Raw genomic sequence first — 270,043 nt, 5'->3', positions numbered from 1 at the left:
ACCATATTTCTGTAACGCCTCAGGCTCATGATTAGGACCAAATCCGGATTCCAAATCCTGGGCCAGAGGCGTTACAATATTATAGATGTATATCATTTGCGTAAAATTGTCATTTATAATTACACTTCCGTCTAAAAAAAAGAGTGCTATATTTGAAAAAAAAATAAATGTGGTTGTCATTTTGCTAATTTGACTAAATATTTTTGCAATATTTGCAATCGCCCTTTTAGTTATATAATTTCAACTTTTGTTCATTTTAATACTCAAAACGTTTATGGTTTCTGTTTCTAACTTTTACAAAATATAAATAAAAACTTTATTTTACCATTATTGACTTATAATATGCATAATTATTAAATGATAAATATAACTTTAAAAATTTGAATATCTAATTTAAAAAATTAATTTTCATATACAATTTTAAAGAAAAGAAACAGTTACCAAATACAATTATGTAAGAACAAAAGAATAGTTACTAAATGCAGTTTTATTCATCTTTATTAAATAAAGAGAAATGGAAAACGAAGAATAAAAAATAAAAAACAAGAGATATAAATACAACCAAATAAGAAATTTTGACTGAGTTCTTCATCTAAATGATCAATTAGGTCAAATTTATTATACGAAAAAAAAAGAAACAGATAGATATTATATTCAACAAAAAGAAATTACACAATAATTGAGACTTGCCCAATAATCTAAAAACTTAGAGAGAAAGTGAAGTTTGGTTTCAAACTTTCAAATACATAATAATAATAATAATAATAATAATAATAATAATAATAAATTGGGAGGATCCCACAATCATGTGCCAAATTGGACTCTTTAGGCCATTGTGGCCTAAAATAGGAGGGAGATGTACCCTCTCTTTCTCTCTCCAAATTTCTATTTCTCATTTTTCTCTCTCCTTACAAATTAAATAAAAAGAATCAAATCATGAAAGCAGAGAGAGAATCCAATGTGATAATTTGCTGATCATCAAATATATATGTGTGTAGATCAAATCACTATCACATGTGTGATATGTGGCTAAAAAATTATACATATTCTTGGTAGGTACAAATAAAGTGCTCTTTTTTTTTATTTTTTATTTAAGACTAAACTTTTTGACCATAGTGTTAATGATTATTTATATGTGCCTACAAACCCCTTTTTTCCATCCCAATTTTCTCTAAATTCTTGGACGGGTTTTACTATCATTCTTTTTGTTGGAACTAGTTTAGAAATGGTTAATCGTTGAAAACTGGGCAAAGCTGATTCATGATCTAACCGATTTTTTATTGATAGTGATTTGACTCGAGTAGTTGGTTTGATTTAGTTTATAAATGGTTAATCGTTGAAGAGGTTACCTAACCGATAAATCAACGAGTCGTTGGTTTGATTTGACTCGATTTTTCATTAATCTATTATTTATTATCGGTTTGGCTTCTATTCAACTCCAACTCACAACCTCTTGATTGAAGATTATGCCAATTACCGTTGAGTTATGCTCGCTTTGACATTATTTTTGTTTTTAAGTAATGTAATATATTTTGATTATTTTTGTAAATAAATAAATAAACCCACCGTTATTTATTTCCCATCCTCTTCAATGGATTTTTCACTTCTAATAAATACATTTTACATAACTATCCTCTAATATAACTGCACTTCTAGCAGCACCTAAATCTATAGTCATTTAATAATTTAATGAACATTTTTCTCTCCTCAACTTCTCACCAATTTTGATCTATTTTTGCAAATATGGCCATAAAAGAAAAAGGGTTTAAAAAGTAAATCACGTACATTTATATATAAATTTGGTGGTTGGCTTAGCTAAGCTTCATATCAATATAATTAATGTAATTTCAGTCCCACATGGTATAATAATTACGTTTATTTATATATGACTTTTAAACCCTACAAAATTTTTAGATCTCAAGCATTATATTATAGTTTTATGGGTCCTTTTGAATTTTTTGCTACTTTGGGGAAAAAAGATAAAAGAAAGCTATTTGACAAAGAATTAAATTTTTTGGTCATAGACAGGTGTCCAATTATTGTTGAGCTAAGTTCATGTGGGTACAAAATGATATATTTTTTTATATAATATTATTGATCAAACTACATTAAGTCTACGTATTAATTTAGATCGTTATATTATAATTAACGTCACGTTCCAAGTATTTAAACTATCACGATCTTAATTTTGATACCACATGTCAAAATCAGAGTATTAAATTTTTGTCGACATTTCTATAGACATTTCCATTTGTCTATGGATTCCACATCAACAATACGAGGGATATAAATTGACATCTCTATAATATTGTAAAAAAATTTACAAAATACGAAAAAGATTAACAAAATATCACTATTGACGTAATATTAATTCATATTAATAATTTTTAACTCATTAAAAAATGGTGAAATAATTATTTGTTAATTTAAATATCTTTTACAAATTTTTATGTTATAACTTTCTTAGAAATATCTATCGGTATCGACATTTTAATGATATTTCCACGAAATTGAGACTTCGACATTTTCATCGACGTCGATATTTAAAATCTCGATCAAAACATTATTTTTAAGACCGAACAACTTACAAGATTATAGTACAAGATGGAAAACAAAAAACGAAATCGTAGTCGAAACTGTTCTGACAGTATATATATTTTGACGGACAAATCAAATGGGTGTGTCTAAGTCTATAATTCAACAAAATTTCAGAGTCTTTTTGTGGTGTGCTATGTATCGTGGCATTAACACTCAAGAGAAAATCTAGAAGCGCCTTCCAAACGTATATAATAGTCCTGGTTGGTGTCCCCTTTGCAATTTGGACTCGAAAACACTAGACCATCTGCTTCTTCACTGCTCACTATCGATCAGCTGGATTTTAGAATAATCTTTTCTCCACTTTTGATATTTACACTACAATTACAAGACGTATCGATCATTTTATTTTAGAGTGTCTTTACAAGCCTCTTTCTAGCAAGAGAACGGTCCTGTGGAATAGTGCAATCAGTTCGACAAACTGGCATATTTGGCCTGAGAGGAACAATCGCATATTTACAGATAAAGGAAAAACTTTGGCTAACACATCGATCTGGGAAGACATTATCCTATCTGCATCTCTTTGGTCATCAAAATCTTCTTTATTTTGTAATCACTTCTATAATTTCTCTAAACTGGGGAGCTTTTACTTAATCTCCTCTCTTTTGTTGTATGTCATTCTCTTTTTCCAAAAAAAATAATTCAACAAAATTTAAATTTGAATTTGAATTTTAAAGAGCAAGAAGAACATCCTGTGGGTGGAACAAGAAGGCAAAAGAAAAAGTGGTAATGTGTGAAAATGAATTTGAAAAAACTTACACACTTTTTGAAACCAACCAACCCACCCATTACATTAGGGCACACTGCCTCACACAAGGGTATGTTTCTCATTACTGTTGTGTTCTGGCTTCCATTTAATATTTTATTCTCTCTTTAATGGCTCAAAAACAACACTGTCCTTTAGTCAAACAGTATGGGATTCAGGGTCCTCTCTTTTCTCTCTCTGTATCCCTAAAACAAAAGGGTACCCTTCAGTTGTAGGGTTGGTGTCGTAGTTGCAGCCATGTGACCAAAGTGTACATGCAAACACGTATTAGAGAGAGAAAGGAAGAGGGAATTTACCTTTTTGACAAAAAGTTAAGAGTCAGATGAGGGTCATAACCATCACTTTCACTTTCTCTTCTCTCTTTAATTTGGGACTCTTCTGTCAAAAACTTTGAATCAAAATTCTCACTTTTCAACTGCAAGTGGGGAAAGGAATTAACAACCACCATTATATTATTAGGGTTAGGGTTAGGGTTTTAAATATTTTTTTTTTTTAGAGAGTTGGGCAAAAGAATCTGGCTGGAAAGAGTGTTGGATCTTTGCCACTTTTGAGACACCTCCTTCTCTCTCTCTTTGATATTACCCATAAACCCTAATTTAGTTTTTAGAGTACAAGATTCTCAATGTTTCTTCATAATGAAACTACATGAAAAGAAAAGAAGATTTGGGTATTCTTTTTCTTAGAGAATAGTTCAAGAATATCCAATTGAATCTCTCTGTCCTACCAATAATATTCTTTATAAAGAAAAAGGCTCTTCTGATGAGGAGTTTGCTTGTGTTTGATGAGGATATCAAGAATATGGATTGGCTGAAATCTCCCTTTTTTTTTCAATACCCAATGGAGCTTATAGTGGAGAATTGTCAATCATAATGCTCTTTTAGGAATGTGGGAAAGTTTCAACACCAAAAACTTTACCCATCTTTTCCCCTTTTCTTTTTTACTCTCTTCAAATAGAATTCTTCAGGAGATCCTCTCGATTCACGAGTTAGATTTATATAATTTGAGATTAAGAAGTCAGAGTTTATGTTTAGTTTGTTTATGATTTGCCTTATATCTTAAGTTACGGTTATATAAATATATGGTAACATGAATAGCACACAAATGGCATGTATAATAAGTGAATTATCAAATAATTAATTGATCAAGAGAAGATGATACTTGAACACATGATCAACTTTCTAAGTTTGACGACTCAGACTCATGTTGGATTAATTATCACTAAACTTAAAAGCTTAAATCAATGAATTATGACCATAATATAGTTCCATGATTAAGGCATAGTAATCTTATTTAGCTATAGCTAGCTCGGTAAAAGGTTCGAATCTCTACCTCACATTTATAATTGTCATATTTTCCAAAAAAAAAATAAATTGACAGCTTTTAAGTATTTAACTTTGCAAATATATTCTGCACACTTTTTATTATAGATATAAAAACTAATTATTTTTAATAACGACATTTTTTTATTGACTTTTCTCACATTCAAACCATATTTGACAAATGTCTAATGAGGAGGGTTGTTTTGTCGAGGGAGAAAGGAAAACATTGCGAGTGGAGGGAGTATATAATCTCGTAGCGTACTAGATGAAAAGGTTTATATGTAATTCATTGGTTATATATAATATATTTTTTAGTTCTACGACACGTGGGGTAAATATTCGAACCTCTAACTTCTTAGTCGATAATATATGTCTTAATGAGTTGAATATGTTGATCAAACTGTAAATTTATTATTAATATATATTTGAGTAAAATAATCGAGTTTCATACTTCTCATCAATATGCTTCACTAGTAAATGCATCTATTTAGAATGGGAGATTCAAATTCTTGTAAAAAAAGAAATCTCCTTAGACCTAAAAAACACAGACTTTTTCGTCTCCCCTAGAAACCTTAATTTTCCAAAATGGTGAAATGTGGAGACAGACAAAAGGGAGAGAATAAGAACCCATGACTAACAAAGGAATAATGGACCCAAATGTATGCCTTTTTAACTCTATCTTTTGTCCCTTTTGCTATTTTGAAAACAGAAAAAGATTGGTTTAATTAATTTATTGCATAAATCTAACACATATCCTCATCTGAATTACTCCCATATACCAAATCCCCAAAAGGATTTGAAATATTAAAATTACATTGAAATTTATGGATTTGTATATATAACCTAAGTTTATAAAGTTGAGCTAGTTTGCTTAATAACTTGGTTGCCTCAAATTTTAAGTTTACCTAATTTCGTATGCTAAATAATGATATATTGAAATTCTCCTCTCAAGGCTACCGTATCACACTACAACAAATTTGATACCGGAGTAGACGATGGTTTTTAACTATCATTATTCAATAGCCGTCATCGTAACTTATGATGACAGTTAAAAAATGGCAGTTTATAGCTGTTATCATTCATAATTATCAGTCATTGTACTCTACCATCGACACTCAAATGAATGGTGGTTGCCCAAACTGTCATCGTACTTTGTCATTGAAGGTGTGAAAGTTGTTCTAGTGATATATATTCTTTGCTTTTACAAATTATAAACCTACAAATCAAACACGGACTTAAGTTAAATTCAAGTTACGTATCGATAATTCACTCCTACCGTCTTATAAATAGATGCGATACAAAACTTAAATTTCTCCCCCTCAACTACACAAATTCAAGCTTAATAAAGTTGTCGGTCAAAAAAATTCTCGAGTTCTTGAAATTTCTCTCCCCTTGTTAATTTTGTAACCTAAGCAAACTCGAATATGGTATCTAATCTCGAACTTTAATACCATTGGTATTGATTATTTTTAAAGAAAACTATAGCTTACAAAAGCTAGCTCAATCTACTACTCCTATACATCAACCTAGTTACCAAATCCAAGATTGAGCTATTAGTCTCATTTGCTTAGAAACATTCTTAATGAATTATTTAATAAATCGAATCTAAATAAATTTATTATTCCAACAAACCAGAGAAAATGTCCTGTTGTTCAAGTGATATTGGTGTTTTTAATCGTTTATATAAATTTATGAAAAATTTCATATAAATACATAAAATATACATATATACACCTACCTATACACCCCAATAAATAATAGAAAGAAAAATAATGGCAATAATTGAATTTGATTGTTTTTTTGGATTTGAAAGGACAAAAAATCACTTGAATGCTTGACCCAAAGGATCTAATAATTAATGTGATAACAATTTCACATAACTAATCATTGAGTCCATTTTGGATCATATGGCAACATCTCTTTCAACTTCAACTATTTTTTACTTATCATTCACTCCAAAAAATTTTACACTTCTCTCTCTTTTGAGGTTAATTTGGTTTTATTATTATTATTTTTTTTAACCAATCCTCTATTTGATCCTTTATCCACACATCCTACATTTTCAAAAGTAATTGAAATCTAAGGTCCTAATCTATTAAAATAGGATATTTAATAATAAGACGTGAATTGAAGTTCGAGAAAGAAATCATAACGATGTAATTTAAAGGAATGTTATTTGCAACACAATTATTTAACTCTTATATAAAACTTTTTTTTACGATATATATAGTAACTCGTGTATGGTTACCTTCTCTAAAGTAAGGCTGAGAAAAAAAAAACCCTATATATATATATATCAACCAATTCTTTGAGTTAAATTATCTGATTTTACAACAATTGGTGTGCTAAAAAAAACGAAAAGTAACTCATTTTTCAAATCTCTACCCTCTTAATCAGGTAAGTAAAACATATTAATAAGAACGAAGCGTACATTGAGATGAAGTCGTTCAATAATTGAGCTTCGACTCGGGGAAGTATCATCCCCTAGGGTGTGAAAAAACTTGGGACTTAAGGTAGTTTCACAACTAGCGGGCCTAAGAAAGGCCACCACCCCTACAAATGTAGGGCTTCCTATCCTAAAGCTAGCCCAATGGAATTCGACACCTCTTCTTACCCCTTTTTTGTAGAGTGGCGTAGATTCCTTAACTGCCTCATAGAACAAAGGACCGTTATTCCCTCTTTTTGAAATGCATTTATTAAATCAACTCTAGTTTTTCACCCCTCTCCCATTTCCATTTTTTTTTTCCTTTTTATTATGGTTTCTTTTTTAGTTCAACCATATCAAAATGGATGATTCGAAACTTACAATTTTTTTTTGTCGAAAATATATGTCTTATTTTATTAAACTTTGTTCAAGTTGGCTGGTAGTATAATTAATAGAATAAAAAAATGGGTAACTTTTAACATTTGACAGAAGTGTTATAGCATTGACTATTTCGAAAAAAAAGTATGAGCGATTCAAACCTGCCATGGGTATGGAAATAAATAATATAATGTTTTAACTAATTAAACTATGCTAGTGACTTTTTTTTCTTTTAAAAAATAATTCATTAACTTTGCGTCTTTTAAAAAATCACATATTTAAATATAGATTATTATAAATAATAGTTACAATAGGGTAACCAAAACTCATTTTGCACCTTAGTATTTTATTTTTATACGATGTTGTATTAGATTTGGTAACTGGTAAGTCAATTTTAATCTTATTCTAAAAAAAAGTCAACTTTAATCTCAAACTTTCAATTTTATCCTATTGAATTTTAATTTTGTATATATAAATATATAGTAAAATTAATATTCTCAATTTTTTTTCGTTAGCTATGAGCATTTTTTTAGTTGGATGAGATTGAGACTGCTTTGGTAGATGACGGTTTTCTTTGTTACATTTTTTTTTCGGTTAATTATTCAAATGTATTTGAGTGTGCAATTATCACTTTATTTACTATTGTTTTTTCTTCTTCCTTTTTTTTTTTGAGGAAATATTTATTCCATCTTATTGAAAAAAAGAATCGACATTATTAAATGGTAAAATAGAATAAAAACAAATAGAAACAAGTTTGAGAAATGGCACAAAATTAATGAGGAAATTATTTATTTATCTCTTTCCATTATTGAGGGATAGTTTGAGCTTGCCCAAGAATACGAAAGTATAGCATTGTTGTTGTTGGGCTTATTATTTGGGCCCGTTTTCTCCTGCCTATGTGCTTTCTTGAAAATTTTGAGTTGGGCCCATGAAAGAAGTTTCAATCCCTTGGTAACAATTGGTTTCCATTCAATCCGACTTCATAGCTGCATCCAATCTCGAAATAATCTCAATTGTTTCCAACTTTATATTTTTGGAAAAATATCCAATCTCGTCTCAATCATCATTTTTCAGGACTCGATTGAACTCACTCAGGGAGCAGTCTTGTCCAACGGCGTTACAGTACGTCACTTTGACGATATGGCTATTCTCCACTAACCACAAGAATATAGGGACTCTATATTTCATCTTTGGTGCCGAACAACATGTAGGTTAAAAATTCGTACTCGTAAATTTTTAATTTGAGATAGATGTCTTAACTTAGGCTAAGACACTTATCTTGTATTCTTCACTCATTTGTACTAGGAAAAAATGTTTTGTATTTCCAATTTTCTTTTTTCTTATAATTTATTTTCAGGACTCTTAACTTAATTCCCTTCCTTTGTGATATATTATGTACAAGAATAATCGAAAAATCGAGTCAATAAATCACCGAACTAAAGACAACCAATTGATTTGAGAGTATGTTGGTTGGAGGTCGATTTTGCACAACAACCAGTCGATCGATCATATATGTGTGCTTGGCTTTGCACTCGGATAAAAACAAAATGAATTTTAATACAAGATCAAGTGAAAAAATATTAGAATATCCCCTAGCTTCCTCATTAAATTTCTCTCTCTGAGCATCTTAGTTTTCCTCATTAAGTTGCACCCATTAATTCATGTGTTTCCCCTGTGGATGTAGAGCTATATCTACCTAATAAATAATAATCTTTTCTTTTCTTTTTTCTTTTTTTTTTTGATAAAAACATAATAATAAATAAATAAAGATTTAACATTGGTAGTTGTAACTTGTAAGTTGGGAAACACCATTTAAATGAGCATTTCTCCACTCACTCATAATATATTTTTGTTTCTCCTTTTTTTTTCCCTTCTTTTGTTAAGTTATTATTTCTCTTGCTTTCAACCATTACATCACATTTTAATATTTCATCTTTTTTTTTTTGGTGTTTTGGCCTTTTCTTTTATACATAATCTAACTTTAAAAATTATATGGTTACATTTTAGATTAAATTATAAAATTAGTTAGATAGATTGTCTATCAGGTCTCAAACTTCAAATAAATTTCAATATCTAGTTTCAAATTTCAATTTCAATTCTTATGGAAAAAAAAAAGTTAAATGATCCCACTATTTAAATGTTGACGTGACATACTAATAAGACATAGTAAATAATAATTTAAGGAAATATGCAAACTATAACAGAATAAAGGGTGGACGAGAAAAATTGAAACTTTTGGTTTTTGACCCTTATTTTATCTTGGCATATTTACATCGTCACAATCATTGCTCATAAGACTAATGTTTCTTCAACATAGTCTAAGTAACGGGGCTAATGTTAAGGACCTGTGAGATTCGAAAGTAAAAAAGGTAACTATTTAAAAAATTAATCAAAGACAAAACTAAAACAATGATCTAAATGTAGAGACCAAATTAATTATAAGTTAAATTTCAAGTTCAATCTCTAAGTTTAAAATTAAATTTTGTGTCTAATAAAAGTTAAAAAGTTAAAAGTTAAAATTTTTAATTTTGTGTTTAAAAAGTCATTGAATTTTAGGAAGGGTCGAATATGCCAAGAATCTATTAAATACAAAATTTAAAATACATGAACTCATTAGATACAAATTGAAAGTTTAGGACCTATAACACACAAAATATAAAACTTGAAGACATATGTGATATTTTTTAAAATTCAAGAATTTATTAAACACAAGCATAAAAATCAATAGGTTAAACTACTTGTGATTTAACCTAAAATCTAATTTTTAAAAAGGTAAAAAAAAAAACACATTTGATCAATATACTTTCACTCATGTAACGATTTAGTATCCAAACTTTAGTTCGTAATGATTTAGTTCTTATAATTTCAAATTAGTACCAACTTAGGCTTTGAATGTTTTTATGTAATAATTTAGTTTATATAATTTAAAGTTTACAATGATTTAGTCTTTAGCGTGAAAATTTTTGTTAAATTTCTTACGTATGTAGATCGATAAATCGATGAGAGACTAAACATGTTTATAAATTACAAAAAACACTTAATTTTAGTGAGATTTTTCATGGTAGGAACAAAATCGTTACAAATTTTAAACTACATAGATTAAATCGTTATGTACTAAAATTTATGGATTAAACTATTACCGATTCGAAAGTACAAGAATTAGATAGTCACAAACTAAAATTTGCAGGCTAAGTCGTTACGAATTATAACCCAAAAAGAAAATAAGAAACTAAATGATATCGGACACAGACAAAGAGGCAAGCAAGGAAAGTAGGTGGCAGGTGGTGGGAGGAGAGATGGGAATGTGAGAGAGAGGAGGGCCCATCAATTGCTGCGTTCTGAGGATTTCGGGTAACCGAAACCCGCCGAAGGAAACCAAACAAAACCAAACCCACAGCCACAGCTCCACCAAATCTCAGACCCACATCGTCAACACGAAGAACAAGAAGAAGAAGCAGAGGAGTCACACACCCACAACCAGATTTCAATACCAGAGCCGCCAATTATGAGTGGCGCCGCCCCTCTCAACTCCTCCGGCTCTGAATTGGACTTGGATCGCCCCAATATCGAAGATTACTTGCCTTCCGGATCCTCCATCCAAGAACCCACTGGCAAGCTCCGCCTGTAATCTCCCCCCCTCTCTCTTTTTTGTTGAATTGATTGGTTCGATTGTGATTTCTAAGCGATTTCAATGAACCCATGTGCTTGTTTCTCTCTAGGCGCGATTTACTTGATATTTCCCCCACCCTTACCGAGGCTGCTGGTGCTATTGTTGATGTAAGCAAGCCTTTTTCCATCCCATCTTATAATTTCCCATCTCTCTCTCTCTCTCTCTCTCTCATTTTCATTTATGGCGAAGGGGGTTATTGTTTTCATGACTGATTGGGTGTTCCCTTTTCGTCTTGGAAGTTAATTCTTTGGGAAACTGAAAGTTCCCTCGATTTATCTTAAAAAATTGTCCTTGTTGTGCGCAGGATTCATTCACTCGTTGCTTCAAATCTAATCCACCGGAGCCATGGAATTGGAATATTTATTTGTTCCCCTTGTGGTGCTGTGGAGTGGTGGTTCGATATCTGGTTCTCTTCCCGGCGAGGTTAGCCGTTTCCGGTATTTTAAATTTGCAACCCATCATATAAATGCTGCAGTGGTCTGATAATGACATGGTTTCTATTATCAGGCACATATTTCTTATGTTCGTCTGTGTGACTTTCTGTTTTCTTTCTAAATTTTGTTGAGCTAATGGTGCAGGGTTCTCATATTGACTATTGGATGGATCATATTCCTTTCAACATTCATTCCAGTGAATCTGCTACTGAAAGGGCATGATAAGCTGAGAACTAAGTTAGAGGTGTGAATGCTCAATTATATATCTCGCGTGCTTATTCTTTTATTTGTTCTGTTATGTGTTTTACATTTATCCAGTTCCACCACGAGAAGTGTCTTATTAGCATGGTCATTAAATTCTTCTGTGTAATGATAATATATTTCCTTGTTAGAGGTTTTTGGTGGAGTTGATTTGCAGTTTCTTTGTTGCATCTTGGACTGGAGTTGTCAAGTATCATGGGCCACGGCCTAGCATCCGACCAAAACAGGTATTTAGGATTTGGCATTTCCTTTTGCAAATGCATCTTCATATTTCCATTTTTCAAGATTGGAGCATCATTCTCAGTGTTGTATTGTTTTTCTTTCCTTTCCTGATTGAGCAGGTTTTTGTGGCCAACCACACTTCCATGATTGATTTCGTAATCCTGGTGCAAATGACTGCCTTTGCTGTTATCATGCAAAAACATCCTGGGTGGGTTGGTGAGTGCATTTATTGTGCAAAATATTTGAAAAATGAAGATTTAGGTTCTAGACATAAGTCAGGAGTAAGTGAAACTTGAGAGGAGGCACTCTTGCTACTAATAACTATTAGTTCATATTTGTCTATGTTCCAATTAGGATCAGGAACAGTCATGGGCAAAGCAAAGTCCTCTCTATTTGTCTTGGATTAAAAAAGTTATATAAAATGGTCAAGATTTTTAACTTCTTTCTCTAATTCATCCCTAATTTTCAGAATTGAAAGGTTATATATATCAAATTTTAGAATGTAAAATTTTTCTGGCCATAATGGTTATCATTGTAACTTATTTTATGTTATATGTTGTTGAAGGACTGTTGCAAAGCACTATATTGGAGAGTATAGGATGTATATGGTTCAACCGTACCGAGTTGAAGGACCGTGAAATTGTAGCAAAGAAGTAAGTGTACACTGTACAATGGGAGCACAAGACTAATATACACTGGTTATTAGTGGAATGATTATTTGAATTTTTTCCCTTTTAGGTTAAATGACCATGTTCAAGGGGCCGACAACAATCCTCTTCTCATATTTCCTGAAGGAACTTGTGTAAATAACCATTACTCAGTTATGTTCAAGAAGGTATTGCTCTTCTTCGACTTCATGAATTTGCTGCCAAATAATTGGTAACCTTAAAGTTCGAAGTACATGTAGGTCAATAAGCTATTTATCGGTCCAGTTTTCTTGATTTAGCTATTTTTTAGGTTACTTTTTATTTATTTGATTTGCTATATGATATCAGGGTGCATTTGAACTTGGATGCTCTGTTTGCCCAGTTGCAATCAAGTACAACAAAATTTTCGTTGATGCTTTTTGGAACAGCAGGAAGTAAGGAGCTTTTTGTGGTGGAATATTGCATGTGTTATTTGATTAGTTTTTGTTGATAGAAACTTAATTCCTGTTTGATAGTTGAGGTAAGAAACAAAACATTTTTGGAATTTATAAAACACGTTTGACAACTTCTTTGTTTAGGAAACTTCAGAAAGATAAAATGCAAAAGAAAAATAGTATTTCTTGTATTTAAAAGTGATGTTTGTGTGCGGTAATGTTATCAGTATTGGTTGTGCTTAGTAACTTGATTTGCTATACATATAGGTATAATTTTAATAGATTGAGGTATAAACAGAGAATATCATTCTAAATAGTTTTTAGAAAATCAAATTAAAAAATGAAAAGGAAAGAAAACAGCCTAAAGAAACCACAAAATGGTCTGATAGCTTAGATAATAAACTTATGCTCCTTAGAAAATGAGTAGAATCTTGATGGAGTTTTTGGCACTGCAGTAAAGCATGCAATATTCTGAAGTAACTCGACGTTTAGTTGTGTCCCCGAGTCTGCACTTTCTGGAAAAGATGAAAATTCAGTTAACACATAGAAGTTGCCAAAATGTAATCTATGTGCCCATGCACAATTTTTAACAATAAAATTTTGTCTATGGTGGTATATTTGCATATGTTTCTGCAGAGTTCTAATGGCATATTTAGGTTGTTATACATTAGCATGGAATTGATTATATTGGGTAGATGATTGCTAGCAGGGGTGGAGCCAAGAAAGGAGGGGGCAGTTGCCCCGAAGCTGTCTAAACTCAAAAAGTACATATAAAATACTTAAAAGATTGTGTAGTTTGTTTCTAATCTCCCAAATTTTTAGAATTGAAAGATTATGGACATAAGTTAGAATGTAAAATTTTTGCCCCTTCTAAGAAAATTTTTGGCTCCACCCTGAATTCCCAGACTGCGTGCCCTTTTTCAGGCAGTCATTCACCATGCATCTCCTGCAGCTTATGACCTCTTGGGCTGTTGTTTGTGATGTTTGGTATCTGGAGCCCCAAGTTTTGAAGCCTGGAGAAACAGCCATCGAGTTTGCTGAGAGGTAACCCTGCTTTCCATCTGCAATGCTATAGCCATTTGTTTTCATATTACCGACGTGAGGCTCTGTTTTTTCTTTATTTAACAGGGTCAGGGACATAATATGCACCCGGGCAGGTCTTAAGAAGGTTCCATGGGATGGATACTTGAAGCACTCCCGCCCAAGCCCAAAATACCGAGAGCGGAAGTAAGCCTCCTTCCTTCTGTTACTTTATCTTGCTTCCTCCCAACTTCTTAATCATTTAGTCTTGTTAACTTCCAAACTTTCGCCCTGGCCATGTGTTTCTTTCATGAATTGCCTCACTGGCCTTATTATTCTCAGGCAGCAAAGCTTCGCAGAGTCGGTGCTGCAGCGATTGGAAGACAAGTGATATGACATGTACATCAGCTTTTCTAGTCTTCAACTGCATTTACCCTTGAATACAAGGTTCCTGACATGCACCTACTTATCGGATTCGAGGATGCACTCCAGGTGAGTCGGAATCTTCTTTCGGGGATGCAACCGTGTACTTGCTAAATGCGTAGTTATTTGCCTTGACATAAATTGAACGCAATGCAGTGTTTGGCTTTGTTAAGCAAGCTTCAATTTTTGCAGAATACCTTATTTGAATACGTCTTCATATTAAGAGTTTTAGAACAATATTACGAGAAGAGTTCTATGTTGTGCTTTGTAGTTCTCTGTAATGAGCTTCCTGGTTTTGCTCTGTATGAGCCTAAATTTTACTGTTCTCTAGCCGCCTTTTGAACTCTGAAGCCCCCACCCCCCATCTGTATGTGGTTGGAAGTGCTTAAATAGGTTCGAGACCAACTATTCTTGGCAAAAAATAGGATGAGTATCTGAGCCAATTTACATACACCACGACTAAGCTGGACTTGTTTGACTCTTACTACATTTGGTTGCTAAAGAAATTTGTAGGATTTTAACTCCAAGTTTAAGAATTTTTATTTTGAGCGATATGAATGGTGCAACGAAGAAACATCGAGAAGAAATTGCGACGTTTCGCTATGTTTAAAGAATACTGACCCTTTCATATTTCCTAATAGAATTTTAATCTTTTTATAATTTAGAATTATGAAACTACTGTCAAACGTAGGGAGTAGGGATTAGGAATGTTGTTTTTAAGGATAAATTAATAATTTTACTAAGAACTCAAATTTCTATAAATTAATAATTTTGTTAAGAACTCAAATTTGAAAAAGTCTACTTCTTTTTTAGCGGGAATAGGAGTGTTTTATCTCTCATGGGTAGGTTCCCTAAACACGGCGAGAAATCTTCAATTAGGCTCGTCGTGGCGGATGGGGACATTTTGTGTGTTGTTCCCATCTCTTTTGTTGGATACGTACGTATACGTGTTTGTATGATCCCTACAAGATTTCATGGAAAATTTTGCAAATATTGGTTTTCAATTATTTCTGTATGTTATTTAAATTTCAAAAACTGTATATTGTTGACTTTACTTATAAATTTATGAGGGAGGAATTTCTTGCATAGTTGCACATCAATTTATAGCTTGATGACTATTGACTTCATAAGGAAAAAAAAAAAGATAATTTGTTTAGTTTACAACTTTATCCTTCTTTGAACTTGAAATGATTTTAAATTCAATTTTGATGTTTCATACTAATTCTATTTTTAGTTTTTGAACTTTGAAATATATATTTAGTAATGTTTCCCACTACTAAGTTCCATCACAATATTAGTGTAAATTCTTCTAAATTTCAATTTGGTTTAAACTTTTAATTCAATTTAGTCAAATCTAATACATCATTCTAGCAATTACTAATATTGAATTTGCTGACTAATCTAAGTTTGGGATTGACCCATTTAAAAATATTTTATGAGGACTCGCAAAATTATAAATGTCAAATTTATGTTAATCTCAAACTATAGAGATCAAATTGAATTTTTTTAATGTAGACTAGGAAAGATATTTATTAATGTTTAAAAAATTAATAATTTGATTTCTACTCTATAATTATAGATTAAGTCTAAATTATGGAGATGAAATTCAGAAAGGTTTATTTGAATTTATTAATATTTGTTAACTAAAAAATGATTTTATAAAAACAATATAAAACTATTTATAGATGCATGCGGAGTTTTTCTTTTTTCTTAAAATGATAATAATAATAATATGATGAATTATTTGCAGAAAAGAAGAATTTTCAGCTTCAGCTTAATCCAATTTCTGAGAAATTTCTCCACATTAATAAAGCTTCCTTCATTCTCTTCCATGGCGGCTTCCAGTTCTCTCTCTTCATACCTTTAAATTTCCCACTCTATGGTCCACGTCCTTTCCCTAGCTTAATTCCGCTTCTTCGACTTTTTCCTTCTCTTTCCCATTTGAAAACCGCGTTTTCCCCACCCTCCGTCCGCCATTTATACTGATTCAGAACCTTGCAACTGCGAGGAGACGGGAGTAATGGTACCTTATGGAACTCGGACCATGCTTTTCAGGCTGCTCGTTTTGTCTGCCATCGCTGCCGTATCAACAGCCCAGCCGCCGCCGCGGTTCAACTGCAGCTCGGCCTTGAAATGCCGCTCTCTGATCGACTACACGCCGCCAAACGCCACCACCATCGCCGCCGTGCAGAGTCTCTTCGAAGTCAAGCACCTCCTCTCCTTCCTCGGCGCCAACAACCTTCCTAACGATACCTCGCCGAGCTCGCCCCTACCGGCGTCTCAGAAGATCAAGATTCCGTTTCGCTGTAAATGCGGCAACGGCACCGGTCTCTCGGATAAGCATCCAATTTACAAAGTCCGGAGCGGCGATTCGCTCGACAAAATCGCGGAAATCACTTTCTCGAGACTGGTCACTTTCCATCAAATCGCGGACGCCAATGGAATTCCGGATCCGAGTAAAATTACGGTAGGGCAAGAGCTGTGGATCCCCCTGCCGTGTAGCTGCGATGAAGTAGATGGGAACACAGTCGTCCATTACGGACATTTGGTTCAACCACAGAGCTCGGTATCTGCCATTGCCGGAAGGTATAACGTATCGGAGCAAACAATTTTGAACCTGAACGGAATTGCGGACGCGAAAGACCTTCAAGCTTTTCAAGTTCTCGATATTCCCCTTCAAGGTTTTTTCCTCTTCCTCTTCTTCCTTCCGTTTTCTTCTTCTGAATTTCGCTTCGCTTTTGAACCAGAAGCTATGGTGGAAACTGAAATTGATGATTGATTTAATTTAACAAATTTGGATGAAATTTAGGGTTAAATTAGCTCAGTTTTACAGTCCTAATTAAATTCTGAATATATGACTGTGAGAGAAGAAAAGTCAATTGCGTTTTTCTTGCTGGGGACTTCTTGAGTGAAGGATTTTTTTTATCTGAAGACTGAAGAAAAGAGAGAAAGAAAAGTCTTTTTGCTTTTTGCTTTTTGCTTTTTGCATTTTGCATTTTGCTTGTTGTCTTATGCTTCCTAAAAAAAAGAAAAAAAAAACTTACTATTAATGTCAAAATAAATAGGTATATGTAAAAGCATTTTGGAATCCTAGGCTAGCAATTTTAAAAAAACAAAACTATTAATGTCAAAATAATAAATTAATATTGGAACCTTTTGGTTTTATTGAATCAAAAACTTCAAAAAATAGGAAAAAAAAAATCAAAACCCTATTTAATATAATTTGTCTTTTTTTAGAAAATATTTAATATAACTTTTTTTTAGAACTATTTAATATAATTTGTTAATAACAAAGTGTTCAGGAAACATATAATATGGGAGGGGGGAATTATATTACGTTCTAAAAATAAATAGGTACATATGGAAAGGAAAGGTAGTTTTCTTTGCAGTCTTTTTACTTAAGCAACAAGTGGGGTAGAGATTCCAATATCCGACCTTCTGGTTGAGATTATAATACTTAAACCAATTAAGAGCCCTTGATCGTTGTTTATTTTGTTGTAAAGGAAAAAGGTGTTTATAATTACATACCAAAATAACTTCTTTTACAGGGTAATTGTTCTTTGTTTGTCTTTATATATATATATAAAGATTGAGAATATTTAAATTGTTTTTCTCTTATTTACCATTATTATTTTTGAGATTTTTTTTACATGTAAAAACAATTGATATAGTTAGAACTTAACAAAAAAAAAAGAATTGTGTAGTTAGAAGGTATAATTTTGCTCCAACTCATCTGCATATTTCTCCCTTCCTCCTCCAACAGAAATTGACGAGTTGTGATGAATTAATTTTGGTATTACCGAGGAAAGAGATGATGGAGTTTTGGTAATTTAGCAGGCTAAAAGAAGCTTTGTGCATAATTCAACAATTAAGTCATTAGTAATTGAAGGTGGAAAGTTGGAATCTCCATCCTGTTGAGTTATTTTGCCAAGTATGTCTATCTGGTCAACGTCAACCTCAGGACACTTGTATTTTATTTATATGTAGATTCCTCAAAGATCGAAGGTTGTGTGGTTTTATCCTGATATTAAGGATTTCATTGTTCTCTTGTTGAATTTGGGACAATGACTGTTCTTGACTTTGTTGAGTACTAATTTAATGTTGTCTGAGACAGTACATAGTTCAGTAGTTTTATATTAACTAGCAGATAGTTTGATGTCACACTGAGTTGCAGGTTTTGACATTTAAAAAAAAATTGTAAGTGAGAGAGAATGCCTTCCTCATCATTGCTATATTGCTGATGTCTTCACAGTTTACACCCTATTAACAGACATGGTTGGCTCTTGTTGGGGACCAAATTCTCCATAGAAGGTGGGTGAAGGGTAGTTTTGGTATTTTGTTAGTGAAGAGAGAGAAAATGGACAAAGTCAACCAAAAAAATGAAAGCTAAGGTGGAAGTGAGAGAGAATAAGAAATAGCATTATGATCTTATCCATCCAAATCAGACATCATTAAAAACAGACCATTTGCGAGAATACACACAGAAAATAAGAAATAACAATCTTTAGGAAACAGTTGTTTGAACATATTATTACAGAATTTTTGTTATAAAACCAAAAAACTGTTTAGAACACAGTTTCCAAACAACCCATCAGTATATAAAAGATAAATGATAAATATTTTCCAAGAGGCTAGTTTTCTTTTCCACCTTATTTATTGTCGATGAAATGGTCTGTTGTCTGTGTGACCTTTTCTCTAAACATCCACAGTTCTCTCTAGATTGTCTTCTTTAAGATGTCAAATTTTACTATCAAGTTAACCTTTTACTGGGCATGAATCATGATGATCCTTTCACCTTGTCAATCCGATGCTGGACTGTACAATCCTTGTCAATATGATAAAATATTATGTCATTCATTTATTGATGGAGATAGGAAAAGGTTTATGAGTCGACTAGCCGTACACTGAAGATATAATTTTCATCGCTACCATCATTGTCACTGAAGATTTTTTATACGTTCAACAAATGCGATTACTACTATTTGTTTGGCCTATGAAGTTAACTATTCTGAGTTCTATCTGCAGCTTGTTCATCTGTGATCAGGGAAGACTCTTTAGACTTCCCGTTCCTCCTCTCGAACGACACGTACGATTACACTGCAAACAACTGCGTGATGTGCAAGTGCGATGCTGTGAAAAGCTGGACGTAAGTGTCATAGTGAATAATTTTTTTACTGAGAACTTGTTTGTTTTAACTTCTAAATAATTGAAGGTAGCTAGAGCTGGTGAGCTTAATTCTTTTGCTTTCATGGTCAGTCTTGAATGTAAGCCATCACAGCTGAAGGCACCCTCACAGAAGTTATCTAATTGGTCATCATGCCCAGCCATGGAATGTGAAGGTGGCAGTTTGGTCCTTGGTAACTCAACATCCTCTGGTTGCAACACCAATACATGTGCCTATGCTGGTTTCTCTAGCCAAACCATCTTCACAAATATTTCCACTCTCAACACTTGCCCTGGACCTTCTCCTGATGGTGAGCTGCAAACTTGACTCTACTGAAGTAATTTGGTTTGAATGATGTTTTGGGAGTGCTTTTTCCTATGTCAAAAGTACTTTTATGAAGTCACAGCACTTCTCAAACTTCCCACTCAAAATCATCATGTTTGGGAGTAACATATAAAAATACATCTAAAAGAGCACCCTACTGCTGCTTTGCTTTTCACTTTTTCAAAAGTACACCTTATAATAGTCTTATGTGAGAAAGCACTTGAAGAATACTTTTGGCTTGAGTGCTTGGTCGAGAAGCACTTTAAAAACATTTTTTAAATGTATAAAACCAAACATCACTTCCAAACACATCTTTATAACTGCTAAATTGATAGCTAATTCAGAATAATGTTGGTTTGAGCTCACTTTTTGTTTTGAAAAAGTCAAAAGTTATTTTGTGAGAGATCATTAGGAAGGTGCTTTTTGGCCTAAGTTCTGGGTCGGGCATGAAAATGATTTGTTATTAATCACTTTTTATCTGGAATTTGACTGTTCTCTATTTCTTGTTCCTGTATAAGCAGATAATCCAAACAGTGCTTCAAGGACGGTTTCGCAGAGTTTGTCCTACCTTGTCGCCTGTATTCATCTACTGGCTTATGGTCTTCTCCTCATTCATAAACAAGTATAATTTTCTTCTCCCATGTCATTATAGAGATATAATCACAATGTACGTAGGTTCTCAATGTTCTCTATTTATCACGAAATGGCTATCTTTTAGTTTTTTCTTTCTTTATTAGCATTGATTAACCATGTCTTGAAGTCGAAATAAATCTCGTCACGCCGGGAAAATGTGGGAATGGGTGAACTGGACTAGAAAAGAAGGTTAGCGTGGCTGTGAATTTGATTTTCATCTGTAATGTCTTGAACAGTTGAAGTTAGTTGATGAGCGTATTGTGTCGTGGGATCAGATTGTTGCAGGAATAAGAATGAGGCTTTTTCCTTAGCTCTGTTTTATTCTTTTCTATTTTTACAAAATGAAACACTGTTTTAATTATAAAGTTTTGTTTGATCTTGATAGGTTAATTTTTCAATTTTTCAATGCAGAAAAAGAAAAATATATATACATATATATTATAGAATTCGAACCTGCAATCATTTAGAAGAACTTTAATTTTGAGTTATGCTAACATTGGACATTGATTACTTTTTCTGGTATAGAGTAAATTTGATTTAAGAATGTTATATTTAAATAAATATAAGACGTAGATGATGTAATGAAACAAAATAAAGATATATTTTGTAGAGTTATGCAGGTGTGATCACTACTAGGTTTTAAATTCTTACAATTTGAATATTATTTTTTATTCACATTGTCTAATACATGTTTTTTTTTTGGAAACATAATATATGGGTTATTAATGGGTTATTAATGACATTGTCCGACATAGTTCTACATTAGTCATAGAAGATAGGGATTTTTTTTCTTTGAGATTCGAACCTCAAATCTTTTAATTGAAGAAATATGTCTTAATCAATTAAGTTATGTTTAAATTAACGAAGGTTAAAAGATCCATGGTATATTAGAAAATATTAACATCCCAATTAATACGAGACGTTTTAGATAAAATCAAAAGTCGTTTCATGGTATGTTTGAACTTCGAATATCCACAGTTTGTGATAATATTACACAATATATATATATATTTTATTATTAAACTTTTAGGCCCATTTTTCCAATCCTAATGCATTTAAAATGGAAAAGATACTGCTAAAGCAAGCATAACTCAACCGTTCTGATACTCATCCTACAATTGTTGATTAAAAAAATAAATAAAGAACTTTTAGGCTCATTTCGACTATAGGACTTCTAAAATTTTTATTTTGATCCTTCCATGTTAAAAAATTACAATTTTTTTTTTGAAAATACAATTTTTAGTTTTTTAATTTCTGCATTGACAAATAGATAGGTGGCTTAACAGGTTAATATGTATAAATATTACTATTAGTGTAGGTTGATGTAGGTGAATATTGGGTGAGCATATCAGCAAAGACCAAAGTGGTTAATTATTTGAAAGTTCGTAATACTAAAATAGTTGTTGTACTAACATTTAGGATAAAAACAGATATTTGAGTAAAAAAAAAAAGGATAAAAACATATATTTTAAAGGATATTTTTAATGGATAGCAAAATATTTGTCATATCTTTGCAAATGTAGTAACAATCTTTTGGTTTTGCAAATATAACAAAATTTTTAAAATCAAAATTTTCGTTTCTTTGTCATTCTAGTTTTAGCATCTTTTTTTTAGTACAACATGTGAGAGTGAGAGATCGAACTCTCATTCTCATGATTGTAGGTATATGCCAATTATCGTTGAGCTATGCTCGCTTTGATTTAATTTTACCATCATTATTGACATATTTTATATCATGTATATTAATAATATAATAGACACACCTAATATAAAGTATATCAATCACACTAATCATATCTTCTATAATTTAGATCGAAGATTTTGGTTTAAATAACATAATAGATTTCTTAATAATATACTTAACAGGAAAGTCTATCACTGGTATATTTGATATTCGGTACATAAATTATATAATTAATATACCAAATATAGATATAATTGATGTACCAATACTCAATACTAAATATATAAGTTTAAGTGATGGTAAGTTTTTTATTGGAATATAAAGTATATCGTAAGTTTCTTGTATTTTTTTAACCGTTAAAAATAGGTCATTTCTTACCGATTAAAATATCCAAAAATTTTCAGTAATGTTAATTTAAAGTGGCGAATTTCCCCTGGTTCTATCGATACCTCCGTTGGGTGCAATGTATTTATTTTATTATTATTATTTTTAACTTTAAAAACAGAATTCAATTCATAGCTTTCTTTCCTTAATCCTCTCACTTCATCTTCAACTTTGACTCCATTTTTCTTCTCTCTGTGCCTTCGCGCTTCCACCCCGGATTGAAAATCGGCGTTCGTTTCATCATCTTCCATGGAATTATCCTCCTGAAACCCTAACCTGATCCGGACTTCCAACGAGGCAAGTATTTCTACACTCCACTCCATTTCTTTCATCTCTTGGTTTTCCAGATATCCGGCCTCTGCCAGTTCTTCTAAACTTCGGCTTCTTGTAACGTTCGTCAATCCTGCTTTCTTGCGGTGGGTTTTTCTTTCTTCTTCATTTATGTTTTTGCAGTTCGTGGTCTGTTTCTTCTTATACGCTTTGAATTCTATGTGTCGTTGGGGTGGATTATGAAAATGGGATGATCATTGCAACGTTTATTTATTGCTTACTTTTGAGGTTTATCTCTTTGACGTTTACGACCGAATTTGCAGAGCTTCAATTGGAAATGGCTTGTCAAGTCGGTGACGGGACAGTTTCTAGTGGTTTGGCTCGAATTGTAGGGAAATGTAAAACAATTGGTGATAAAACGCGGTCGTCGTTTTTGACATTAAAGCATGGAGAAGTTCGTGTTACGTCCCAACTTAATCGCAATTGCAAGGTTTTGTGTAATCGAAATGGAACTGGAGATTGCCGTTTGTCCACAAGTTGTAGACGCAATGGCCTGTTCATTCCACCTGTTGTACACCGCAGAAATGTCCGTTTTATTGTGGCTAGGAATCAGTTGAGCTCAGATTGTGGGGTGGATTCCTCGGAAGTGAAGGAAAGTTTGTGTCTAGAAGAAGATGATGCGAATTCAAGGGATCGGAATGGCGCAGCGTAAGAATTCTAGACTGCCTCCTTGTCAGCTGAATTGTGATAGATTGATTGATTGATTTTTTTTTCGCCTCATTACTTTAGAAAGTATCATATGAAATAAGATAGCCTGTATGAACTGGCCGATTTTCCTTGCTTCCATGCAGCCATTGGAAAGAACTTCCCCACCATCACCAACAGCCTGTGGACGTTAAGCGTGAGCTTCTAGTTCTATGCGCACCTGCAATTGCTGGACAAGCTATTGAACCGTTTGCACAGCTTATGGAAACTGCTTATGTTGGAAGATTAGGCATGTATCTTCAAACGTTCCTATACTCTTTATTTTTAGTTTCCATATTTCTATTTTTCACTGTTTTACGTCCTATTCAATAGAGATATATGTCGCATAAAATTGTGCTCAAGTTAGTCTGCTTATGTTATTCTATTTATTTTGCTTGCTTGGTCTGATTATTCCAAGAATAATTCTGTTGCTTGCGAGCTTAGACTTTGGAGACTTTCATTTGAATGGACAAACTAAGAAGTTTGAAGTGGCTAAGTAAGTTTTTTTAAAATTATTCTCAGAAGAAATTCTTCATTATTTGATTAATTTGTATTCAAAACCTTCATTCATGGTCGTGTGTGTGCGCTCGAGGAATTTCTAATTTATTCTTTCACACATTGATTGATATCTGTTTACTTAATTGATCAATTAAGCTGTTAGGTTACGAGGTTGATGGAAATTCTTGGATGGAAACATCCTTATATAACCAAATGGGAAAGGTCCTATTTATTGGGTTAAGTTGCATTAATCTAACTTCTGTGCTTCCTCCACCAGCTGATGTGATGCGATAAATGCTACTTTCTGCATTGCAGTATTTTCTAGTGTTTTCATACTTGTCCATTTTCAACATTTGTGCAGGTGCCTTGGAGTTGGCTTCAGCTGGTGTTTCTATAAACATATTTAACTACATATCAAAGGTTTTTAATATACCTCTACTGAGCGTAGCTACTTCTTTTGTTGCTGAGGATATTGCAAAGCTTGCCATTGAAGATCCTCCGTCAGGTTCTTTTGGTATTTCACGTGTACAAAGTTTTGTCCTGGAGCTATAGTTGAAGGTTTTTTGCTTGCAATCTTTTATGTTGACATCTGACATAAAACTACTTTTTCATTCTAAGTAGATTCCTTAGAAGGCTGTCCTGATTGTAAACTTGTTGCTCGGTCATCTGAGAGAAAGCAATTATCTTCAGTATCTACAGCCCTATTGTTGGCAGTTGGAATTGGACTTTGTGAGGCTTTGGCGTTGTATTTTGGATCTGGAATATTTCTTAATATCATGGGCATTTCTCCAGTAAGTAAAAATTGCAAGCCAGCTTATGCGATGCTTTATGAGCTGTATAGATTTACATGCTCCTTCACTTGTATTATTGACATATTGTTTGAGTGTCTTATCACAGAATGTAAATTTATCAGGAACAGAGATTTATTTATTTGCTCTTAATAATCTTTTATCTTTATGATCTTTTGAATATGTTGATTATTTTGTTAACAGGAGTCGTCCTTGCGCATTCCAGCCCAACAATTTCTTTCACTTAGAGCCCTTGGTGCTCCTGCTGTTGTTCTTTATTTGACTCTTCAAGGAGTTTTTCGGGGTTTTAAGGATACCAAAACTCCTGTTCTATGTCTAGGCACGCATCTAGTCATGAATCCTAGAATTATATTAATGGTGGAATTTATTTTTAAGCAATTCCTCTTTTCATTTTTTTATTTCATCTGCCTGCTTAAATTTGTATTCTTCATTCACAGGAATTGGCAATTTATTAGCTGTCTGTCTTTTTCCAATATTAATTTATCATTTTCAATTGGGCGCAACTGGAGCAGCAATTTCCACTGTTGTGTCTCAGTATGTTCACTTCTAATTGAACTTCTTCCTCTATTTTCAATCATAGCCTCCAAACTTATCAAATCTATCTTTTAGATATGCGATTGCCTTTTTGATGTTATGGTTTCTCAATAAAAGAGCTTTACTACTGCCGCCAAAGTTTGGGGCATTGCAGTTCGGTGTGTACATGAAATCTGGTAATTTTAGAATTCTTATCTTCTTATACTTCATATCTTGTAAAAAAATGTATTATGACTGTTCCCGGGAGTAATCTTTTCATTATGCTTTATTCACAATGCAATGGTCAACACTGGCCTTGGTTTCTCTATGTTTACTAATAACAGCACCTGTAAGAAGAGAGGTCTGACGCAATCTTATGAGAAGGAAATGAAAAAATCCTATCAAACATGAGATAGCCATCAGCAACGTCAATAGAAATCATTTTATAGTAATTTGTATTAAGTCAAATGCTGGAAGCCATAAACTTAAAAGCCATTTATTTTTGTTTTTGGAATGTTTACCCTTGAAATTTTCTGTCTTATATGCATGGAGGAATCATTCCAATTGTCCGTATATTTGTTCTAGAACTATTCACATCCCTTCAATTCCAAAATAGTAGTACATATCGCATTATTCAAAATCAAGAGAAAACTGGAACCTACGCAATTGGATCCATGCTGCATTTGGAGTTTCCATCTTTTCCTTCTCTTTTTTGTATTCTATAATGATTTGGAGGCTGCTATTAGGTGGTTTTCTTCTTGGAAGGACTCTTTCTGTTTTAACCACTATGACGTTGGGCACATCAATGGCTGCACGTCAAGGTGCAGTGGCTATGGCTGCACACCAAATATGCATGCAAGTATGGTTAGCAGTATCTCTTCTTACTGATGCACTTGCTGCTTCTAGCCAGGTACATATCTTTTGTTTGCTCTTTTCAACTTTTAATACACAGATTCTCTGGCAAGGGCTTGGGGCCTCTTGGTTATAGTCTAAAGTTCGAATCTTCCGCTGAGTTTAATACCAAAAAGTCTTGATGTCTCTCTGGTCCGGGTCTTGGGACGGGTGTGGGTGCCCCTGGGTATAGGGGAACAAAGCTCCGACTCCCAGTTATTGGAAAAAAAATACACAGAATGTTCTCTTTTAACTTCTATTGTTGCACTAGGACGAAGACAGTTTGATTAGATCTTGGTATCACCTAGACCTTCACTTTTTATACCCTTATTTACCAGTTATCTTTTATTCTAACAATCAATAAAAAATATTATTTTATAAGAAAACCGTCGAATTTGTTAAGAGCATACAGAACTAAGCGAGCGTTCTTTCAAGGTGAGAGTGAAAGGCAAGCTTAGATTTTTCCTCCTGAAACTTTCAATCCTTAAATACAAAAATAAATCAGGATAAACATTGGTTACTGTAGTCCCAATTTTCTTTATTGCTCATATTGTCATATGTTCTTCAAATAATGATCTAAAAATTTGAGGTTTCCGCATTAAATAATCAGTATGATATTTCACCCTAGCTTTATTTGTTTTCTCTGATCTTGAAATAATCTATCTTGATAGGCCATGATCGCAAGCTCTGTATCAAAAGGTGATTACAAGACTGCAAAGGAAGTAACTGGCTTAGCCTTAAAGGTACAATTTTATGTGTGCGTTTGAGTTTCTATACTTTCCACTTTTCACTTAGTAATGAGAAGTCTTGGGGCTAGATATGATATTTCTCAAATATTAGTTTTATATAAATTTATGTGTACCGTACAGATAGGATTGCTCACTGGAATCATATTATTTGCAATTCTTGGGTCATCTTTTGGTTCTCTTGCCACCTTGTTCACCAAGGACGCTGACGTTTTAGGAATTGTTAGAACTGGAGTCCTGGTAAGTTATACAATTCTGTGGTGGTGGATTTTACTAATTTGTGTCGCTGTGACGAATTGTGAATCTTCTTATTCAATGCTTTCATGAAATTTCTACAGTTCGTTAGTGCCACTCAACCTTTGAATTCTCTGGCATTTGTTTTTGATGGTCTGCATTATGGTGTTTCAGACTTCCCATATGCAGCTTGCTCAATGGTAAACAGTTTCTATAATCAAATTTTTTCTTTTAACAAGATACGAACTTTTCATTGAAATTAAATATCATATATTTTCCTAAAGGTATGACCTCTCATTATATTGTTAATTACATTCAGATGGCGGTTGGGGTCGTCTCTTCTTCCTTTTTGCTATGTGCTCCTTCCATTTGGGGTCTTCGCGGCCTGTGGTGGGGCTTGTCTCTCTTTATGGGCCTGCGTACTGCAGCTGGTTTTGCCAGGTAGAGTCAGTCTCTCACTCATTTTCATTTTTGTGAATTTTTTAACAATCATCGAGGAATGTGAGGCACATTAAAGAACACAATGGCTCCAAAGTGAGGCGCACAACAGAAAAATATAAATATCTTCTTTTATACGTGATAAAATACAGTACTAGGTGTGTGCTTTTTAAAACGGAAAATACTTGGCTCCTTATTACCCCATTATGAGCATGAAATGAAGCAAGTATATCATCTCTCTCTCATAAACTCGGGGCCGACGTTACTGCATCTATCAAAATAATACTAGAAAGGGATGATCTGAAAATCAGATTGTGGCCCTGGTTTTCAAGTGATTCTCTGAAGACGTTTATAACTTGGTTTTTTATTGTTTGATTATGCAGATTGGTTTCCAAAAATGGTCCATGGTGGTTCCTGCATAGTAATTTCCAAAATACCAAGGTTCGGACATCCCCATAGCTTTCTTATAATGGTTTCAAACTTCTTAATGTCATCATTTTCTAATTCTTAAAAGACTTTTCTTTTAAGGTCTCTCATTCCAGCCTCGTATTTTCTCATTTTGTTTTTTATCCCACAATTTTTTCATTCGATGAATGGGTCTTCTTTAACTGGTAATTTTCATAGCAATTTTACCTTTCCATGTGCAAGGTGTTTTAATCTGATGAGTTGGAGATGTCCACTTATAAAATCGAAAATCTACTCACTTTACGTGACCTCTACCGCTAATAGCTTATTCGACTCGAGTCGTTGCATGGCAGTTCTCCCCCTTTCTCTCTCATCCTCGCATTCTCTCCATTCCCCACTCTCGCTCTCTCGACGCATGGTACAATACAAGCAGAAGCTTGTGACTTCATTAATGAAGTTCTGGCAGCAATGCTCTATCTCTCTAAATTACATGCATAGCCTTAGAAGAGCTCTAGAAAGAGAATTCTGGTTTTGGGTCATGTTTGGATTCAGAAAATTGGAGTTATAAAGGTCTTGTGATAAATCTACTAAAAGAGGTAAAAAATATATATAGCTAAGAGAGCTTGGGAGTGCCATCAAGTTAGATTGTCCACCGACTTAATGTAGCGGTCACGTAATACAATAATACTTTTAATTTTTGTTTAAATTTGTTCTACTCTTAAAATGTTCATTTTGATCTTTGTTCTTAACAAAAATGACTATTTCGGTCTTTATTTTAAAATTTCATCGTAACTTTTCTTTAATACAAATTTAGAGTTAGAAATTTTGTGGGTAAAATGTCAGGCTAGAATATTGATTGAAAGAAATGAGATAAAATTAAAGATGAACGAATCAAAATGGTTTCTTTTTAGAAGTGTATGGACCAAAACAAACGTTTTGTAAGTACATCATAAAAATGAACAAAAGTTGAAAGTTTTCTTCAAAGTATAGGAATCAAAATATATAAAAATTGCATTTGAACCTTAAAAGTAATATAAAAGCAGCATATCATTGCCCTTTCTATCAATGTTACAAAATTCATGTATAAAAGTCCAATTAACTTATTGCTATTTTCATCATTGAAATTTTGAAATTTAAAAATGAGGTTAAAATATTATTTTGGTTATACTTTTAGTTTAGTTTATTGGGTGTACTTTTAAAATATTTGTTTTGGTATATGTACAACTTTGGTTCATTTTAATTTATATTTTCAATATATTCGTTTTAATCCTTATATTTTTAAAATGTGACAATTTTGATCCCTTAATTTAATTTTTAATCTCTTTTTTTATTACAATTTCAATACAACATTACACTTAATATATTTTTGAAATGTAACTATGATTTTATATCAAAAGATTTTTACTATGTGTAGACTTGTGTTAAACTTTTGTAAATAGAAATTAAAATAGTTACTTTTAGAAATTACAGGGATGAAACAAAATAACCATTTCAAAATTTATTTGGGTTGTTGAGTTCATGTTTACTACAGCCTTTATAACGGTATAGTTTTTGAACAAAGGAGTTGTGCTACTATTGTTAAAGTCCGGGGCACTTCAATTTGGCGAATATATGAAATCTGGTAATTTTTTAACACTGCTTTTTATACAACATATAGGATTGAGAGATCGAACTCACAACTTCTTGGTTTGAGATATATATCAATTACCGTTGAACTATATTCGTTTTGACGCTCCTTCCTTCATTTACTTCTTGTTTTCAGAAAAAAGTTTGATATGATTTGAAATATGTTCCTAGGAATAATCCTCTTTATTAATCCGTTTGTTACAATGCAGTGACCTGATAGGCCTCCAAAAGTATTTATTCTGTTAGAGTAGTGGGCCCAAGTTATTTAGATCATTAGAGATAGGCAATATGGTAATTGGGCAGTATTTATTTATTTATTTTTAAACAAACAATAACATACTATGTGAAAGTGAGGGCTAATGCTATTTTAGTAAAGAAGTAGAAAAAATGATGTCAAAACACAAGATTGCTATCAGCAACATCAATAGCAATCATTTTAGAGAAATTTGTATTAAGTCTAATTATAATCCAAATCAATAGACAGTTATTGGAGAGTACATTTGTAATCTCTTTGGATTTCTAAAGTGAGAATATTGGTGCTGCTGGATCTATTTGTTTGGAGTATCGGAAATGAAAGAAATCAACTAGTTTTCAACACTACAACTCTTTTTTTTTTAATATTTTTTTAATCAAAATGTAAAAATTAACACAACTTCTTGAAGAGATTCTTTTTAATTACAGTTTAACATTGATTTCTCAAGCTTTCCAATGCGTTAGTACTTATGGACATTGCCCATCGATATATTACGTTGATGATTACTCTGGCCTAGTTTAACTAATTAAGTTCTCCCACCCCACCCCATAATTTATTGATTGGAGGTCTACTATTAGGTGGTTTTCCATCTATCTTCTAACTACGATGACGGTCGAGACGTCGATGGTTGCTCATCAAAGTGTCGTGGCTATGGTTGCACACCAAATATGTATGCAAGTATGGTTAGCAGTATCTATTCTTATTGATGCTCTTGCTACTTCTAGTCATACGTATAATTTCTCCCCCAATTTTTGTCTTTTGTCTCAACCAACTTATGTGGCATCGATATATATTTACATTAACACATTAATTAAAATCACGTTATCCATTTGTTAAAAGTAAAATTAAGGACCAAAATGAAAGTTCATGCACTAAGAATAAGATTTAAACCAAAATTATATCTTATAGGACAATTAATTCAGCATTCAAACCAAGGAAGCATTGTTTTGTGTTGAGAACAGAATGCAAGATTATAACCTTTGGCAAAGCATTTAAAACCTGAACACAGAAATAAATTAATGTAAGCATTGGTTGTCAAGAGCCCAATTTTCTTCATAACTCTTATTGTCAAATCTCTTTGAAATGGTGAAGTCTAAGAACTTGATGATGTTTTCATGAAGAAATAGTATGGCATTTCACCAAAGCTTTGTCTGTTTTTCTCTTCAACCTTGAAATTACCTACATTGATAGGTTATGATTGCAAGTGATGTATCAAAAGGTGATTACAAGAATGAAAAGAAAGTTACTGTCTTTGCCTTAAAAGGTAGCATTCTATGTGTGCATTTGAGTTTCTACACTTTCCTTTTCACACTTTAATTAGTAACAATGAGAAGTTCTTTGGACTATATATGATGTTTGATAGAGTTTTATATGGATTTATCTATACCATACAGATAGGATTCCTCAGGGTGTCGTATTATTCTCGATCCTTGGAGCATCTTTTCGTTCTTTGGCCCCTTTGTTCACCAACGATGCTCACGTTTTAGAAATCATTAGAACTGGAGTACTGGTAAGTTACACAATTTTGTGGTGAAGAAATACCCAGCAATTATGAGACTCCTACTTATCAAACACAACATCGATAGATTAGTCAAGCTCCTACTTACTGGTGTGAAGGCAAGTTTTGTTGTTCCATGGCGGTGAACTACCCTTCCATTGAAACTTGTACAGTTTGTTAGTGCCACTCAACCTTTGATTTCTCTTTGATGGTTTGCATTATGGTGTTTCAGACTTCCAATATGCAGCTTGCTCAATGGTAAACAGTTTCCTAAGATATCCTTTTCCCCCAAGGGAGAAGAAGAGACATGATGAATTCATTACTTGTTGTTCATTACATGTAGGGGCAATCTCTTCAACCATTATGCTCTATGCTCCTTCCAGTCTTTATGGGCTTTATGGGCTTGCGTACTGCAGCTGGTTTTGCCAGGTACAGTCTCGCACTTTATTTTCATGTCTTGAATTTAAAAAGTACCTAATAGGTCCAAAATTAAAGGGTTCAGGACCTATTAAACACTTGTTAAGAATTTAATGACCTATTAGACATAATCTTGAAGTCTTAAGGACTGAACTTAGTTAAGTTATTGTTAAATTTTTCGATTCTCTGCAGGGCATTATAACTTTCTTTCGTTGTTTCATTATGTAGATTGCTTTCAAAAGGCGGTCCATGGTGGTTACTGCACAGTGATTTCCCAGTTGGTAGAGCTGTAGTTATGGTATCCAAATTTCTCATGCTCTCAATTTTGGTGTTGTATATTATGTCATCAATGAGTGAGTCTCTTCCATAATTGCTGTTGAGAGTACTTCTTTTGCATGCCTTACTAAGAAAGTAGATTGTGAACAAGATGGATGTGGGACTTAATCATCCATATAATGCATATTATATTATACACTTGTCCTAATAAAATAATGTGTGAAGTACAGATGTTAATCAAAATGGAACTAAAAGGCAAGTAAATCCTCACATATATGTGTGTGTGTGTGAAAAACATACCAAAATGATGACTTCAGGTGTCCAGAACTTCATTCCTTCAAGTTGCAGCCTGCAAAATTGGTCCTGTTAGACAGATCTTGCTCATCAAATCCTCTATTTCCGCTCTGAATTGATCGAAAACCTACCCAAATATTCCAAAGAGGCTCAGAGGTCACCAAATTAGGATCATGTAATATCTATGATGTTCAAGTCTAGATCAATAGTAACTATTGTGCTCTATGTGACAGGGAGACTTAGAACTCTACCACTTATATTTCATCAATCAAAAAATAAAGCTCCAAGAGGCTTTACACCAGGATATGCACTAATTACTTGGGAAGGAAGTTACAGCAGCACTTCCCAATTCCATCTTCTGTCCCAACAGCATAAGCTGCTCTACAAACTCCTCTCCAGTTAGAATTTCTGTTGTACCATATACAACATGCTTGGCAGGCTGCTGACGCAGGGAAAGTTCCTGCAGACTTGCATACTCTACATAATTACCACCACCAATCATAAATACGATCGCTTCCTTGAATGGCCCTTTTAAATGGCTACTGCTTGTTCCAGTACTCGACCTTTGAGCACGAGGATCAAGCACAAGATAAGAATCGATTTCAGGGTTTGGTTTACCCTCCATCAAAGCCTCCACAGTCCTTGTTAGTGCAAGTTGCCTATCACTAGACAATAGATTCTTTACACCAGCAGTCACAGCACCAATTGATTGTCCATATAGCTTCTCAGCCCAATCGACAATGTTGCCTCTGCTAGCAGGATTTGTTGATGCAAATGATGCGTTCAATGATTTTATCTTCTTTACGTATTGAAACGCACTGGTGTCGACTTCCAACTCCTTGAGTAACTCTTCTACTGCTCCAATTTCTGATTGATTAATATTTTCAGAAGAGATCAAGTACATGATGGCAAACCGAAGCTTGTCCATCTTGGTGCCTTTACCTCGAAGCACACCCAAGAGCTCATTCCGATGGATGCCCCCTCTAGACATTATGTCATTTTCCTTTTTCGCATATGAATCGAGAGACCTCTCCTTGATCTCACCTAGCAACACAGTAGCAATATTCATGTGCTTGTCAATGATTTGCTTCCGCTCAGTCAACTCCGGCAATGAGTTCACTGCCTTCATCAAATGCTTAGTGTTCCCTATCATATCTGTACCATCAAACTCAGCCTCAGAACTTCCACCAGTCTTCCTATTGACCTCATCAACATCCTTCTTGTATTTATTCAATTGTGTCTCAATCTCGACTGCAACTTCCGGGAATTCCAAAGACCCATTTGCCAACCAAAACGGATCTGACCTATCCAACTCATAAGACTTCATTCCACCCTTCTCACCTTGAACACTCAACCTATTCAGTTTGAGCCCAAGAATGTCATGCACCAAAGGTCGATATCTAAAATCATGTTGAATTCCAACAGACAACTCGAAATTTCGATCAAATATACACAGAACTGGGCGCTGAAAGGAGCTCATAAACCCCCCTCCTTCAGCGAACAAATTGTTCTTAGATAACAAGTGATCCCTTAACCTTTGATCCAATGCCATGGCAACCATCTCAGCAGGCCCACCTCGTGGGCATCTAATGATCGGCACCACTCCAAGTGTAGCCAAGACACAGAACAGCCCACCAACTATCTTCTCTACAATTTCTTCAATCTCACGATCCCCAGCCGAGGGATCATTCAACTGGACATAGCTAGACTTCTGAGCCAACGAAAACAAATTATCTTCAAGAGTCACAAATTCCAAATACTGATCATGCACCTTTGCAATTCGTTGAATCGACTCTGATTTCAACGTCCCAGATGCGAGCTCCTCGAGCAGCGGCCGAGGGACGGAGGACGCGAAGTTGAGGTAGAAGTTATCGTACAGAGAACGGGAAGCATCAGCAACGATCCGGTGGACATTGTTGGCAGTTGCTTGAAGGAAGTAGACAGCAGGAACGTCGTGCACAGGCTTACGGTCCTTATCAACAAGGAAGTAAAGAGTAACGCCATGTTTTCTCAGGTCCTTAACATGAATCAAAGGAGAAAGGATGTTTTGGCAGAACCTGTCGTAGATCAACATCTTGTAAACCTCTTCGTTCGCCGTACCCGCCGCGGTAACAGGCTGGTTCAGATTCAACATCCGGATAATACTCTCTGCGACATCAATAAATCAAACCGAATTAGTTGGAATTCAGGTCAATTTCGTGGTCCGTGTGATGATTGAATCGCCGGGGACTGGACTGAGATTTAAGCCGAGAAGAAGAAAGAAAAGAGAGAGAGAGGATTGCTTACCAGTCTGCTTTTGGCGGAGATTGAGAGCCATAGCTTAGGAATCGAATCGCTTCGTAAAGAAATGAAGATTTGGAAGGTAGAGGGAGGGGATTTTGGTATGAACTCTGGAGAACGCGCGCAGCGATCTGTGACGACGATTCCACCTCTTTTGCTACGACGTCGTTTTTGGCACAACTCTATCGACGAAGTCTTTTTCCAAGTTTGATTTATTCTTTTTTTAACTTGGATAGGTTAAAGACATTTATTTCCCATAAAATGGTCCAAGTTCAAATTTTCACTTCGCATATAAATTTTTACATTAATTCACATATATATTTTTTAATATAATAACATGTGGACAGATATTCAAATTTCCAACTTTTTAGTCCAGACTAAATATTTTAAACAATTATATTTAAATTAACAAAAAAAAATGTAAATATAGAAGTTAGAACTAGGTGGTCTTTTTTTTTTTTTTTTCTTGCGTGTAACTTGATTTTTTTTCTTTTCTTTTTGAACCTTGTCCTCCTCGGAGAAATAAAAAAACCAGAGATTTCTTTTTTTTTCTTTTCTTTTTGAACCTTGTCCTCCTTCAAATAAGAGGGAGAAATACAAAAACCAAAGATTTCTTTAAATAATGATAGGTTGTCAAGACAAAATTTCTCCCAATTATTGAAGAGCGTTAGTATTTTCCGTTGAAACTTCTTCAACTTACAACTTGAGGATTAAAATGGTGAAAAAATATTTGAGTCACAATTTCAATATTACATAAACTAAATTGACATAAAAACATAATATTAAACTAGTAAAAGCAAAATTTTTATATGAATTCAAATTATACTAAATTATATTTTAAAAATATATATATGTTAATCTATGATCACCAGTAAGAATATTGTTAGAACAATACGTAATTTTAATATATTCTCATGTACAGATCCTCCAAAACAAACATAACTATCTAAGTATTCTCAAACATTCTTATAAATATTTCTACAACAACCGTGGTTATCTAAAAATGTTGACCTCTATAATTTCAAATATCTAATATTTCGAGCATCTAAAAATGTCAGCTATCTAGATTCTCGTAAAACAACCGCTCCTGAGGGTTAAGTAAGAACAATACTCATCTAAGTTAGAAGAAAACATAGAAAGCAAAAGCATGGTATTCAATGGGGTATCTCCTACATCCCTGCATGCAATATCATCTTGTTTTTTCCCCCTCTTTATTATCAAACAATATAATACATAATCAGTCACTTCCAATTTCCAAAAGCATATTCAGATCAATTCAAATGGGTTGTAACTTTAAGGCAGCTTCCTCATGGCATGCTACTTTAAAATATTATAAGCATTCAATTTATGTAACAAAGAACAAATCTCTGTACTAACATCTGTTTACCCCACAAAGAAAATTATGAATATGAAATATCCCAGTTCTGGTAATCATATCATAGCCACCTATTTACAAGAATAGTAAGTAAATCCCATAGTTTTTAATCATGATACACTTACCCATAGATTAGATTGATTCATCCTCTGTGCACCAAAAAAAGAAATTTTACCTTCGCCATCTGGTTGCACGTCATCATAGTTCATAGTTCATAGTTCATAGCAGCAGTTTTCTCATTGCTACATTTTGGACTTTGGAAAGGGTTCACACAGAGCAGAATGTGCTACTCAGCAGAAAAATTCAGGCATCTGAAGAAACTCAATACTCATCTCATCCCTCTTTCTTGCTTTTGATAATAGAGAGCAGTAAGTACCTCTTATTCTTTACTACTCTTTGGTGATCCACCTGCGGCCTCCGACTTGGTACTTGCCAAAACCGTGATCACTGCTGCTTTCTCCACCGCTTTCTGCGCTTATATGGCCTGCTTTTCGACGGTTCTTCTTTTCCATTATGACCCCGCTGTCACTAAAGCTCCCATTCAGAAGCGGGTCGTCTATTCCTCGAATGACTTTTTGTGTGGGTGACGTGATGCAACTGTCATCCTTGGTTCTTCTTTTATCCTTGTCTCGTTTCTTGATGTTTTGGGAGAGCTTATGTAGTTTTTCATTGAACTTCGTGATCCCTTTCTCCACAGGTTCAACTGCTTGGTTTACTGTGAATTTCAGGTCGCTCACAATCTGTATGCAAGTTTAAAGGCGATTTCAAAAACAAGAAGTCAGATAATATTATTTTCAACTCTAAACCTATTTGACCTTTCGAGTAAGAACTTTCTATTGTCTTCCAAAGGCTCTTCGGCCCCCCTCAAGGGAGCACTTGCGATAATAACTAGTCTACTTACAAAGTAGTAGTACGGTTAATGGAAAAGGAGCAAATGTACTCTATAATGCTTACTGTTAAATAGTTTTCCATGTTTATCCACTTTCGTATGAGAAAAAATATATACATACATGTGTATGTATTCAATGCCAAAGACTGTGCCAATTTACCTTAAGAAACAAAAATCATGACAAGACATTAAATCACAATCAGTTAGATAAATCAAGGATGCAACATAGAGTGAAGGGAGAGAACTCACATAACCCCCACCACCGACAAAAACATCTCGGACGCTTTCTTTGATTGTCATTCCCATCTTAGGGTCTTGGTCTTCTAGGTCTGGCTGGGGTAGGCGTAATTTGGTAGGACGCTCGCTATCCCTGACCTCATCTGGATCTAAAGGACAGTCGACAGATGCATAATCACCAAGAACAGAAACGATTCCAGGATAACGGTCCCCCATAAGTTCATAGGGTTTTGCAGTGAATACAAACAAGTGAATCACAGAAGCAATGGCCATCTGTGCTGGATGAAGTTATAGATGTGTCAAAATTCAATCTTGTGAATATGAACATCAATAATCAGATTATACTTCTGCAATGAATAAATGAAAAGATGAATCACAAGAAAAAAAATCTGTTAATTCATTACAATTAACCACCCCAAGCTGCGGTCTTAACAGAAGTGAGAACTGCTACCAATCAGAAAAGGATGTTTCACAAGACTAGAATGAGAAATGGAAGAAATAAAATGATTCACAAAATGAGAAAAGAAATGAAAGAAAATCTTAGTTCAGTTGAATTTTAGGACAAATGGTAGATTTATAAGTAGACAGAGATCAAAAACCAATTAACTGCAGGAAGCCATTCACCAGTATAGAATTATTAATTCTTCTGATTTCAATGAACAAGCTCAATCAGCAAGCTAAATTGTAAAGGTCTATACGCCATCTTATGTATAAAAATAAATCAAACTCAACTAATGGTCTCTTAAGTTTGTTGTTTCTGTATCAAGTTTCAACAATCAAATATGCAATTTAGGCATAACTAAGGTTGACCAAATTTGAATTCCACTTATCGTCTTATCAACCTAAGAAGGAAAAAACAAAATGGAAAGAAGAAAGTAAACCATACTAAAGGGTAAAATGAATTTTGACGAAGAGGTAATATTATTAGCCAAGTCTGACGAGTGTTGCTTAATCAATGGTGCCAATACATCAGAAACAGTTTGAAGGGGAAAAGGAAAAAAAAAAGACTCAGGTAAATGAAATGGCTACCTCTATACAAATGATGAAATCTTGGACACTTGACTTAAACTGTAACCCTTGGGCTACAGGACTCCTGAACAAACCAAGGGCAGATAGGAGAGCAATTCCAACACCTTGCCACCAAGTCAAAAACACTATAGATTTAAACATCAAAAACTTGGCCAATGGTTTAATATGTACCAGTTCATCCTTTGTAACTGTATAGAATTGAATCAGACAATACAACGCCCATGATTGACTGAAATTTAAAACCACTGCCATATAAGGATACCTACAAAATAAATGCTAAAACCATTAACTGAAAATTTCAACCATGAATCTTGCTACTTATTTATTTATTTAATGGCATATATACATATAAAGAAATTTCTACTTGGAATTAAACTGAATGAAGAATTTACTTTTCTCTTTCTACTCGGTTAGAAACATGAAATATAAACAAAACACGTGCAGAATTTGAGAATTTACAGTTCAGTTAACAGTTAAGAAAACATACATCAATGATATGGATACAATTGAAACAAGATCTTGATTCTTGATTTAGAATATAATTTGAGAACACATCACTAAGTTTCAAGAAAAATACTCCTGATAGAAAGCAAGCAAGATTTCCTAAAGCTTACTATCCGCGCATGGTTGTGATCTTTGATAGAATAGCATAGCAGAAAAAGCATCGAAACATTATGTTCTATTGCGCTTATACCAGAAGTTGTCAAAAATTATTGTTCCAAAAGTTTGGGACCTTTTGGCATTTTGTGGTTGTTCAAAGCTGTTTGCATCAACTTCTTTAGATTTTCCTTTCCTTGGTCAAGCCAAAAATTTACAGGAATAAAATAGAACTTGACCATGATAAAGATCATAAAGACATGCCAACATAATAGATCGCAATATGTTCCATGGATGCACATATAAAATTGACAAATGGATCAAATGAAGGACATGGAAAAACAAGAACATAAACATCAAGGGATCGAGATTAACAGTAACAAGATACATGAGCATCCGAAGCAGTGGGGAATATAAAGCCAAGAGGAATAAAGGTTATCTCTTTAAAGCTCAATGTCGAGAATGCATATGACAAAGTTGACCGGGTTTATCTTGACAAGAATTCTAGAATACGAAAGCTTTGGCAGCAGATGGAGAAAGTAGATGAAGGTGATAGGAATGGCCTTTGCGGGTAAATTAGGGTGGGTCTTATCCTACTTCATCCTTTCATCATTTCGCCCTCGCTCTATTAATAACAACTCTCCTAACAACTTTCCTATCTAATTACTAACATATCCTTACTATTCTATTATTAACCCTAATTACCCCCAAAGACCATTCCATCCATTCAGAAGGCTTGTGTTTCGATAACAAATTTCTCAGTTCTTATCAACGGAAGACCAAGGGGGAAAACCAATGCAATGAGAGGCCTTAGACAAGGGGATCCCCTCTCCCCTTTTCTTTTTACTCTGGTAGGTGATGCCCGTAGTTGCTCCATTCATTTTGTGCTAAGAGAAAGTTCGTGAAGGGCTTTAGGGTGGGTAACAAACAAATGAAAATTGTCCACCTTAGTTAGCCGATTCACGCTTATTTTTTGCCCAAATGATGCCGAGATTCTTCAAAAGAGGTGGTCTTTCATCCCATTATCCTTATTGGTTCAGGTCTCTCCCCTAATTTTTAAGGCAAAGAAAATTCCCCCAGAAGGAATTTTTTTTAGTAATGACGGCTTATCTTTGAAACTTCAATATTGGAAGACCTTAATGTTCTAGTTTTTTGGGAGGGGTCATCTCATCCTCTGCTCTTGCCTGTTGTTTTTCCTTTTTCTTGTGTTGATGCATTCGTTTCTCATCCCAAAAAAAAATAACAATAAATAAAAAGATACACAAGCATCCAAATACCATGCAAAAATAAAAAAGGGAAGAAAACCCCATCACATCAATACATAAAACTCAATAGTTAACATAAAGTTAGTCAAATGTGAAGGAGAGTGAGCAACAGCAGAGATACTTGAAAGTTCAGTTTACCCGCATTTGGAATTAAATTCTCCTTCACAATAAACGCCAAATTTCTCAAGAACTACACCTAAAATAGAAGTGAGGGACTTTATAATCATCTGCCATAGGGAAAATCCATGTTAGTCTTCTTAAATAATATTAAAAGGCATTGAATAACAGAGGATCGATGGTAAAGGGCAAGCATACATATTGGACGATTCCAATTTTGATAATATGGTAAACCCATCCACCAATTTTCCATGGCTTTAAGAAAAAGTTCATAGGGAAAAGATGCTTGATAATTCCCTTCTCCGAGCCATGTTCTAATAATGGTGTCTTGGAATTTGAACGCCCTTCTCTCTCTAGAAATTCAATAGTCCTTTCTTCCCCACCTAGCAAAAATGAAAAGGATAATAAAGGGGTCATATGAAGAGAAAAACTGATTTGAGAATAGCAAATATGGTAAAATAATAATAATAATAATAATAATAAATAAATAAATAAAAATTCAGACTCCTGCAAAATTAGAACCCATAGCTTCTGTCATAATCCTACAATATTTTCAGAAATATTTTTTAAAGAACATACCCAAGCAAGCAACCAGGTATCGTCCAAAGCAGTACATAGCGAAGGATTCATAGCAATCGCGCAGTATCTCAAGATAAATACTTATTGATGGGTTCACCAATGATATGAACTGTTCACAATAAACCAAGTAAGAGAAAAAGAGAGGGTGTGAATTTTCACACAAGATATTCATCGCATCCAAAACAGAGCAAGCGTGGTAAATGTCAATTTTCAACGTTTAATATCAATATCAAATACTGGCAGCACATATTATTTTGATTATAAGTCTAAAAAATCAATTTACAAGGTCTCATATTTTCACAGTTATAGACTGCAAATATATGTAATTTATCCTTAAGAACGTGTCATTCAACTGCTCAAGTCAGTATTTTCCATGATGAACTCTTTTGAAATAAGGTTAACAAGACATCGACTGTACAGGAAAGAACTATCATTCAAGTTGGACATCGGAACTTCTTGCTATTTCAACCATAAAGCTTTAAGGAGGTTGAGGGAAGTTTCAGATTACTAACACACAGTAAGGTCACAAAAGGAACGCAAGCGAGAAATTTATCTCCAAATATTCATCAAGTCATAATATGAAGCATTCAGTTAAGAACTTACAGATTCTACAGCATAAGTTGGGACCATTAGGATAACACCAATCAAAAACTTTTGCTCCTGAGAGATGGTAACCAAGAACAATTATGCTATTTGAAAGAAAATAAGCTTAATTACAGACAAGAAAGCATCATCGTTGAATAAAAAAACCTCTGGATTCTTATATGCAGAAAGGTGCTCGAACAATAGATAAAGTGAAAGGACAAGAGTCATGATAACAAATGCAGCAGCAGCTAATGTCGCCCATGTTGGAGGTGCGTAGGTCATTGATATGTTGGAACAAGTCAATATCTTCACTTTACAGCTTCAGTCTCTAATCTCTATTGCCTAAATTCCATATAAAAAAAGCACCATAATATTACTGTCTACCCAACAAACTTATTCAACTGGAAGAAAGGAGGAAAACATATAAACCTGTTTAAATGCACCGACAGTGTTATTAATACACACAATCAAGCATCCTCAATTAATCTTTAATTAAGAAGGTGCCACTTCTAAGTTCTCGTCTCTACAAAAAATAACAAATGAGGAATTTCCAATGCTATTACAGAAAGAATAATGAATCAACTTTAAATTACAAGGTCTATCTAGTTTTTGGCTTGAGTTTTCACAATTCTGAACACAACTTTAAACATTTTAAGAACTGACTCCATTGCTAAATGGCAGCCCCATAAATTAAGAAGACTGATTGCGATTTTGCGACAGATAGATGGATGCATCATGGGTCCATTTCAAAAGGATAATATAATCTCAGACAAAGGCTTCATTTGCCTCCCTCAACTACTCTGATGAAACGGGGAAAGTTGGAAACTAGTGAATCGGTTCACTGACAATGACCTGGTAGAAATTCGTGTTCATTTCACCTTTATAGCCAAAAGGGTACAGATGCCACAACTCACCTCGACGATGAAGGAAACTGAGTTGACTCCGCAAACCCAAATGGAAAAAGATCGCGGAGGGGAAATGGAAATTAAACTTTCAATGCTTGTGAGATACTGATAAATTCCGGGACAAAACCAGGAATTACGAGTCAAATTAAAAATTAACGACATCCAGAAACCTTATGAAATAATAAAATCATTCAAAACTCTAAAGGGAAATGGGATGACAGCAGCTATTCCCCAAAAAATAGGGGAAAAAACTAAATAAACAAAGGAAATCACCATGAGAGGCATGAAACAGAACCACAGAACGACAGAATTGTCAAGAAAAGACGCCGTAAAGTTTCATCACGCTTATTGGTCAGAGAGGAAAAAGGGGAATTCTTACCCGAATCAGGAATAAACCCTAGGAAACTGTGCAGCAGCAGAAGGAAGCACGGGGAAGGCACGTGACTTAGCAGCGGAGGAGTCCCGTGCGTCCCGTCCACTACGACCCTGAGAAAAAAAATCAGAAAATTCGCCAATTCCTAACCACGAATGGACCTATCTCGTTCTCGTCCCGTCACCATCAAAGCGATGTTATCCAGTCGCCGTCACCGCCGCGGCGGCCCGCCGGTTGATTTCCGCGTAGCGTTTTTTCACGATGAAATCTTTGCGGCCGTCGTCAGGGGATCGGAACGGCGATTCTTCGATTCGTCATCCGAAACTTCAGATGATTTTCAGTCAGTGGAGAAATGGATGGAGAAGGAACCGGAACCGGCGTTCGTTTGATCTCGGCGGCAAGCAGCGGTGCAACAACTTGGCAGCTGCACGAGGATATTGCTCTCCCTCGATGTATTTTCCAATTTCATCAAAGTGAATTTCTTGAGTTTAAAGGTTGTTCCAGGGACTGTTTTTCAATTATTTTTATGCCTTTTTTTTTCCAATAATCATTATTCAGATTATTAGAAAATAGTAATATACTAAATCATCTTCCCATCAAATAGAAATGTTGGAATCTTCCTTCTTTTAATTATAATAATATATTATTTCAAAAAAATAATTTTAAAATATAGCGATGCAATTGTGATAAAGGAGATTTTTAGCTTGTGAAACTGTTGAGTTTTTGTTTTATTCTATAAAATTTTGGTCCAGAGTCATGTTAATAACTTGTATATATTTATTTTATGGTTTATTTAAGAATATTCCAAACTTGATATCAAATTTCATAGTCTATATCACATTACTTAATCTAATTTAATTATTTTCATGTGGAAATTCAAACTGGTAACTTTTTAGTCAGAAGTAGGTGTCTCAGATTAGCAAGCTTAAATTTTTGTATGCAAAATTTAAAATCTAACGTATAACAACCAGCATAGTTTATCAATTAAAACATTTTGTTCATTTTAAACCCAAATTTCAGTTGCTAATCCGAGCTAGATAAGGACATAAGAACTTAAATTATTAAAAAAAAGAAAAAGAAAAATCAAAATCTCAGTTAAAAAAATATTTATCCAGATTTTTTTACTACAAAAAATATCTATATTAATAAGTTGGATATTACAAGAATCATTATCTTTTCCAAAACTTCATTATTTTAATGCCTAAAACTACATATTGGAATTTGAGATTACACCAATTAAAAGATTCTGTCCACTATTTTTCAGAAGACAACTTTAAAATGACGAGAGCAATATTGAAATGCAGCTCTAAATTCAGAATCTCACCCAACAATCAACTTTATAATTAAAAGGTTTAAATTCCAATTGTCTTTCATTTTTTAGATTTGTTGAATTTTGGTAACCACCTCTAAACTATAAAAAATAACTATTTTCTTTTAGGAAAAAAAAAATAAATGTGAACAGATTTAAAAACTATTTTGATTTGGTTCCATGTTAATTTTAGCAATTATTTGAAACGGTGACCACTTGTATTTATTGCAAAATTTTAACACAAATTTTATACATAATAAAAATCATTAAATATATAAATACAAGTTTATATCTACATCTCAATAAATTTATTGAGTGAAGTACCAAAACTTATGGATGAAAAAAAATGAGATAAAAATAACCAAAATAGCCACTCTATAAAAGTATAAGGACTTACAGAACTAAAATAAATAAAAGTTAAAAAAATACACGAACCAAAGTAAAAACATTGGAATCAAAATAGTATATAAACCTTATTACTATTATCTAAACCTAAATGGACCAAATAATCAAAGAGCAGAAGAGCTCCTCACAGGAATGAGAACACCAAAGAACCAGAGAGAAACAAAAGGCAACAGAAATCAGCACCAACCATTTTGGGAAGCAGAAAAGAAAAATGGTGAGATTTCAAAGACTGCTGCTGATCAAGTTCCCATAAAATTTGAAACATTTCAAATGTATGTACAAGTCTTTTTTGGAGGTGGGGGGATGGGGTAAGGGAGCAGCAAATTTAATATAGTAATCCATAACTTAATATCCACGTCTCTATATATCTCTATCTCATGGGGCACTTCAATTATTCAGATTCCAAATCATAACCTGTGTCTCTTCCATGTGCACCTGTTTTGTCTGTAGATCTAAAATTTTCACTATTACATGTCTGCATAACAAATCCCAATTCAATATCAAGACGAGAAAAAGGTAGATCTCCTCATTTACTGCCCGGGATTTCCCAGCAGTCGCTCGACAGCAGCATGGACGTTCCCGGAAGTAGCGCGTAGAGCCCTGATATTCTCTTGGGTGTCGAAGAAACCCATCTCTTGGAGCTGTGAAAGCTGAGTTGCATATAGTTCTTCTGGGGGCACTGCAAAACAAGGTTTAACTCATCTTAAGGTATGAAGTAACTGGTAAGGGACTACAACAGGGTGAGCTGCAATAGAAATATAATAATGTGATGAGCAGATAATCGAACCGTTGGGATTGTTTGAAACAGCCAAGCCGCCAGCACCAAGTCCGCCAAACAGGTTCATCAACATCTCCAATCCGGCAGTGCTAGGAACACCTATGACTTATGTGACTTAGAAACGTTGGATTGTGAAAGAATATAACTGAGAAACATGAAAGATAGAACTTATCCTTCACTATACCTGCAGCAGCACCTGATTGAGCAGAATCTCTGTAAAAAGTTGCAAGTAGTCAATAAATGATATGGAGTGAAAAATCAGTCCGTATAAGTGTGAAAGAAAAAAATAATAATGCACTAAATCCTCTATTAATCATACAATTTATGAGGACTAATTTACTTGATCAAATTCCATCAAAATACTAAACCACCGAACAGTTAAGTAGGATAAAGACTTCATTTTGGCCGAAATATTTGATTATAGAAGGAAGAAAAACAATTCTGGTATATGAGATGAGTCTGCAGCAGTCAATATAAAATGTAAACCTGACAGAAGTTTCCATAAATAATTAAATCCCTGAACTTACTGAGATGACGGCTGTCGATTTAAGGAAGAGACAAGTGACTGCTGAAGTGATAGCATTTGCTGCGAGCAGGAAATACAGAAAGGAACAAAAAAAAATTAATAAATGTATTTTGATAGGAAATGAAAATTTGGTAATGATATTAATATCACCACATTACAGTGAATACCTATTAATTCCAAACAATAAAATCAAATCCTGCAAATCAAGATTTCAATAGAGATTTCCTCTACTATTCATTCCTTTTTATTTTCTTTTGGCGGGGGGGGGGGGGGGGGGGGGGGGGGGGGGGGGGGAGAGAAATTATACCTGCATCATCTCAGGATTAGTTAATTGACGAACAAATTCTGGATTTTGCATCATTTCTCTCAATTGAGGATTCATATCAACCATGCTACGTAGCTGTGGGTTGAGATTGAGGACCTATAGTTCAAATCAAAGAATATGGGAATTACAAAACCTTTCAAATAGCATTGAACTAATTCAGCAGAAATTATTATCATAGAAGCACAGCACTTGATTCATATACTGAGGGTTGGAGAGCAAGCTTTGCATCATCTGTGAAATAGCTGGGTTTTGCAGAAACTGATTCATTTGAGCAGCATCTGGCATGGCACCAGCAAAACGGTCCACATTTGGGCGACCAGTCCCTCCTAGACCTCCAATGCCAGGAGCCCTTGCAGTCACATCACCTGCTGGACTGGGCCGTGTGGTTGTTGTCTGAGATCCTCCTAAGAATTAACATCAAAATATGCCACCATTCAGTAAAGCTGTGATGAACTTTTCATGTTAATGGGTGAAGGAGATGGGAAGTTAGGTCTCCAAATGAATGGTATGAGATTCAACTTTACAATGGATTAAGCTAAACAAGCTCAGGTAAACTCAAGAAACATAGAGTCATGGGCTTATAAATGGAGCAACCAAAATTATACTCCAGTAGAAGAACATTAAAAAAACATAACAGAAAGTAAATAATGGAAAAGAGCTCAGAGTATAGATAGAGAAGAGTACCTTGATGGAACAACCACATAAATCTATAAACATTATCCAAAATATATCATGTCAAAGGAAAATGTACATTAGATTTCCCATTCTAATTCTATTTGAATGCACAAAAAGAAAAAGAAACATAAACAAAATTCAGCTTTCCGAATGCAAACAGGCATCCTATATTACTGATAAAGTTAGCATTTAAAGTATAATAGGTGGAATAGATCAAATTGCAGCCAAAATTGTACCTAACAAGTCTTAAAAGGTATAAGAAAGTAAGTAGCAATGCTTAGCCACTAGCATTATTACCCCACGGATTAGGAAGTGGATTTGTATTCGGAGCAGCATTTCCTGTTGTTTCAGATCCCGTAGTTGAAGAATTATTAGACTCATTTCTAGCTTGTGCGCCACCTTGGTTTGCCAGGAGAGCTGCAAATGGGTTTGAACTCAAATCATTCCCAGCATTTCCACCCATCGTTGTTGCATTAAGAAATGGCTCCTGAACATTTTCATACATCCGTCTCAGCATGTTAAATCCCTCGGGAGAAGATTCAATATTACTCATTGCTCTGTCAGTGTTTCTCATCATCTCTCTCATGAGTTCTGGATTCCTAGCAGCCTCTAATGTCTGTCGAAGAATACCAGGGTCGTTGAGTATATGGGCAAGCTCGGGGTTCCTGTCAATAATATCCCGCATCTGAGGATTGCTCATTATTAAGGTCCGCATCAAGTCGGGATTATTCATCAAATTCTGAATTGCGGGCATGTTCATTATTTCCCTCATCATATTTGGGTTCTGAGTCAACTGTTGTTGCACTTGCTCAAACTCAGGAAGTCCAGCTCCACCTCCACCTCCACCAAGAGGATTAAAACCCAGACCAGGAAATAAAGATGCACCAAGGCCAGCATTTCCAAAAGCACCACCCTCGGTGGAACCAACACCTCTTGTTACACCAGGAGCAGCTTCGGAACTTATATTATTAGCATTAGAAGCAGGTGCAGAAGGTGTTGACGAAGCTTGAGCAAAGCCACGAACCATGTGGATAGTGTGATCTGCCTGTAAACCTTCAAAAAGAAAAACCAAAAGAATATGAAGTCAATTTCAGGTCACAGGTAAGCGTGAAGAAAAAACAAGCCTCATTCCACTTCGGGCGAAGCGGGGTCCGATTCCCTTGACCCCAAAATCTACGTATCCTTAATGCCAATTACAGCACAAAATGCAAGAATGCTAATGACACAACAGGTCCCAGGATCTTCAAATGCAGTGCAATAATGGAGCCTTGATTCACACACAAGGCTACAGACAACAACAAATAATAAGCAACATTTATCGGTATTCGTCTCGCAATAATCAGCCAAATAACAAATAGATTATACTTTTATCCGTCAATCAACATTGGTTGTCACGTTATACTAAATACATATATGGGTCTGAGAATAAAAAAACATTATCAGAATACATAGACCAGCTTCAGAAGGTCACAGAAAAAGAGGAACAGCAGCCAAAATGTAAAATCGATTCAGGCACAGCAACCTAACAGGTAAGAACACAACCGCCTGCAGCTGTTGCACTATATTCAGTACTTCACATTAAACTATAGTCAGACCCGACAGGATAAGGAATTTAAACAATTTACCGTCAATACCCAGTAAAGGATCTATACTTACCTTGCAACAAATCCTGCACCCCCAACCCAATAAAAAATAAAGGAAAAAACAGAACACAACAGATCATTCGAGACAAGAAAGGCGAAAAGAAAAGAATCAAAACAGAGAGACACCATGATTCAGGAGGCGATTACAATCTAATCAATTAGGGGAATCCCTTGGGAACGGATGACCTCTACTAAAATTTGGAAAGAAAACCACATGGATATTAATCCAGGCTCCAGCCAAAAAAATCATATTCACATATCCTTCCAAAAAGAAAAAAAAAAATTTGAGAAAAAAAATCTCAATTAAAATGAACAGGAAGGTTCGTACACAACATAAATAAAGCAAAACCAAAATTGCCCACCAAACTTTAGTCCACTGACTTCCAGATAATTCTTTATCATACAAAACCCAAAAAAAAAAAAATATATTGTAAGAGGAAAAACATACCATAACTGGCCAAGGTTTGATCGTCCTTTAGGATGCGGCCTTTGTAGATCAAGCGCTGCTGATCAGCTGGAATATCACAATTCTGAGCCAGAATTGATTTAAATGTCCCAACCGTGAATTCAAGACTCGTCCTCACCGAAAATTTCGAACCATTAGAACATCGAATATTAACACCAACTTTTTCTTCACCATCGCCACCGCCCTCAACCCGGTGCTCGCTGGAATCACCGTCGGCACCCATATCGTATCCACGCAGATCGATCAGGCAAATGAAGCTCGTAAAAACCTAACACCGACCCTATCCCCGAAAAAACATTGAAAACCCCGAAACGATAATGAAACCGGAAATTAAAACGAGAGAGAAAAAGTATGTACTACAATACAACACAATGGGTGGGAAAAAAAAGGGGAAATACTGTAAACCAAAACGAAATTGAGTATTTACGGTTCAAAAACTTGTGAGAAAGGGGGAGAAATTGAATGAACGGGAATGGGTAGGTTGAGAAATTAGAAGGCAGTGATGGAATTGCGTCAGATTCGGCCTTTGTTCATTTGCTGTGAGAGATCGATGAGTAAATTTGGAGATGAATCGCATATTCGTCTTCTACATCGGGCCTGGATTTGCTCCTTCTTGTCCGGCAAGATAGGGTTTCGTCGTACAGTGGGCCTCAATTTCCAATTTTACCAGATATTCTTGGGCCTTTAGCCCTTTTTAAATCCATAAATTATGACCTTATATATTTTTTTCCACTTTTTAAAAATGTTATGGAGTATTTTCTTAAATTTATTCTTTATTATTAAAATTCTTTTAATTTAGTCCATGTGTTTTATTAGTTGGAATGCTAAAATTAGTAAAACCATTATTTGTGTTGGTGTTTTCAGATATGTGTTTGGTGGAACTTTCAAGTTAAAAAATTATTCATCGTATATTTAGAAATATATTTGTAAACTAATAGTAGTTACCAACTAAATATTTAGTTTAATCTAAAATAATATCAATTAATTTATTAATATTTTTTATTATAAATTTTGTATAATTATTATTGTACAATGTTATATAATCTATAATATATTATATTTTTAATTTTTTAATTTTAACAAAGATAAAATCAGTTTATAACATGAAATAATATATATTTATTAAAAAATTTATTTTTTTAATATAGTTCTACATTTTAAAATTTCAAATACAAAATCTAAAAACACTCAAAAACATAAAATGTTTGGATTCGAAAAATAGTTTTTAAAAAACAAATCTACAAAAACATATTCACTAGATCGATCTGAAAATAATAAATAGAATTTGGATGGTCAGCTAAATAGGCCGTTAGAGTTTGTCAGAGAATTCAAATTCTGTTTTTTATTTCCAAATTTACTGAATCAAATAGATATCTTTTTGACATATTTATTTTCGAAAATTGTTTTTGGATGGTGTGATCTAAACCGTAAAAATTATAAAAAGATCCATCAATGTACATGAAAGAACATAAAATTGTTCTATATTAGATTAGTAGAGACAAAGATACCTAATTAGCATTTAGCAACCACCTGTGGGAGCTTAAAAAGTTTCTTGTATGCACTCAAAGTACAGGAATATATTTTCCACCATGTCCGATTCTATTTTTAAATAATAAATATATATTTTATTAAATTATGAATAAATTATTAAATATTTTTTAAACTAATTATTCATACTAGTAAATAAATATAATTTTTATTTATTTATTTCTCTTTTTTATTTTTAAAATTCTAAAAATAATTAAAAATAGTTACTAAACTGGTAAATTTTTTCATGAAGATCCCCGTCCCCAAACGAGTATTCCTACTTTTCGAGAATGTGGTAGAGACCAATTGTTGTTACGGTTTAGAACCTTTTGTACGAGTGTACACAACCGTTGTAGAAGTGATAAAAACATGGTATCCATAGGGATTGATAACTAAACATTTCAACAATTACTTAAGAAAATAAACAAATTAACAAAATATGTTTTGAACAAGAAAAACTAAAGGAACTCAAACAAAATAGTGCATAGATGATTTACTGGGTAAAAACAAGTAAGAACCAAGCAGAACTAAACTGATTAAAGGAAAGTGTGCAAATAAGAGATTAAATATTGATGTTTAAAAGGGTAAGGGGAAGAGTTTATGTGACTCTTTCTGGGCATACGCAAGCAATGCTACAACGATGTATTATACTAGCCAAACAGACACAGAATCTTCCTCCTAGATTTTCTGTTATTCATGTTTTTAGACAAACTTGACAGCATAGATACTCAGTTGGATTTTTTCTTTTTCTCCCCCTTTTATAAGATGTAGTAAGAAAAAAATAGCTCTAAGAGATCGTAGTCCTTATATCTCCTCAAGTGCTTTCCTCGCTGAGCATATGATTGCCCCGCCCACTTTGTCACCAGGGTTTCAGTGCATACGTAGGCAAGTGGAGGGTTGTCGCTGCCCAAATGCAAAAAATAAAAAACTCTTTGAAGAAGAGGACGCTTAATCCTCAAGCTCATCACCTTGGTACCGCTGCTCGTCCTCTGGTTTCAAGAAAAAAGAGTTTTGGCCGCCTCTTCGAGTAAAAACTGTCGAAGACAAGGATTAAATCTTTATTCAGTGGGATAAAAAAGGAGACGCAGTTGACATTAGGAGATAGAGAGCAAAAGGAATGAATCTAGTGTATTTAGTAAAGGCAATCACAAACAAGAAAACAATTAGTCCTTATGCACCCTTCCTATGGAATTCTTATGCGCCCTCCTTATGTCCACAATTCCAAACCTTCAATCCTTGATCATCCCCTGGGCTTAGTTCACATGTTCCAGCAAGCTACGGCTTTGACGAGCAGCAAGTACATAGTTCCTATCAAAATGAAAAGCAGCAAGCTTCACTTGAAGAAGCGAGCCCCTATCAGAGAAAGCCAGTGCGTGCTAGACGCGGCCATCATAAATGGTTCTGGCGACGGTGGCGTAGGCAGGTTTAAGATAATCTTTATAACCTTACTAGGTGAACTTTATTCCTAAGTACTCACACTCTAACTAAAGTATAATCTAGCACGAATTGAAGTCAAACACTTCCTATTAAAAATTTTCAAGAGTTAATAAGAAGATATTTCAATATGTTGGACAAGCACATTGAAAATAAAATGTTAAGAACAACTTCAACTCAGATCATCAAGTCAAAGCAAAGTTTACAGCCCAAGAACAAGTTCACGGCATCCTCCCCTTACAAATAAACTTAGCTACGTAATGTCATACAAGAAAAGGGAAAAAGAAAATACAAAACTAGTGTACTAAATAGTAAAGAAGAAGAAAAGGAGGAAAAACAACAGCCCTTCACTCCCTTTGTTGTCTTCTTCGGGTTCCTCTCCAAGTGTCTTCCTTTTTCTCTTGTCTTGTTCTCTCTAGGGTTGCTTTGAAAAATGAGTATGAATGGAGGCAACTCAAAGCATTTATACCCCTCTTCAATTTTAAGACAACCAAAATGGATAAAACGGGGCCCAGCCCAATTTATTGGCGAATCTACATTTTACTGTAGTAAATTTTCGTCACTATCATCTTTATTTTTTTCTGCATTTTTTATTCTGATGTTGCAGCATCAACAATGCTGCAACAAAACATTCAAAATTATGTCATTCTTCATAACGCTCAATATTGTCTAATAAGGTAAAGATGTTAATAAATGTAAAACATTATTTGCACAAAATCAGTGTAGAATGGATGTTAGTGTGGCTATCCTTAACTAATTTATATGGAATTTTTAAATAACTTTGTTTTAGAGAGTTATCAGGAATACTAAAATTTTCAGGAGAATGAATGATAAGACTTGATTAAAGGCTAAAAAGTGTAGGTTTACATGATGGTTATTTTGGATGAAAAATATATGTTCAGGTATATAATTTAGGGAAAATATGCCTTATTTGTGATTAAGGACTTTGAAATTCAGTTATAGATAAATGAAGGTTAATTTGTGTAAATATGTTTATTTTGTAAGGAAAAGTGAAGATTGATGATCACAATGAGCACATCGCATGACCAGAAATTCTAGCTTACTAGAGGAATGAAGTAGCCAGATTGCTTTGAAAGTTTCAGCTTCACAATACTTCAGCCACATTTGATGCCTAGATGATCAAAACGTGAATAACCACTTTTGACCAAGTAATTGGTCCAAGATTTGTTATTGGTTCCTAAAATCTCTACAACCTCATTTGGTTCCAACCTACCATGCATTTATCAACTCTTTGTTACCTGGCCTATAAAAAGAGCTTCCAAGCATCACTTCAAAATATCTCATTTTTCCATACTCTTGTTATTCCTTTCTATTTGTTATCAACTTTAGTTTTTAAGTTTTGTTTTTCAATTATTTTTCTGCAATTACTCTTGTTTATTTTATTGCAATTCAATTTGTTTCATTCTGTAATTTCTTTCCAATTTCAATTAAAATGCATGTTTTTGTTATCTCCTCTTGTGTTTTCATTACTTTCATTTCTATGGGTAGCTAAATTGTTTCTTCAACCCTCCTACAAATGATTTAGTTGATCATCTATTTTAAATTACATCTATCAGTGAGCACGGCGTACTCTTTTTGCTTATTTTGGTTGATACAATTTATCTAGTTGATTTTCTTGTTGGCCACTTGTCTAAATCACGTCAGTTTGAATTTAATTTTGAGAAGGTTAGAATCAAACAGATCTCATCAAGGTAAAATGGGAAGTTACTTAGAAATAATAACTAAAACAAGATCTTAGACATATGCTCTCTTACCCGTTAAACGTAAGTTGAAACTTGATTTATTTAGGATTCTAGAGTTGCATAGACATATGTAAACACTAGCCTAAGCTTCTAAACAAACCAAAAGCGGTATGAAATAGGAGTTGAACCAGTTTGCATAAATCGAGCATAATTACAGGCACATTTGGTAGGTGTAATTCATCTTTTTAATCCCTGTGTTTTTAAATTGTGTTTCCCAACATATTCACCAAATTTTTATCCCAAACCCAATTACTAATCAAGCAGTTTACAAATTCTTTTTTAAAAGAAAACTAGTCCTTGTGGAGACGAACTTGGAATATTTCCATGTATTACTTGTGATAATGTGCACTTGCACTTCTCCTCGAGCTATTAAGTAGAGGCGCAACAATAAAGATGAAGATGACATCTCCTACTCCCACCCTATCACATTATGATATGTCATATAGATTCTTCTTTCTCAAGTATATCTCTCCAACTCTTTAACTTTTCTCAAGTATATCTCTCCCAACTCTTTAACTTTTGAAAACGTAAGACAAAACTAAAAATAGAAAATAGAAAATAGAAAAACTACAAATCAAAAACAAAAATGGTTGTCCTTGTCCTAAATAATTGATATTAGATGTGAATTATGGAATTTTTTTGCTACACTTACAAGTCATAACTTCTATGATAATCTTCTATTTGCTTTTAGTTATATATTTATTTATGAATTTTTAAAATGTCAATTTCTTAATAACAAAACAATTCACGTCTAGTAATTGTTAGGATACTTTTAAGGGATTCAACAAAATCATATGAATTATTATTATGTTGTTATTGTAAGCATAGTTCAATTATTTAAGGAACTATAAATTTGACTAAAAGATTATTATGTTGTTATTGTAAGCATAGTTCAATTATTTAAGGAACTATAAATTTGACTAAAAGATTGGAGAATCAAATTTCCACCTGAACATATGGTTAAAAAAGTACTATCATACCAATTTTAAAGGAAAAAATTTAGCACTAGAATAGTACGAAACATTCTCCATACCACAAATTTGGTACAAACCACATCATGTCGGAGTGCCATGCATACTCAAATTTAGGAATCAACGGTTGTACACTCGAATAATCGAAGCGATATACGCCATTGACGTCGATCAAATATGACCCATGATCATCATCCACATTACAACGATCAATTATAAAGTGAATGACATTCCCTTGGAGTTTATTAGTAGTACTTGGAAGGCACAATCTAGACTTGCTTGACAAAAACAATGCTTGCTCCTCTCCCAAGTTCTTGCCATCTTTGTTGTTGTTTGCCAAATCTTCTATCCAATAGATCTTGAATCCATCCACGTCAGACGTCACGTGCTTCAATGTCATGTCGTTTGATTTTTCCCTTTTCCTTTTTTTGTTGATGTTCATCTTGTTGATTTTTTCCTCTTCTTCGTTGACGTAACTATTAGTTATGTCAAAGAACTCATGGACTATATCTACCTGTTCTTGTCGCAAGACGAAAAATGAGTTGTATTGCTTTTGAACTAACATCACTTGACCTTTGATCGACTCAACTAAATACGAGTTATGAAAATGGCTTTGAAATACTCTAAATCCAAAAAAAGGTGGCAAGTCACCAACCTCAATTAAGTGCTTGTTTTTATTGTCTACATCATGAATCAAACTGATTGGAATAACTTCGTCCTTGTTTGGTAACTTGACAACGATATCTTCAATCTTCCCATCGCCACTTTCACTCTTGATCAACACATGAAGCCCACGACGACAAAACAATATGTCAACCAGAGTATAGTTTTGTTCAAGTCCACAAGAAATTGAAAAAACTTCCCACCTTTTGTCTCCCAATCTATACAAAGCCAATTTTCCAAAACCGTCAAAGAATGCAGCCACAGTACACTCTGAAATATTCGATGAAGATAATTCAACGCGCTGTAAAGACGACATGATTGGTGACGATGGAAGGAAGTACTCGACCCGAGTGATGGGATTAAAAAGAGAGATCTCAAACGTAACTTTATCCATGAAAATAACCCAACCTTTGGAACACCCCCCAACAAAAACCCTACTCCCATCAATGACCTTTGGCAACACAATGGTGTGAAATTTGTCCTCCAAAACATTGTAGAATTGCATGGTGTCTCTAGTTGAGCGATGTGGAAGCAAAAGCCAAAGCACTTTTGGCCTAACAATATCAGATTGCAGAAGAAGTGCTTGCCATGATTTGCAAACCATAGAGCTATGAATATAATCAGTTGAACTAAAATGCAAAGCAATTCCCTCCATGATATCTTTTGGCACACTATTCCATGGATCATATGGTATATTTTCATCCTCATTTTTTTGAAACTTTATAGTACCAATACGTTTCAGCCTTCTTGTAGATCTACGAAATTTCTTACCTGTCAACAAATGTGGGGTTGAGAGATTGAACTTCCAACCTTTAGAGAATGAAGAAGATGTCTTAACTGTTGAGCTGAGCTGATGTTGACCTTTTTCATTTAAATTAAAGTTATAGTCATTGGTTGGATAAACCTCCTTTAGCAATGTTATAGTGCGACCAATATGGTTGAACCTTCCTCTCGACCAATCAACTTTACTCTTAATTTTTTTGCCTGTCAAGAAAATTCAACAAAAATCACATTAGTTTATAATCATTGAAATTAAAGTTATATAGTCAATTAGTTGAATAGTATAATAACAAAGTTTATCTGAGCAAGAATACAATAAAACTTCAGTAAAATTTTTATTAATCTTTAAAAAAAAATTATGTTTTAATCTAAAATCTTCCTAATCCGTAATATTTGTCTAAACACATGAGAACTCTTAATTAAAAATTTTTAGTGGGTCTTTATCAACTAAATCCAATAAAAATAAAGCAACAAAAATAAGTCACATAATTATCTTAAAAAAGAAAGTGACATAATTTAATTCTTTTTGATAAAGATTAAAAATAAAAATAAAAAAAGTTGGTAGAAGCTCACCTATGCGTAGTAGGCAGTATTCTTCTGTTGGCTCAGCTCACGTCACAAATTTTCATTTGATAATTAATGTTGATAGAAATATTAAGGTTAGATTAGTGAATTAATTTAATTTAATTTAATTAAGTGATAAAAAGAAAAACAACTCGTGAAATTCAAAACCCGTATGGTTACTTTGACAATAAAATTTAACTTGATTAGGTGATAAAATTTAGTTTGATTAAGTGATAATTAATTTAGAAATGGACAATGGGAGAGAAGATAATGAGTAAATTCTCTCTCCTTTTTTAGTTTAGTAAAAATTTAAAAAATAAAATTTCAAAATAATTTTAATCTCTAAAATTTAAAAAATAACTTTAAAACTGTCAAAAAATAAATTAAATTAGATTAATTTCTAAATTTTACTTTTTAATTTAACAACAAATATAAAATCTAATATTTTCTTCTTCCTAGTAGAGCAAAAGTGGATCTATTACTTTAATTCTTAAAATTTACTTTTACTTTTAACTATAAGTATAAACCAACCTCTAAAACACCTTTAAAAAAACTCTTAATGTTTTCTTCTTCCAGCAGAGTAAAAGTGGATCTAACCATAGTTTAACTTTAATAACTTAATTCCTAAAACTTAATTTTACAAATATATAAACTTTTTACTGAAAAAAAGACTTTAAAAACTCTAATATTTCATTCTTTGTAGCAGAGCAAAAGTGAATTAACCATAGTTTGATTCTAAAAATTTTACTTTTACTTTTACTTTAAAAATAAATATAAACTCTTTACTTCAAAAAAATCTTTAAAAACTCTAATATTTTATTCTTAATTAGCAGAGCAAAAGGAGAGTTTGAAGAAAACGGGAATAATTTGACAGAATATAAATTATGAAAAAGACAATTAAATTAAGAAAAGTTACCGAGTTCCATCAGATCGCAGTAAAAACTTCCATCGTCTTCGAATAAAATGCATAAAAATTTAGAGACAGAAATTGTGATGTGTTGTGTTGTGTTTAAGTAGGTTATACTCCTACTTATTTATAGGATTCTAGTAGGAATCAAATTTTGATATTTAAATATCTGAGATTACTCATTGATTTATTTTACCACATTTAAATCTTGTTGCAATTTGTTTCCAGATTTCATAAGCTCAATGCAAGTTTTTTATTAATATATATATATATATATATATATATATATATATATATATATATATACACATACATAAATATATATACACATACATATATATATTATATGGGTACCAAACTACTACGAATCTACCCTAAAGTTATCGTTGGAGCGGATAGATCCAGCCCGATACCTCTATATGTGGGTTGGATCGTCGTGTTTGGGCTAATTTGACCCAAACAATCCAACTCAATAAATTTATAGGGCCATTTGATTGGGAGTTTGCTGGGTGAGAATGAACATAGGTAATTAAAGCTATTGTTTGTTTATAGATTTGAAGACTTTTCTGGAGAATAGTTTAGCTTACTCCAAGCATACTCCATTGACAACGGTATTCTTTGCCCTCTCATTTTCGATGAGTTTGTCCTGCATTTTGTTTTAGGTTTTTATCTCTCTCATTCTCCGTAAATTATTTACTTTATTTTATTAACATAAATTAATTAAAATTCGTCACAATATTTCAATTAAATTTATAATTAATAAAATAATATTAAAAATTTATCTAAATTAATTATTCTATTGTAATAAATTAATTTACTAAAGTATATTCTTAATTTTTTCTAATAAAAAATTAATAGATTGATGCAGTAAAATATTAATTTTGTTAAAACACTATTTTTATGATAATTATTAAGATTGATTGTTAAATAAAATTAACCGTGATGTTGTGAGTTCGAATCCCCTTCCCCATATGTTATACTACAAAAAAAATTAATTTTGATTAATTCTAAATATTTATACACAGATATCATTTTGTTAAATATTTATTATTAATTGTTCAATTGATTATTATGTTAAATTGTGAATTTAAAATTTAGAAAGTTAATATAAAATTATTTATAAATTAAACTTATATAATTCACTTAATTAAATTTGATTAGTTATTAATCAATGTTTACCATTACATAAATGCATATCTAAAATAATCACACAAAATAAATATATATATATATAATTTATTTTCAGAGATCTTAATCTCAAACGTCTTAATATGAGACATATATACAAATCAAATACAATTATCTTATCAAAAACAAAATTACAGTTATCTTTGATTCTGAGTGAACTTAATCTCAGGTTACCTTCCGAAACCTTCAACCAAAGAGCCACATAGTGTAAATACACTTTTGTTACATTAGTTTGAGAATAAATTTATATTTGGTTTATATGTTTCGAAAAATGATAGTTTTCATCCCAATCTTTAGAAAATTATTTTAAAAGTTATTTGAAATAAACTTTCATTATTGTCACTAACAAATACCGACAATATTTATTAATTTTATATTATTTTTATGCATTTTATTTTCCTTTTCTTTCTTCTCTTTCCTATTCTCCTTCAACAACCTTTGGAAGTCGTTTTTTTCGAAGGCAGACCCTATCCCTACAGATCCTTCCTTATTAATTAGTTAATAAGTGGCGGATCTAGAATTTTTATTCATGGGAGCTTGACAAATACAAAATTTTTGTTCAGATAGATTTTTTACTAACTATTAATATATTTTTGTAGTACTCTATTATATTCAAAATAACCTCAAATTCAGTAAAGTTAAAGAAAAGTACAACTTAGACAATTAATCTCTGAATTGTTGACTTCTTTAAAATTGGTAAAACTCAAATTAAAAATGATATATAATAGAAACAATCAAATCTAAAAATTTGATATTATAGAGAATAAATAAAAGATATAGATACTGTCATTTATAGAAAAAAATATTACTTATATATAATGAGAAACGTATAAATTAAAAAGAAAAATAAATTTTGAAATTACTGTCAATAATTAGATAAAAAATGTTGAAGCAGAGGCCGCACCGTTTGAAGTGTTGAAGAAAAATCGTTTTAAAAAATTATCATAGTTATACAAAGAAATCATATATACACACATTATAAACCATTAAAAATTATATATATAGTAGTAACTATTTTTTTTCCTTTTTTGAAATTGGAAAATTTTCCTTTCATGTATTTTTCAGTAAACAAAATAAGAAAATTCTTTTAAAAAATGGAAAAAGAGAAAAACAATAAGAAAATTCTTACAGAAAAACAAGAAAGAAAGTTTTATCAAAATCAGGGGAGAGCTTTGGCCTATCTTCTACTTGGCACTGAGTTATTTTGTTAAGGTTACTTAGTCTATATATGTTTGAGGCTCCAGTCCAGATCTACTGTAAATAAGTTCTTGCCCTTGACCCAACAATAAAAGTTTCATATGTAGATATCTAATATAAATGATTAAATTTATCCCAATCCATCCGTTGAATTTCTGGACTCCTTTTCTTTATTTTTGTTTTCTTTCATCTTTTACATTTTGTTAGCAAGTAAACATAGCTCCACATCTACTTCTTCTCTTGAATTTGGAGTTTTAGACTCTCATATGTCCCATTTGTTTTACATTAAAAAAAATATATCTTTTACATTGGCATGTTCAAGCAATTTTAAACATTGAAAAGATTGATTGGCACTGCCAAATAAGTATTAATGGAGAAGAACGAAGAGGAAGGAAGAGAGAGAAAGATAAGAGGAAAAGAAAAGCTAAGAGATAAAAAGAGAAAAGAAAAAAGAAAAAAGAAAAAAAAATGCTACTTAAATCTTTTAAAAATAATGCACCTTAAATTAAATATATCAATTATACTTTTTAGTTAAAAAAAATTAATTTAGTATTAATAATTTTATGGAAAAGTTGAAAAAATTAAAATTAAAAATAAAAATAACTTTTTCTTTTTAAATATCAATCTAGAAGATAGGACATGACTCTAACTATTAGATGTTAGGCTAGCACAGACATGATATATGACTCGACTAATTTAACTATGTTTTAATTAACAGAAATATATTATTTATAAAAAAAGAAAGTTAACAGGAATATATAGCTAAATTTTTGTTATATTAAAAAAATGGTAATGTTTTATAAAATATATATCCTAAACATTTTAGGGTTTGGAACATCTAGATTTTCTAAAAACAGTTTCGATGTAAATATTTGAACATATTTATATCAAACTCCTAATTTGAGTGTATCATCAGGTTATTTATTTATTTATTTTACATTCGAATTGTATTGGATAGGATTTTTTTTTAAATAATATGGTGTTGAATATCTTTAACTTAAAATACATAAAAAATTATGGAATAATATGTGTATTTTTTTTAAAAAAAAAAGCTAAGAATGTTATGATAGATACCATTATCAAAACTAATATATGATAGATATTGTTATATACAATAATATCTTTTACTAGAGATATTATTCATTGGTTAATCAAACCTTTATGTTATTTAGAAAAAATAACTTATTTTCTTTGATTTTTTTATTTATATTTTACAATTTATGTGATTTTCAATTTCATTTATGACCACTTAAAAATTTCAAATTTATTTATTATTTTTTTGTTAATACAATACTGTTTGTAATCTCAGTTCTCTACATATTGCCTCCCAATTAGTTAAGAAATATATTAATATTTTTTATTAAACATATTTAATTGAGATAAATATATTTTTAGTCTATAAGTTTCACAATGCATACTTTTAGTTCTAAAGTTTGAAAAATAGTTTTATTTTTTATGGTTATTTGATTATTTGTGGTTTTCCCTTCTTCTTTTTCTCTCCTATCTTCAACCAACGTATTGCTGACACCAACCTATCTCCGACCGTCGTTGCACCGAGTTATTGCCGTTTGATGTTGTTTGCATCGGTGAGGAGAGAGAGGGAGGTCTTTCCTCCCTCCTCCTCCTCCACATTTGTTTCGAGAAAGAAAAAAAAAAGTTAGTAGAAGCTCACCTATGCATAGGCAGTATTGTTCTGTATACTTGCTCAACCCATATCACAAATTTTCATTTGACAATTAATGTTCAGAGAAATAATAAAGTTAGATTAGTGAATTTATTTAATTTAATTTGATTAAGTGATAAAGAAAAAAAAACTAGAGTGAAATTGGAAAACCATTTATGGATTTAGAAAACATAGAATATAATTTAATTTGAATAGGTGATAAAATTTAGTTTGATTAAGTGTTTTATAATCGTTAAATTTAAAAATCATATGGATTTCAACCATGTGAGAGAAGACGAGTGAGTAAAGTCTCTCTCCTTTTTTTTCTAATTTTAGTAAAAAAATAATATTCCAAAATAATTTTAAATCTCCAAGATTTAGAACATAACTTAAATGTAAAAAAAAATTAATTTAGAAAATAACTTAACTTTTAAAAAATATCGATCTAATAAATTTTTTATAAAATTTGTTTAAAAAAACATTGAAATACATTTTTTTAAAATAATTACACAATTGATTATTTCATCGACCAAACCGATGAGTTGGTTCAAATTTAATCTAAAATTTGTTCCCAGACCGATACTATTATTAGATGTTAGGCTGGCACAGGCGGATACCCAAACAATGTCTTAAGCTCATCAGTCAAAACTCGAATTGAATTTGGTTGAGAATATATGACTTATTACTTTAGCTAGATTTTAATTTTTAGTTAACTAGAATATTTAAATTTATGTTATATTATAAAAAAATTGGTGATATTTTATAAAATATACCTTCTAAATTTTAAATTTTGGAGCATCCAGATTTTTCAAAGAAAAAGAAAAAAAATTCTCAATGTGAATATTGGAACATATTTATACTAAACTAATAATTTGGAAGACATGAACAAATTATTTATTTATTTAATTTATATTCGAATTCTAATCCATATGATTTTTTTTTAATAATATGGTGTCATGTAGTTTTAATTTAAAATACATTAAATTATGGAATAATATGTGTATATATATATTTTTTAAAAAAAACCTAAGAATGTTATAATATATGCCATTATTAAAACTAATATATGTTAGATACTTTTATATACAATAACTTATTTTACTATAGTATTCATTAGTTAGTCAAACCATGTGTAATACCAAATTTTCATTATCTCGTCTAGATGAAAAACTATATAATCACCCTAATGTTATTTGGAAGCTTATTTTCTTTACTTATTTTTATTTATATTTTACAATCTATGTAGTTTTCGATTTCATTTCTGACCCCTTAAAAATTTCAAATTTATCCAACCAAATATTTAGTGTCAATAAACACTAAAATAATGATAATATATGAATTTATAAGGTTTTTTTCCCGAAAGACTATAATATTTTTAATGCTCCATTATCTATGGTCTACAGTATCAATCTATTTTAAATTGTCTTAATTTTAATATTTTTTTCTTCAACATATTTAATGGGGAAAATATACTTTTTGGTCTTGGAGGTTTAAAGTAAATGTCTATTTTGAACCAAAAAAGGTGTTTATTTGGTTCTCTCCATGCCACGCTCTGCTCTCTCGAGACCCCTACTCTAATCAAAAGACTAAAGGCCGCTACTAAAAGTGAGCACTGGAATGAGAAAGGCTTGTAGACTCGTGAGGCTGAACGACACATTCGAAAACTAAAGCGCACACTCAAAAGTGTTTCGAAAGGTGTCAGTAGATGCGTGGAGCCGGAGCCCGCCATGTTCGTCCGCTGGACCGAGTGTTCGCCCACTTCAGAATCTTCACCTTTGGATAACAAAAAAGGTGTCCACCATTAGGACAAGAAGGGAGAGAGGGAGGTCTTCCTCTCTCCTTCATTTCTTATCTGGAACTTGGGAGACCTCCCTTTCTCCTTCTTGTCCCTGGCGGCAAGGTAAAGCACAAGGGTGGTGTAATGATGGGGTGACAACAACAAAAAGGACAACGCGGCAATGACAGGTGGTGGGTCAACGATGATGGCAACAACATTGGTCGGAGATGAAAAAAAAATAACGAGAAAGTGAGAGGAAGAGAGAAAATCAGAAATGAACTAGTCAACTAACGATCAATTAACTATTCAGAACTCTTTCTCAAACCTCAAATAATAAAAGATGTCTATATTGAAAAATTTCAAATACCAAATAGACAACTACATACTTAAAAGTGTATTTTTTTGTGTTTAATTCACTGAATCTAAACGTAAGGTATTTCTAATTCAATATATGGGGAAAAAAATCTACAAGTTACATTGAAACTGAACTAGAGATGAAATTAGATAATAACATATATATATTAGAGACAAAGTTATATATCTTTAGTCATCGCCCTTAACAGGTAACAAACTTGGTAGAAACCACATAGACTGGGGTTTCCATTCATAATCAAAGGTAGGAATTAAGGGTTGTATGGTGAAATAATCTAGGTCACATATGCCACTGAAGTTGACCAAAAATGAATTTTCATGATCATCCTCATTTGCATAACCCATTCCAAAGTAAATGGAATTTCCTTGGAGAAGATTACTAGTAACATGGAGGCAGGATCTAGATTTGTATGATAAAAGCATTGCCTGCTCCTTTCCTAAGCCTTTCTTCTTGCAAAGCCTCTTCTTGCCTCCCAAATATTTCATCTTATAGACCCGAAATCCATTCAAACTAGATAATACATACCGATCAAACTCTTCATCTTCGTCTCCGTCACTGTGATCATCTTCTTTTTCCTCACTCTCATTATCATCATCATCTTCTTCATATTCGTCGTGGTCATCGTCGTCTTCTTCTTCTTCAGAGTAGTCGTCTTCTTCTTGCTTGTCTTCTTCTTTAGTGTAGCCTTCTTCATCTTCGTCATAGTCGTCTTCTTCACTGTAGTATCCGTCGTCGTAGTCGTCGTCTTCATCACTGTAGTATCTGTTGTTATCATCTTCTTCTTCACTGAAGTATTCTTCTTCTTCATCTTCCTCCTCATCGTCGCTCACTTCTTCATTTAGTTTATGTTTATGAATTAGCATGACTCGTCCTTCGGTCGACTCGACCAAATAGGATATAGGACGATGTCGTAAAGAAATTCTACGCCCAACATTAGAAGGTAGCATCTCATATAAGTCACGAATCAAAGTGACTGGAATAATTCCACCATAATTCGGTAGCTTGATTTTAACATCTTCGATCTTCCCTTTTCCACTTAGACTATTAACCAAAATATGGAGCTTCCGACGACAAAACAAGATGTCAACCAAACTACAATCTTCTCCAACTCTACTAGAAATCGATACAACTTTCCATCTGCCATTTTCTGGTAGGTAAAAAGCAAGTTCTTTGGAGTTGTTAACGATTGCAACCACATTACATTGTGAAGCATTCGACGAAGATATTTCGACCCGTTGAAGAGATATATAATTTGGAAGCGGCGGAAGCCTACACTTGACACCTGAGATTGGATTCAAAAGATAGACATGGTACCATCCTGATCTTCTTCTTCTCCTAAACACAACAACAAGCCATCCTTTGGAACTCCCAAAAATATATCCCCCTTCAAGACCCTTAGGCAACCTTAAGATGTGATATTTGACTTCCAAAAAGTTGAAGAATTTTAGGCTATGGTCATCAGATTGATGAGGAAGCAAAATCCAAGGAATTTGAGGTCTTGAAATATCAGATTGTAAAAGTGATAGCCATGATTTGCAAACAACAGAGGCATGAATGTAATCAGTTGAATTAAGATTCAAACCAATTTTCTCCATAACATCCTTTGGCAGATCTTCCCATGGACGAGCTACTAAATTTTGGTCCTCATTCTTCAATTTTTTGAGCAAAGAAATTGTACCATGCATTTTGTTTACTGTCAAGAAAAAAGAAAATTCATATGAAATTAACATTAGCAGATGTCAATGGGAAGAGAAAATGGCTGGTAATAAGTTTGCATTGGCTGCTCATAGAGAAGGATTTTCTTCTTTGCATAAGGAACTTTTCGTTTTTGTGCTTTTTTTTTCTCTCTTTTACTTGTTAATCGAACTATTCCATCTCATTGTTCTATGAATTTGAATACCATCAATATTTAATCCAAAGGCTTAGTAGACAAAAACCAGGGCAAGAACCCCAATATCACAAACCCATCTTTTCAAAATAACAACATCACATCGATCAAACGGCATTTGCATTTGATCATTGAGAGTCAAAACTAACATCAGTTCAATGGAACAGAATCGCAACAAATTCATAGAAGGGCTCAAAAAACAATAACAATAATAAAAACCCTAGCAAAAAATGATTAGTTCAGTGCGATTATTCAAAGAACACACACAGTGCACAACTCACAATCACAAACAAAAACTATTATTCAAGAACACACACATTTCACAATCACCTTCACCACTGAAATACGGAACGGTTATCTGAAAAAATAGAATTAAAACTAAAATGGAGAAGGGATTGATACCTGAAAAGAGAAGCGAAGGCTGGAAATTCTACTTTGAATAAACAGAGAAAGGCTCGTTTTTTAGCCTGGACATCCAGCACAGAATGCTGAGAGTCGTGGGTAGCGCTGGAGTCGCGAGGGAGTGCGTGAGTTTGAAAATTTTTCACTCTCTTTTTAAAGCCCATCGAACCGAACCGGATCGACCGGTACAGATAGCTCTTTAACTTGTACACAATTCTATGCATAAAAGATGTGATATTTTAGAGTCTCATCCCTAACTTTTTAGTTTCTTGTTTTCGTATTAATTTTATTAAAAATCTAAGTATTTGATAATTATTTAGATTTATTATTTCTCTATTTTATAAGTATTCTCAAAATTGTATAAAAATTTTAGAAATGATAGCAAGTTTTTTATTTCTTATTTTCGTTTTCAATTTGTTTTAACGTAAATAAAATTCTGGTTTATCATTCTTACACCCATATATTGGGAATTATGCAATTCTACTTTTCTTTATTAAAAAAGTGAGAAAATAGAAACAAGATACTAGAAACGTTAGGACAGATATAGTGACATTTATGTCTCATGGTTTCGGTTTCCAAATTTATTAAAAAATCTAACCATTTAACAACTATTTATGTTTCTTGATTCTCATATTTAGAAACATTCTCAAAATTATGTAGAAATTTTGGAAACAACAAAACGAGTTTATTGTTTCTTATTTTCGTTTGCAAATTATTAAGACCTAAATAAAAATATTGTTTTCTCATTATCCATGGGTTGGGGCATACCATTTTATTTTTCTTGATTACAAAAAAAAAGAAACAAAAATAAGAAATGGGAACGTACCAAAAGAGACCCTTAAAAACCACAAATAGTCTATTGGTTCATTTTCGGCTCTAGGGACAGAAAATTCTTCCTAAAATTTCTCGCTCTCCCTTTTTCTTCTACGATTGTTCAAATACAAGTGTTCATTGAATTCTATTAAGAAACAAACAATTCTGACTAAACTGTTACGTTTGAAATAGACTAAAACGTTATTTTATTTAATAAAAGTAAGACATTTTTTAATCAAATTTAAATCAATTAACTTAAGATCAATTTTTTTTTAATATAATATGTGGTGGTGGAGGATCGAACTCACAATCTTTTAGTTTGAGATATATATCAATTACCGCTTATCTATGCTCACTTTAGCCTCAAGATCAAAATCCTTATCCAATACAAATCAAATTTATCGTTGGATCGGGGCTAACCAGGCTGATCTCCTAATACACTATGTCAGTATGGGCAAAATAAATGATCACAATCTAATTTGATTGGGTAAGATTAAAGTCATTTTGAGATTTTTTTTTTTTCCAACTAAGCTGATAACTAAATTAGAATAATGAATGAGACTCTGAAAAACATACATCTATTTTCAATTTTTTTCAAAATTTACTTAGAATCATTACTTATCAAATAAGTCTATTTTTCAAAAGTCAAAATAAAGCAAAATGGTTATAAAAACATCCTTTGAAATCTAAGTTATAAATACCAAATTTAAACTAATCTCAAAGTATAAAGGTCAAACCAAATTAAAAAATTTTAAAGGATAGAAACAAATTGAAACTAAACACAAAGCAAGAACCAAATTGGTATTTTGACCTTCTAATAATTTTAAATTTTATAAACGTAAAACCAAAAACAATATTTCTATCCGACAAATTTTAAATTTAAGTCACATATTGACAACTTCTATATATCCATAGGTCCTACATTGACATAAGAGCCAAATTGATATTTTCATTATATTGCAAAACAATCGACAAAATATCAACAAACCCTAATTATCAATAAAGTACTACTAATGTCGACATAATATTAATAATTAAAAAAAAGTTAAAGTTAAATTTTTTAGTCAATGAACTTTCAAAGTTATGTCTATTAAGTTTCTTTATAAAGTGTTTAACAAATCCCTAAACTTTTTATTTTGTATATAATAGATTACATAAAACGAGCATAGTTCAGTGTGGTAATTAATATACATCTCCAACCAAGAGATTGTGAGTTCGATTGAAAAATTACACTAAAAAATTTTTAGAAAATATTTTTAAAAGTTGACGTAGATCAATAAACAATCCATAAGAAATCATTGAATGAAATAAAATTAAAATTAATATATCCACGTATAATTTTAGAGCAAATAAAATAAATGGATTTAAAACAATATAATAAATTCGGGTCGAACCCAACCCAACTCAAACACGTTTATATAATCTAACTCAAACAATGATCAATTTTTTTTAGTCATCATATTTTTTTAACACTCCTAAATTTAAAGGCTAAACTTGTAATTTAACACAATTTTATACTTATTTAACAATGGCGAAATACTTATTCTTGCATTTTTTTTCTCAACTTTTTCAAAAGTAGACATTGATATCAACATTTTATCCATATTTCTATAAAAATATTACATAAAATTAAGATTTCCACATTGATTAAAATATTACAATATTAACAAAAACGATTAGAAATTCAAATTCTCACCTCCACATAGATTTTTTTTTTTTTTAAACAACGTATTATTGAACTTAAAATATATATGTATATCTTATATTCCTATTAACATTAACACTTAAAGAAAAATATTTCATATTAATCATCGGTCTCTCAAATGAACGGTCACGATCACATCTTAACAGGTAAGATTGAAGTCAGTTGAGAGGGGGAAAAAAAAAAGAAAAAAGAAATCCCACCCGTAACTACCGCAGTAACCAACTGAAAGAGAAAAAATATATATATAAAAAGGAAAAAAAAAAACCGCCATGTTCTGCGAAAGTGCGTCTCATCTGTGACAGGAAGAAACTCTTCAGTCTCAGAACCAGTAACCGCTCTCAGCCTACAAACCCCAATCTTCCGCCATTGTTAGACATTCTTCTTCTTCTTCTTCTTCTTCTTCTTCTCTCGCAGCTCTTTCTTCTCTCTTCATCATGAATGCTGCAGATATTCACTCCGCCGCCATTGCCAGTAGCACTACTTCACTCGACCTCGCTTTTCCGTTTCAACTACGAATGGCGGAACTCACTTCCGTGTTTCCTTCTTCTCCTTCGACTTTCGACACCATCACGGCCTCCAAGCGCCGCCAGAATCCGCGGAAGAAGCGGTCCGGAATCGACAACGGCGGAGTTACCGGCAGCGGCGTTTCGAAGCCTAAGTATAGCAAGAAGCCGCCCGATCCTCGGTCGCCGAAGATCACTCCTCCCTGCACCGAATGCGGAAAGAATTTTTGGTCGGATAAAGCGCTTTTCGGACACATGAGGTGCCATCCGGAACGTCAATGGCGGGGTATTAATCCGCCGATTAATTTCGTCCGTCGCCCGATTTCGATTTCTCCTCGTCGTAGCCCTACCGCCGGTTTGGAAGCTGCAATCACCGAAGAGGAACAGGACATCGCCGATTGCTTGATAATGCTGGCCAATAGCCCTAATATTGCGATCGATAAAATCCCCGAATTAGACGGCGTTGGTACGACATGTCGTTTCGAATGCTCGAGTTGCAAGAAAGTGTTCGGGTCGCACCAGGCGCTTGGGGGGCACAGGGCAAGCCACAAGAACGTGAAAGGTTGTTTCGCCATCGCAAGGGGCGATGAAGAAACAGAGGAAAATCAGTTTCAGAGCGCTGCTCTGTATGGCCATGAGAGGAATTCCAATCTGGAGGATAGAATGTCGATGTTTTTTGGAAAAGGGCACAAGTGCAGTATATGTATGAGGGTTTTTGCCAGTGGTCAAGCTCTTGGTGGGCACAAGAGGTGCCATTGGGAGAGAGTGGAGGAGAATACAGCAACAGAGGGTTGTGCTAATTTGGACTTGAATTTGCCTCCTGCCCCTGTTGAAGATGACTCCTCTTCTTCCTATTCTTCAGGCCTCACTCTGGATCTCAGGTTGGGCCTTTAAGAATAAGCTTCATTCTTTTGTTGGGTTCTTTATAACAGAATTGTTAATATTGTTGTAATTTAGGCTTCAGTACATGTTGTAACATCAATCTGTGTCTGGCTTTAGGGGGGTGTGAAAAGAAATTCTCTATTGGCTACACATTTAGGTAGACATTTGCAAATTTCTTACACATATAAATTTGAGAAGCAATTTCTCTTTATTATAGTAAATTACATAAGGCTAGCTAGCTATTCGTTTCAGATTGGTGAATGGTTTCTCTTCCATTTTGTGATGTTTACCTTTGAATGAAAATCTGACTAGGTCCAACATTCATACATAGCTAGGATGGGGAATCCCTGTTGCTATGATTAATTGCTTTGTATATAGCTTTAACCATGTTTTAATGTGATATGTGTTTTCCATAGCAATTAATTCCTTATTCAGGAGTCTGACTTTTATTGTGCCTTCAATTTTTGATCCACTGAGTTTGGATTATTTGTACCACCTATACAATTTGAAATTGCACATTATGTATTTTATTTTTAGTAGATGTGAAATGTGTTTTCCATAGTAACAACTTCCTTATTTAGGAGCCCGATTGTGACTGTGCCTTAAATGTTTTTGATCCACTGAATTTTTGGGATATTTTTTCTTTTTAAATTCTAAGATTCTAGTTCCCCTATATGATGTCCTTTTTAAGTTTCCTTTTGTTGTACATCCCTTGTAAGTTTTTGAGATTTTTGAGAAATTTTTTTGTACCACCTATACACTTGGATATTGCTCATCATGTACTTGTTATGTGAATGGGCCATCATTTGAACATGAGTGAGTTTAATAGAAGTCTCCTCCTATATCCATCCTTAAGGGATGCCTCCTAATAGATGAAATTGTTAAAATACAATACTAACTATCTATTAACTTCTTGGAGTCTCTACATATCTCTCTTGAATGTATTAGTCTTTCTAGATTGTTCTCGAATATTTTAAATACACATATAAAAGATGCTCATTTAGATAAGAATAAATTAAGAAGCATCTAAAATATGTAAGATTGAAGAGGAGTTTAGAAAGATCTTTTTGCTTGAGCTCCAAGGATCCTTCTCCGGAGAGATGTCCCCATAGGTAAATCAATCAAGTGAAGAAAGTGAGGAAAGTAAGGAAAGTGAGTTAGAGAATGCGAGAAAGTTCTCTCAAAGAGTCCATTTGTATACTTTCCTAATAAAAGTTTCTTTCTTCACGAGATTATCTCTGTCCTTTAGTGCTAATTTCTTCGTAGGAAGTTAATAATAGGGGGGAGAAATATTGGCCTTTAGCAAACTAGCAAGTGGGTAGATGCCCCATTTAGTTCCTGTAGTCAGCAGCTAATTAGACTTTCTTCATTCCTCTGTTGTTACAAGAACAACTTGACCAATCATGTACCATAAGTAAAATCCGGCTATCAGATCCTTCTCGAGGCTTTTGAGTTTCAATCATATAAACGAATCCTTCCCTAGCTTGATCTGGTAGATGGCAGTCTAGTGATCCAATCCACTTCAAAGATTGAGCTAAACCATGCAGTTATCAACAATAAGTTAATTGGTTCACTTAGATAAGAATAATCTTCCATCTTTTATTAGCCACTTCCCAAATAATCTTACATATTAACCAATCGATTAATTTGTTAGTCAACTTCTCTGAGATATTGCTATCCGACCATTCAAGTCATTTTTAGGATTATCAAGCCTTATTCTCTTATTTGTCAATCTACAAGATTCTGTTTGGACATCGACTGAGTTTAAGGTAAAGAAGGGCATCTGTTGATTAGTCCATAATCCATGCTTCTTTAGTCAGATGTAATGTATCCATGAATATTAATAGCAAAGAAAAAACAAGACTTTTTTACTTTTTCAAAATCAATCGTCTGCTCCTTTCAGGATTACCATTGGACATCTTAATCCCTCAGTAACTATTCGTTTTTTCATCACCACGTCAGTAATAAGCAATATTTTTGGAGTTTTCTCCAAGGAAATGCGATATGAGACTGGGAATATTTCTAGCAGTTAGGGTCGAGTCATCATCATTCAATTATGAAATATCATCGTACATGTTAGAGAGTAAGTTAGCTTGAATAGCAGAATCTGAAACTTGATGGTTGTGAATGCTTCATATATCTATTGAAGTCGCTTTGTTCTAAAACTTCGGGTAAGCTTAATAAATAAAACACTTGATGTTCCTAGATATGAGCTTTGGGGCAAGCACGGGTGTCCTTGATTAGTAGGAGTGGGGCCCTTGATATCGGACCATAAAAGGAAAAGGAAAAAAGCTACGGTCAAAGTGTCTAGTCCTTGGAAAATTGTTACAAATATATAAACCAAGGCATCTGTTTCCCTGAAAGTAATATCATTCTAAGGTTGTTACTTGGATACATCTCCTCCATAGTAGCTTCATGTGACAATTGGCTTCTCTCTCTCTTTCATATGAAATAAAATTGCTCAGTTCCGTGAAATTGATGAAGCACATAGTTAAAAAATGTTCCATGAAAGATCAAAATCCAAAATCAGCTTCCATCCGTCCTAGCAACTACCCAACTGGCTAAAGATTTTTTAAATTCAAACAAGGGAGTGATTCGAACCTCCGATCTTTTGATTGAGAATATGTATCTTAACCAGTTGAGTTTTGTTCAGATTGACAAGTAGCTAAACCTAAACCAATAGAATTAACGTCCTCTGTTTAAACGAAACCGATTTTTGCCTTAATTAGGAGCAACTGGCCGCAACATGGGGTCAGTCACAGATTCTACGGAGAAGCAGTAGAAGTTAGCAAAGAAAAGCTTCACCTCCATATTTAATTGATTCCAATTGTTTCTGTGTTGCAATCATTGATGCATTGAAAACTCAGTGTTCGGAATGAGTTAAGAAAGCATGAGTCTACATATTCATCAAACCAACTGTGAGATTATGCCTACAAAAAGCGGTTCCCTGTTAGGAAACCAAACCACTGTTGCTTGAAAAGTAGAGTGAAAAAGCACTTTCTGGGTCAGCAGCAGTAGCAGTGTCCAGGTGAAGAGTAAGAGAGAGATCCAGCATAATGCCTACTTCTTATTAAGGTTTTTCTCTTTATTCTATGGAATAATAATGTGTTATTTTCTTTCTTCTGTTCATATTTCTTCTTATTTTTCTCGCTATTTTCAACTGGATCGATCGGAGGATTTGGCATCAGAGTTAATCATTGTCAAACTCCTATTACAGTTTTCAAAAGAGGGAAAAATCATGGAGGACTTTTCTTCACTGATGATCTCAAAACAACTTGATGAGTTTATGCTTCTTTGTGGATTGTTTCTAAATGGGTATTGTTAGTTTTTTCTTTGTTGTTTGAATGTTTACTACATAAAATCGTATTGTAACTTTTTTACTGTTGAATAACCTAATATTGGTCGGTGTTTATTTGTATTCCTAACTCAGTAATTCAAGATTTTTTTTAATATAATTAAACTTAATTTTAAGCTTCTATCTAATAATACTTTTTAACATTTCTCTTCATTTGTAGAGTTTTGGAATTAGTATGCCTATACCATGTTCGATCACTATTAAAATAAAAAATTTTCTTTATAAAAAATTGTCTTTGAAACTAATTATTTAAACTTTAATAAATTTAGACACGATCGGACAATAAACAACATTACTAAAATTTCAACTTAAAATAAAAATTTTTTAACTTCGTTTGGGAGAGGAGATCACGGTGTTTAACCTATTTAACTTGATCAGATGATATATTTCCAACCAAAATTGTTAAGTTAATAAATTACTCTAAATTTAATTTTTCTTATAATAAATTAAATTCTTTTATTCATATTCAGATTCGAGATATAATTATGTATCAGTACGGCCCATTTCCATCGAATACAACGTACGGAAGCATGCCGGAGACGGCGGCCAGCGGGGGCGTCAACTTCTCGCAACCAACGGCGGAGGAGCCGCCGCCGCCCAACAATGGCTGCAACTTCCACTACCACCACCAAATCTTCCCAGTAGATCAAACCACCGCCGGCAGCGGCCGCAACAACTGCCACGAAATATTCCAGTCGGAATCCTTCGTCGTGGAAGGAAATGAGATGAGCCGGCTTGGTGGATTCAGCCGCCGCCGTCCTTCTCCGTGAAGGAGCGGCTGAAGACCGCCGTCGGGTACTTGAGAGAATGCACGAAAGATCGCGACGTTCTCGTCCAGCTGTGGGCCCCACCGACGAAAGCGACAGCTAACTGCGGTGGCCAGCTGTACTCTTTCGCCGAGTGGAACTCTCGGCGGAGGCCGCGAGTTGACTCAGTTGCCGGAGAGAGGAGTATCCGCGGTTGAGCGACGGCGGCCGGGGATAGCTGGCGCTACCGGTATCCGATTTTCACTGAACTTTTCAGCACTCCATCTCGTGCATGATCTTAAAAGTATAAACTGATATATATTATATAATGGTGGATTTAGATGATGCTCTGAAAATAAGGGATAGCAGGCGTCTTCCTCTCAACTCTCTCTTTCTCTCTCTTGTACTCGGAGGCATACACTTTTCTCTCTCCTCTCTCTTCCTTATTTTTCATTCATCTCATCTCAATGACTTAATTGTTGGAGCTTAAAATTCAAAGATAAAATAACAAATACACGCACAAAAGAATGGGTCACGTCTAAAAGAGAGGTAAAAACTCAACAAAGAACATCAAGGACAAAGAGTTCACATAAACCCACACATAGAAAAGAAAAAAACAGAACACACAAAAAAAGGCTCTCGCTCTCGCTCCCGCCCTTTTCACTCCCTCTCGCTCCCGCTCTCGACGTATGTCTCTCATCGAAAAAAAATTGTAAATGGAGCAACTTGTTGCTTGTTTTTTCAGAGGAGGTGAAGAAAAAAGAATGGGAATGGGAAGATGTGGCTTAGGAGTGATAAGGAGGAAGATAGCAATAAATATTTAGGGTTTTTTTATGGAGAGTAAATAAGAGAGAAGGTTGGTTGAATTTTTCAAGAAAGAGAGAATTTGTAACCATATAGGGAGGGAAGATGAGAGAGAAATGGAGGAGAAAGTAATAATTTGAAGAAAAAATGAAAAGGGTAAATACGTATTTTCACACAAAATTGATGTCAGCAAAAAATGAGGAGAGGGGTATGAAATGGACCTTTGAAAAAGGCTATTTAGCCCGATACCCCGAGTTTAAACCACTTCACTAAACATGTTGAATTCTTCAGTGTGGTTATTGGGCAGCTGGATTTCATGTCCTCTTTTCACCCTGCAATATTGTCAAAAACCATAAAATCCTTAACAAGAAACTTTGACAACTTTTGTTGCATAAGTTCATCAGAGTTTTCTTTTGGTTTTTTTCTCATTCAGTAAAACATTTATGTACTTTGAAGAGGATATGCAAGCAACATGGGATAACAAGGTGGCCTTCTTGAAAGATCAAGAAAGTAGGCCGTTCTCTAAGGAAACTCCAGCTTGTGATTGACTCGGTTCGAGGTGCTGAGGGTGCGATACAGATCGGGTACTTCTATAAAAGCTTCCCTCAATTGAAGTCTCCCAGCTAGAGATTGCCAGGCGATTCAATTTAGACGATATTACAAGACGTTGACGATGATGGGGAATGGGTTCTCTTGACATGTGATGCAGACCTTGAAGAGTCTAAGGAAATATTCAGAGCATCTTGTAGCCGGACTATCAGACTCTGCCTCCAATGGATTTCTCAGCAGGCTTTAGGAAGCTCCATTGGCAGTAAGTAGCAGCCCATCCTGCTGAAACCATCGCACTTGTTACTTTAGAATAGAACTTACCGCTTGTTTATCATTACTTAGCAGTTGCTAATGGTGGGATTAAAATAGTAGGAAACTTATAACAGGAAAAGAGCCACTCTTTATCTTTCTTATAAGAAAAATGGTAGAGCAGAGAAACTAAATAAAACATATTAGGACAGTTTATAAAAATTTATAGCCAAGTATGTGTCATATAAGCACGCACTTTTGATCTATCCAGTTGAGAGAATACATGAAAGGCTAGAGACTTTATATGCATTTAAACCAGTTCCCCACCCCAAAAAGTATATATTTACTTGATTCTGTCTGCATAACATTTCACACTGAATACTGTATTTTCACAACAGAGATATTTCTTAAGTGCTTACAGTGATTTTAATTCAATATCTTTCGTGTCAATGTATAACAATGAGATGAACCCTCGGCATTTCTAATTCTTTTATGGTCTGTTCCATATGTGCCAATGAAAAAAGCAATGTAGTTTGCTCCCTGTTCTCTTAGTTTGACGCTCCATTCCATATTTCATTTTCCTAGGCCATAGGACTTAGAAATAAGTTATAGTAACAAAAACTATATATACCGGACAGAACAAGCTCAAGATTTAAAATTGAAAGCATTAGAAATTATTTGAACATGGAAAAAATTATTACCAGAGTGCCCTGTTGTGGATCTCCAAGCTGACACAGTGAAACTACTAAGTGGTGCTAGAGTTTCCACTTTCAATGATGTATAACAAAAACTCGATGCTTGTCTATTTATTCTTCCTCTTCGTTTTTGCTCCTTTTCTTCTCAACGAGCTGACAAAATAAAAATTCATGGTATCTCACTACAAGTAAGCCAGCATATCAAAATGAATCTCAATCATTCCTAGTTCCTACATGACAAGTCTAAAATAGGTAAAACCCTAGATTCAAGATTCAAGAGTAACTGGAAATTACTCCATCTATCTTCTCATTGTTATGGTACTTTGTTAAAAGAATTCCAGATTTCTACCTGATGTACAGATGTTTTTTGCTCCCTGACATCAACATTCGGCACCTTAGCAAGTTTTAGCATATTCCCATGTTTTCCTGTCCCTCAAGAACTTGAAAAAACTTTAAGCATCACCATCCCAGTAATCATGAGTGCTAAATTTCTGAGGCTGCAAAGTTGTAATACTTCCTTGACCCCATCCTTTCAACACACGCTTAAGAGCTTTCTGTGCAATCCCACTGCCATCATTTCTGTTGAAGTTGTGCAGCCGCAATCCAGGCACATGACATACATAGAACACAAAATTAAGTATTCTTTGACAACACAAAAAAATCAATTAAATCAATAGCCTCACTATTTTAACTATTCTTAGCCTAAAGTTCAACTGAATTGATAACTGGAAATTTCAATTCAGTACTAAAGTGTCCGTCTACAGAAGACTTTCACTCTATATTTAAGGTTACGACATTTTAAAAAAAAAGACCCTCAAAAGACCATCATATTCTTCAAAAAGGCGTTTCAGATGAAAAAAATACTGAAAAGAGCACTAAAGCTAGTGCAGAAAAGTGAAAACCACATCATCGATTATAATTTTAAATGATCGTACCTGTGAACTATCTTGTGCCAATCACCTTCATCATAATTATTTGATCTTCTGCGGATTATCTTATTCTCATGTTGGCTGGGGTCGGTTTCTGAAGCCATTTCCATCATCTTTTCTGCAAATTCATCAGCTGCATGCTTGTTTCCTCTTTTACCTAATCCATCAATCACTGGCATGAATGATGCATGGTCAAACCTGTACTGTTTATCCATCATCTTATGAAGAATGAAACTAGCATCATCTAATTTTTCATCCTTGCAAAGCCTTTCGATCAGGTCCTTGTAAAGAAAGTTTTTCAAGGCAAGAGATCTATCTAATGCAGCTTCGAATAGCTCTTTAGCCTTGAAAGTTTCACCTCCAGCAAGTAGCTCATTGAACATAAAACTATATAAGGATTCCTTGTGGCCGCATAAACTTAAAGCTATCTCAAATAAGTCTTGAGCTGCTCCAAAGTCGCAAGCCTTGAGGAAAGCTCCAATTAAAATTCTAAATGTATATACATTAGGATATATACCCTTCTGCAGCATTTCATCCAAAAGAGAAGTGGCATCTTTCACTTTCCCACCTTCAGATAGGCATCTAATAATGTTATTGTAAGTGTAAATATTAGGAGAAATTCCACTCTCTCTCATCTCATCCATCAACCCATATATTTCGAATATTTGATTACTACCTAAGCCCTCGATCAGTGAATTATACGTTCGAAGGCTCTTGTTGCAACCTTTTTTCTCCATTTCCTTGAGAACTCTAAAAGCAGATGATAACTTTCCTTGTTTACAGTAACTATGTATGAAAGTATCGAATATTAGTGAATCAGGAGATAGCCCTTTCCCAATCATCTCCAGAAGCTTCTTTTTTGCTTCATCAATCCTCCCAACCTTGCATAACCCACTTATTATGGTCGCATATGTAACCGAGTCAGGCATACACTTCTTCCCACTATTGCCAACATCAAAAAGACCAATAAAAGAATTCCCTAGATTACCGAGAGAAGCACTTCCATGGGTCCACATGCCACTCACTATTTCAATAGCCTTGTCCAGATTCCCAGTTTTACAGAGGCCATTAATCATTGTATTGCAAGTTACATTATCCAAGCCATAATTTCTTTCATTCATCTTTTGTAGCAACTCTTCTGCTTCTGATGCTCTCCCCTCTTTCCACAGGCTGTGGAGCAAAATGTTGCAAGTATACATATTTGGAAAGCAACCAACCTGCATCATTTCACGAAGAACATAATTGGCTTTAACTATCTTTCCTCTACAGCAGTATCCATGCAGTAAAGTACTGTAAGTTACAGTATCTGGGGCTAGACCACTCTCTCTCATTAGGCCTAGTATAGATCTTGCATCAGAAAACATCCCATATTTACAGAGTCCATAAATCAAAATGTTATACGAGTAAAGGTTGGGTTTTATACTCTTTTCTGCCATCTCATTTAGAATCAAACGAGCTTCAAGGAGCTGTCCACTTCTGACCAAACCTAACAACCATATATTATAGCTCTCCAAGCTCAAAAAAGTTGCAGATCTTTTCATAGAATCAAAGAGAGCCTTGGATTCCTCTAGCATTCCTTCATTACAAAATCCTTCTAGCATTAAATTATATGTTACAATATTGGGCTGAGGCAACCCCAACTCTTCATCTATTTGCATATCTCTAAAAATTCTGCAAGCTTCTAAAATTTGCCCAGATTTACAGAGGGCGGCTATTCTACAATTGAAAGTTACAATATCTGGAGAAAGACCAGCGTCTCTCATCCTTTCCACCAATTTCTCAGCCTCAGCAGTCTGACCTTCTCCACAAACAGCAGATATCACAGTATTGTACACAACCCTATTGGGAAGAGTTCCAGAGCTCGTCAATTCGTCCAAAAGTTCAATACCTCGATAATGGAGCCCAGCTCTACAATACCCACGAACCAAAATCCCAAGACTAAACTCATTAGGCTCACACCCTTTTTCAGACATTTTATCAAACACTTCCCGAGCGTTCTCTAAGTGACCCATTTCACAAAGCGCAAGTATCAAGAGATTGAAAGTATAAGTCTGTGGCTTAACTCTAGCAACAACCATATCCTTATAAAGCCAGATCACAAAATCAACACGGCTCTCCTTCAAAGAGCACCGAAACAGAAAATTATAGAAAGAAATTGCAGGGGGGTCATCGGGAAACCTGGTTCGGAGCGATTGAAACTGAGATATGACGCTTTCGAAGAGACCCGAACCAGCCAGCGATTGAACAAGTGAAAATCCGGATGGGTGAGCGAAATCGCGGTGCTGCGACAAGAGGAGCTGGTGAAGGTGATCGATCTCTGGGTGCATTTTTGCAGTGATGAGGATGCGGGCGATTGCGGGTAGAGATTGAAGAGAGGTTTTGAAGAAAGAGGAGGAGGCGGCAATGGGGGATGAGAGGATTCGCTTGAAGAGAAGCCATGCTAGTTTAGGATTGTTGGAATTAAGGTATATGGCTTTTGAGAGTCTGGTTGCTCGGTCCATTTACAGGCTTTCGTGTTTGCCTTTTCTCCGTTTTGCAATTTCAGTTGGAAAGCGCGGGAGAGCAAATAACAACAATACGAAAATTATGCGGCATGGAAGTGTCGTCTAGCCGGTGAGCAGCAAAATTTGATTGGTTTTTTTTTTTTTTAAATTTGAATTTGAAATATCTTGAACTTACATCTTTTGATTAGAAATTGATATTAAGTTGAATTATGCTCGATAATTAAAGTGAGTTGATACGATACATATCTTTTTTTATTTTTGTGATATATTATAACAAGTAGGAAATTGTAAAAAATAAAGACAACTTTTAAGGCCTTTTTAGACTATTAGTACTTTTTAGAAGAGAAAAGACTGCTCTTTTAAAAAAATAAAAATAACATCATGAATCCTTCCTTCCTCCAACTTAAAAAATGTATGCACTTCCTCCATCCTCCCGATCCAATCTCCATAGAGACGCAAGAGGAGAGGAGGGGTGGGTGGGTTTTCGGGTTCTAAAAGGACAAGAATGGCATTTCACACCTAAAAAATCCGAATAGTCTGCCAACGAAAATGTTTCCTAAAAGTCTTTAAAACCTTAAAGATTGTCTTATTTATGACAACTTTCATGTACACGTGGGTAAGATGATTGAACACTTTAAATTAATAAACTTAACAAATTAAGTCATCAATGTAGATAGATTACTTTATTATGATGTTAATTCATATACATGATGCAATTGGGACAGCAAAGCGAGAAACTAAATTCAGGATGCTAGCCAAGCTTTCACGTCTTTTGACACTTTTTCTTTATTTTTTTTATTTCTTCTCTTTGAACTTCAAATGCGTTTCAAACTTTGCTTTGATATCATTAATCTATATGTTAAATTTTAATTATTAGTTTTTACTATATAAACAAGGTGAAGTATGATCAAATCAAAATTTAAAAGTCAAAAAGAAGATAAACTTACCAACTTGAACATAGCTGAGGTTCGAATTCTTACATCCATGTGTTGAACTAAAACAACATAGACCTATTTTTTCACTCAGTACTTATCTGGCAAAGAAATAAAAACCCAAAAGAATAAGAAAAGGAATAGGGGAAAAATCAAAACTACCAAATTTGTTGAATTAGTTCAACGATAACTCTACTTCAGAATAAAAAGAATTGATGTTCCTACAGACCCAAACCAGTTTCAAAATGCTTGAGAAAAATGGAAGGAAACGCTAAAAATTCCTTTCAGTTCAACATCAAATATGCTCGCAATAGGAAAGTTTATTCACTAAAATATTGCTTATTGATAGTATATACTAAGGCACCTATGGTCCCCAACCTGAACTTAGCTCAACTAATTAAGGTACCTATTTCATATTAAAAGGTCGTGAATTCAAATCTTCATATTCGTATTAAAAAAAACTGTCTGGTCTAATTCATTGATTGAGCCAAGCCAAGCGACTAATGGCTATACATTTCTAGAGAACTAACGGTTACCTAGAAAAATTTTGCATCTTTATCAATTTTGTGGGAGAGTTTTTGAGGAGCATTACAGGCATAATATACAAAATCTAGAGGATAAGAATGTTTTCAGGTATACCGTATATTGAACGAGGCATCCACCGTCGTCCAAGTCCAGTTCGAGCAGCATACACAACGAACTAACTAAAGGCACCCATCACAGTAACGGTTACCCCGAAACCAGATCAGTCTCATGGTGCAAAACCTGAAAAGGACCTTTTAACCATTATCAGTGAAAAAAATCTAGCTCCCCTGTCCTCAAATTGTGCTTCTTTGGTGGTCAGTATGGAAAATTTTAGAACTTGAACGGCAAAAATCATCTATTCCATATTCTTTTCTATTGAAAAATTGAGTGGGAGAAGGGGAAAAAAATTGTTATTCACTGATGTTACATAGCTGAAGATAATGGTTGCCATACATCACATGTTTAGACCAGTATGACTTGTACTTAGAAACGGCTAGATCTAACCAAGGCTTGTAGTTTCCATTGTAATGGATAACAGCAGCATTATCTATTTCTGTGAAGTTCAGGGCAGGGTCATATCCGAGACCCAGCACGTGCCACCCTCTGTCTAGTGGATAAGTGAGATTGTAAAATGTGATCAGACCTGGTGGAAGTGACCCAAGTTTCCAGAGCGTTCGGTCCTCGTTCTGCAACAGAGATTTTTCCATTAGCAATCGAAATATGTTTAATTAAAAAGCAGAGCTATATGCATAGGGAGTTGGAACTACACTTCAAAGTAAAGCTATGCACTCTGGAGTTCATGTCTATATGTAACAAGAGACATTTTCTGCTCCGTGATTCTGATTAGAGTTTGTGCTTTGGGAAATAACATAACAAAAGTATGTCTTAATCTACTCTTAACTTTCTAGTCCTTTGCAATAAATTTTCATGTTGCATTTAACAGAAGTTTTGAGGCACTTGTTTTTTGTGATACCAGACCAAATATGTGGCTTAGAACACAAGCTAAGTAGACATTTGTCAAGAAACTACAAAATGAATATCAAAGTAGTTAAGCGGAAAGCAGAAAAAAGATTTGATAGGCTTTACCATATCTTGCCAATGGTGGTATATTCCAGTGATGTTTCGCTTTCTCCATTCCTTCAAGTCAAAAATATTCATGCCAAATGCCCAACCACAAGCATTAGGATCAAAATTCTCGGAGATCTTTGGATTTGAGAAGTTGAGATATTTATCAAACCTATGAAAGCTTTCTTTACAGGTCTCCACTGCCCCATTCACCATGCCTTTCAGATCAATGGACCATAAGGGCGTTAAATCCTTCTGAACTACGATATCATCATCTAAAAATAGGATCTTGTCCAACTTGGGATACACTTCGGGGAGGTAGAATCTAAGATGATTCAGCATGGACAAATACTTTGGGTTCCGATACTTCAGATTATCCATACCAACAGAGAGGGAAGAAGGATGATTTGCCTTGAAGTAATACTCTTTAAGTCTTGCAGACTCAAGTTGTCGTAGAACAGAACAGTAAGAGGAATTCAACCACTTGAAATCATCAATATTTTCAACTTGGATTGTTGCTTTCGAAGGAGGATTGACAAGAAACCACATTTTCATAGCAGCAAAATTCAGCTTATCTGTGACAATATGGAAAACATGTTTCTCAGGTTCCTCTGCATGCAAAACCGTAGAGTTGACTACCACGGACGTTGCTAACACATTATCTGAGAAAATTGCATAGTGATACAGAGAAGGATTTTCAGTCTTTTCTCTGTCAACATTATGATTAAGATGGTGACCCTGCAGGAAATAGTCTCCTGCAAGCTGTAAAGGGAGGCAATGCAAGGCTTTAGGGACTGTTTTGGCTGCAAGCTGAGTCAAGAATGCACTCTTTTTCTTCTGGGCATTAACATTGTCCTCAGTTGACTGTAGCATGGCTCTCAACTTTCTCGCCATAGTAAGACAATCATACAGTTCATCTTTGGCCATTGCAAGAGCATGACCCATGGTTTTTGCTCGATCTAGTGCACTACAAAAAAAAAACAAAGAACAGGCATGGAAACTAATAACAGATATTCAAATGATAACAGGAATATAGTATGAAGCTTTCTAAAACCTTGGGTGAAGCCCTGCATCAGAATTTGCTTCCCCGATGACAAGTTGACTTTCTCTACAGTGTTTCATTAAAGTATTGTAAAGTGTGGTTTCATTATTTGACCTTGCAATATTTGCATATGCTTTGGCCATAATGATCTGATCACGCATAAGTTTCAAGGTGGAATCAGATTTTGGGTTTTCAAAATCTCTCCGCCAAATGCTGTACTTTCCCTTCACAGTAGTGTCAAAGCTTTTGGATCGTTCAATAGCGGCTGCTGCCATCTGACTGTCTATCTCTTTATCTTGTCGAATCAAATCTGCAGCTCGTAAAGCCCTCCTCTCCTTTCGCATTGCCTAAAATAAACAAGTAATTAAATACTAGAAATTACTTCAAAATACCTATGTGGGTAAGCCAAGTAGAAGCATCGGAAAGATTACCCGTCGTTTTAGCTTCACTGGATTCATTGATGATAAATGAGAAAAATCAGCTTCACCTTCTTCTCCAGGAGGATGGTCATCCACAGAGTGTTCCACCTTCTCTTCATTTTCCATCCCAGAAACTAATGAGTCTGTCTGAAAGGAAAGAATAAATGAATTATATTTTACCTGAGCATATACACCAGGCAAATATTATGATATTAAACAAACCACTATGACCTTTGTGAAGTATAACAACAAGAGTTAAAGAAAAAAGATCGATCACTGACATTTTACCTTGAATGGATTTGGTGTTATATGGAAAGTTTGGAACTAACTAAAAAAGGCACAGGTATAATATAATCATGTTTTAACCCCATTGTACATTATCTAAACAAAAATATTCAAGAGGACTTAGTCAGCCTTAAAAATATTCACAGTACCTGAGAGCTCAGTGGCTGGTGGTGGGTTCCATCCATGGAATTTTCCCATACCCAGGAGGCAGATAAATCCTTCAATTTAACCCTTCCAAGGCGGAAAGCACCAGAAGGATCACTGTAGGCTGCAATTATGTCAATATCCTGTTTGAAATGAATGATACAAACATAAATATTGTAAGTGTTAAATGCAAAGAATATTAAAATTTATGAACTTCATAACACGTTAATACCTTATCATCTGCATTAGTGCTGATTCTATTGGCAGTCTCTTGTTCCTGCAAGCATTTGAATTGGTCACCGGGTGCGATCTTCTGAATGCAGAAAGCTTATAAATGATATAAAATTAAAATTGAGTATATGCAACGATCCCACACTTAGTTAATTGATAGAATTTCTTTCTACCTTGAGTAATGTGAGGACAATAACTAAACTCATAAATAAAACATAACTTCATCAAGAAGACCTCTGGTGACATCAGTACTTAGCCTTCAATTCAGTTGCAATATTTTTTCTTTTAGCCATCTCTTTATTTCAAGTATATTAAATATTATAATTCGGATATGACTAACCAAACAAGTTGGAAAGAAGAACATGTGTAGAATAAACCAAGGAACCTCACAATTGCATGAAGTGACCACTAGACCAGAAATCAACTGTATGCGTGCATATTACCACTTGTTATTATTGCCCCAAGCATAACACCAAAGTGCAAATAATGCCATAAATTAGACAAGGTTACTGTTTCACTCACCTAAAGGCTAGATGATATGATCTAGTAATAGGAAATCACCTATCAACTACTACTCAGTCTGAAGTCTTTTAATTTGACTATGTTAATCCTCAAGGGTGATCATTAAGGGTTTCATATCTTTGCACAGGTATTACTCAGTCTGAAGTCTTTTAATTTGACATTGTCAATCCTCAAGGGTGATCTTTAAGGGTTTCATATCTTTGCACAAGTATTACTCAGTCTGAAGTCCTTTATTTGACAATGTCGTGCGATCAATCCACTACTAAAATATCCTAAACTAAGGAAACTATTAACCCATGATAATGGGAATTCACCTACCAACCAAGTGACTACATCTGAATTCAAAAAAATATATATATATATATTTACTAACAAAAAAAAAAAGTAGAACCACAACATTAGATGTAAAATGTGCCACAAAGAGGTACAAGTGTGGTACCTCTTCATCTCCACACTGAACACATTGATGCAGGGGCTTGCCATTTTGACTGCAGAATAAAAAAGATCAAGCCTCAATGTTTATTTATCAGACAGAAAACCATCTCTCTGTGCAAGAAGATAATTGAATAAAGAATGCACAGTTAAATGAAGAGTAAACAAATGGCTGGCATAGCAAATCTTTCAGCAATCTTCTTACGTGAGAGAAGCATTGGATGCATCCGCACCAGTGAGACCAACATGAAATACAACCTGCATCGAAAATTAGGCATTTGAACTTGACGCTTAAACTGCATCTATCTGGAAAACGGAAATAGATGTATATAAAACTACGATCTGATTACGGAATGAATTCTTCTAAATCCTCAAACTAAAGATACAAGCGGAGCAACACTATCACGAAATGATTGCAACACAACAGAAGCGCAAACTTAAGATCAGAGTCAACAGTCTGATTCATTTCACTAAGGAGCAATAAAAAACTATCAAAACAACCGGCATCAATCTACATCATGCTACTCCAAGAGCCGCAAGAAAAAAGGTAATTCAAAGACCACATCGAGGTCTTAGAGGAATTCAGCTCACAATCGCTACTGTACCGGATGAGAAAGATCTTGAAGAACATATATGTAAATCCATTACCGCATTTCAACAAGAAAAAAGAAACGGAACCAAAACATCCAAAAGAAAAGGAATCGAAACTTGTTACCAAGAAGACGCAGAAGAGAAACAGAAGATTAAAGCTCAGAGAAATTCTTCTTCGGAGAGCTTCCATGGCAGAATTGGAGAGAAATTATTCTTAGAAGGAAGGCAGTATCTTCAGGATTCACTTCGTCTTCATCCGCCAGCGCGGGACTGTCACGCCGAACAGAACTTCAAGTCCGTAGATCAAGAAGAGAAGGTAAAAAATAAAAATAATAAAATAATGAAAAAAAAGGATTTCTCGGAAATTATTTTATAATATTCTGTTACTAATAACAAATTTTTCATTTTTTCTTATTCAAGAAATATTATTCATAAATTAAAAAAATTATGATCAAATAACTGATAAATACGGTTTCGAACATAGTTCGTTGAAATTGTTTGTAACCATATTATGAGGAGGAAAATTTCTGTTAGGGTTAAATATACGCTAGAATTGTTATACTACCAAAAAAAAAGGAGAGAAATTTCGTTTAATGACAAAAAATTAATATATTTTTTTAAATGGATTTTTTTTAATATGACATAATTTTGAATTTTTTTTTAAGTATAGTTTACCTTAAGTTAGATTTTGATTTAATTATGCTATTTTTGTAAAATGTATAGAAGTAACTATATATTTAACAATATATGATAACTACCGTTTCTTATTAAAAAATTAAAAAAACAATATATAATATTTTTTATATATTACCATTTATTGTTCGTTGGTTTATTTAAGAAGGCGTTATATTTTATGTTGTAATAAGACAAATAAACGTCCTAAATAAATAGGACAAATGTATAAATCCTTAGGGTTTTTTTGTTTTTTTGTTTTGAGAGGTAAAATTTTACGAGTTAATTTTTGTATATTAAATATTTCAACTCTAAAAAATTACAATGACAAATTAGAAAAAAATTATAAATTCTTAAGAGTCCATTTATTTTTCAAAAATTAGATATCTAGCCGTTTTAGATAGTCATGTTTGTTTTACATGAATATTTATACGAAGGTTTGAAAATAGTTAGATAGCTATGTTTGTTTTGCAATATTTGTATATATAAATGTGATAAAATTACGTATTGTTCCAATAATACCATTATCAATCAGTATATAACTTATATGTTAAAATATATTTTTTTAAATATAATTTAATATAATCTGAATTCATATAACAAAATTTTTATTAATTTAATATTATATTGAAGATTAAAATAAATGAAAGATTGCATACAATATTTTATATGAAAGTAAACTTTGAATTTTTCATATGCCATATTACAACTATATATGTAAAAAGAATTCAATATTATAATAGTATGAAATGATGCGATACTTAGCCATGTCACTTGTAAATAAAACTATAAAAGCAGTATTCAAAAAGATAAAAATAAAACTATAAAAGTAATATAAGATTTATTACATAAAATAATAAATTAAATGATCTTACCTACGTAATCCAAATGACAGAGATTATTTTATCACCACTATAATAATTTTTTATATGTATATGAAAAGTCGAAGAGATATCATATTCATATCAACTTTTATGTTGTATTTTTTTTTCCAAAAGAAAAGAAAGTTTTATGTTGTGTCACACAACTATTGATTAATAAATTTGATAATTAAAATTTATTTTAAAATAATAATACATAGGCTTGATAATTGTAGAAAGTTGACTAAAAACAAAAAATACGACTAACAATATTCCCCAAGATTTTCTTTTTTTTTTAATTGAATAATGCTGTGAAATGAATACTATAATAGATTTCTTCATTGATTTTTAAGTTCCATGAGGTCAAATTCGACGATTTCAACAGCCATTCATTTTCAATCCTTTGTTCTTGAACCAAAATTAAAGATAATAATAATAAATTGGGCGAATTTAAATAGAGCAATAATGTTGGAGGCTATAATGGTAATAAATAAATAACAATGAAGGAACCCATATTTATATAATAATAACATTATACTTGCTATCAATGATAATCTCTTCAATTTAATTGTTGTGTGTCTATTTTGAACTTTAAAAAGCTTCAAATGGATGGAATAAGAGAAGGAAAAAAAATTTAAAAAAAAATTTATCACTTCTCTCTAATTACAAACGAGCATATAGCTTCACTCTTTTTTCCCCTTTCTTTTAGAGATACCATTCAAGTTTTTACTAACTTCAGAAAAATAAGAACAGATTGCCTTCAAAGATCAATCAAACTTGACAATCCAGTGTAAATTGTAACAATCAGAACCTGTCCTAATTCTCATCATCCACAGCCTAAGTAGTATTTAATTACATATTACCCAAAAAGTTAACAAACTTCATTCTAACATCTATGAGAACCATAAAAATGAAGAAATAAGGGTGTGATAAGAGAATCAGAACCACCCAAATTTATCTCAACCTGGGTGGTGTTTCACTAGCATGGATTCCATTTTTCTTCATGTGAAGTGGAGAGTTGTGGTGAAGAGGCTGATGAGCATTTCGATTTGACGCCACACGGGTCGCACGGTTTCTAGGCTCGGTTGGTTTCTCGTTAGTGGCTTCGATCTGTTCCAATGTCTCAACGACCTCTTTCATTGATGGTCGGTTTCTCTGTTCGTGTTCGATGCATTGGAGAGCTAGCTGAGCCACTTGGAATGCAGATCTGGATGGATATTTTCCTTCCAAGCGAAAGTCCATCACATTTTTCAGCCTCCTCCTCTCTGATAAGTATGGTTTTATCCAATCCAGCAGGTTTTCTTGCCCGGTTGGACGATTTTCATCAAGCGCACGTAAACCGGTCAGCATCTCGATCAGTACGACTCCAAAACCATAGACATCACTCTTCACGTACAGATGTCCTGTATTATAAACGCGGTCATAAACATCAGCTCACAAATCTCTCAGTGATAACAGACTCCAGTTTCTTAACACAGTTAATTTTGAAAGGTTTTTATTCTACCTGTGGTAACATACTCCGGGGCAGCATAACCATGAGTGCCCATAACACGAGTTGTCAAATGAGATTTACTTTCTGATGGACCCAATTTAGCCAAGCCGAAGTCAGACAGCTTTGCTGTATATGACTGCAGTTAAAGGTAGATTCGGATTACGACAAATACTATAAGGAGAGAAGATACCGAAAGCCTTCCTTTCGCAGAAAAGAAACAGTGATATGAGAAAGGTTGTCAAAGAAAGATTGAGATGAGTAAATATAACTTTACCCCGTCAAGCAGAATATTAGAAGCCTTGAAATCTCTATAAATTACTTGCTCGTCTGATGTGTGCAAGAAGGCCAGACCTCGGGCAGCACCTATGGCGACCTTAAGCCGAGTATCCCACTGTAGCGGTGTAACTGCCGATCCCCCTGCATTTCACAGTAAGGTTATTTACAGTTTACAGTAAACTATGAATCATCTCTCTGTTGGTGAGAACAAAGAGAAGAAACTAGCAATTAAGTGAAAGAAACATCATAGTATAGTATAATATCATCCAATTAGTTTTCTTACTTCCAAATAGATGGTTCTCTAAGCTTCCTTTTTGCATGAACTCATAGGCGAGGAGGAACTGATGATCCTCCCAACAGTAACCCAACAGCTTCACTAGATTTGGGTGAGAGAGTCTTCCCAAGAAGCCCACTTCTGACTGCACAACCAACCAGACAAGGTTATTATATGTATATTTTTCAAAAAGTCTTGAGAATTAGTTTAAATATTTGATCTGATTTATGGGAGTTGCCAGAGGTAGATATTGTATATATTAATACAAACAAGGAAAACAGAAAATCATAGAAGTTACACAGTGAGGAAGTTATATAGTCTCATACTCAAAGCGATTCACTCTAAAGTCAGCAATTATGGAAGCTTAATCTGCCTACTTCTTAACTGATCTATGCTAGTTGCCACTGCCAAAGGTTAGCAGTATTTCAATGACAGAAACATGAATGATGGAAATCACATTAAGGTCGTGTTCTTTTTTTTTTTTTTTTGTGGAAGGATGTAAACAAACTGTCCTCAGTTTTTTAATACAAAAAATCCATTAAGAATGGTGCTTTTTTATTAAAAATTTGTCGTTTGCAGTTGAGTTGTTCTCAAAATCGTCTTCAAACTTGAAAGGAAAAAAAAACCTTAAGAACAAGCAAAAACAGAACCATGAACTGAGGGAAGAAGTGTTCAGTAACTGGTGAACAATGAAGGAACCATTTTCAAGTGCAGGTCTAAAGAACTGTTCCGCCAAAAATACACTCAAACTAAAGTAATTCACAATTGATTCACGTAATCCTCTACCCAAAGTGATTCTCTCTGGAGTGAATAATAATTGCTTCTTTCGGTTTTTTCTTTTTGATAACCATGGTATCAGTGCTCACTTCTTGTATTATGCTCTCGGTTCACTCCAATAATTCTTAGGGAGACTTTGCTCACGTTAAGGCAAATTATTAAGTTTTCGGCCTAAGAACTTGAACTAGGACGCAGACTGAACAATTTTTGAACAGATATTTTTCTCGGTCTTTTGTTCAAGAAAATCTCAGAGAAGAGAAGAGAGTTTTCTTCTCTATAACAATATAATACCTGCCACTCCTCAATTCCTTGCATGCTATCAGATTTCAACTTTTTGACCGCAATAACCATCGGATTCCCCCTTTTTCCATAGCCCTTCTCCTCAAGCCAACCTTTGTAAACCTTCCCAAAACCTCCCTCGCCAAGCAATGCCTCAGGTCTGAAGTTTTTGGTTGCAGCTTTGAGCTCTGCCAAGCTATACTCCTTCAAGTTCGGAGAGGGCAAAATCTGGCCATTTGGATAAGCTTCGTCTCCACTCGCTGCTGAGAACAGACTGTTCCTCGAGATGTTGCTGACTGTTGAGGATGTTGTCTGACTAGTTGTCTGAGATACCACTGTTTATGGCCACAAATTTGAGTCGTAAATTTTTCCAAGTTATAAACAAAGATATCACTATTTGCAATCAGCTTTTGGATGAAAATCCAATTGAAAAACAAACCAAACACGCAAAAATTAGAAAACTCCCAAGCAGATTAAACAAACACAAAGGAACAGATTGGTAAACAGTCCCAGAAAATATCTCCTGCTCAAAGATTGATAAACAGTACTAAAAAAGATCCCATCAAAGAACTTCAAAGTCAGGAGGGGAAAATTATTTGGGCATAAATAGCACAAACTTAAGAACACAGAAAATTAGAGTAACAAAATAATTACCTGAACTAAGATTTCCAGTGGTATTTGGGGTATGATTTTGAACTTGAGAACCCCAACAAATCCCCATGAATTATCGCTCTCTCTTTCTCTTCCTGTTGGATACAAGAGGAAGGAAGAAGAAGAAGAAGAAGATAAGGAGAGCCCTTATGAAGTAAAATAAAAAGCAATCCAAACTTCTCAGTCAACTACTTCATCTTTTCCCGTCCCGTATAAGCCTGGACCAATCAATTCAGAAATCCCCCAAACAGTTTCACAAAATCGAGGGCAAATACCTAAGCGATTGCATAAACTGCGGTGAAAAGAGCAGAAGAGGGGAAAAATAGAGGCGATTTACCAGGAAGACCGAGTCGCTGAAATTGAAAGGTGGTGGGGGCTGTAGAAGATGACAAGAGACTGGAAATCTGTCTGGTTGTTCAAAGTCAACTGCCGTGCATGATGGTTGTTTGGATTCAATCTGACTACGTGCAAAATTGAATTCAAAGATAATGAAAAGGAATTGAGAAATAAAGATATATGAATGTTACTTCTTCTGTGGTGGGGTCGAGAAATTATGGCGTCGCCATTTTCCGCCATTGGAGGCCACGCCAACTGGAGCTCGCTTTTAACTGCCAGAAGACGAAAGCAAATTCGGCTGAGTGATTTATAACTTTAAAAATCTAAAAAAAAAAAAAAAAGTTTTAAATTATAAATTAAAAATGTGTAATAGTTTTTTGAATTTTTGTATTTAACAGGTCTTAGAATTATGCTCGTGTTAACTTAGTCCCTAAATTTTCAATTTTGTACTTAATGATCCTTGAATTTTTCACATTTATTATACATGAAGTTAAAAGTTCAAAAATTTTATTAGACAAATTTAAAGTGTAGGATCATTGTTTTAAAAATGTTGAATAGGTCATAGACCAATTATACACAAAACCGAAAAGTTTGTAGACCTATTAAACACTGTAAAACCATGTTTACTTAGCACGAATCATAATGAGCATGAATTGGAATGAAAATCAATCGGAATATAAATGTTATTTCTGTTTTTTACCATAACTTTGTTGGAATTGAAATAAGAATTCATTTGATGTTTTTACTAAAATTGTCTTGAATCGAAATTAGAATCAGATATATAAAAATTATTAGTATACTTTTATCTTTTTTCAAACTAATTACAAATACATGGGTGTGTTAATCTCTTTTTAATTACAATAATAATTAATTTTATTATTATATTATTGAAAGTTTATGAACAACGAATTAGATTATCCAACTTGAACTTAACTAAATGGTAATTGACACCTGTCTCGTGACCAAAAGGTCATGAATTGGAATCGCACACCTCAGTTATTTACCAAAAAAATAAATACATTATATTAAACATCAAATTTAACTAAAATAATAACAATAAAATTCAAATTCATATGTATTTTTTCCTTTTCATCTTACACTAAATTTAATTTTCATCGCTGCCAAAACGAACATAGTTCAGTAGTAATTGACATATTTTCCAATCAAGAGATTGTGAGTTCGATCACTCCGATATGTTTTACTCAACAAAAACAAATTTCAATTTTCATCCATTTGTTGGGGGGAAGCATCTGGACAAATAATATTCTACTCACATAATTTTATCAATAAAAAAATAAATTTTCATTCTAATTGTTCTCTCCATTTATTTTTATTTATTATTTCATTTTTTTAAACTTGGGACTGAATAAATAAATAGTTTAGTATGGCTACCATACATCCGTATGTCAATTGGGTCTACAAAGAAACCGACCTGATGGAACATAACCACGTTAAAAATTTAATCATTCCTCTATATATATATATTTATATATATATTAAATGACAAATAAATTATTAATATAAAAATTTGTTAGACAGATTATTGAAATGTCTAATTATTCTAATATAACCATTTGATTTTTTTAAAATAATATTTGTCAACTATTTGTTTAATTATTTTGTTCATTAAAGTAATTTATATTTAATGATTAAAATTGCCTCAAAATGTCCTTCAAAGTTTGAAAATAAAAAATCAAATTATATGATGATTGACATTATAACCATTGTAATTTTTTTTTTTTTTGGTAGAATAATTTTTGTCAACCATTTTGTGTTTACTTTTTTTTCCTTCGCTCTTAAAGTTGTCTAAAACTTTTTTAATTTTATTTTAGTCCTTTCAATTTAATTTCACGCCATAATTAACAAATTATTTAATGAAATAGTAACAACTAATTATACATTTCTTTCGGACATTTGAATTTCGAGTACTTAAACTTCTAAAAATATAAAACATAAACACAAAGTTAAAATATTAAATATAAAATAAGATTTAACGTTACTCTTTTCAATCTTTAAAACAATATATATTTTTTAATTTATATATAAGTGATGCAGGTATGTATTCTCATTTTCATGTTATAAACTATTAATTATATCTAGACCATATCATTTTTTTTCAATTCTCAATTTAATTTTTTAAGAATTAGTTCCAGAGACTAAAATATAGATTTTTTAACTTTATAATATCAAATTAAAATCTCCTTTTAATTACATTAAAATTAACAGACGGGTACGAAAAATGTCAAAATATACTTGGTGATAAATAATAATGACTCAGCCTAACAAAGTTTGGTTGAATTAAAGTTAATTACTTTTTTTTCCCTCCTTTTTTGAAGTCAAAATAAAAGGATTAAAAAGAAAAACAAAAAAAAAAGCATAAGAAAATACCATGGGAACGTATTTCTGGTTGTTTATTCTTTTTATAAGAACTCTCTTCTATAAGTCATCCATGGACTTCTCAGGCTATCTTATGTTTATTTCTCTGCCAATAAAATACTTTGGGAAAAGAAAAATCAAAATTAGGTAACCACCCTAACATTTTATATTTAGTATTCTATGTTAGTTTAATGAGAATTCTTTTGTGTTTTTTTTTTATTTTACTTGAACTAAATAATAATATTATTATTATTATTAAAAGAAACGTCTAGAAGCAATCACTAATTGTTTTCTATTTAGAATCGTGGAAAATGATGAGTAGTGTGAAAGACTCAATCGTATTTATACATATAATCCAAGAATATTGGGAGGGTAAAAAAGGAATTCCATTATTTTTAAACCAATGATTTTAGTAGTAACGCTTAAATCTCATTTAAGCCACGTTTACTCACCCGCAATCGTAATCAATCACACCAAATTGTAGGTGTTGATGCGTGAATTATGCTCTTCCGGTTCCGTTCAAAATTCGCATCAAACCTGATAAGAAGGGGACAAAGAACCTGCAAAACCAATCAAGCCTAAACCGGTGTAATTCCGGTCACACGGGCTCCGATACCTAAGTTAGCAAGGAGAGTTGAAGGATCTAGAATTTGAGTCTCAAGAGTCGGATCCCTTACCTTTAGGGTTACGTCCATCTTGTAGCAGTCTCATGTGAATCATCGTCGAAACGGGAGGTATCGCAAAACGGTCGGGTGAGCCGTTACAGTTCTCGGCCCGCCGAGAACTGCTCGACCCCGAGGCGTCTAGTCTGCCTCGAGGCGCTTGGTCGACTGAGGTCGACGTTTTCCGACGCTCACTTGGCCCGTGCGTTTCTTTTCCGGTCTAATCATTGTTTTTGTTCCCTATCATAGTAGGAATGTAATCATAAACTTTCAAGTTTATTGAAGTTTTTTCTATTTTGGTTATTCAATTTTAGAATGTGTATTTAAATTCGCAAACTTTAGGAAAAAAAATTGTTTTAGTCTTTACCATTATTCTCTCACATAATACCCACCTCAGCAAGTCGGCTCGCACACATATTCACACTAACATGTTAATACAAACTTGCAATATATATCTACTAAAGATGATAGAAAATATTATGTAAAAAGAAATGGATTTCAAAATGATTAATTAAATATTAAAATTATGAGCTAAAATAGTCCTTTTAACAATAAAAATTTGAATATAAACTTAGAAATCTAATAAATATTTCAAAACTTTATACAAAATGAAATTTAAACTGAGTAATAAATACGAGTGGTTCATTTTTTTACACCTTTACATTACAAATGAAACGAAAAGATTATTTAAACCTATTACGCATAAAAGTTAGACTCATCAACATAACTATATTTAGAACATAATACATATAGTTATTTTATGCTATATATATATATATTAGTTAAATTAGGTTAAAGATTAGTTTTTTTCGATATTTTAATTTTTCTTTCAAATAATAGTTAAAAAGTTATATAGCGAGACCAATTTGTTTCTTTGAAAAAAAATCAAATGAGTTGTGTTGACGGTAAATTTTGAAGAGATCCGAGTGTCCTACACGAGCATAGATTAGAGAAGAGCAAATGAGCCTGCAACCAGAAAATTCGATACCAATGTGGTGTCTGCCTAATACACTATGACGATCAAGTCAGTAATCGAAGTAAGAAAATAGGAGTAGACACCTTGAAAGTTTGGTGACATGTTTTTCATTTACTTTGTAATGATGAGGTCCTTCCCTTTTATAGGTGTGTATGGCCGACCAAGAAGGACGGAGGTTAGAGGTGCAAGGGCATGTCGGGCTATACGGAATTCTGATGGAGGGGGGTAGACGTCTTCAACAATCAATAGATGGCGCCTGCGCCTGTCGATTTGTTCTTGTGCAGCTGCAGATCGCAAGCTATATCCCTTGACGTCCTACTTGTACTACTCTGGTGGTGATACACTCGTACACATACACAACGAACGTTACTAATAGTCTGTGGTTCTACGCCTTGTTGTCATCTCTAACGTTCGATATGTACTCTTTCGAATTTTTCCCTCAACAAGTTATACTAAAAAAAGGAATAAAAAAATAAAATCCAAAGTAGGGAAAATGTGAAGAGAAGAGAGCGGTGTGGACACGACTTGCTATGGAGGCTGACAAGACCTTTCCTTTCACCAAATTCAAACATTTAAAAAAAATAAAAATAAAAATTCTTTTAAAGGTACGAAATGGCCTTCCGTTCCAAGTTCAACAACCAAAGAGTCAAACTTTGGCTTTACAACATTTTTTTTTCCTTTTCCTTTTTTATTTGTTGAATTTTAAAGAGTTAAACTTAATGAAAATATTTTATTTTTCCCTAAAAGCACATTATCAAACACTTCTCAACTTTTTGTTTGGAAATGTGAAACATAATACTATTAATTATTAACTATTAAAAGCCAAGTATGCAATAAAAATAAAAAATAAAGTAAGAAATATTTCTAATCATCGAGATGTGTTATATATAAAATCTATAACCACGGAGGAAAATATGAAGTCTAATTTTTCTGAACTATCTTACTTATGCAATAAAATGGACCTACATGAAAAAAGAATCCTCGTAAAACTAATTTAATGGAAAGAAACAAGTTATATAAACAAGTTATATTAAGTTCGTTCGACAACATTCTCATTTCTTATTTTTATTTTAGAATTTCGATATTACGCTGTTACTTATGTTTTTGTTTCTCAATTTTTTGTAGAAACATTGTCGAGATTGTATAACAACACAAACAAAATTTTGTTTCTTATTCTTGTTTCTAATTTGTTTCAAAATATAAATAAAAATATTGTTTTCAGGCTCTTCTATGAGTGTTAGAAGTCATGCAATTTTATATTTCTATATTAAAAAGAGGAAATAGAAACAAGAAAGAGTAACATTACCAAACAAACTCTTCTTGTTTAACTTTTTTACTGTTTGTCTAGTAGACATTCTCTTTAACATCGTCATTCTAGTAAATTTTGATTGAATAATATTTGGTTACTTACCGACTATCACATATTTTTTATTGATCAATATCAAATTTTTGACAAATAAGAGAGAAAGGTAGAAAATAAGATATTTTTTCTATTTCTAAAAAATGTAAATAACTATCGAATTTTTTGCTAGAATGAGTAAGAAGATAGGCACATTTCGACATTTCTAACAAAATACTCCAAAATTCCACCTCTTCATTTGAAACCAAGATGCTACAATTGTTTGAAACCTTATAAAAGACTCCATTTTAGTACACATTTTTTAGATTTTCTTTTGAGAGAGAGAAAAAAAAAGGTTATAACTTTTATGGGTCTTCGTCCAATTTGGAAGAAAGAGAAAATCCAAAGAGTTTTATTGAATTTATTATCTTTGTAGTATGCCTATTGGTTCTTGTAATCTTGTATTCAAATCTTTTTCAAACCAAAAAAAAATTAAATTGATTAATTAAATAAAAAGCAAGGATATAAGTATAATTTCCATGTTAGCGTGTTTCAACGGTCATATTTTTTGCTTTCGTTTCACATCTTAACTCATTCAATTTGAAAGCAAAATGGGGTCTCTCTCAAGTCTCATCCAACTCAATGTCAAACAAGTAGAGTTTCCAACATACAACAAAACACTTCACCTAATAATTTTACCAAAATGTATGAAATTTACTACTTTGGTCAACAACACGTGCTCGATAAAATATTGTTTCGTCAATTTATCGTTTGTTTAAAGATTTAGAATAGTATATAAACATCGATTATAGATGGATTATTTATTTTTAAGATAGGTAATGTATTAACCAGTTCAACTATATTTACATAGAATTAGGATATTTACCTTTAAATTTTTAGTCAAAGATTTTAATCAAATGATAATACGTAAATTTGATGTTAACATCTTAATAGACTTAATAATACATTAAGGTTGTTCTTGCCTACTTATTACTTGACCCTCTTTTTTTCTCTTTCGAATTTTTATTTTCATCATTGGGTGAGTTCACAATGTTTTTTATGACTTTCCTTTCTATTGATGAAGAGGTGACCTTGTGCTCTTCAAGAAATGAAGGCAAAGGCCCTCCGAACCCGAGTTTATTGGGGATCTTAGAGGGGCACCCAATCAACCCCACCACCCTCACCCTTTAGAGATAGGGCGCAACAACAAGTCTTAAAAAAAAGACGTGGGAGGCCTCAAACTCATCCGGAGTTGGAGAATGGAAAAAAAAAAAAGAACACTCTATCAGTCTCATTAGAATTCATAGTTCGAACAACAAATTTCAATTAATTTATGGTCTTCATTACAAGTTCAAATTTCTCCATCTTGACTTTTCTCCAAAAAAAAAAAAAATCAAGTCAAGTCAAGTAAGCTGTGAGACAACAAAAAAGATGGTAGAGTTAACAGACACTTTGATTATCCTTTCTCATTGTCTACAAATTTAAGTATAAAAGAAATTGTAAAATTTTTAATACTGAAGTTAATATTTTTAATTAAATATTCGAAATTTTTATTTTATTTATTTTTAAAAATGTATTATGCATTTTATAAATAAAAAACGATAAAATAATGTTTTCATATATATTTTGAAAAGAAATTAGAAACAAGATACAGTGAGTAGAAAATTTTATTGTGTTGTTTCTAAAAATATTTACGTAATTTTAGAAACATTTCTTAAAAATGAAAAACAACAAAAATTCCATGCATGATAAACACAAATCCTGTCATCCTTGAGATCACTCAAGATGTGAAATAGAAAATAAACAATGTATATATTTTTATATGTATAACTTCAAAAAGAAAAACAAATACAAAAGCAAATCTTCCTACACTTTTCCAAGGACAGAAATGGCACCTATTATTTATCCCCCTGAACCTAAAAAATTAGGATAATACATAAATCTGTACATGAACCCTCTCTAATGCTTTTACAACACAATTTTGGTTAGGGTTTGGTAAGGCTCCAATTTTTGCCTCTCTACTTCAGGAGCAACAGATCTCAAACCCCACCATTTCTATGGTTAATCAACAAGTTGAAAATTAAATTAACAATTAGTAATCCTCAGAGCTGTAATACTAAATCAGGATGAGCAGAGTCTACCTTACTAGAGCTAGGAGGAGATCCTGGTGATTTGAATCTCACATTCAGGTCCGGGGGAATCAATTCGGGTTTATATAGTGTTGTTACAACTGCATCTGACTTTTCCTCTGGTGATGGCCCCTGCTGCCAAGCCGTTCGTGAACTGGGACCGATTGCAGCCTCATTCCCCGACCCGAGCAATGAACTGGAAGAGTTTGTTGTAATGGGATTGCTTTCTGGGTATTTGGGTTCTTTTGGATTTAGGCTGGTTGCTGTTGCTGGGAGGATGAAGTTAGCATTAGCCCTTGCGATCGTGTCAAGCATTTGAGAGGACTGAAGCTTTACACCGATGGGCTCGGACACTCCTGTTGGTTTCCCCCTGTGAGCAGAGAGATCAAAGCCATAAGCACCATTGAATCCATTCATACCAGGGCGGATTGTTGGACTCTGGTGTTTCTGAAATGAAGGTCTTGGAGAGATTGGAGAACTACTTTCCAATACATTATAATTGCTACTAGGATTCAATCCTTCAAACGCTTCTGCCTTTCCCCTGCAGGGTTCAGAAGATTGACGAGTACTCGAAGGTGATGACAAAGCTGCAGCAGACTCGCTCAGAGGCCTGGTTAGATGGCCATCTAAACCGGGGGCATGAGAGGGATCCTCATGCTTCTCCGATGAAGTATCTGCTTCAGAGTTGTTGGACAGTCGAACCCCCATTTGTTCAGGAGCTAGAGGCTTTGCATCTAGAGCAGAACTTTCATGCCCAAGAAAGGGCTGCGATATCGACATCTGACCGAGTTCCACTTGAGGTAGAAACACTCTCTTTGGTGTGGTATCATTCTCCACAACCCATCCAGGACCAAAACTTGAACCTGCTGGCAAAGATCTTTCTATCTTCTTAGAAGCAACTCTCCAAGCTACAGACCCAAGATCTGCACCGAATCGAGCGAGGCTTCGTGCATAAGCATGCTCCAAGAAAAGTCCAACCTGATTCATATTGCGAGCAAGTTATCCTCCCAAAAGTCCATATAGGTTCCTCAGATAAATCAAATCACCAAAACCATATAGCAGCATGCTTTAGGCATTCAAGGAAAAACAATTAATAGATCAGAAACTGAAAAGAAAACACGCCAATTCATTTTACCCTCAAATATGCTTCTATATTTTCTTTGACAACAAAAAAACTATAACACAGACACTACTGCTCCAACTTGGGAGTCCAAATGAAAAGATCTGATTCGAAACTTCAGACGATTATTGAACATATCCAGCATTCAATCTAGATAATCATTCCAATCATAGGACTTAAAAGAAAATGCAAGTTAGATATATACCGGCATTAAAGCCTTCCTCTCTCTATCAAATGTATTCAACACAGAGGGCTCTAGCAAAGCAGTTTCAGCTTGAAATTGTTTATAGGTGTTACGCCTATTCTCATCGGTGACAATCTGTTTTTTCCCCTGTCTCACTGAATTAAATCTTAGGGAAGAACCTGCAACGAAAGAATGATCTTCAAATCACCATTTAGTTTGTATCTCAGACTTAGTAGTACAATATAGGTGGATACAAAAAAAGATTTGCTAGCCTAAGATTTCATACCTGTAATATCATCGTTTCTATCGAATCTGCTTTGGTTAAACAAATTAAATGTCGCATCATTATTGCTAGAAATGGGGAATCTGCCAGAAAAATCAGCTAAACTAGACTTTTCCAAATGATAAAGTCCTTTCCTCAAATCGTTGGACCGATTTGTGTTTTCACCACCAGTAGCAAGAGTAGCATCTGGGGAAAACTCTGAACCAGCACGCTCCAAGGAAGGTCTACCCAATGGTTTTTTCATATTCTTGGTTGGTGGTCTGCCTCTTCTTACTACTTTAGGTTCTGGTTCATTATCATCACTATCTTGCCTCAAGTTCTTAAAATTCCTTTTTGCCAACTCCTGTATGGTACGTGCCTGACAAAAATATAATAACTTTAAGTATATGTGCAAAATAAGAAGTTTAACGACAATTAAGGAAGTTCGGTGCAAATCAAACCTGCCGAAAATATATAGTATCTGGGGCATTATATTGCATTGCATTTGAACTGATTAATAAAACGTCTTTCTGCAAGAAAAAAACATTATATCAATACTAATAAGCAAAGCTAGCATTCTTACAACTTCAGGAAAGCACTAGGTATGCTATTGGGCTAAAATTCAAAGTGTTCGAAGATGGGGGAAATCTATATCCAAGGTGACAACACAAGTCAGAATTTTGAAAGAAACAACCATTTACTTCAAAACAGATGATGCACATAAGACGCTATTAAGTAACATATACATCCCTATACAGTATAGCAACAGATAACTGAATACAAGATAACCCAAGAAAACAAACCACGGGAGAACAACAGACAGGTGAAAGCAGACTGCTGAAATCTTAAACTACACTTGTATTGATCTAAAACAGCAAATTGATATTATGATAACTTGTTGCTCATCAGAATAAACATTACTAAATTTCAAGCCAAGTTCTAGAACAAGGACTCCAATTTCCAGAACCAGTCTGTTCAGAATCAAGCATCCCTCTTCACTAATATAAACTGATCCATAGACCAACATAGTCAGATGGTAGATTTTGGGTACGAAAGAAAATATGATTTTTAAACCAAATAGACACAAAAGGAAAAGCAAAACTAACAAATCATGGAGAGAGCTCTATAATGAAGCCTACAACGCTTAAAACAATTCAGAATGTCAAGAAAATATCAAGTGAGTCACTACAGTTAAGAAATTCGCCAAGCAGCAATTCGATTATCATGGTAAAATACAAATTTGCAGAGAATCGAACATAAAGGCATCTAGAGTTCAGCCGAACAGGAAAGGGAAACAAACGATTTAAACAAAACAGAAAACAACAAAGGCTCATCGTACTTCAAACTGTTCCAAGTTGGCATAAGCTCCAGAAGCAAGCTTCTCCCGTACAGTCCCAAAATCCATCGGATGCTCTATAATTTCATGATAGTCCGGAAGCTACAAATAATAATTTTAAAAGCAAAATCAATGTAAAGATAGGACAAAGCATGTCATAAGACCCGAAAGCTGATGCGTCATCACTCCCAAAACCAACCTCGTTGGGGTCCACTGGTTCGGAAAACACACCATAGATATCCTTCCTGAATTAAAGCACTCCGAAATTAATATTAAATAAAAGGAACATCAAAGAGTAAAAAAAACACAGAAATAGGAGCTAAAAAAACACACTTTTGAAGCCTGTCGAGGATGAAGACTAAAAGCTTCTTATCTGGTAAAGGCGTCGAGGGTCCCGGATCCATATGCGCTCCTGCATGTAATTATGTCCATAATGATTAAAAACAGTCACAAACATAGGTTTCAAAGAAGTGGCGTGTGATTATTGACAAAAACCTTGAAGGGTTTCCGTGGGGTTTGTAGCAGAAATGAACTTTTCATCCTGCAACATCGAAAGAAAAAATAAACCAATGCCAACAGTTACACCCGGCAAATAATTTTCCATTATGGGTGAGCTCCAGAAACAGAGTAGGATCTAATAAAAAGTAAACAGGACAAGGAATCAGAGTGCCACGAAGGGAAAATGCAGCCATCAAGTGAGAAATAATTAAGGGAAGGAAAAGACAAATCCGAACTTTTTCGTTTAAAAAATGGTAGTCAAATCGGATCGTTTAAGGAAGATAAATACCCAGTAAATGCTAATAAAAATCCAAATAGTAAGCATTAAAATTAAATATGTTCGAGGAAAACAATTTCACAACTAAAATTCAGTGTTATCAATTTGAAATTAGCCAAGTCAACCGTCCTTGACTGCGATACTCGAAAAACCATCAACAAAATTCAAAGGTGCGAAATTCAAGGAAACTCTTTCAGACACCGTCAACGTATTTTCTCCACAAAAATAAAAACGCACAAATCTCCCAAAAACTTTGGCGCCTTTATAATTACAATTTTGCAACGAGATCAACCCCCACTTCCCCCCCAAAAAAGAGGGAAAATAATTCGCTCTCAAAAGCCCCCAAAAATTCCAGTACCTTCTCGGAGTCGTGGATCCTAGATCCCTCCGCAATAGAATCGATCTTCCGCTTCTTATTAATGGACGCAACATTATCGTCCCCTTCTGCATTAGAATCCGAATCGCACGAATTGAGAGACGACGAATTCACAGGAGATTTCTGGGAGTGCAATCTGAGAACAAGCTTGAGTTTCCTCTCGCGGCGCTTCCCGGCCAATTCGTCGTTATATTCGGCATCGTCGTGGTCATCGGCGGCCTCCTCGGGAGTAAGTTCGCCGGGATTGGGATTCCGGCGAGTAGATCGCCGGAGCGGAGTGGGAGACGCGTAATTAGGGTTGGAAATTGCAGCCGAGCTATTGCTCCGCTTGGTTTGCTGCTGCAGCTGCTGCTTCTGCTCCTGCTCCTGCTCCTGCTGCTCCTTCAGATTCCGCTTCTGAAGATCTAATAGCGATGGCCGCCCTTTCTTCCTCTTCTTCCTCTCCACTACCTTACCCATTTTTGCTGCTCCTGTTTCTCTCTCTCCGTGCCCGCTTCTCTCTCTCTCTCTCTCTCTCTCTCTCTCTCTCTCTCTCTGGAGAGATAAAACAAACAAGGCGAATTATTATTTTATTATTTTTATTTTTATTTTTGTAATTATTTCATTTTGTATTCTTTTTATATCAAATTGAAATTGTTTTTAAAGGGGTTTTATGACTTTGAGGAGATGGGGGCATGCTTGTCACGTGACTTTTCTGTTAACTAATGACTCTTTGACAAGTGGTGGAAGGGAATGCCCGGTTCGAAACGAAATTTGTTCGAGAAGGGACAATGATTTTTGTCTTTTTCTTGGAATTGTACACGTGGAAGCTGGAGAAAATTTTGAACTGTTGCAACTATCTTTGACAAATAATCTGTTGAGTTTAATTTTCTTGAAAATTTAAGAAGTGACTCTTTTTTTTAAATTGTGTTCTTAACGTAATAGCTGGGGTTGGATTGTGATTTGCTTTACTATAAAATCTTCATTAGCAACTTAAAATTAAAAAAATTTTAAAAATTGATAATAAAGTTGTTTGATGCAGTATTGTGGATAAGATGACACATTATCAAACTCATCAAGGATAAGATAGTTAATGGCTTGCAAAGAGGACCTTGTACCGATGTGATTCTCGGCTATCAACGCTTTGAAATTGAAGTTATAACTTAATTTGAACCAGTAACGAGTTAAGCTTAGTAAAGTTGTGTAGAGATTGTGTACCTTTGGAAATGTGGGACTTCCACCATTTATATGGGAGTTTTGAAAAGTACAATCCTACTACTTTAATGTCAATAGATCAACATCAGCGACATACGCAGAACTTGCTGAATTCTCGTCGAGATATCGTCATTCTTAAGTTTGGGCTGAGCTGAACTATCTTTTAGGTCAACACCATGTAATTCTCTCAGTCCCAAATCAATCTTGACTGTCCAAACTGAAGCTTGAATGCATGTCTCTAAGCAAGTTATACACATGACAGCCTATGGCTATATATATAGAGTAAAAAATCATTTGTATAATTGACTATGATTCAATTTAAACTCCAATCGATGTACTTCATTTAAATCTTATCTTTTAAATTTTTCGTTACGATGGAATTTTTCAATAGAATACTTTTTCAAACAATTGAAAAGTGTGAGATTGAAATTTAAACTTTTAAAAAAGACTTAAACTAATTATATGGATAATGACATTTTTGTATTTGTTAGCTTTATATTTCTTTAGATATAGTGGTAATATTGTTAAATTTAACATATTACTGGATTTTTAACCAAAACGAAAAGAATAGCTTAAAATGATGGATTATAATTTTTTTTAGTAAATATATCAATGAATTATGAGAACTATTTAAAAAGTAGAGCTAGATAGAGAAAAGTTTGAAGGTGTTTCGTGTTTCTAATTAAACAATTTATACTGCTTTATTTCTCTAACTATACAAATTTAGACAAATTTTGAAGGTTGTTTTGTGTTTCAAATTAAACCACTTATTTTTTTTATTTTAGAAAGAAACAATTTTATTAAGGGGTGAAATTCCAGATATTACAATAAGCTTTTTCAAATAAAAATAAAAATAAATTGATGGTTATTCGACTTAGTTTCCTCTTTTGAAAAAGACCAACTTATTTAATAACAATTTGTTATTTGCTTTTATGTTCTAAAGAAAATTTTGACTTCTAAGTAAAGGTTGAAAACTAAAAAAATATATAATCAATTTGTAACCATTTTGTTTTTGTCTTTTATATATATATATTAAATAAACTCTTTGATAAAAAAAAATTATTGTTTTCTAACCCAAGCCACTAAAAATGGTTTTTTTTTTCTTTTTGTATATACCAGCCAAATTTTAAATATTAAAAACGTAGTTATTATATATATTTATTTAATAACCGGTTCATTTTGTTTTCTATTTTTAATTTTTTAATTTCAAAACCCATTCAAAATTTTCGTTTTAATTTTTTTTAATTTTAATTAATTTTTTAAAACCAGAGAAAACCGTTTAAAAAACAAACTCGTGTTCTACACAATCTATTGAATAGGTAATTTTGTCTCTCTCTAACATCTCACTAGCTTATTTCTCTCCTTATTTTATAGTAAAATACAAATAATTTTTAAAATGATTTGTCATTAAACAACATTAGATACAATAACTTGTAATAATACATTTTTTAAAATTGAAATTTAGCCCAATTACCAAATATTAAAAAATATAATATATTAATTAACATCTATAATTAGAAAAAATATCAAAATAATTTTTCTCCTAAAATGGGTTTTTTCTTTTTTTTTTTCCTTTTCTAGTATAACAGGTAAGAGTGGGATCAAACTTACAACATCTTGATAGGAGATATATGTCAATTATCGTTGAGCTATGCTCGCTTTGACCTCTTAAAATGATCTTAAAAGAGTAGCAATACCTTACAAAAAATGTTGAGATATGTCTCGTCCATACCATGACGAATATCTATTGAATTCTTGTTACGATCAACATTTGATTTGAACATTAAAGTCGTTTTCACAAAAACACTAAGTTATTTATTTATTTATTATTATTATTATTATTTTCAAATCCTACAATAAATAAAATAATTATTTTCTTTAGTAAAGGGTGAGAATTTGAACTCACTACTTTTCGTCGAACACAAATATCTTTAACTTGTTGAGCAATATTAATGTTGGCACAATAAATGATTAAAAGTTAAAATATTATATCTGTCCTCGTACTTTGAGCTTTGGTTCATTTTGGTGTATGTACTTTCAAAATGTTCATTTTTGTCTCTGTACTTTCAACTTTGATTCATTTTAGTCTCGTACTTTTAAAAAATGATAATTTTGATACCTACTTGCATATTTTTAAAACAAATTATACACGTAATGGAAACCTTTTAATAAAAAAAAAACCATGGTTATATTTTAATAAATATAGTGAGTGTAGTGTTGTGTTGAAATCGTGGTAGAAAAACGATATTAGAAATAAAATTAAGAGACCAAAATAGTTACTTTTTAAAAGTGTATGGACAAAAATGAATATTTTCAAAATATAGAAAATAAAATAAACAAAAATTTAAAGTACATAGACCAAAATAAACCAAAGCTTAAGATAGAGGAACCAAAATAATATTTTAATCCTAATTAAATCGAATATTATGCTTTAAATTTATTTTTCCTAAATATGACATTTGAAAACTAAATATATATCGTATTTGATGACTTTTCTTTTATATGTGTGTATAATATTTGATGCTCTTTTATTTTTATTTTTTATGCAAAGGATATTTTATGCTTTTTCAAAAGTAAATAGTTATCAACCTCATGAGCCGATTCAAGTTATGAACATGAATGTGGAAGAGTTGTCTCTTTAAAAATGTCAAAACTAAAAGTAAGTTTTTTGGGGACCCTTTGGTTCGTAACAATCACGTTTATTATTTATTATTTTTCATTTTAAATTTATGAAAAATATATGGCTGAATAGACATTCTGTAGGGTCGTTTTTGTTTTATAAGCACCCTTTTTGAAAAGGGAAATTTGAACTTTTGACGCCTCTCATAATTGACTTTGGATTTATAATCCCATTTTGAAAAAAACTAATCTAGGACCCCACTCTTCCTTATTTATTAATAATTTCATAATTTTTAAATGTAAAATTACCGTAGTACTCTCATGTTTCAAAATCAACATCTCCCCCACAAATCTCTTTACAAATCTTTATTCCTCCACAAATTTCTCACAATAATTAATTTCAAACTTAAAAAATCTAACTTTTAAGAAAAATATCTAACTCAAATAGTAAATTAAAAGTTTAATATGAAAAAAATAAAAAAACCATACATAATTACATAATTTGTACGAATTTAATTACAACAAAGTCAAGATTACAAAAATCTCGGGACAATATTGGATTAAATGGTCAAGATTTAATTGATAACAATAGACGCAGAGGAGAGAAAATGCAAAAAAAAAAATCCGGAATTTGGGATCCCGGTCCGGGTTAATTATGCAAATCTTTTTTTCACCATAATTTACTAATTGGAGAATTTAATCTACAGATTTTTTGTGTGGATTCATTTGTTAAGTAATAAATTAATCTATATTAGATTTATATTAGATTCAAAATGGATCAAAAAAAATGCTAAGGGCTGATAGAAGAAATTGTGGATAATTTTACTTAAAATAAACAATGATATTTTAGTAATTTTACCACGACAAAAAGTGAAAAGGGGTCACAAATTAATTTTTTAAAAAAATGTATCAAAAATACAGATGAGTTATATAATGGGGTTAGAAACCTCAAAGATAAGTTATGTATTTACCTTCTTCCACTTTTTCTCTCTTTTATCTTATTTTTCACTTTCGTATCTCTTTCATCGTTATTTATCTTTTCCATTCTTCAACTTCTTCTCTCTTTCTTTCTCCTGCACCATCTCTATCTTTCTTGTATTGTGGTTCCCTGAGATGCATCAAAAAGCAAAACCAAACTGAATTGAACAATCTTCACCTGCTTGGAAAGGGATATAATTTGTTCTTCTAAATAACAGAACTCATACATACAGAGGAATTGATTTTTTTTATCAATTTTCTGCTGATCGAAATCAGTCGAAAGAAAGAGGAAAATAAAAACGCCTCTCACTCCCTCCGCCTCTCTTGTTCTACGCACGGACCACTGGCTTTTTCTTTTCTCGCTCTTGTCATTGCCGTCAGAACCCGTTCAACTTTTTGTTCTTTTCATACATTCGATTCTGAGCGAGATCGAGAGAGAGAGCGCGCGAGATCGAGACCCGTTTAACATTTTATTCTTTTGATGTATCCAAATTTTGAGCAAGAGTGAGATCGAGAGAGGGTGCGAAATCGAGAGCGAGAGAGTTACCCAAGAGAGAATTCTCATAATATTGACGAGTGATTAGGGGAGTGCGAAATATTTTTGGTTTTTTTTTTCTTTTTTTAATTTCCACAGTTTATTTTATTTATTTCTCTGGCTTTTACTTTTTTCTGCAACCTAAAAATTCATGATTTCAGTATACAAACACAAGATTTTGTTTTCTTGTCTCTGTAATTGTTGCAATTTGTTGCAATTTTTTTTTTTTTTTGGAATTTCATTTTCCTTATTTAAGCTCGGCCTAGTGACTAGAACGAGGATACCAATAAAATTTTTGGTGACTGTCCAATTGAGATTTTGGGAACCAAGAAGGAATGAGAGGAAAGAGAGAAAAAATGGGATGAGAGAGGGGATAAATTTGAAATTTGAATTAAATTTCAAATTTGATACCAATTACTAGATGAGATAATTGAGATTTAGTTTCTCTCCATTTCAATTTTCAAATTTTTAATTAAAAAAAATTTCTCCCTCATCTCTCTCGCTCAACTCTCCCTCTTACTTATCTCAACTCGCTCGCTCAACCCTCTCTTGCTCAACGTTCTCTTTCTCGCTCAACTCTCTCTCTCTCTCTCAACTTTGGTCGAGTTGAGTTGGTGAGATTTGGTATGTCTATGACGTTCCCGCTTAATGGGTTATTTGCAAGCAACCAAACTCAACACTGATGTGGTGCTCGTCCGGACATCCTCTAATACTTAAGTCAGTGCTTGGTTCATAATAAAATGAGTAGGAGAGAAAGATAAGATTTGCAGCACACCTTGAGATTGATTTTGGTTCTATTTATCCGAGGTTCTGGCACACGCCTTTGTGTCCGTGGATCAACTAAACGAGCCTTTACCCTCATGCTTTAATGGCCATGGACGAAGCCCATGGCCCACATGCCTATGCAGAGCACTCCCAAGTGGCATATACGAATATACCCATAACAAATATTATGTTTGTTTCAAAAATATATATATATATATATATATATTATGTTAGATTTTTTTTATTTTTAGTTTAAATTGAATGGATTTTTCCCTATGTAAAAAATTTATTGGAATGAAACAATCGCTATATTAAAACATTTTAATTATCTTAAAGAGTTTGCCAACCCTAATTAAATATGTATTATGAAAATCACCATCTACCAATTAACTTTAAAATAATGAATATTTATTGAATTTCGAAAGCTGTTGAATAATCATGAGCGAGAATTATTTGATGGATTCGGAGTGATGACGTGGAAAGATCACGCTGCTGTTAAAACACGTGATTATCTTTTCTCTGTCCAATCAAGGATCTTCCTGTACGACATGTCGTAGTAGAGGATTCAATCTCCAATGTACTTTCAGTTTTTTTTTTTTATGAATACACACTATAAAATTGTACTTCCAAGTGGTTGTTTTGCCATTAAAACAGAAAAGGAAATCATTTGAAGGGAAAAGAAAAGATTTGTTATAGTCAAAAGATATTAAATTTTTTTTGACAGGTCGATATTTTTGTATTTTCCCGAGTTCAAATTGGATGCGGAAAATTGAAAATATATATCAAAATAATATCACCATTATAAATATAATAGTAATATTGATAATTTTTAATTCATTTGAAAATGGAAAAAGATTGATTTGTTACGGATTTTTAATAATTACAATTTTTGTAGAAATATGAATTGTCATCCGGAAGTCGGGTTACGGTGCCTAACTGCGCGCTAACCTAGATCCCACAAAGGGTGTTGGTCGATTAAGACAGCAGAACGGTGGTCATGGAAGTCGAAATCCGCTAAGGAGTGTGTAACAACTCACCTGCCGAATCAACTAGCCCCGAAAATGGATGGCGCTGAAGCGCGCGACCTATACGACACTTTATCATAAATTGATACCTCACTGTTTAAAATCTTAATAGTCATACCATCTACATAAATTATTTTTTTAAAAATAAATTATAAATATATTGGAATTAAAAGCTCTAGTTAGTTTTTAGGATTTAATTGTACCGACTCTTGTAAATACCTGAATTCACATATTTTTCAAATAGATAGTTAACTCAACGGGCAATAAAATTAATATGTACTATAAAAATATAACAATTTTTAAAAAATATAATATAAGTGTGGTTTTTTTAATTATACTTTAAATTACATTTGAGTATGACTTTAAGTATGTTGTTTTTGCAAAATTCCAAACTTATTCTTCAAAACACATTTATTTTACAATGATGTAAATGCATTGTTTTAAAATGGCAATGAATGAAGTTATGATTCTAAAATTTAACCATAGCGATTCCATAAGTCTGGGGATAAGGATTCAAATCGAAACTTGAGCGGCGAAGTTATAATTTATATCTATAATTCAAAAATAAAATATGTCAATCCTATTTTGATTTATCAAGTTTCGTGTTTATTATGTTTTTATAAAAGTAAATTCTCAAAATCCATAAATAAAATATTTTGTAGATAAATATTATATGATGTTAGAATGAAATAAATATAAAATGATATAAATTTACCGTAACCTATCTAGGGATGGCAAAAAAATTATGGGGGACCCGATCCCTGCAAGTACCTGACCCAATTGGGACGGGAAACACCTGATTTAACCGAATACCCTATTTGGGTTCCCGGCTGGAATAGGCGGGGTGGGGATGGTGCCGGGATTCTACAGTAAGGAAAAAAAATCTCCAACGAGGCAGGGATGGGGATGACTCCCTCAGCCCCGTCCCACCCACCGCCATCCTTAAATCTATCTCCTTAAACTTTTGAGTTTATTGGTAGTTTAACTATGTTTAAGATAGTGAGGTCCTATGTTTAAACCTTACTTTATTATTTCCTCTTATTGAAGTTCTAGATTTAGGAAAACTATCCTGATGAACTATCAAATAATTGAAGTTGGTGAAAAAGTTCAAATAAAAGAAAAATATATGTAATTTAGTATTAAAATATTAAGATTTAACGGAGAGACAATTTCTGAAAAAGTCCATCTCACTGCAGAGTGGATTACAACTCTTTTTCTTGGACTTAGGAGTTCTATTCCCATGATCACGTGAGTTTGGAACCCATTGGGCCGAGACCATTCTCAATGGTGGGCCCTCAAAAGTGGGCCTCACGTGACTTAAATTCGACACAAAAATCGGTAGGCTTGGCCCCAGCATTGATATTTTCCATGGATATCTTCGTCACTTAATTTGTTTTTTAAAACATCCATTTATTTTTGTTTGCAAAGGAACAGCCATTTATTTACTACCCTTAATTAAATTTGTATTTCATTTCAAACATATTAGAAATTTTGAATTAGAAAAATAAATAGAATAATTTAAATTAAACTTAAATTTATTTTTTAGTACAACAAATATGAAACGAATATTGAATCTTTGACCCAAAAATGATGTTTTTATTTGTTAAGCTAAGTTCAAATGGACAAATTCAAAGTCAAATATAATGTAAAACACATCATACTTATGACCTATATAAATATTCATGTCACATTTTAAGTTCAAATTTTGAACTATAAAGTAAGTTTTATTTTTAAAATCTTTCAAAAAAAAAAATTTCTAAATCATCCCATGGATAAATTTACTTGGTGGAGAAATATTATAACCATAAGTCGTTCATATTTTCCCTCACTTTCATTCAAATTTTTATCAAAATAATATAATTTGATATTTAAATTTTTTTTAATACAACATATAGAGGTGAGGAATCGAACTCACAACCTCTTGGTTTGAGATACATGTCAATTATGATTGAGTTATGCTTCTTTGGTAATATTATTTGGATTTTTTTTTAATTCTTAAATTGTTTTTTAATAGTATTTATAATTAATTATGGGTGGGGAAGAATTGATAAAGCGGGAGGTGGGCGGTTTGTAAAATAGGTTTTAGGCCCAACAGTTACAGCTGTCGTATGTTCCCCTCATATTATTAGTGTCTAGGTGGGGGTAAGTTCGTCCATTTGTATTCCTAATTTTTTATTTTTAAAAAAATTACACAATAATATAGCAGGTAAAATCGATATAAATATAGCTCATCTGGTCGAGACATTAATTTAATTATCAAATTTCGGATATTCAAATCTCTCGACTTTATTGTTATTTAACTCGATAAAAAAGAAAAGATAGATATTTGAACTAATCACTTTATAAAGAGAATTACGAATGTCAAACTTGCTCATTTATATCTTAACATTACTCGATTTATCGAGTAAATCATAACATTATTTACATTTCTTAAAATTATGGTTTCTTAGGTCTATTTTGCTATACGAGATGATTTTTATAGGTTTTAACTATTATTGTCATATTGAATATACCTCGTTTTCATTTTCCAATTTAAATATAACTTAATCATTAAGGTATTTCTATTCCTCAAAAAGTCATATTTTCGAATATCCAGTTGATATAGTATTATAAGAATAAGTTTTATTTTAATTTATAATATTTATATTTAGTATATACCAATATTAAAATGAAAATTAAAAAAGGAACATTTGTTTCTTACATAAATTATACGAATCCAACGTTTTATTTGAGAAAAAACATTCAATTTTAAATATAAAAAATAGTTTAAATTTTAGAAGGGACAATATTTTGTCTTTGGCAACTAATCGAAGTAGTTGGGAAGCATGAAGCATCTCCGTTAGAAAAGTCAAATTATACAACAACTGTGCATGGTAAAAAAAAATATGCCCCTTTGAAAAAAAAAAGAAAAGAATATATATATATATATATTAATAAAATAAAAAATAGAAAAACATATATGCCTTCATTTTTCAACTTTCTTTTTTAAGTAATGATCACTAGTTTGTAGTATTTTATGCAGTAATTTATGGTAGGTAATATTACAAATTTAGTATTATAATTTTGCAAAATTATATCTAGAACTATAAATTTTAAAAAATGTTTAATAAATACATATTCATGTATTGTTGTTTTCGATAGATAAAATAACAATAAGCTTTTTTTTTTCTTTTTTGAGTACAGCACGTGAGGTGAGTGATCGAACTCACAATCTCTTGATTGAAGATATATATCAATTATCGTTGAGCTATGCTTGAAGATACATTTCTCACGTTGCACTGAAAACGTATTTAATATTGCCAACATAAGCATAATTTAACTACCAATTATCTTTAACGAAGAGGTTTCGAATATCTACCTTATATCGTATACTTAAAAAAAAAACTTCCCCTTTTTACACAAACAACTTCCCTCATTTTTTTTTAAATTTTAATAATTAAACTCAGGCACGCACAAAGCTCGTGACCCTTATTTTTCTATACATAAAATCAAATTTAAAAATGAAAAATAAAAACCCTTAATTATTATTCTTCTTCTTCCTCAGTTTAAGGCGTTGGGCCCTGCGCAGGCTTTCAGCACGGACTCCATAGCCACTGCACCAGAAACCTCCGCCCATTCCTCCCATTCAAATTGAAACTTCTCCCTTCTCCGTCCTTCATCACTTCCCCAATATACCCTCCTCCGCCGCCGCTCCCGTACAGCCCCTCGCACAGATCCCCGATCTCCGTCGGCGCCGTCGGATCCTCGCCGGCGTACCACGCGTTCACCAGCGGATTCGACGACAGCTCGGCCAACTCGTGCCCGATCACGCTTATCATCCCGTCCACTCCGACCTCCCCGTTCGGCGGCGACAGCTCCGCCGGCCCCCCGCCGGCCATGTACCCCGGCACGGCAAACGGATACGCGCACACCTCCGGGCACTGCTCGCCGGAGTTCCCGACCCAGGCGTACGGCAGCGTGTACCCCACCATCGACGGGAACGTGAAGTAGTGGAATCCGCAGACGGCTCTGCAGAAATCCTGCACAATCACGTCGCCGGAGGTCAGGATTAGGTAGATTCCGTTCCTGTGGTCGACGGGAAGCGGCGCCGATCGGACGGCGGAGGCGATGACCTGCTGAATCGAGAGACGAGTTAGTTGAGTGCCGAGAGAGTACCGGAGATCGGCGTACTCGCCGGCGACGACGACGGAGCGGGAGACGTTGGCGCCGGTCTGGTCGGTGTAAAGAGAGACCGTGCGCCACCACTCGGCGACGGAGGGCGACGGAGCGGATCGGCGATCGACGGCGGAGATGGAGAGCAAAAAATCCTTGATCAGAATCTTGTGAGGAAGTGCCCATTTGCCGTACCAAATAAGGTAGATGTTGATCGGAGAAGATGAGAGAACGGGGCCCATATGGTACCGGAGATTGACCAGATCGGAGGAGCCCTCGAATTTCTTGGAGGAGGAGAAAGTTCGCGGCGGCAGCTTCGGGTTGTGGACGGCGAAATCCGGCCGGAATTTGGAAGAAGAAGAAGCGGCGAAATTAAGGATCAGAAGAAGTGAGAGGAGGAAAAGGGAGTGAAGGGGAAACATTGGCGGCGGCGATGGCGGTGGGAGAGGGAGAGGGGAAAATGGAGGGATATTTAAAAGGGAGGGTGAAATTTTGGGGGAAATTGGAGTGGGGCTGGAGACAGCTAGTTCTGTGGCTTTAGTTTCCGTGGGACACTTTAAAGTTTAAATAGTATTAGTCCGACTCGGGTTGGTTTTAGTAACGTACTTTTAACCTTCGTTCATTTTAGTTGTTAGTATTTTTTTGAAAATGTTCAGATCATTTTAATCTATATACCTTGAAAATGTCCATTTTGATACATGTATTTTTAAAAAACGATCATTTTAGTCACTATTCACAATATTTTAAAACAAAATTTACACATAACGAAAACTATTTAGTATAAAGTAATAGTTACATTTTAATAAATATATTAATTGTAATGCAGTGTTGAAATTGTGGAAATTGTGATAGAAAATATGAAATTTAAAATAAAATGAATGAACCAAAATGATTACTTTTTAAAACTAATTAGCCAAAATGAACCTTTTCAAAATATGTGGACTAAAATAAATCAAAGTTGAAACAGAGACGAATTTTTTTTTTAAAATAGGACTAAAATGAATCAAAATGTATATTTGTAAAGTTTTAAAAAGTGACCCATTTAGAACTTGTTTGCAAAATTTTAGAAACGGGATAAAAATGAAAATGAAAATACTAAAATAATATATTTTTAAAAGGTGGAGGGATAAAACTTAGCCCTTTAAACGTGTAGGAATTAAAAAGAACATAAAGTTAAAAGTAGAGAAAATAAAATAAATAAATAATCAAAAGTAGGATGAAAATAATATTTAAACATTATTTGAGATTTTTGTTTGGTTTTCAATTTGTCTCTCTAATGTGGAAGATTGGTTATGGAGAAATGCGAAAGTGAAAAGAAGAGTGAAGAGGGGATTTGTATTTGAATGGAGAAAGAGGAACAAGAGAAGAATTTTAACACTTTTTTTTGTTCTCCCTTTTTTCCAGTCCCATGGAAAAACTGACATTTTGGTATATTCTTTTTTAGGAATTGCCATGTTTGAGATCTTTGAGTTCAGGTTCTTGTAGATGTTCTCGCATTTCCATTTTGGTGTTTGTGATTCTTTTGAGGTTGAAGTCGCAGTTTTATTTGGGTTAACTTCTGGGTTTAGTTCGAATTTTTTTTTTGATCATGTATAATAAGTTTTTTTTTTTTTTAACTTTTTAAGATGTTTGATATGTATCTCTGAGATGATATAGTGGTTAATATATGAAGTCCTGTGCTATCACTTATATCACATATTGCTTCGAATTTATAAAATTAAAAAAAAAGTTTCACATGTGTTAATAGATAAAATTTATAATTTGTGTCCAAATATCTGCATTTCAGTAAATGGTCAATATATTGCGACCTATTAAATACAAAATTAAAAAATTATACCACACCTTTTTTTTAGAGAGTACCATACATTTTTTAAAATTTACCGACTTAGGACACAATATTAAAGTTTAGAGAGCACTTTTTAGAACTTGGCAACTTTTATATATATATATATATATATACTTTTTAAAGATCGAGTTTAAATTTTATTTTATTGCATTAACCTTCACAACTTTTGGTTCCATCTATTTTGGATATTGAAATTTTAAAAAATAAACTTTATAAACTCTCAAAGGTTTAATTTAGTATTAATTTTTTTATTTTCCTACCTAATATCTATACAACCTATCACCGTTACGGGTAGCTAGTTCAAATAGACTATTCAAATAGACTAGAGTAAATTGAGAGTTTAAAGAGTCCTATAATCAAAATAAAAATATTTTGGATTATACAACTTGAGACGACTCAATAAATATTAAATATTGAGGTTCATTAAATAGAGTAAAGATTCTTTCATAATAAATATAAATCAAAATTTAAACTTACTTGAATTTTCATTTAATAATAAATGTTTTGGTCATGTGACAAATCAACCATATATCTTATAAACGATAATTTCACCTTTTTCAGAAAAAGGTGGTCAACTCTTACTAATTGAGGTTAGATCAAAATTATTGGTTTCATTGTAACCTTTTATAGTTGATGTTTTCTAACAAAGTATCAACCATTCAATTTCCAACTATAATAATAAAAACACGGTAATGTTTCCCCTGTGATTTTTTTTTTTCTTTTCTGTTTTAATATCACTTTGTTGAGAGAGAATTTGAACACAACTTTATGCATCTGACATGTGGAGGGACCAACCAAATCAACTATAATCACAAAACGGGAGTTCAGTTGGGAACCCAACTAAAACATAAATATTATCAAGGAAAGATGTACTGATCACCAATGGAAAATTTGTTGATTCTCATCTACAAAGCGTTGGAATAGCAAGACAACTCTTTCCAAAGCTTCCCATAAAAGGTGAATTCTATCCTTCACAAAGGTATGTAATTTTCCATGCAATTTAACTAAGTTCGGCTCAATGCCAACTCATACTAAGTTCTAAGTTAAACTTTAGAGTCTAAGTGGTCGAACATCACATTAGTGCAAGGTTCTGTATGCAGGTATTCATCCCAATTATTTAGATGTCAGACTCAGATTTCGAAATGACACGTCACTTTGGTTAGAATCCAGCATCAACATAGTCCATAATAAGTTAGTCAAATAATTTTTTTTTATTTTAAATAATCAATTCAAATGATTTGTTTCAACTTGTATAAAGATTTTAATATTGCAAGTTTTCAATAGGCTGAAAACTGAAGAAAAAAACATTACTTAAGGTTGCCTAAATGGAATATATAAGGTTTTGATTAATAATAAAGTTAAAAATTCATTTCATAATAATTTTATCATTAATAATGTAAAACTAGGTTTGTTTGTTGACAAATTTCTCCATGTGGCATGAAACATACTTTTAAATTTGAATAAGATTTTAAATAGTATTTTACAATAATTCTAAAATGATTAAATATTGTTTGTAAACAAGCGAAAATTTGAAACAATATTATTGTTCCATAGAACCTAAAAATAAAAAATTTGTAGACTAAGACTTCGATGTTTATAGACTACAAATTAGAGACTAATGAGTCGTTTTCATATGTATAGTGAATTAAAAGATATAACGACAAAAAAAAAGAGAGAAACGAATTATTGATTATATGTAAAGATCCTCAAATCTAATGACTAATATTAAAGGTTATAATCAATTTGACAAACGAGAAGAATAATTCATGTAAATTATTAACATTTGTTAGGTCACTTATCCTCATACTATAAAAAATTGTTTATTAACATTTGTTAGGTCACTTATCCCCATACTATAAAAAATTGTTCATATAACTACCAACATGGTCCTATTTTAAAAATATAGAAATTAAGAAATGTTTTAAAAATATCTGAATAAAAATAAATAAAAATTATTGATTAAAGTATGTATTTTTAAAAGTGATGAAAATTGAAATTATAAGATTAAAATATTATTTAAAACTTAATAAAAATAGACACGAATCTAAGCGTGGGACTTGACATTGCTTCAGAACCAATTCCAAGTGGATTCCAGTGGTGCAGTCCGCTTTAACGCAGCACTATCAGAGATTCAATTTCCACTCATCAACGCCGTCCAATCAGATTGATGCAGATTTTCTCGCCGTCCGATTTCATTGGAGGCCAATCATTCGTTGGTTTCCCGTAACCATCAATCCGCAGCGTTTCACTTTTTTCCTCTTTCAAGTTTATGGTTTAAAAGAACTCATTAAAAAAAAAAGGGTTATTGGTTTTTTTTTTCTTTTCGTAGAAAAAAAGGTTATTGGTTTAGAATATGCTTTTCGTCGTTCTTTCACTCTCCTAATTTAATTTTTACTTTAATCTGGCAAAGTTTTCACTGGTTGTGAAATTTTAAAATGACAATAAATGTTATATAAATAATACAAACAATAATCCCAAGCAAGTACATTGATGTTTTTCTTTTTAATGAATTAATATTATCGATTAGACTCGTTGTTTCATATTACTTTACTTTAAATAACTAAATTGATTGAACCACCTCGAAGAATCATAATGTCCAAAAAATATTGATGTTACACACCAAAGTAATTGGTAAACTCTCCAATTCCCAAAGTGGAAGTCTAGTTCAATCACGACCTTGGAACGTGAATGTCGTCAACAAGAAATCTGATGACTATTGGCGGAGAATTAGTTGATTGATAGGTATGGGCAGGCAACATTTTTCAACACCCTTCTATAAAAGAGAAAGTCTATTACTTACCTAAGTACGAGATCCTTACGAAACTCGACTTAACACTGGCTCAAACTAAGTTTAAACAAGCTTCAAAGTGTATGTGGCAAAGTACTATTTCGATTCAAGGTTACTGCTTGAAGGTTGTCAATTCGCCATACACAGGATTCACCTCGGCTCGTGTGTTGACGTGTAACCTCGCCATAATCTGTGCATCGACACCAATAAAAATCTATCAAACACAAAGTAATCAACCAATAATCTGTTTTATATTCTATAAAATAAACCAACTCTTTATACTCAATTTTGGTTTATTGCACCAATCTAAAATGGATGACATGCAAAACAAGATAACATCATAAAGGGTGTGAATCATAGCAAGAAATAAAGTTTCCGTAACACAGAAAATTTTCTCTCTATTTTTTTTAACTCATTGAAATTTTCATTTATTTTTCTCCCTCCTCCCCCGAACCACTGACTGACCCTTGTTCGGGAGGGAGAAGTTTATTCATTCAATGGAGCTTTCTTTGTTTGATCTAGTAAGGGGGTGTTAGAAATAAGCCACCGCCCGACGAAACAGCGGTTTACAACAGAGCGACCCGGGACATCGAGCGAAGAGCTCCAATGCGCGTATTCGGAGCTACGCGGATGCCGTAGTCGCAGAAGCCGGATCAACATCATGACAACGGCATTCTGGAAACTGTTGGGCCAGCCACAATTGGTGTAATGTCTGGGTGCGTATGGCGGTACACTGAGAGCACCTTTCAAGTCGGCTGACAAAGAAAGAAAAAAGGGTTTCGTCGTCTTTTTCCTGCTTTCACCTTCGATTGCGAAGGGATTTGAGACCGGTTTTCAATTCGCTTCTCTCTCTCCGGCGAGGTTTGAACTTCGCGTGGTGGGAAGGCCTTTGCAATTCGCATCTTCCTGTCCAGCAAAGAAAGTGAAGGGGAGCGGACAACAAGTTGGAGGACGCTGCAGAACCGCGTGATTGATCCAACTTGCTTCAAATCTTATTTTTGGGGTTAGACAATCTCCCATAAACATTGAGAAGATAACACCAAACTATGACTACTTAACCATGAGACTCATAATTAGGCGGAGGCTTAGCCTAGTTCTCGACCTCGGGTTTGAGCTCGGCCTTTGCCTAGTTCTTGGACTCGGGTTCGACCTATTTGGTCCTTTACTTAATTTCACCCATAATACCGACAAATACATTCATTCAACGCAACTAAATCAACTCTATTCAATTAATTTAGTCGATGTTTCAGTTTTCGGCTTGCATTCCTACCCATAAAATACACTATCCATTTATTTGTAAATTCTCAAAAGGCCTACATGGTCATTTGGTACCATATCCCGAATGCACAAGTAACATGAAAATTAATGATACGAATTTGACTACTTAAAAGTTGACAACATTTAAAAGGTCAACATATTGTTTATTATTAGTTGGCAATATCGTTATGGATTCAATAGACTTAGTATTTTTATACATTTTACCCAACAATATGTTATTACCCGTAAATACGGTTAATTAAAAAATAGACTAAATATATCATTTTGTTTCTAACAGTTTTTTTTTTCAGTTTCGTGTATATTCTTTTAAAAATTCTAATTTTATCATTTACGTGTCTAACACTTTGCATTCAAGTCCTCAGAATTCTAACTCACTAGAACATGAACTGAGGTGAACTCTAAACCTCCTGAATTAATGACTTGCAAATAGATCATTGCATCATTGTGGTGCTCAGTCATATATGGACATTTAATTAGTACTTCATCCGAACTGAGTGTCGAGCTGAGTTTAGTAAAGTATATGCAGAGATTGTGTACGTTAGTGAATGTGAGACTTTGCCTTTTATAAGGGTTGTATAGAAAATTGTCACTTTACTTATCATTCAGCAGATCTTCTGTCGGCGGTCAACAAATCTTCTATCAACAAAAATAACATTGTGTCGGTTGTTAACTTACCTTCATAGGCAAAATCTTCTTTCCTTTCCAAGACAAAGTCGAGCTGAGCTTAACTATTGAGCAATACAAAACACGAAAATAACTAACTGACGTTGTGTTACAATTCACAGTTTTATTTAATTAAAAAAAATCTCTCAATATTTCCCACGTGGCAAAGAAAGTGATTTTTTTTATTTTCGGAGAGAAAAGCGGGACTTACATGCCCAAGAAAAACAAACTACAGAGAGATAATTTGACGGGATATGGAGGTCCCAAAAGTATGTGCCATCAACGGTTGGAAAAGGCCTCTTCGAGGCTCACTACACAAAGTACATTATTGTGCTAAAGTTAAATTCTTTTCCTTCTTTTAATTATTTTTCATGTACAAAATTTTATAACCCATTTACCATATTATTTTTTTTTATATCAGAATATTTTACAATGCCTTTTATAAGTTTTTACCATAACCTTTATTTAAGAGCTTTTTAGTTGTTTAAACTTTATTAAGACGTAAACAGGTATTATAAAATATAGATTACAATTATTAAAAAAATGACGTTAAATAAGTTCATTTTTGAAAAAAATACACTTTTGGTTCTTAAGGTTTGTGGTAGATGTCTATTAGTCTTGGACTTTCAATAAATATTTTTAGTTGCTGAAGTTTGGAATAGGTGTCTATTTGGAGGGACACTTTCGACCTTTATATTTAAAAAATGATTTTAAATAGTCCTCGAACTCCTTTGACTATTAGTTGACTGGTTAAAGATAAAGAGTTTAACCATCTGAGTTTTCTCTCGTTCTCTCTTCTATGTCTTCCTTTCTCCTTCCCCTTCTCCCCCATCTTTGAGGAACGCTGTCCCCGTCGGCCATTTCTCTCATCCCTCATCGCCTACTGTGCTGCTTTACTATCGCCATCACACTGGAACAAAAGAATAACACCCTCTGTTTTTCTTCTTCTTCACCTCTCTGCTCGCTTCTCTCCCCAAACAAAAAAAAAAAAAAAACAAAAACAAAGCCTTTTTCTACATATTGAAATTTCCAAACAATGCAATTTTAGTTTAATTTAAGGGGTATTGTTGAGTTTTTTATTTTTCTGGGTGATGGAACTCCTGCAAATTTGAAGTGGATGTCAACGGTTTTTAATGTTGAACCATTTTTACTGCTTTACCCCATTGATTGGGCATTTCATCTTCTTTATTCCATCCCTCTGTCCGGTGGGCAATAGAAAAAGGGCAAAGGCGACCGGTGGGCAAGGAAAGAAACAGTTGGCAGGTGGTGAGAGAAAATAAATGGTCGGCGGCGACGACACGACAATGTTCACCGGAGATGGGAGAGATGAGGAAGGAGAGAGGAAGAGAAGAGGAAAAGATAGAAAACTCAAACGGTGAAACCCCTTTTAACAGTCAACTAAAGGTTAACTAATGGTCAAATAAATTGCATGACCATCTAGAAAACTTTAGAGATCAAATGTACAGTTACTCCAAATTTTTAAAATTTTAAAAATTAAATAAATACTTACTCCAAATGTCAGAGACCAAAAAAGTATATTTTTTCTTTGATTTTCAATATATACGTTATTTGTTTAGAGAACACAAGGGTTACGATGTAAAAGTGTGAAACTTTAAAACTAAAACTATATTATATTTCAATCCAATTAAACAGCGCCACGTATCGAATCCACCGCTCGAGTATGTTTCTATAAAGCTAGGGTTTTTGGGCATGAACGAGGGCCCATCAATGAAGGTGGCTTGTTCCTGTCCAATTATAAGTGGGCCGAAAATGGGCCTAAATGACTTTGGAGGAAAGAGAAGGATATTTTCGTGTGGCAACTGACGAACAACAACATTTTCAATCGGCAAAGGAAAAATATTGAAGATGTTATTTTCTTTGCAAAGGAGTTTGAAGAAGCTCAAAAGATGAAAAATGGAGGGGAAGGAGAGCAACAAAACTCACGACCATCGTAACAAATTCGCAACCACAAATATTCCCAACAATAGAGCATAAACAATCACGACATCGAATGAAATGCCCATAACAAGATACCTAAAAAATAAACTCTGATGCTTAATTAGAAATAGTTATTCAAGATTCCACTAGAACAATCATGAAAACGAGTGAATGAACTTATCAAATGATAGGCGAGGTTAAATTTGCTGAAGCATTAGCCTTAAAAGTATAAGTTGAATTTGTAAAGAAAATACAACCATGAATCATACTCAGTTTGGCGGGGATTGATTCCTCTATTGTATACAACTTTCACATTAGTCGAGACTACTGTGAAAATGAATTAAACCCTCAAGATAATTAGTAAGTGTTATTTATATTTTTTCGAGAATTTCTTTTCTTTCTTATTATCACTTTGACACATAATCAATTGCAAATTTCATTTCACTGCATACAACAAATTCCTTGATTACAGATTATGTGGCTTCTAAGGTCTGACTCTACTTTAGAAATGATAACAAATATCGATGAGACTGCCTTTAAACCGTCGTATGAGGAGGTTACATTAAATAGGGATCTAATACTAGTTTACAAAGACTCTTAGCAATCGATGATCAATCTCTCACTTAAAAAAATCGTCACATATTTATTAATACAAAATTCTGAATTCTTGTGTTGCAAAATAATTTAATAATAATAATAAATATAATATATATAAACAACTTAATAATTGTTCAAGCTAAATGGCTATTAAAAAAAAAAACTCTTTAACATCAACTTTATGCTAAAATTTGCTTAATTGAAAAGGATGGGAAATTTTGTCATTATACTCAAATGAGAATCTCTCTAATCTCTAACATGAAAGGGGAAAAAATCTAGGTGATATCATTCTAGAAATTAACGTGGAAAGAGAGATGGATAAATAACAAAATTAATTCAAGGAGTATAAATAAATGAAAGCAGTAAATAATGTTAAAAACCAGAGAAATAAAATTTTATACTTTAGAAAATTAGCAAATGTATCACAAATTTTAGATTCGTAGTTCATCATCTGTATTTCTCGCAGTTAATAATCAATCAATTAATTTACTATTAGCGAGTATAGTTTAACATAATTGATATATATCTCTGATTAATAGGTCACGAATTCGAAATACGACCCCACGTGTTCTATTAAAAAAAGTTAATTTACTATTCATAAATAATTGTTAACGATATATCATGGGAATTTAAAATTTGACAAGGAATAAAATAATCGTAAAACTCTTTCCAAAGTTGCAGGTCCAAATCATCGCTTTTATATATTATTTATTTTTTAGCAAATCTTATAAATTATTAATTTAGAGTTCTTCGAATGTGATAAGTAATAAAAATTTTATTTGTCATATTTGTTAGCATTGCGAAGAGTGAACATAACTCGATTGACAATGACATATATATAAAAATTATGAAGATTTAAACTTTGAGAAAAAATATATCTATTTATATTTATTGTTGAGTTGGCAAATTTTCTTCACCGTTTGAACTACATCTTGAGAGATATTACATTTTAACAAAAATCAAATAATTGAAACATAAATATAAAGAATTTTCATAATTTTAAGTTTTGAAAGTCAAATGGCAAGTTTAATGCTTGAAAATTTAAGATTATTTCCAGTAGGTTAATTAACTTAAAAAAATGTTATATATTTTATTTTTTTGAAATAAAAATATGTTAAATAAATTTATGCATTTTGATGGCTGCACGTAACAGGTAACAAATTTTTTTTAGGTACAATAAGTAAAGAGTGGAGAAATTCGAACTCACATTTTCGTTGAGCTAAACTAAGAATTTAAAAAGTATCAAATAGGTATTTTTAAACTTTTAAATTTGTGTATAACTATACAAAACCTAAATTTTTAATATTATATTAAAAGAATAAAAATGGTAATGTTATATATTTTTAGCGGAAATAAAAATTGTAGGGGAAAAGTGAAAGGGCAGTTTTGTAAATAACGTCAACAAAATCGGATCACTTCTGAAACGGAGAAATGAAAATTAAAATCGTTCGATTCTCAAATTTTATTTTATTTTTGTTTTTGTTTTTGTTTTTTATTTTTCCAGCAACAGAAACCTCTTCCCTTCCCTCTCTCTCTCAACCTGCTCCTTCATCAGTGTATCCCAAATTTTTTTATATGATTTTTCTGAATTGGTGGATAGAGGCGTTCCAATCACTCGATTTTGTTTCGTTAGGGCTTTTCGATTTGTGATTAATCCATGTGGTTTTGATCTGTTTGAATCCAACTGTTTTTGGTTCTCTCATGCGCGTGCGCCGTGAATCCGTCGGCTTGTTGCTCCGATCCAAGAGTTGCAGCTTTTGAATTCGGCAATGGCATCGGCGCAGAACCAAGCGCCGAACGTGGATCTCTTCGATGCCTACTTTCGACGTGCCGATTTGGACCGTGATGGTCGAATTAGTGGTGCTGAAGCGGTTGCCTTCTTTCAAGGCTCAGGATTGGCCAAACAGGTCCTTGCTCAGGTAACTCCGTCACTCCTTCCTTAGCTTTCTTGTTTTTTTTTGTGGCGTTTTGGAAAAATCGATGTTTACTTGGGTTTAGCTTAACTGAGATTTAAATCAGACCTGTTGGGTTTTCTTCTTTTAGAGGCTGGAATTGGAATTTTGATACCTATAGGTTTCGTTAGTTCGAGAAACTTTGAGAAGTTCTACTATTGTATTTTGCTAATTCGACTTCAGTTCTTGTTCTTTTTGTTACTGTTTTGTCGATCTATGTGCAGATTTGGGCGCTTGCGGACCCGAGACAGATTGGTTTCCTTGGTCGAGCGGAGTTTTATAATGCCCTTAGGCTGGTAACTGTAGCACAGAGTAAGAGGGAATTAACTCCTGAGATTGTGAAAGCAGCGTTGTATAGCCCAGCTGCAGCTAAAATACCAGCACCACAAATTAATGTCAATATCCAACCTGCATCTCAGTTCAATTCTACTGCAGCACTACCACCTACACCTCAGAGTGGCATTGTTGCTCCAACGCCCTCCCAAAGCACTGGGTTGGGATCTCAGGTTCCTCGAAATGTCAATGCGAACCTTCCGCCGGTTCCTTCTAGAGAGGGTCAATCAGTAAGGCCTCCGTTGGCAACATCAAATTCTGCTTTCCGTCCAGCACAGGGATTTCCAGGAGCAGGCACTGCATCGGGGCCTCCTCCTACGAATTCAAGCATCTCAACTGATTGGGCAAGCGACGGTGCGGGTGGAGTTCAGGGAACATCCTCACAACCTCCTAACAGAGGAGTCAGTCCTGCTGGGACACAGGTCGGTGCATTTGGGCAATCAAGTGCAGGATTAACAACTTCTCTACCCCCAAGGCCTCAGTCTGCCCCCGGAGCAAAGTCGTCTACAACATCACCTGCGGAGAGTAAAGTGCAAGGTATTTCTGGAAATGGGACTGCTTCTGGACCATATTTTGGAGGAGATATCTTCTCTGCAACCCCAGTTACCTCAGATAAATTGTCTGCTAGCAATAAAACTTCCACATCAGTCACTGCTCCTGTATCTTCTGTTGCACAACCAATAGCTAGAGCAAGTTCCCTTGATTCTTTGCAAAATTCATTTATGAAACCACCCCTTGGTAATCAGTCCCTACGGAACCAGCCAGTTGGGAAGCCCAATCAACAGGGCATAGTGCAACCTGCTTCATCTGGATTATCAACAGGAGCTCATAACTCTGTTTCTGGTCAGTCTCAGCGGCCTTGGCCTAGAATGACACAGACTGATGTGCAGAAGTATACCAAAGTTTTTGTTGAGGTAGATAAAGATAGAGATGGAAAAATTACCGGTGAAGAAGCACGGAACTTGTTCTTGAGTTGGAGACTGCCAAGAGGTATTAATCCATTTAAAGGAGGGTTTTTAGCTTTTCATTTTATGTTTTGCAAGATTGCTGACTTCTTTTTCCTTTCTTATTTATCATCATTCCCGATTCTTATTTTGCTTGAGTCTGGTATGCAACAAGTTTAGACTGTCCAGTAACTTCTCAGCACACTCGAACACAAAGTGGAATTTAGGTTCTATGTGTGGATTACTTTGTGTGATATTCATGAATTATTTTTTAAGTTTCTAATGGTGCTTACCACTCAACTCTGCTTGCATACACACCCATATAATCAGATACAACATTCTCTCTAAACATGAATACTGCTTTTTGGCCTTTTATTTTGTTGTTGAATGCTCTGTAACTTCTCATGGAGGACACTCGTTACTTATTTCTTCTATGGTTAAGAAGCAATTTTATTTATAAGATGAAATGTACAAAAAAAATTTGTATGGGGGGAGGGGGCAGGGGGTATTTTTCTTTTCAATGGATTTATTTCGCATCGAGTTTCAGAGATAGAGACTAAATTTTATTTAAAATTTGTAGCAATTAGTTCAATGATAAAAAACTTGCTTGGTGCCATGGTTGTTTATGTTTGCAATTCAAGTTTTAGCTGCATTTATCTTCCTGATCTTAGGCATGTAGCCTGTCTTCAAAGTACTGCGCCAAACCTTTATTTTTCTTAAGTTGTAAAATTTAGAATTGTTTCATTGATGGTCAGATTAGAATCTTTTCTCTCTCTCATTTGAATGGTTGTTTCTTTGTTTGATAAATCTACATTAAATTTTTTTTCAAGGTTTTAGGTTAATAATGATATTCTCACGAGTATATTATTGTTGACATCTGTCAGAGGTTTTAAAGCAAGTGTGGGACTTATCCGATCAAGATAATGATAGCATGCTTTCTGTCAGGGAGTTCTGTATTGCACTCTATTTGTTGGAGCGGCATAGGGAAGGGCACATTCTTCCTGCTATGCTTCCTAGCAACATCATGTTTGATTTTTCCAGCAATGGTCATCCTGTGACTCCAGCTGCATCTAACTTTAGCAATGCAGCCTGGAGACCGACAGCTGGTAATCCCTTCTGATGAGTCACTTCATGACCTTTTGCAATTAGTTGGACTCCTCTCGGTGGGAAGAAATTTACCTCAATACTAACTTTTTTCTTTACTAAAAAAAGGTTACCAACAGCACCAAGGGATTCCTGGGTCTGGTAATCGGCATGGAGCTCCTACAGCTGGAGTACAACCGCCTAAACCTGCTGCTGTTTCCCAGTTTGAGGATGAGCCACATACCAATAAACCTAAATCAAAGGTTCCTGTGCTGGAGAAAAATCTTGTTAGTCAACTTAGTACAGAGGAGCAGAAGTCTCTCAATTCAAAGTTCCAAGAAGCAGCAGATGCTGAGAAAAAGGCACCTCTTTTACTTCTTTTTTAATGCCTTAGTTTGGTTTTATCCTCTGTTATAGACTATAGTAATGATCTTGGTTAGATATCAACCGAGTTATCATGGAATGACAAATAAAATGCCCCTTTTACACATAGACGTTCTTTTTATTTTATTTTATTTTCTTCTTTTCATGTGTAGTCAGGAGTTTTGATTGATGTTTGAAGTCCCCTAAATATCTATCATAGGGGTTAACAGTTTCATGTTGATATAAACTAAGCCATAATATTAATTGCTCTAATATGAAATACTTTTTACTGATTTTGTGACATGTCTGTCACTCATGCTTTGACACATCTTGTTTTGTTCAATGAAGGTTGAAGAATTGGAGAAAGAAATTTTGGACTCTAGACAGAAAATTGAGTATTTTCGTACTAAAATGCAGGAGCTTGTAAGTACTAAAGTATTATTTTTATGTATTCTCCTTTTTCTTGAAGCCCTGTGCTATTTGTGGTTGTTGTGCTTATATGTGGACTGTCGTGGAGTTGTCCAAATAGTATTGGAAAGATGATAGTTTAGTTGTTGTCATATTCATTCCTCCACCAATACTCGACAACAGAAATTATCCTTTTTGTTGGATATTACTTGACTTGTTCCTTCCATTTGTTTCTCATAAAAACCAATAAAAGTCTAGAAATGTTTTTATAATTTCAGCTTTGTTCATGTACAGTAGGGTTGAGTTGATGAACCTTAATTTGAGCACGCATTGATAAACTGAACACCTATCACATGCTTGAGCGAGAGGTTTATGTTTTTATAAGAGCTAAATTTTGTGTTTTGCTCTACGGCTTTTGCACTGTATATATTCACCGAAGATGGATTACATTATCCGTTAAGACACTTTTTCTTTATAGACAGTTTAGGTATTATATCGTTACCATTGAAAGCATTTTTAAAATCATGAGTCATGATACTGCTTTTCATCTTGGTGATGGGAGACCTCTCCATCCTCTTCTTTTTTAGTTCAGCTTTCCAGTGCTTAATATGTCGTACAGTTGTGTACTTGTTAGTTGTATATGACACGTGTTGCAGTTATCTAACGGTTGATTACCTGCTGCTATTCCCTGATTTTTTTTCTTCTCTCAATAAGGTTTTGTACAAGAGCAGATGTGACAATCGTCTGAATGAAATATCTGAAAGAGTTTCTTCAGATAAACGTGAGGTATCTGTTTGATGGAATAATGTAGTTTATCCTTGTTTAACTTAAATTATTACAATGAGCTCAATGAAGGGTTTGATTATTTCAGGTAGATTCCCTTGCTAAGAAATATGAAGAGAAGTATAAACAATCTGGTGATGTAGCCTCCAGATTAACTGTTGAAGAATCTACATTCCGTGATATACAGGTTTTCATCACTATTTGTAAATCATACAGTAAGTACCGGTTTCAGTTATGCCATGCATTCAGAAACTAACTATATTGGATGCTGTTATTTACTTTGGTTTAGGAGAAGAAGATGGAGGTGTATCAGGCGATTGTGAAGATGGGACAAGATGGTGGTGCAGATGGTGTTCTGCAGGTAAATTTTAGTTTTCTGGCCAATGGAATGGAAGCCTTGTAGGAACTCATCTAAGGTCATTTCTATATTAAAAATTTCAGGCTCGTGCTGACCGTATCCAGTCAGATATTGAGGAGTTAGTGAAAGGTCTCAATGAACGCTGCAAGAGTTATGGCTTGCGTGCAAAACCAATAACTCTGACAGAACTTCCTTTTGGTAAGTTTCTTGAGCATTAATTATTTAGTCCTCTGCCAAACCTCAGTTGTCTGGATATTATTATAGTTCCCTTTCTAGCAGTCAATATTTGTGTCGACATGAAATTAACTCAAGATATCTTGGTTATGAATGATTTGCATTCAAACAAAAGGATCATTTTACCTTCCATTTTCGAATACTAGTCCGTCATTAGTGACAAAGTATCGGGACTGTCATGTATTTCCTTTTAATCTTATTTGATATCTTAACTTTAAAAAGTTAGTGAATGTAAATTTTATAAAAGTTCAGTTTTGGCTATAATATTAACGAATAAGGAATTTAGTCATGAAAAATATAGGCTTACCTTTTCTTTCTTTCTTTCTTTTCTTAATAGAGAAGTTATGAATAAATTAGGTACTCAACACTTCCAACAATTCTAATCATTTCTCTGACAATATAACATTAATTGCATATTTATGTGGGAGAAAAGGTCATTCATCCATCAATTATCATTATCCTTTTTTCTTTTCAACTATTAAATTGTTGAAGTGTTTATTGAAGTTGCATTTAGTTAATTTCATCCAATAATATTTTTTATCAGTGTGTAAAGAAACCCCACTCATCATCCTGTTCATTGGCATTCATAAATCTTATTGTTTGCTACTTCCACATCACCGTTGTTAATTTAATAGTGTGAAAAGTTTTTTTTTTCCTTTCAATGATTGAATATTGTAGTTTGCATCTCTGTTTATTTATTATTATTTTTAACTTGGGGCATAAATAGGTACAATTTATTTATCTTTTCATTCTTCTTACTGTATCAAGAAGAATATTGGAGAAAAAATTAAAATAAGAATAGTTTGTCTACAAGAAATATTAACGAATCAATTACCTGATTATTAAAGATTAAAGGACATCAATTTTAAAACGTACAAACACTTAATATTTATTAATTCGTTCCTTTCTAACAAACTTAAGCTTTTAAGCTCCACTCTTTTTTAATTTTTTGATTTTGTCAATAACAATTCATAATTTAAGATTTCAAGTCACGCTGGATGAAATTCTAAAATTGATATCTTGGAAGGTGTGTGAGGTTTAATGCTCTAAGATCATGGTTGTATCTCTATCTATATTTTTAATTTATTTTGCTAATTTCAAATAAATGGAAGTCTTTTTGCCCCCAAGTTGGCAAAGGCTTAGAGTCTCTTGGTCATAATGGCTTAGAGATCTCAAGTTTGAATTTTCGGTGAGCTTAATATCAAAAATCCTTGATATCTCCCGGGTCTGGGCTTGGGTAGGCGCGGGTGCCTCTGGGTATAGGGGATCAAAGCTCCAATTCCCGGTTATAAATAATAATAATAATAATAATAAATGGAAGTCTTATTTTTGTTGGTATAGTTCATGAGTACAAAATAACCTCCCCCCTCTCTCCCAATTTGATGGTTTTTATCATCTTACAATTCCTTGCACATAGATCATTCTTTTTTTTTTTTGGTATATTATGAAGGGGTGACCTCTCCCCCATTCTCTCTCCCTCTGTGTTCTTTTTCATTGCTCTTGAGAATCTTGTTCGTTATCTTTTTTGTTGATCACTTCCCCCCTCAATGTTTCAAATAAAGGTTGGCAACCTGGCATTCAAGTGGGAGCTGCTGACTGGGATGAAGATTGGGATAAATTTGAAGATGAAGGTATGCTAGAGGAATTTATATTAGGCATTTACTGGATTTTATACCTTCTTTCTTTTCCTTATTTTTGCAGACTGCCGATTGCTTAATCTTTCGTAATTTCTTTTCAGGTTTCACTGTTGTCAAGGAGCTCACTCTTGATGTGCAAAATGTCATAGCACCTCCGAAGCAGAAATCTAAGTCAGTGCAAAAAGAAAAAGGTGCAGCCGTTGACAGCCAAAAAGTTGCACCTGCACCAGACGCTGATACCAAGGAAGGTACCAAGGAAGGAGGTTCTGAACCAGATCCTGATACCAAGGGAGAGAAACCTCCTAGTATGGATGAAACAGCTGTTGAAAATGGCTCCACACATGATAATAAAAGTGAAGGTGAATCAGCCAAAAGTGCTCCTAACAGCCCCTTTGCAAGTAGTGCTATTGGAAGTCCCAAGGAGTCTATGGATTCCAATTTTGGAAAGGCTGCTGGTTTTGATGCTTCACCCCGTGATAAGGACGCTCATAGGTATTGTCAACAGTCTTTTTCCTCATAGTTTTTATGAAGCTTTATCCTTCTGATATATGTCTTACCCTTTACTCGTCACATATTGGGCCAACTGCACGTGTGAGGAGTGTTAGAGGATGAATTGAAAAGAATGGGCGCTATGTGACTGACAAAGTGTCAAAGTAGAATGAACTGAAAATAGTTATCTTAGCCCAACAACTTAAATTTTATTTAGGTGTTCTGGAGTCTGTATTTCTCTTAGAGCCTTTTTTTTTAAATTTATTATTATTGTTATTATTTTTTTTTTTAACTCTATAGTCTTTTTGTGTGTACCCATTTCTTTGTGGTTGATGGGTCATGGTCTTGATCTCTTATTTATTACCACCGTTACCTGTTTATTTTTAACACACAATATCAATTCACAAATGTGGAGTGCAAAAGGGAGGGAGTGGGAATTACGGAAAACTCTTGAATTTGTTAAATCTAGAAGGGAGTAATTCTAAAGGAATTCAGAGTTGCAAAAGGAGTTCATAACTACTGTCATTACCATGATTTTTTTCTCATTGAAGTTGACTCAAGAAATAATTGTAACTTAACTATTTCTTCAGTGATCACGGAGGTGTGGGGTCGGTGTTTTCTGGTGACAAGAGCTATGACGAACCTGCTTGGGGAAGGTTTGATACGAATGATGATGTTGACTCTGTTTGGGGCTTTAATGCAGGAGGTTCCACTAAGGTAAGCAGAAAATTGTCCATTATAATAGACAGCTGAATTAGAACAAATGCTCCTCACTTTATACTATCAACTTTTTTTTCCCTTATACTTCCCTCTTGATGCTTCCCATTCCATATATTTGAGAACTTGGAAACAGACATTCTGTTTTGGTCAGAGTGTGTTGGACACGGATGTCTGGATATGTGCAGATATGGCTGCAATTGTGCAGCCCTTTAAAAAAACCTATTCAATTGTTGTTTTTTAGGTCTTGTTTGATAACATTTTCGTTTTTCGTTTTTTGTATTTAAAATTATGCATGTTTTCTCACCATTTCTTTAGGCTGTTTTTCACGTTTCTTCCAAACACATTTGAATTTCAAACTCAAATTTTATAAATAAAAACATATTTTTGAGAACTATTTCTTTTGGTTTTCAAAATTTGGCATAGATTTTAAAACTGTCTTTAAAATAATCTTGATAATAAGACAAATGAATACTTTGGTGAAAGTAAGGGTTGGAAGCTTAATTTTCAAAAACTGGAAACCAAAAACAAAATGGTTATCAAACGGGCTTTATTTTCTTTAAGTTAAATTTGCTTGTTGTATCTATTTTGAAGGGTTAACTATATCGATGTACACACATATTCGATGCCCATATATTTGAAATTTCAATTGGGTGGTTTTCTTTTGTCTGGTGATTCTGAGTTCTGCTTGTTGCCAATGTTTGTTTTGTTGCGGCGCTTGTTCATTAAGCTGTTAGTAAGATCTGCTGGTGCATATATTTAATTTCTGCTATTTACTTTTTGTAGACCGACAATGATCTAAACCGGGACAGCTACTTTTTCGATTCTGGGGAGTTGGGTTTAAACCCTATCAGAACAGATCCATTCCCGGCTAAGAGAAGTACATTTGCTTTTGATGAGTCCGTTCCTAGCACCCCGCTCTTCAACTCAGGCAATTCACCACATAACTTCAGAGAGGGGTCGGAACCAAGTTTCGACAGCTTCTTGAGGTTTGATTCTTTCGGTATGCACGACAGTGGCATTTTTCCTCCACAGGACAACACATTTTCACGATTCGACTCGATGCGCAGCAGTAGAGACTTTGACCAGGGTCATGGATTCTCCTCGTTTGGTCCACCCGACACACCTCACAGCAGTAGAGACTTCAATCGGGGCCATGGACCCTCATCATTGTCAAGATTCGATTCGATGCGCAGCAGCAAGGACTTTGATCAAGGATTCCCTTCATTGGCACGATTCGACTCAATGCGCAGTAGCAAAGACTTCGATCAGGGACATGGATTCCCATCATTCGATGATGCAGCAGATCCTTTCGGAGCAACGGGGCCATTTAGGGCGTCCCTGGATAATCAAACTCCGAAGAGAGGATCGGATAATTGGAGCGCGTTTTAGCCAGGTTTGCATTGCTCATTTTACATATGATATATCTTTTGTTCTAAAGCTTCTAGAACGGTTTAAGCTGGGATGATATTATTTGAGATGTAGGTTTGTCCTCAGTGTGCCATCTTTGCCTCAGGTTGATATGCTTGTGATGTATTTTTTTTTCTTTTCACCTTGTGTATTCAATTTTTTATATAAATTTTAAATTCATTTGTATGTTTTTTTTTTCCTTTTTGGGTTAAAAAAAATCCTTTACAGCTTATTGGCGTGAGAATTTGATTATTTGCTGTTGAGAATTATGATGATCCCACCGAGCCTTGAGGTTTGATTTGCTTCCATGTATTATTATCTTTAATTTTGCTAAATAATGGAATATGTTAGTTTGGGTCTTTGTATGATTTCTATATTGTTGGCCTCTATCAACAATTAATTTCGTGCTTTTGATTAGGATGAGAAATTTTGTCGACTCGAAATATCCCGCGATTGTTAGCAGCTTGTGGGCTTTTTAGGGCATATTTTGTTTATTAACGTTAATGTTTCTTGTCTATTGTTTATCATTTTTAATTTTTGAAAAAACATAAGCGTTTGATTAATGTTTTTATTTCAAATTGAATGACATATGCAAGATTCTTGTTTCTGTTTTCAATTTTTTTCAAACATGTATATAAGCATTGTTTTAACATTTTTGACCTATAAAATGCATAATAGATATTTAAAAATAAATAAAACAAAAAGACTTGAACGTTTAATTAAAAGATTTTAATTTTCATATAAACTTGTTTATTTTAATTTAAAAGGGTAGAAAACAAGAAATAGTTAACTTTTGTAAAACAGAAAAAAAGAGGAAAAGAAATTGCTACTAAAGGTAATTTTACCTTTTTTTTTTAAATTATTAAAAACTAGAAACTTCCCTGAAAAATTGGAAAAAATACCTAAGAAAGTTACCAAACAAATCTCGTGTCACTGACTTTGATGAAGTTCAAAACTGGAAGCAATTAGTTTGGAGCTCGTTCGAGGAATAACCCGATAACATAATGGCCGTGTATGAGACAACTTCGATGTTGAGTCGGGGATGCAAACATAGCGGTCCGGACCGGTGTCAAGAAAGGGACACTTAGACGTCCTAGGTGCTTCGTTCGAGGAATAACCCGATAACATAATGATTGTGCATGAGACCACTTCAATGTTGAGTCGGGGATGCGAATATAGCGGCTCGGACCAGTGTCAAGAAAGGGACACTTAGACGTCCTAGGTGCATTAAAGCAGACCTTTTCTCCTTGAATGTGTGTGTTATACCTTTTTCTATAAAAATAAAATGTTATTGCAGTGGCTAACATTTTAAAAATGAAAAATTCAATAGCCAACACCTAACCAAACTAATAAAAAAAAATTATTAAAATTAAGATTAAAAAGCACTTTTTGGTCCTTGTACTTTCATTAAAAGTAACCATACAAAAGTAACCATTTAGTTGATGTAGTTTTAAATTGATAACAATTTAGTCATTGAACTTTACTATGTAACAATTTAATCATTGTAATTTAAAGTTAGTTACGATTTAATCATTATCACGAAACTTTTTTCTTGTTAGAAAGATTAAATTATTATATGATAAAATTTAACACTTAATTTTAATAAATTTTGTTACTTGATACAAATTTTAAAACTAAAATTTAGGGACTAAATTATTAATTTAATAAAAGCACCTGACTGAATCGTTCAAATTTCAGAGGCTAAATTGTTACAGACTAAATGTAATTTTTAACCTAAAATTAATTATATTCACCATCTCTTAATTCAAAATTCATTATACAAATAGATTATTATAATACACGATACAGGATGAGAAAACCCACAAACAAGAAATTTGTGGCAATACCTCAACCAGACAAAATCTTAACCACAAACTCAATAATTAACATCAAACCTTCTTGAACCAAAAATGAAGCAGAAGCGCATCATCTTCATCTTCAAGCTCAGAAACTCCCCTTTCTGAGCTCAAATGGAAGTCCCATTTGCAGAATACATCTGTTTCACAGCAGTCACAGTCCCAGCAACTCCAAGAACAGTTCCAAAAACCACAATCACCATATCCAAACACCATCCTCTCCACCCCATCTCTTCCTTGAAGGCCAGCAGATGAAACAATGCAGGCAGCACAAACCCCAATGAAAAGCAGAGTCCACTCCCAACCAATGACAAGAAATCTGTAAAATTAGGAACCCACATCGCTATTAATGTCGCCATTAGAACCAGCAGCCATCTCAGCCACACGCAGTATCTTCCTCCCGAGAATCGCCTCTCTATGATCTCGTATGCTGGATTCATCATCAATGGCATCGTGAAGAACAGGTTTATGCAGAGACCCAGTTTAACAATGGCGCTCAGCAATCCTGGACCCATGTTTGAAGTAATCACATCGCTTGTTTCTTCTCCAAAGGCGAAATAGCCCAGAATCCCAAATCCTCCGTATAAGCTGGCTATGAACGCCATTGAAGAAGCCAAGATCTTCCCGAAATTGTCTCTGTCTTTCATCTCTGATTCTAGAGGCAGAATCATGGCGATCCCTTCGAAGGCGTAAGCAGCCACTCCCATGGCGTAGAAGAACACCGAGAGCCCTCTGAAGGCCTCCACTGCAGGCCTCCTCTTCAAGACGACGGAAATGTCCTCCACCATCACCACTCCCATGGCTCCTAGGTCAACCACATCTGCGAAAATGCTCATCGGAGCTAAATGAGTCAGTGTTTTGATCGAATTCAGTCCCAATTGGAAGGGTAAACAGCCCATGATGTAGAAGATTTCAGGGGAATTTCCTAGAACATTAGGGCTTAAATCCATGGTGGATGAATTGAAGAGATTGCTCAAAGTATTGCCGATGAAGACTAAATATCCCACGCTGAAGCTGGTTTGGGCTAGAATTATAAGAATATCCACGATTGCCCTGCCGGATGAGCCACAAACCGAAAACCCTAAATCGCCGAAGGAATTGATCTCGGAGGCGCCGTCGGCGACGAGCTTCCGGCGAGTGTAGACGAGGAGCATCATACAGTAATAGGTGACGGCGGCGACGGAGAAGAGCATGAGGAGGCTCATGGCCCATCCGGTGCGCTTGAACGCGTAAGGAAGGCCGAGAACTCCGGCGCCAACGATCGAAATGAAGACGTTCGCGAACGTCTTCGCTTGGGAGGATCGCGGCCGTCCGCCGCCGAGGAGTGGCGTGTCTTCTAGCGGCGAAGGATGTTTCAGGCGGTGCGCGGTAGAGCCGCCGGCGATGGCGGCGGCGGCGTCCCTCTCGTTCCCCATAGCTGCCGGCGAAAGAGCCTCTCTCGGCTGTGTGATTGGTTTGAATTTGACAGGTGAAGAAAGAGGAGAAGAAGATTATTGGTGAAGTTTGAAGGTGACGATTCATGGAAGATTTTTGGGGAGTTGATAAATAAAATATTCATATTATATTTTATTATTATTATTTTTGTTTGGTTTGAAACATCAAATATTATTTTGCTTGAAAAAAATAACATCAATCATATTACTTTGGCTTGATTAGATAAGGGTAGGCACATATAATGGATAAAATAATCAAGCAAAATATTTGCCTATTTCCACGTTTTTTTGTGGTAAGTTTTGATGAACTTTTCGAGGATCGGCAGCTAATTAGTTACATCATCATAATAAATATAAATAATTATAAAAAGAGTACATTTTTATGTCTCTCTACACAAATTGTAATTTGAGTCTTAGGCTTGGTGGTGGAAGTAGGGAAAAAAAACATCGAAAAAAACCTGGCTCCAGCTATCTTTAGTGGCTGTGGGGATCGCTCCCTGTGATCTCAGTCGGTTCAGCTGTGACTGAACCGTCTCTTCAACTTCTTTACCTACGAACTTCGGAACACATTCGGTAGGCTGTGTTCCTTCAACACTCTGTTCAGCAGTCTTTTCTGAATCGCCAGCTGACTCAGAACCAACTTCAGTAATTTGCTCGGCATGAGGCTTTGACATGATCGGTGTCTCGGCCCCTATTGTATAAGGGGGGACCATTCTTGAACTTTTTCAACTTGGACTCATAGTGAAATTTGAAGGATCGCAGCCAAAGGAGGGATGAAAGCAGCCTGCCGTTCAATCGAGACTCGAAATTTGAAGTTCGTATTTGACACCTCATAACTTGTATAGTCTTGATATCTCATCTAATATGATATAATGTTTCATACTTACATCCCTTTATTCAATATAAAATTTGTGGTCTCGTACAATTTGATGGTTTAGAAAAATATTAGATTCTTTAAAATTTTCTATTTTTTTTAATTACAGTATGATGCTAAAAAAATCAAAGATATTTTGGAGCTAGTGAATGGTGGTTGGATGTAATTGGCTTGTATTGAAATGGTTTATTGGTTCCAATATTGAAAATGAAATATACCAATCACATTGTATTTTATTTTCAATTGATGGTATTGTCGTAATCGACAGAAAAATCCAAAGAAAAAGAAAAAGGAAAAAAAAAAAGACAAGACTATGGCCTACCACTTCCTTTTTTTTTGCTTTTATGGAGTTTTTTTTTTGTTTTTTTTACGATATAGGTTTCGAACTCATGACCACTTGATGTCTTAACCACTTGAGTTATGTTTGGTTTGACCCAATATTCTTGTGTTATATTGCCTATCCCCACTCATTTCCATGAAAATATAAGATTATTTTGTTTTATTTTATTGAATTGCCAATTTGATTACATCCCTAATGATTTCAAACCGTTTCTTCTTTAATAAACAATATAGTTAATTCAATAATTTGGCCATCGTTTTAGTAAATATTTTATGTTTATCTTAACAAATCTAACTTTAAAATTACCCACAAACTAACTAATAAATTACATAAAATTCAGCCAATAAAATACTCAAAATCCATATGAAAAATGCTCTAACTAATGAAGAAAGTACATGTGGTATGGTAAGATTATTTTTTTTTAGTATAGGAAACAAAAAACTTAAACTATGTTGTCAAATAAAATTTTATTATATTACAATAACTAGCACGTAAATTCATTTTCAACCTAAATTTCACTTTATAGAATAAAACATGGTTTAGTAATAAATTGGTTCAATCCCAACTTTTTAAAATTCCCAATTATATTCTTAATGTATTCAATTTCTCAATGAGTTCATTTCATTTAAAAAAAAAAAGTGTTTTAACTTTTTTTCACAAAATACTAATATTTCAATAAATTATTGTTTTATTTATTGATATATTTAAACACGTTGACATACCACCAGTAAGAAATGAATTTTGCTTGGCAAATTGGTTTTTTTTGAGTGAAAATAACATCCGAGTACATCTCAACTTGTAAAATTATGTTAATAAAACAACAATTTAAATGATACACAAATTTTTATCTAAACATAACGCAACCAATTCAAACATCATAACTATGAAGGTTAAAAAAACTCGATTACTCAAATGATCAACTCAATCAAATCCATATTGTTTCGGTTGGGTCATAAAATTATTTGAATTAGGTTGTGTTTAAATAAATAAAAAATCTATGGGTTTGATTGGTTCAAGGGTTCATATAATATAAATCTTTGGAACTGAACCAACCCGAACTTATCAATAATTTTAAAATTATTAATTTTTTTTACTTATCATATAATTATATACGATATATATTTATTTTAATTTTATCTCATCCAATGATTTCATTTTGTCTACAACTTTTTAAAATAAAATAAATTTATTTTTTTACCCTATAAATAAACATTGATTTATATATGGTGATGTTAAAAATATATAGATAAATATTTAAGATATTAACAGATTCTTTTTTGTTAATACAATATTTCGAATCTATGACTTCATAGTCAATCTAATCCAAATATTTTCATGATTGGGTTGAGTTCAGTGTTTTTTAGTACGACATGTGGGCGTGGATATCGAACTTACAACATTTTATCTAAAGATATATCAATTATCACTGAGTTATGCTCACTTTAGCGGATCGAGTTTAGTTTATTATTTAATAAAAGTTGTTTTTGAATGAATAAATTTATAACTCAAGAATTAAAGTCAATTCTATCAAATATTGTAGAAGTAAAAGGAAAAAATAAACATTCATGTGCAGGACCTAATTGAGAATCTTTAACACAAAAATGATATAACTAAAAATGGGGCAAAATACATTTTTTTGTCTCTAAGGTTTGAGACATGTGTCTACTTGGTTCATGAAATTTTAAAATGAACATTTTTGGTTCTTGACATTTGAGATGGGTGTCTACTTGGTCCCTGAAGTTTCAAAATGAACATGTTTGGTCCGGGTCAAATTGGTGTTTAGAAGTTTTTAAATGAACACTTTTGGTCTTTGAAATTTGAGAAATAGTTATAAATGATCACTTATTTGTTTTACTGTTAATTAACTAATATTAAAACGACTTGTGAAATTGCAATTAAATTATTTACTGTAGTTGCTGACATGACAAATTGTATTAATTAAATAATATATGTGCAGGTGATGACACTTTTTCTCTCCTCTCCTCATCTATCTTTCTTACCCTTTTTCGGCGACCACCATGTCTTTGCCGTCGCCGTCCGCCATTCATACTTGATATATATTATTTAATTAATATAATTTGTCATATCACCAACTACAATAAATAATTTAATTGCAATTTGACACGTCATTTTAATATTAGTTAATAACAGTAAAAAAATTATGGACTATTTAGAACCATTTCTCACACTTCAGGAACAAAAATGTTCATTTAAAAATTCCAGGGATCAAATTGACACATAATTTTAACCGATCAAAAGTGTACATTTGACTAATTAGACACCTACCTTAAAACCAAAAGTGTTCCTTTTAAAATTTTAAGACCAAGTAAACACCTGGTTCAAACATCAGGCACCAAAATTTCTGGAAAAATTTAAAGCGAAATTGAGAATTTCTTAGCAAGATTAATGACCATATACATATGTTTAGCACGAAAACAAAAGCGCACGTTGGCAAGCAAACGTGAAGGAGAAGGAGAAAGGAGAAGGAAACCATGAGTTTCCAAGAACTGAATTGACTCGTAGTCGTCGCGACTGCAAATCTGATTTATTTAAGAGAGAGATTCAACAATTCGAATTGTAATTATCATCATCGTTGGTGTTTTTTCGATTTTCTGTTCAGATATGGGTAGTTTCTTCTGCGATTTCCGGTTCCTACTTTTCGTTGCAGCCGTGGCGTTCATCTACATCCAGGTACTCCTCAAACTCTCACGGAGTCTGTCATAATCTGAAACGAGTGCTCGTCTTTCTTTTCGTTTTGCTTAGACTGAAATTTCGCTTCAATTTGAGTTAAATCTTGTGCGAAATTGGTTAATGTGTTCGTAGCTGCATTTCCGATGCGAACTTCCTCTGGTTTTCAGCTGAACTTATACTATTTTTGAATCAGTGAAGTTATTATTAGTTTTCTACTTGTTAATTCACAAGATCACTGGCGTTTTTATCTTTGACGAATTGTTGTTTTATTTAGATGCGGCTATTCGCGACCCAATCACAATATGCAGATCGTCTAGCTGATGCAGTACGTTGTCCATTCTTCTCTAACATTGAATGGGATCGTAATTATAGTCAATACCTGATCCCAGTATATGTTCTGCAATTTAAATTTTCTGAATATGTCATCAATGAGAGTATTATCTATTAAATTTCTACGAGGACTTCGAGTTAGGCCTCAGTTGAAATTTATGAATGGACAGCATATGAGTTAGTTTTTGAGGACTCAATATTTTAGTTTTATGATACTGAAAACACAATTATAATTAATGGATGCTTTCGACCACAATAAACTAAAAAGCAATGGTTATATTATTATTACACATGATTCTAAAAAATCGAAGAAACCATATTAGGGTTTGTAATCAAACCTATTTCTAATATATTGAAAGTTCAAATGTCATTGTTTCTTTTTCCTTTCTTTAATACTTTAAAAAAATACAGTATGGATTCTCAATGTGTTATCAGTCTTGGAAAATTTTTACACCTGTGAGGTGTACATGTAGGATAAGTAAGAACCTTAATTTAGATTTTGTAGGATAAGTAAGAACCTTAATTTAGATTTTGAGTCGGACATTAAAAGGAGAGGAATTTCAACTTACACTTTCTCCTTAACTTTTGTTTAATGTCCTTCAAAATTCAACACAAATCAAATTTATGTTTGCTTTATTTCAAACCTAACACCATTCATAAATTTGCTTGTCCGAAGCTGTTCACTTAAAATTACGTGTGTATAGCTTTTCTCATTTACATTGCTGACCTCCATTCTTTCTGGAAAGAATTGGGCATTCTACGATTTTTGTTATGTTTTTGTCTTTGACTAAATTTCAGTCACTATTTAGATGTCAAAGGCCACAATCATCAATGTAGGATACGCTGCCTTGTCCTTTTGAGCTTTAGCCTAGCAATTTTGTTGATTGTTGCTGTGACTGAAATTATCTTCATATATAAGAGTAATTTTTTATTACAGGTTGAGTCAGAGAATCACTGTACCAGTCAAATGCGATTACTAATTGATCAGATAAGCATGCAACAAGGACAAATTGTGGCCCTTGAAGGTGCGGTATCTGTCATAGTGGCTTAAGCAACTATCTTAATTGAACGTGCCATGTAAATTGGGAAAATTCCACTCTAAATTGATGAAAATGTTGATCAAATCCTGTAACTGTTTTCGAAGATTTTTTAACTTGTCCATCTTTACATGGATTTTATGTCTATCTCAGGCTCAAATGGTTCAATCTACCATACTGTAAGACTGTCTTCGTCAGAAGAACAAGCTAAAAGTTTAGTTTCAATTCTACATTGTGTAGGTTTAGTAGTTCCATGTCCATGCTAATGGTAAAATTGAGCAGGGTAATCAGAGCTTATTGCTCAGCTCTTTAATGAAGGTCAGAATGTGTCTCCATGCTAGATTTTGTTTTACCTCAAAGATTTAATTGTATAAAAAGGAACACGTGGCTATTTCATTCAGTATCATTGTTCCTTCTCATGCTAACCTGGTGAACTCTTGATTGCCTCGATACATTGAGGTTGTTTGTGCCATCGTTGCCTCGATACATTTACCATGTCATCGTTGCCAAGTTTATTCTTAAAAAAAAAAATTCAATTATTTTTGTTTTCAAGCATGCAGTGTTTTACATGGTCTTTTTGTCATCTCGTTAGAATATCTTCCTCACTATGACATGTCCCTTGAGAAGCAAAACCGACAGTATTATTTATAGTTCACTTATCTTCAGTCCAATAACTCTTGTTTTCTTTTATTTTTTGGTAAAATAATCAATATCTTGTTACTTTCTCGGTAATTGGAGGCAATACTTATTTCTTATAAGACTGATACATCTTCAGAAGAAAGGAAACACCACTTTGACGAACGTATCCAGCTGAAGACTCTACTTCAAGATCTTGAAAGTATGCGCTTCAGTAGACTTCATTTTCTGCTTAACAGCTTACTTCCTGACTTTTACCCATTATCTTTTGTCAAGGAGGTCAGACAACCCATTCTGGGATATTTATGTTTTTTATGGATGTGGCTCTTGTCATATGACTAATTGTAGGTCTTTAATTACTAAAGTGGAAATCTATAGACAAAGGAGTCCCCCATAGAGTATTAATAGTGGCTTGATTTTGACGTTAGTAGTTATAGTTGATCGAGAAAGGCAGAGTGACTCATTGGCTTCTGCATTATAAAATCAGTCTTTTCACCCTTTTGTTCCAGATTTTTTTTACCATTTGAAGTGAGGGGAAAAAAGGAGAAAATATTTACAATGTTCTGTAAATAAGAATGACAACTCTATATTGTTGATATTTTGTCACCCTTTTTCTTAACAAGAAATAAACTTTTCACTGATAATATGAAATGGAAAGGAAGAAAAATGTTAAAGGATACAAACTCCCAATGGGAGCGGAAAAGGACAAAAAACAGCCCAACAATCTAAAAAATACAAGAGAATAGAAACATTGAAAAGCTAAATGACTAAAATCTTGACGAGATAGCGAGCCGAATAACCAAAACCACTTCCTTCAAACTGCAATAGTGTCACCAATAAAGTGGAGAAGGGAATAACTAGAATCCTTAAGGAATGACCATCTAATCAAGACCACACTGCACCCTTTTGCCATTTTGACACTTTTAATTAATAGCGGTCAAATCGGCATTCAGTTGTACTTGTAATCTTCAAGGCTGTTTGATTGTTTTTCTCTTTCTAAAATTTGTAGGCAAAGGTCTGCAACAACTTACAGACAAAACACAGGTATACTTTGAATGAAGTGCTTCTAACCCTTTTTTCCTTCCGCATTGTATGCCCTCTAACTTCTATTCCCCTTAAATTTACAAATTATTTTGCGTGAATCTTTTAGGTGCCTGTGGCAGCTGTTGTAATTATGGCATGCAATCGTGCAGATTATCTGGAAAGGACTATTAAGTCTGTTCTAAAGTATGTCTTATAAGACCTCTTAATCCATTTGGTTGCTCGTTGCTGGCAATGCAGTAGAAATCTTTGGGTTTACTAATGGCTGCATGATATTATCCAGATATCAAACAACCGTTGCTTCAAAATATCCTGTTTTTGTTTCCCAGGTATTTTTCTTAAATTCTTTTGCGGCTATAGAAACATAGTGTATTTTTGTGGGTTCAATATACGTTCTTAGTTGTGAGAACGCGTTCAAATTGTATGTATTCACAGGATGGTACAAACCCCGATGTAAAAAGAATGGCTCTTAGCTATGATCAGTTGACCTATATGCAGGTTAGTGAAGCAATATTCCTGTATAGAGTGCTATATGCTGACCACGGTTTTTTCATTTTATAGTTTCTATATTGATAATGTATGATATGACGTTTTTTATTCTTCACATGGCGCCCTTTTTTTTTTTGAGGTGATATGCTGCTCCATTATGTCAACCATTTTTGGGAGTAGGGTGATGAGGTGATGGAATAGGCTGGTCAAGGTTTTGTATCCCCACTCTTACCTCTTGGGGAAGCTTCATCTTGGAAAATTTGGAGCACTGAAGGGATTAGTGATTCCCGAATAAGAAACTTCCCTGGAAAAGCCCCAGGACATGTCCGTCTCCACTTCCTAAATTTTACAAATTAGTTGGTCAAAATGCGATTGCCACATTTCTAATGTTTAATTAGTTGTGAGTTTTGAGGATATGGGAGGTTGGGGGGTGAGGGCTTTTTAATGCATCTGGTTTAGTCATACACCACGAAGCTTCATTATTATTATTATTTTTTAATTTTTTCTTATTATGGCTAATTGGGAACTAAATTACATAGTATTGAGGACGTGTGAATACTCATATTGGCCATTTCTTCTTATTTGATTACTGTTGACAAATAAACGCATGATCGAAACAGTGAAGAAAGTAGTACAAAGCTTCCTTTCCTTGAAGAACTACGTTCCCAAAATCCTTACACACTAATGAACTACCTCCCGCCCCAAACATCCTCTTCAAGAAGAAAAAATAATCCCTTTCCTTAAGCCAATCTCTCTCACCCTCAAACTCTGAAGGGATTGGTCTCTCTCTCTCTCTTAATAAATTAAAAAGGATGGAAAACTCACCTCCCTTGAATCCCCATGATTATCTGAAATGGGGGACTTCAGATGAATTAGCCTCACTGCATCAGCTTGTAAAATCTCAGCTAAAGTCTAGCAGCTTGGTTGAAAAGATCCTTCATGTGTCAATTGCACTTTACCAGTTGGCCCTTATTCGTGGTAGACAAATTATTAACCCCATTTTAATTGCTAATAAAGTAGTTGACGAGCTGAAATAAAGAGTAAGGCTTGTGTCAAAACAACTTCTAGAAAGTAGTTATCCAAACACTTGTTTACAAAACTTTTATTATAACAAAACAGAAAACTGTCTTTGAATGCAGTTTCCAAACAACCCCACAGGTTTCTCGGCTTTCAAGAGGTTTGAACTCTCCCTTCTGGAGTTTTCACTCCAGGACAACACAAAAGCTTTGCTGGCTCAGCTGCATTACTCTGAATGAGATACCAACACATAACCAACTTTCTCATACTCACTCCTGCTAAGCCACAGCCAATTACATTGACACGCTAAATGGCTAAATCCTATGCTTATTACGTTGACTTGCTCACCTGTTAGCCTCCCCTTTCTTCCTCCTGACATAGGTGATGCAGATAGATGGCCTCAAGATCCTATAAGATTCTTTTGTAATTATTCTCCTTTTCTCGAACCAGTTGGAGATCTCTTATTAATCTACATTTGGATGGAATGGGGGAGAATGTCTTATCTTTCCTTACTACCTTTGGTTTTTGTTTGAGTCTAATGTTTCTTAGACACACATGTGGGGGTATTGTGGAAAAAACGATGGACACTAGGGCAATAAATTTAGTTCATATGTTTACACTTTCTGAAAGCCTATTTTTGGGCCTGATACGTGATTCTTGATGGAAATGCTTTATATACAAGCTAAATATAACCTTGCTTTATGGCCATTCCATTCTTATCAACTCTGAATTCTGTTTGTTGCAGCATTTAGATTATGGAGAAGTGGAAACTGAAAGGCCAGGGGAGTTGATTGCATATTACAAAATTGCACGTAAGATTGTTTTTTCTTTGTTGTAACCTGTCAAAAAACTTTTGTGTTTTTGCATGAATGATATTGGGAATATTCGATAGGGAAAGCTATCAGGAAGAAGCAATCATCTACATCTAGGTGTAGCCTGCTTGGAACCTAGAATGTTTGATAGCTAAAAGTCAAGCATGCTTAAGGAAACTTGATTTTTTGAATTGATAGTTTGTATTTTGTTAAACCCTTTCCTTAAGGTTGGAGGCTCAATCCCCCCACTGTTGTACTATAGAATAATTTTCACCTATTTTCTCTTTCATATTTCATTTCTATCCTTCATGGTCCACATATCTAGAAAATCTCTTAGAAACCATTGGAATGTACAATCTAAGAAGCACCTACAAGATTTTAGATGCACATGACAATCCATTATTTTCTAGAAGACTTAGGGTACTACACGACCACGTTTTTTTCAAATCTACATGTTATATTTATATTTGAATATTTTATACATTTCAGTGACATTTATAATAAAATTTTGTTTTAGTTTATGATTTTTATATTGAAAGAAATGGTGATATATGCAATATTTTAAGAATATAAAAAAAAGGTTTGGAGAACCTTTGAAGCCAAGCAAACGTTTCTGTCAGTGATTTAACATCTTTCTCCAATTATCAAAATCTTTAAGAACAATTTGAAGCTTGATTCACCTTGTAACTCTTGGAACAGGTCTCTTGGTAAGTTCGAGTAGGTTTCTGATTGTCCTAGCCGCCTCTCTCCTTGTTTGTCCTCTCCCTTCTCTGTCACATATAACAGTTTAACCCTTGATCGTTGGTGCAAACTCTGTTTTCATGGTTGCGGGTGCAACAATCAGTTTCTTCCTCTACTCTCTCAACAATTTGTTCCTTCAGCCGATTTCCTTCAACTTAACTTTCAGCTTGAGTAGGACACTTACAACTCAGTGAAAATAACCTAATATAATATAGTTATCCTAGATATATTTAGGTTAAATAGTAAGTTTGATAAGTGAATTTTTACGGTATTGTCTATTGAGTCCTTATACTTTAAAAAGTTCCTAATAAGTCCATGAACTTTCAAGATTGTGTCATCTAGTCCCTGTAATTTAAAAGGTTTCTAATAGGTTTTAAACTTTCAATTTTATGTCTAATTGGTCCTTTGACATATGTCACACTGACTACATTATGTAATAATTATGTGGTGAGTTCAAGCATTTGGCGGTGTAAACAATAAACTTTTAGAGTTAATGATAGAAACTTATTAGACTCAAAATTGAAAGTTTTGGAGCTTATTTCCTTGGAAAAGTCAACACCACTGATATTCTACAAAGGAAGCTCTCCAACTACAGTCTTTTACCATCGGTCTGTGCTCTCTGTATGTCCAGTGAAGAAAATATGGTGCATTTGTTCTTCTTATGCCCCTATGCAAGACTGTGTTGGAATTCTTTATTGGAAGAATTTAATTTGGCATGGGTGTTTGGCAAAGAGATGGCATAAAATTTGAATTATCTTCTCTCGAGGCCGGTTATGAATCCTAAAGCTTCTCTACTATGGCTTAATGGATTAAAGGCGTTAGTTTATGAGTTGTGGTATGAAAGAAATTTGAGGATTTTTTAAGAAAAGAGGCAGCGTCCTTTAGCACGTTTTGACATTGCCAAATTCAAGGCCTCTCAATGGAGTTCTCTATCCCCCTTATTTAAACATTATTCTCCTAGTTTGATTTATTCAAATTGGAATGTTTTTATTGCAACTTTCTGAGTTTTTTAGTAGCTTTTATTTGTATTTTCACTCTTTCGAGAGTTTGTATCTTTGAACAATTTTGTTCCTTTTCATTTATTTCAATGAGAAGTTCGTATCTTATTCAGAAAAAAAAAAACAAAAAAAAAGTTTTGGAGCTTATTAGAATTCTTTTTAAAGTAGAGGGACCAAATAGATACAATCCTGAAAGTTTATGAATTTATTAGAAATGTTTTAAAATATGAGGACTAAGTAGACAAAACCTTGAAAGTTTACAAATCTATTAGAATTTGTTTAAAATATAAGGACTAAGTATAGTAGACACAACCCAATTAAGTTTAGAGATAAATCTATAATTTAACTATGCACTTACATGAGTTGCCAACAGACAAAAGATCCCATATACAATATTTGAGCTCATAGAATGTAAGGAATCCCTAACAATACCCTCAAATACTTTTGAGGTATGGAAGTTTTCCACTTCCTTATCTCTGTAGTAATACTAGAAGCCCACCAAGTTGGCGAGTTTTTTGACCTTGGAATGGGATATTAATACCTATGAGAAACAAATTCCGATCAGCCTATAACTGTTCCTAAAACTAACTTTGGAAGGGGTAATAAGATTTACTTTCTCATGAGCCCAATTCCCATGCTTCATAATATCCTAAAAGAATTCTAATTCATATTCTCTTGAGCTGTGGAACATTTTACTAGCACTCACATTGCAAACAATTGGTTGTCTCAGGTCATTACAAATGGGCGTTGGATCAGTTATTCTACAAGCATAATTTCAACCGTGTGATTATCCTTGAAGGTGAGGACAATTTTTACTACTCTTTACTCTTATCTATACTTTGTTGCTCTTATGGATAAATACTTTTATTTTTATACAGATGATATGGAAATTGCTCCTGATTTTTTCAGTTACTTTGGGGCTGCAGCAATGCTACTTGAAAAGGATAAGTGTGTCCAATGCACTTGACCTCATTTTCAGTTCTTTATGTTGACTGTAACTTCCAAAACTTTGGAACTCTTTTAAATCATGGCAGGACCATAATGGCCGTCTCTTCATGGAATGACAATGGACAAAAGCAGTTTGTGCATGATCCTTGTAAGTTCTTTATTGATGCTCTCTAGACATTCGGAACAATAATTGAATGACATAGTGGGCATGATATGGAAATTCTTACTGTATATTCTTCACTGAGATGAACACTGCCAAAGTTTAATGATGGAATATTTTCCCTCCATTTTAGTGTACAACAACATCCACATTTCATACTGTAGAAGAGTTTATTGACCTCTCATTTGGCTCACCCTCTCTCTTCTCTATGTGCCACTGTTCTTCTTTCCTCATGAAATCATCAAACTCGGTAATGCAATGGTTAATAACTACTGATAGTTGCCTGTATGAGACCATCTGTCCCTTGATTTTTATATTTCATTATATTGAAGCAAAAAGGAGCAAATAATTGAGTAGAATAAATCTAGACCAGAAAATAACTGGATTCCACTTGGAAGAAATTTATTCGCTTAAAATCTTTCGAAAAATTAGGTACAATCAGTAGCCTGAACTCTTATTTGTATTAAAGCTAGAAAACCAATTAATTAAACAAAATGCAAGCTGCTAAAATTCACTCTTGTCAAGTATATGTACTCTGAAACTTTATCAATTCTATAACAGTTCAATCTTTAGTTTTACCTTATTTTTATTTACACTTATATATATGTACTCTGCAGATCTATTGTATCGCTCAGATTTCTTTCCAGGACTTGGTTGGATGTTGACTAAATCTATTTGGGATGAGCTATCACCGAAGTGGCCCAAAGCATATCCTTTTCATTTAGTTTACTCTAGAATCTGGTTCAAAATGATCTATGCAGTTTATTAAACTTCCTCTAGAACTGTTTCTTTGACAAATCAAACTTATTGGGATGACTGGTTGAGATTGAAGGAGAATCACAAAGGTCGCCAATTTATTCGTCCAGAAGTGTGCAGAACATATAATTTTGGTGAGCATGTAAGTAATTTTGCACTTATCCACTTCTTCTGAGCCACGAGGGACCAGACAAGAAGTATTGTGTTTCAACATTCCCAAGTCATACTAGCTCTTCACCTAAATGTTCTGCATTTTTTGCGCTACTCTTTCTGAATTTCTTGGATCATTTGCAGGGCTCCAGTATGGGCCAATTTTTCAGGCAATACCTCGAGCCAATCAAGTTGAATGACGTTCAAGTAAGCACTGAATGATCTTCTTGTTGTCATCGAGTTGAAACTGAATTTGAAGTTTTCTCTATCTTTTGCTTGGTATAGATCGACTGGAAGTCTATGGATTTGAGCTACCTGATGGAGGTAATGTTCATGTTTATGTATTTGAAGTTGATAAAAATAAATCTATCACTAATTGTCATTTTTCTTAACAAGATACAAACTTTTGATTGAAGAAATGAAATTGTCAACAAGATAAAAACTTTTGATTGAAGAAATGAAAAGGAAAGACAATGTTGAAGGGAACCAAACACCCAAAGGGTGCTAAAGAAATTAATAAAAAATACAAAAGGGAACAAACTGATAAAAATAAGAAGATACAAGATAAAATAATCTGATGAACAAAAACCAAGAGACTATAAAGGAGACGCAAAAGCCAAAATAATCTGAACCGATCCCTTCAATCTTGGTGGAAGACTGCAAAAACATCATCAAAGAGTGGAGAAAACTTCAACTTGTTTGCAAAAAATTCCATTCTTCAAAAGACCAAACTTCAATAATATTTAAACTCTCGGCTCATCTCCTAGACCCAAAGCTTTGTATTTTAAAAAAATTTTAGCATAACCATCGACTCCTTCCTTTCGGATTGCAGCTCTAACTTTCTTCTAACCCAAGCTTCTTTGCAAGAAACTATTTCCTTTTGCAATCTTAGCAATTTCAGATTTAGAGGTTGGATCTCAATCCATCTTTCTAAGACAATATAAGAATTGGAAGAATCTTCAATAGTAGAGGAGTTTGAGGAAGGGGGATGAGAGGTCATCTCAATTGACAAGAACTCTAAAGAAAAAGCTCCCAACTCTAATGGTCTTCAAAAGACTATATATAGATCAAGAAGAGGAGACTTTAAACTTCCAAGGATATAGCCAACCAATGAATCCCCTTCTTTAAAAGGAGTTGCAAGGACAAAAAGAAGACTCTGCCGAATAAAACTCTTCAAATTCTCCTTGATGCATTTGACTTTAAGAATGCTAATAATGGATAGCATTTTGATTAAAGAGGATCCATGTAAAACCAGCAAGTCATGAAACCAAAACCCCTTCTTCATTAAGAGGTGAGAGAAAAAGGAGGCTGGAAGTCGTTTCGATCCAATCCATTCTTGGAGTCAAATAAAGACAAAAATATGTCAGTGACTTATCATGACAAGGCACTCTCTGAGAGCATGGAATATCGAATTTTTTTGTCAGAATCTCGACGGTAATGTCTCTCTTAGATTCTCCGGTATGGATTAGATAATTGCCTTCTTCTCTTTGTCAGTCAGATATATGGGAATGGGAATAGTTTTTTATCGATTCACTAAACTAGCTTCACTCTTAAACTACTGAAACTAGAGGAGCGGTACGAGCTACCTACTCTGCTAATAGGCTTACTACAAAAGAAAGGAAGGCTATTTGAGATCCTTTTTCAAGGCTCAAATACTCAAACTCATAGACCAAAATTCTTTTTAGGTAATAAATGATGCAAAGACATGAGGACCTACAGCAGCACATCCAACAGAAAAAAGACTATTCAAATTCGTCATTGGAATCCAAAACATCACCAATCATTATCAAATATGAAGGCCAAATAGTCAAAGCGAGCATAGCTCAGCGGTAATTGACATATACCTCAAACCAAGAGGTTGTGAGTTCGAATTCCCTCCCAACGTATTGTACTAAAAAAAAATATGAAGGCCAAATAAAAACCTTTTGGATTCCTAGAAAAACCTTTCAACTTCTCAAAACTTTTCAGAAATTCAAAGGAATTCAAAGAAGCCGAGAAACCAGCCAAGCAAAACTGAAAATTTCATGCCCACGCTTCTTTCCGAAGTGAACTAAATATGAGATATCCTTTGGTATATGAAAATCCAGCCAAGCAAAAATAAAAGCTACTCTTTACTTAAAATCTCCTAGGCCTCGATTATTCCACAAAAGAATTTTCATGATGTGTACTTGAATGGGACGAGTGACATCCTTGATTCTTCAAAATATTGATGTAATCCCAGTTACCTATTGCCCCTAGCCATCTTTGCTTATCGAACCATGATGTTGATTGGGAACAGCAGAGCTTATTAAAAAATTTCCCTTATTGATGTCCTATTCCTTTTTGTAGGACAAATATGTGAAGTACTTTGCAGATGTTATTAGAAATGCAAAACCCGTTTATGGAAATGATGCAGTTATGAAGGCTTTTAATACTGTTGGTGATGTTCGAATCGAGTACCGAGACCAGCCAGACTTTGATCGAATTGCTCGGCAGTTTGGAATTTTTGAAGAATGGAAGGTATTGTTGGTCTCTTTTCCACATCTGCAATTGCAATGAGAATGAATTTTGGATGATTTTTGGAAAAAATTATTTGAAGTAAAAGCAATTGTTTTTAAAATTTTCAAAAAACTACACTTGATTAGGTAAAAAAGTGCTTTTATTAGACTAAAAGCACTATTTACCTTTCCAAAAGTCACCAAAAATTTTTCTTTTCAAGTTATGGCTAGACGAAATGGTTCCCAAATTTTAATTGCGAGAATAACTGACTACGTCATGTTTGTATATAGGGAGGTCAATATTATGAACTCAATTCGGTTATTCCTTTCTAATTAAATATGCCTGTGATTGCATTTAATAATGATTTTATGTTCCATTTTCTAGGATGGTATACCAAGGACAGCATATAAAGGAGTGGTTGTTTTTAGACACCAGACCCAAAGGCGTGTATTCCTGATTGGCCCGGATTCTCTAAAGCGTTTGGGAATATAAAGTGCATGTTGTTATACGAGGTTAGTGATTAGTATGGAAAAAATTCAAGTACTAAAAAGTTTTTCATACTGCTTCAATTCATTATTTGCCACATCAATAGCATTTAAGAATGACGTGGGATCCACTAAATAAAATAGTACATTATCTAATGATTTGTTAAATTGGGGATGGAAGGAGTATGTACTCCTTAGTATACGCATAACCAGCTTGGATCTCCACCATGCAATTTGACCAGAGAAATCCTTGACAATGCAACTGCTTTCTGTTACACTAGTTTCCTTGATTCAACGTTCTGGTAACGAACCAAGTTTGAAATGAATTATCTAACTGGGCAGATTTAAGGTTCACTAGAAAGTTTTTGTTTTCGTGTTTCACCTGAGTACTAAAGCCAAGTAAACTCTCAATTTTGTACAGAGACAGGAGGCGATCGAGCTACTAATTATTCGAACTCAAGAACTTCTCTAACTGCCCCATTCTCAACTTACTGCATAGGCAATATGGAGTTCCACTGGTTGGTTTTATTCTCGGACGACCGAATACGCGCTGCTGATTACAGGCAAGAAAAATACTTGATGAACATTTTAATTTGGTAAGGTGAAGTAGTAGTTGAGAATTAGCATGTTAATTTAATGTGTATGATGTGAGCTTCAGATCTGGATGTGAATTCAAATGTTTTTTTTCAAAATATAGTGGGGTTTTGCCAATTTCTCACTATCACGGTAATAAGAGCGAGAACATAGCATTCTTATATTGTTGGTTCCTTCTTTGCTGGCATGTTGTTTTAGTAAACTTGATAATTTGCCTCGGGAATTTGAATGGGTGGAGAAAAAAAAGTCTAAAAGTGGAAGAGAAAGAAAAATTATGAAATGATTAAGAGAGATAAATGAAGTTTTTGAGAGTAAAATTTACTTGAGTAAAGTAGAATTTGTAAAGGTGGAGAGAAAATATTTGGAAATTAAGAGGGGATGGCATAAGGAGAAGGAGAGAGAGTGGGAGGAATTTGAGGGAATTTGGAGAGAGACAAATGACAAAACTACCTTCAAAGTAATAGAGAAAATGATTAAAATTAAAGGATAGAATAGGAAGATAAAGTTTTTTTTTTTAGGAACGGAGATTTGAATTCTCAATTTTATGGTTGGATACACGTACTTTAACCCACCGACCACTAATTATGCTCTGAGAGGGAGATAAAAGTTTATTAATAGTAAATGTGGAAAGAAAATATTCACAGGTTTGGTGGGGACGACCTTCTATTCCCCGTCCTTCATCAAATTTTCTATCCCATGCAATTTTGGATGTGAAACACAATGTCACCATAGGTGGGCGAATATGATTAAGATTTATACTATAGGATGTGAAACAAAATGTCACCATTTTTCATCCCTGCTAAGAAATTAACATCCCTAAACTCTGACTATTTTAAATTGGGTCTAAACAGGGTGAATCTCGAAATAATTAAAAATGTAATTATCTCGATTATTTTATTTTTTAATTTACGAAAAAATTGGTTGAGACCTCTCAACTTCTAAAACAATTTCATATTTGCAATATTTTCTTTTAATTTAAAAAGGCTTCAATTATTCAACATTCCTTAAATACACGCATATCTTTTTATCAAACGAAGAAAAAAAACATTACTCTGGTAGAAAGGATCAATCTAATGTTGTACAAATTTAAAGAGAGACGAATCTAATAAATTATATTATATTATATTTTAGCATTAAAAAATATTTAATCACTATTGCTAAATCGAACATAATTAGTCAAAGCATATATTCCGGCTGTGTTTGGATGTAAACATAAAAACCAAGCGCCAACGGTATCATAATCCGGTTCAGGTTTACATTCTCATCCCCGATAGGAATACCACGCCCCGCATACAAACAGGTCAACTGTTCTAGTTCAAAAACGAAAAACCTAGGCAGCGTTCTGTGACAGTTCTGTTCCCGCCGAGAGGTTTTAGCGCGCTTCCTTCGTACGAGCTCCAATGGCGTCCGTTCTCTCGAAGAAGGAGAAGCACACGCTTTCAGAGCTCAAAACCCTAGGCCTCCAACTCCTCTCCTCTCGAGCTCACATCAACAACCTTCCTCTCCTCCTCACCTTCGTTTCTCCCACTTCTCCTCCTCACTACGTTCTCGAAGCCCTCCTCTCTCTCCAATCCTTCTTCGTCACCGTCCTCCCCTCGCTCCCGTCGTCTTCCAAGCCTGCTGCCGCCGACGACCCTCTCGATGATGCCGAGTTGATATACCAGACCTGGCTCCGTTCCAAGTTTGATGAATTCGTCAAGTCGCTCATCGATGTGGCGGTTTCTTCCGACTGCGATGACACTCTCAAGGTAGCAATAGCAAGAGCCTTTCGTGCTTCTTAATTCGTATATTGTTTATTAGCTGCATTGTTGTTTTGTTTTCATTCAGTCTAATCGTGCGGTTTTTTCTTCTGTTTTAATGCGTGATTTAGGAGATTGTGTTGGATGCGATTATGGAGTTTGTTAAAGTCGGCAACAAGGGGAAATTTCACTCTGCTGTATATCACAAGTTTCTACAGACTATTGTAAGTTACTTTGCTAATTGCACAAGAGCTGCATTTAATTTCTGCAATCTACTCGGCTTTAATGCCCGCTCTTACTTGTAGGCTCATTCTACGACGCCAGTTAATACTCTCATAGCCTTGCTTGTAAAGAAGTACTTCTATCACCTCGATGTCCGGTATGGTTTTCTTGACTTATTTACCGTTTTCTATGTCCGCATTCTTGTTGTTGTTGTTCATTTTCTTCTGCCCTTAAAACCCCGTTCCTACATGTCATTATAAAATTCCTTTTATTAGTTCAACGTGTAAAATATTTCCATCCTCGTTTGCTTTGTGTATTACCTCATTCGCACTATCTTAACTTTTTGGTGGAATGTTTCTTTTCTATGGTTCATGGTTAAGAGATGCATGTTTTAGAATGCCTTACAGATCTATTTTAACATGCTAGTTACCCGTGCAGTTACTTTACATATATCAGCATTGAAAAGCTTGCCAAGAATTTTGAGGCTGAGTACATGTCTGGTACATTTTGTTTTTCCATATGTGCTTTCTTTCTGTTTATTTTGACATTTTGTGTTATTCTTATTTTTTGAAGGCTTCGTTCACTGAAACTAGCTTCTCCTTGTAGGTGATGGAAATGTGAGGGTTAATGATGATGACGGTGGTCATTCAAGTGAAGGGTAAATGTTATTTGATCTCAAAATTGTCCTTAAACTGCTTCCCTTCAATTTTGTGTCATGGTTTGCACATTTTCTCTATTATGTTTAATTGCATTTTCCTTCTCATGGGCATGGCTGGAATCATTAAACTTTATATGACTTTGCTACTTGCTAGGGTTATTTTTTCCTGAAAGGCAAGTAATATTAACATTCCACTGACCCCTATATATTATAAGGGAGGGAGTCGGTCTACTTTGTCTTAGGGAATGGGGGAATTCCCTGATGAGGGAGTATTTACCCCTCATCTACAGAGAAGGGAGCACAACATATGTTAGTTAATTTAATAGAGAAGTGCAATTTCTTCAAATTTATTTTCAGATCATATGATATTTAGATCATAAGGAATATATTTGCTTTTGTGCTTTGCATCATCCCCACTGGACGATACTATAAAGGCACTTAGATTGTAAAATCTTTTCTAAAGATGTTTCATCAGTGGTGATGTTTGATTGAATATGTGAAACTTACCTTCTTCCGTGCAGAGTGGAATTAATTCACATTGTGCACTCTATCATATCCTCCATTCCCCCTTTGGAAAACTCAAATCAAATATCTGACTACACTATGTGGGTTGAATCAGGTAATTTCCATGGACTTTGTTTTTGAGCTTATAGATATTTATCCTTTGATTCTGAATTTTAAATCAGTACGTAGAGATCAATTTTTTGTTCACGCAACCTCCATTTGTGATGCAATTAGCTACGTCATTTCCTATCAATCTTACTATATGCATAAATGTTGAATTCTTACATATTGAGTTTAACATCTCAGACCTCACAAAGGGTGTTTTGATCATTTATATTTGACTGTTGCTCAAATTTTGTGGAAGCATAAAGAAATATTTTTAGTTTTGATCTTTATTATTCCATTTGAAGGTGATGACAAAGTGATTTGTGACAATCAAGAAGTAAAGCAGCTTAAGATGGGGAAAAATGACAAGGAGGTCTTCACATTTTGTTTTTTATTCATCTTTTTTTACCCTATCTGTTCAGTGTTGGATTGGCTATGTTGAATTCTTTCATTGTTACTCCTCGAAGATTTTTAACGACGTCCTTCAGGTTTTATCAGCATCGAAGATTGTTAAAAGAATGAAAGTAAAATTTACAAGAGCATGGATTTCATTTCTCAGGTTACCTCTTCCTATTGATGTGTACAAGGAGGTAACCACTCGACTTCTGATATTTTTCTCTGTATAATGGCATTCGATGTTACTGAAATTAGTCTATATAGTATGGTTTTGTTGACACCTGTTATAGTTGACTTGACTACTCAAAATACTGTTTTTGGCAGTATTTATTACTTCTCTTGAACTTTTATTTAGTTACTTTATTTTGGGGGTAGGGAGATGTGGTTAATTTCGAACGACACGGTTCTGCTTCCTTGTGATCTGAAGGGAAAATTTTCTGTTTGAAAATTGTATTAAAAAATTGCTCTCAACTTGGAAAGAGAGTGGGAGTTTGTTTGAGACCTCGTAAGGTTTAATGTCTCTTTATGGGGTCCGTTTCGAATTTGTTCTGTAATTATCAGTTAGGTCATATTCTTTTGGATTGGAAGTCCATTCTCTAGGCTGGCTTCCTTTTTTGGGGCTATGTTTTTGTATGCCCTTGTATTTCTGTTTTGTTTTCATTTTTTTCAATGAAAAGTTCGGTTTCTTATCCAAAAAAAAAAAAAAAGAAAAATCTCTCAACTTTGTAAAATAATTGGTATTCTAATACATATAACGTTTTTCGTATTGTTTTTGGTTGAGTTATTTTTAATAATAGCCTTTAGCTTGAGAAGAAAGAAATTTCTAGTGTTCTTAAGAATAATAAAAACAAACCATGTACAATGGGGGTAAGAACAAGGTAATGCGTGAAATAATTCAAGAATTCATTTTATAATCCTGGTTTCTTCTTCGTTTCTGCATAGATGTGCTCTTGTATCATTGTAGGTATACTGCATGGTTGGTCTGAAACCTATCATCTTTTTTTTTTCAAACATTTGTTCTTCATTAATACATGGTATGGTTATTCAGAAGATCTTTTATTGATTGTCTGTGTAACAACCTTCCCCATTGTCTATACATGATAACTCTTTTATATCTTCTTTGGGCTTTTTTATCAGCTAATATTTTGTTCCTTTTCCTTTTGCTACTCAGGTTCTTGTTATTCTAGATCAGGAAGTCATTCCTTATCTTTCTAATCCAATCATATTATGGTAATTGATAATCATTCTTGTATGTTCTCTCTTATAAATTAACCTCTTGTTTCTCATTTGACACATTTGTTACCAAATTTAATGCAGTGACTTCTTAACAAAATCCTATGATATTGGTGGTGTTGTCAGTGTTATGGCTCTTAGCAGCCTCTACCTTCTTATGACAAAATATGGTTTAGAGTATCCAAACTTCTATGAAAAACTTTATGCTCTGTTGGTTCCTTCAATATTCATGGCTAAACATCGGGCCAAGTTTTTTCAGGTAAATTTGAATGGTTTGCCAATTCTTTTTGCGTTATTTATAAAGAAATCATCTATGTTTTAAGGAGTTTGGATTGGATAGTTGATTTCAAGTATCTCTTTGGTATTTTAAATGCTCTTCATCTACAGAGTAGAACCATCTTCTAATTTTAAGACTTTTTGGTTGCCCGTCTCACCTATTTTGAGTTAATTCTGAGAGATAGTATTAGTTTTGTTGAAGGAGAGATTGAGCCGAGGAGATGACTAACTATTGAAGCTGCTCCAGTTTATCTATTATGTATATAGAAAGAGATGTAGGTTCTAGGTACTGTATGCAATCGATCAAAACCAAGTTGTAATATGACTAATGCTTTTCTAAATATATAGTTCATTTCAAGGTGTTTTCCTAACATGTTGACTCCATTATTGGCAGCTTCTTGATTCTTGCTTGAAGTCACCACTTCTTCCAGCATACTTGGCTGCTGCTTTTGCTAAGAAATTGAGTAGGCTATCACTTGTTGTTCCGCCATCAGGAGCACTGGTCATAATAGCTCTTATTCACAATCTCTTACGAAGGCATCCCTCGATCAACTGTTTGGTTCACCGGGTAACTATTTTTCTTATTCTTTTGATTGGGTACAATAGGTAGCTTTGCAAAATTTAAACTGCTGGTTAATTAGGGACTTACTTTTTATATTAATAGCTTTTTCTTTTTTAATTTGGAAGCCATTTTATATTAGTAGCTAGCTCCGTTTCAATCTAAATTTCTTCTTAACCTCACCTGCTTAATTATTAACATTTCTTATGGTATATAGAATGTGCGTCCTTGATTACTTGCCTACACGATGGAAATAATTTGAAAGCAGTAGTGTAGCCTAGCCCATAGTGGATGGATACCTATATTTATGGATTTAAGAGAAATCTGAAGGACTTGTTCCCTTGGTGGGATCTGTAAAATCTTATGAATGGCCATCTAAGTTGCACCGTTCATTTGGTGAGAATCTATACAATACCGACATCCTAGGATGCCACTAGGAGGGGGAGGTACATCGAACTGGGCTTCCTAAACCCATCAGATTTGGCGATTTTTGTGCCATTGCCATCCTAATTCAGCACACTTTGAGGGCAGTCTTCCTCACGTTTACCAAGTTATTGCATTAATTAATTAAAAGCTAATAAGTATATTAGTTAACTTGTAAAAAAACATAATTACATTTTTAATAGTAAATAATAAAATATTATTAAATAACATTTTACAAATCCTACTCCCATAAAACAAGCACTATGCTCTCCATTCCTAGTCATTCAAAACCCGTTGGTATACTCTCCAAAACAGACATCTGCTTTCCAGCAATCCTATTCCAAGCTCCTCATTCTTGTTTCTCACAACTGACGTGACATCAAATACTATTCAAATCTTTCTGATTCCCCGAAAATAGGTGGTCTGCAAGGCATCTATCAAAAGTTAGCCATTGCCCGTAATAATTAATTACCTTAACCTGAAACGATGGGTGGATTTGGATGTCTATTTGAGAACTGTCCTTGACTCAAGGATATTGGCTTTGATTGAAGTGAGTTCATTTTTTGATCTTCTTGTTGTAGATAGATTCTACAACCTGCATCAACTTTTCCTGTATTCTTTTGGATAAAATGTTTGTATTATGTGGACAGGAAAATATTAACGAGAGTAAGAAAGATGAATCAACAGATGAAGAGGTTGCTAGAGGCACGGATGCTTCTGGTGTTGATGCAGATGCACCCAACAGGAAGCCAGGGATCGATCATTTTAACTACGAGGAAACTGATCCTATTAAATCTAGTGCCTTGAGTACGTGTCGTCTTTCTTTAACCTACTCTTCACTTAAATTTCAGGTTCTCAGCTTCAACCATCCCTTGGAGGATGCGTATTGTGTTAGAATAAATGAATTACTGTTTACCTTTCTGGAATCTTTTTGTTTATGAATAGGAGAGAATACTCCAGTCTTAGGGGTGCTAGATTGGTCCTTTTTTTTTTCTTGAGTTCGTAGATTGGTGGTATTTTCACTCTAATCTCGGGGGCAAAATTAGACAGGTGGATATATTACTGTGGTGACGAACCATTAACATTGCCATAACTTGTCAAGAGTTGCTTGTAATTCATTTGAACGGATTACACAAGTTCTTTTAATTCATTTGAAGTCTTGTCATATTTAATGACTGAAAATGCAGTTAATTGCGTGGCATGTGATTATCTCTTTTACAATCCCGGTTTGCTGATGAATATCATGGGGCCATGCCTTTTTAAATATCCATGCCAAGATATGCTACTGGCGATCTTTTTTTTTTTCTTTTGGTACATGTGGTGGTGTGAATTTTTTAATTTTTAATTTTGTGATCTAATATTTACCTTTATTAACAATAATTATTGTAACAGGAAGTTCACTTTGGGAAATCGATAGTCTTCGACATCACTATTGTCCTCCCGTATCAAGGTATGCGGTCTAATATTGATCCTCCAACTTTTATTAGATTGGATCATGTGCTGAAAACTAATCTTTATGTTCTTGTAGGCTAGTTTTGTCGCTGGAGAATGATCTGACCGTGAGATCGAAAACAACTGAAATTGATGTTAAAGATTTTGTTGCTGGTTCATACGCTACAATACTCGGGCAAGAGGTAAGTGTCATCGTTTTGTCAATTAATTTTAATAAACAATTCTGCTTGATACCTTGGAACGGAGGAAAAGAATTATTTTCAGGCCTAATCCCGTTGTTCTATAGTGACTTCCCTACAAATACAACGGATCCAATTTTATTTATCATTACTCTTGAATGGTGTCTTTGATTGCAGTTGAAAAAGAAAATGAAACGAGTCCCTCTGGCATTCTACCAAGCAATCCCCACCACCTTGTTCTCGGAGTCCGATTTCACTGGCTGGAGTTTCGATCACAAACACAGCGAGAATAATATTGATGATAGTGATCATCTTTCGGCGAAAAGACAGCGCATAGAAAGCTCGTAACCCAGGTTTCTCCAGCTCCTTCACATCAGCCACCTTAAACCCGTCGCGTACACATTGTGACTGTATTTTCTATATTTTATCAAGGGACTGCATTCCAGGAAGCATTGAATTACGGTAAGAGCATCAAAATTTTTTATGTCATCTATATCACAAATGCCAGGTCCCTGGATTATCGCCTCCAGAGAGGTAGGTGTCGTTTGCATCTTTCCCATGTACGTGGCCTAACTGAATTACCAAAAAGTGAAATTTAAGCTGTCTTTTTTCTCCTTTTAACTCTATTTTTTAGTACAATTTTTGCTGTATTTATTCAGGCAATCCATTGATCATCCATCATTAGCTAAATTTCATTGGCGCCTCTCTAATACAACTTCTGAAGTAGTTTGCTACGGTATGCTACTTTGATTGAAATTGTATCGTTAAATATAATTAGTGAATTCAACTTCAGTCAATAATTGATTGGATCATGAGCTAGGTATTGGTATAATTAGTTTAGATATGGTGCAATGTTGGAACTTGTAGAGATTTTAATTCTGTCTGTCTTGAATTTGGCCCAAAATTTATCTTTAGTTTCTCATTAATTCTTTATACATTATTTGATTAAAAAAAAACTGAACGCAAGTCTATTTCGTTCATTTGCTTGATAAATAGGTGTCTGGATAAATAATTATTTGAAATTATGTATTGGTATTATTAGAGTAATGGAGATTTAAAAAAAAAAATAATCGTAAATTAAATGCTTTGTTAACTTTCAAGTTTAAAACTTTTAATTAGTCTACTAGATTTCTAATCTATCTAATATTTTAATAAAATTTGTGTAAGTATTAGACAATAAATTGTTTTAAATAAGTTTGCAAGTTAATAAAAAAAATTGTCTAATAAATCATGAACCATAAGTTAAATAATTTTATCATGTCAAAAATCATTTGTCAATCACATAACTTTGTGCCGAATGTTTTCTAAACTATTTTATTTTAGAAATTATTATTGAAATATACGACAGCAATAAAAAAAAAATTCAACCTACCATAGTCTAATAGATTCAGTTTGATAAAGAAAAAATAAAATATTCAGATTTATATCATTCTAAAAAATTAACATGTACGTCATTTATATCATGATAAGAACAAAAGCTTAAGATCAAAATATAATTTAAACCTGGAAAGATTAATTCAAATCTGAGCCTCAAAAATTGATAATAATAATGATATCATGATTTAGATCAAATTCGTATTGTTAAAAAATTCTACTTCAATTTGGCCATCTATTTGGCAATATTTGATCTTTTATCTATTCTTACGGCACCAGATGGGAATGATGGACAAAAGCCGAGTCAATTTTCAATCGCACGTACAATAACGCCCCTTGCATTTGAGAAATTCGTTACCCACTCAAATCCAAATGCATAATCTCTATTAAAACAAAAAACAAAAACAAAACAAAAAAAAACTTCACATTTCTAATTCTAAACTCTCCAAATACTAAAAAGACCCCGTCCAAAAAAAAAAAAATCCTTGTTTCTCCCTTGTCCGAGTCTTTTTTTTCTCTCCCTTATTCTTTTACTTCTACTCTAAAGCTAAAATAAAATAACCTACAACAGTGGAGAGAGAGGAATTCTACTATATTTGATTGCCACTCGTAAGATATTAAATCCTAAATAGATGACCATCATGACTTGGTCCTTTATGGTCACCAAGAGGCAAACCCATAATCATTCTAGAAACTCTACTCTTCAATTCTTCATGATGGTTGATCACTAGCTGCCTGCAGAAGAAAGCATATATATACAATCAAACGTTCTTGAATTGTTTGATTAGCTAGGCTTCCACGACCAGTATGGTATCAAAGACGAATTCAACTGCAATAAAAGAGGAACGAGAATTAAGTCAATTTGTAATGTGAAAATACCACGACAAAATCAATACACTATGTAGACTAAAATATTGTTACTTATCCTCTTCAATGTTCTTGTTTTGTTTTAGTACAACAAATTGGGGTACAGGGATTTGAACCTTCAACCTCAAGAGAAAGAGCCAAGTTGAAAGCGCTACTTGTCGTATATTGAAGGGAAAGTGCAGAACAATAAAACTGAAGAAAGTACGGAACATGAGATTTCAAATCCAACAAAAGACACCATAGTCCATAGATAAGGGAAAAGGCAAGATTTGCCTCTGCAATGGCAAATGGACACTTGAAAGCCAGGACCACACAACTACTTCAAGATAGTGCTTCATAATAAGTTGGGAAAAGCCAAAAAAATGGTCCATGACACAACAAGCCATTAGATAATGGAAGTAAAAGCAAACTTTGGACCTAGAATTGAATGGAAGGTTGACATTTTCTTGGGGACAACAACATTTGCTAAAACCCATTTGAAAACGTGGTTCTTTTGATTCCATAATTTGATACTTCTCGACTTAATAATTACACATTCATCAATAAAAGTGCTGAAAAAATTATTCATCACTAACCTTCCTCTTTCTGGATGTTAGGCTGATCTATCAAAAGTTGCTGCAAGGAACTGAGATCTTGGGCACTGTGATTACTAACAATTAAAGAAGAGCAAATATTTTTCAGAGGGGAACAAATGACCATAGTAATAACATAATAAGGGGGGAACGTATAAGATGAGAAAACGAAAAAATAATAATGTATGAAGTCATTCAGCGCATTGTGAGAAAAGGATATTGCATATACAAATATCAAAGGAAATTGAAGTTCCAAAACAAGTGTTTCTTGACATGAACAATTTCGTTGGTGCTTTAATTACAATTAGAAGTTTCATCCCACCTAATCATTTTAAGATATGAAATTACTGAGGTGAAAAAAGTTACCTGGCTTTCCAGAAAAGTTTGGGAAGTGCTGAGACCACAGATTCTTTAAGATGGTACCTAAAGAAATTGAAACAGGTCCATTAAAAGCCGATCAACACATTCACTCAAGAACTTGGCAAATGGGATGATAAAGTTAATCTATTGGAAAAAAACAGTGAAATACAAAAATTACAAGTTGGGCAAATAATACAGTCCGTGCATGTACAGCATAAATGTAGGTATCATAACATAAGCTTCGATCAGAATATATAATTAAGAAATCAATAAAAATATCACGTATTTTTTTAGAAAAGGGAACAACAAATAAAGAAGCCAACATAATTGATATAAATCTGACTTTCATATGTAGTTGATTTTCTGCTAACACAATCAGTTTCTGATCTATACTGCTTAGACAAGAAAAATATCATTGTCCCCATGATTAAGGCGCTTCCATCAGATTGAGGAAGCAGAAGCAGATAAATCCAGGTGTTTGGAACAAATACAAGTTCATTAAAGTGAAACAAGGAAAATGTCCTCAGTAACTCAAGTTAGATCAATGTTCAACAATATGGACTAAATACTTTGAAGTGACTAATTATCTTCTCTGTGGAATACACATCTTTTTGACAAACTTGATTTCATCACATAAAACGAGATCAGATAAATTCTTACTCAGTGCGGTGCATGTCGCATAGAAGCATTAACCCATTCAAGCAATCTTCAATACTGGGTTTTAAACCAACTCTTTGCTGTAGTTGTTTTATTGATGGCTGATTGGAACCACCTTTGACTAATTGCTTCCCATCACGATAAATCTTCTCCATCGATCGGACAACATTCCCAAGTTCTTCCCTGAGATATTTGTTCAGATTCTTCGTTGATGAAAACTAGATAGCAGAAGAATTTTAAGGGATCCTTTGGACTGTTTCCAAGACCATCTTATATTTTCGTTTCCAATATTATTTATACGAACTATGTTGAATGATCAAAGTTACTATTATTCTGCACAAATCAATTATCTACAAACCCAGAAACTACTTTACTCGAAAATACACTCAAGTAAAACAAGAAAAAGTACAAAAGGAAGAGTTACTAAATAGATATACGCTCGATTTTTAATCTGAAAAAGAAGAAACCGCCTTGGAAACAGTCGCCATAACCTAAGCATTCGACTTTTTAGAAAGCAATTGTCGGCCTACCAATAACTGCTGGCCTGCATCTACTACAAAAATCGGATCGAATAACAACTCGGACAAATACGGAGTTGTACATTCTAATTTTATCCGATTCGTTTTCTAGCATATCCTACCAACCACACGCAGAAGAAGCAAGAAAAGAAACCGAAACGAACACAAACTTACATTGTTTTTTCAATAGACGAGAAATTAAGTTGCAAGGATTCCATCTGCTTCGCCAATAGCGCGTCTACAATGCCATCTATGCCGGACAGACTGCCATAATTCTTAGAGTCTTGAAGCATCTGACAATCAACTTTTTGAAGATTCTAGTACTGAATTTACAATTGAAAAAAAATATTTATACGTATAGCTAAATAAGAACTAAGACTGACCTGCAACCTCCCGATGATGAAGGAAGCGTTTCTGAACAGCGAAATTAAGCAAACTTGGAGCTCGTCCCAGCGATCCATTTCGTCCTTAAACTTTCTGAATCTCTGCTGATACTTTTTCACCATGGCCTCCATAGATTGGAATTTCAGAGTACTCTCTCCAAATCGATCCCTCAAGCACAAAAAAGAACGGCTGTGGATCAGGGTTTAAAATTGGGGTTTTTGCTAGGCGCCAAAAAAATGATACCCTGTCGGTTCGGTTCGGTTTCTGCAAAATCGACAAACCAATCTTTCACACCCGAACCGAAACTTGTTTATAAACCGAATCGGTTCGGTTCGTTGATTTTCCTCTTTCTTCTATGTAGTGTTGCGGTCTTCTTCTTCTATGGCGGCGGTAAAGCAAGACAGATCTGCGAAGGTGGCGTTCGCCGGCGAGGTTACGGCGGCGAGGAGCGAGAGATGGCGTCGGCGACTGACTGACGGCACGGCGGGGCAAGGTGGATTGAAGAAGTATCGTCGTCTTGTCGGCCGGCGAGGGCTGCGGCGGCAAAGAGTGAGAAATGGCGGTGCGGTTGGCTCTGTGGCTTGGTTGCAAGATTGGGTCTCCAACGGCTGAATTTGAAGTTACCGACCATGTGAAACAGTTCTTTTTAATCTCGATATTAAAAAGAAATTTCCGTTCCAAATAACAATTTGACATTAAATAAATAAAGTTAAAATATTTTTTATCCCTGTATTTATAAGTGGAGATTGTTTATGTTGATGTTGGAAATTTGACATCTTCGGTTCTCGTCAAATGTACACCCGAGTTCAGCCAATGGTTCTATTTATAGGAGTCTTGTCTTCGGGCACCTCAATCAACGGGAGAGGAGAGAGTGGGCTCGACCAACGGGTCGAGCCCTGGTCGGCGCCGAACAGTTTACGTTTTATTTTTTTAGTCCATGGTGGAATCGAACTCGTAATCTTTTAAGTTGGAGATGCAGACATATTTGCTCAAAGTTGTGATCGGTGCCAAATATTAGGTAACTTTTCACGGAAATATGAAATGTCCTTAAACCCAATATTGGAAGTTGAGTTGTTCGATTTTGGGGTCGTTTTGATTCCAAATTTTACATCAAGAAGATACGTGGACTAACTACTAGCCATGAGGTTTTCCACTCACTAACATCGGTTTCCAACTACAGCCACTAATAGATTAATATTTTCATATGGTGACTAGATAACTCGATATTAATTCTGAGCGAGTTATGGACTCCTAACTCTAAGCAATCGTCATTTAATTTTTGTATGGGTGAGAGTGGCAACGGTTACCGACTCAATAATCCTACTAGTTTGAAGACGAGACTGAATGGGGAGCTATGCTCGCTTTCACAATTTTTATTTACGGTTTGTATTTATAAAATCAAAAAAATAGTTAATTTGATTATTACGTGTATAGAAATTAAAATAAACATTCTAAAAATAACTAAAATAAAATAGATATCTTAAAATTACGTGGACGTGGAAAATACGTGAACTATTCCCTTGTGAGTAAATGTGATTATTTGATGCTCGTAGTGGTTCATGTTTGGGTTGGCAAGAGGGCCGGGATTTGTTTCGATATGTTCGGCAACCAAATAAACACGTTCTCAAATCTCACCACCAATATTCGGTTTCTTTTTCTTTTTCTTTTTTCCTTTTTTTTTTTATCGAAAACCCATATTATTTTCTCAAATGATGAAACATTGTTATTGTCTCATTTTTGTTAAAGTGTGTATTATGGCGGATGAATTTGGTTTCTAAAATCTAAAAAAAAAAAGTAATTATAATTTTATTTGTTAAGGACCCAAGTGAGCATAGTTAAACCGTAATTGGCATATACCTCCAATCATGAAGTTGTGAGTTCGATCCCCTATCCCCACATGTTGTACTAAAAAAAATTTATTTGTTTACCTTCACATCATATGATATCGATATTGTCTATTTTGAACATAACATTCACGACTTTATTTTTTGTTTAATTTAAAACGTTTTTGTCACAATAGAGATATTTTCTCTCACATACAAACCTATGATATTCTCATTCTGTAGTTAATGTGAAACTTTTTTTGCATTTCTTATAAATCCAATATTATTTAAATCTATTATTTCGTCAACTCGAACACAAATTTGGGGATAAGACGCATATTGCATTTTTTAAAGTCGTAGGTTCAATTCCCCACCTTGATATTTATCCAACTCATATAGCTCTATTAATATTTGTAGGTAAGGATCCAGACTAATTAATGCGTCTATGTCCCGTGTCAATATCTTACTTTTTGGTTAATTGCTCTAGAAATGTAGTTTGTAAGACTGGTTAATTTGTGTTGTTTTAATGATATATTGGATCCTAATTGACAGTGTTATTTATATGTCACAAAAAAAAAGGAAAAAAAAAACTCATTGCTTGGAAAAGGGAGCTTCTTTCACCCATGAAAAGAAAGAACCTTCATACATCATATGCCCACATGTGACATGCGGAGGTTCCTTCCTTTTCCTTTTGTGTTTTATTCTCTATGCTAAATGGAAATATATACATATACATATATATATATATTTTTGAACTTTTATAAGATCCATTTTATTCGCGAAATTTACCACTACTTTAACGGTTTGGCAAGTTATTTAAGATGCTCGATTATTTCATTTTCTAACATTAGCAATGGGATCATTTTCTATTCGAGACTTCTTATTGGAAGTTAGAAATGATTATTGTTTCCGAGGGAAAGTGCCTTGAAATGATTAAATTTTCTGTTTTTATAATATAAAAAGAGATCTCCATCAAGAACATATATATACTTGTGTACTGGAATTTTTTATGTCATCTTCTTATCGTATTCTATTGATTAAATGTAATTTTTTACGATACATAATTTATTTAATACGAAGAGGTGGGTGCGTGAATCCAACACAAATTCACACGCCAACGCCAAGTGAATTTCCAAGAAAAAAAAAATCTAGCATACTTTTTCAAATTATATTCCAACATTGCCTATGGAAACGATGAAGGAGAAGAGAGATTCCCAATATTGGCAAACATTCTCCAATAATTGAAAAATCAGACCCCAAATTAATTTTTAAAAAAGAAGATTCCTAAGTGGCAAGTATTTTCCTTCCCATATCCCATTGTTGTCCTTGGAAAGCTCTGTTAAGTGTTCAAGTCATTGTTTCCCTTCAAAGAGAAATGACAGAAAATGGGAATGTTTCTCTCAGAATATCCCATCCCCAATTTCCCACCACCAAAGGGAAAAATCCCAGGTTTCGCAGGCCACCATTACCACAGTGGAGTTGACTTTACAAGCCCAAGATGGTGAGCTATGGATTGGATATGGCAATAGCATTTAGCAAGAAATTTCCCACTACGGTTAGTGGAATCCCAACTTTCCAAGTTGTTCTGTTTTCTCTATTTTGAAGTATTCTCACAGATTATGGCACAATATTGTATTGGAAAGCACCACCACAAAGCCCCAGTGCCCACTTCCCTTCTCCTTTAAGCTCCCTGCTTCCAACTACTTTTTAGCCTCTTTTCTATATGCTTCTTGTCCTTTTTTAACTGGGCTATTTATTTATTTATTTTTCAATGGAGAGGCGTCACTTTTCAAGACTCTCTTGGAGACGTAAGTATAGTTCAACTAGTTAAAATACATACAGGTTGAGTTCATGTTAAATAACATGCAGGTTGAGTTCAAACTTTTGAGCGTATCCCGGAAGATCTCAGGTCTTTGCCACGAGTGCTACGTGGCACAATATATGCATCTTTGTTATTATACATTGTTTCATTTTATCTGCTTTTAAAGCCCTTATTATTCTTTCTTCTGCGTTCTGCCTAATAGCATCATTATCTGACACTCTTGTTTCTTTTAGCCCTTAACCTTATTCCTTAGAACCTGAGGTTATTGGTGCATTCTTGGCTACTTCTTCTTGTATTTTCATTTTTTTGGGGAACGTTAACTTCACACTAAGTTTTGGAATTCTTTTCATTTATGTTTTCTGAGCTTGAAAACAAGGTATTCTAGTCTAACTTCGAATATTAAATTATCAGAAAATGTTTTGTTCTGTTGCTGTCTGAAAACTTGGTGTTTGGTTATTCTGAAATTCTAGTACTGTTTTATAACTCTGGTTCTTACTCAAATACTAACCAACAATTTGAGTGCAGTTTTGTAAGCTCAAAGCTTATACTGTTATTTCTGTTGATTTTTTTTTCCCTTTCTTTTTGGGTTCTGTTGCTGCTTGCTGTTCTACTATGTTCAAATATCATGTGGTCCTTCTTCTGTTTCTTCTGATAAGCAGTAGAATGCTATACTTTGTTGATTAATTTCGGTCGAACTCGTCGTCCTGGTCCCATACAGATTCAGTTCTCTGATATTTTGTAACAGAAAGCTTAACTTTGAGCTTCATCTTTATCATGGTTTGGCTCCTTTTATTACTCCTCTATGTTCAAGGGATTGCAGAAGGGGCCTCAAAACCTGATGTAGTGAACGTTGGAGCTATACTTTCACTAAGTTCCATCACTGGGAAAGTGTCCAAGATTGCCATAGAGGCTGCTGAGAAAGATGTGAATTCTGATCCAAGTGTTCTTGGTGGGAGAAAGCTGTCCATATCCATACTTGATTCAAATAACAGTGGATTTCTTGGAATCACAGGAGGTATTCTCTTGTCTACGAACTTAGCCTCATTGGATAACCATTTTGTTTTTGGTTTTCAGTTTTTGAAAATCGAGCTTATAAACACTACTTCCACCTATGTTTTTTTTGTTTTGTTATCTTCTTTTTAAAAGTGCTTTCAAAATCTAAACCATGTTTTGAAAACTAAAAAAAGTAGTTGTTGAAGAACTTGCTTTTTGTTTTTTAAATTTGGCTAAGAAGTCAAATGTGTTTTAAAGAAGCCATCAAGCATAATTTCTAAGAAACAGAAAACTAAAAATGAAATCGCTATCAAAGCTATATATATGTTTCTTTGCTTTGTTATTTTTTCTTAAAAACATTTCAAAATCTAAGCCAAAAGTTTGAAAAAACTTTCTAAAAACTTGTTTTTTTAATGAAATTTGGCTAAGAAGTCAAATGTGTGGTTAAGAAAGGTGAAAAACGTACTGAAAAAATTGTGAAGTAAGCATAACTTTCAAAAAATAGTAAACTAAAAATGAAATCATTATTAAACGCGGCCTGAATTATTATCATTATGGTTTAGTAATCTCTAGAGGTTCATTTGGTGCATCACATTCTCCTTGTTTGTTCTCTTGTTGATATAATAGCAGTAATTTTTCCTCTCTTTGTTGATCATAGCAATAAAGTTCATGGCCTCAGACACGGTCGCGATCGTTGGTCCACAAGACGCTACAATGGCACATATACTTTCACATCTTTCAAATGAACTCCATGTTCCATCACTGTCATTTACAGCATTGGACCCAACCCTTTCAACTTTGCAGTATCCATACTTCATTCAAACGGCACCAAATGATCAATTCCAAATGACTGCAATTGCAGACATGATTAGTTATTACGGTTGGCACGACATGGTCGTTGTTTTCACCGATGACGATCTATGCCGAAACGGTATGATCACATTAGGGGATAAACTTGAAGAGAAAGGCTTGAAGATTTCCTTAAAAGTGGCACTTCCCCCTCACCCAGCAGCAACTAGAACTCTAGTCCAAAATGAACTGATGAAGATCAAAATGATGGAATCTCGAGTAATCGTATTATACACGTTTACGAAAACAGGTTTCGTGGTTTTTGAAGTGGCCCAAAGCCTTGGAATGATGGAAACTGGATATGTTTGGATAGCTTCTACTTTGCTGTCAACAGTTATAGATACTCTTTCACCACTTCCTTCAGAAACTTTCAACTCCATCCAAGGAGTCCTTACGCTTCGTCTGCACACGCCCGACTCGAAAAAGAAGCAGTCTTTTATATCTAGTTGGAACAAGCTGAGTAATGGCTCAATTGGGTTGAATATTTATGGATTATATGCTTATGATACTGTTTGGATGATTGCAAGAGGAGTAAAAGAGTTACTTGATCAAAATGGCACCATCTCATTCTCCAAAGATACACATATTAGTAACGTCAAAGGAGAGAGCTTGGATTTTAGTTCACTAGGCATCTTTAATGAAGGAAAGCAGCTGCTTTACAATTTATTGAATATCAGCATGACTGGTCTAACAGGGCCTATTCAATTTGTAGATAGATCCCCTTTACATCCTTCATATGAAATCTTAAATGTTGTGAAATCTGGTATGAAGAGAATTGGATACTGGTCAAGTTACTCCGGGTTATCGGTCGTGCCACCTGAAACATTGTATGACAAGCCAGCCAACCGTTCTACGTCGACCCAAGAGCTAAGCAGCACGGTGTGGCCTGGGGGATCGACGATAAAGCCTCGTGGCTGGGTTATTCCGCTCGATGGAAGGCGGTTAAGAATTGGTGTTCCGCGTAGAGTTAGTTATCAGAACTTTGTGACTCCAGGAAATGGTAATGACACGGTCAAAGGATACTGCATTGATGTGTTCAATGCTGCCATCAAATTGCTTCCATATGCTGTAAATTACGAGTTCATTTTGTTTGGAGATGGTGAGAAGAATCCTAGTTACTTTGAGCTTGTAAATAAAGTTGCATTGAAAGTGAGTATACTTTTTATGAAGCTTTTTGGCTTATTCTTTTGTAATGGTAAGAATGCAGATTCTACTGAATTGAGATTTTGCTTTTGTAGGAATTTGATGCTGCTGTTGGTGACATTGCAATTGTGACTACTCGGACAAAGATCGTTGATTTTACGCAGCCTTATATTGACTCGGGGCTAGTAGTTCTAGCCCCGGTCAAGAAAATTAACTTCAGTCCTTTGGCATTCCTTCGCCCGTTCTCCCCGATGATGTGGATTGTCACAGCACTCTTTTTCCTCCTCATAGGATTAGTTGTGTGGATTCTGGAACGTCGAAAAAACGACGAGTTTCGAGGACATCCTAGGACACAATTTGTCACAATCCTCTGGTGAGTTCTTGATCTTAACAAAGAATAGTTATTGCACTGATATATGTCTGTCATGATACATGTATACAAATGATCTCACGTGGAAAGGACAGTCGTTAGCTCTACGAGTAACATCGACTAAAGTAAAGTGTTCGAGAAACGTAGTTCCGAACAAAAAAAATACAGTTCTATGTGTTCACCACTTTTGTGTCATATGAATGCTCCAACTTCAGCAGGCTTTTTCTGCCATCCTTCACAACCAAGAGACATTCTAAGGAAATTTTCCTTGCTGTTCTTATGTTTGTTCGAGTAGCGACGAAGGTAAACCGATCCAATACGTAAAAAGGGATCAGTTTGGAAAAAAAGGAACTTGGTTCCAAAGATGAACTCAGTTGCATTGTGTTTTCAAATGCAACACAATAATACTTGAGAAATAGTGTTTTGTTACTGTCTCCTCTGTACCTTGTCTTAAACTAGCATTGTGACTAAATAGCAAACATTTACATTTCGCATCTAACTCGATTCTAGTTATCGTTCGAGTTAAAGAATCGCACGAGTGCGTTTGAATATCATCTCGATCTTGGTATCCATCCTCATCTTAGTATTTCTTATCTTGGCATGCAGGTTTGGCTTCTCTACTATGTTTTTTGCACAAAGTAAGTCTTTTATCTTGTTACCTTACTGTCAAGGACTTTATCATAGCCTCAGCAAGAGCACTACAAGTTCTGAATATTCTCGTTTTTTCAGGAGAGAATGTCGTGAGCACGCTCGGTCGTTTCGTGCTTCTCGTGTGGCTTTTCGTGGTTCTAATAATCAACTCGAGCTACACCGCTAGTCTGACGTCGATATTCACAGTACAACAGCTAGCCTCACCTATCACAGGAATTGATTCATTGATAACTAGCAATGAACCTATAGGATTCCAAGTTGGTTCATTTGCTGAAAGTTACTTAAGTGAGCAACTTAACATCCAAAAATCTCGGCTCATTGCCCTCAGATCCCCGGAAGAGTATGCTGCTGCCCTCGGGAACAGAACGGTTGTGGCTATTGTCGATGAACAGCCATACATCGATCTCTTTCTCACCGAGTATTGCGATTTTTCGATAAGAGGCCAACCGTTCACAAAAAGTGGATGGGGATTTGTAAGTATCTCTACACATAACTTCCAAGTTTTCTTGCCTTCCTAGATTAGATATGTTATAAATCTATAATAATACTTAGACGTTGACAGGTCAGTATCTATCTTATATAGGAGAAAGTTCAAAAATAGAGATTTTCTTTTTATACTTTTCAAGCAAAATGATGAGCCGTCGAAATTTTTAGTAGTAGTCAACCGCAAGATAGGTGATGAGGTTCTCACCATCTAAATTTTTTTCATAAGACGGTAATATTTAAGGTTGTGTAACATATATTTAGATTGCATTAGAAACAATGTTATAAATATCAGTTTTGTGTAAGCTGTCTCGTTTGTTGGTTTATATTCCATAAAGTTTGTACGAGAATATAAAAAAAAGTAGATTATTTAAGGTTAGATTTATGTAATCTAGATTTCTATCCCTCTCGAAAAAAAAAATCCGTAATTTGAGATAAACAAACACATAACATATATAGACTCAATTTCTTAATCGATTAACCTTTTCTTAAAGTAGATTAACATCTTTTTAACATGTTATTTAAGGAACTCTCCATTTCAATTTATGTCTAATACGAGCTTTCAAATTTGTATTTCATTTTTTTTCTAGTACAACATGTGGGGGCGTGAGATCGAATTCTGAGTTATGCTCGCTTTGGCTTTCAAATTTGTATTTAATTTTTAAAATCCACCGATTTATTAGATATATAATTGAATTTGATTATTCTAATCCACACAAATGTAAACTATTATACACAAAATTCACAAAATCGGAAGTTTTTAAAATAAAATGCAATGATACCCTCGAATTAATCAATTTTCTGCAATTTTGTTTGTTAGGCATTTCCCCGAGACTCTCCATTGGCGGCCGACTTGTCGACTGCCATACTCGCTCTCTCCGAGAACGGCAGTCTTCAGAAGATTCACGACGAGTGGTTCTCCAGAAAGTCTTGCAGTTCTGGAGATTCCGATTTGGAACAACTTCACTTGCAAAGCTTCATTGGATTATTCGTCATTTGCGCCGCCGTATGTATACTCGCTCTCTTGTTTCACTTTTGCTTCACGATGTGCCAATTCAATCGCCATTTGAAACGAGGAGATCAAGATGATGATGCTTCAGCCGGTGGCGGTTGTCTGCGTCAATTTTTGTCGTTTGCCGATCAAAGGAAAGATCTAAAGACGAGCAGTTCGAAGAGGAAACGCGAGAATTCGTTCTCCAGCAAACGTGGAGAGGATTAGGGTTTAGAAATTTGATTTCTGTGAAATCGTGGCTTGAAGATGCGCTGTTGTCGTAACAATTCTTTTTTCTCTTGGTTGAATGAGAATCTCGTGTCTGTATGACAAAAGGCATTTTCTTTATATGTAATTACACTTGAAATATGTCAATTCATATATTATTACATAAATATACACATGAATGTGCTAATTTAAAGGATCCAGATGAGCATAGTTAAACTTGTTTGCCTTGTACTAAAAAAAATATTATTGTTACTGCAAGGAAAAAAAAGATTGTAAATGCCAATAAATTGCCATTCTGTGCAGAGTCAAATGACCAAAATGCCCGTCATTTCAAAGCCTTCCTCCACGTCGCTCTTCCGGAAACCCGCCTGAAACGGTAATTTAGTTTCTCCTATATATAAATCCCTGCTTCAGGGTCTCGTTCTTCGCTCATTTCTGAGGTCCACTCTTTGCTGTGACTGCGCTGAGTCTCTGAAGCTAAATCTTCATCTCTGAGGAATTTTCAGGTTTCGAGCTCGATCTCCTTCTCTCTTTCAGTTGCTTCCATGGCGATCTGCTTTCAGCCAACATTGAAGCCGGTGGCGGTTCCTCCAGTTTCTCTATCTAACCCTAAATCTGTCCTCTTCAGGTGCAATTTGTCTCTACCATCCAGGACCGCCGTCACTACGGTCGAACCTGAACCTGTATTCTCCTCTGTCAAAGCATTCGCACCTGCAACCGTCGCTAATTTAGGCCCTGGCTTCGATTTCCTCGGCTGCGCTGTCGATGGACTCGGCGATTTCGTCTCCCTCAGCGTTGATTCCAATGTTCATCCTGGTGAGGTCGCAATCACCAATATTTCTGGCAATAACACGAATAAGCTTAGTAAAAACCCTTTGTACAATTGCGCGGGCATTGCCGCTATCGAGGTCATGAAAATGCTAGGGATCCGATCTGTCGGTCTATCTCTGTCGCTCGAGAAGGGTTTGCCGTTGGGGAGCGGATTGGGATCTAGCGCGGCGAGCGCAGCCGCTGCGGCGATTGCTGTTAATGGATTGTTCGGCGGAAAATTAGGAGTCGAGGAATTGGTACTCGCGGGGCTGAAATCAGAAGAAAAGGTTTCTGGATACCATGCGGACAATGTCGCACCAGCGATCATGGGGGGTTTCATTCTGATCCGGAATTACGAACCCTTGGAACTGATCCGCCTGAAGTTCCCCGTCGAGAAGGAGCTGTTCTTCGTATTGGTGAGCCCGGAATTCGAAGCGCCGACCAAGAAAATGCGCGCTGCATTGCCGGCTGAAGTTGGGATGCCGCACCATGTATGGAACTGCAGCCAAGCCGGGGCGTTGGTGGCGGCGGTGCTGCAAGGCGACTTGGTGGGGCTGGGCAAGGCATTGTCATCGGACAAAATTGTGGAGCCAAGGCGATCCCCGATGATTCCAGGGATGGATGGGGTCAAGAAGGCGGCGATTGCAGCCGGGGCATTCGGGTGCACGATAAGCGGGGCGGGGCCGACCGCGGTGGCAGTGATCGACGACGAGGAGAGGGGGAAGGAGATCGGTGAGAGGATGGTTATGGCGTTTCTGAAGGAGGGGAATTTGAAAGCCGTGGCATTAGTAAAGAGGCTCGATCGAGTTGGTGCAAGGCTTGTTGGCTCAACTCCTAGATAATAGTGTTCTGTGAGACCATCTTTCTGATGTTTTTCATGTCTGCTCCAAATTTTGCCTTGTGGTTGCTAGGGCTTCGTTTGAGAAATGGTTAATAAATTGGATTCCGCTGTGAAAATGAACCTCTGAAACCCACTGTTTATGCGGAATAATTTTGTGCCTTTTTTTTTTGTTACAGAAGCAGATTCGACTGTTACTTATGAAATTGGGATGAAGTTGTGCTGATTTTTGTTCCTCTGAAAATTTGATCTAATCGAATGATCGGAATTTGGCTCTCGAAATGTGGGTGGTATCAGTTTAGTTAGTCGTTTCATCAGAGATTATTGGTTGTTGATCTAACAATTGGCCTGAAAATGAAGAATCTTGGTAAGAAGCTATCCCTTTCTCCACGAGGATTGTTGCTTGATGAACTAATTCTCGCTTAATGAGCAAACATTTCAAGGCTTCGAGCTAATTAGCTGTTCATCCCACTAGCAAAATTCAATTTGTTAAGTTCGATTTAAGGTTTCAATCTTGGGTGGGTTCAATTAAAGGTTTTTTTTTTTTTTTACTGGGATTGAATCATCGACCTCCAAAAAAGTCGTTTATTAGCTAAATTCAAAAGACTTAAAAAGTTTTAACGAGGAGTACTTAGTACTTCTTTAAGGACAATGTCTTACTGATTGCAAATTCCAATAGGCATTTTTCTTTGAAAATGTGTCATGCTAAACGTACAAACATCTCAAAGTGTTGATAATAAAGGTTGCATATATCTATCCAATTTAGCGAATGATACACTTATGTTTCTTGAGTTACAAATTTCAATCTCTCGCCTGTATTGGTTAACTTAAAAAAAGTTGAGTCAGGCTTTCAAACGCACCAGCCAACAAAATTAATTATCAAGCAAACACTTCAAATCGTTCTTTTTTACTAGTGATGACTCAAGTAAGGAAATTTAACTCATTTAGGAATTGTTGGTCGGAAAAAATGATATTCCACGTGGCACTAAAAATCGTTGAGTTATACTTTAGAAACTTACTTAGACTTGGCCCTTAGTAAAGGCCCAGCCGAGGTCTCACGTGGAATCATTCTCAACCGTTCATCCACAACATTGGAGCTCTTTTCTTTCTCGGTCCTCTTTTGCACTTCTCAAATCCAATCTTCTTAGTTCTTGTAGTGATCAAATTCCACCATAAACAACCACTGTTTGATGACCATTTCACATTTTGTTTTCTATTTTAAAATTTAAAGATATTATTAAAGTTACCAACTTATTAACTTTATAATTTAATTGTCAAACATGAGCTTAGTTCATCGGTAATTGACATATACAGATTATGAGTTCGAATTCCTCCACTTCCTTCGCCCGAACTGATTGTACTATAAAAACCTTTATAATTTAATCAAGAAGATTTCATCAGGGGTCCCTTCAATTTCAGGAAAGCTAACCTTTTCCACAGTCAAAAAGCCGCCCAAAGACTTCACATCCATCGGGGACTTCTCAAGTTCCATGGTATTGGGCTTGGTAAATAGTAACCCAAAACGTTCCTCAAGGGGCCTGTGTTGGAAAATGAAAGGTCAATTTTTGCCGAGCGTTGTCTTAATCACGTCCTAAACTCATTCCAAAGTTTTTGGGCCATGTATTCTCCCACTGCAAACGTGGCCACATTCACAGCGACGAAGAAAGTCAGAAATGTCTTTTTATGACCAAAATTTCCAAAACCCTTTACGTACCCACAGGTGATCTGATTTCCTTCGTAACGAACATCTTCTTCCTTATTTCAGTACGCAGAGGGAGGCTGGTTTTTTCTCAAAAACAAAAAATTTCAGTCGAATCCATTGAAGGGTCTCTGAAAAAGCAGAGAGAGAGGCTGCTGAGCAGAAATGTGGGGTTGGAGGAAGTAAGAATCCAGAACACGAAGAAGGATGAGAGAGGTTGAAGGGAGAAGGCTTTGCCAGGAGTTTTCAGCGGGGTATTATGGCCTTTGCACGCTTGGAGGAATGCTCAGTGCTGGGACAACCCATCTTGCTATTACGCCTTTGGATGTCTTGAAGGTCAATATGCAGGTAACTTGTTGTTTTTGTTGTAATAATACTCATAATCTCGAGCCCGGGCCAACCCCGTTGGCAAGGGCGTGCGGTCTCTGAGTAACACCTGTTCAGAGGTCGCGTGTTCGAAGATTCTGGTGAGCTTAATAAGAAAACTTTTGATGTCTCTCAGTTGAGACTCCGCGGCTCCAGTACAGGGGAGCAAAGCTCTATTCAATAATGGTTTTGTTGAAATGTTTGACAGGTTATGAAGATTGTGGCTCTTTCTTTTTTCAATATTAAGTAGCATAGGAATGTTGAGCTCATGTTGTAGGACGTTTTGTTATGCCATTTATCACCCTTTTCCAATATAGTAATTGCTTTATTTGGTTTTAGGATTAGATTCTTAGAACTTTTAAGTTCTATAAATGTCAGTGAGGCTGCTGTTTTTTCTATATGTTCTACGGTTTTATCACTCCCACAGAAATGAACAAAATTTTGCACTACTTATCAGTTATGCCCCAAGGTTTCCTCCCAAATTTAATAGCTTAAAATATTGTAGTCTCCCAAGCTGGCTTTTTTTTTTTTGGGTATGCAAAACAAAACTTTTATTGAGAAAAAATGAAGGAATAAAAGAGGGTAATACAGAAAAATGAAGTCCAAATTAATAGGAGCCAAGAAACAAGCAAAAAAGGGACAAACAAATTACAAAAAGGGGGTCCAATTCAAAGAATGAGACGTAAAAGGTAATCAGATGGAAGCCCAAGGAGAGGTATTAACTGAACTTAGCCAAGTCTCAAACTTCCTCCTAGAAACTTTCCTTATCGCTAGAGACTCTTTTATTTCTCTCAGGCAAGTTGCCTCAGGTTGGCGAATGGCGAAACCTCTGGAGATTAGTAGGGTAGGCCATAAGCATAATATAAGGAGTTGAGTCCTGGATACTCAATTATTTCTTTATCTTTAGTGATTTAAATAGTAATTGACCCTCAGTTTGCCCCATTAATTTGTAGTTGAAACAATAACTGACAACAAAGCCAATCTTATGAGTTGGTTTTCTGCCTTAGGTAAATCCAATCAAGTACAATGGCATTTCCTCTGGTTTTTCAATTCTTTGGAGGGAACAAGGTCCTTCATCCCTTTGGAGAGGCTGGTCAGGCAAGTTATTTGGATATGGTGTTCAAGGAGGGTTCAAATTTGGTCTCTATGAGTACTTTAAAAAGTTCTACTCTGACTTGCTGGAAGGCCATAGCAGAAGTTCCATATACTTCCTCAGTAGTGCTTCTGCTCAAGTTTTTGCTGATGTTGCTCTCTGTCCCTTTGAAGCTGTCAAGGTCAGAGTCCAGACACAACCCTATTATGCCAAAGGTCTGGCCGATGGCTTTCCAAAGCTATACTACAGTGAAGGTCTTTCGGGGTAAGCAACAACAAGAAAAAGAAAATCAACATTCCTCATTTTCTTTTTCATCTTCAGTTATGCTCACCGATATCGATTTTTTACTGCAGTTTCTACCGGGGGCTTTTTCCGCTTTGGGGACGAAATCTTCCATGTAAAATCTCTCTCTCATTTCATTTATTAGTTGTGATATCTGTTATATGAAGTTTTCTGGTTTGTCTGTGCCTGGAAGATCTTTTGAATACTATTTTGGTACTTGTACTTTTGACTTGGTTCATTTTGGTTCCCGCACTTACAAAACGTTCATTTTTCATTCCCGTACTTTCAACTTTTGTTTATTTTAATCCTTATACTTTCAAAATCATTTTGGCACCTACTTTGAAATGACCGATTTGGTCTCCATTTGCAAAATTTTAACACATATTTTACACACAATGGAAACTCTTTATACAAATTTATTGCTGCATTCCAAGATATTTATTGAGTGAAGTGTCTTGCTAAAATTATCATCCAAAGAAGTGAGATAAAAATGAAAATGAAGGACCAAAATGGTCACTTTTTAAGTACATAGACCAAAATAGACGTTTTGATAGTACAGAGACTAAAATAGACAAAAGTTAGAAATACAGGATCAAAGCAAACCAAAGTCGTAAGTACAGATATTAAATTAATATTTAAACCTAATTTTTACATCAAAAGTTTGTAACTTAGTTATCGTGTTACAGTGAGATGCCATGCTAATGCATTGGAATTCAAAATCCTGATTGTAGCTGCACACTCTCATTCCATTCCTTGTGAAATGCAAATAAAGTACCTAGAACAAGTTACCTAGATTCTGTTGCTTGCTGACTGTATTGCATATATCTTCTACATTTTCTGCTCCATAATGCGAAAAGATCATAGCTATTATCATATTTTAATTTTTACCACAGTTCATAAGAAAAGGGGGTTCAGTGCCAACTATCCAGACATTTGGCCTTTTCACTTTTAGACAAAACTTGAGTGATATTAATTTTTTAAGGTGAAAAACAGTGTTGCATTCAATCGACTATAGAAGTGAATATTGGAGACTTGTCAATATGATCTGTTTTTTCTTTCATTGGCATCTTGATTAAACAAATAGTGACTTTCTTGCCTGTGGTGATTCTTGGTCTTACTGAGGCTGTTATATTCTCCAGCTTTTGATCATATTTCTTTGCGAATTGTCTTTGACAGTCTCCATGATTATGTTCTCAACGTTTGAGCATTCGGTGGACTTCATATATCAAAACATTATTCAGCGGAGAAAGGAAGACTGCTCGAGAACTGAACAGCTCGGTGTTACATGTTTAGCTGGATATGCAGCTGGAGCTGTTGGTACTGTTGTCTCAAACCCAGCAGACAACATTGTTTCCTCTCTCTACAATAAGAAGGCTGAAAACGTAGTCCAGGTGGCTCTGTCTCTCTGGCTCTCGCTCTCGCTTAAGTGTGAAGCCTCTCTCTGGCTCTTGCTCTCGCTTAAGTGTGAAGTCAATCTAAATGGTATCTTTATCTGGTTGTTTCTCTTGCAGGCAGTGAAAAACATAGGATTAAGCAATCTATTTACCAGAAGTCTTCCTGTCAGAATTACACTTGTTGGTCCTGCTGTTACTTTGCAATGGTTCTTCTATGACACCATCAAAGTGCTAAGTGGACTGTAAGTGTATTTTCTATCATCTTCTTTACCCTTCTTCGTGATCGATATTTTTGCTTCTGGCTGCAATTTTTCCGCCAATGCACTAGGAAATATTTATCTCATCTTTGGAAAAATAATAGCTTAAATAACAACATATGCAATGCATTACAAGTGAAAGACAGGAGATCAAAAAGAGAGTGATGGAAAAGTGATTATGAGCCAATTAATGCCATAACGATACCCTCCAAGGTCTTGATTCTCGTTGCCTTACGGATCGGGCCTGTTTTGACAGACTTGTTTTTTTTGCTATTTTGTAAGGTATTTGGATCGATAGGAATAGTAGAATGTTTAGGGAGTTGAGAGTTCTTGGGTGAAATTTGGGAGTTAGTTAGATTTAATACCTCTACGTACGTGTCAGTTTCTAATACCTTTAATAATTATCAGTCAGGTGTCATTCTTTTGGATTGGGTCTTTATGGACGAGTCCTCTTTGGACTTATTTTTTGTATACCCCTTGTAAATTCTTTCATTTTTTCTCTATGAAAGCTCGGTTCCTTACAAAATATATAAGAATAGGATTAGTGAGAGTGAACTATGAGCATAACATTAAGAGCGGGCCTCCAACACCCAGTTATAAAATTCTGGCCTACACAAAAAAAAGTTTCTCAATTATTCAAGTCATATTTAAGTTTTAAGTATCTAGTCTAATATATTTATCTTTTATGAAGGTATGATCTCCCCCAATCTCTTCTTTCAACAAAGTTCATAGTTTTAACTTCTAGGTTTCAATGAAATCTCACTGTTGATTTTTGTGTTGAAAAAAATTCGATAGTTGCTAAAACATCATACCAAGGGCTAGATATTTATAGGTCAGACAGTTGTTCTGTGAATTAAAGTACAAGCAAACTAGTTCAAACACGTATGAATATTAAAATAAATTCAACTGAAAACTGTAACGACTATTTAGTTATAACCCTTTATTCTGATCTTGTGATTTAGGCCAACTAGTGGAGGGCTAAACAGGCAATTGGAAGAAGCTAACCTATCAACTTAATTGAGTTTTCTGGTGAAGGGCAGAACTGCAACTTTGAGAATATCAATAACCAGGTTCATGAAAAGTGGAAACATGGCAATTTTATTACCTTGTATTGCCATAAATAAGTTAATTTTTTTACTTTCTTCTTTTGTCTTCTTTATTCACTTTTCACTACTAGCTTCAGCCTTGGCTGGTAAACGGGCAATTCATAGAAAAAGGAAAAAAAGGAAAAAAAAAAAAAAAGGTCAACCCCGGATCAAATCTCATAGTCGGTTTGTCAATCTCACGATACGAGCATCTGAATTCCCACGCTTGTTTTACAGGAATGTAGGATACCCAGACATTTCAAGATGCTCAAGTATCTTTAAGATACCCCTAAAGAATAGTCTAAGGAGTTTTTGATGCCCTCTTAAAGCGTGAATTTATAAAATTCCCATGTTGAGGTCATCTTCTCATTACATTTTTGCCCTTCATAACCTTACTTGAATCGGGTTTGCTCTATGCTATGCAACTAGTAAATCACTCTAAGTTTTGTTACAGACAAGTTTATTTGATAGTTTTAAATCTTTATTAGAATAATGTTTTTTCGTCGATTTGTAGTGGCAGTTGTATATGGTGAATTTTATATAGAAATACAATCCGTTATATATACAATAAAGAAGACTTCTTCTTTCAACCTTGAATTATTTTATATCTTCTCGACAAATTGTCAATTAATTGTGCTGAGAAATATGTGCAATCATGTAGTCTAGAATTATGATGAGACACAACTGTTTATTATTATTATTATCTAATGAGTTTCAACTTAAATAATTTGATTGGTGGACAACCATAAACAATTTGATACATCAGAATTTTAATTTTATTTTAAAATATAGCGTTACAAACGTAGGAAGGAGGATTTGAAACTTAAACAATGAAATGAGGTTTTAATAGGAATTATTGCAAATTTAGTAATCTAGCTTAAAAATAATATTGCACAAGTTATAAATTTTGACATGTGAAAATATTCATGGACATAATAAATTTCATAATTTTTTTTTTAAAAAAGACGTAATAAATTTATCAATATCATTAGTAAGACATTGATAGATATTGATAAATGTGTGATAGATCTTTTAGCGGTAGACAATGATATATAGGATGATAGTTCCTAGACATTAATAGATGTCACGTCATATAAAATATAAAATTGTAATATTTGCAAATATATTAAAGGAAATAATATTTTGTCAATATTGTAGAATTATCTTGCCAATTGAGCTATTATTAATTTAATTATTTTATTTACATAAGATAACATATTGGAAATAATTTTAGAGGACTCTGATCTTTGAATACATATTATTATTTTTAGATGAACACTTTTCGTAAGCTCTTTTTTTCCTTCTATAGTCATCTAACATCCAAAAGTTTAAATGTTGGTGTTAATGAAAATGTTAACGTCTCAATTATATGAAAATATTGATAGAAATATTAATAAAACATCAATATCGATAAATATTTCTGAGAAAAATTATAAAAATACAAACTTTATAACAAATAAACGTTTAACTCTCTCTAAGTTAAAAAATTATTAATATTAATATATGTCTATGTTAGTGATATTTTTTATAGTTTATCAAATTTTTATGCAATATTATAAAATTGTCGATGTCTGAATCAATGAACATAAGAAAATAAAATTTAATACTCTATTGCAGTTGCCAAATATCCATGAAAATTTCCGAATTAAAAAAAAATGGATTTTAAAGTAACCAAAAATGAAACCCGACAGAAAAGTTTTAAAATCTGAGTTTCAATAGAGAATATCTGAAAGTTCTCACAGCAGGAAAAAAAAATAATAATAATTCTAAAAATAGTAAACGTGGAAGGAAATTTTAGGGAGATGTCACTGCACGCGCTCCACGTGCCGAACCGCTGGTTTTAGATTTGTCTAAAATTAGTGTACTTAGAATTTAGAACTAGATTTTATCCTCAGTTCTCCCGAAGAAACAGGGAAATGAAGCGGGTTGATCTTGACCCGACAACATGGGAAATTACGCGCATCCACAGCGATTTTTCACGCGTGTGTTACACGAACCAATTACGGCAGAGCAAATCCCAAGATTCGCGGCAGAAAGGTAAAATCTCATACGTTGTAAAATTATCTCACACCTAAATTTCTATAGATTTTTGTATTTCTTTTGTTCCCACAAAAAGGAAAACAAAAATTAAATACTACTTTAGTTTTTACTTTTTACCTTTATTTCACTTTGATACCAATAATTTCAAAATATTTTTTTATATTTTTAATTTTTGTTCTTTTTGTTTTTTTATTTTTATAATGTCGGTCTTGATCCCGTATTTTAAAAAAATGACCAATTTATACTCTATTTATAAAATTTTAATATAAATTTTAAGAAACTATTTTAATACAGTTTTGTTATTACATTTCAATAGATTTAGTAAATGAAGTGACAGAAGTGTCATGTTAAAATATAATGAAAAGAAATAAAATAAAAATAAATGGATCAAAATTGTATATTTGAAAAAATATAGAGATTTGAATGAACAGAAAATGAGAGAAGAAGTATAGAGACTAATCAAAGCTAAAAAGTATTTGGATTAAAATAGTATTTAAAAAAAATCAAGTTTCTCTAAATTTGGTAGGTTGTATCCATTTTTATCCAAAAACTTTTAATTAATCATATTGCTTAACTGAATTTTAAGAAAGTGTTGCAACATTTGAATTTTTTATAGGGTTTCAAATAATTGATAATAAAAGAATTTTCATGTGTGTTCAATCAAATTTAAAACCTATGTCTAAAATAAAACTGATAAAATTTAAGAGAAAATTGATACTGGAGTTTTTTTTTAATAAAAAAATTCACTCAACTACTCACCGAATTAAATTTTATGATTTCATTCAATTAATAAGTCTCTTGAGATTTTTTCCTTTTCTATATATAAAAATTAGTAGGTTAATAATATAAAATTTAATGAATGGTAAAATTTGCCACATTTGTCTACATAATGTATTTTATTTGTCTACCTAATGTATTTGAATGAAAGTGAGAGTTTACGGTGAAAATTAATATCACTGGTCAAGTTTTAGAAGAAATTTTGGTTTATTTTTTCTATATGTCCATTTTATTTTAGTTTCTATATTTTATACATGAATATTTGTATGTATCGAATATTTGTTTATTAATGAAACATATTGCTCGCGCGCATATTTTTTCGCAACAAAAATATTTAAAATATTTATTTTAGTCCATGAACATATGCTAGTTCATGAACCTTTTTTTTCCTTAAATGAAAATTTGTTTAGATCTTTATTATGTTATCTCATGCTACTCGCGTCTAAAATAAAAAAAAAATATTTAAGTGAAGAGCTCTATATACCAATGTCATATATAATAATACATATTTATTCAAGGTTATGACATAAAATATCTATTTATTAAACAATTAACCACAAAACGAAATAAAGATGAACACTAAAAGTTTTTTAACTAAAAAAATACAATAGTGATAAATTGGTTATTTTCTATTTATTTATTTTTTAAACAATTGGTATTATTTTTAAACTCCACAGGAACATTTTTGAAGTATAGAAATAAAAATTGAATCAATATAAAAATTCAAAGACTAAAATACACCTCGGTTCACGAGCTAAGATAAAAAACAATCACTAAAATTTAAGGACGAAAGTCATATTTAAATCGATAAGTAATAAATTAACATCACATATTTAAACGAATTCTCATGTCAAAATATGATAGAAGGAAAAGATTGGTTAAATCTCATTTTGGTCCCTAAATTCGCAATTATTTCATTTTAACTATTTAGTTCTCTATTTTTGTTATTGAACTTTCAAACCTTTTCCATTCGGATCATTAAACTTTCGAGATGTTTATTACAATTCCATAACTAATAATAATAATTAAAAAAAAGCTAAATATTTTTTTTTCACAAATAGCCAACATAATTTCAAATATACATATGGACATATTTAACATATCTATTCAAGCCACATAAATTTAAAGCTGAGTATCAATATATAATTAAAGTAGATATACTCATTACCATTTTTAAAGTTGATGTTTGGATCTACTAACTCTACCATTATTGAATTAAAAAAATAGTTTTTTTTTTCTTTTATCGAATACAACATGTCTATATTTTTATCGAAGTTAAATGTCTTAACCATATATTTAAATTCATCGCGTAACAAAAAAAGGGTTGAAACAGGATGACAAAAATAAACCTGATGTGATTTTAAAATTTAGGACCAAAATAAACTTTAAAACATCGATATATCAGATTTTTATTTTTATTTTTATTTTTTTAGAAATTTAATCCATCTTCACTTTCAAACCTCTAAAACCCCGTGAGCGCAAGTCAAACGGGATCTGTCCTCTCTCTTTTCCAGGAAAACGCGTAATTACAAATTTTCTCCTGTTCTTTTTTTTTTTTTTGCTTTCTAAATTTATAATTTTGTCCGAAAAAGAGATAAATAAATAAAAGAAAAATGATTGATTTTTATTAAGTAACAGACAAAATTATCCCAAAAAAAAAGAAAAAGAAAAAAGAGTAGCTGGTCAGCACTGACTTCCGATGTTTCCTAGCAGCAACATCCCAAACAAATAACAAATCGGACTTGGTCGCCCCGATTTATTTTACTATTATTAAAGTTCTTCAACTTTTCTCCTATAAACCCATTTTTATCCATTTTTTCGAGCTCAAATTATTTGGTTTCACTGTACATGGAATCCATTTTTTGTTTCCTCCATTGCCACAAATCGGTACTGCTTTTCTCTCTTCTCTCTCTCTCTCTCTCTCTCTTTATAGTTTTTTGTTCAATTATCTCATTGTTATTGTTTGGATATGTCGATTTTGGTGTGCGTTTGTCGTTTTCTTTTTCGAGATTGATCTTCGCAGCGAGTTACTGGTTCTCGTGATTGATTCTGGATATTTGTTTTTGATTTCTGTTGAGATGATTCTGTTTGATTCGGAGCAAATAGTGCGTTCGATTGGTCCGATCTACTTGTTCGTGGCGATCTCATTTACGTCATTCGGGTTTTTTTTTTGGAATCCCTAATTTCTTCGATTTAGGGCTTGATTTTTGTTTTTTCGTCGCAGGATTTCGTGATTGAGATGCTATTGATGAGGCGTAATTGGTGAGGGTGGGAGAGACCGTGAGGGTCCGAGTCGAAGCGCGATTCTGTGTTTCATGGGCAATACCTGCCGTGGATCTTTCAAAGGGAATATATTTCAGGGCTACAGCCAGCCCGAGGACGGCTCCATCCCCAATTCCAAGCGTAATAACAACAGTGCTTCAGACCGCTCCAATTCTGACATTTTCCCTTCCAGCAATCTGATTTCCCAAGAATCTGGCAAAGACTACAAACCCAAATCCAAGGACAGCGATAACACTCCAACCTTCTTGAGCCCCACCAAGAAAGACTACATAATGAGGAAAGGCAGTGATAACCAAGCCTATTATGTTCTGGGTCATAAGACTGCTAACATTCGGGATCTCTACACTCTCGGTCGAAAATTAGGACAAGGACAGTTTGGAACCACTTATTTATGCACTGAGATTACCACTGGCATTGAGTATGCTTGCAAGTCTATCTCAAAGAGGAAGTTGATTGCGAAGGAGGACGTTGAGGACGTTCGACGGGAGATTCAGATCATGCACCATTTGGCAGGTCATAAGAATATTGTCACAATCAAGGGTGCTTATGAAGATTCTTTGTATGTTCATATTGTAATGGAGCTTTGTAGTGGTGGTGAGTTGTTCGACCGGATCATCCAGAGGGGGCATTACAGTGAGAGGAAAGCTGCTGAGTTGACCAGGATTATTGTTGGTGTTGTCGAGACTTGCCATTCGCTTGGAGTTATGCATAGAGATTTGAAGCCAGAGAATTTCTTGTTGGTTAACAAGGACGATGACTTCTCCCTTAAAGCTATTGATTTTGGCCTCTCCGTTTTCTTCAAACCAGGTGAAAAGAAAGTGAAGCAGTTATGATTTTTCCTTTTTGGATTTTTCTGATGAATCAAAAGTCTAATAGGTATATGGTTCGGCAATATTTGCTCCATAACTGTGTACATGGCATATGTAGTAACTATGATAACTGCCGCTGGCATATCAGATTAATCATATGATAATCCCCACAATGAGTTTTAGAAAACATTTGTTTTGAAATATTCAGCTTCTTTAAGGAAAAAGATTGAGATTCTGGGAATAAACATATGCATTATGCAGAAAAAGAGAAGTAGGAATGCTGCAATAAATCAAAAGGAGGTAATCCCCGATCCTTTCCTAAAAGATGCTGAATATTTCAACTGATTGAACTCTCACATTTCAATGTTACAAAATTAGCATGCTTTACTTGAGCTTCTTTTTCTTCCATTTACATTTGTTTAATCCATTGCAATGAATTACTTTTCATTGCTGATACACACGAAACTACTTCAGGTCAAATCTTCACTGATGTTGTTGGAAGCCCATACTATGTTGCTCCTGAGGTTCTCCTCAAGCACTATGGACCGGCAGCAGATGTGTGGACTGCAGGAGTTATATTGTATATATTACTTAGCGGTGTGCCACCATTTTGGGCAGGTACATGTTTCATTTCAAATAAAAACACTATGTAAGTCTGAATGAGTTATTGACTCCAAAGGGCTGCCCGGTTGAGGAACTGGGGTGTTGGGTGGTAAGGGCACTCGGGTCCTAGTTGTTGATTCTTTGAACAGGTTGATTAATAATGAAACCCTAATTTCTCTAGGCACAAGTGGGGTGGGGTCCAATATCATGGTTTTAAGAAGAGGTAAAAAACCAGTTATTATAGATGGTTGCTAAACAGTGGTTCTTTTTTACCATTCTCCACTCTCAGAAACTCAACAAGGAATATTTGATGCGGTGCTTAAGGGACATATCGATTTTGACTCAGACCCATGGCCCTTGATCTCTGACAGCGCAAAGGATCTTATCAGAAAGATGCTATGTTCTCGACCATCAGACCGTTTGACTGCACATGAAGTATTATGTAGGTTTACTTCTCTATATTTCTTAAGTTTTTATGAAGGTAAAAATGAAAGACCTGTTATGTATGGCATTAGAAAAGGAAGTTTCTTTATATGTCTGATGCATTTTTCCACGTTACAATGATTGTCACATGTTGGTTATACTTCGTTCTTTGATGCCCTGTAATATTCGTTTTCATGCTGTTCTAGGCGACTTCAGATGCTCTGACCTCTGTGGTTTTTTGTCAAAATATAATTTGATCTGTTGAATACACAAATTAGTTTTTTTAAGGGAGAAAAAAAATAATTTAAGAATCCTTGTAACATCTTTTGGAATTGTCTAACAGACTAACACACACAAATTAGTCACCCTCTTGTATATGTATTTCTTCCTTGATCAATTTCCATATCCTAAGAGTTTTCAGTTTAGAATATTCAGAACCTGAACGATTATGGCTTTGTTGTTATGAATAGTGTAATTGCATTCATCATTCTAAGTGCTATACTGCGTATGATTGAATTATTTCTTCATGATTTGTACAGGTCATCCTTGGATTTGTGAAAATGGAGTTGCTCCTGATAGGGCTCTCGATCCAGCTGTACTTTCTCGACTCAAACAATTCTCTGCAATGAATAAGTTAAAGAAAATGGCATTACGAGTAAGTATATCATTTATCAACATGTTTCGCATAGGCGAGATTTATCTACTAGTTAGAAAAGCTTAATGCATTTGCTTGCATTGCCCTCAGAAATTTTCGTCTTAAATGACTCTGACTAATCTGCACGTTTGTACCGTTAGGTGATTGCTGAAAGCCTATCTGAAGAGGAGATTGCTGGCCTAAGAGAAATGTTTACAGCTATGGACACTGACAACAGTGGTGCAATTACGTTTGATGAACTCAAAGCTGGTTTGAGAAGATATGGTTCGACCTTGAAAGATATTGAAATACGTGACCTCATGGATGCGGTAACCTTTTCATGTCCTTGGACTCCATATTTACATTAACATCGTTAATATTCTTATCTATTTTGTCTGAGTTTAGATGAGCTACATCTCTGCTGCCTTGTGCTATTTACTTAAAGAAATTTCAAATTCATATATAGCCCTCGCATCCTTGACGTTTATTACTTACATACCTATTACAAATCAAAGCATAAAGTAGTTAAATGTCAGGAAACTTTAGAAGCATGTTTGGATAATATAGCTGCGGTTTGGTCGTTGCTGAAGGATTTTGTTGGTTGGGACTAATCATTTTGTTCTTGATAGCAACTAGAACTGCGCGAAATCTCTTATTTGCCTATTTTGGCTGGGGTGATTGAGAGGAACTGAAAACTCTTTAAAGATAAGTTTGAGACTTCGGGATGTTCTTGACTTAGCTCAATTCCATGATTATTTGGTGTCCTCGTTCATTTTCTTTTGTCATTATGCTCCCTTTGTAAACTAACTAAATTTGGAATGATTTTTGTAACCCTTAAGGGGAAGTTGGTGGGTTTGGTTTTGTTTTCACTATATGACTTGTTATAGAGATTGGGTAGTAGTAGGCTATTGAATTATTTGCTATTCAATCTTGTCGTCGTCTTGGTCGGGTTTCCATCCCAGAATTTGAATTCCCTGTAACTTTTTGCTTAATCAAAAAATTTGTTTTTGTTCTGTAAAAAACTGTGAGAAATCTGCGCATGTAACTTTGAATTGGGCTCTCTCCTGCTACACTGGTACTGGTATTGTTTGTGATTGTTGTAGCTTATGAGTTTTTCTTTCTACCCTGTTTAAGAATATGGCTATTGGAAGGCGAGACTACTTCAAGTTTCAGAAATGCACTTGTTTCATATGATTAAATTTGTTGATTTTTTTTTCTAAGAATGTGTATGGTTTCTATGCTTATCAGTTGTACTGCTTGAAAATTTACTTGAATTTCTTTCAGGCTGATATTGACAATAGCGGGACTATCGATTATGGAGAATTTATTGCTGCAACCATTCATCTCAACAAACTAGAGCGGGAAGAACACCTTGTTGCAGCATTTCGATATTTTGACAAGGATGGAAGTGGTTACATTACACTTGATGAGCTGCAGCAAGCTTGTACAGAACATAATATGACCGACGTGTACCTCGATGACATCATCAGAGAAGTCGACCAAGATAATGTAATTCTCTCAACTTTATTAGAAAATCATGCTTTTGGTACTTCTCTATTGTGAGTAGAATCCAACCAGGCTATGGTTTCGGTCACAATTCGTGACCATATCCATCTTTCTTGGACCTGGGTGGCTAGGAAGAGTTTGAATGTGTTTGTGAAGTTAGTGAAGTTGATCCATGCTGTTGAGGGACTAATTTGAGGCATGGAATGGAGGAGAAGAAAAGTAAATCAAGGACAAGGTTCTGATGAAATGGAGAAGATTGGGAATGATCTAGCATATGCCGAGTACCGATGGATTATTGATAAAAAAATGATGAATTAGTTTTTGACCCTTGCACAAGGAATAGTTCCCGATACTTCCATATTGGTATAGTAATTAATTTTTGTTGTATGATGCAGGATGGAAGGATCGATTATGGCGAATTTGTTGCCATGATGCAGAAAGGCAATGCAGGAATTGGAAGACGAACTATGAGGAACAGTTTGAATTTGAGCATGAGAGATGGACCCGGTGCCATTTAACTTCTGAACCACGTGCTTGATGTACTGGTACCGATCGTTTATCTATATTTACGTCTCGGTTTCATTGCTTTTGCCAGAAAACTTAATATCATGTTTGATGAGTCATGAGTAGATGATAAAGTATTTTAGAATGATGCCACTAGCAATGTCTCAAGTTTGAACTTCAACATGGATGGTGCAAAAAAGGGTTTGAAGGCATAGATTTCGATCATGCTAATCTGGCGTTCACATCTGAGATTATCGAGCCTTATGAGTGTAAACTCTGCAGGTTGTACAGCGGATGTAGAGCCGGGGAGTTTGACACTTTCCCAACACGGTTGAGCTCCTCTTCCTCCTAGCTTCCAGCACTGTGTTGCCAAGGATTTCAGTGGTGAAAATTTCTGCTCGAGCATCTCTCTAATAATCCTAAATATCGCTGTATAGCCAAAGGATGATGTGGTTAGAAATATGAACTCTAGAGTGTGAAAGTGCAAGAGCTGTTTAAGTTGCTAGGTTCTTTTGCGTAACATTTTCATTTGGGGATTATTTATCTGTTTGTATAGATACTCTACCTCTCGCCCAGATTTGATTCCAATAATGTAACTTTTCTCCATTGCTAATGCCATCGAATTCTCCGTTCGACCAAAACTAAGAGGCACAACACGGGCGATACATTCACTCGCACATGGTACTAAATCTGACAAACTCCTATCATATTGCACCTTTGCAAGAATGCTGCCGTGCATATTGTGATACAGATTCAACTTGAGATTCAATATACTGTGTACAAATTTGTTTATGTCTTCTACTAAAAAGAGAAATCACTTGAGGTAATAAAATAAGGTCGGAAGTTTGAATTTCCACCTGAACTCAAAAGAGCGTTCACTAGAACCAAACTCGAGTGGACAAGGTGCCACAATAAAAGCTCCTTAGATGCTATAAGATTATTTTACTAAATCAGGAAACAATTGCATACTACAGGTGGGTTTTTGTATTTTTAAACTTCATTCTATAGAATGCAAATACATGGCGAATACATATTTCAGTACTATTTTCTCCCCAAGTCACCTTGAAGTAGATCCCCTTCGTGATGGGCAAACCAAGGAATCGATCTCAGGACCTTCTCTGTAGCATAATTGAACTGACATCTGTAAGCTACTCTCTTAAGCAGGGGTATCATTTGCAATTGATATTTCCTGCATGCAGGAGGGCAGGCAATGTCAAACCAAGCACATGCAGGACCAGAGCCAAGGAAAAAGACGACAAGTTCGTCTTTATTCAATATATAGCCAAGGAAAAAGACGATGAGTTCGCCTTTATTCAATACATATATATAAGGTTAAATTACAAGTTCGGTCTTTGAATTTTCAAGATTGTTATATCTAACAAATCCCTGGACTTAAAAAAGTGTCTAATAAGAGTTACGAAGTACAGACTTATTAGACACAAAATTAAATATTTAATCTCTTACTAGACATTTCTGAAGTTAAGGGACTTATTAAACAAAGTTAGAAGACTAAGTTGGTAACCCAAACCTGCATGTATGCCTAAAAAAATTCTACCCGACCCACAGCCGAAATTTGAAATATGAGAAGAAATGCAGAACCTAGAAATAAAACTTGTACACACAAGCCAACTTTGGTGCTCCTGTTCAAAGCATTTTGGCATTAAAATCATCTATGATAACTCGAATATAGCTCAACCAGTTAAGACACCTATCTCCCACTAAAAGACTGTAAGTTCAAATCTCTACCCCACATATCGTACTAAAAAAACTATCTACAATAACAAAATAATACCTAGACAAACATCTAAATCCGCACCTATGAATGCTGCAGAGGGAAAATTAGATGTGGCCAATTTTAATTGGTGGGAATTGGGGAGCATGTATAAATGTTTATTGATAAGCACCCTAGTTTTTTTTTTCTTTTCTTTTTTTTGCCCATAAAATGATTGTAAAAACTTACCTTCAACCTTGCTGTGCTTGAGAAAATGCATCTTGATGTGATTGCATGCCCCTGATCAAAAAGCCATCCTACTTCACAGCAAGTATCCCCACTTTCTTTGCTTTCTCTAAGGGAACACCATAGTTGCTTGGGAAGCACCTTGAGGTCTGATTCAATTCTCGTCGACCTTTGCACATTGTCAGCCAAAAGTTCTTGAACAGCATTCTGTAGTCAATTTTCCAATACATGTTCAACAGGAAACGGAGTTATATTGTGCCTGTTAAAGTCACTTTAGCATGGTTACAGTGATCGCTATAGATTTTAATGACTTGAAAAATAAATGAAACAAGAAAATTGTTGGCAAAGTTTGGATTATTCAATTTCCAGTAAATGGATTAACAAGGCATTATTAGTATCTTATTATAAGGTAGATAGTTGGGTACAAACTATAAACTAGTTCCCACTGATAATTGACCAGATGAACATTTTTAATACTTTGACATGTTCCCCTTTCCAGCTTAAAATAAAACTTGCCACCAATACTTAAGAACTAATGAAGTATGAACAAGTAGCAGTAACAAAACAGAGTTGTAATCAATCATACAAAAATCATGCATGCACTGAAGTCACAGATTTTGTTGATGATTCCAGACAATCCCTTAATTTCAAGCACAAAAGTGAAATGATACAATGTAAGACTTGACCTCTAAGAATGTTGAAGGAAGCAAAAAGGAAAGTTTTGGATCAGTTGCAAAGCAGAATGAGACAATAAATTGTAGCATCTAATCTAACTAAGAACTAAGATTTTAGGATCACTTCAGAATGATATAAAGGTATAAGATGATCAGAGGAAAAGGAAGGTCATATAACTCACAATCTGAGAACCATCAAAATGGGCAACAGAGACAGGACCCTGCCATGTACCAACAACCTCTGAAGCTTTCAAGGCAGCTGTAGAAGCAAATGCAGAATCTTGTATGGCACATCCACCCAGCTGTTCCCCGTTTCTGTATGGTCCATACCACTGCTCGCAGAAAACTCTGATATTCTGCAACACAAGCCGAGCGCCTTCAACTCGAACAACCTGAACAACCCTCACACGAGACTCGCGATCTTGAGGATTAAGCAGGCAATGTTCCAACTCCAATAACTTATAAGCACCTCCACCATCAGCTGGCCAGACAGCTACATAACATCCACTACGTTGATATGCAAATGCAGTTACTTCATCATTTGCACCATTTCCAACATTTCTCTCATCAATGCTGTAACGGGTTGCAGCATCAGCTTCACATCCTACTGTGGGAAGTAGCTTTATTGTCTTGTACATGAAAGAGGTATGCTCTGCTTCCGCAAGAGTGGGGCACTGAGTCTGCCAGTCAAAAACCTTAACCTCCCATTCTCTATAAGCATCGGGTACAACGGATTCCGGAAGTTCAATTGGTGTCCCTCCAGAAGAAAAATCCGCTCCATACCCATCCCACTCGCCAGAGACATTTTTGGCAAAATCAGACCACCCTTTAAACAAATAAAAACACATTAATGGCACGCTTTCGAAATTCGAAGAACTCGAGCCAAATCTCGTGGCGAAAATTTCTGAAGTATAAAAAAGAAGTCACAAAACACGGATGGCTTCACTTAATTAAGAAGCAAGCGCTAAAATCTAATCAAACCGACCTCGCAAGTTATTCCAATAAGAACTAATTACACGATAAATACGAAATAAAGAAGTAAAATGATTCCAATCATACTTACCACTACCAGGAGCAGGACTGAAGCTCTGACTTTGAACGTGAGCATCGGATAGAGCAGTTTTAGCGACAACGGAAGAGGCGTTCGTAGCAGGAACTGAAGCGACGTCCATCCCGATGTTCGAACGGCGATTACAACGAAGCAGATGCTGCGATTGTAACCGTGAGTAGCAGCGGCGGCGTAAAACGGCCGGAGTAGAAACGACGGAAGACGATAAGGCTCTGTTCTGGCAGATAACACTGCTAGAAGCGAACGCCATTAAAATCTTACAGAAAAAACTTTCAGTTATCGCTAATGATTCAGATAAAACTCTGTGGAACTCTCCGGCGTCTTCAGCTCCAGCCCCGACGGAGCGGAAGGGAATCGGAGAAAACGGAAGAAGATGAGAGAATCGGCGACGGCAGTCGGAGAAGAATATTCGTAGACAAATAGAGAAATAAAAAATTAGCTTCGCGAAAAAAAGAAAATACCGAATTGTATTCAATGAGTGAACCGTGCCCGTTTTGATGATCTTTTGCGTTCAAACGACGTCGCTTGTGTCATCTATCTATCCATCCACCACATGCTGAAGCTGAACTTCTCCTTGTCAGTCTGTCAGTTGAATCTTGCTGCGGCCCAATAAGCTCTCATTTTGGACCTGCCTGGCCCAGAAGTCCGCCGGCCCACCTGTGAATATCTGGCATCCAAAAATTCCACTGGAATTAGTAAAATAGAAAGTGAATAAAAGTTTACTTAAGCTAAATTATAATTTTTTTTGAAGGGGTAAGCTAAATTATAATTTTAGTTGTTAATGTGAACCTAGTTTTTTTTTATGAGATTTTTTGATGTAACAAGAATTTAGCGTGACAATTATTTTATGTTTATGTGGCAAATAAACTCTATAATGTAATTTTTTTTTTTTGAGCATGGTCGTGTTAGTTGAAAAACAATTCTAATTTGAATTCACAAAATAAATATTTGATTTAATAATGTTAATTTATTATTCTTTTTTTTTAAAATTAAAAAATGACTCGACATGCTAATTTTTTGCGAATTTTTACTCATGTCAAAGACTTGCGATGGCTTTACTCGAACTATAGAGACAATGATTAAATCTAAAAATATATAAAAATAAAGGATAAAAATGTAAGATAGCTTTTCATTAAACAACCGACAGTAGAATGTTACGTGTCGAGTGGTGATTGGACACACAATGAAGTGGGTATTTATTATACAGCAAATTCTTGGCATTGTTTAGTGAATTAATACTCACACCGACAGAGGGACTTTATTATTACAGCAAATTCTTCGCATTCTTTAGTACACGTTTTTTTTTCCAGTTTTTGAAGAAAAATAATATTAAAGGAGAAAAATGAAATTTGAAAGAGCAGAAATTACATAAACCACTAATCAAATATAGGAGTTGTTGCTATTGCTATCATACCCGTGAACTTTTTTTATAAACGTAAAAACGAGATCTTGTGAACAAGATCATGAGTGCGATCCATAGCTCTCAAGACAAGAAATCAGAATTATTGTATATATGTGAAATGAAATCCTATTCATAATAGAGAGATTGTGGATTTTATAATTATAGTATATTAGGTTGTAATTTCTAGACAATACGTTAGATATATAGTTACTGACGATTATATGAGAAATCTTAATGTCGGTATATACACAGGTTATTAGTGGGATTTCGAACTATCTAGGTGACTTTGGTCGAGTTATCGACCTTTGCGTATTTATGAAGTAATCAAGAAAAATCACATGCAGTAATCTTTTCTCGTCATGCTACATGGTTTGATAGGTCGCATTTTACCATCTAATACCTGTATGAAATAAAATATAAGTTACCCTTCCGAACTTACTTTTCTCTTCTTTCTCCCTTACAAAACGTTTACTTTTTTTTTTTCTCCTCTCTCTCGTTCCTCTATACCGTCGCAAACTTGTATATAAGTTAGTTAGTATAGTAACCTTTTTAATGCACATGTTTGTCATACTTGAAACTGTAATAAATAAAACTTTTCAACTGAATTAATAGCATGATACTTTAAAAATTAAATTTGTACTACCAAAGAATGAGACATTTTACCTAACATAATTTCAAATATTTTAAAATTAAAAAATAAATATTTTTTTTCTTATTTTATTTGCCTTTTGTAAAAAGAAAAAAATCTGTATTGTACTATTTAATCAATGAGAATATATATCATCATAGTTCATAGTTCATTCATGAAAGTGAATGCACAATCCAACATTATGTACAAGGAACCAAACTTCTTTTTTTTTTCCTATTACTATAAAAAGGTCAAACATTTAAAATTTATTTAAAAGTAGGAATCACTTAAGAAGATGCATTGTAATAGTACATATATTAACTATAAATTATTTTAAGCCATTTTTAATCATGTTGTTTCATACCAATACAGACTTAGGGCGATATCTCTCATTATAGGATGCAACATTGGTTTATTCATATTTTCCGTTCATTTTTTTTTGTATTTTTTGAATACTAGAGTTATTTTATTGAAATACTAGAAAAATATGATAGTTTCAAAACTATTTAGAAAAACTGAGTTGTTTTTTGTTTTTATCGTCCATTTTAAGAGATGTGTTTGATAAAAATATTCATGCGTGTCAATCCAAATAATTACTCTAATCTCTTATTTTAGTGTCATATAATTAAATATATTGTTTTATCAAACAAGTGACAAACAAATTTTAATCATTATTAATTTTGTATAGTACATGTACATTTGCAACTTTATTTACTTGCTATATTTCCTGCCTAAATTGTTTTTCATTTAAAATTTTAATGAAAAAGTTTAGCGGTTAGATTCGTAAAAATATAAAGACCAAACAATGCTAAATAAAAGTTACAAAATCCAAATTATTACAACATCCAAACTAATATATTATATTATATATTCATGATGTTTACAAGTTTGGGTTCTTTTAACTATTGAAAGGAAAATAAATTTGTACTTAAAAAGAAAAAACTTTTGAAAGGAAAACTCATTTTTGCCCCTATCATTATATTTTTCTAGTGCACTCAAAATTTACACTATATAATGATAATACTTGAATAAATTTTTTACAAAAGTATAAAAGGGAAATGCATAAATAAATATTTTTTTTCATTTTTTTCATTTTAATTTAGAGCTATCAAATTTTTAGAAATAGGTGCTTATTGTGAGTATTTAAGTATGGTTCTTTATAAATTCAACACCAGATTCAATGTATGTACTTTAAAATAGAAATACGTGAAGAAAATGTGAAAAATAAAATTAAATGTAAAACTAGAAAACGAAAAAAGAAAAAGAAAATAGTATATGAATTATATTGGATGACGCAAGAAATAGTATGCAGAGAAAACAGAAGCTAAGGAATTTTACGTTGCTTATAGCCTTATACAAACAAACAAACAAAAAATCTGCAAAAAAAAAAGGTAGTAGAATTCTTATGTACTTCATCTCTTTGATCTCTTAATTTCCGACGAAGATCTCTGCAATTTCTCTGTTCTTCTCCACCTCAGGGCCGGCGAGCAAACAAATTAAATGTGTTCTGAGTTCCGATCGATCGAAGAACGAAGAAATGAGCATTTCGAAGCAGGTTGATTTTCCAAATCGTTTACCAGAGTCCTCCATTGCCGGAATCGGAAGCTTTTTTTCACTAACCTTGATCTGAATCTAGCTTGAAACAGCGTATTATTCAATACCAAAGCCTGAATTTCTTCAAACACATAAAAATCGATTACAGTGTAGATATAGCTAGGTTTTCACTCCGTCGTCGAAATTCTTCGAGTAATTGACGGAATCGTACTTGAAAGTTTGAGGAAGACCGACGCGATCGGATCGCATAAGCTTCCGGAACTCAGACCTAACCTTATAGAAAAGATGCCGCCAACTACCTCTGCAATTAGATCCAAGAGATTTGGTTTCATCGTCGTTAATCTCCAGATCTTTGGCGAAGGGAGCCTTGCGAGAGAGGATCCAGGACCATCCCCAATCCCACCACTTCCTCAGCGAACTGCCGGAGTATTCGCGCATGGAGGACACCGATTTGGATCTACGAAACGGCCAGGAAGTGACAGGCGAAGAAATCGGCTGGATCTTGAAGGAAATCGAAGAGAGCCTTCGGCGTAGCGTTTGATCGGAATCTGGATGCGAGACGGGGAGCGCGTCGTTGAGAGGCCGCGTCGGAAGAAAGCTCCGCCGCGGAACGAAAGTCATGGTGATGGCGGTGGCCGGAGATCGGAGAAAGGGGAATAGAGAGGTGAGAGCTGTGTTTTCAGAGGCAGTTTTATTTCGGTTTTGGCGCGGGGGTTGGGTTGGAGATGATTTTCGTGGGCCCCTTCGGATACTGCGTTTCTTAATGACTGAGCGGTTAAAGCTGTGGCTCTTTCTCTAAGATCAAAGTTTCAGTTTCGATCTCAGTCTTTGCAATTAAGAGGTTGTGAGTTCGATTTACTATCCACATATTGTACTACAAATAATAAATGTACAATTCATCGGTATCACTCATAATTCTGTTAATGTCGCTAATAGGAGTGGTAACAATAAAACAATTTGGTTCGAGAAGTTTAGACCTTCTTTTTAGCTGCTAAACTATGCTCATTTTGGCCAAGAAGTTTAGACTTGGTGTCTACTATCTACATTTTTAATCATTAAAGTTTGAAAAATGGTTTTAGATGATTTACGAACTCGTTTGACTGTTAGTTGACGGACCTCTTCGTATTTCGTATTGAAATATGATCAACGAATCGTTCAATGACGAGGAACGCTCCTTGTCATTCTAGATCTGGATGAGGAACATCCGTTTCTTTGTCCAAATTTGGAACGTCTATGTAACAAACGATACGGGGTAAAGGTGGTGGTGAGAGTGTCTAGCAAGGAGGTGGCTGATGAAGTCTACTCAACCAAAAATATTATTAAATTATTTGTCAAATCATCAAAGTGTAGTCCATAATTTAATAACACGTTTAAATGAAGTTAGGAACATTTAGAAATTTTTTTAAAATCTTATCTTAAGGGTTAAAAGTGTCCATAACACTAATTTCGAGCTGAGATACCAAAAATGTGGACTTGGATGCCTCTTTATTAAATTTTTTGTTTCATAAAAAAAAAAAAATCTTTTGTATCCTAAAATTTCATTTCTTAAATTGTTTGCTATCACTTTTTTTTTTTTTTGGAAGATAAAGTAAATATATGTTTTTATTTGGAATAGGGTGGATTTGGTGTAATTTTGGAAATGATAAAATATTCTTTTGGTTTTAAGAGTGCTTTTTAAATAAACTTATTTTCATACAATGACATATAACTATTAATTTCGTACATTTCAAAAAAGAGTGGCAATTTAAACAGAAGAACTTCAAAGAAAATTGGTCTAAACTTTAGGGGGCAGAGCATAATTTAGTTTTGGTCAAGTGTTTAATATATTGCAATAAATGTTTGAATAGAGAAGTTAATAGAATAGTTATCAACTTCTCATGTTAGTTTTATTTTATTATTTTATTTTATTAATTCTTTTTTTTGAGAAGCAAGTTGAGAATATTTATGAGCCCCGGCTAAATGGGCTCCATTATTTTTTCCTCCGGCCATTGACATTTATTATTTATTTTTCCACCATTATGATTTATATTCAAATAAATAAATAAATATATATATATATATATATATATATATATATATTCATAATCATTAACAAAGACAATAAAATATAAAGTTTATAAGAAAACAATAAATCGGCACACAGTACTACGTTCGGAAATGCTTCTTCTAAGAGTTTCTTTCTTTTTTTTTTTTAATATGAATAATATTTTGGGTTAGTTTTATCGTATGTTAAAATAATTAAATTTTAATTTCCTAAAAATATTGGACTAACACTAATACTAAAATGCATATAAGATCCATATTTTGACAACATAAATTTTGAAAAGTATTCACCATTAAAAACATATATTCCAACCAAAAAAAGTTTTATCAAATTCAAATAATTTCAGTCTAGATATTGCTCTCTTTAACTCGTCACATACCATTTTACAATCAAGAAACTAAAACCCTTTTCTAAATGTTCTACTCATGGTTAAAACTTCAATTTACAAAATCTAAGATTGGGAAGTTTGTATTTGTACATTTTGTTATGTTTGGTCTATGAAGTTATTATAAAAGTTAATATATAATATAAATCGTTGGACTTTGTAAGATAACTTGCAAAGCTTATAGAATTAACGAACGAGAAACAAGTCTATTTAACAAACATAAACTCAAGATTTTTTAACTTCGAGTTACATACACCTAACTTGAAAACGAAATACCTATTTTTCATTCAATCAATCTATTAACACTAATATAATTTGTAAAGATCTATAGTAACTAGCAAATTCAAATTGAGTCAAGATACCGACATCGAAAAGAAAGTCTCTTCCAGAGCAGAGCGAAGGACATAACAAGGGAGTTAGATTTGTGTAACCGAAGGTTAAAAAGTGAAACTTATTTATCTTTTTTACCTCACCTTTAAAGCATTATTAACCAAGAAATGGACAATTCAAATGTAAAAAATTTCAGTACCTTGCAAGGATAGGAAAGCAAATTGGCAGAGACAGATCTCCATGAAGTTATCATCTTGTCCTGAAATGTCTTCCATAGCTTTCTTCAATGGAATTCAGCCAAAGCCAACGCCTACAAGAAAGAAGCCTTAAAAGAAATCAAGGACCAACATGTATTAATAAGAATCAATAATCTCCCTCTGTTTAAACAGGTATATTACCTAAGAAGTTTCATAAGTATTTTCTAATAACTACGGATATAACTTTTGACGAAATTTTTGCCAATGCCTGCTCCCTCCTCCCTCCCCGCCCCGCGGAAGACAAAACTGCAATAGATATGAAAATACGTCTAGCCACTTTGGCTTCGTGCTTGCAATATGAAAGGATTGAAAATACAACGTTGTCGAATATCGGGTTCATACAATCCCATTTCCTTTACACCTTTGTCTCATAGTAGCCTGCTCAGAGATTTGATCAGCAATTTTAAGTTCCGTTTTGTAGCCTCATCACCAGTAAACCCAATGACATCGGAGCTTAAACTCTGCAAACATTGAGATAGAAAGGATAATAAATCAAAGAGGGAATTAGAAAGGTAAAGTAGTTATCAAGAGTAACTGTTCCAAGGGGAGGAAGAATTTGACCATTTAGGATCTCACCTCTATGTTCTTCAAAGTAAGAATTAGCGTATGAATGGACTTTTGAAGCAGTTCCGTGTTTTCGGGGGTCATAACAGATGCATGAACACTTCTGTAAAAAATTGAGAAAGTCTCAATAAGCATTCATCGTGTAAGAGAAATTCATTCTAGTTGACTATGTACAAATACGTTTGGAAATGATAGACGAATTTACTTTAGGCCTTCTCAACACGAAGACTATAATTTGGAAGCTGGATATGATATGCTAGTTTTGGTAAAGCTCTATTTGAGAGAGTAATCTTCTCATTATTATACCTTGGAAAAACTTCTTACTTCAGCTATTTGGAAATCCAAAATACATAAGAAGGTTAAAGTTTTTCTGTTAGATATTGGCGCTTGGGTAAAGTGAACACTATGGAGAAACTCCTGAAGTTCCTGTGGTGTTTTACGTAAAACAAGCCGAGATAATCAAGGATATTTGTTCTGTCCACTGATAGTGAAGGTTCTCCACAAACTTTTCAAGTTCACTCGTGCTTTCATAAAAATGTTAAATATAACATCACTCAACATTTGTGTGGATAATTGTTCAAGGAAAAGGGCAAAGTCCATTGGACAAATGCTATTTCGGTTGTTCTCTTGAAGATGTGGATGGAGAAGCATAAAAGAAAAGAGCAGGGTTTCTCTGACTCTTGGGATCTGTTAGACACTTAGCTTCGATTTGGTGTAAATTGTCAAAGGACTTGAAATTAAAGTCCCTTTTCAATTTATAAGCTATTATGGTCATTCAGAAATCAGAGCTCATCTAAATTAAAATTCCAATATCATCATCTAATTAAAATTCCAATATCAGAATTCAGGAATAGTTCACCTTAAATCTTCAGTGGCTAGAGAAAGACTTCTAGTTAAGTTTTCAACCTCCTTTAGAAGACCACTGTCACGAACCTCAGCAAGCAAAGGATGAACATCTTCAGCCATGGCTTGGATCTGAGACATCACTACATCAAATCAAAAAATTTTGCATGAGAAGATAGTTAGATCCGTGGTACTATGTGTCTAACTCACTAAAACAGACTGTCAACATACAAGAACCCAATTAATTTTAATACAAAAACTCGTAATTGATAAAATTTTTGACGATTTCCCAAATATAAATTCTTGATTGCAGTCAAAGGCGCATACCAGAATGCCGGAGCAAACACCCAGTTTCTAGCTTTAAATGTTTTAATCACATTTTCACTTAAAGTTTTTTGAGCAACAACCAATATCATACCTACTATTAAAGGTCAATCTAGAAGCCAAGGTCTGACAGGTAATCAAATTCCATGAAATTGTTGATGCACTAATACATCGTTAGTCATTATTCCTTTAATAAGATTTCCATCCTCCTCAAGAAATATGCAAGCACCCCATGGCATTAAATTACCCGCAAAATATTCAATTACTCGAATAACTAATTGTCTAGAATCCATGCAAGAAAAATAATTAAAGCATGATATCATAAGGAGTCACACCTTTAAAAGCAAAGGCTTTGCTTCTTCAATAACCAAAGCAACTCGTTGGGCTAATGAAAACGTATTGGAAAGTCCTATTTCCTCTGCTTCGCGCCCAAGCCGAGTGAATATTCCGACTAATGCATCCAAACTTACCCCTTGCTGCCCCTTCATTTTCTGCTTATCACATAATATTAAACCTTCTTTAATACATTCCGAGTCAAGTGGTCCAGCTGAAGGGACAGGAATAGGATTGCGGGGAGTAATGTCAATCATTGTCTCCATAAGAAGACCAGACTGGTTTACTTCAACCAGTGAATTAAGAGGTATGATTATTTTATCATCTTCAACCTGCAAAATGGGTGGCATGTCCCATTTTGTGTACACAAAGAAAAATGGTAAGAAAACGAACTTGTGCCCATGGGAAAAAAAAACGATGAATTCTATAGGAAGATTTCATGAACTAGATGGCACAGGGTGCAATGTCCATTCTTAAGCATTCTTAAAAACTTTGATTATAACATCCCTCTTCTTTCTTTTCTTACTTCTACACATCTTAGTCAATGGAATTTTAATCTTCGCAAGTCAAAGAGTAACCCTCTTTCTTTGGTGACTTTCAAATGATTTGCTTTTTGAAAGGCTAAAAAGTGCTTTTAGTGTCAAAAACAATTTTTGGACTAATATATATTTTCAAAATTTTCAGTGTTTGGATAGACAATAAAAATTGATTTTGAAAATTCTAAAAATGCTTAAAAGTACTGATAGAAGAAACAATTAATAGTACTTCCACCAAAAGTGCTTAGAAGAAGTGGTTTCATCTAGAAGCATTTTTTTCTAAAGCCACCTCAAACTCACCTTTAGTAAAATAGTATGTTTCACTCAAACAAATAAGGGTAAGAATTAGAAGCATACCTCAACAACAGTTTCAATACATCTCAAGGAAGGGTTAACACGGATGACATTGCCAATGGTAACTCCTCTAATTCTCACAGGGGTTCCAGTAGAGATACCACAAGCCTGAGCAAACTCAAAGACAGCCAAGTATTTTCTAAATTTAGACCGCAGTTGAAAGCCTCTCAACCACGCCAAACTGAGTGTGAGAAGTATAGCACCTGAAACTAAAAACAAGCCAACCCCACCTTCCCATATGCTCCTTTGACCGAACCCAAAATTACTCAATGGATGCAATGTTTGCCTCCATACGGTACGAGGAACATCAAGGAAAAAGGCAAGTGGATTCCTTCTTTCAGAAGATGATGGTGGCTGACTATGTCCAGCCTCAGTAGATGTAGCCTTTATTTTCTTTACTTTTGTTTTTAGACCCAACGGGAGATGATAAGGCAACCTATTTGAAGTTCTACGCGGAAGGGTAACCAACGATGGCGGTAAAGCCATAGAAAAAATTGCAACCTGCACATGTGTATCTCCCACCATTTTTGCACAACAGCAACAATAAAATAAGATAGAGAAAACTGCCTGCGGAAAACACCATATATGAAACTATCAGCAGATATAAAACAACTTCTGAAAATATTTATTCTTTTCCATTTCTAAAATGATGTAGAGCATCAACAAGTCCAATTCCAGTTCAATGATCAATAACAGCACCCATAGATCGAAGCGGGGGTCGTGATAAATGTAAAATAGTGAAATTAACTAGCTGTAACAACGGTAAAGATAGAGAAGGCAAAAATCAGATGGGCTACCAAGGAATGAAATAAAGTTCCTTTAGATAATTTAAGAATACGGTTTAACTTGATGGTAACTATATTTGAAGTGATCAAGAAAATTTTCTGCTAGAGCTAGCAACTATATCTATGTACAGTTAGTGAGAACAAGGACATGAATCCACATATCACGAGGGAAGTCATGATTAGTGGATGAATAGTGCGTCTCATAAGATACAATAAATCTATAATAGAAACAATCAAACAATCAGCTTTAATTATCTGCTGAAAAGCATACACACAGTGCCCTCAATTAAAGTAATTGGTTCTACGGTGTGAGCTCCATAAGTGAAAATATCCACCATATAATCAACTTAGAATCAAAATAAGATAAAGGACAACTTTGTAATAAACCTATGACTAACAAGAAGCATAAAAGCCCTTAAATGGAAACACTAGAATGTAATTAGGAACTTTCAGACGATCCACATTTCTCTTGGGAACTTTTCTCACCAACTCAATACTGCAGAAAGTTTGTTCCACATCCCTCCCCTATAGTCATCTGCCAAAATGTTAGCGGCTTAGTTTTATTGGTGTTTTTCTCGTTTTTTTTTCCGGAAGAGAAATGGAGATTCAACTCTCTCCCGCTTTCTGCTAACAATCAGATTAGCAGAGTTTTCAAATTCAAGAGATGGTAAAAACGGTGAATACACTAACATCAACGACGCAAGACGAAGCACAGAAATCTTTATGATACATCAATCAACAACAGGCATCCTCGTCAAATCAGCTAACTCCAGATGTAAATAGACGAATTCTCAAAAAATAAAAATGTATTCACAAAATCCAAAAAAAAAAATTCAAACGATTATCCACTGAAGAATCGATGAAAGTATACAGGATGAAATCCAGAAAATTACAGCAAATCGGAACTGATAGCAGCGATAATAGCACAAAATACGTACCTACAACTCCAGATTATTACTGTTCAGGAGATAACATCCGGTGAACAATTTCGACCAGAAACGGATTAAGAATTAGAACAAAAAAACGGTGAAAATGGGGAAGAAGAAGAACTGTTTGAAAACTACCATTTCTGAACGGTAGAAGTCCGACGAGCTTTCTCCTGGCCGAAGTTTTGACACTGTTACCATTTTAACCCTCGAAAGCTCCGACCCATTGGAGTGTACGGAGCTTCCGAATTGGGCCCATATTGGGCTTGTTTCTCTTGCTTTTTGGAAATTACCATAATTACCCTTGCCATAACTTCTTTTTAATCTCTATATACACCTAGAATTTGGTATTTTTAAAATCACTTTTGAAACCAAATATTAAAAATTAAGAACTATTTTTGATTATATGAAAATCACCTGAAACTAGCCAGATAACAGGCATGGTTGTACTAAAAAGGAAAAAAAATCACCTCACACTAAACATAAAATAAATTATATTTAAATTACCTTTACAAAATCAATTAAAAATAAATTTATTTTTCAAAAAATCACTCATTATACAATCACTCCTTAAATCAATTATAAATAAAACTATTTTTCATTATACAATCGCTCTACGTAATATCAAATTAAACAAGTTCTTGATTTATCACATCAAACATTTTCATAATATTACAAAAAAAATCAACAAAATATGAAAAATATCAATAAAACATCATTGATATAGCTTATCTAAAAATTATGAAAGGTGTATCCATTAATTTAAATATATTTTACAAATGTTTTATTTTTATAACTTTTTCATAAATATCCATCGACATGATATTTTATCGATATTTCTATTGACATCTTCATAAAATTGAGACCTTGACATTTCTATCAACATCGACAATTTAAAACCTTACCTTGCTTATCCGATAATTAAAACTAGGCTTGAACGTTCAGATTTGAAATTAATAAATAAGGGTAGTAGTGATGATAACTAGTTCCTATGAAATTACCTAAAAAACAAAAACGTTATCCATAGATTACAAGTCCCTCTTTCTCTTTTTAACCATAGATTACCTTTCAAGGGATGTGGAATATTGGTAAATACATCATCATTGCAAGTAATTAATGAAACACAATACCTACGATCCTAAACCTCGAAAACTCCCACTCATTAGATAAAGAAGATCGAGATTACGTAATCTACTACCGAACTTATTCCTTCCAATTCAACAAGCATTCTTAACATTATGCTTAATAGAATATGCTTGGAGGAGGACTTGAAAACAATAAGCAACATAATCCGAAGAATCTGGTTAGTGTTACCACCTTTACCGATCCCATGGTTGACAGATTGCATCTAGCTTGATCAGGATCAGAATATCGATGTCAGATATGGGGCAGTGAATCCAAAGCTCAGGAGTGGTGGAGCAGAGAAAAAGAGCACCGAACCTCGGAATCATTACTACTTTAACAAGATCCATCAGATGCCAAGGCCATTGCAGGCTATGTAGAAAGAGAATGTTAATCAGATCACAGCCTAATGACACCACAATAAAATGTCCTCAGCCTAATTGCATCTGAGTTACATCTTTTCTTAACCTTACCATCCCAGGAACGAAACCGTGCATCTGGAGAAAACCCGGATCGGGGTTAAGTTCATAGCAAGATAGCAAAGCACCGAAGAAATAATTCTTCTAGAAGTTGTTCAGCACCTCGAACTACAAGGCTGTCCTCCTCTTATCCAGCCTTTCTGCTTTCCCTCTTGCTGCACCAGAAAGCCACTGCATTAGCGAAGTCTATTAGTACATAATAAATGTTTGATGATTCAAAGGCACAAGTTTTTTTGTTTTAATCTTATGATGAAGATATCATATATAAATTATTCCCTTTTGAACATATTAATATGTCAGTCAATGAATTAGAAGAATAGTTACTAATGCAGCAGCTAACATTCATATAAAGAGGTAACCAAATTAGAGCACAACGGAATGTTATAGACCTTATTCTTTATTCATCATATAGTCTATTAGATAAGAGAATGGCTATTACTGTTCTAAATCCATATGATAATACAACTTCAAATAACTGAGTGAGAGCAAATAACTGAACAAGGTATGAGTGATATAGCTTTCTTAGGCATACTTTACTTTCACTCACTAAATATATATATACACATATATAACTACTTACGTGGTTTTGCCAAAAATGTTCCAAATGGACTTCCTCAAACACACCATCATCAACTGCTTCATTTCACCCAGGGTTGCGCCACCATCGCTTGTTTGATATAAGATCATTGCAGACTGCCCAAGGACCAACCGCTAACTCAGACCAACAAAATCATTTGAGAATCACAATCCCAGCATCTGTTGCAGTCTCTCTGTTCCACTGCATTTGTGTTCATGCATACAAATATGTTTCAGATTTTGTTTACTCAGATTCTAAATTAATGCAAATTGTTTAATGATAGGTCACCAATATTCAAAACCCGGCTAAGATTAAAATAAAGCATATATATAAAGTGGTATGTCAACGAACAAGTATTTTCGGTCACACACTAAAACAGAAACCATGAAATCATCATACCTCTTAGACAGAGAAGGTATTAACTCTTTACAAACTTGAATAAAATTTCCATTCCCCTTAATATGAGTTTGTTCATCTTCTGACTCTGTAAAATGAAACCAACAAACTTGGTTACTAGAATAATTTTCTACCATGGAAAATCAATGTATAATAACTATGATATGCTTTTTAACATTACTAACTTAATAGGCTCATTTATTTGCTTATCTTTTGATTTGTCAACCTAACAAGTATCTCAAACCTATTGTCACCAACGCAAGGTCCTTAAGGGTTATTTTTATATGACAAACAATTAATACTTGGGGGATTTGAATCCAACTTCAAACAAAGGCATCTATAATTTGACAACTCGTACCAGGAAGATCTTCTTCAGTTGAAGAGACGCTAGTTAGATATAAATTAGCGCACCAATCTAACTCTACACCTTCACTCTTTGCAAACTCTTCTAGCAAGCGGCCAATGACATTATAAGCAATCAAGCTAGTTTCATCACAAGCTTCTTGAATCACAAGGTACTGATTCTTAAATGTGCTTGGTTTGCTTGGCCCCATCTGAGGCATTGCACATGACATGTTGAGAGAACTTAAACAGGCTGTGGTCGCAGTATCACTACTGCTCTTATCCAACAAAATATTTGGTGTAAACTTGGAGGAAGGAGAGTCATCTCTATGATGTGTATCTTTCTGAAATTTGGATTCCATGAATGAAGGGCAGTACTTAAAAGAAGAATCTAAAGGGCACTCCCCAGTAAATGCATGACTAGGGGACAAGCCATTCCCCACTGATGAATGTTCAAGATTGGCTGGCATTGATTCCCCCATACCTTCAACATGGTGAATCATATTACTAGAGTGGGACCCATTGTCGTCTAGAGGCAAGCCATCACAATTATCGTTGTCATTATCATCAAAATCATCATCACTTTCTTCCAATTCTTCCATATATGCATCAGCAAAGTCATGTTCAAAGTCACAGTTAGGTAGTAAGTCCCAAACTACTTGTTTCATCTGAGCACTCAGACTAAACACACACTCAACCTCTTTTTCAATTTCCTCAAGCGAGAAAAATGAATTTGATGCATTTCGAGAATCTGCATTTATTATAGCCAGAGCTTTCAAGAGCGACTTTGGCACGGTGTCCATATCACTGCACTCAAAAAGATAGTCAATTAACATTTTCTTAATAGCTGTTCTTAGACACCTATTGGACACTTTAGCATCAGGATCCAACAAAGACTTTAACTGTTTGAGCTTCTGAAAGTTACCCTTCTTTCTAACAGACCATATGGCTTTTACTATTTCATTATGCAAGGTTTTTATTTGAGGTGGGAACGGATAAAACTCAATTGTGGATGAATTATGGCAACCTGGTACTAGTTTAAGTGATAAATCAGCTACCGCCATGGCTTTTGCTAGTGATTCTTGCAATTCATCTCCTTCACCATGCGATGAAAGCATCTTCATGCTAGTTTCCGTAAGAATATTAATCAGACGATCACGACCCCAACCATGCCTGTGACGTTTTATCTGAGGCATAACTCGAACTCCTTCAAGCTTTCGACGCATAGCTAAGAGACCTTGAGTGGGTAGGTCTCCTAATCTATACAGTACCTGTGATGCAGCATCATGGTAAGATGGTGAACTTGATGTCAAAGTTACTGAGCATCTTCTACGAAAATTGTTTGGGTCGTTGAGAAGTTGAGACAATTTTTTAACAACTTCCAATTGATGGCAATCTTGACTCTTCCTTCTCAGAACATTTGGAATAAATTCTCTAACGACCCTCTTCAGCTTCCAGCGAGTTTTTTCCAATTTGACAGAGTCTTGTGTAAGTATTATAGCAAGAAGGTAAAGTCCCCTGGTGCTCAGATCATCAAGACATGACAAAATGAGTTTACCAATTTTGCAAGTATCAAATATTCGATCACCTTGAATACCAGCATGCCTTGTTTCAACATTCAATGCTCCAAAAGCTTCTTCAACTCTTGTTTTGACAGTCTCATAAAAAACCTGAAAAACAGAGATTGGAAAGGATGAAATGCAGACAATGAGGTTATCATTTTCAAAATATGGATCATTATATAAATGATATTGTAAACTTAGGACTAAACCAAGAGAAGTAGAACAAGATTTAAAGTGATTTTAGGGGAAAAAAAAGGCTTTATACTGCTGCATTCAAACTTGTATAAAACAAAGTAATTGAGGGAAGGGAAAAGTGGAAAATGGAACTTACATCATCTTCCCTCAGCAAAAATTCAGGCAAGTTTCTAATAAGAGAGCAATGAATCATTTATTAGAGTACAGAGACTGATGTACAAAATTTAACAAATATGAATAATCAAATAAATCTTCACTAACCGTTTATTTAAAAAGTCCGAATGATCGGAACACTTCTGTCCAGATGTAGATGTAGGAAGCCCTAGCAGCCATCTGCACACATTTAAAAGATTCAGTTAATCCTAACGAGCCTATTTATATAATCCCCCGTTATAATGAAATACTAAAACACCATTTTCAACTACAAATGAAAGAAGGAAAAAAAAATAAAAAATTATTAGGATGATAGGCATAAACGTGGAAGTACATAGCCCGCCAAAATATTTTAGATGCATATCATGAACGTGCAAAATCTGTTTGGTCGACGTTCATTCAAACACACTGTCATAACCATCAAAATGTTATTTATCGATGCCATAGTTTAAAATCATCCATGAACACTACATTTATATGCAAAAATTTATCAAGTAAACTGAACTCAAACAGCGAATTGGTCGTCCAAATTCCAATATCAAGATTCTAAAACTTCATTACCTAGTGCGCCGATTCCTCCGCAAGTCATTACAACAGTTAGCGTCGGAAGAAGCAAAAAGAATCATATAACGATTGCAAGAAAAAACACATACCTTCTTTTATATTTCAAAAGCTCCTCTTGCCGTCGAATCTGTAAGAAAATTGCTTCAGAATCCGTCTGACAAAACTCCATCGTCGTCGCCACAGCTCGTGTCAGATAACCAGCAACCGCCGGCGATGAGGGTTTTACAGAAGAATTTGGGAAGAAGGGTTTAGCAAGCGGCGGAGAGAGAATGGTTACGTAGTGCAGCGCCTAGGAATACAAAATCCGCAAAGGAGAAGTAGAAAAAAAAAATAATAATAACAGTAATTAATATTTAATAAGCGGTTATTATCGGTTCGAGTTTTGATATACTACAGAACCGAATTGAACCGGAGACAAATCGAATTCAACCGAACCGATCGATTGGGATTTCCCGCAACAAATACTAGTGGTAATCTACTAATCTTTATCAAAATTATAAATTAAAAAAAAAACTAATAGTAGTCTATTTATTTTCTTCACTTTTATTTTTTAATTTAACAAAATAGATTGATAAATCCAAGCATCAATAAAGCACCTATTATCATTTTTTAGTCATTATTTTAACTTATTCTAACATTTTTTTAACTCAAACAAAAAAGTGGATTGCGTAGTTGATTGGATAGAGTGAGATTATATTGATAGTACTTAACATGATCAACACCTATCTTTCGATCACTATTGAGAATTTGACAGCTATTTATTTTAAAAAGGAAACATAAAAAAATATTATATTTTTTTCTTAAAAAAAATTTAGTAATGTACAGAAAGAAAAATATAAAAAAAATGTGCTCAGTGAGTATTATTGGTTAAAAAGTAAATAAATTTTATATAAAATTGAAAGAATTCGGGTTAAAAACTGAACTTAACTGAAAATATTTGATTTTTTCATTTTATAAACTGAGAAATATAATTTTTTAACACGTAATAAAATCGTGGGTTCCGTTTGTTATCTCGGTTAGTTTTTAACCCTCCGTACATATTTTAGTCAAGTCTTATCATAGGCTTTATGATTATTTTTTTAATACACCAGCATGTGTGAGTAGAGATTGGAGCCTATCAATTAAACTATGTTTATGTTTCCCACAATCTTTATTATTAGTGTTAGATACTAATTTCAATAATGAATTGGTTGTACTCATGAACTTGTTGAAAATGTTTGTCAAGGAAAAAAAAAAGAACTTGTTCAAAATGACATTGACTTATGATCAATTTTCAATCCATATTAAATTTATTCAATAGTGACTATAACTATTAATAAGACTTAATTTATGATAAAAAAAGTATAATTTAACTAAGTTATCAGACTAGTTTCTAATACAACTAAAAAGTATAGGGACAGAATTTATACAACTAGTAAAGTAGAAAGACAAAAAAATAAAAATAAAAGTAAATATGCAATGAAATATTTATGAAACTGTGATGTAAATCGAGGACGTTTCAGTCGGCAGTTTAGTTTTATAAAATATATGTAAATATAAATTTGAAAAAAAAATATTTATTTTCTAAATTACAAACATACTAAAAACAAAATAAAATTAATCATAAATATAAAATATAATTTGTGTTCAATCCATAGATTTATGAATTATGATAAATAAGGTTTTATTTCATAACCATTTTATTTTTTATTTAATATTTTTTTACAACTAAATTTATAAACACTATATTCACCATGTTTTTTTTTCATCTACATTTTAAAAACATTTTAAAGATATAAGTAAAAGTGTGAAAACTAAAAGAAAATAATTTTCAAAATATTTATTTTGTTTTTGAAATTTGGCTAATAAATTAAATATCCAGTTTTAAAAAAGTGAAAATATACGAAAGAAATTGTTAGCCAACAAACATTCGAAAATAGAATACTAAAAAATGTTAATCTTTTTAGCCAATGTTTTATTGTTTTAAAAATAATATTTGCTATCTACAACCCAACTATGATTTATTAATATAATAAGATTTTTGTATGGGGCTGTCACTTATATAAATCAACAAATGAAAAAGAAAAATAATAATGCGAGATAGTAAAATTTAGACAAGTTTTGTAAATGTTAATGTATATTACTAAATGTGAAAGCAACTTTTTGCTTTTAAATAACTCTGTTTTAACTTCTAAATATCCCTATCAATTCGAATATAACTCAATTAGTCAACAAAAATATCATCGGTTCGAATTTTTAAATCTAATGACTAAGAAAAATCTAAAAAATATAAAATTTTCTCAAATATCAGTACTAAAAAATAAAAAATAAAACAGTTTTTAAGACGGATAAGAGTTGATCTTGATTTATTTTCAACTTAGACTTCAATTGAGATTGCAAATTCGAACATCTGTCTTTTATTTGGGATTTTTAAAACTTTATTTAAAAAAAAAAGGGTCATCATCCATGAAAAGTTTCCCCATTATTTTCAAAAAAAGGAATTCTAGAAGATTTTTTTTAGCCAAATTGCTAAAATAATTCAAATATTCAAATTTACCACCAATGCATAATGTTATTTTCTTCATTTTTAAATTCTAATGTTAAAACAAAATCATGAACATAACTTGGTGATAAAGCCTGCAAAAGATCCAATCTTAAAGACACAGTATTGACAAAAATTAAATAAAAATAATATAAACTACTTCACTTTAAAGAAACCCCACAAAATCTGAACCAAACAAAAACTATATAAAGAGAGTTCCTCTCCCCTTTGTACTCATTCACCAACCTTCTTTCCATTTATTTCCTCTCCTTTCAGAGTTCTTTCTTTTCAGAAATGGCTTTATTTGCCTTCTCCAAAACAACTCTCATCCTCTCTGTAGTTCTGTTCATCAGTTGCACTTTCGCTCACGATTTCTCGATCGTGGGATACTCATCCGACCACTTGGCCTCAATGGATAAAACCATTGAGTTGTTCGAGTTGTGGATGTTGAGGCATAGTAAGACTTACCGGAGCATTGAAGAGAAGCTCCACCGGTTTGAGATATTCATCGATAATTTGAAGCATATCGATGACACAAACAAGAAGGTTTCTAGCTATTGGTTGGGGCTGAATGAGTTTGCAGACCTGAGCCATGAAGAGTTCAAGAGCAAGTATTTGGGATTGAATGTAGAGTTTCCAAGACAAAGATCAGCTAGTGGATTTCGTTACAGAGACGTGGAAGAATTGCCCGAGTCGGTCGACTGGAGAAGCAAAGGAGCTGTTACTCCAGTCAAGAACCAAGGCTCATGTGGTCTCTCTCTCTCTCTCTCATTCTCTCTCTATATGTCAACATCTCTATCTAGTTATATACACACATATATGGTAAAGGATAAAAATTTTCTAACAAAAAATATGATTGGGATGTAGGGAGCTGCTGGGCATTTTCAACAGTGGCAGCAGTAGAGGGGATAAACCAAATTGTCACAGGAAATCTAACGTCCCTATCCGAGCAAGAGTTGATTGATTGCGATCGAAGCTTTAACAATGGCTGCTATGGTGGTCTAATGGATTATGCCTTTCAATACATAATGTCAAACTCTGGACTTAGAAAGGAGGAGGACTACCCATATCTAATGGAGGAAGGAAGATGCATTAAAAAGAAGGTGAAATCTGAATACTCCCTCCCCAACCAAAAAACAGGACCATATTGCACTTTCTATCGCTTACTAAAGCATGTTACTATAATCTCTAGGAACAATTTGAGGCAGTAACCATTAGCGGTTATGAAGACGTACCTGTAAACGACGAACAGAGTCTCCTAAAAGCACTGAGTCACCAGCCTGTCAGTGTAGCCATTGAAGCTTCCGGCAGAAATTTCCAATTCTACAAAGGGGTAAGAGATTGGAGAGCATACTTGTCTTGATGAACAATGTAAATTAGATAGTTTTACTTTGACCTAACAGTGAAATCTTTGGTTTGTCTTTCAACTTCACAGGGTATATTTACAGGTCGCTGTGGAACTGAAATGGATCATGGTGTCACAGCGGTCGGGTATGGTTCTTCCGAGGGAACAGATTACATTATAGTAAAGAATTCATGGGGACCTGGATGGGGAGAAAATGGATATATTAGGATGAAGAGAAATACGGGGAAACCTGAAGGGCTTTGCGGAATCAACCAAATGGCTTCTTATCCAACCAAAAATAAGTAATCCAGTGAAGCTAATTCTCCATATTGTTTTAGAACTTTGATACTCTTCTTTTTTCCTCCATATTCCTCCTTCAACATTGATTGAGATATCTATGTAACATTTCTATTACCTTTGATCAATAAAACAACCAAATTAGAAATGGTTTGACATGAAAATAAATACACTACACTCCTCTTATGATATTGCATCTTATTACCAGAAAAGTTAAATCATCTAACATTTGAAGTACATAATACATAAAAATATATTCATATGCAGAGAGATAAGAAAAGGAAATCACTACTGCAGTATGCAAACAATTCTCCATGTTCCTTATTTTACTTTTCCTAATTTCTAATACATAAGAATACATCTCTCATGTTTCTTCATAGTTATGGAATGGAAAAGCCTAGACGAGTCCTCGAATTGTACTTGGAAGACAAATAATTAATGATAGAAAAAATTGAGGTGAGATATAAAAAAAATATATAATATCAACTAGAGACTTCATTGTACTTGAAGACACAGTCGTAGAGCCTTCCTCCGAGAAATTGTGCAACCTCCGGATGCTTGACCTGTAAATCCAGCAGAAATAATCACTAGACAATGAATAAATTATAAATCTATTTGCTGCTTAGACTAACTTTGCGAAAAAAAAACGTGGCAGGGAAGTGGAATGATTACCATGCCAATCTTTAGTGAATCGCACTTGAACTGAGCATAAAGATTTGTTTCTATTCCACGACCCTGCAAGTGTAAAATACAGGTTGGAACTTGAAAATCCCACAGCTCATCAGTCATCACCAACCTAGATTATTATCTGGAGTAATAAATTTTTTTCCCATTTGTGATTAAATCATCTATCATTTAAGTTTTTTTTTCTTTTTTAGAGAGGACTAGTTTAATTTTTAGAAGGGTTAGAGAGGTCTTGGGAATAGGTCTGGGATGTTGTTAGATTTCAATATCTTAACCTTTTGTAATTATCAACTAGGTCTTATTCTTTCGGATTGGAGTCATTTTCTACTTAATTAGCTTGTAATTGGACTCTTTTTTTTCGGCTATTTTTTTATGCTATTGTGATTGGGACTCCTTTAGAAATGTTACGCACTTGCAATCCTTTTATGATAACTGAAAGGTAAACAATATCAGAAAAATATACGGATCACAACTAATTTTGGTATCATAGCCTGACCTAATTATTCCCCCAAGGTCTCTGAAGTTTTGCTAAACAACGTCTTCGAATGTTGTCAAATAAGTTTAGAGCCGCAACAAAATAAGAATTTAACAGAAAGAAAACTAAGTTTGCTTTTTGATGAAAAAGAAAACTAGGTTTGCTGCGACATTACTATGATGCCAACATAATTTTATAATTTTAGATGCAATTCTAGTAGCACGAGGAACTGGCAAGAACTCACCATTCCTTCCAAGATAACTAGATCTGCATCAGTTGACAGGTAGCTAAGCTCTTGGGACACTTGACCAAGGTCAATAACCTTCAAGGAAAAATAAAGAATCATAACTATTGGAACATTATTTAAAAAAAAGTCCAGTTGAAATATAAAATTTAGTGCCAATGCCTTACCGGCAAATCATTGCCAGAATTGGCAACTAAAAGGTTGGAAGTATCAACTCCCTCAAGCTGTCCGCGGTCATCCTTTAGCTGATAAGTTGACAAATATCAAGAAGAGATAAATACATTGAAATCATTAATACCAAGAAAGTTTTCTTACAGCTACCTGAGCTAAAATTTCAATTAGTTCATGATAAGTTACATCATTAATAGAGGGTAAGTCATTAGCTGCTAAGACGACCTGCAGATGAAAAGAGAACAAGTTAATTATACTCAACATGGCAGCCTTTCAAGGGTGGAAAACAGAGCACTAAGTTTATGAGAGCAATCTATTTCTGAAAAAAAGTAAGCAATTGGATCTGAAAAAAGCTTTCTGGAACCATTTAAGAAACCGTTTTCGTAAAAATTTACAGTAGCTACGGTGGATTCAGATATGGAAAGATTCTGAAAAGAAAAGGAAAAGACAGTAGAGGATTTACACTAAAGAAAGTAAAAAATTAATATTAACTGCCTAGGAAACTAGAATGCTACTTAGTCTGGCATAGGAAGAGTGAATGGAAGTGTTATTGTACGTAAAACAACACCAATTTGGAGCAAGGTAAGAGTTGGGATTTCCTTCTACTCTTCTAGAGCCTCGTCCAGATAAATAGACTTTTCAGGCTGAGTCTAGAAGTTTTTAGTTCAGAAATAATTGTTTTTTACAGAGTCCAGACAGTAAACACAAAATCTATAACTCGTCTACCGCTAAACCTGAGTTCCACGACGGAGTAACTCTCTAGCAAAGGGCAAAATGCCCAAAATAATATCTGCACCGGAATTGTCAACAAATATTATGACCTGCAATAGTATAAAATAGCACGAGTTATACATTAGCTTCGACAAATAAATGAGTTTAAGATATGTGCAAGCATGAGCTTTTCATAATTAAAAATTAAAACTAGATCCCATACAGAAAATGACATTCAAAACTTACCTTCTTCCATGATTTTTTACTCCATTTGAGTTGGAATACGTCCAAATCATCAATCACCCAAGGACGAGGAACAAGATTTTGACAACTTGCCAAGAAAGACATACCATCCCTTGAGAAAACTTCAGCTAGCTTCAAGACGTGAATTGATATCACTTCAAAATAATGTTCAGAATATCCTCTCAAGTAATCAGAACCAGCTATATGTAACTTTTAAAAAATAAAGACACGCATGTCATCAAGAACCAATAAGAATCACACTATGAAAGTTTAGATTCTAGGGAAGAGTTTCTTGGCAGCAACATTTTGGTTGTGGCCTAGACAATTTGATAAGAAAGGACAAATTTTTTTTGGATGAGTTCAGGTATTGAAGCAAATTGGTGGATTCTGTTAGACAAATGAAAATGTAAATTTGTAATTACTATTATATTGTGATTCAAACCATCTTACATCACTGGCCTTGGGGAGAATATCTTATCCTCTTTTGTATACTTTGATTTGATCAATGATGTTGTGTCTCATGCCAGGGGAAACAAAAGTGAAAGTATCATCTATTCAAGTAAAATCATCAACTGACAAACATCAAGGAGTTTAATCTACAATAACTGGCAATGCCTAAACAGGAATTATGAACCAGGAAATCATAATTAAAAAAAATAAACTTAGATGATGAGATTGCACCAAATAAAAGTTAGCAAACTGTTCTACTTTGTTTAGAATAAAGTTTTAACTAAAACCATACCCAGTTAACACATGCCTCTCAGGAAAAATAGCAATCAAGTCTAAGTTAAAGTGAGGAAGAATGACTCAACCAGTGAAGACATCATATGATTACAGACATACTACAATTTATTGGCTGAAAGGATGACCCACCTGAGCAGAACCAAGATCAAAAATGTTGCCTGCAAATATTCCTCTAACCAGATTCTCCAAACGTTTACCATCATCTTCAATGGCATCATTAAGACGAACTACATCAGCAAATAAAGTTATAGCCTTTGCATTCTCTTCATCCTATTAGTCAGGAAGCAAAATACAAAGACATCAGAAGCGTGTAATCATGGCTGATGTCATATGATTCTTGAATCTCTTTTTTAATACCCCAAATCCCCTTGCTATCAATATTTGTCAGAGAAAATCGCAACAAACACTTAACTAAATAACATTTAGAAATTAGAAAAGAGAATCATGATATCATCAATATCCCAGATCGTGTGACTCTCAGAGATGTGAACCAATGGTTGAGTCCAAGGATCCTTACGTCTATATCCAGTCCTATGGGTTGATGTCTATGCTAGTCTACAAATTATTTTCTTTTCTAAAGGAAATAATTTGATATGAGAAAGTATAAACTTGCCTTCACCCTCTTGAATATATCTTTGAATCCCAATTCTCTAAGGACTTGCTCCCGAAGTCTACAGAGAAGCTACAATTTTTAACAATAAGTCAGTCCATGAAAATTAAATGAAAACCACAAGACGTAAGCCATGCATTACTTATTTCTTTATTTCAAAAATTCTAAAACATTGATAACAAAAATTGGCTTACAATGCAGTCAGGTGGCCCTCCATGACTCTCAGGGTCTTTCATGAAGTCCTCAAGTATTTCAGCATACCTTTTAACAAATTATACAAAAGCACAAAATGAGAAGTTGAGAACCATATCATCCTTTTTAAAGATGATTCCCATAACTGATACACCATAGAATCAACGTATTCTGTAGGTGCAGTGCAGCAAGGCTAATCTCGAGCTGATAAAGTAATCAAATCCAGCAGAAACTAGATTAATACTTCAAATCAAAAAAAAAAAATTAAAAAATTAAAAATTAAAAAAAAAATCCTACATACAGCCACAATAATTACTTTAACGTGTTGATATGTTTCTAGCTAGGAATATGCAAAGCGACTTTCTTAGAGAAGGAGAAGAAAGATGAAAAGATATTTGATGTAATAGCATTCAACAGAAGCTCACCTCTGAGCAAATTTTTCAGCTTTCTCTTCAGCATCTGGAACTGTGGGATCACTAGCTGCCCGCTTTCTAAAAATTTCAAAACAACATCTATGAGTTTGGGAAATTACGACCAAGTTATCAAATGCTGACAGAAATAACAAAATGGAAACTGGTAGATGAGACATCATAGCCATCAGAATCTATTTGAAAAGATCATACCATTAAGCTATAAGAGAGTGAAGAAAGTTTTTGCGCTGTCATAAAGGGGGGAAACAAAAGAAAAGAAAAATCACCAAAAAGCTGTAAATTATCGTTTCCACAAATCAACAAGAAAGACGGATGATGAATTCCTCCCGAGAAATGTACTTTCGAAATAAAACCATTATCGACGGTCACTCATCCTAAAATCTCATTTTCAGATATTATGCAATAAAAGAACAGCAATCAACAGATTAACCAGCAATCAACCGATTAACCAGCAATCAGGCCAAATCCACAGCGCTAACAATAACATAGCGATCAATCATCGACCTCCCCTTCCCCAACGCAGAAGAACACGCGATCAGAAACAAAAACAAAAACAAAAACAAAAAATTGAAAAAGGAGAGATAGAGGACGTACTTGAATGAAGGGATGACATTGAAGAAGAGGTCGATCCAGGAGAGCTCAATGGGGGTGGGCCTGCGAGGATGATCGGAAGGGAACCGGTAGGGAATGGTGCAGGCTCTGTAATTGGACTCGATCGGCGTGAGAAGCAGCGGAAACGGCACCAGCTCCGACGCGCTCTCCATCTCCGGCGACTGCGAGCTTCGCTGTGATTCGATTGGGTTTTGGTATTTTGGATTTGATTGGGTTTTTCGCTAGAAATGCACGCTCATGCAAAGTTTTATCAACGGTTTAAATCTTATTTTAGTTCATCTGAAAAATCATAATAAAAACAAAATAACTTATTTTAGTCAAACTTTCCGCTTTCTACCCTTTCGATCTTTTTAATTTTCAAAATATTCTTTTTGGTTATTAAAATTTTAAAAAAATTAATTAATTTTTCCATTCAACTTTCATAATATAAACATTTTATCCTTAAATTTGCAAAGTTAATCATTGTTATATTATTTTTTAACCTAAAATTTAGGTATCTAATACTCTATTTCAACTTATACAGATTTGGCAAATTTGAACTTTATTAACGAGAGGTAGCTGTCGGCTCGATCTGTTTTTTCTTTTTTTCTTTTTTCCAAATTTAATGCTGCTAACAATATTTTTTTTATTGTTTTCAAATTTAATACCATTAATCTCTATTTTTTAATTCAACAACACTTTACGTAGGAATTCAAACCTCCGACTTTTTATGGTATTAATGGTAAAAGGTCATTACATTATCGTCAACACATACATAGTTCAACGTACATGATATCTACTCGTTTCCAACTTAAACAAAAAAAAAATGATGTCGTAGAAGAAAATTATAACAAAAAAAAACTAAGAAAACTAAGAATGATATTAATTGATCTATACATGGTACAAAATAAATGAATAAAATCTATCGTATGTTTTTCAAAATTTGTTTATGTCAAAATTTATTAACACTAAGTGTCAGCGAACTTAAACCTAATTTAGTAATAAATCACATTTAATTCTTCCATCGAGGTTGGAGATTTAAATCTTTATGTTATACTAAAAAAATACTTTGCATCCCTCATCTCTTTCGAGTGTTTTTATATTAATATATCATGTCCGCTCCTTCAAAATAGTGTTTTTTTTTCTAAACACAAATTTGTAGTACATTTTTTCCTTTTTGGAGACCCATTGAAGAGAGAACAACAAGCAAAAAAACAAAAAAGCAAGAAAAAAAAAACAAAAACAAAAAACCTTTGAAAAGTTTGAAACTTCCTAGGAGTCAATACATCCAATTAAAAAACAACTCAACAGTTAAAACATCAAAAACCTTTTCAAGAGATATATATATATATAACATCTAACATATACATTTAATTCCTATTTACTTTATTGAAATCCCAAGAACAAAATTTTCCAAATAAATACATACATTTAATTCTCAAATATTAATTATACTAATTATCCAAACACAAATATTTATTATATTAAGACATTCAACTCTCTAGTTTTCAACTCCGAGATATTTAACCTCTAGAGATTAGACCCGAACAAAACCCACGATCCAAACAGGCTGTAAAGAGAGAACTAGAAATGACTCGCCTACATGGCACACTTGCAAAGTAGCACGGAATCCTAAAACATGACACATAAAGGAAAAAGCCACAACAATTACATCAAAGTTACAAGTAAAATTTAACAAAGTGGCAAATAATGTCAAGATTTCACAAAGTGGCAACTTTTGAGAAACATAAGAAATATGATATGCAAAACAAAGCAAAGATTTGCAAATGAAATCTAAAGACAAGGGGGTGGGATTTGGGTGCCAATATATTTGGCTCTAACATACTTGCAAGTGGAAGAAGAGGGGTGGTTGTGGCCTGATGACAGAACCAAATGAACATTTTCAAGCTTCACATTCTGACATGGGAATCCCTTGCTGCATTCTAAAGCCACAGCCACCTTGGAGGAAGAGGTCCCTCTTATGTTCTTGAAATAAATGTTTCTCAGCTTCACTAGAGATGGTGCCTGCCCAAACAAATCAACCCCATCTCAGAAAAAATTGCACTCATTTTTGGCAATGAGTTTCAAATCTGTCTCAAAAATGGTCTTCTTGGGTTTAGTTCTTGTTCTTCCAAGTTTATTACACTTTGGTCTCCTAAACTTGCTTGTAATTACAGTCTCTTGGGAAAGATTGGAGAGCTTTTCTCGCTTAGCTCTCTTTTAGTTCTCTTTTCAGGAGGGGGTTATCTCATTCTCGTCCTTAGGCTGTTTCTTTTGGTCTTCTTTCAATGAAGTTTTTCTTGTCCCAAGAAAAAACAATAAAATAAATTAAGTAACTACTTTGGTTCTTAGTTTTATTTTGCTTTTTAACTAGTAGATAAGGTAGCTTTAAGCATGTGTATTAGCATGCAACTGTAAGCATACATTTGAGTCATATAAGTTGGTTGAGAGGAGTATTGGGCAACATTTATGCCCCAAAATGATTATTTTTTGAAAATTCGGGACCAAAATGGTTGTTTTTGTATAAGTTCAAAATTAAAATAGATATGAAAGTTCAAGAACTAAAATAAAACGAACTTTAAGTATTTAGACCTAAAAGATATTATACTAATCTTGCAGAACTCTACAATCATTTTTCAAAATTTAATATTAAGAGAGCACTGACTTACCTTAAAAGAGCAGGATCTGAAAGGACAATATGATTGATCAATGATAATTGGATTGGACACATTGTTCATGGTAATGTTCTTAAATGTCATGTTTGTGGCTAAGCTGCTACCAGGAGAGTTTGGGCTTGTCTTGATTCTGATCCCATTTGTGGTTCCTGTAAGGCTGCAATCTTTAACGACTAATCTGCTAACATCTCCTTCGTTTTGATATCTTCCCAAGCTCCCAACGCTGAAACGAGCAGCAGACATGTGATCCAGAATGCGGTTTTAGCTGCTGAATGCAAGTTAAAGGGGACAGAAGATGATGTACCTGATCCCATGGCCAGGTCCACAGTTGATGCTGGTGATTGTGACATGGGAATTCCCCTGTCCGATGGATATGCAGTCATCACCAGTTCGGATGTGTGATCGATAAAGATGGATGTTAGAGCTTCGGTCGATGTGGATGCCATCAGTGTTGGGACTATTTGCTGGAGCTGAAATCATGAGTTTGCTACCTTTGAACCTCTTGCAGTGTACTAAAGCTAGGTGAAAGAACTTGCTGTTCACCGAAGATATGTGTCGGACGACAGTGTTATTCATCGCCACAAATTTCAAGTTCTGAAAGAGAAATGATTCACTGTAAGAATCTTACTGATGTTTCAAATAGCATCAAGATAACAGTTCTTACAATTCCTAATGTTTCAAGACAAGAGTTTAAAATGATTCATTGTAATAATCTTACCAGTGATTCAAAATGGCATCAAAGAAAATAGTTCTTGCAGTTCCTAATATTTCAAGACATGAGTTTACAATAATTCGTTGTAACAATCTTACAAATTCTTCAAAAGGCAACAAAGAGAACAGTTCTTGCAATTCCTAATGTTTCAAGTGAAATGATCCATTGTAAGAATCTTACTGATCATGTTTCAAATGGTAGCAATAGAACAGTTCTAGCACTTCATAATGTAACAAATTTGAAACAATTCATTGTAAGAATCTTTCTGATGTTTATAGTGGCAGCAAGCAATAGAACGGTTTGTTTTCTAATGTTTCAAGATATGAGTTTGAAATGATTCATTACCAATGCTTCAAAATGGAAACAAATAGAACAGTTCTTGCAATTCCTAATGTTGAGTTTGTGAAAAATCAGTAGGGAAAAAAACGTGGTAAGGAATTTACAGTAGGAAGAAGTCTGCAATTGTAGTCATTGAGGCAGTTATTGAATGGCCATGCTTCAGCACCTCGGCCGTCGAAAGTTCCACCTCCGGTCAAGATTAACCCCTCCATCCATCTGAACTCAATCCAGCCTGCACCAGAGTCATACTTTGACAGGTCTGTTGAGGCCTTCAAATAGCCCTGCAAAAGGAAACTCGAGCTCGGAGTCGAACAAATTCTATGAAAAAGTTTTTAAGGAAAATCGAAGATTAGACCCTTGCCTTCATTTTAACAGTTAGAGATGAAACATTCCTGCAAGGCCCTGAAAATTTTACTGGACCAACCAAATATGTCCCTTTTGGAACCAGAAGCGTTACCACTCCACTGGAACCACAAGCCCTTTTCCATGCTGCTACAAAGGCCTGAATCACAGACAACCATGAAAACTTTGTAAAGGTCATTTTAATCTTTTCACCCATCTAATGTTATGTTTGGGAGGATTCCAAAAAAACACTTCCTACTCAAAATCATCATATTTGAAAGTGATTTGTAAGTGCTTTTTAAATAAATAAATAAATAATCTAAGTAGACTACTTCTTACCTAAGTGATTGTTAGGAAAGCATCTAAAAGTACTTTTAGGAGTATAGAACTAACAATCAAACTAAATTGTCATTAAGCACAATTTACTAAATGCTTATATGAAAGTACTTTTGCTCTTCTTTTCTTTTTGACATAGAGCACTTTTTGCTAAAATGACTTTAAAAGCACTCCCAAATATGTACCAAAACTCATCATTTGAAACCAAACTGAATTTTTATATCCAGTAAGCAAGAAATTGGACTAAGTGACAGAGTTATTCTCAATGGACGATTCTAAATATAAGAAAAAAAACAATAGAAAACAACAGACAGACTAATGAAATCCTTAGGAACAATATAATGAAATTAACCAAGTTGTCCTATCTCGTGAGCTAGAGAAAGAACACAAAAAAAAAAAGAAGAAGAAAACAGAACATTTCAGTAGCGATGAAACATGGCTTTTGGGGTTCAAATAATCAAATAAAAGCTGAAATCACTTTCAAAAGAACCAAAATAAACAGACATTGCTATCATCTGTTAATCCATTTGCTCGAGCACCGAAGCTTCTGACACTGAAAACACGAGAGCTCTTTGTTCTGCCATGTAATAAGCTTCCACCTCGTAACTGAGCACCTAAAATGTCCGCTCCCGAAATTTCTCTGCTAAGAACTGAGCTAAAACAGAAAAACGAGAGCACCAAGAACAATGTGATGTGAAAGGGGAAAATCATGTTAATAGCTTAACAAGCTTTGGTTTCTGCTCGGTGAATTCGAAATAGGAAGATAATTTTTCAACTCACCAGTTCATAGAGAGAGGAGAATATCGGTTTAAATTTGCAACCGAAAATGCTGAGAAAATTGGGGGATTTTAAATTCGCCATTGTTAACTGTCGTTAACTCCCTCCCCCCACTATGCATCTGCTTGTTAACCGTCGCACATACGGAAAAGACAAAGACAAATAGATCGCCGCCCATCGCGGCGGCAGGAAGCTCGTCGGACCGGAGATCTCTGACCGCCGGACCGGCGCAGCTGCAATTGAGAGGGGATTTAGTCGAAAGAACTACAGAGAGTAGCGCGTCCCTGCGCGCGCTACATTGATGCTGCTTGTTGATCATGCAAATGCAAATGGGATATATATATATATATATATAAACTTAAAAATTCAAATATAAAATATATTTTTTTTGTTAGATACCTTCATTTAGTCCGCAATTTAATTTGCAACAATTTAGCCGTATAATTTTAGATGGATAAAGATTCAGCGGAAGATATATGATAATTAGTGTTGAGCTATGTTGGCTTTAACAACAAAAAGTATTTTTAGAGAACATAATATAAATTAGAATAGAAGTACCTCTCCGTCAAATATGATGATAATAATAATAATAAACCTCCCCAAATGTACAAACAAGGTTATGAACTCAAGATTGGGTGTCACTATCGTTGTATCTTCTTGAAATATTTTATCAAGAGAATCGCGAATCGTATATGTTATTCGAGCACTTGAAGTTTTTACTCAATTATATTAATCTATCATCATTTTGTTCCTATTAAAATATTTGCTAGCAACCACAAGTGGATTTTCAAAAGGAGCTAGAGGAGGCACATGTCCCCTAAAATTTATAAATATTATTTATCGTACACAATGAAGTAGAAAATAATATTTGACTTCTTACTTTGCCTACCGACACTACTAGTCATGAGTTTGAATCTTAGTGCTTACAAGTATTCTTTTAAAATTATATGTTTGCCAAAAAATCAATATTTTTAATAAAAAATGAATTTAATTATTTTTCATTTGATACAACCGTTTGGATGTTATATTTTATAATTCAATGGACATATATGATAATAATTTTTGAACAAAATTCCAAACAAAAATCTACTATTAAGTAAAATTATTACACTTTTCTAAGTTTAAAGGGAAGATGGTAACACTTATCTCATTTTGAGGTGTAATTTAATGAATTCAAAAGTTTATGGTAAAACTTATACACCTTGACAAGTTGAGAGTACCAAGGGAAACCCTGTCTTTTGAGGGAGTCAGACTCAAGATTTCAAACTGCTTCTAGCCAATATTGACCATTAATTCAATTAAGAAATACTATAACGAGTGAGGTGAGAGAGAAGGTATTTCATAATTGAGGTTTGATATTGAGCGAGACAAAACTTTTCATAAAAATATATTTAGCTACTTACCATTGTAATTGTAATTCTGACCCTTTAGTTACCAACATTAACTCCGTTGCGGTTCTATTTTATGTTTCTCATTTTCAATTTTTGAAAAATATAAATATTTATTGTTTATCATTTTTCATTTTTTAAAGAAATGTTTCTAAAATTATGTAAAAAATTAAAAAGCTCCTTATTTCTAATTTCTAGTTTCTTTCCAAAACGATATAAAAATATCATTTGATCAACTTTGACTTATAAAATGCATAATAAATATAAACAAATAAATATAGCATAAAATTTTTAAATAGTTTATTTGAAATTTTGATTTTTAAATAAAACTTTGACTTTTCTTCCCTAAACGTTAAACGTGGTCTTGTTTATTTTAAAAAAAAAAACAGTTACTAAACGTAATTCTATTTTTCTTCCTTGAAAACATGAATGTCACCAAATAGGTTTTTAGTAATCCTCTTGGACGTATGGATGTATGCCAGCATCGTTTACGAATGATGTGAGGTCTAATATGATTAAAGAATTCTTTAGGAAGAAAAATTTGTGTGAACAGAGAGGGAGAATCAATCATTCATAAAATAAATGGAATAAAGCTCTAGAAGAAAAAAAAAAGGCTGCTAGCATCATGATAATGTAACAAATAATTACCTACATGTACATCTTAGAAGCTTTCAAGACTAATGATTTTGCTTTGAAAAAAATAGGAATGAACAAGAAGCTACCTTTTTTTGTCCCCTTTTTTACTATCATATCATTATGTCAGCCTCATTTTTTGGCCTTTGCAAACCTGAGGCATCGGTACTTCTCACCACTCACAGTAATTTCAAGAGCTCCATCTTGATTGTCTTGATTTGATGCAGTTCCCATTAGTACACTTTTCTCCTTTTCCAGATTTTCCTTCTCCATCTTCAACCTTGCTTCTTGACGTGCAATCTCTGCCTGAATGGAGAAGAAGAAGATCAAAATCCAAAACATGATGAGAAGGCATCTTTGGTTTTACTATTTTTGATAATTGGGAGTCGGAGTTTTGCTCCACTATACCTAGGGGCATCCACCCCTGCCTCAGACTCGGAAGACATGAAGGATTTTTGGTATTACTTGGTATTAAACTAATCGAAAGGTTCGAACTTGAGACCTCTAAGTCAGTATGACCCAGAGATCCCAAGCCTTTGCCGACCAAGTGGTCTCTTGGGACTTTGGTTTTACTATTATCAACATCATTATTATTTTTCACTTTGGCCTTGAAGCATGGAGTGAACTAATGGATGCATAGAAAATGGTGAAAATCATAATGAATATTACAATATGTAAAGGAAATATTCTAGCTCAATTCACTTAAGTAAGCATTGAGATCTTGTATGCACCTTGACTAATCTCGTGGGGCAATAACTTAACCCTGCTATATTTAGTTATTAAATCTTTAGTAGGTGGCTAGCATAGAAAAAAATTCTTTCACCAATTATTGTCTACTCAATGCAAGTAGTATGTTGGGTAACTTCGAGTTTCTATGCAACTAACTCATTTGATTTAAGGGCAATATAATATATGTGGAAGTTGCTAATTCACTTGTCTGGCTACAGTCGAATTTACTATGCTCTGCATCTGATGCACCGTTAAAACTGATGGGAGTTTTTGACTCAATAGTTAGACTAAATAACTTGAACTTAAAGAACTTGAGTCCATATATGAATTTACTTGTCCCTGGCTATAGATTTGTTAATTTTACTGGCTACATAATCCTAAGCCTTACTACACACGTTTTGTATACAGCATACCAATTTCTACTGATCATAAACTTACAAGCCAAACCCATGATTCTATTACCCACTCCTCTGCAAAAACTTAAACTTCGCGTCCATAAACACATTTCACTAAAACCATTCTTCCTATATCTGGAGGAAAATATGAAAACAATGGACAAGGGAAAATGACATCCTGCAATTGATGCAGCAATGGCTAGTGAAGTCCAGAAAACAAGCATTTTACAACCTATAAGATACGAGACACAGAGCGGGAGAAGAAATAAAGATGATGTAATGGTTAATTACTAGAAATAGACGACGTGAGCTCTTTATCTTATTTTTTAACTGAAAAGTCTCACAAACACACCACAATAAGACTACTTTACAACTTAATTGTGAAAGCACCACCAATAATTCTGCCTAATAATTAAGCTGAGAATAAAGCCCAGAAGTACTAATTATGAAATGACAAAATTGATAGCAGAAGTTTCCATTTTCTTCAACACCACAGAGTGAAAGCAGTTAAAAGCATGAAAAAGAGAAATCAAATAGACTGAGCACTTTTCTTAATACTAATGCTTAGTGTGAGAAAATTAGGACAGAAATGAGCATGTATCCATGGAAACTCGCCAGTAAAATCTTCGATTCAGCCCAAAAAACAAAAAGATATACAGAAACAAACTAATTTGACGAGAGAGAGAGGGAATTCAACCAAGTACCTCACGACGTGAGAGCTCGGCCTTCCAAGCAGCTTCCCGCTCAGCGACCTCGCGTTCACGCTCTTCGATGTAACTCTGCATCTCTCTCTCCTTCATGATTCGGTCCTGAATGTCCGCATCCAAGGCTTCCTTCAGCTCCTCCACGAATTTATCCACCACCGCCTTTATTCTCAGAGACATCGCCAATTTCCGCCAGTTGCACCTCGGAAAACTCTGCAAATTCAACCGGAACAACCTCTCCTCTCAGAGAATCTCAGCGTCTGGTTAGGTTTCGGCAAGTGAAGGAATCGAGGAAGAAGACATGGCGGAAGACGGAGGATGGCGCTTTCCACAGAGGAGAGAGAGAGAGAGAGAGAGAGAGATTAGAGAGAGAAAAAGGAACGAATAAGTGGACACAGGCTTGGCCCTTCTCACTTCTTATTGGGCCCGGTTTCTTTGTGGCCACCCTTTTCCTCTAGTGGACCCAAAACGGTGCGTTTCGCTGTGCACGATTCTGCGTCAAGCCAATTTTTCAACGCTAATATTAAAGAGAATAAAAATTAATTAATATATATTGTTTATTATAGGTGTTTCAAAAGTTGTGGGAAGTAGGTATCTCGCTTTATTGGGCATTTGTGATTTATTTTCTTAGTCACATCAATCTTAAATTAATATATAGTCTTGATTTTAGATGTGTATATATTAATATGATGATGTCCAGACGTTTGAAAATTTTAATTTAACACGAGAAAGATAAATACATATATGTCATTTGGATTCTCTCTATTATTTTTAGATTCATTGATTTTATCGATTCAAGGAATATTATTCACATTTTAAAATTATTTTTTTTATTATATGATCTAAATAATAGAAATTGTGAAGATAATATTAGTATCGTTTAGAATTTAAAATTAAAATTTAAAAATGAATTACTACATTAGCAACTAAAATTTTGGATAAATATATCATTTGTATTATAAATTTATTTCATTTTGTAAATATTAAAACAGATAATATATAAATATAAATTCACAACCTCTTGGGTGGAGGTATATGCCAATTACCGAGCTATGCTCGCTTTGACAAAAAAAACAGATAATATATTATGAATAATATAATATTTTAAAATGATAATTATATATGTGACATTCGTGCTAATAACTTAATTAGTGATATCTAGATTAAAATAACTATTTTATTTTTTAGTACCAGAGGATTGGAACCATAATTTTGAATAGATATCTTAATCAATTGAGCTATGATTTAAGTAAATATTAGTTGATAACTCCTGCTATTTTATGAATATGTTAATAAACACACTTTTAATATATTTTTAAAATGATAGTCAATTTTTAACTTTGTTACCAAACATATACTTAGGAAATAATACACCAACTATTTATTACGAAACTAAATATCTAATTTTTATATTTATATTTTCATATCACCAGTTAAAAAGAGCTTTCAAAAGTTTCCCCACTACTTAATATGGAACTAAATCCCAATTATATCTCCAATCCCTCCTTTTTATTATCTGCAAACAATTTATGTAAATGTATAATTATTTCTTCTACATTTGGAAACAAAATAAATAATTATGGGAAGATGTGATGAACTTATTTTGCTAGCCATATTTTCCAATTTATTAAATTTGTTAATATATTTTTTCAAGTCATTATCCTTTTGTCTGACAGTATTTGCATAATATTCATATTACCATTCAAATGTATGTTTATTTATTTACTCTCTCCTTTCACTATTTAGCTATCTACCCAAATATTTTCTATTGAAATTTAAGTAAGTAATACGTGGGTAGGCATTAAATCTCAACTTCAAATAAAATAATTTGTACTTTATTCAATTGAGTTGTGTTCGGATTGACAGCTATATCTATTTAGTCGTCATATTTCAATTTTTGTGTCTAATGAATCGTACATTTAAATCCAACCCTTTAAGGATTACTAAATACACGAGTTGTATGATTAACTTTGATGCAGTAAATTTAATGTGTTAGCGTGAGATAAAATTCATACAAAATGATCAATTTTTAGCAGGTTTAGACATTGTGTGGGTGGAAAAAGTGGCAAATTCAACTCATTCAAAGCGAATTCAATGCATAGTCTTTAAATACTATACACAAGTCAGCATAACACATAAGTATTAAATTGAGAAAATTAATGACATAAATATATGAAACATAAAAAATTTTATACTTATTATAAACTCGTGGGAAGACTAAATGGATATAATATTGAAATTTTAAATACCTATAAAAACTTTGAAAATACATGAAACTTTGAATATACCTATTGACACATTTTTTAAAGTTCAGAATCTGGTAATTTAACAAAATAAAAAGGTCAATCAAACTTCGATTTAAAGTGTAAGTGATTATGTCTCATCAGGAGGGAGTATAAATATATATATATTTATATATATATATTTATTTATTTATATATTTTGACATTTAACATTAGAAAGTTTAATTAGATAATGTACACAATATCTATTTAATCTTCGCCATGTTTGTTTTAAATTTTACGTCATGTTTGTTTTAAATTTTAATTCCAACAATATCATTATTTTTTTAATACAATAAATACAAAAGATAATTAGTATCTTCTATTTATAAAATTATAAAATTTCAAAATATCATTCTATTAAAATATATAAACTATATTAAAAAAGTAAAAAAACAAACTGTTCAATTCAAATTCTCACTTTCACAAATTTTTAAACTAAAAAAGTTTTCAAAATATTAAAGATTAAAAAATAATAATAAGTACATAGATTTACATACATTATTAATTTGAGTGGAAGCAAGTACATATTTTTTTTTTTGGAAAAAGGAAAAGAAAACGATATTAATTAAGAATCTTGCTCAATGGCATTTCAGTAATTTCGCTAAAGTAAGAGGGCAAAATAAATCCCCCTCCTTCAAACTTCCACCCTCCAAAAATTCTCCCTGAAATCCCTACATTCAAGATCCCTTCCTCCCAAAGAAAACTCAAAAAACTCTCCCCCTTCGTCTCTTCACTCGCTCAAGCGGTTGATTTTCCGATTACTTTTCCGATCGAGATACCAGAGCTCCGGCGCCGCTGAAAATGGAGGACTGCCTCAGGGAGTCCATGAGGAAATTAGCGGTGTGGTACACCAAAACCTTCAAGCCAATCATGACGCACGAGGAGCTCGAGCCTATTATGGCGACCTTAGGTTTCGTCGGCCTCGAACCGGCGGTCAACGGAGCCGGAATCTCCTGGAAATCGTACAAATACTCCGCCGCCGATTGCCGGAGCAAGTCGGTTGCCTTGGCGGCGGAGGCTCCGCCGACGCCGCGACTGCCGCATCCGAGGATCGACGGACTTCACATATACACATACAGAGCGTTTCTTGATGCCGTCAATTTCTACCTCGAGAAATTTGATATCTCCGATCTCTTCCACATTAGGTAACAATGTCGTAACTCCTTTTAATTTCGCTTTTTCTCTGGACCTCTCTGTGCTTTCCCTGTTTGTTCGTCTGCTCTTCGCCTTTTCCTTTTTCGTTGTTTTCTGTATCTTTTCGTCGTTTGATTTGATCGATTCGCCCACCGTCTTTTCGTATCTTTTCGAAAGAATTTCTAACACTAATTTTAGGAGATTTTGTTTTGAAAAAATCATGGTTGACTACTGGTTTTAGGTAGAAACTGAAGTGAAGAATAAGAAGCAATTCGAAAATTCCTGATTCAGTTTTGCATTCTTTTTTTCTCGATGAATTTGAAATAAATGGAAATGTAAACTTGGTTTCGCCTCTGATGATTGACAGCTTATTTTTCACGAATTGTCAGATATATTGACATTAAATACAATTTACTTTCTTATCGATAAGAGGGAATTTTGATTCTTTTTTTTTTCTTTTTTGTTTGAAAAAAAACACTTGATTCTTCTTAATTGATTTTTCGACAAATTGATATTGTTAATTATTTGGTTTGTATATTTATTTTAATAGAGAAAATAAAATTTAATTATATCATTATATGTCAAAAAATTATTTTGTATTCCATAAATGGTCAGGCTATTAAGGTCCACCCTTTTCTCTCAAATAGGAAAAGTCAATTTAGGACAATGATTTTTTCTTTCCTATAAAAATTTTTCAAATTCATTATATATTGTAAAATTATTTCAAATTGATTTATGCTTAAATTTATGGTAGTAACCTTATTAAACTATTTTATAAATTATGTATAACATATCAAGTTACTTTGAGACATTTGATTTGATGTTTCATGAAAAAGAATAAGAGAAATAAAGTCCTGTTTGCCAATTCTTTTTTTAATTTTTAGTTTTGGTTCTTTTTCCTTTGTTTATTATTATTATTTATATATATATATATATAGTTAAATTAATACTAGTTTGTAGATGATGTAGATTTGATTTTGAAAGTTGGTGCATAATTTAATTGGTTAAAAAATATATCTAGACTTTGAATTTCCATTCAAGAAGATTTCGAAAGAGAAAAGTTGTTTTATTTTATTTGAAAGAATCTGAAAGAAAAAATGATTTTGAAAAATACAATAAAGAAAAAGAAACAAAAATATTACTTAAAATGATTATTTGAATGTTTGTTTTAATTTAGTCTCATGATTTTTTTTAACAAATTTCTACATCACCTATTTTTATATCTCATGATTTTTTTTAACAAATTTCTACATCACCTATTTTTATATCTCAAGTGTGATAAAAGAAAAATAAGCTTTATTTAACCAATTAGATCAGATTATCGATCATGTTTTCACAACTGAAAAGGAAACAATATTTGTTAAAAGAAAAACAACTCTTTTGAGTTCTCCAATATTAGTTAAAATTTAACATATATTTTCTATATCTATTATTATATTCCCTAGAATCAATAGTATAATATATATATATATATATATATATATATATTTCATTTTTTTAATTTTGAAAAACCACAATTTATTAATCTTTTTTATAATTATATTTAACTATTGGGCAGCACGAAACTCCACGCCTGCATGTAAATGTAATGCAGGCAATTTACTGTAATTTTCACATGCAAGTTGCATTTATCACCTAACACATGATCAAAAAAAAAAAAAAATTAAATATCTATTTGGTCAATTATTTTTTTAGGTTAAACAATATTGTACTTTTATTGATTTAGTCTCTATACTTTTAAATGGGTAACAATTTAATCACTCAATATTAATATAACACAAACACACTTCAGTCTATGTATTTTAAAAATAGTAATAATTTATTCAATATTGTAAAGTTTAGGGACTAAATTGTTAGAATGTTAAAGTTTACAAACTAAATTGTTACCCATTTAAAACTACATAAGTATTAAGGGACAAAAAAGTATTTTTAACCCATAAACTTTTAAAATTTTAATTTGAATTTTGAACTTTCATAATTTGATATTTCAACATTTAAATAGTTTGAGTTTTAGCTTCATTAAATTAGATGGCTGTGTAGACATGAAACGTGGATAATAATTGAGGTTTACACCCTTTTTTTTTTTAATTTATAAATTATGCAATGATTCTACGGACCACATGTAGAATTTAAATGAAATGTAGAACACGAAATTTGAGATTTTAAAGGTAAGGATTAGAGTTAGTGGGTGAAATTATAATAATTGAAATTTAATTTTCAAAAGCGTATGAACCAAAATTAAAGAACTAATTTTCAATTTACGGATAAAATCTACACTTAACTATAAAAGATATTGTGCCTGAAAAATATTATGCTAATTAATCTAACTGTTAGTTTTTTTTAATTTAAATAAAATTATGTTATTTATGTTAAATTGTATTTAAATGTTTTTTTTTTTTGGCATTTTTGTAAGTGCCGCTATAATTTATAGGAAAAAGGGAAACGAGGAGCCGAATAATGATGCATTGGTATTGGAACTTTATTTTTCAGTGAAAATAAAATAAAATAAACCCACTGTCTATGTCGAAGGCTTTAATCATCTTTCTGGATAAAAAAACCATTTTTTTATTAATTAAATTCTAGGTAGAGACTATCTATAAATCTGTTGAAGCTTTTCAGTTGAGTCATTGCAATATTTTATGAGTTCTTATAGTCCTAGTCAATTAAAATTTGTTTGTTATTATTTTTTTAGTGTTTTTTCAGATCTCTATTTAAATTGTTGAAAATTTTGCTATTTTCATTCGGTTTCTGTATGTTAAATTTGCTGGGTGTTCATATAGAATTATTAGTACATTTTTTAAGTAAAACTTGAATTCGAATGTTTTATATTCTTGAATTAGTATGAAAAAGAAATAATTGAAAACATGAGAATGAAATATTTCTTATAAAATAGTGTATAAAATTATATAAAAAACTAATTTTAAAAATGTCAATCCACTAAATAATTTTAGAAAATACACTTGAACATGAGCTCAATCTAATTTAAAAAGAAAACTGAATGCAAAGAATCCTAATATTTTTCTCTTGCTTAATATTGTTATCATCTTTTTTTTTTTTGTTTTATTTTGTATTAAGCTTTCAAAAAAATATTCAAGAAATAAAGTAACGTTAATCTTGATGTACAAAGTGCCACTACATGTAAAGAAAGTTACAAATTAAATATTATTTTAGTTCCTGTATTTAGTTTTATCATTTTAGTCCATTTACTACCAAAAAGTCCGATTTTGTTCTTATACTTTTTTAAAGTGACAAATTTTATTCCAATTGTAAAATTTTAACATAAATTTTATACAAAATGAAAACTACTTAATAAAAATTTACGAGTACATTTTAAGAAATTTGGGCTTTGTTTGATAATTTTTTTTAATTAAACTTCTAAATATTACTTTTACCATGTATTTCTTTGTTTTGCATTTTGCATTTGCTTTTTGAAAAGCCAAATTTTGAAAACTTAAAAAAAAAATTTTTTTTTTTTAAATTTGACCAAGAGTTTAAACGTGATTTAAAAGTAAAAATATACCAAAAATTGTGATCAAACAAGCATAATTTTTCAAAATAAAAAAACGAAAAAACAAAACAGTTATCAAACTAGATCTTAGTGATCGAAATGTCGTGTTGAAATTATGATAAATGAAGGACCGAAACAGTCACTTTTCAGAAGTACATGAATCAAAATAAATGTTTCGAAAGTTGATGGACTAAAATAGTATTTAAAGCATCTAAATAGTGGTTACAAAGATAGAATACATACATATATTTGTTGTTTATTTTGTAGAGGACTGCCATTGTACCGAAACCAGGATCGAAACAGGAAGTGGCGACGAATGGACGAAGAAGGGGGTAATTTTGTATACAGAGAAGGGACTCTTGATCAAACAACACTCAACTCCTACAACTTTCACAAGAACAATTGGCACAGCAATAGCAATAACAATAACAAGAAGAGCAGCAAGAACAAGCAAGAACAACAAGATCACAACAGAAATATGATTGAAGACAATACAGAAGAAGACATCATCTGCATTGTTAGTTTGAAAGATATTATAACCTAACTTAAACTTCTTTCCCCACAGACACCTATTCTTTAATTATTTTTATGTCATATCTTATGAACAGCAATTTTGGTATGAATTTTGGAAGACTTAAAGAGATCAGAATAGTCAAACAGTGAATATGAAATTTTCACTCCTACCGTTGATTAGAAATTAGGGTAGGAAATGGGAAGGCAATCTTCTGGATTTTGAAATTATTATTTTTATGTAGTAGAAATATATATAGCAAGAAGAAGTCATATTTGTATGTTTTTTTTTTGGTTAAATTATTTGTTTTATTCCTATGGTTTCCTGAGTTTTAATTTAATTTTTATGATTCGAGCTTAGTTTTAATTTGGTCCCGGTGGTTAAACTCTACCAATACATATTTTCTTTTATTTTTTTACTTGATCCTAAATCTTTATAATAGAACACACTTGTTCATTTCCAATTGATAGTAGATCAAACTATAAGAATCAAATTTTAACTTTTATAATTGTAAAAACCACATTGAAAGTAATCCAAACCATATAGATCAAGTTAGTTTCTGATTATGATTTCAAAAAATGTATAGTAAATTATATGACAGATCGCTTTTATTCTAATTGATTTCTTTTTGATTCCTAGTACTTAAATGAAACTTAAATGGTCTTTTTTCTGAATGTTTGACCCCAACTATTCTCACATAACAATCGTTTTGTCCTACTATACATAACAATTGTTTTGTCCTACTATATTTTGGTTACAGTATTATTTTTGTGTTTTCGCATTTTGAAATCTCCAGTTATTTTTTACAAGAGAAGGAAAAAAAAAATCGTTATATTTATAGTAATTTTTTAACTGTTATAAAGGTTTTTCAAAAACAAGAAAAGAAAGAAATATCTTCAGATGTCAAACAAATTTCCAGGGACAAAAAAAGCAGCCTACAAAGCAGAAAATTAACCAAGTCGATAAAAAGAAAAAAAAAAGTTATATTTTTGGTGGATTTGAGTATAAGTTTATTGTTATATTTTAAAATGCATACTATTATTTATCATTTATGTAAATGGCTCAAAAGAAATAAAAGATTTAAAAAAAAAAAAAAGAAAAGGCCATCCAGCACCGTTTCCCGCCAAAGGAAACGGGCTTTCATTACCCGGCAGCGGCAATCCACGTCTTCCAACAGTGGGACCCACTCACTACCTTTTTTTGTTATGAAAAGAAGAGCCAAGAGAAAAAAAAAAAAGCCCACTGTTTTTCATTTTCTTAAACTCGTTCGGGTCCTTCTCCACTCCAATCAAAAGACCCAAAACAGACCCCTTTTTTGGGTTCTTTATAGCTTCTTCTGATTCTTTTTATTCTCTCGTTCAAGTCAAGAAAGAAGGCCATGGGATCTTAAAATATAAATTACATAAACATAAACATACCTGCTTCTATGGCTTTCTGCTGCTCTCTTGTCTGCCGTGCCGCCATCAGCATAAAGCTTCGAACCCTTCCTTCCACCTCGATATCTGCAAAAATGGTGGCTGTGGCTCCAAGGTCGCTTCTTTGAGCCCCCATTCTCGGCGGACAGTAAACAATGAAATGTGTGTGTCTTTTCCTCTGCCTCGTTAAACGCGCCACCAATGTGAACGAGGGGCTATGATGTTGTAGATTTGTCAAAGTTTTTCCTGTTTCCGGATAGTGCTGCCTCCTGCAATCTTCATTTCAGCGACAAATTAGGGGAGTGGAGTTCTGAAAAAGAAAGGAAACACATACCTCGTTTCGAGAGTACGCACAGGCTTCTTCAAGACCCTGGCCTTATATTCTTCTGAACATGGTTGCCTTTGTAGCTGTAATAGTCTGCTTGGTTCTTCTGAGAACACCCAACATTTATGTGGCAAACGATGAAGAGTGGAAATCTGCTACTGCAACATACTCCAAAGAAACTGATGGGTCAATCGTTACAGGTACTCTTTTCCTTCATCTGCAATCTCCTAAAATTACACAAGTATTTAAAAATGGTGGTTTTCTGGGTTACTAAAGCTCGTTTTTCTATATCCTATGGGAGGTTATATGGCATATCTCGTCCACCTTTTGATCCTGCTTTGCCATGTCTGGAATTTTGTAACGAAAAGTGGGGAAATTAGTATTTCAAGTGCCTTTTTTTTACTAATGTTGCAGAAGGGGCTTGTGGTTACGGAGATCTGCATAAGATTAGCTATGGAAAACACAGCGCTGGACTGAGTAGCATGTTGTTTAATAGAGGGAGTACCTGTGGAGCTTGCTATGAGCTTAGATGTGTTGACCACATCTTATGGTGCTTGCAAGGAAGCCCGACCGTGATTCTAACAGCGACGGACTTCTGTCCTCCCAATTATGGCTTATCCTCTGATTATGGTGGGTGGTGCAATTTTCCCCAAGAACACTTTGAGATGTCAGAGGCAGCGTTTGCTGAAATAGCAGAGAGAAAAGCAGATATTGTGCCAGTTCAATACAGGAGGTAATATCAATCTAAATGCATATAGATTCGAACGTTTTGTCATCTTCGGCTAAGGGAAAAACCGTGTCTAAAATGTGTGTAGGGTGAGGTGTGACAGGAGTGGTGGATTGAGATTCACAGTCCGTGGCAATTCTCGCTTCTTTCAAGTTCTGATTACCAATGTCGGAATGGACGGTGAATTGGTGGCAGTGAAAGTGAAGGGATCAAGAACAGGATGGATACCACTGGCAAGGAACTGGGGACAAAACTGGCAAAGCAATGTCAATCTTCATGGGCAACCTCTCTCTTTTGAAGTTACCTCTAGCAGTGGAAGAGCACTTACTTCCTATGGTGTTGCACCTGGAAACTGGCAGTTCGGGCAGACATTTGAAGGGAAACAGTTTTGACATTGTCATGCAATTGAGGAATCTAAATCAAAATTTTAGGCCTTCTTCAAGGAAATATAACTAGAAACTCAAGCATTAGTATTACACTGGCAGTGGCATGTTAAATCTCTTGATGTGTAAACGCGCATCAGAATTAGACTGCACAAAATTAGCAGTCGCATAGAGCCTGCATTTTTCATCTGAACTATGTATAGTTTTACAAAAGCAATGTAGCTCTACAGAACCCGGTTTTGTCCTTGTATTCTACATATAATTATGCCCACTGTGGAAGGAAAAAGAAACCCAGTATCATGCACCTAGCATTATAATGCAGTTATTTTCCTTATATTTCCATCTTCGGTGGACTTAATGAAATTCTCATACTCACAACAGAAGGCTAAAGTATGTTGCATTGCAAGATGTACAGCTCTCTCTGCATAGACTAACGACAGTACCAATTGCGTGAAATATTTGGATCCCAGCAGCATGGGAAGCTGAAGCAAAAGAACAAGGAGAATAATGAGTACACCAATTCAATTCATCCAACATTCACAAGATCCAACTATTGTCAATTATCCAGTTGAACATAATCTCAAAAGTTACCACAAATATTTCACTGCCATGTGTGCATAAATTCATGTTCAAGGCAACTTTCTTGGTCTCTTCAGGTTTCTTCAAAGGAAACCCAGACGAACTACATCTAGCCACAAGTTCAATCTGTGCATATATTGGCTTCCATGATTGGGATCTAGATTCTGCAGCTCAGCGCATAGAAGTGGCTATAGCTGCCTCATCCTCTTCCTCTAGAAACTCAAGTAAATCACCATAAATCTTTTGTGCATCCTGCTTCACAATTCTTAAATCAACTGCCTCTACCGTTGATTCCAATCCTTTTATGACTATCCTGAAAGAAGTCTTATCTGGCTCGCAACCCACTTTTTTCATCAAGTAATAGGACTCCATCGCAAGCTCACCTAAATTATAACTAACCAAAGCCCTCAAAAGAGCGTTAAAACCGTCAATTTCAGGCGCTAAGTCAGTTTCTACTTTCAAGTAGGAATGAATAATTTGTACTTGTTCGAATAATCCATTGCTAGCCAATACTGTGATAATATCAGCATACAGCGAGACCTGAGGTTTGTACCAGTGTTCATTTCTAACATCTTCAAAAACCTAAGTCTCAGAAATCGAAAACAATATAGAATATCAGCAAGGAATATTGAGGGAAGTTACAACAAGCGAAAAATCTGTACTCTGGCTATCGCGATAGGGCAATATCGGAGTGATTTCGATATCAAATCAATCGTATATACAGATAAACGTAAAAATCGAGTTTTAGAGGCATCACCTTGAGAGCCAAAAGACACTCGTTCTGGCGCAGCAGCTCGCGAAGGACAGCCATCATATCGAACTTCAATAAGCGGCTAATTTTGGAATCATACACTCGGTCCAATTGTTGTAGATCGTTCTTGACTCGTTTCAACGACTGTACCGCTTGAATTGCTTCGATGCTGAGGTTCCTCCCCTTCTGCAACGGCTTCCGGTTCTCGCTTCCGCCTCTCATTGTCACTCTCCGATATTCCTCCGCCCTACCTAGTCGGAGGCAAGATGATTTCTCGCCGGAGCTCAGTAACTTGTGCGGCGAACTGAAAATCGTCGTCGGCGACGGAGGAATTGCTAAGAAATTCATCGTTCGCGCTCTCTCCGGGTGAAGTCCCGCCCCTATTACATCCACAGATTGGGTTCGTCATAATGAAATTAAATCCCAATACTGCCCCTTTGTTTTTCTAATTAAATGACGAGCGGCATATACCATAAATACAATTTTGTAATATTATAATTAAAAATGATTGGGAAATTGGAGTTGGTATTACGTGTATTTCAAAAATGTCATCGGTAAATATAGTAAAAATTTTCGCTTATATTAATAATATATTCATATAAGTAACTAATCAAATACTCATATTAGTAGTATATTTATATCATATATTCATATTAATAAATTTTCAAATACTCATATCAGTAGTATATTAAATATATAGCACATATATATTGCACAGATACTCATATCAATAATATGTCACATATATGTTGCAAGTACATTAGACGCTCATATCAACATTATATCGAATGTATATCACGTACATTTTTTTTACTACAATATATCAGTAGTTAGATATATTACATATATACTAATTTTATTAAATGTTTTTTACAAATTTGCAACAGTCACATGATTATTTTAAATACCAGCACAAACATAGCTCAACGGTAATGGAAAAAAAATGATTATTACTATATTTGGTTTATTTTAATTACTATGTTTTTTACTTTAATTAATTTTTGTCACTTACGTGATCATTTTGATTTATTGATTTTCATTTCTTATCTCAACTTTTTCACCATAATTTTAATTTGATATTTTATTCATTATTTTTTTTAATTCAGCCATAAATTTTTAAAAATAAACTAAATTGTTTACTTTTAAATGTGCATAAATTATATATTTTAACAATATAAAAATTCAAATAAATAAAAATTGAAACTATGTAAGCTAGAATAACAATGAAACCACGTAAAAGTAAAAGTATAATATAAAAAATAGTTACTCAAAGTATTGAATATCCGTTGATGTATTGACGTTTTCATCCATCCATAGTTTCAACATCAATGTACAGTATTGTGGGATACTTGACAAAATATGAAAATATCATCACAATATTATTAATATAGACATAATATTAATATTTCTAATTGATTCAAGATAGGTTTGATTTGTTAATTTAAATATTTTATAGGAATTTTTTTTATTTTTATAACTTTCAAGATATATTCATTGACATTTATATTTTATTAATACTTTCATCCCCGTCAACATTTAGAAGATTGAGTTAAATCTACAAAACTCAAACACTTAATAGTTTTCCTTCAAAAAAAGAAAACTTTGTACACCAAATTTAAATTTAAACTAAAATACTTATATAATAATACAATAATTCGGTGGCCGCAGTCCATATAATATCGAATCGTGTGCGGTAAGAAATGAGAAAGACAGCTACTTCGCTTTGGCAGTAGCAGTTGCAGTTCGTTATCCTTAAAATCACTCACCGGAAAACCACCATCGGCGGCGGATGGCAACGATGGCACGAACGCCTTGGGTGAGGATTAGGGCCTTCCCGATGCTGAATCCTCCGATTCTGCACCAGTCAAACTTCTATTTTGGGGGGAGATGCATCTCTAAATTTCGGAGGGGTTTCTCGGTGTCCGCATCTGTAGATAAGGTCGATGGAGGAGGAGTTCGGGTTCGCTTCGCACCTTCGCCCACTGGAAATCTTCATGTTGGTGGAGCAAGAACTGCCCTCTTCAATTACTTGTTTGCTAGGTTGGTTTATTCACTAGTCCGGCTGATTTTTAGTTTGCTCTGCCTGTTAAATTAGGTTCTGCAATGAATTTTGGGCCGAATTTGATCATAAATAGCTACTTTGCAGAGCATGTTCGATGTAATTTGTCTTCACAGACTTATACTTTTGTTTCTTACTTGTGGATTCGATGTCTTAGGTCCAATGGTGGAAAGTTTGTTCTGAGAATTGAAGATACTGATTTGGAAAGGTCCACTCGACAATCGGAGGAGGCTGTGTTGAAAGATCTTTCTTGGCTTGGTCTCGATTGGGATGAAGGTGCTTAAGTTATTTCAGTTTTTAAGTCACGTGTTTTTTTGGAGCATTTGTTTCTTCTCAATTCCAATTTTTGTGTTTCGTGGTGTTTGTCTTGATGTATTGCCACCAGTGTATGAGGCTCAGCATCACAATGCTCAAGTCAACATATTAGCTTTAGAGCACAGCCATTCCTGAATGGGAATTTATACCTTTGATGCTGTTTTCTTTGAAAAAGTATGAATGGAGTCCATCTGTTTGGATCTTGTTAGTGATATAACCATATGCAGGTCCCGGTGCTGGTGGAGAATATGGTCCTTACCGACAATCAGAAAGAAATACTCTATACAAACAGTATGCGGAGAAGCTTTTAGAATCTGGTCATGTATATCGCTGCTTTTGTTCAAATGAGGTAATCAGAAAAACATCATATATGGTTGTTTTTTTTTAAAAAAAAGAAATTTTGAACTTCTAATTAAGCAATGTTTGGTTGATAATGAGTTTTCACTATTCTGGGTTCCTCTCATTCTCATCAGGAACTTGAAAGAATGAAGGAGGTAGCAAAGCTGAAGCAACTGCCTCCTGTATATATGGGAAAGTGGGCCAGTGCTACTGATGAAGAAGTACAGGAACAAATGGAAAAGGGTACGCCTTACACATATCGATTTCGCGTGCCTCAAGAAGGGAGTTTGAAGATCAATGATCTCATACGAGGCGAAGTAAGTTCTCCTGCCTTTAGTTTATCTGCACTGTAACTGATCCCTTTTTGTACGTTATTGTGGCCCTGTTTCGGTATTTCTATTCCTCTAAATGAAAGGCTGTATTTCTTATTAAAATAAAAAATGGTATGGCAGATGTAATGGACTCATTATACAATGGACTGATAGAGTGAGTGAAATTGACTCAATAGTTCAGAAGAGAATATAGTGTATGCATACATGTGAATGCCTGGTGTCATGGTCATGCTTGTCCAGGGCCTGTTGCCTGTGGCCGCATGTCCATAACAACCTCTTTCCACATACTTTTATGCCATGTATTTAGTTTTGCTTGTTATTTTGTTTTGCTTGTACTTTTGGTGGCGAGTGACTCCTCGCCACTTTGCATGTTCACGCCTGCCAAAGGCAAAATGCTTTATAATCTACCTTAGGGGGTACACCTAGTCATCCTCCCTACATTGCGTTGTATTCTTGTCTTGCCGCTAATCTATTCTCTTGCATTCAAGCTTACAACAACTTCCAAAATGCTTTCAAACGTTTTCCAAAACCTTTTTCTCTAACCCCGTTTTCCAAAACCGTTTTCTCGAGAACGGGGGTGGAGGTTGCGACATATAGCCTTTGTGTCACTGGCTATTCGTTTCCGCATTGGCTGACTTGCTAGAGGGTGAAAGCAAGTGCCGCACAATCGCTTCTTGAGTCCCGTTAAAGTGCGATTGTGACACCTGGCGCCCAAAAGTTAAAAGATTTCCCGTCTTTCTTTTAAAGAAAAAGGTGCAGTTAACACATATGACCAACTACCTGATGCCTCTTTCTATAAGGGTTGAGATAGAGTGCATTCTTCTCTGAGAGGGGCAGATGGTTGGTTAAGTCAGAGTCATGTCGTGTGTGTAGCTCTCTGACGCTCATTTGCATAGGCCAGAGGATTTGTGAAGCTACAACAGTGATGCCTCTTCAATCAATAACAACTACCCTCTCTTCAACCTCATTAATCAAACTTATGTTGTATTTGGTTGTTAACTTTATTTACTAGTGTCTTGAAGGTTAGCTGGAACTTGGATACACTTGGAGATTTTGTAATTATGAGGAGCAATGGGCAACCTGTCTACAATTTTTGTGTCACTGTTGATGATGCTACCATGGCTATCTCGCATGTCATAAGGTAATGACTGCATCCTCCTTAACCTATATGGACTTTTACTTGCTGTTACTTTTACTCTCCTTGAATATTTCATCTCATCCGTTGAATTTCCTTTACACCGTGACGTGTTAGCTAATTTTCTCAGTATTTTCATTTCAGAGCAGAGGAACATTTACCGAACACCCTAAGGCAGGCCCTGATATATAAGGTAATCTTATACCCCTTTACCTTCAGGGTTTTATTTATTTATTTAAAATTTCATACACTAACCAAAGGAATATGATTTCTCTCGTTAATAAATCCTCCTGTTACAGGCTCTTGGTTTACCAATGCCTTATTTTGCACACGTTTCCTTAATTCTTGCACCTGATCGTAGTAAACTGTCAAAAAGACATGGTGCAACATCAGTTGGTCAGGTATTCCTTTTGTTGCATACGTTTGATTCCATAGGCAAAAGCTGGCATAATATGTGATATATATGTCTATTTGTATATATTCCCATATTTTTCTTAAAGTTCTTTTTTAATTGGAACATGCATTTTAACTTGAATTAAATACTCCTGATCTCTAATAACTCTGCTTAACAGTACAGGGAGATGGGATATCTGCCCGAGGCTATGGTTAACTATCTGGCTCTATTAGGTTGGGGGGATGGTACTGAGAACGAGTTTTTTACTCTTGAACAACTTGGTTGGTGATTCTCTCCATGATTTTTCTTTCTATTTCTTTTTTCCGCCCTTTCCAATCTTTATTCCAATGATTTCTAACATTTTTTTCTTGATTACTATTTAACTGTCTTCTTGCACTGACAGTGGAAAAGTTTTCAATTAGCCGTGTAAACAAAAGTGGTGCTGTTTTCGATTCTACTAAGTTAAGGTAATAATGATTTGATACTAAATGGGTAAAAGTTTTCTTGCTTTTAGAAGCACGCTCCTGCAGTTCAGATTTTAACAATGTCATTAGAATTTTAGTTCTTTGTCAAAATGCATTTGTATTTAACTAATATGCTTTATTTTAATGACTATTGTAATTTATTTCATAACTAATAAGAAGCATTAGTCATCATAACTATTTCTCTCCAATGCAATCTGTGGAAATTAGGTGGATGAATGGTCAGCATTTGAGAGCCCTTCCATCCGAGGAAGTAACCAAGCTTATTGGTGAACGCTGGAAGAGCACGGGTATCCTGACAGAATCAGAGGGGCCGTTTATTGAGGTAAGAGTCTATTGCATAGGAAGGCGGAAATATTGTTAACTTAAAAGAATGATCATCAAATAGTAGTAAGATGTCCATGAGGACGAAAGGAGCTTACAAAAAAGGACTCCAATTGGCGTAAAAACAGTGAGAATCTTAGGGACTGAAGGTCTTGGAAAGAGTGAGTACGCCAACTGGAAGTTATTAATATTTCTTAATTTGATGCCTCTTCCCTGCCCTAGGCTTGCTTTGAGAAGTCCTAAGGCTTAGTTGCACTCAAAGTTCCCACGATCGCAACCTTTATCACTTGCTTCCTTAATTCGATGCCTCCTCTCAGGCTCTCAGCCCTAGACTTGCTATGAGAAGTTCCAAGGTTTTAATTACACTCCCCCGATCACACCTTTACCACATTAGGCCAAATGATTCCCTTTCTTAGGTTTGTGGGTATATAGAAGTCGTAGAAGTGCATCTACTGAGTGGAGAACGCCCTTGCAAATTGAAAGGTCCTGATAATTTAGTTTCAACAAGTAGAAGCAAGATTTACGATGATAAAAAAAGGATGGCAAGAGTCCTACACAACATGTTTGTGTGACATTAGAAAAACCTGATTTTCTTGGGAGTCTTCTGCTTCCATGTGGCTGAAGGGAGAACAGAGGGTAGGATAGGAGGAGCTTTTGTCAGAGATGAAAAGGTGGATTTACACAAGAGAAGACCCTCAGAATGCTCAAAAGACGAGAGCTAACTGTTGGTTAAGAAGTACTAGTTGCTGGTGCAGCATGATAAGGAGCGCTATTAAGCCTTCAGCCTCATGAACAATAGAAGCCTTTGCGAAAAGGGAAATTCCTTGCCTTATTAACCTCATCCAGAGTAAAATTGTTGGAAAGGCACCTGATACAGATTTGGGACAACTTGCTTAAGAAGAGGGCATTCTCCATTTCCAGGCTTAAAGGTGAAAAACTTTCTGGTGTTGCGATAGCAATTGGAAATAGAAAGCAAGGGCTTTTGTTGCTACCTCCTTGCAAGGTCTTGAAAACCGGTTATTATGACTTACCCAATTTTTAATGACAATGATCTTGTACCATGATGCACTTGTCTCTTAAGAAACAGCCTGCCCCGCTTAGAGAAAAGATAAATGTTTCTTTTGGTGAGACTTCCTACTCCCAGACAACTTAAACTCAAAAGGAGGAAAGGCGAATTTCAAGTTTACTAAATTGGTGTCCTCTGCAGTTCCATATGGAAGGAAGTCTCACATTATCTTTCCCACTGCTTAACTTGCATGGGAGTCTTTGTATGTAACTTTAAAATAATCTTATATCTTATTTGTATTATGGTGGAATATCCATATCCTTCATGATCGGAAACTACATAGGGTTCGTGCTTTAGTGTAATTGGGCATTTGTGCCTTTCTGTTTTTTTTTTGTCTGTTTGGCAATAATGTCTGGTAGATTGATGAATTTCAGTAATGTTCTTTCCTTTCATACTGCTGTGCTACAATTATGAAAGCATTGCACGGTAAGTGATTTAATTTTATATATAGGAATCAGTTCAGCTTCTCAAAGATGCAATTGACTTGGTTACTGATGCTGACAAGGCGCTCTCAAACCTTCTATCTTATCCTTTACACACTACTCTAACAAGGTATTTTGAACTTCGTGCATATTGTCATTATTACCATGATATTATTTTGCATAACAAGACTTGAAAGTTTGTGAAATAATGATTTGGGTAAATCTTCCTCAATTCAATGATCTTTAAGATATTTAAAATAATGTTGTCTTTCATTATGGCAATACTTTTATCATACGTATTTCTTTTGTCGTATTGTGTCTGATGTAGGATAGGGTTGAGAAATAGAATATGAGATATAGAGGGGTAGAGAAGATTGTAAAATAGAAATGCAGGAGGGAGGAGGGAAGAAAGAGCGGAAGCAAAGATTTATGGAAACCATATGAAGTTTTGTTTGGCCTAACAACCTGCTGGTCCTTTCCATATGTGAATAGCAGGTTCATAACCACACATCTGGTGTTCCCCAAACACTTAGTTGAGACTGAAAGAGTAGTATCAGTTCTAAATATCAAATGTTGCAACCTAAATAAATGGAGGGCTAGGCTTGTTGCTAGAAGCCAGCTTGCTCTCTGACTAATTCAATCATTCTTCTTTTTTTTTTTCTTTTTTTTTTCTGTGTTAGCAAGCAACTATTTCCTTTTGTGACTAAGATTTTATATCTTGTGTAAAAAACGGTTGATAAGTTTCTGATGGCCGTTTGTTTTGTGAGAATCTAAGATTTCCATAGGGTGAGCACCTATATTTGCTTGACAGGAATGTTTAATACCTGAACATTTTTAGATGGCTAAGCATCCTAAGATGCCCATCAGGAGGGATCAAAGCAATTTGGAACACCCTCCTGCAACATGAATTTTTTAGAAGATGTGCTCAACATGGGAGTCTTAAAAAAAGATGCCCTCAACATGAAAATTGTAAAAATCCATGTGGTAGGAGGACATGCTCAGATGCCTCTTGTATAGGCATTTTAGGATGACCATGTATCTAAAAATGTTGGAATGTTCAACATTCCTGTCAAACAAATACAGAAATCTAGATGTCAATTCCATAGAAATCTTAGATTCCCACGAAACATATAACCTAGTAGTTTATTTGCCCAACTTATACTCAGATATTGCTATATTGCCACATCCTCTATCTTCAATTTGCAAAATTATGGCTGCGGGAGAATGCCTTTTGCAAAATTGATACTTTCAATTTCTTAAATTTATGGATGCTTGAAGATTTTCCCGCTGTCTGCAGTTTGGAAGCTAAACCTGTTGTAGAAGATGAGCTTTCTGAATTTGCAGCCAGCCTCATAGCTGCATATGATAGTGGTGAAATCCTTAGTGCGCTTGAAGAAGGCCATTCTGGCTGGCAGAAGTGGGTGAAGAATTTTGGAAAATCATTGAAACGCAAGGTATGCTTCAACTCATTGCCATTTTATTATTTGAATTCTCGCTTCCTTGTAGTAATTTTCTTACCTCTTAGTGTTAGAAAATCAGAATCCTTCTCCTAACTAGGACCACCAATGGCAGGGAAAATCGCTTTTCATGCCGCTCCGACTGTTGCTGACTGGAAAAATCCATGGCCCCGATATGGGGACCAGCGTGCTCTTACTCCATAAAGCTAGAACTTCCGGTGTCGTCGCTCCACAGGCCGGGTTCGTGCCACTGAATGACAGGTTTGAAATTCTTAGACAAATTGACTGGGAAACAGTAAGCCAAGATAACACTATATTAGAGTCAGCTGAACCTGCGGCAGTCCCCAACTGAGGTTTTATACAGTTTTGATCGGCTTTTCGATGAAATTTGTCAGTATAAATTATGTTTTGGTATGAATAATTTGTGGTTTTTTGTTCTTGTAATCACGAGAAATAACTATCCGATGAGATGTACTCCGTATTTGTAATGCAGTGTCCAGTTTTTGGTTGAGTGTACACATGCTGATGTTGGCTCGGGGTGCAGGGTGAGAAATTATTGAATGAGGTCACCATAACGAGACAATTTCTAGTAACCATTTGATGCATATTTGAAATCTATATGCCTCATTATACCTCAAATATATATTTAAAATATGTTTTTTTTTAGAAATGTAGATATTGCATGAAGGAATATTTTACTTTTTTTGACAAAATCTCAATTGTATCATATTTTAAGATTGCTGCATTGACCAGCATTTTCTTTTTCCAATTTGCAATATCTGAAAGTGAATTAAAAGTTTAAAAAAAATAAACGAGAGAGAGAGAAAAATTTGTTGATTCAATCAACAGAATCTTGCCGAAGTTTAGAAGTTAGATAATTTCATTGGTCTCATTTATTGCTTTCGTGTTCATAATCGTATAATGCGATTATAAATAATGTAGTCAATAGCCGTTATTTGAATGCTATTTTATTTTATAAAGTCAACTTTTAACAATTTTGTAGTTAAGCATGTTTGGATGATAGTAATATTAAGGTAGATGATCATTTAGGAAATTCTCATGTTGCACCATTTTTTATTTTAAAATTTGTACTATAAAGAAAAAACTTTCAATAAAGAAATATTTGTCGATAATTGTTTTATAAATTCTTTTGATGGTGAGTATTGTTTCGTGAAAAAAAAAAAACACTTTTCTCTGGTTCAAATGTAGGTGGGGAGGAGCAAAATTTTCTAACTTAGGAAGAGGAAGAGTAATAGGTAGTTTATTTAAGTTAAAAGTTCGAATTGACTAAAATTTTAATGCTGAAAATTAACTTTAAAAAATTAGTTAAAAAAGTTCATCTTCAAAATAGATTATATTTTTATTTGAAACTGCACCAGCATGGATATAACTTACGAGTTAGACATCTACTAACTTTTAGTTATAGATTCAAATTTTCATACCTCACGTTGGTTGTACATAAAACAAAATCGAGAATACGACATCATTTTATGTTTTTACTGCAATAAACAATATGTTTCACCAACATTTCTATAAATGAAAAATTCCATCAATAAGTATTTTCATAGTCCCAAATGTAAAAAATTAAATAAAAAATAAAATATTACCCCATAGCATAAATTTAATTGTATTTTAAAAATTGCCAACTTTTTTATTTATTTTCAAATATAACATAAGTTTGATTTTTCTATGTATGTTTCCTATTATATTTGGTTTTCACTTTGATTTAACATATTATTGTTAAATTTTAAATTTTTTATTTATTGAAAAATACATATTTATTTCATGTCATTGATGTGAATTTCTCAAATATTTATGATTTATTTGAGAAACGTCCAAACCTTATTTACTAATTTAAGTAAAATGAATTAATTTTCATATTTGCTGACATTGATATTTCATCAATAAGAAAAGATATCTTAACATTTTTGCTATCCTCTCTAGGTTTAATCCATTGAACTATTCACCTCCCTCTATAACTTTCGTTCAGAAGACGCGTGTATCAGACGCGAGTTCAAGCCAACAGCACGATGTAAATTATTTCCGATTTACGCAAATATCGGTTCTCTCTTTCTGTGTGATTTTGTTGAACAGGTTTCGCTTACAGGGGCTTCAACTTGGCAACAATCAGAGAGCGGAAGCAAAAAAGGGGAAAATTCAGGTATGGATTTTGAAGAATCGGTTGAGCTTCGAGCCGGACGTTGAATTCAAGCTACCACTGACAAATTTTCTTCGATCCAATTCCCTCCAGAATCATGATTCTTTGAATGGATCTGTGTTCGTCGATCCAGCAGCAATGTCGGTGTCGCAAACCCTAGGTGGAACGTCCAGATGCGGCCGCGCGATCGGCCCTTCGCTCGATAAGATTGTCAAGAACGCGGCCTGGCGTAAGCATTCTCACCTCGTTTCTTCCTGTAAATTGGTTCTCGATAAGCTTGATTCTCTAGGGGAGGCTCCTCTTGATCCTGCCTCCGGACTCGCTGGCCTTTCACCGACCGATGCAGAATTCGTGCTCCAACCTCTTCTTTTGGCCCTTGATGCTGCATACGTCAAGGTTGCCGAGCCCGCACTTGAGTGCCTCTTCAAATTGTTCTCCCGCGGTCTTTTTCGTGGCGAGATCGAGCGGCCGGAGAGCGAGGCGAATTCCAGTCCCAGTACCATTGTGTATAAGATCGTTGAGTCTGTTTGCAAGTCTGGAGGTCTCGGCGATGAAGGAATTGAGCTCACTTCTCTCAGAGTATTGCTCTCTGCGGTTCGAAGCCCTTGTGTATTGATCCGCGGGGATTGTCTGGTCAATGTTGTTCGGACTTGTTATAATGTGTATCTCGGTGGCTTAACTGGGACGAATCAGATCTGTGCAAAATCCGTTCTAGCTCAAATTATGGTCGTTGTTTTCAGTAGGGTGGAGGAGGACTCAATGGATGCTCCTATGAGGATAATTTCTGTGAGTGAATTATTGGAATTTACCGATAAGAACTTGAATGAAGGAAATTCTATATATTTTTGCCAGAACTTCGTTAACGAGGTAATGGATGCCAGTGAAGGGATTGCGGAGAAGAAACTATATTCGTTTTCGTCACAATTACAGAATGGCAATGCTTCGCCACTGAAAGTTGACAATAAAGGTGAATCTGATGTAGGAGAAACGGAAGATGGAGCCGAATCAGGTGGTTGTAGTAAGATTAGAGAGGATGGATTCCATTTGTTTAAGAATTTGTGTAAATTGTCAATGAAATTCTCATCACAGGAGCACCCGGATGATCAAATCCTTTTAAGGGGGAAAGTATTGTCTCTGGAGCTGCTAAAGGTTGTTATGGATAATGCAGGTCCAGTTTGGCGTTCTCACGAGAGGCAAGCATTTCATTCTCCATTGATCATTTTAGTGTTACTCACGAACACATCTTTAGAAGTGCCTTTAACTCCTCAGGTCATGCAAAATGTTGACCAAATTAGTTTTCTACCTTTTAATCATGCAATTTTATCTTATTAAACTTGGTATTTTCATTGGGAGAAATTACTTCCGGCAGTCTGAAAATTGTCTCATTTTGTCGGGTACTTTATAGTAAGCTATTGTTGATTCGATAAACTGTGACAGATTCTGTCACTGTTGGTTTCAGGTTTCTCAACGCTATCAAGCAATATCTCTGCTTATCATTATTAAAAAACAGTGCATTATCAGTGATGGCCATCTTCCAGCTTCAATGTTCTATTTTTACGAGCTTGTTAACAAAATTCAGATCGGGATTGAAAGCAGAAATGGGTATCTTCTTTCCCATGCTTGTTCTCCGGGTGCTTGAGAATGTACTTCAGCCTAGTTTCTTGCAGAAAATGACCGTGCTCAATTTATTGGATAAGATATCCCAAGATTCGCAGATTATGGTGGACATTTTTGTCAACTATGATTGCGATGTTGATTCTCCAAATATTTTTGAGAGGTACTGATTTTGCCCATACCTTTTGTTTTACTCTAGTTTAAATTATAGTTTTCCTTTGTTTTCTCAAGGGTTGATATTTTTCTTCCTCTCCTCTGCATGCGAGAATGGGACTGGGGGGGGGGGGGGGGGATTATGTGTTGGTTTGTGGAGGGGGATTTTAGTTTTCATAATGTGATGTTAACCTCATAAGTCACACCCCATTGAAATATTTGCAGGATTGTGAATGGCCTTTTGAAAACTGCTCTTGGACCACCTTCTGGTTCGACCACAGCATTGTCTCCAGCGCAGGATATCACATTTAGGCATGAATCTGTCAAGTGTTTGGTAAGCATAATTAAATCAATGGGAACTTGGATGGACCAACAACTGAAGCTAGATGATACTTCTTTACCCAAGATTCTTGAGAATGATGCTTCACCTGAGAGTCATTCGATTATAAGTGGGGAAGAAACAGCTGCTGTTGACTCTGAGCTCAATACGGATGGAAATTCTGAGTCTTCAGATACTGCTACACTTGAGCAACGAAGAGCTTACAAAATCGAACTCCAGGTTTGAGCATCATCTTATCTTTAGTTAATGCCATTTTATTTATGTAGAGGGTGGGTGACAAGTGGGGCCTCCAATTGTGGTAATGGTAATATTATAATTCAAATTAGTAGGGTTTAAGATGAAGGTTCAAGTTAGGATAAGATGTACAAATTCTATATGGCAATTTCTTGGGAGATTTTTGGAAAGATATGTAACAAAATTTGTGAAGACAACTAGAATGAGGTGGAGTTTTTTTTTGGGGATACGGATAGAGTTTTTGGTTATGGTCTCCTATGGTCATTTATCTCAAGGAAGTTTTGTTAGTGGCTGTTATATTGACAAGTTTGAGAGCCTTTTCGTGGATCTCTTTATTTTGTTTTGTATAAGGTTTATTTAGTCATCTTGTTTGCAACTATCTTTTGCTAGAGACGAAAGTTAAGTTTCTTATATTAAAAAAAACTATCTTTTGCTAGAGATGAAAGTTGTTAATGTTGTTGATGGTTTTATTTATTTATTTGGGTGATAAACCATTTCGTCAAGAAGAGAAAATAAAATAGAGGAAGGGAGATGGGGCATTCTTCCTAGGTTAGATTCATTAGAAGAGATAACAAAAAGACTTCCCAGTTGACATTGGTAAAAAAAAAAAAAACTCTTTTTTTTGAGGTGCAGGTTGATTGTGGTTGGATAGTTCATAGTATAAAATCATTAAAAGTTTCATCTTCTTTTGTGCAGTTGTTTTGAAATATTTTATTATGAATGGTTTGTATTATTTGTTGGCGTCAATAATGATGTACTATAGTTCTTGAACCGCCATGGGTTGATTTAGTGGTTTATAAAGCCAATGTGAATAAAAAAACTCAGAAGGAATGAGTTCAAGTCAATGTGGCCTGGCCACCTACGCAGAATTTAATATTATTCGACTTACCTTAGCAACCAAATATTATAGGGTCAGATAGTTGTCCTAAGAGAATGATCAAGATGCATGCAAATCTGGCTTGAACAATCACATATATCAATGAAAAAAAGATGTACTATATTTCTTGAGAATCATTGAATTCTGTGTTTCTTTTTTCTTTTTTATTTGCCTTTTGGTCTAGGACACCTCATTCTTGGATATTTTTTTGAACTCAAACATTCTGTGTTTTTGCTGGTAAAAAAAAAAAAGGAAAACATTAGCTGTTCCTTATCAAAAAAGAAAAAAAAATTCATGTATGTGCACATAAGTGGACTTTATTGCTCTAATCGGATATTTGGAACTCATTAAAAGCCTGAAGAGAAAAATATATGGTTCACTGTGATGAAGATCCTTTTTAACTGTTCCTTTTTCAGATTTGATTATTTTTTAGTTTCAGATTTTTAGTCATTTGGGCCTATTTAAAGGCTTGTTCTTCGAACTGATTTCATAATCTCTTGGGAATAAGAATAACAAATTTGAGTATTACAATTTACATTACACTATATAAAGTTTAAAGGGTTAGAAAATTTTGCTCGTTTGTTGATTGCATGTTGGCCAATTAGAAAGCACTTTGCTTCTTGTAATTTGCCTTTCCTCCTTGGTTGTTCCTTACTAATTGTTCCTGTTAATCGGATTGGCAATTTCCTCAAATCTTGCTTGGTTAGTGTATATTCATCATATAATCTATTATTTTCAACACATTTCCATCTTAGAGGTAATTAGCCTGAAGCACATTGTTCTAATAACTTTCCTGATTTATGTTCAGAAAGGTATTTCGCTGTTCAATAGGAAACCTTCCAGGGGTATTGAGTTTCTGATGAGCACAAAAAAAGTTGGTGGTTCCCCTGAAGAGGTGGCTTCTTTTCTCAAGAACACTAGCGGCCTGAATGAAACGGTCATTGGGGATTATTTGGGTGAAAGGGAGGAATTCCCCTTGAAAGTTATGCATGCTTATGTAGATTCATTTAATTTTAAAGCGATGGATTTTGGTGAAGCAATAAGATTTTTCCTACGAGGCTTCAGGTTACCAGGAGAGGCACAGAAGATTGACCGCATTATGGAGAAGTTTGCTGAGCGGTACTGTAAATGTAACCCTGGTTCATTTGCAAGGGCAGATACTGCTTATGTTCTTGCTTATTCTGTAATAATGCTGAACACAGATGCTCATAATAACATGGTGAAAGATAAGGTTTGCCTCTGACTTATGCACTCGATCGTATATTGCATGTTTAACAGCCTGCATGTAAAGCTAAGGATGTTATTTAGGTTACCATCTATGACTCTGATCCTGTTAACTATAGTCTATATGTCTTTTTCGATTAGTTCCTTTTGTGGAGCTTTCATATCTAATCTCCTTGGCTTGGCCAAAAGGTCCAAAGATTGGATGGTGAAGATGTTATCGATTTTGAACCAGTGTCCGTTATTTACTCAGAAGGGGTAGAAAAAATTTTCGAAAAAAAAAAACAAATGCAATATCTACCGTATATAAACACATTGGGATTATATTTGGCTACTATGTCCATTGTCCATGGAAGCAAAACATTAAACGGGCCAGAACAGTCCTCAAGTACCTAAAAGAGCCAGTCATTCTGACCTAATTAATCATGTGCATTTCCCCTTGGGCCTTTTCTATATGCTTTCTATTTATACTAATATGGTTCTGATCCGAAAAAAATTGTAGCCTGGGGATCTGTCTCTTCATCATGAGAACAGTACTGCCCCATCTAATAGGTTCATTTTAATTGCAAAATTGTAAAGTTTTTCATCGTTTTATGTGGGAGATGTGAACGGAGGCTAATGCATGCTTCGTGAATGATTTCACAGAAGTAATATTGTCAGACTCATTGCATGTTTAAGATTCACAGAACTTGATTTCTGGAGTTTTTTGCCTTCTGGTGGCCGGTGGATGTATGCAACTATTTCTGAACATATAGCATATACTGCTTCTTTTCATTGTTAAGTTTTGTTTACACATTGATAAAAGAAGTTTGAGTTGTTTTTTGAGTTTTACACAAATCATAAAACGTATTTAGACGTTTTTCTGACTTCTGTTATGCATTGGTTGGATATTCAGATGACAAAAGCCGATTTTATCCGGAATAATCGAGGAATTGATGACGGCAAGGATTTACCTGATGAGTATCTTGGTGCTCTTTATGATCAGATTATTAGGAATGAAATTAAGATGAATTCTGATTCTTCAGCATCACAAAGTAAGCAGGCAACTAGCATCAACAAACTTTTGGGTTTGGATGGTATACTCAATCTAGTTTCTTGGAAGCAGACAGAAGAAAAAGCCGTTGGTGCAAATGGGCTTCTTATAAGGCACATACAGGAGCAGTTTAAGGCGAAGTCTGGAAAGTCTGAGTAAGCTATGAAATGGAATTTTATCTGTTATTTCTGTTCTGCTATTGAGAATATGAGTTTTTTTTGGTGGCAATAGTTTTCCCTTAGTAACTTGAATGTGCAAAGCTCTTCTGGTTCATTATTGGCTCTATCTGTTGTATTAGATAGAGTGATATGGCTTTCCTTTTTGCTCATTTTCTGTTAGTTTATTGTGGATTTTCATCGAATTGATCTGCCATGTATATGTTGTAAAATATATATTTGTAATTTGTCAATAGAATATTTTATTTTTTCGCCTAAAAGATTAGAACTTACTCTTATTGAAAAAGGAACTTATTTTCATCTGCATTTGCAGATCTGTTTATCATGCTGTGACTGATGTAACAATATTGAGGTTTATGGTGGAAGTATGCTGGGGTCCTATGTTGGCGGCATTTAGCGTGACTCTTGACCAAAGCGATGATAAGCTTGCTACTTCTCAATGCTTGCTAGGCTTTCGGCATGCTGTGCATGTTACAGCCATGATGGGCTTGCAGACTCAAAGAGATGCTTTTGTGACATCCATGGCTAAGTTTACCTATCTTCATTGTGCTGCAGATATGAAACAAAAAAATGTTGACGCTGTGAAGGTATGCATATTCTTATCATTGAGACAGCATGTGTTTTTTTTTCCTTGAAAAAAATTTCTCACGAAGGAAGCTTAAACTGTAGGTACATTTTTCTGTATTACCCGATGAAATTAAGAAAAGATCTAATACATGGTGACTTGTATAGGCTACAAGAACTAAAAAGGATGCTCATTTTTCCACCCCTTAGAAGCACATGCTTTATCTCAAAACACTTGAACCTTTCAAATTAGGTCTAATGGGCAAGCACTGTGTTAAGGAAAAAGCCTGTTCTTAGAAGGGAAGACAATAATTTATGGATGTGTTTAGTTTCTCGGTTCATATTGAATTATACATGAAGAACTAACTACATACTGTGTGGTCTTTTAAATTCTGTTGCATGGTCAACTCTTGCAAGTCGACGAGTTTCTTTCTTTTTTTTTTTTTTGAAAATAAATGGTCCTTTTTCCTTCTCTGAATGTGCACGTGCAGGCAATAATATCAATTGCCATAGAGGATGGTAATTTCCTACAAGAGGCATGGGAACACATATTTACATGTCTCTCTAGAATTGAGAATTTACAATTGTTGGGAGAGGGTGCACCACCCGATGCATCGTTTTTGACTTCATCAATTATTGAAACTGACGAGAAAACAATGAAGTCAGTGGGTTTATCATCTCTGAAGAAAAAAGGAGGTCTCCAAAATCCAGCTGTTATGGCTGTTGTTCGAGGAGGTTCATACGATAGCACCTCTCTTGGAGTGAATTCTCCAGGACCAGTAACTCCGGAACAAATTAACCACCTTATTTCAAACTTGAATTTGCTTGATCAAATAGGCAATTTTGAGTTGAACCACGTATTTGCTCATAGTCAAAGCTTGAACAGTGAAGCAATAGTAGCATTTGTGAAGGCACTTTGCAAAGTTTCTATTGCAGAGTTGCAGTCTCCAACAGACCCACGTGTGTTCAGCCTCACTAAATTAGTTGAAGTGGCGTAAGATCTTTGTCTTTACTATGAGTTACTGCATCTGCATAATATTTAATGTCCTAAAGTAATGAAATATTTAGGTTTAAAGGACTATTTATATAATAGTATTTATTGTATCTAGGGTTCCATGACACTCCAGTTAGGTAATGCTTCAATTTTTCAAAATGCGTCCCCTCTACAGTCTCTCTGAATTACCCATCATAATAAGCCTATTGGACAACATCTCTATGATTTATGCGAACATTTAGAAATGGAATGGGAAAATCATCACAAAAAATTGTTTCTTTTGCAGGCATTACAACATGAACCGCATCAGATTGGTGTGGTCTCGCATGTGGAATGTTCTCTCTGATTTCTTTGTCTCAGTTGGCTTATCAGAAAATCTGTCAGTCGCAATATTTGTGATGGACTCACTGAGGCAGCTCGCAATGAAATTTTTGGAGCGTGAGGAGCTTGCAAATTATAACTTCCAGAACGAATTTCTGAGACCCTTCGTAATTGTTATGCAGAAAAGCAGCTCCACAGAAATCAGGGAATTAATAGTTCGGTGCATTTCACAGATGGTTCTCAGTCGCGTCAATAATGTGAAATCTGGATGGAAAAGTGTCTTTTTGGTACGTTCCAAACATTAGTAATAAGATTGGGTGCTACAATACTAACATATTGCTAGAACAGAAAGTTTAAACAATTGGGTTGGGTAGATCTATTCACGTCTTTAAATTTCAGTGCCCCTTTTGTGTCACTGCGAACTTTACCTTTTACTCACATATGGACTGTTAATTCAAGTAGGGAAGGGATGTCAATGCAAAAAGTTGACTAAAATTCCAAATTACACAATTTTAAAATTGAAGCTATTAGGTTCGGATTAATTTGATCCTGTGTTATTTCTTTAACATATTATGATGCATTCTTCCAGACAAGTAATATTAAATAGATTAAAAAAAAGATCTTAGGAGTCCTCCCTCCCAATTACGATTTTTTACAATGAGCACAATTGAGTCGTCATCTTATATGATCACCTTACAACTCACCTATTGTCTAAGGTATTCACTGCTGCTGCTGCTGATGAGCGGAAGAATATTGTCTTATTGGCCTTTGAAACCATGGAAAAAATAGTTCGAGAGTACTTTCCTTATATAACTGAGACTGAAACTACAACATTTACCGATTGCGTCCGATGTCTCATTACCTTCACGAATAGCAGATTTAATAGTGATGTCAGTCTCAATGCCATTGCGTTTCTTCGGTTTTGTGCTGTTAAACTTGCAGAAGGGGGACTTGTTTGTTATGAGATGGTTGTAGATGATGATTCATCCAAAGCTCCAGATGCACCTACATCCACAGATAAAGATGATTATGCTTCCTATTGGGTTCCTTTGCTTGCAGGTAAAACTGAATTTTTTGCTCGATTGGGTGCAATTGTTTTCATTATACGTACTGGGGAAGTCACCTTTTTTTATGCATTTTTCTAGTATCTTTTGTTATGGGGATAAATTTTTTTGTGATTGTTATTTGCTATGCTATATCAGCTGTTAGTGTTTTCATCCCTTCCACGGATGATTGTGTCCTTGCATCAAAATCAATGAGCAAATTTACATTTTTCCTCTTCACACTGATTGAATAGCAGAAACATACATAGCTGTCAGTTTTGTTGCTTTGAGATGTATATGTGAGACTTTCATGTTTATATCCTGTGAAGACATAATTTGGGTTTGGAATCTACATAATATTTTTTTGTTATCCTTTCAGGGCTATCAAAGTTAACATCTGATCCTAGATCACCAATCAGAAAAAGTTCCTTGGAAGTACTTTTCAATATCCTAAAGGACCACGGTCATCTTTTCTCGCGTCAATTTTGGGTTGGTGTTATCAATACTGTAGTTTTCCCCATATTCAGTTCTCTTTATGGCAAGAAAGAAGTGGACATCAATGAAAGTGATGAACATCCAGAAGGAAGTACATGGGATTCTGATACCTGTGTTGTTGCTGCAGAGTGTTTAGTAGATCTGTTCATTAGTTTTTTCAATGTAATAAGGTCTCAACTACCGGGCGTGGTTGCGATTCTGACAGGATTCATTAGGAGTCCCATCCATGGTCCTGCAAGCACGGGCGTTTCTGCGCTAATGCGTTTGGCAGGCGAATTGGGCAGCAGGCTTTCAGGAAGTGAGTGGAGAGAGATTTTTCTTGCTTTGAAGGAAGCGGCAACATCAACCGTGCCTGATTTTATGAAGGTCCTGAAAACCATGGATGATGTCAATGTTCCCGGGATTTCTCAGTCTTCTTATGATGTCGATGTGGCTTCTGATCAAGGTTTGTCAACTGATGGTCTCGATGACGATGATCTGCAAACGGCCTCATACATAGTTTCAAGAATGAAGAGTCATATCGGCATGCAACTCCTCATCATACAGGTTAGCTTCCTTCTCATGTTTCAAAAAGCCTTTTCTTTTACAGAATATAACATTTTCCCCTTATGTCTTTCATCAGGTCATTACTGATCTGTACAAGAATCATGCCCAACCTTTCTCGGAAGACAACATTTCCATCATTCTTGAGATCTTTTCATCCATTTCCACACATGCTCAGAAACTGAATTCTGAGATAATCCTTCAGAAGAAGCTTCAGAAAGCTTGCTCCATCCTTGAGATATCCGACCCGCCAGTAGTTCACTTCGAAAACGAGTCATATCAAAGCTACCTCAATTTTCTCCAGAATATGCTCATGGATACTTCGTCCCTGACCAATCCAACACTTGTAGAATCAGAACTTGTCGCAGTATGTGAACAAATTTTGCGCATTTACTTGAAGTGTACCAGGACGCAGGCCGAGCGGAAAGAAACCAACAACCCTGTGCTACATTGGATTCTTCCATTGGGATCGGCCAAGAAGGAGGAACTGGCTGCCCGGACGTCTCTCGTTGTCTCGGCATTGCGGGTTCTATCTGGGCTCCAAAGGGATCTATTCAAAAGGTATGTTTCACAACTTTTTCCATTGTTGGTAGATCTTGTAAGGAGTGAGCATAGCTCTGGAGAAGTTCAGCTTGTTTTGAGCAGCATATTTCAATCATGTATAGGCCCAATAATTATTATGCAATAATAAGATATCCAAAAAATATATATAATATATATATATTCTTTGAGGTATACTTAGCATGCCATTGTAAATCAATTTTTAACTAGGTGGCTTGAGGGGTGGAGCCAGCCACTTCGTTTTGTAGAATATGCCAAGTCCCAAAATTTTTGCCTAGTGAAAGAGGATGTATTTGCCTAGTATTGATAATATATATATATATAAATATGAGAGGAAATTTTTTTGATTTATTGCATCCATATTTTGGGTTTTTAATTCCATATGGTTATCATTTTTAGGTTTCTTTTTCCTTAAATAAACTCCATTGCTGAGGATTTGAGCCATTTTTTCGATATTTTTTCTTGGAAATTCTCGTTGTTTGATATTTCTTTTTGAGTATGATATCATACCGTTCGAAATTATTATTTACAAATATATGATCTTGAAAGATCCCAGGGTGTTCGGTTCGTCAGTTAGATTCGAATAACTTAGAGTTGATGTCAAGCATGTATTAGATTTGTGAGTTTATTTAAAATTAGAGATCTATTAATCTTATGAACCACTTAAAACTTGGTTATATGAGTTCGAAATTATAAAATATAATATTTATTTTATATATACCAACTGAAACTTACTATATATGTGTTATATAAATATGAGTTTTTTTAACCTTCTAATAGATTTCACTCGAAGAATCAAAGGAAATTGTTTTCTAATGTGCGTTTAATGAATGAATCATAAAATATATATTTGGTGGTTCTATACAACAGTCAAATTTAATTTTGTGTAAAATTTGATTTTTATTAAATACTGAGTTGAGTTATTTTTCATTATTTTTTCGTTAGAATTTGCGGGTGAATTGGTGGAAATTGTAACAGTTATCTAAGATCAAGGTCTAATTTGATCAAATTAAAAGTTTATGGTGAAATTAAAAGTTAATGGCAAAAGTTTTTACTAATTACAAGTTTAGAACTAAAAATTGGTTTTTTTTCTCTAATCATTTCATTACGTTGGATTGTGATGCATGTCATTTTCTTGAAAATTCCATGTTTTCCAAAGTAGAAAAAGATTATATAAATTGAGTAGTTCCATTTCCTTTTGTTCACCGTGAGAAGCAAAATTTAAAATATGTCGAAGTCTCATTTTTATGAAAATGTCAGATAAAAATATCCATAAGATAGAGATGAATATGTCTAGAAAAACGAAAATTTAATACCCTGGTAGGCAAAATAAGTATGCTAACTAAAATTAGGGTGTTTCACAAGGGAAACAAGTATGCTAACTAAAATTGGGGCATTTCACAATGAAAACATTGATGATGATAGTTAAATTTTTAATGGATCCATACTAAATTTGAAAGATATGGGAATTGAAGACCATTCATTTGAATGTGGAGAAGATTCTTCGTCCTATCATATATGGGATCATCCCGAGTACTGTCAACCTAGCTTAGCACACTTATCTCTTGTCAAAAGATCATAATTCGAATTCCTCCATCTCACTTGTTATACTCAAGAAAAAAAAAATCATCTCCGCAAAAAAAAATCTTTATTTGAAAAAGAAGATGTGTTTGATCTTAGTTAATCTTAAGACCAATTACGAATAATGTTTTTTTAAAAAAAAAAAAAACAATAAGTGGGGTGGAGAGAGTCGAACTTATGAACTCTTAATCAGAAACATGTATTCAACTCAGCTCTGTTGGCATAGTCGAGATTTGATGTGATAATGTAGATGTCAACAAATCTTATTCTTTGATCTCTCTAGTTAGGAATCGAAAAAAATTGTGTTTGATTTAGATACAAATATCCAAATCATACATCAAAATATTTTAGTCAACATATCTTATTTAAGAGTAAGAAATTTGTTTTAGTGTGTGACGATAAGTATTGTTTAGATTCAACACGTGGGCGATGCTGATTTATATCTAACTATATTTATAACACTTCAAAGTCAATACTCGTTAGTTTTAAATACTATTTTAGTGGTCGTAGTGCCAACTTTAGTTTATTTTGGGCATTTCAAATAAGATATTGTTTATTATAAATTATATGATAAAAGATCGAGAACAAAATTGTCGGTGAAAATTCCGTTGAACAGCAAATTGTTTTACATTAAATAAAAAATGCAAAACATTAAGTTAAATAGGAGGGTATGCCAACATAAGTTTAGTTCGAATTGACACATGTCTTTGACCAAGAAATCATGAGTAGGGTCAAACAATTATCTCGCGAGATTAATTCAGAATGCACAAGTTGACTCAAACACTCACACATATAAAAAAAAGACTAATAATAAATAACAACTAAAGTTTTCAGAGAAAATTTGAAATTAAAAAGAAAATTATATTTCACGGTTTTGATACGAATCCAAATATTAGTAATGATATGAAATTTTGCCAACATGTATATATTACGTATCAACATATCTTAATAGTAATTTGCACTTACTCTTTTCTTTCAGATCGGATGTTCGACGTAATAATAATAATACAAGATTTGAATCATTAATGATATTATTATAAAGTTTAAAAAATCCGATTCCCTGAAATTAAATACTTTTAGAAGTATTATTTCCATTATCATTTTTTGTGTTAAATTGTTGCTTGTTCGAATAAAACTTTGAAAGTTTTGTTCAAGAAACAAGTGGTTCGAGATGTTTGTAAAAATATTTAATTATCCATTAAAACAAGTTAAACAACCACCGTTGAACAAAATACTTCAATAAAATTCATTTAATATTCCATTTATTAAAAATTAATTTCTAAATATAAATATTCATGGTTCCATCTCAAAACCAATTGGCGATGAAAGTAGCGTTGGTCTCTACGGTAGAATCAGTCGGGGCCTGAGAGGTGATGGTTTATCCTGTGGCGGATGTCGGCGGTTCGAGTCCGCTTATCTCCAACTCGTGAACTATGTCTATTATAAACCTATGTAAGGTCCCTTCTTTTATCAATGTGTGATCGTTAACACTAAATACAATTATTCTTAGCAAAATCAACGTTTTTTTAACACCCAAATTTGGTCTCTTTGAGATCATGTGCGACGTAGGACAGACCGAGCAAAGAGAACAATACACTGACGCTCAAATGAGTAAGAATCTGACCTAAACTCTAAAAACGAAAGGAATTAGATTGAATACATGCAAGGATATTTTATTTATAGAAAATAGATTTGTGAGTCCGACCCCTAGTTTGTTGAGCAATTGCCATAATCAGTAAGGTAAGTACATACACAGTTGAGGTACCTCGACTTAGCTAGATCTAGATGCAAGCTATCTTGGGGTTTCCAAACTATTTATACTCACTCTGAGTGAACTTAATAGTTCCGACAACTGTGTATTTCCAAAGTAAAGATAGATCACGTGAGATGATCTTTCCACGATTTGCCACATGGTATGTCCTATCTTACCTCCCAACAAACTTTATTAATCACCTTTAATAAGTTCTAACCTCTTCTCAAAAAAAATAAATAAATAATAATAATAATAATAATAATAATAATAAAAAAAAAAAAGGTGAATTTAAAATTTTTATCGTTAAAAATGTTTCTACCGATTTTAAATCTATGCTTGTAATTTTTAAATTTCAATCATTTCTCTTTTTATAATTTTTTATAAAGGGCAGGAAGTATTGGAATTAATAAATTAAAGTATATAGGCGAAACAAATAAAAATGTGAAAGTACAAAAATAGTAATACAGGTTAACTAAAATAAACATAAAATGAATTTTATTAAAGTAATTTTCATTAAAGATATATTTCCAATAAAAACAACCACAAATTATGAGTAAATTAGTAAAGTACCCATTTATTTTAAAAGAAAATCTTTAGAAGTTTTTTATTCATAAATTTGAAAATGAAATTACATCATTTTTTGCAATATGTAATTTACTCAAATAAAATTATTCGACGAAACCATTTATTTTCAATACATGTAATTCAAGTAGCTCATCTGTCCAAGAATCCACAAATTCATTTCTTTATTTGAAAAAGAAAAAATAATTTTCACGCAATAACCATTTAAATTATTACAAGAGAACTTATTGTTTTAAAATCCATTACCTCCAAATTAATTTCAAACCAATCGTTTTAGTGAAAATTGGTTTATAATTTGAAAATCAATAAATCATTTAAAACGTAGTGTAAATGATTTAAATTCATTTCTTTATTTGAAAATGAAAAAGTAATTTTCATACCATAACAATTTAAATTATTAAAAGGAGAACTTATTGTTTTAAAATCCGTTACCTCCAAATTATATTACTTTATTTCAAACCATTTGTTTTAGTGAAAATTAATTTATAATTTGAAAATCAATAAATCATTTAAAACGTAGTATAAAATTCAAGAAAATAAAAGTGAGTGTACCTTTTTAATATTTTTCTGATTTAATTAATCATTTAAAACGTAGTATAAAATTCAAGAAAATAAAAGTGAGTGTACATTTTTAATATTTTTCTGATTTAATTCTTTAACTATTAAATGTCTATCTTGATTATTTAAACTTAAAAAAAAAAACTATTTTGATCCCTAAACTTTCAAAATAGTTATTTTATTTTTTAAATTTCAAAAATAACTATTTCAAACACTATTATTACTTTACAAAATTAATATCTGTTCACCCCAACACCCGACCCTAGCAAATCGATACAATTCAAATACGTGTCCATGTCAACTCATATTCAAAATCAGGTTTTTCTTTTCTTAAAAGTAAATTAACAGTAAGTTTAAGAAAATTAAACAAATTTGAAAGTTAAAAGAAAAAATAGATAGTTTTAAAATTTAGAAACTAATATAAAATAATTTTTAAATTTTAAAAACAGATTTATAAGTGGAAAGAAGTCAAACATTTTAGTTGAATGTAAGGGAATTGCATTTAATTTTTCTAGGATCTATGATAGGAAAAGAATTAATGGACGGTGAAAGTCACCCATGCAAAAGGGTGACCCAAGAGTCATCATCCGTATAACTCAATTTGATAAATAGTATAACTTAATTGGATAAAAATTTTGAAGTTCGAATTTTCAAGTTCAGGTATGATTAATAAAGGTAGCTTTATAATTTTATATTTTTTCCTTTAAAGCTAGAATAATGCTGGGAAAGATCAGAATGGAAATACCTTTCTTGTCCTCGTTCCTTCGAGAAATTTTAATCTCTATTCCTTAATTTCGGAGGATCAAGTGAGTTTACCCCATCAAAGAATCAAATTCCTAAAACAAATATCGAGACATAAATCCGGAATCAACAAAGCCTTTAAGCGGACTTGTTTAAAAATTAGAAAAGAGAGAATCTCACCTATACCATGAAATAAGGTTTGATTACGTTTCATTTAAAAAAGAGAATGTTCAAAATAATTAGGACGTTTTTTAGATTGGATAATGCATTTACTAATTGATGTAGATAATGAAAATCATTGTATCAGATTTTAAATTAAAAATAGCTAAACATAACTATATATAAAGTATGGAGGCAATTACATACCTACCAAAATAAAAATATGCATTTTAAAATATAATATCAATTTGAAACTTTATACAATAGCATTTATTAAAAAAAAAAGTAAATGTACTGATATTTTTTTAAAAAAATATAAAATAAATATATTTGTTGAAATAT

General features: G+C 34.0%; 34 protein-coding genes and 1 pseudogene across 96 annotated transcripts; 16 read left to right on the top strand and 19 right to left on the bottom strand.

Moving 5' to 3' along the window:
• Nucleotides 1–10,654: 10,654 nt before the first annotated feature.
• GPAT9 (glycerol-3-phosphate acyltransferase 9) lies at nt 10,655–14,924 on the top strand. The gene is made up of 12 exons (XM_022280413.2): nt 10,655–11,107; nt 11,203–11,260; nt 11,458–11,576; nt 11,732–11,831; nt 11,980–12,075; nt 12,190–12,286; nt 12,636–12,723; nt 12,809–12,905; nt 13,066–13,151; nt 14,076–14,195; nt 14,280–14,378; nt 14,514–14,924. The coding sequence occupies exons 1-12, from the start codon at nt 10,989–10,991 to the stop codon at nt 14,560–14,562; spliced, it is 1,128 nt and encodes a 375-aa protein (XP_022136105.1). The 5' UTR covers nt 10,655–10,988; the 3' UTR covers nt 14,563–14,924.
• Nucleotides 14,925–16,362: 1,438 nt separating this feature from the next.
• LYM2 (lysm domain GPI-anchored protein 2 precursor) lies at nt 16,363–21,025 on the top strand. Its single transcript, XM_022280600.2, has 4 exons — nt 16,363–17,275; nt 19,620–19,740; nt 19,851–20,068; nt 20,604–21,025. The coding sequence occupies exons 1-4, from the start codon at nt 16,615–16,617 to the stop codon at nt 20,708–20,710; spliced, it is 1,107 nt and encodes a 368-aa protein (XP_022136292.1). The 5' UTR covers nt 16,363–16,614; the 3' UTR covers nt 20,711–21,025.
• A 1,670-nt stretch (nt 21,026–22,695) lies between these two features.
• LOC111007817 (MATE efflux family protein) lies at nt 22,696–32,499 on the top strand. Of its 9 annotated transcripts, none has more exons than XR_015790210.1 (19): nt 22,696–23,199; nt 23,377–23,761; nt 23,905–24,047; nt 24,657–24,800; nt 24,917–25,086; nt 25,288–25,423; nt 25,542–25,638; nt 25,714–25,814; nt 26,364–26,527; nt 27,180–27,251; nt 27,378–27,494; nt 27,593–27,688; nt 27,808–27,929; nt 28,310–28,367; nt 30,789–30,888; nt 31,605–31,720; nt 31,797–31,966; nt 32,052–32,137; nt 32,354–32,499. XR_015790210.1 is itself a non-coding variant. In XM_088122485.1 (15 exons), exons 2-15 carry the CDS (start codon nt 23,391–23,393, stop codon nt 31,695–31,697), a joined length of 1,893 nt encoding a protein of 630 aa, XP_087978611.1. In that variant the 5' UTR covers nt 22,704–23,199; nt 23,377–23,390; the 3' UTR covers nt 31,698–31,916. The 9 variants fall into 9 exon arrangements, 4 of the variants coding, with proteins under 4 accessions (XP_087978611.1, XP_022136016.1, XP_022136015.1 ...); XR_015790209.1 differs by having other exon boundaries at nt 22,697–23,080; nt 24,657–24,809; XR_015790208.1 differs by having other exon boundaries at nt 22,697–23,199; nt 24,657–24,809.
• Nucleotides 31,069–35,183, bottom strand: LOC111007862 (SEC1 family transport protein SLY1). Of its 7 annotated transcripts, none has more exons than XR_015790217.1 (4): nt 34,982–35,183; nt 32,947–34,843; nt 32,702–32,750; nt 31,069–31,209 (listed from the first exon to the last, which is right to left on the bottom strand). XR_015790217.1 is itself a non-coding variant. In XM_022280390.2 (2 exons), exons 1-2 carry the CDS (start codon nt 35,010–35,012, stop codon nt 33,006–33,008), a joined length of 1,869 nt encoding a protein of 622 aa, XP_022136082.2. In that variant the 5' UTR covers nt 35,013–35,181; the 3' UTR covers nt 32,560–33,005. The 7 variants fall into 7 exon arrangements, 1 of the variants encoding a protein (XP_022136082.2); XR_015790215.1 differs by having other exon boundaries at nt 32,827–34,843; nt 34,982–35,181; XR_002601048.2 differs by having other exon boundaries at nt 32,702–34,843; nt 34,982–35,181.
• Nucleotides 35,184–36,256: 1,073 nt separating this feature from the next.
• On the bottom strand, nt 36,257–43,439 carry LAZ1 (organic solute transporter ostalpha protein (DUF300)). Of its 6 annotated transcripts, none has more exons than XM_022280070.2 (10): nt 42,933–43,438; nt 42,078–42,171; nt 41,814–41,990; nt 41,667–41,723; nt 41,064–41,172; nt 40,683–40,867; nt 40,506–40,594; nt 38,506–38,767; nt 37,489–37,749; nt 36,257–37,090 (listed from the first exon to the last, which is right to left on the bottom strand). In XM_022280070.2, the coding sequence occupies exons 3-10, from the start codon at nt 41,928–41,930 to the stop codon at nt 36,740–36,742; spliced, it is 1,431 nt and encodes a 476-aa protein (XP_022135762.1). In that variant the 5' UTR covers nt 41,931–41,990; nt 42,078–42,171; nt 42,933–43,438; the 3' UTR covers nt 36,257–36,739. The 6 variants fall into 6 exon arrangements, with proteins under 6 accessions (XP_022135762.1, XP_022135764.1, XP_022135765.1 ...); XM_022280072.2 differs by lacking the exon at nt 42,933–43,438 and adding an exon at nt 42,827–42,924; XM_022280073.2 differs by lacking the exon at nt 42,933–43,438 and adding an exon at nt 42,563–42,783.
• Nucleotides 43,440–44,855: 1,416 nt separating this feature from the next.
• Nucleotides 44,856–49,663, bottom strand: LOC111007671 (ubiquitin domain-containing protein DSK2b). 2 transcript variants are annotated; one of them, XM_022280116.2, is made up of 8 exons: nt 49,036–49,663; nt 47,242–47,997; nt 46,459–46,673; nt 46,252–46,365; nt 45,946–46,004; nt 45,603–45,631; nt 45,428–45,517; nt 44,856–45,319 (listed from the first exon to the last, which is right to left on the bottom strand). In XM_022280116.2, exons 1-8 carry the CDS (start codon nt 49,274–49,276, stop codon nt 45,171–45,173), a joined length of 1,653 nt encoding a protein of 550 aa, XP_022135808.1. In that variant the 5' UTR covers nt 49,277–49,663; the 3' UTR covers nt 44,856–45,170. The 2 variants fall into 2 exon arrangements, with proteins under 2 accessions (XP_022135808.1, XP_087979288.1); XM_088123162.1 differs by lacking the exon at nt 49,036–49,663 and adding an exon at nt 48,714–48,736.
• Nucleotides 49,664–63,929: 14,266 nt separating this feature from the next.
• LOC148211640 (uncharacterized) lies at nt 63,930–65,514 on the bottom strand. The gene has a single exon (XM_088123290.1). It carries the CDS (start codon nt 65,453–65,455, stop codon nt 64,031–64,033), a length of 1,425 nt encoding a protein of 474 aa, XP_087979416.1. The 5' UTR covers nt 65,456–65,514; the 3' UTR covers nt 63,930–64,030.
• Nucleotides 65,515–68,938: 3,424 nt separating this feature from the next.
• Nucleotides 68,939–70,274, top strand: DAZ1 (C2H2-like zinc finger protein). Its single transcript, XM_088123218.1, has one exon. It carries the CDS (start codon nt 69,103–69,105, stop codon nt 70,063–70,065), a length of 963 nt encoding a protein of 320 aa, XP_087979344.1. The 5' UTR covers nt 68,939–69,102; the 3' UTR covers nt 70,066–70,274.
• A 4,098-nt stretch (nt 70,275–74,372) lies between these two features.
• LOC111007553 (Pentatricopeptide repeat (PPR) superfamily protein) lies at nt 74,373–80,551 on the bottom strand. 4 transcript variants are annotated; one of them, XM_022279953.2, is made up of 5 exons: nt 77,387–80,551; nt 76,801–77,030; nt 76,458–76,604; nt 75,408–75,789; nt 74,373–75,290 (listed from the first exon to the last, which is right to left on the bottom strand). In XM_022279953.2, the coding sequence occupies exons 1-2, from the start codon at nt 79,879–79,881 to the stop codon at nt 76,904–76,906; spliced, it is 2,622 nt and encodes an 873-aa protein (XP_022135645.1). In that variant the 5' UTR covers nt 79,882–80,551; the 3' UTR covers nt 74,373–75,290; nt 75,408–75,789; nt 76,458–76,604; nt 76,801–76,903. The 4 variants fall into 4 exon arrangements, with proteins under 4 accessions (XP_022135645.1, XP_022135646.1, XP_022135644.1 ...); XM_022279954.2 differs by lacking the exon at nt 74,373–75,290 and adding an exon at nt 76,176–76,337 and having other exon boundaries at nt 75,299–75,789; XM_022279952.2 differs by lacking the exon at nt 74,373–75,290 and having other exon boundaries at nt 75,299–75,789.
• A 1,127-nt stretch (nt 80,552–81,678) lies between these two features.
• GAUT3 (galacturonosyltransferase 3) lies at nt 81,679–86,388 on the bottom strand. 4 transcript variants are annotated; one of them, XM_022280418.2, is made up of 9 exons: nt 86,197–86,388; nt 85,687–85,739; nt 85,489–85,537; nt 84,529–84,609; nt 84,302–84,439; nt 83,880–84,014; nt 83,461–83,795; nt 82,428–83,373; nt 81,679–82,027 (listed from the first exon to the last, which is right to left on the bottom strand). In XM_022280418.2, exons 1-9 carry the CDS (start codon nt 86,260–86,262, stop codon nt 81,752–81,754), a joined length of 2,079 nt encoding a protein of 692 aa, XP_022136110.1. In that variant the 5' UTR covers nt 86,263–86,388; the 3' UTR covers nt 81,679–81,751. The 4 variants fall into 4 exon arrangements, with proteins under 4 accessions (XP_022136110.1, XP_022136111.1, XP_087979342.1 ...); XM_022280419.2 differs by having other exon boundaries at nt 84,529–84,573; nt 86,197–86,387; XM_088123216.1 differs by having other exon boundaries at nt 85,687–85,787; nt 86,197–86,349.
• Nucleotides 86,389–88,338: 1,950 nt separating this feature from the next.
• Nucleotides 88,339–91,899, bottom strand: KIN3 (Protein kinase superfamily protein). The gene is made up of 7 exons (XM_022280496.2): nt 91,691–91,899; nt 91,357–91,448; nt 90,715–91,037; nt 89,656–89,791; nt 89,371–89,513; nt 89,109–89,232; nt 88,339–89,007 (listed from the first exon to the last, which is right to left on the bottom strand). The coding sequence occupies exons 2-7, from the start codon at nt 91,421–91,423 to the stop codon at nt 88,559–88,561; spliced, it is 1,242 nt and encodes a 413-aa protein (XP_022136188.1). The 5' UTR covers nt 91,424–91,448; nt 91,691–91,899; the 3' UTR covers nt 88,339–88,558.
• A 6,931-nt stretch (nt 91,900–98,830) lies between these two features.
• LOC111007867 (uncharacterized) lies at nt 98,831–103,769 on the bottom strand. Of its 2 annotated transcripts, none has more exons than XM_022280395.2 (9): nt 103,207–103,769; nt 102,569–102,614; nt 102,407–102,485; nt 102,273–102,318; nt 102,077–102,175; nt 101,199–101,267; nt 100,762–101,116; nt 100,497–100,672; nt 98,831–100,149 (listed from the first exon to the last, which is right to left on the bottom strand). In XM_022280395.2, exons 1-9 carry the CDS (start codon nt 103,681–103,683, stop codon nt 99,145–99,147), a joined length of 2,352 nt encoding a protein of 783 aa, XP_022136087.1. In that variant the 5' UTR covers nt 103,684–103,769; the 3' UTR covers nt 98,831–99,144. The 2 variants fall into 2 exon arrangements, with proteins under 2 accessions (XP_022136087.1, XP_022136088.1); XM_022280396.2 differs by having other exon boundaries at nt 100,497–100,654; nt 103,207–103,768.
• A 9,876-nt stretch (nt 103,770–113,645) lies between these two features.
• Nucleotides 113,646–115,051, bottom strand: EXL5 (EXORDIUM like 5). The gene is given in 2 exon segments (XM_088122432.1): nt 113,646–113,921; nt 113,924–115,051. Coding segments are annotated over 2 exon segments (1,032 nt in total). The 5' UTR covers nt 114,915–115,051; the 3' UTR covers nt 113,646–113,880.
• A 10,028-nt stretch (nt 115,052–125,079) lies between these two features.
• On the top strand, nt 125,080–134,545 carry LOC111007648 (uncharacterized). Its single transcript, XM_022280076.2, has 13 exons — nt 125,080–125,521; nt 125,779–126,877; nt 127,716–127,937; nt 128,044–128,276; nt 128,626–128,700; nt 129,400–129,471; nt 129,557–129,655; nt 129,758–129,829; nt 129,910–130,024; nt 131,623–131,691; nt 131,799–132,189; nt 132,777–132,903; nt 133,690–134,545. The coding sequence occupies exons 1-13, from the start codon at nt 125,372–125,374 to the stop codon at nt 134,293–134,295; spliced, it is 3,330 nt and encodes a 1,109-aa protein (XP_022135768.1). The 5' UTR covers nt 125,080–125,371; the 3' UTR covers nt 134,296–134,545.
• Nucleotides 134,546–136,036: 1,491 nt separating this feature from the next.
• On the bottom strand, nt 136,037–137,713 carry LOC111007522 (amino acid transporter AVT3B pseudogene; annotated as a pseudogene).
• Nucleotides 137,714–141,235: 3,522 nt separating this feature from the next.
• CGL1 (alpha-1,3-mannosyl-glycoprotein beta-1,2-N-acetylglucosaminyltransferase) lies at nt 141,236–154,342 on the top strand. 2 transcript variants are annotated; one of them, XM_022280114.2, is made up of 19 exons: nt 141,237–141,507; nt 141,782–141,832; nt 142,775–142,862; nt 143,650–143,712; nt 144,520–144,554; nt 144,661–144,737; nt 144,835–144,880; nt 144,987–145,049; nt 146,803–146,869; nt 149,339–149,407; nt 149,487–149,556; nt 149,643–149,704; nt 150,334–150,424; nt 150,521–150,614; nt 150,767–150,829; nt 150,908–150,946; nt 152,951–153,121; nt 153,485–153,612; nt 154,007–154,342. In XM_022280114.2, the coding sequence occupies exons 1-18, from the start codon at nt 141,439–141,441 to the stop codon at nt 153,590–153,592; spliced, it is 1,326 nt and encodes a 441-aa protein (XP_022135806.1). In that variant the 5' UTR covers nt 141,237–141,438; the 3' UTR covers nt 153,593–153,612; nt 154,007–154,342. The 2 variants fall into 2 exon arrangements, with proteins under 2 accessions (XP_087978586.1, XP_022135806.1); XM_088122460.1 differs by lacking the exon at nt 141,782–141,832 and having other exon boundaries at nt 141,236–141,507.
• Nucleotides 154,343–155,473: 1,131 nt separating this feature from the next.
• EMB2762 (CCAAT-binding factor) lies at nt 155,474–162,615 on the top strand. 3 transcript variants are annotated; one of them, XM_088122459.1, is made up of 16 exons: nt 155,474–155,927; nt 156,050–156,142; nt 156,224–156,297; nt 156,567–156,640; nt 156,747–156,798; nt 157,320–157,417; nt 157,713–157,780; nt 157,896–157,997; nt 158,975–159,033; nt 159,121–159,295; nt 159,707–159,880; nt 160,945–161,101; nt 161,687–161,744; nt 161,823–161,928; nt 162,103–162,278; nt 162,358–162,615. In XM_088122459.1, exons 1-15 carry the CDS (start codon nt 155,580–155,582, stop codon nt 162,271–162,273), a joined length of 1,809 nt encoding a protein of 602 aa, XP_087978585.1. In that variant the 5' UTR covers nt 155,474–155,579; the 3' UTR covers nt 162,274–162,278; nt 162,358–162,615. The 3 variants fall into 3 exon arrangements, with proteins under 3 accessions (XP_087978585.1, XP_087978584.1, XP_022136138.1); XM_088122458.1 differs by having other exon boundaries at nt 155,476–155,927; nt 162,103–162,615; XM_022280446.2 differs by having other exon boundaries at nt 155,478–155,927; nt 156,579–156,640; nt 162,103–162,615.
• Nucleotides 162,616–163,621: 1,006 nt separating this feature from the next.
• LOC111008010 (Pentatricopeptide repeat (PPR) superfamily protein) lies at nt 163,622–167,240 on the bottom strand. 4 transcript variants are annotated; one of them, XM_022280587.2, is made up of 6 exons: nt 166,657–167,231; nt 166,448–166,566; nt 165,759–165,938; nt 165,105–165,161; nt 164,742–164,806; nt 163,622–164,128 (listed from the first exon to the last, which is right to left on the bottom strand). In XM_022280587.2, the coding sequence occupies exons 1-6, from the start codon at nt 166,786–166,788 to the stop codon at nt 164,088–164,090; spliced, it is 594 nt and encodes a 197-aa protein (XP_022136279.1). In that variant the 5' UTR covers nt 166,789–167,231; the 3' UTR covers nt 163,622–164,087. The 4 variants fall into 4 exon arrangements, with proteins under 4 accessions (XP_022136279.1, XP_022136277.1, XP_087978430.1 ...); XM_022280585.2 differs by having other exon boundaries at nt 164,742–164,815; nt 166,657–167,215; XM_088122304.1 differs by lacking the exon at nt 163,622–164,128 and adding an exon at nt 164,135–164,358 and having other exon boundaries at nt 166,657–167,240.
• Nucleotides 167,241–169,836: 2,596 nt separating this feature from the next.
• Nucleotides 169,837–176,206, top strand: GLR2 (glutamate receptor 2). 4 transcript variants are annotated; one of them, XM_088123048.1, is made up of 7 exons: nt 169,837–170,035; nt 171,123–171,317; nt 171,954–173,293; nt 173,383–173,660; nt 174,264–174,295; nt 174,387–174,781; nt 175,612–176,206. In XM_088123048.1, exons 3-7 carry the CDS (start codon nt 171,965–171,967, stop codon nt 176,008–176,010), a joined length of 2,433 nt encoding a protein of 810 aa, XP_087979174.1. In that variant the 5' UTR covers nt 169,837–170,035; nt 171,123–171,317; nt 171,954–171,964; the 3' UTR covers nt 176,011–176,206. The 4 variants fall into 4 exon arrangements, with proteins under 4 accessions (XP_087979174.1, XP_087979171.1, XP_087979173.1 ...); XM_088123045.1 differs by lacking the exon at nt 169,837–170,035 and adding an exon at nt 170,053–170,288 and having other exon boundaries at nt 170,350–171,317; XM_088123047.1 differs by lacking the exon at nt 169,837–170,035 and adding an exon at nt 170,055–170,678.
• Nucleotides 176,207–176,420: 214 nt separating this feature from the next.
• Nucleotides 176,421–177,884, top strand: HSK (homoserine kinase). Its single transcript, XM_022280140.2, has one exon. The coding sequence runs from the start codon at nt 176,556–176,558 to the stop codon at nt 177,660–177,662; it is 1,107 nt and encodes a 368-aa protein (XP_022135832.1). The 5' UTR covers nt 176,421–176,555; the 3' UTR covers nt 177,663–177,884.
• Nucleotides 177,885–179,315: 1,431 nt separating this feature from the next.
• Nucleotides 179,316–184,424, top strand: PHT3;3 (phosphate transporter 3;3). Of its 3 annotated transcripts, XR_002600992.2 has the most exons (7): nt 179,323–179,705; nt 180,731–181,080; nt 181,170–181,213; nt 182,275–182,489; nt 182,610–182,734; nt 183,712–183,819; nt 184,072–184,424. XR_002600992.2 is itself a non-coding variant. In XM_022279891.2 (6 exons), the coding sequence occupies exons 1-6, from the start codon at nt 179,565–179,567 to the stop codon at nt 183,764–183,766; spliced, it is 930 nt and encodes a 309-aa protein (XP_022135583.1). In that variant the 5' UTR covers nt 179,324–179,564; the 3' UTR covers nt 183,767–184,424. The 3 variants fall into 3 exon arrangements, 2 of the variants coding, with proteins under 2 accessions (XP_087979538.1, XP_022135583.1); XM_022279891.2 differs by having other exon boundaries at nt 179,324–179,705; nt 183,712–184,424; XM_088123412.1 differs by lacking the exons at nt 183,712–183,819; nt 184,072–184,424 and having other exon boundaries at nt 179,316–179,705; nt 182,275–182,524; nt 182,610–182,735.
• Nucleotides 184,425–188,378: 3,954 nt separating this feature from the next.
• On the top strand, nt 188,379–194,031 carry LOC111007797 (calcium-dependent protein kinase 26). 3 transcript variants are annotated; one of them, XM_022280289.2, is made up of 9 exons: nt 188,379–188,538; nt 188,876–189,741; nt 190,218–190,361; nt 190,636–190,788; nt 191,309–191,424; nt 191,565–191,732; nt 192,688–192,912; nt 193,305–193,448; nt 193,696–194,031. In XM_022280289.2, the coding sequence occupies exons 2-8, from the start codon at nt 188,967–188,969 to the stop codon at nt 193,425–193,427; spliced, it is 1,704 nt and encodes a 567-aa protein (XP_022135981.1). In that variant the 5' UTR covers nt 188,379–188,538; nt 188,876–188,966; the 3' UTR covers nt 193,428–193,448; nt 193,696–194,031. The 3 variants fall into 3 exon arrangements, with proteins under 3 accessions (XP_022135981.1, XP_022135979.1, XP_022135980.1); XM_022280287.2 differs by having other exon boundaries at nt 193,305–193,454; XM_022280288.2 differs by lacking the exon at nt 188,379–188,538 and adding an exon at nt 188,575–188,782 and having other exon boundaries at nt 193,305–193,454.
• A 206-nt stretch (nt 194,032–194,237) lies between these two features.
• Nucleotides 194,238–197,595, bottom strand: LOC111007798 (glycerol kinase). Of its 2 annotated transcripts, XM_022280290.1 has the most exons (4): nt 197,108–197,593; nt 196,227–196,870; nt 195,374–195,577; nt 194,238–194,602 (listed from the first exon to the last, which is right to left on the bottom strand). In XM_022280290.1, the coding sequence occupies exons 1-4, from the start codon at nt 197,361–197,363 to the stop codon at nt 194,570–194,572; spliced, it is 1,137 nt and encodes a 378-aa protein (XP_022135982.1). In that variant the 5' UTR covers nt 197,364–197,593; the 3' UTR covers nt 194,238–194,569. The 2 variants fall into 2 exon arrangements, with proteins under 2 accessions (XP_022135982.1, XP_022135983.1); XM_022280291.2 differs by lacking the exon at nt 194,238–194,602 and having other exon boundaries at nt 195,487–195,629; nt 197,108–197,595.
• A 2,806-nt stretch (nt 197,596–200,401) lies between these two features.
• LOC111007745 (uncharacterized) lies at nt 200,402–201,597 on the bottom strand. The gene has a single exon (XM_022280215.2). The coding sequence runs from the start codon at nt 201,316–201,318 to the stop codon at nt 200,857–200,859; it is 462 nt and encodes a 153-aa protein (XP_022135907.1). The 5' UTR covers nt 201,319–201,597; the 3' UTR covers nt 200,402–200,856.
• Nucleotides 201,598–203,387: 1,790 nt separating this feature from the next.
• ABCI15 (trigalactosyldiacylglycerol2) lies at nt 203,388–208,572 on the bottom strand. 5 transcript variants are annotated; one of them, XR_015790352.1, is made up of 8 exons: nt 208,391–208,572; nt 206,671–207,234; nt 205,780–206,109; nt 205,137–205,252; nt 204,290–204,380; nt 204,075–204,174; nt 203,855–203,959; nt 203,388–203,766 (listed from the first exon to the last, which is right to left on the bottom strand). XR_015790352.1 is itself a non-coding variant. In XM_088123146.1 (7 exons), exons 2-6 carry the CDS (start codon nt 207,190–207,192, stop codon nt 204,082–204,084), a joined length of 1,152 nt encoding a protein of 383 aa, XP_087979272.1. In that variant the 5' UTR covers nt 207,193–207,234; nt 208,391–208,572; the 3' UTR covers nt 203,783–203,959; nt 204,075–204,081. The 5 variants fall into 5 exon arrangements, 2 of the variants coding, with proteins under 2 accessions (XP_087979272.1, XP_022136216.1); XR_015790353.1 differs by having other exon boundaries at nt 203,855–204,174; nt 204,290–204,377; XR_002601057.2 differs by having other exon boundaries at nt 203,855–204,174; nt 208,391–208,571.
• Nucleotides 208,573–209,402: 830 nt separating this feature from the next.
• LOC111007960 (DNA double-strand break repair protein) lies at nt 209,403–214,105 on the bottom strand. 4 transcript variants are annotated; one of them, XM_022280517.2, is made up of 8 exons: nt 213,858–214,102; nt 213,313–213,384; nt 213,188–213,221; nt 211,311–212,964; nt 210,956–211,040; nt 210,560–210,757; nt 209,974–210,150; nt 209,403–209,872 (listed from the first exon to the last, which is right to left on the bottom strand). In XM_022280517.2, exons 1-6 carry the CDS (start codon nt 213,935–213,937, stop codon nt 210,721–210,723), a joined length of 1,962 nt encoding a protein of 653 aa, XP_022136209.1. In that variant the 5' UTR covers nt 213,938–214,102; the 3' UTR covers nt 209,403–209,872; nt 209,974–210,150; nt 210,560–210,720. The 4 variants fall into 4 exon arrangements, with proteins under 4 accessions (XP_022136209.1, XP_022136208.1, XP_022136210.1 ...); XM_022280516.2 differs by having other exon boundaries at nt 209,403–210,150; XM_022280518.2 differs by having other exon boundaries at nt 209,403–210,134.
• A 2,415-nt stretch (nt 214,106–216,520) lies between these two features.
• LOC111007731 (cysteine protease XCP1) lies at nt 216,521–218,099 on the top strand. The gene is made up of 4 exons (XM_022280202.2): nt 216,521–217,040; nt 217,157–217,392; nt 217,482–217,622; nt 217,725–218,099. Exons 1-4 carry the CDS (start codon nt 216,584–216,586, stop codon nt 217,938–217,940), a joined length of 1,050 nt encoding a protein of 349 aa, XP_022135894.1. The 5' UTR covers nt 216,521–216,583; the 3' UTR covers nt 217,941–218,099.
• Nucleotides 218,100–218,230: 131 nt separating this feature from the next.
• On the bottom strand, nt 218,231–223,212 carry LOC111007730 (damage-control phosphatase At2g17340). Of its 2 annotated transcripts, none has more exons than XM_022280200.2 (12): nt 223,031–223,212; nt 222,431–222,496; nt 222,008–222,074; nt 221,817–221,885; nt 221,333–221,473; nt 220,463–220,591; nt 220,240–220,326; nt 219,656–219,730; nt 219,502–219,579; nt 219,335–219,412; nt 218,604–218,666; nt 218,231–218,494 (listed from the first exon to the last, which is right to left on the bottom strand). In XM_022280200.2, exons 1-12 carry the CDS (start codon nt 223,198–223,200, stop codon nt 218,414–218,416), a joined length of 1,104 nt encoding a protein of 367 aa, XP_022135892.1. In that variant the 5' UTR covers nt 223,201–223,212; the 3' UTR covers nt 218,231–218,413. The 2 variants fall into 2 exon arrangements, with proteins under 2 accessions (XP_022135892.1, XP_087978632.1); XM_088122506.1 differs by having other exon boundaries at nt 219,692–219,730.
• LOC111007729 (Pectin lyase-like superfamily protein) lies at nt 223,201–228,545 on the bottom strand. 3 transcript variants are annotated; one of them, XM_088122505.1, is made up of 8 exons: nt 228,212–228,544; nt 227,936–228,086; nt 227,115–227,255; nt 226,858–227,034; nt 226,007–226,296; nt 225,697–225,925; nt 224,874–225,052; nt 223,201–223,327 (listed from the first exon to the last, which is right to left on the bottom strand). In XM_088122505.1, the coding sequence occupies exons 1-8, from the start codon at nt 228,217–228,219 to the stop codon at nt 223,324–223,326; spliced, it is 1,179 nt and encodes a 392-aa protein (XP_087978631.1). In that variant the 5' UTR covers nt 228,220–228,544; the 3' UTR covers nt 223,201–223,323. The 3 variants fall into 3 exon arrangements, with proteins under 3 accessions (XP_087978631.1, XP_022135890.1, XP_022135889.1); XM_022280198.2 differs by lacking the exon at nt 223,201–223,327 and having other exon boundaries at nt 224,696–225,052; nt 228,212–228,545; XM_022280197.2 differs by lacking the exons at nt 223,201–223,327; nt 228,212–228,544 and having other exon boundaries at nt 224,696–225,052; nt 227,936–228,157.
• A 1,647-nt stretch (nt 228,546–230,192) lies between these two features.
• LOC111007579 (beta-mannosyltransferase-like protein) lies at nt 230,193–232,453 on the bottom strand. The gene is made up of 2 exons (XM_022279989.2): nt 232,058–232,453; nt 230,193–230,535 (listed from the first exon to the last, which is right to left on the bottom strand). The coding sequence occupies exons 1-2, from the start codon at nt 232,235–232,237 to the stop codon at nt 230,362–230,364; spliced, it is 354 nt and encodes a 117-aa protein (XP_022135681.1). The 5' UTR covers nt 232,238–232,453; the 3' UTR covers nt 230,193–230,361.
• Nucleotides 232,454–234,994: 2,541 nt separating this feature from the next.
• On the top strand, nt 234,995–239,603 carry LOC111007674 (tubulin-tyrosine ligase). The gene is made up of 2 exons (XM_022280122.2): nt 234,995–235,487; nt 239,252–239,603. The coding sequence occupies exons 1-2, from the start codon at nt 235,144–235,146 to the stop codon at nt 239,526–239,528; spliced, it is 621 nt and encodes a 206-aa protein (XP_022135814.1). The 5' UTR covers nt 234,995–235,143; the 3' UTR covers nt 239,529–239,603.
• A 174-nt stretch (nt 239,604–239,777) lies between these two features.
• Nucleotides 239,778–244,104, bottom strand: LOC111007673 (pentatricopeptide repeat-containing protein At1g62350). 11 transcript variants are annotated; one of them, XM_088122611.1, is made up of 4 exons: nt 243,682–244,104; nt 242,937–243,506; nt 241,245–242,827; nt 239,778–241,186 (listed from the first exon to the last, which is right to left on the bottom strand). In XM_088122611.1, exons 1-2 carry the CDS (start codon nt 244,021–244,023, stop codon nt 243,096–243,098), a joined length of 753 nt encoding a protein of 250 aa, XP_087978737.1. In that variant the 5' UTR covers nt 244,024–244,104; the 3' UTR covers nt 239,778–241,186; nt 241,245–242,827; nt 242,937–243,095. The 11 variants fall into 11 exon arrangements, with proteins under 11 accessions (XP_087978737.1, XP_087978736.1, XP_087978738.1 ...); XM_088122610.1 differs by having other exon boundaries at nt 239,778–241,179; XM_088122612.1 differs by having other exon boundaries at nt 241,265–242,827.
• On the top strand, nt 241,300–242,354 carry EXPA20 (expansin A20). The gene is made up of 3 exons (XM_022280117.2): nt 241,300–241,435; nt 241,650–241,968; nt 242,051–242,354. Exons 1-3 carry the CDS (start codon nt 241,303–241,305, stop codon nt 242,352–242,354), a joined length of 756 nt encoding a protein of 251 aa, XP_022135809.1. The 5' UTR covers nt 241,300–241,302.
• Nucleotides 244,105–245,346: 1,242 nt separating the features above from the next.
• On the top strand, nt 245,347–252,518 carry LOC111007681 (glutamate--tRNA ligase, chloroplastic/mitochondrial). The gene is made up of 13 exons (XM_022280130.2): nt 245,347–245,715; nt 245,892–246,010; nt 246,277–246,398; nt 246,523–246,705; nt 247,743–247,861; nt 248,000–248,048; nt 248,155–248,256; nt 248,428–248,530; nt 248,653–248,716; nt 248,942–249,056; nt 250,573–250,673; nt 251,841–251,997; nt 252,116–252,518. Exons 1-13 carry the CDS (start codon nt 245,465–245,467, stop codon nt 252,350–252,352), a joined length of 1,722 nt encoding a protein of 573 aa, XP_022135822.1. The 5' UTR covers nt 245,347–245,464; the 3' UTR covers nt 252,353–252,518.
• A 1,442-nt stretch (nt 252,519–253,960) lies between these two features.
• LOC111007998 (SEC7-like guanine nucleotide exchange family protein) lies at nt 253,961–264,678 on the top strand. 2 transcript variants are annotated; one of them, XM_088122712.1, is made up of 12 exons: nt 253,961–254,161; nt 254,252–255,351; nt 255,618–255,935; nt 256,151–256,484; nt 258,185–258,607; nt 259,493–259,785; nt 260,120–260,393; nt 260,862–261,364; nt 261,651–261,972; nt 262,402–262,744; nt 263,108–263,769; nt 263,846–264,678. In XM_088122712.1, the coding sequence occupies exons 2-12, from the start codon at nt 254,297–254,299 to the stop codon at nt 264,452–264,454; spliced, it is 5,136 nt and encodes a 1,711-aa protein (XP_087978838.1). In that variant the 5' UTR covers nt 253,961–254,161; nt 254,252–254,296; the 3' UTR covers nt 264,455–264,678. The 2 variants fall into 2 exon arrangements, with proteins under 2 accessions (XP_087978838.1, XP_022136258.2); XM_022280566.2 differs by lacking the exon at nt 253,961–254,161 and having other exon boundaries at nt 255,169–255,351; nt 255,596–255,935.
• Nucleotides 264,679–270,043: the final 5,365 nt, after the last annotated feature.

Source organism: Momordica charantia (genome assembly GCF_013281855.1).
Source record: "Momordica charantia cultivar OHB3-1 chromosome 4 unlocalized genomic scaffold, Mcharantia_2.0 BLBB01000004.1, whole genome shotgun sequence".
NCBI lineage: Eukaryota > Viridiplantae > Streptophyta > Magnoliopsida > Cucurbitales > Cucurbitaceae > Momordica > Momordica charantia.
Note: the sequence above shows the minus strand (reverse complement) of the source record. Positions and strands in the feature narration are given on the sequence as shown.

Excerpts from the sequence above, each read along its gene's own strand:
- LOC111007998 (XM_088122712.1), top strand. The coding sequence starts at position 254,297 with ATGTCGGTGTCGCAAACCCTAGGTGGAACGTCCAGATGCGGCCGCGCG. Across the intron at positions 255,936-256,150 it reads TCTCCAAATATTTTTGAGAG|GATTGTGAATGGCCTTTTGA; the intron begins GTACTGATTTTG and ends AAATATTTGCAG. Across the intron at positions 261,973-262,401 it reads GATGGAAAAGTGTCTTTTTG|GTATTCACTGCTGCTGCTGC; the intron begins GTACGTTCCAAA and ends CTATTGTCTAAG.
- LOC111007553 (XM_022279953.2), bottom strand. The coding sequence starts at position 79,881 with ATGGACCGAGCAACCAGACTCTCAAAAGCCATATACCTTAATTCCAAC. Across the intron at positions 77,031-77,386 it reads TGGCACAAGATAGTTCACAG|AAATGATGGCAGTGGGATTG; the intron begins GTACGATCATTT and ends CAACTTCAACAG.
- LOC111007730 (XM_022280200.2), bottom strand. The coding sequence starts at position 223,200 with ATGGAGAGCGCGTCGGAGCTGGTGCCGTTTCCGCTGCTTCTCACGCCG. Across the intron at positions 222,075-222,430 it reads GCTGAAAAATTTGCTCAGAG|GTATGCTGAAATACTTGAGG; the intron begins GTGAGCTTCTGT and ends ATTTGTTAAAAG. Across the intron at positions 218,495-218,603 it reads ATTCACTAAAGATTGGCATG|GTCAAGCATCCGGAGGTTGC; the intron begins GTAATCATTCCA and ends CTGGATTTACAG.
- LOC111007817 (XM_088122485.1), top strand. The coding sequence starts at position 23,391 with ATGGCTTGTCAAGTCGGTGACGGGACAGTTTCTAGTGGTTTGGCTCGA. Across the intron at positions 25,087-25,287 it reads ATATCATGGGCATTTCTCCA|GAGTCGTCCTTGCGCATTCC; the intron begins GTAAGTAAAAAT and ends TTTTGTTAACAG. Across the intron at positions 27,689-27,807 it reads CATATGCAGCTTGCTCAATG|ATGGCGGTTGGGGTCGTCTC; the intron begins GTAAACAGTTTC and ends AATTACATTCAG.
- EMB2762 (XM_088122459.1), top strand. The coding sequence starts at position 155,580 with ATGGCGTCCGTTCTCTCGAAGAAGGAGAAGCACACGCTTTCAGAGCTC. Across the intron at positions 159,296-159,706 it reads ATCGGGCCAAGTTTTTTCAG|CTTCTTGATTCTTGCTTGAA; the intron begins GTAAATTTGAAT and ends CATTATTGGCAG. Across the intron at positions 161,929-162,102 it reads CTACAATACTCGGGCAAGAG|TTGAAAAAGAAAATGAAACG; the intron begins GTAAGTGTCATC and ends CTTTGATTGCAG.
- LOC148211640 (XM_088123290.1), bottom strand. The coding sequence starts at position 65,455 with ATGGAGAAAATTGGTTTGAATCTTAATTCAACTGATTACATTCATGCC.
- LOC111007867 (XM_022280395.2), bottom strand. The coding sequence starts at position 103,683 with ATGGGTAAGGTAGTGGAGAGGAAGAAGAGGAAGAAAGGGCGGCCATCG. Across the intron at positions 102,319-102,406 it reads ATCCTCGACAGGCTTCAAAA|GAAGGATATCTATGGTGTGT; the intron begins GTGTGTTTTTTT and ends GCTTTAATTCAG. Across the intron at positions 101,117-101,198 it reads ATACTATATATTTTCGGCAG|GCACGTACCATACAGGAGTT; the intron begins GTTTGATTTGCA and ends TATTTTTGTCAG.
- HSK (XM_022280140.2), top strand. The coding sequence starts at position 176,556 with ATGGCGATCTGCTTTCAGCCAACATTGAAGCCGGTGGCGGTTCCTCCA.
- LOC111007729 (XM_022280197.2), bottom strand. The coding sequence starts at position 228,142 with ATGATTTTCCCCTTTCACATCACATTGTTCTTGGTGCTCTCGTTTTTC. Across the intron at positions 227,256-227,935 it reads GATTAACAGATGATAGCAAT|GCCTTTGTAGCAGCATGGAA; the intron begins GTCTGTTTATTT and ends TCTGTGATTCAG. Across the intron at positions 226,297-226,857 it reads ATTGCAGACTTCTTCCTACT|AACTTGAAATTTGTGGCGAT; the intron begins GTAAATTCCTTA and ends TTTCTCTTTCAG.
- DAZ1 (XM_088123218.1), top strand. The coding sequence starts at position 69,103 with ATGAATGCTGCAGATATTCACTCCGCCGCCATTGCCAGTAGCACTACT.
- LOC111007798 (XM_022280290.1), bottom strand. The coding sequence starts at position 197,363 with ATGGCGTTCGCTTCTAGCAGTGTTATCTGCCAGAACAGAGCCTTATCG. Across the intron at positions 195,578-196,226 it reads ATTTTGATGGTTCTCAGATT|AATGCTGTTCAAGAACTTTT; the intron begins GTGAGTTATATG and ends AATTGACTACAG. Across the intron at positions 194,603-195,373 it reads CAAGCACAGCAAGGTTGAAG|GAAATATCAATTGCAAATGA; the intron begins GTAAGTTTTTAC and ends TCCTGCATGCAG.
- LOC111007681 (XM_022280130.2), top strand. The coding sequence starts at position 245,465 with ATGGCAACGATGGCACGAACGCCTTGGGTGAGGATTAGGGCCTTCCCG. Across the intron at positions 246,399-246,522 it reads GCTGCTTTTGTTCAAATGAG|GAACTTGAAAGAATGAAGGA; the intron begins GTAATCAGAAAA and ends CATTCTCATCAG. Across the intron at positions 246,706-247,742 it reads ATGATCTCATACGAGGCGAA|GTTAGCTGGAACTTGGATAC; the intron begins GTAAGTTCTCCT and ends AGTGTCTTGAAG.
- LOC111007797 (XM_022280289.2), top strand. The coding sequence starts at position 188,967 with ATGGGCAATACCTGCCGTGGATCTTTCAAAGGGAATATATTTCAGGGC. Across the intron at positions 190,789-191,308 it reads GACTGCACATGAAGTATTAT|GTCATCCTTGGATTTGTGAA; the intron begins GTAGGTTTACTT and ends TGATTTGTACAG. Across the intron at positions 191,733-192,687 it reads TACGTGACCTCATGGATGCG|GCTGATATTGACAATAGCGG; the intron begins GTAACCTTTTCA and ends AATTTCTTTCAG.
- LOC111007579 (XM_022279989.2), bottom strand. The coding sequence starts at position 232,237 with ATGTCTCTGAGAATAAAGGCGGTGGTGGATAAATTCGTGGAGGAGCTG. Across the intron at positions 230,536-232,057 it reads CCGAGCTCTCACGTCGTGAG|GCAGAGATTGCACGTCAAGA; the intron begins GTACTTGGTTGA and ends TTCTCCATTCAG.
- LOC111007960 (XM_022280516.2), bottom strand. The coding sequence starts at position 213,937 with ATGGAGTTTTGTCAGACGGATTCTGAAGCAATTTTCTTACAGATTCGA. Across the intron at positions 213,385-213,857 it reads CTTTTGAAATATAAAAGAAG|ATGGCTGCTAGGGCTTCCTA; the intron begins GTATGTGTTTTT and ends AAATGTGTGCAG. Across the intron at positions 210,758-210,955 it reads ATACCTTCTCTGTCTAAGAG|TGGAACAGAGAGACTGCAAC; the intron begins GTATGATGATTT and ends ACACAAATGCAG.
- LOC111007671 (XM_022280116.2), bottom strand. The coding sequence starts at position 49,276 with ATGGGTGCCGACGGTGATTCCAGCGAGCACCGGGTTGAGGGCGGTGGC. Across the intron at positions 47,998-49,035 it reads TCAAACCTTGGCCAGTTATG|GTTTACAGGCAGATCACACT; the intron begins GTATGTTTTTCC and ends TTCTTTTTGAAG. Across the intron at positions 45,518-45,602 it reads TCAATCAGGTGCTGCTGCAG|GTGTTCCTAGCACTGCCGGA; the intron begins GTATAGTGAAGG and ends CATAAGTCATAG.
- GAUT3 (XM_022280418.2), bottom strand. The coding sequence starts at position 86,262 with ATGGAAGCTCTCCGAAGAAGAATTTCTCTGAGCTTTAATCTTCTGTTT. Across the intron at positions 85,740-86,196 it reads TTCTCTTCTGCGTCTTCTTG|GTTGTATTTCATGTTGGTCT; the intron begins GTAACAAGTTTC and ends TTTTCGATGCAG. Across the intron at positions 85,538-85,686 it reads GCATCCAATGCTTCTCTCAC|TCAAAATGGCAAGCCCCTGC; the intron begins GTAAGAAGATTG and ends TTTATTCTGCAG.
- LOC111007648 (XM_022280076.2), top strand. The coding sequence starts at position 125,372 with ATGGCATCGGCGCAGAACCAAGCGCCGAACGTGGATCTCTTCGATGCC. Across the intron at positions 127,938-128,043 it reads AGCCTGGAGACCGACAGCTG|GTTACCAACAGCACCAAGGG; the intron begins GTAATCCCTTCT and ends TACTAAAAAAAG. Across the intron at positions 129,830-129,909 it reads GTGCAGATGGTGTTCTGCAG|GCTCGTGCTGACCGTATCCA; the intron begins GTAAATTTTAGT and ends TAAAAATTTCAG.
- EXPA20 (XM_022280117.2), top strand. The coding sequence starts at position 241,303 with ATGGTTGCCTTTGTAGCTGTAATAGTCTGCTTGGTTCTTCTGAGAACA. Across the intron at positions 241,436-241,649 it reads TGATGGGTCAATCGTTACAG|AAGGGGCTTGTGGTTACGGA; the intron begins GTACTCTTTTCC and ends CTAATGTTGCAG. Across the intron at positions 241,969-242,050 it reads GTGCCAGTTCAATACAGGAG|GGTGAGGTGTGACAGGAGTG; the intron begins GTAATATCAATC and ends AAATGTGTGTAG.
- LOC111007731 (XM_022280202.2), top strand. The coding sequence starts at position 216,584 with ATGGCTTTATTTGCCTTCTCCAAAACAACTCTCATCCTCTCTGTAGTT. Across the intron at positions 217,041-217,156 it reads CAAGAACCAAGGCTCATGTG|GGAGCTGCTGGGCATTTTCA; the intron begins GTCTCTCTCTCT and ends ATTGGGATGTAG. Across the intron at positions 217,393-217,481 it reads GAAGATGCATTAAAAAGAAG|GAACAATTTGAGGCAGTAAC; the intron begins GTGAAATCTGAA and ends TATAATCTCTAG.
- LOC111007673 (XM_022280118.2), bottom strand. The coding sequence starts at position 244,023 with ATGAATTTCTTAGCAATTCCTCCGTCGCCGACGACGATTTTCAGTTCG. Across the intron at positions 243,507-243,681 it reads AGTGTCTTTTGGCTCTCAAG|GTTTTTGAAGATGTTAGAAA; the intron begins GTGATGCCTCTA and ends TCTGAGACTTAG.
- ABCI15 (XM_088123146.1), bottom strand. The coding sequence starts at position 207,192 with ATGGTGGGAGATACACATGTGCAGGTTGCAATTTTTTCTATGGCTTTA. Across the intron at positions 206,110-206,670 it reads GTATTGAAACTGTTGTTGAG|GTTGAAGATGATAAAATAAT; the intron begins GTATGCTTCTAA and ends CCCATTTTGCAG. Across the intron at positions 204,175-204,289 it reads TTACTTTGAAGAACATAGAG|AGTTTAAGCTCCGATGTCAT; the intron begins GTGAGATCCTAA and ends CAATGTTTGCAG.
- LAZ1 (XM_022280070.2), bottom strand. The coding sequence starts at position 41,930 with ATGACCTACGCACCTCCAACATGGGCGACATTAGCTGCTGCTGCATTT. Across the intron at positions 40,595-40,682 it reads AAATTGGAATCGTCCAATAT|ATGATTATAAAGTCCCTCAC; the intron begins GTATGCTTGCCC and ends TCCCTATGGCAG. Across the intron at positions 38,768-40,505 it reads GAATTTAATTCCAAATGCGG|GTATCCTTATATGGCAGTGG; the intron begins GTAAACTGAACT and ends TTTATTTTGTAG.
- LOC111008010 (XM_022280586.2), bottom strand. The coding sequence starts at position 166,788 with ATGGAGGCCATGGTGAAAAAGTATCAGCAGAGATTCAGAAAGTTTAAG. Across the intron at positions 165,939-166,447 it reads TCGTCTATTGAAAAAACAAT|GGAAGAACTTGGGAATGTTG; the intron begins GTAAGTTTGTGT and ends CAAATATCTCAG. Across the intron at positions 164,816-165,104 it reads AAACTTTTCTGGAAAGCCAG|TAATCACAGTGCCCAAGATC; the intron begins GTAACTTTTTTC and ends TTTAATTGTTAG.
- KIN3 (XM_022280496.2), bottom strand. The coding sequence starts at position 91,423 with ATGGGGATTTGTTGGGGTTCTCAAGTTCAAAATCATACCCCAAATACC. Across the intron at positions 89,792-90,714 it reads AAGGAATTGAGGAGTGGCAG|TCAGAAGTGGGCTTCTTGGG; the intron begins GTATTATATTGT and ends TTGGTTGTGCAG. Across the intron at positions 89,008-89,108 it reads CCCGGAGTATGTTACCACAG|GACATCTGTACGTGAAGAGT; the intron begins GTAGAATAAAAA and ends TTTATAATACAG.
- GPAT9 (XM_022280413.2), top strand. The coding sequence starts at position 10,989 with ATGAGTGGCGCCGCCCCTCTCAACTCCTCCGGCTCTGAATTGGACTTG. Across the intron at positions 11,261-11,457 it reads CTGCTGGTGCTATTGTTGAT|GATTCATTCACTCGTTGCTT; the intron begins GTAAGCAAGCCT and ends TGTTGTGCGCAG. Across the intron at positions 12,076-12,189 it reads CTAGCATCCGACCAAAACAG|GTTTTTGTGGCCAACCACAC; the intron begins GTATTTAGGATT and ends CTGATTGAGCAG.
- GLR2 (XM_088123045.1), top strand. The coding sequence starts at position 171,077 with ATGGTTTGGCTCCTTTTATTACTCCTCTATGTTCAAGGGATTGCAGAA. Across the intron at positions 173,294-173,382 it reads TAAATAAAGTTGCATTGAAA|GAATTTGATGCTGCTGTTGG; the intron begins GTGAGTATACTT and ends TTGCTTTTGTAG. Across the intron at positions 174,782-175,611 it reads CAAAAAGTGGATGGGGATTT|GCATTTCCCCGAGACTCTCC; the intron begins GTAAGTATCTCT and ends TTTGTTTGTTAG.
- LOC111007674 (XM_022280122.2), top strand. The coding sequence starts at position 235,144 with ATGGAGGACTGCCTCAGGGAGTCCATGAGGAAATTAGCGGTGTGGTAC. Across the intron at positions 235,488-239,251 it reads TCCGATCTCTTCCACATTAG|AGGACTGCCATTGTACCGAA; the intron begins GTAACAATGTCG and ends TTTATTTTGTAG.
- LOC111007745 (XM_022280215.2), bottom strand. The coding sequence starts at position 201,318 with ATGACTTTCGTTCCGCGGCGGAGCTTTCTTCCGACGCGGCCTCTCAAC.
- LOC111007862 (XM_022280390.2), bottom strand. The coding sequence starts at position 35,012 with ATGGCTCTCAATCTCCGCCAAAAGCAGACTG. Across the intron at positions 34,844-34,981 it reads TCTCCGCCAAAAGCAGACTG|AGAGTATTATCCGGATGTTG; the intron begins GTAAGCAATCCT and ends TTGATGTCGCAG.
- CGL1 (XM_022280114.2), top strand. The coding sequence starts at position 141,439 with ATGGGTAGTTTCTTCTGCGATTTCCGGTTCCTACTTTTCGTTGCAGCC. Across the intron at positions 143,713-144,519 it reads TCTACTTCAAGATCTTGAAA|GCAAAGGTCTGCAACAACTT; the intron begins GTATGCGCTTCA and ends TAAAATTTGTAG. Across the intron at positions 150,947-152,950 it reads ATTTGAGCTACCTGATGGAG|GACAAATATGTGAAGTACTT; the intron begins GTAATGTTCATG and ends TCCTTTTTGTAG.
- LYM2 (XM_022280600.2), top strand. The coding sequence starts at position 16,615 with ATGGTACCTTATGGAACTCGGACCATGCTTTTCAGGCTGCTCGTTTTG. Across the intron at positions 17,276-19,619 it reads TCTCGATATTCCCCTTCAAG|CTTGTTCATCTGTGATCAGG; the intron begins GTTTTTTCCTCT and ends TTCTATCTGCAG. Across the intron at positions 19,741-19,850 it reads GATGCTGTGAAAAGCTGGAC|TCTTGAATGTAAGCCATCAC; the intron begins GTAAGTGTCATA and ends TTTCATGGTCAG.